The 262,121-nt window shown below is 35.0% G+C and overlaps 1 protein-coding gene and 1 pseudogene across 2 annotated transcripts; both read left to right on the top strand.

The window, feature by feature from the left end:
* The first annotated feature begins 24,687 nt into the window (after window positions 1-24,687).
* On the top strand, window positions 24,688-230,321 carry LOC111048897 (nephrin). Of its 2 annotated transcripts, none has more exons than XM_039427269.1 (16): window positions 24,688-25,225; window positions 164,490-164,622; window positions 169,458-169,666; window positions 188,533-188,646; window positions 204,512-204,715; window positions 217,502-217,656; window positions 218,357-218,501; window positions 219,186-219,316; window positions 220,867-221,026; window positions 222,401-222,691; window positions 225,219-225,572; window positions 226,111-226,344; window positions 227,340-227,473; window positions 228,702-228,858; window positions 229,492-229,578; window positions 230,059-230,321. In XM_039427269.1, exons 1-14 carry the CDS (start codon window positions 25,132-25,134, stop codon window positions 228,795-228,797), a joined length of 2,454 nt encoding a protein of 817 aa, XP_039283203.1. In that variant the 5' UTR covers window positions 24,688-25,131; the 3' UTR covers window positions 228,798-228,858; window positions 229,492-229,578; window positions 230,059-230,321. The 2 variants fall into 2 exon arrangements, with proteins under 2 accessions (XP_039283203.1, XP_039283204.1); XM_039427270.1 differs by lacking the exon at window positions 24,688-25,225 and adding an exon at window positions 101,092-101,390.
* A 31,417-nt stretch (window positions 230,322-261,738) lies between these two features.
* LOC120351225 lies at window positions 261,739-261,854 on the top strand (annotated as a pseudogene).
* Window positions 261,855-262,121: the final 267 nt, after the last annotated feature.

Below are 262,121 nucleotides of genomic sequence, written 5' to 3'. Positions count from 1 at the left end.
CTATATTGTTGTATTGATTTCATTTAAAATCAAAACTCTTACATAATTCGATAACATAATATTTAACTCACTGTTCGTACCGGCGGCGGTAGTGTTGTATGGTACCGTAGATGATTTTCAGTGTATTCGTAGATTTATTTTCAGTGTTATCGTATGACAAAAACAGCTTTAGATGTTTTTCACAAAAACAGTGTTAAGATGACAAAAACAGCTTTAGATGTTTTTCACAAAAACAGTGTTAAGATGACAAAAACAGCTTTTCGAAAATTTGAAAGATTGAGAACCAATAAAATGTTGTTATTCAAAACTTAACAACTCATAATAATATAATATTATCACAATCGCTATAAGCTGCCAGCATTTGTATCAAAACTCCGGTACTGAAACATGACCTTCCTGTATCGAAACACATATTGCAACACATTGTCACTAGCGTATCAATTTCTCTATGAGCTTCCATTATACAAACACATCTAAAACAATGTAGATATGCCGTATGATGTTCCATGAATCAAATTTCAACATTAATTATTCTGAAAAATCTAGAAGGAAAATTGAAATTTGGGCTTCCAGGTGCACGAGATTGATATTTTTAGAATCTATGTGCAAAATTTGGAGATCTAAATCATTTCCGGTTTTTCCGTTATGCAATCCACAAGTTGACATGTTTTGATGCTGTGGTGCGTTTTTTAACGGCTTCACATATGTAGGGTGAATCTTGTACTAAATCAACGGTGTTGAGGTTATAAATTTTGTAACTGCGTGCGTGGACGCTAAGTGTACACCAGACTGATTGATTCACTACAAGATTCAATACAATTGTCGGAATCGCGGGAGGCCTAAACGCTCGCTCACCCTTGATTCTTCTAATGACAGATTGTATGGTGATGAAATTTTTATAAGCAGTGTAGTGATCGCTAAACACTGAAGACGGATACCTTAAAATTATTACCTGTGAAGAATGAGCATACAAAATCATACAGGTCGAGCAAAAATCCCGATGTAGATAATTTACGGGACTGCGTCTCTAATAAGTTCCGAAGGATTAAGATACGGTATTTGAACCAAATATCGTTCGGAATATATTTCGAGAACAGAGTCTTGTCGGGTTTTAAGCTCTATTGTAGGAAATTATAGGATCTCTGGCTGCATCTGCTGTACAATTGATGTATTCGCTCCTAAGTCGAGGTTGGTAACAGATAAAAGCTGATATATGAGCAGGTAAGGACAAAGAACAAATATCTCGATCTGACCTCACTCACTACATCCACTTAGACCTGCTCCAATATCCAGCTTAATTCAATTATTTCAATGATCGTATTCGATCGGTTCTTGATGATATAGAACGTATCAGACACAATAATTGACAGGCTTAAGAAATAATCGAACTCAGAAAACGAATTAACAAAATTGAAATATATTATAATAAAATATATGATCTCACAGTGCAGATTCAGAATATGATTTACAGATTGAAAGTGGTTTAACATTAACAAAATGATTAGCAATTTTCTTGTACTTGCATGATACCATGCATGATCCGACAGAATTTTACAATTGATAAAAGTTAACAGTTTTGAAAAAATAGTGAAAAATGAATAAAATGTTTTTTAAAATTGTTCGGGGACGTGGTTCTGGCAGCGGAGGATAGTTAATCAACTACAAGTTCTTAGAAATTCTATATGAATAAATTCTAGGCTCTTAATAACTAAAGCGCTTGTCGGCGTGGCCAATAATTTAACGAAGAAAATTTTATATCTTTCTGCACTGAAATATTTTCGAAGCGTAGATTGGGGCCCCTTTAAACTTATAACTCACGTGAAATTCCTTGGCGGTCGTGGTTTTCTTCTTTAGATCAAAATCGTTTGGTCGGCAGCAATCCAGGCTTCGGTCTCAGCACGTGGGGAATTTTAATTTAATATTTCCTTCACCAAATTAATTAAGGGATGATTTAACTTTAAACTTTTAATTTATCGATTGATGAAAATAAATTTACAAATAACAAATAGATTAGCCTAAAATATTGGCTCACAAATAAAACATATAAAATCGAACGAAAATTTTACAAATAGGTCTTGGTAACTATAACGAGATCTGAACGGTGAGGATTTCAAAAGGGAAGTGCTGTCTTTTTTCTAAGCTTCTTGGCTAGAACCTTTCTTCTGAGAATCTCGGTGTAATAAATTTGCATAAAAATTTGCCATTGGTAGAACGATTGTGACGTAGACATGACGTCAGTGGCAAGCAAGAGAATATAATTCCTTTAATTACGATAATAATTCAATTTATATAATTCTTAAAACCACTTAAGCTCCTCGACATAGTTCCTCTTATACAATGTATATGTGCTAGCGTATATGATAAGGCAGGTTTGTTGTCTGATAGTAGATTAACATATTATGTTGTTTTCAAACGATCATCTTTTTGGTGCTATTTCTATGCACTATGATTGGCGTAGGCTTGCCAAAGAGATTCGATCACCATGTGGTTCAGTTGAAGTAATAATTAATAAATTAATATTCTTATACAATTTTTATTATGTCTGAGATTGTTATAATTAATTTCTGCTGTCTTTATCAATAATATGCTGTTCATGATATGACCTAGTTAGTTACAATAAGACTTGACATTATAATATAATTTCTTAAATAATAAATAATTTCAACAATAATATAACATTTTTATTTTTTTTTATTCGAAATTCTTGGTCCTTTATTGATAGTTTTATAATTTTTAGAAATGATATTATACCTTGCATGAAACCGGCATGACATTTGACAATACTTTGAATCAGTCAGCTGCGTTCGAGCCGCTTTAAACATCTGATCGGCAGTAAACAAAGTGTAACCTCAAAATTCAATGAGCAATTCATAAATAATTCGTGCTTTATTTGCAGAATAATTATAATTTTATTGAATAATTTTCTAGAAAATATTCAGTACAGAACGGTACTCTTATCTAATATACAGTTACTGATAAGTAAGCTTTATCGCTCGGTCGCTAACTATTCCTTTAGCAAATTCTTTCATTTTAAAAGGTAATCACAATTTTTCTCTCTTCTCATGAGGTCTATTTAAAAAATTCATCACAATGCGAACAAACGAACACAGGAACACACGAACAAACACAACCCTACTCTCTCTTATTATATAGAAGAGGAAACTAAAAAGAAGAAAACGATTAAGTAAATTAAAAGATAGAAAAATAAATGTTTTTTCATATGAGTTTGTCTTAGACAGTTTAAGTTTCTAAGTTTTGTCTTATGACAGTTTGAAATTATTTTCATTACCCATCATCTCTCAAAATCTATTGACACAGTATGCAAGAGTACGTTACAAGGGAGATCAAATAAACCTTGGATTGATCATTCCATTTGACTATTTGTGTGGTTAATCAGTGAAGTTCCAGATCTCATCCGTAACTAAAATCGCTCCACAATGAAGCTACATTGTTGCAGGAGCTTCATCAAGTTCAAAAGTTCAATTAGCATTCCATTCAGCAGGGCAGCATTGAATAGTGAGACCTCTGTTAAGTAGTGTGGATGATAAGTTCTTTTTAAGTGATAAATTAGCGCTGAAAGAGTTGGTGCAAAGACGGCGGCACTGCGGAGCCTATTTTGAGGGGGGGAGGGGTGAGGAGACACCGCAGCGGGTGGTGAAAAAGTGAATTACTGGCGAAAAAAGGCGACGATAAAGGAATGATAAATAGACAAGAGAGGCTGGAAGAAGTTCGAGAAGAAGTGAAAAAGGCGAGCGGTTCAAATATGGCCGGGAAAGGAATGTAACCGGGTCAAGGATCGAGAAAAAAGCTAACAACTTATAGCTTTTTCCTGTCCTGCGTTGACAGGGCTCTTGAGAGCTCACCACCCAGCAGCCAGCCAACTAACTTAAACTTGATGTATCATGTTTATGTAGCACTCTATTTATCATTGTTGAGGCTCGTCGTTGACAATTCTGCTGGACTACATAATCTGCTTGTAACAGGCCTACAATAATTTACTGGTTGCTTTTAAAAAAATGTATAAATTTCCCAACTTGAACAAGAATGATAAGCATTACAACCCTGTAATGCTTAATAATTTCGAAAATATTGGTGCCAATCTTAACTTCAGCTTGAAATACAATTCTATGAGATTCCACATCTGAATTTTGTTTCCTAATGTTATAAGAAGATTGTAATTTGATAATCATTATAAGGTTGCAGATAAAATGAGATGCTGACGATGCAACAGATGCTATGAGCAATGAGAACTAGCACCAGCACTTATCAAAGTTGGATGCTGTAACCAAAGAACATTTCGGCGACACATCAATTATGAATAACAATTTTACATTGTTGAACGATTTGATGCTTTCACGACCACTCATAATATTCTATGTAACAATTAGTTTTGATTTTTACATCATTATTATTCAGTAAATAAATAAATAATGTCACGACTAGCTCAATATTTCCTTGGAAAATCATGATTATGGAGAGGAAAATGGAAATTAAAAAAAAGAAAAACTAGCCTCACCAAACACATTAGTGGAAATCTTGGAAAATCTTTATCAATAACGCAATTCCGGAAGAAATTAATTATCTCTCTATAAAAACAAACTAGACTATCTGGATTATTATTTGAGAGCTTAATTATATTTTAATAATTTATTTTAGCAAATATTCAAAGTAAAGTAGTTCAAGGTAGAGGAAGCCTAACCTCCAACACTTGCATACCATTCCGGAAAAGTAATTAATCATTGTAAAACTTCTATTTCTGTATTAACAGAAGTTGCAGAGCACTATTTTGTAATGAGATCAAGCTCATAAATCTCACTTTTTAACATCTTAAATATCTAAAAGTGATCTGGTAAACTTCGAAGACCACGTGAAAAATCACAATAATTTTCAAACACTGATATTTCTAAAAATACAGAAATTCTTACAAAACAAATTACCACACATGAAAGAAGGAATTTTGATGTACATTACCTGTAAATTTCAAATTCTTTAGCTCCAAAAAAGTGTATTTGTAGTTTTTTGTGTTCGAGACATGTTGAGTGGAGCTTGACTCAAGCAGCCTGCACATCCTTTTGTTTAAATAAAATAAGAATCTACTCTCTGTTAGTTTCTGTGGGAATATGTTAATCTAACTTGAAATTTGAAATAGTGAACTAAATTATTGTGATGGAGATTCAAAACTTAAAATGTTTATGAACTCCAAAAGCTAGTCAAAATGGCGACACACTATAAATAGCTGTGGAGACGTCAGCTCGAGACAGTCAGCAGCCAAATTTCTGAATCTCCAGACTATTCATGTCATAAGTGTTTTCTGTGTGCCAATGTAGACAATATCCGGTGAGTCGCCTCAAAGTTATCTCAAAGTCATTTCAAAGTATTCTCAAGTTTATTCAAATTTACATCGAATTTAGTAGATCTGAATCATTCATGAACTTTTAAAAATTTGTTTAATATAATTCTTATTATCAAATCAGTTCGAGAGCGATTATAAATTTTTTCATTCAGATCTAATTCTGAATCATTATAATTTTAATTCATTCAGTTTTACTCAGAAACTTTTTCAATATTTAAACTACCTACAAAGACAAGTGAATTATATAAGATGAGCTGTATCATTTTGTGCTGATAGATCACACATTGTTGAATTAATAATCCGTTCAATCAATTTTTTGTCAATAGCCAAGATAATTATTGAATTCACTCTATGTAGCTCACAGTTTATTATTTAAAATTTTCAAGATATCATAGACCGGATTAGGAGTGCTTGTTAATTTGTTGAATAACTGTTGCCCTGTCATAAATCGCACTGAAGCTGCCCGAAAAACTTTGCAGTGTGCTTGGGCTAAGAGGCGAGACGTACAACGGACAACGAGCGCATCAAACAACGGTGAAGAGGGCCGCTGCGTGCTGAATCGGACGGAGCCTACACGGGGACCAGGACGACGCTGCAAGACTGGACCAACTCCGCCGCTGAGGGCATCACCGTCAACCACGGCCAAAAGAGAACCTCTGTGCTGAACCCGATCGCTCAAGCAAAACAGGTCATTTTGATAAAATATCTATAGTAAATTGAGAAATTCATAAGAACACCCTTGGAAAGAACATTCAATTAATTTCATGAAGGCTTGAAAGTGCAATAAATTATCAAACTTATTCAAAACATCCACACCCTGATGATAAAATTGAATTAAAACGTTGATCAGAATCTCTAAAAGGAATTTTTATTTCATAGATTATAAGTGACTCTATGAGAGGCTATCTTCTTGGCTCGAAAATTCTTCATCTATGACCCACAAACGTGGGCCATTTTTGACAATAAGTAAATGTTTATTTCCCAAAAACTGAAACTACTACATCAATTACAGAAAATATTAGATTAATTACAATTACATATACAATAGTTGGCTACAATAAAAATTTCTTATAATGTGTCCTCTATGTTTAGTGTTTTCTGTGTGGAAATTGGCCTACTCCTCTGTGGCGTAGTCCTACCATTTATAGATTAGGCTTTGTTTAAAACGTTTATCATGCTTATGTTCAGTCCCTGTTCGAATATGGCATCTTGGCGAGGGGGGGTGCCTCATCCAATCTATTGCAGCCCCTTGCAGTTTCACAAAGATCACTCATTAAAACCCTTCTTTTGAAAAATAATAGATACCCTACTCATTTGTTGCTCCTCGAATTTCCAGTTTTGAATATTAAACAGCTATTCATTAAAAACCTTTTAAATTTTATTAAAAGAAACAATTCTCTATTTACAGAAATTCAGCATAATTATCCTACCAGAAATAGATTAAATATTAACATCCAAGTCCCTCGTCTCGAAAACTCAATGCAATTATCAAACTCTTTCCATTTGGCCCATTGGCTTCATCGTAATGCTCCTCCAGAAATTCTATCAATTGGTGAGGGGTGTAGCATCGCTATCTATAAGCGTGGAGTGAGCAGGTGGCTTCTCAGTATTGGCCCGGCGGCTGCAGAGGCTCTGTTGCGGTCTCCTTATGTCTAGCTGTGATAGCCCGTCCTAATAGTCCGCCCTTGCCTATTGGGTTTGTTCAGTTTTTTCTTCCCCTTTAACCACAGATACTGTACTTTTAATTTATATATTGATTGTATCATACCTTAAATGCCGCAAATTAATTTAATTTAATTCTTTTTTTTTTAGTTCAAGTCACTTGTTAAACTATTATATTTGCTTATAATTTTCAATTTCTTATTTTATAGTAATTTTCTTAGTAACTTGATTTTATATACTATCTAGTGTCAATAAAGTATTGTTATTATTTTTCTTATCGATTGTCAGAAGACTCCTCCATGCACCCGGACTTATCGTCCAAGCATGGAGTTATTCATTTACTTTTTACTTGTTTTTCATATTAATGTTACAATCTGATATATTGCGTTTACTTTGTTTTTAGATACTATGTAATGTATAACGTTTTTGAATGAATTGAAATTGAATTGTTTGTTTTTTTTTGTGCGGATTATTAATAGTGCGGATTATTAGTTAGTGTTTAGTAAGTAATTAGGTGGTTAGTTGTTGTTTGAAATAATGTTTTCTATGTTCTGTCTTCCTTTGCTCATCAACCAATTGTGTACTATTGTTTTGAACTTTCTTGGAAGATTAATCTGTTTACAGTTTGCAGGAAGTAGATTGTATAATTTTGGTGCTAAATGATTGAAACGTCTCTGGTATAGTGCCTTGCAACATTGGTGTTGAGAAGATTTCTGTATCTGGTGTTGTGGCTTTGGTTTCTGGTATAAAATGTTGGGTTCTTGTGTAATCTGCATAGTATCTCCTTGTAGTAAAGCTGTCTTGGATCCATCACGTCAAACTCATTGAATAGCTGGTCTGATGAATAGCGTGGAGGTTTCTGGTTGAAGAGGAAATTGGAACAAATGTTGATCGTAACATTACAATTTTCCAAATATGAAAAGACAAGTGAGATATAAGAGGACGTATTGTTACGTAATAAACAATACAATTAATTGATAAGCTATTTGATAAATCATGAGAAAAACATTACAACAATGAATGAAAAAAAAATTGAGAATTTACGTTTTTAGGATGACCTATTCCACCCCCTAGGTTTCCTAATAATTGCGAAGTATTGCTACAACGCGGACTAGCTACAGTCGGATATGGGTCGGGGTCAGTAGCCGTACTGACAGGTGGAGATACCGGACCTACACTTCTCCCTCTATCCTGATTCTTTACCCTCTGCTTCTTTCGCGAGATTTTTACTTTCAGGGGAAGAGTGTTTGCCCGTGCCGTTGCTGGCCGATTCGGCCCTCGGCCTTTGGAATACAGGGTGGGTGTTAAGGGAGATTAAGATAACCCTATACAAGGAGACGGATCTGACTATCAGATCCCTACCAATAATTCTATTTATAAAGGTAGTACGCAATCTGAACCAACTGCGAATTGACGGCGAGCAAGCTGTACCTGCAAGCCCGGGATGTGGTTTAGAGAATAGGGTGCAGGGTATGAGGTATACGGTATAGGGTATAGGGAACAGAGAATCAATAATAAGATTATTATTCTCTACAGCAAATAAATATCTGCTCAATAATCCGCAATCTGAGAATTGCGCTCTAGCTCTCAGCAAGCTGGACCTGCTAGCTAAATACAGTATATCAATTTCAATTATGTGGTAATTGAAATTTAGAGAATAAGGTTTGAGGTGTGGGATTTCTGAATCGCGAGCCTGCAGCTGCGAAAGGAATTTCAGCAATTCTGAAACTGCTAAACAGGATTTCCGCACTAGTCTGATGACTGCGCGCCGGTTATTAAGGGTCAATCTGTGACTGCCCTTAAGGGTATGGGAATCACTCTCAATCGTCCGAAACGCTTTTAAATTAATAGTCAGTATGTCGACTATTATGAGAGGATAGAAAAGATTTTTCACAGACACAGTCTGTAGAATAATATCGGGAAGACAACAGTCTGTCGTTGTCAGGGTAGGAAAGGATTTTTCCAGGATTTTCCACAAGGAAAATATCGAGTCAGAGACTCCTAATTCAGGAAAAGATTTCAATAGACTTTTCCAAGTAATTGCCAGTCTAAGGACTACCACAAGATCGATCTCTAATTTGCAACTGAGATCACGGGAAAATTCGTGAATTTTCCACAGGTAAAACCAGCAAATAATATTTGCTATTAAAGAAGACAGGTTTCTAAGAATTTTAGAAAGGATTCGCGGGTCTGAAAACCCGCGACTGGACGATCTCGAATCTGGAACTGAGATCAGGAAGGATTTTAACACAGGAAGAATTAAGAGAAAGGATGCCGCAGTCTAGAAACTTCGGCGAGGAAGTCCTCAAGCTGTACCTGAGAGCTAGAAGGATTTTAGAATAGGGAAAGTGAAGAGAAAGAAAGAGAAAGGACGTCGCAGTCTACCAACTTCGACAAGGACGAACTCAAGCTGTACCTGAGTTCTCAAGGAAATGATTGGAATTTTCCTACTTGGAATTACAGCAAGTCAGAAACTGCTAAGCGAATTTAAAATACAGGGCCACTCTATAGTATGAAAACTAAGCAAGGAAAATTTACAATAAATGATAATAATCTCTCTACAAGGATAAAAATTAATCGAGAAAACTATTCTCAAAAGGAACAGGGATTTTCCCACAAGAATAAAAATTAATTGAGAAAAACTATTCTTAAAAAGGACAGGGATTTCCCTACAAGAATAAAAATTCAATGGAGAAGAATTACTCTTTAAACTAAAGGCCACCTTACTACAGAGAAGGAAAAATATACGGACTACCAGTCCTGACATACAATTACCTGAATCGACGTGGATACTGATACGGAGAATAGCGAACCGATCCTCACTTCCCGTATTATAATTAAAAACGTCGTGAAGCGACAGAGTCGAGACTTAAGAATTAAGTACTCAAAAATAATCCGCTATAAGAGCCTAGCTAAATTTCCCCACTCAACTATTTGTAGCGCAAACTTGAGATCCCTTACAGGTTTCAAAACCAAGGATAACTCGTTCACTCCCAGTGATACGAATTTAGGAAAAATAACCAACAAGAAAGAAGATCCCCCAGGAAGTTCTATCTTCAAATACAGTCGGCAATTCGACATACAATATTCCATTCACAAAAATACGGAATAGAATATTAACCCTCTATTACACCACTATTAGAAGGGCCGCTCGGAACGCAGCCGTACACGAACCCGTTCACCGAACAACTGCTTTCTCTCAGGTCTTCTTGAAGCTGCACCGGGTCGCTGAAAATTAGGAGGCCGGGGGAAAAGAGCTTCCTGACCAATGAGAGTCTGAAAAGACGATCACGCCACTGGTCATGTGACGGGGTTTTGACTCAGCTGCTCCTGATGCTAAGGGTGCAGCAAATGATGACAATACTGCTGATTCATATAGTAGATTAGGCCGGTGAACAATATTTCTATTCCAGAAATTTCATGAAGAGCGATACCGACTCAACTCGGTAGCCGAGTGGTAAACAAGATCTGGAAATATCTGGTTAGATGAATCCGCTGCTGATGATTTAAAGGGGTTGACGGCGATGGTGATAATGCATGTACACAACTGCAAATCTAACAAAATATATCTGGAAGTCGATCCTATTCCTATTCTAAAATAAAATAAATTCGCTAAATTACGCTGGACGACGGCTCTCTATCCGTCACAAAAATTCACTTTGTGACACCCCACTCCTACTAAGGAGGGGGGGGGGGGTTGGCGATGAGAAGAAAATACAGCATCCGAGGTACCGGTTGACTCCTCGAAGCTGAAAAGAAGAATAATTAGTGCAGTAGGTCAGGCTTCCCAAGCCACAAGATAAGCATGACCTAACGCTGAAAAAGAAACAACCTGTTGCTCCAACTATAACTGCAATTAGCAATAGACTTCATCGCTTGTTATCTCCCGATAACACCGATAACGACAGCCCCTGGCTGAAAGCAGCTGTATAATAATCTGAAAGAAAAGGAAAAGTAAAACGGTGCAGCACCTGTGAAGAATGAAAAGAAAAAGGAGAAAAAGATGAAAGATGAAAAGAGAACCATTCACCCCTCATATGGAACATATTACAGATCTACCTAATCAATACAGTACTGTTTCTACACTCGAGCGCCTTGAAACGCCCATTCGGCAACCCATCAGCAATACTACCTATCTCTTTCGCTCTTCTCCGTCGGCCCCTATACCGTTGAAAACTGTAATACGATAAATTATTATCAAAGTCATTCACCCCTGATCTCTTTACCACAGATCGGGTTTTCAACTCTTCTTTCCTACTAAATTCGCTACCGCTACGGCGATTTTCAAATGAATGAGTTACACTACAACTTGAGTCAGCTCTATTCAACACGCCCCCCTCTCTATGAGAAAATCGTGACAGTACATCCCGTACCACAACTTTATCCTGCCTATTCTTAATATTTAAAGCATTCCCCTGCTTCTCTATATTTTTAGGACAGGTATAAAGTCTAATAGGTTCAACCCTCTTATGGAGCTTTACTTTTTTCCCGCTTACAGGAGCTTGTTCAGAGATAGGTGAAAACTTTTCAAGTTTTCTTACAGGGGATTTATCTACCTTCTCCATCCCGGAGACAACTGATAATTTTCCCTCATCATCCCTACTCCTTAAGCGAATACCATGAGGCTGTAACTCTATTACAGCTCTCATATCACGGAGATTTTTCAATCCTAAAACCATTCGCGAGTTTATATTAGATGTGATAGATACCTTCCAATTATAATTTTTCCCACAAACGATAACCGGTAATATGGGCTCCCCCTCTACTCCAAGACGGTTAGCTACTTCAGAAGAGATAAATGTTTTATCTGTCGTCATATCAATTGAAGCATTGAGATCCATTCCACCTACTCCCACATGGACATAAATCCCATCTCCATCACTCTCACTCTCCCGTCTCTCGCTAGCTACAGTAGCAACTTTTGAGATACAAGACTTAGACATCCCTTCACGCTTTAAGCTACCTGTTACTCCATTATCTACTATACTAGGCTCCCACTCTACAATTCTATCACGCATTTGAATACTCATATTATGCTGTTTCATAAACGACATACCCAATGACACATCGTGGGAAAGCCCCTCTACAACTACCGGTTGAAATGAAACTAAAATATTTTCTACTTTTAAATTAGTTATAATTTTTGTGGAAAAATTATTATACTTCCCATTAGTTAATACTTCATGGTGACTACACTTTTCTTTTCTAACACACCCTACTTGCTCTAACACTTTAAGAGCTTTTCCACTAATACAGGATACCTCTACTCCCATATCTAACAGTGCAATAAATTTTTTCCCTGCAATTTCTACATCAATAAAAATGCGCTCATCCCCCAACTTTGACCTCGTACTTAAAACACGTGATGACTTCACTACAGCGATTCCTGATATCTTATTGGTTTGTGAGACACATTTACAATAATCAAAAATTTCTTTACACTTTTGACAACTAGAAATTTCGGGACAATTCGACTTCCAATGCCCTATCCTATTACAATTCCAACACTTAGGCTCTTGTATTTCTCCTACCCTATTTTCTCGCGTTTTCGGTGCGGCTTTAGACTGAAAATCACTCCGTTTTTGTCCATCATTTTTCATGTTTTTCAGAGATAACCTCCCGTTTCTCTCTTCAGCACGAATCGCCTCATACTCTCTGGTTACATCTAACAACTCATCTACATTTTTAACCCCTACACTACGAACATATAATTTATACCTCGGTAATAAATTCAAATACAATCTTTGAAGCATCCTATCCCCCTCATAACTACCTAACCGTCTCATCAAGGTAAGCAAGGCCTCAGCATACTCATCAGCCGGTTCGCCCTCCCTCTGCTTCCTTGCAATGATCTGACTCTCAAGGTCGTTACTATAAGAATGAGGATAATAACGGAGTTTAAATGCCTCTACAAAATCAGCCCACGTCCTCCACTGGGAGCGACGATTCCGCATCCAAAGTAGGGCCCCTCCCTCCATCAGCTCCGGCAGGGCTATAAGAGATTGCTCCCCAGAGATCCCATATGCGCCCTGGAGTTCCGCGAGCCTCTCGATGAAACTGGGAGCATCCGATACACCATCAAAATGTAAATTCCAACTTCTTACCTTGTCGCAGACTTCTCCCTGACTATACGTGCCTGAAGAGCGGGACAGTGCCGGCTCTGTACCTGGTTGAGAGGCAGCAGCGGTCCGGGATCGAAGGTGCTCGACCATCCTCCTCCTCAGCTCCTTCACAGTCCCCGCTGCCGACAGGCCGAGACTCTCTAGGTAGCCGACCGCTTCCTCCTTATTCAGCCGATACACCCACGACACTCTGGGGTCGGCTTCGCGTTCCGCGAGGTCCTCCCGGCGGACCGCCTGTACGACTTCATCATCCTGATGAGTAGTCTCTTCTCCGTGTACACTCATCGCGGATTGGGATTCACCTAAACCCTCTTCGCGATTTTCTTGGGCGCCAGACGTCTTAGCCCCACGATGGGAGACGTCAGTTTTATTAGCATGACCTATTCCACCCTCTAGGTTTCCTAATAATTGCGAAGTATTGCTACAACGCGGACTAGCTACAGTCGGATATGGGTCGGGGTCAGTAGCCGTACTGACAGGTGGAGATACCGGACCTACACTTCTCCCTCTATCCTGATTCTTTACCCTCTGCTTCTTTCGCGAGATTTTTACTTTCAGGGGAAGAGTGTTTGCCCGTGCCGTTGCTGGCCGATTCGGCCCTCGGCCTTTGGAATACAGGGTGGGTGTTAAGGGAGATTAAGATAACCCTATACAAGGAGACGGATCTGACTATCAGATCCCTACCAATAATTCTATTTATAAAGGTAGTACGCAATCTGAACCAACTGCGAATTGACGGCGAGCAAGCTGTACCTGCAAGCCCGGGATGTGGTTTAGAGAATAGGGTGCAGGGTATGAGGTATACGGTATAGGGTATAGGGAACAGAGAATCAATAATAAGATTATTATTCTCTACAGCAAATAAATATCTGCTCAATAATCCGCAATCTGAGAATTGCGCTCTAGCTCTCAGCAAGCTGGACCTGCTAGCTAAATACAGTATATCAATTTCAATTATGTGGTAATTAAATTTAGAGAATAAGGTTTGAGGTGTAGGATTTCTGAATCGCGAGCCTGCAGCTGCGAAAGGATTTTCAGCAATTCTGAAACTGCTAAACAGGATTTCCGCACTAGTCTGATGACTGCGCGCCGGTTATTAAGGGCCAATCTGTGACTGCCCTTAAGGGTATGGGAATCACTCTCAATCGTCCGAAACGCTTTTAAATTAATAGTCAGTATGTCGACTATTATGAGAGGATAGAAAAGATTTTTCACAGACACAGTCTGTAGAATAATATCGGGAAGACAACAGTCTGTCGTTGTCAGGGTAGGAAAGGATTTTTCCAGGATTTTCCACAAGGAAAATATCGAGTCAGAGACTCCTAATTCAGGAAAAGATTTCAATAGACTTTTCCAAGTAATTGCCAGTCTAAGGACTACCACAAGATCGATCTCTAATTTGCAACTGAGATCACGGGAAAATTCGTGAATTTTCCACAGGTAAAACCAGCAAATAATATTTGCTATTAAAGAAGACAGGTTTCTAAGAATTTTAGAAAGGATTCGCGGGTCTGAAAACCCGCGACTAGGACGATCTCGAATCTGGAACTGAGATCAGGAAGGATTTTAACACAGGAAGAATTAAGAGAAAGGATGCCGCAGTCTAGAAACTTCGGCGAGGAAGTCCTCAAGCTGTACCTGAGAGCTAGAAGGATTTTAGAATAGGGAAAGTGAAGAGAAAGAAAGAGAAAGGACGTCGCAGTCTACCAACTTCGACAAGGACGAACTCAAGCTGTACCTGAGTTCTCTAGGAAATGATTGGAATTTTCCTACTTGGAATTACAGCAAGTCAGAAACTGCTAAGCGAATTTAAAATACAGGGCCACTCTATAGTATGAAAACTAAGCAAGGAAAATTTACCATAAATGATAATAATCTCTCTACAAGGATAAAAATTAATCGAGAAAACTATTCTCAAAAGGAACAGGGATTTTCCCACAAGAATAAAAATTAATTGAGTAAAACTATTCTTAAAAAGGACAGGGGTTTCCCTACAAGAATAAAAATTCAATGGAGAAAATTACTCTTTAAACTAAAGGCCACCTTACTACAGAGAAGGAAAAATATACGGACTACCAGTCCTGACATACAATTACCTGAATCGACGTGGATACTGATACGGAGAATAGCGAACCGATCCTCACTTCCCGTATTATAATTAAAAACGTCGTGAAGCGACAGAGTCGAGACTTAAAATTAAGTACTCAAAAATAATCCGCTATAAGAGCCTAGCTAAATTCCCCACTCAACTATTTGTAGCACAAACTTGAGATCCCTTACAGGTTTCAAAACCAAGGATAACTCGTTCACCCCCAGTGATACGAATTTAGGAAAAATAACCAACAAGAAAGAAAATCCCCCAGGAAGTTCTATCTTCAAATACAGTCGGCAATTCGACATATAATATTCCATTCACAAAAATACGGAATAGAATATTAACCCTCTATACACCACTATTAGGAGCGCCGCTCGGAACGCAGCCGTACACGAACCCGTTCACCGAACAACTGCTTTCTCTCAGGTCTTCTTGAAGCTGCACCGGGTCGCTGAAAATTAGGAGGCCGGGGGAAAAGAGCTTCCTGACCAATGAGAGTCTGAAAATCTGATGTATTGCGTTTACTTTGTTTTTAGATATGTTTTAGTAATGTATAACGTTTTTGGATAAATTGAAATTGAATTATTTGTTTTTTTTTGTGCGGATTATTAATAGTGCGGATTATTAGTTAGTGTTTAGTAAGTAATTAGGTTGTTAGTTGTCGTTTGAAATAATGTTTTCTATGTTCTGTCTTCCTTTGCTCATCAACCAATTGTGTACTATTGTTTTGAACTTTCTAGGAAGATTAATCTGTTTACAGTTTGCAGGAAGTAGATTGTATAATTTTGGTGCTAAATGATTGAAATGTCTCTGGTATAGTGCCTTGCAATATTGGTGTTGAGAAGATTCCTGTATCTGGTGTTGTGGTTTCTGGTATAAAATGATGGGTTCTTGTGTAATCTGCATAGTATCTCCTTGGAGTAAAGCTGTCTTGGATCCATCACGTCAAACTCATTGAATAGCTGGTCTGATGAATAGCGTGGAGGTTTCTGGTTGAAGAGGAAATTGGAACAAATGTTGATCGTAAAATTACAATTTTCCGAATATGAAAAAACAAGTGAGATAAAAGAGGACGTATTGTTACGTAATAAACAATACAATTAATAGATGAGCTATTTGATAAATCATGAGAAAAACATTACAACAATGAATGAAAAAAAAATTGAGAATTGACGTGAGAATTTGAATAGGTAACAATACTCACCGTACATTCTTTAAAATGGGCTTATCTTCTCTGTTCTACTATACAAGCGAGTACAGGATTTTATCGCTTGATAAAATTACAGTTTGAAGTACAAAGCAGAAAGTACGACAAAGCAGACAAAGCTATAAACAGTCTATATAATAGACTATATACAGTCATATATAGCAGACATAATTTGAATCTGAGTTCAATATTAATTTCAAAATTCCAGACGCTGCTCAAATTTTGTTGAAGCAATTGTTTCAGAGTAACTCCGACGAGATAGCATATCTACGAAATTCCGTATCAAATTGAATATTCAGCTACCCGTGAGGACTAGTCCCAGTCGTGTTGTGCTATATTGGTTTGTTGGGTAGCCCAGTAATTCATGACTATTATGAATTTCGCGCGCTATTGAGGAATAGTTCAATTTAAATCACCTGAGATAAATAGAATAGACTTCAAAATGTTCTCGTGATAAATCATCAGCGATAAATAAAGCGGGAAAGTTTTGCCAGTTATGAGAATCGGTTTGAGAAAGGCATTCGCTGGTTCGCATTATAAATTTATTGCCTCGTCGGAATTAGATTGTTACACGGAGTAGTACCAACTTGGTCGCTGGTTGTCGGGGTGGGGGTACAGGGGCTTGCCTACCGAGCAAGTCCATTCTGCTTGCTGCAATAATGCTACCAGTATCTTCATGAAGATTTGTGTTTTGATACTAGCTGATATTGATAGCCTGTAATGGCTTTTCAAGAAGAAAGGGATGAAATGGAGATTGTTCTCGCTTAGAACAACAGAACACAATTACTTAGAATACAGGCTGCTGCTTGATCATGAAGGAAGAATAGTGTCAAAATTCTTGTTGTTGAATCAATGAAAATTGATCAACCGACAAAATCATATTATTTCACTCCACGTTGAAACTTGACTTTCTCTCCGCTGTTCGTTGCAATACTTCACGTTACTAACCTAACATGTGCAAACGTTTCAAATACCTAGAATATTAAATAGAAATGCCCAGTTTTATGACAAATATAATTAAATTAAACCAATGGACAATAAAAGTTGAGGATCCATTAATTCTCTAGAACATTATCACGCTGAAGTAATTTCTATATCATACGTGTTTTAAAGTCTTATTGAATTATATGTGATCAATTTTGAACATTCAAATATTTGAAGAGTTAATGATAAAAATATCATGAGTGTAATAGAACTAAATACATAGTTTATTGTAGTATTGTTTGATTACGAATTTGAGAACCTCTGATGGAAATCGAATTAAGTTTTCAGAAGTTCCGCACACATGCACACATCGATTTTTGTTCGTACGATATTTTGCCGTCCCTATGTTTATCAGATTAAACGGAACTTGACAAAAATTGTCTTTTTGAAATCATCTGTTCAATCTTATTGAATTTATAAGGACGGAAAAATATCGTACGAACAAAAATCGATGTGTGTGGGCGTGGCTTTAGACTATATTTTAATTCTGTAAACTCTTTTCAAACTCATAAAGGATATTTTCAATTGCAATTAAATGGTCAACTACTGAATTTTCACGAGGAGTACTTGATACAGCTCCTTAAAAATCTACACGATTCTCTTCTTTATTCATAGGATACGGTTTCGCTAGCAATTAATCTGTTTCCTATAGAATATCTGTGTAGATATCATTGTTGCGTTCTGTAAAAAATCTCTCTCAATTATTCTAACATGATAGACGAGAGAAACAAGACATTAGAACAAAAACAACACTGGAAGTTGTCAGGCAAAAGCTGTTCATAAGTTTGTCGGAATAAGTTTTTGGAGAGTTTACCATTACTTGCCACAGACTTCTTCTCGGACAATGTTCGTTCCATTGGAAGTTACTTTCTCAAGATTTTCAAGAAAGAAAGTCATTTTTGCTGTAGACTGTAGACGTTCTGAATGAATTGAACATTCTCAACCATCAGATTGTTGTGAATCATTACGATAATGTTAATTTCATGCTTCAAACATGATGTGTCAATACCGGCAATATCAATACTGCACATCCCAAGAGTCATAATCCTTACTGTCATTCCAACTCAAATACAGATGTATCGGCTTATGACATGTTTCGTACAACACAGATGTCATGTTGCACATGCAAGTATGTCTGTGTTGATGCATGTAAGCAAGCTGTCGTGCTATTTGCAACTCATGTCACTGCAAGGCAACCAACTTGAAGGCATTGCTAGAGACATTTTCAGCTTGCACCAAACTATTGCAAGCTTCAATCACACATACGTGCAATAATAGAGTTGATTCCAGTTCCTGATGATATCAGTAAGGTTATTCAGTATAATATGGGATTACTGATGCAACTGTATACATGCATTCTATTCATTCCACTTGCAACTACCAAATAGTCCTCTTGTCCCTTCCAACTCTACACTATTACCGCAATATGATTGTGCTTTTGTCTCAAGCAACCTCAATAGGAGATTACCAAATAACAATAGCCCATACATGAATCCCAATCTGATAGCCTGATTTATAATTGATGCAATCCATACAATCAATGTCCTAGAATAATTGAAGTGAAAACTGCATATGTGTGGTAAACCTCTCCCAATAAAAACATGATTATTAAGTAAAAAAATAATTATTACAGAATGAAAATAAAATATATGCGATACACAAAGTAGTCAATCACACATGAATCAATTGATCAACTAATCAATGTGTTAATGTATTGTAGTGATATGAATACTGTACAATGCACAGTAACAATGCAGGCCAAACACGAATTTCAACCTTTAAGGATTCGGCATCACAATGATCTACAAACACAATACAGTACAATTGAAAACAAAACATTGAATTATGTTAAACAATTTGAAAGAAAATAATACAATAATGTTAGACGATACATCACATTTTTATTGTTTGAATGATCATTTTTAAACATAGTTTTTCATTCCAATTTAAAAAAAATTCAAATAGGTTCAACATTTCTCAAGTTTCATTTGTTATAATTCTTACGCCAACCTGGAAAAATTAAATATTCGAGTTCCAGGACCGAAAATTCAGTGGGTGAGCAGTGATGTATGATTTCATAACCTTATAATACTTTGGACAGCATTAACTTTTATCAAAGTTTTAGAGAGAAATGGTACAGGCTCAGCCTAGTTTTCCCTGCATGGTCATAGTTATATTATGGAAAATAAAGTGTTTTGTACAATGATTGAATAAAAATGAATTGCAATGATTATTCATTGTTTGAGGCAAATTAATATCAAACATCAAAGGAACTGTTATTTTTGTTAAGACTTCTGAGTATTCCTCTTTAAACGAGAATTTATTGTGAATTTCAAGCAGGAACTGTAAGCAGGGCTGATTCAAAACAGTTGAAAGTTTCATTAAAACGTTGTCAGCAGAGAAAGAGTGTAGGAGTTCATCTTGAAATCGTTCAGACTTGCTTTTAATTAGAAATATCAACTCGCAGCGAGAGGAAATACTCCAATGAGCTGAGAGAATTGAATTAGGGAGTCGAAGTGATTGCACTGATTGCTATGCCCGTGAAAAAGTGAAGCGAGGAAGAAAGAATGGAAGTATGAAAATTTTATGCAGATTGAACGAGCTCGTTCGAGCTTTGCCAGTTCTGCATTAAAAAACCCGACCAAGATTTCCTGAAGGATTCGTCGAGATTTGCCTCTATCACCGAATCGAATAGCTCTTTCTATTCTGCTGATTCCGTCCATTCAAATCTAGCCGCGTTGATACTTACCAATCTTTATTGCCATTCGAAAACTGTTCGCGTTATTCCTACTCCGGTCCCCACCTTTTACCGCATAAAAGGATCAAATATTGAATTGTCACAAGGCGTGGCACCCTGCCTCTTGCGCTTTACACACCAACTGCCTCCAATATCGAATTCCTTTATACTACTGGCAGTTGTCATGCTTCATGTGTGTAAAAGGTGGCATCATTCACCGTGTTGACTTTGGACGATAAAGCTATATATGCTTCCACACCCACTTGAAACTGAGCCAACAATATTGCCGGATCACAAACCTATTGAAAACGAAAGTGTATCCATTTTTCGCTGGCGACATCGATTGGTTTTTAGAGTATTTGTGGAAGCATCCAAATATAGTGCAGATGGCTTCAATGAGTGGAATCATTTTAGTAGCGAAGCGTCTCACTTGAGAACAATCTGATGATAATGGCTGCTCTAGAACAATGTCTCATATCTTTGTAGAGATCTATGATTTCATTTTTTGTATGTGAACAAATTCCAGATATCCCCATTGAAGAATGTCCAGAGCTTTCTAGAACATGTTGGAGGTTTATTTGATTTTAATTTTTAAAACCACCCTAGCTCGTATTAATTAAAAGTTCTTATACAAATTTCACTGCAATTCTTCCTTTACTCTAGGCTCATTCTAGACAAAGAATATATTTTTGGAATCCCAATCCAGGTTTACTAGAAAAATGCATAAATTCCAGTGGCGGACATTTGCCAGATATTACTTTTAAAACTTATATGATTTTCACTTACAGTAGGCTACAGTACCTTTCTACTCCATTCTTATGATTTATGTACAGTGAATGGTTTTTTTTGGATCCGAGGATTCTAAGAGAATACCTGAATTGAATAAAGAGAACTTGTTCCCGACAGGTTTCCATGTAGTATTCTATCCAATAACTTCTGCTTGCAATGTTCGATCAGCTCATGACAGTAACAGGAATGCAGTAGAACATTTTTCGGAAAAGCATGTTGCATCTTAATTCTCCTCGCATATAGGAATTCATAACGGTGAATTTCATAATTTATTCATACCTCACACCTCAATTACAAAAAAATATGGTGGATTCCACATTCTTTGCAATTCTTATCACAAGTCAACGTAAAATGAAAGAACATGACTTCATACCTGCACTAGTACAAGTACTAAAAGTAATAATAGGATTGTGGTGGGATTGAATAGTAGTAGTAGTAGTATTGTGAAAGTAGGAAGTTACCTATAACATTACCCTAAACCTGACACCATTGTAACGGGTGGAGGTATCTATAACAAGTACTACAAGAATACTAGTAACAGTACTTCATTCCTGATGAAAGATTTATCATACACGTTGAAAGATTCAAGAGAATGTCAAACTTCTTTCAATATATCCTGCATTCGAATTCTATTGTGATTAAAAAGACTAAGCTTTGCACGATGAGAGTATTCCTAGATATTGCATGCAACTAATCTAGCCATAATCAGTCGGATAATGAGTTATTTCTATTATTTTTCAGGGAAATATTAGCATGTCGTTGATGAACTTCAATTTGCACAGAACTACTTTTCTTCAAGTAGCTCTCATGAACGTCTTGTCTGAGCAATAACTTGTCCAATTCACTTTCTTGCTGCAAGATGGCTCTGTAGGGAGCCTTACTATGGCGCTCTGCTACTACTAAAAAAATAACGACACTTCTACATGCACATTGGTCCTTACGAGTCATGCAGTCTTGCAAAATACTGCATGAAAACTTATATCCTGTAAGTACGTCTCGGAATTTCATTCACGAAAATTGCACCAATAAATAAATTTCATAGTACATGACAAGAGCTCTCATAGCTGCAGGAAATCTTCTTTGTGAATGTAGTAGGTATGAAAGTTAGAGTGGTACCACATTTCAGTAAGGACAAGGTTTCATATCCAGATTTCTTATCTTGTTATAAATTATAAGACGTATTAGCGAAGTAACTTCCAATCAGAGAGAATAGAATGAAATTCTAGTTATATTCCTTCTGCCTTCATTGCACTCATGAGATAATAGACAGAAGAAAATGAAGAATAAAACATTAACGGAACTTCCAAATTATGAAATTGAATGCAAGAAATGGGCTTAGACGGTCACGGGTAAAGTAAAAGGCTACTATTCTTTATTGGGGTATGAATAATATTATTATTGAGTCGAATAATCTCCATTGTGATGCCATGCTGCAATGAATTGGGACTAATAAGAAATCATGAAATAATATCAATTTTTCTTAATCCAACAAAACGTATCATTGAACTTCAGGCTCATCAGTAAAATTCTTTATACATTAAATTTTTCCAAAACTAATTAAACTCGTCGTGAACTTTGGGTCAACTATTTTGCGGGTTGAACAAGAGTTTCAGGTTCTATTCCTCTCTTTCTCAGAACATTGATTTATCTCTATTGAGAGATTCCAAATTTCAAATACTACCGTACCTCTTGCCACAGCCTTACTAATGCAACATTGACATTGTATAATCGAATCAAGTGGACAATCAATACAGTGGACATCTTTATCATATCTGCTCTCTTATTTAAAGGTTGATGCTTTGAATCAACATGGTTGAGAAAAATATTTTCTTACAATTTTCTACATAATTCATTCTGTTGGTATTATTTATTCATAATTTTTCGCAAAACGATGGATACATTGTCCTTCTTATGAATTTATTGAAACTGTTCAAATGATCATATTGATTTGATTATACAATAGGCAGAAAATCTACTCTAGTATTATAATAAAACTCCACTTTATATTTTAAAGGAGAACTATACTCTATTCAATATGATTTATAACACAGTCATTATAACTTTTCTCTGATATTACTGATTTATTACACTTATATTAATTATCCACGTATAACTGCGATATGGTTAACATATCTTCTTCATAGTATCACAGCTATTGAGAACTACTTGAAACTGTGGATCTTTGACCTTGGAAGTTATGACCTTTTTTTAAAAAATATTATTTTCAACTTATAAAAAATAGAGCAAACGGTGCTTCGCTCTGCGTGAAATAATAATCTTCTTTAAAGATAAGTATTTTTAGAATTTCTTGTACTTATTAATTCGAGTTAATATGATCATATCACATTGAAGAGCTCCGAGAATGTCCAAGCCCTTCGATGATATTTATGAAACTTCATCACTCTAGATTCCAAAAATAAAGTAGAATAAGGAATATTATAAATCTGCCCGGAAAAAATCCAGAAATTCATCCTCTCCATTAGACTCATTTATTGCCCTACATTTGCCATGAGCCGAATAAGAAATTGGAAAATATCCAGGACTAGAAACAAAGAGATTTTGAGTACTGAATACTCCGTAACCGTATACATTGAATCTTCTATGTATCATCATTAACAGTAATCTCAATAGAATGAATGCTATAAACAGGCACGTGCCTTGTTTTTCAAAAGAGATTTGACCTCATTTGTGCGTTACAAGAATGAAATCTTTGTAATATTGTAGAACAGTTAATTATTATTAAGTCGATAGCCTTCTCTATGAGACTATGTGAGTTTCATGAAAAAATCTTGGAATGGTGAGTTTTTTCAAGAAACTTGAAAATGTTGATCGATGACGAATAATAATAACTTGCATTGAAATTTTCATAATTTTTCTGAACTCAATCTTATACCACCAAAAATGATAAATGAGATACTAAGGATGATGATTTGGAAAATTTTGGCTGGAAAATTTGAGCTGAGATACACTTCATTTTTTATTATACGGTGTTCGTACTGAAGTTGATATTACACGAGGTTACAGTTGCAGTTTGCCACGGAATACATCTCAAATTTTTATGGTTAAAAATAATATAGAGATTCTCCATCGCATATGGTTCACTATTTGCTTGACAGATATGCCTCTATTTGATTGATCTTCTTGATTGTTTTCTCCTTATTGAGAATACATCATTTAATTGAATAAGTTATTGAATTCATTTTCGAATAAATGAGCCACAATGAGTGGCATCGAATGAGAAATCAAATTGAATTTTATTTCGCCATAATTATCAATAATTATTATCATAATTATTAATTATTATATAATTATTCATTACAATGAATGTGCATTAATTCGATCTGAACTTTTATATAAGCCATTTTCTTACTAATGCCTCAAGGTAATCTCTTCCTCATCATTGGCCTCACATACTAAAGGAAATCAACTCCAAAACTTTTTCGAAATTGCTCTTTGAAGTGAATTGTTTGATGTGGATACGCATGAGATCAGAGAAAAATTGGCCTGGTGGAAAATTTCCTTTTTCATGGTTGTTCTGTGTGTGGTGAGTTGTTTGATGTATGGCTTTCATTAATTTTCCGAATGAGTTGAAAACATCTATGGGGTAACGATGTTTAAGGGTGGTAGCAAAGAGGTGGATAGAGCTCCTTCAATAATGCGTTGTAAGGTCAGAGAGGTTCGGGTGAAATCGGCAATCATCGGGAGGGTTCGTGAGACGCCTGGCGTCCCGGTGCCCTCAGTCAGTTCTGGCGCTTTGACGCGTACGCGCTTCTCTCCGGTGATAATTTGCCGATTTTCCGTCGCTGTCAGATATTTACTTTCCGAGAAACCTGTGGAAAACTCCGGGAAAACTCTTGTGAAAGTCTCAAATCTATCTATGCAGTCACTAAAGCATGTTGATGAATTTGTGAGCGTATGAAATGTGTTAAAAAAATCTAATAAAAAGTGTAGTGTTTGAAATCTTCTCCTTATAAACTTTATATAATATACTTATCTCATGTCATAGTCATATTTTTTATTCTTCTCAATACTTTTTCCATAATATGAACTGGAATATTCAATTACGATGTGCTAGTTTATAATGATGTATATAATGCGTTGATAATATGCAGTGAAGCGTCATCATAGAACATTAAACGGATGTAATACTGGAGAGTCTTGAATATACTGTTGGAATAAGGGATGTCTCCTAACATGTTCAAGGGCTCGTTGGCTGTGCTTCTGCTGCTCATCTCTGCTACGCTTGGTGAACCTTCCATTCTTCTTGAAGAAGCAGGTGAGGGGATATTTGATACGACATAATATATTATTGGTTTATTGGTTGTTGTTCAATATACAAATCAATTCTATAAATTTAAGTTAGAAATCTAAGTACCCTTTTTTTAGATTTCTAACTTTAATTTATATTTAAGAGTAGCCCTAAATAAAAAAAGACAAATGAATTGTTTATTGGGAGTATGTGATGGAGTAGCTTGATGGAGTGATCCGTGGTCTAGTGGATAGAGTGCTTGCGTAGCAGCATAGAGATCCCGGGCTCAAACCCTCTCAATACCAAAAGTTTTTTAACCAGATCACTCCCGTGTTATCGGATGGGCACGTTAAACTGTCGGTCCCGGCTGAAGTATGACAGTCGTAAGGCCCATTGACGGCTTGATTTATATTCAGGCGGTGGGACCTTCCCGCAAGGGTCTCCCCACCAACAAAATCCATACGAATTTACCTTACTACATAGTAGCTTGATTCTAAACGTTATGTCATAGGTGATTTCCCCATAAATTGCTTGACAGAAAGTGAAACATTAATAGTGTGTATTATCTTTATTATGTTTATTGTGTATTTAGTGAATGATAAGCCTTATTTAGAAGGTAACAGACACTCATTTAGATGGGAAATTGCCATGTTATATGCTAGGAGATTCCTTGATCACAACATTTCATTTTTATTTCATACTTGTGCGTTTCACAAAAATACTGTGGTTGCATGAGAGTAATATTGGTTGATGAATGAATATCTTATCATTCTCTGAAGCCATTTTTCTCACATATATTTCTCCTACTTTTGCAAAATAGTCGTTCAGAATGTTCAAAATCACAACATTTTGATTAAAACAGTTCAATCTTGTAAATGAACATCATAAATATCTTCGAATCGGAGAAAAGAATAACTTTCTTCTTTAATCAATTGATTTATCTGTATTGAACGGAAATTCATTGTTGATGCCAAATTGTAATATTAGAAATGCCGCTTGTTTGCTAATCGATTTGAACTTGATTATGTTGAAGCTTATTAACTTCAATTCGAAGTTCACTTATTTGAGTACTGATCCTTAGATAGGAGATCGGTGCAATAGATAAAGAACTGAGATCCTATTGAAATGTACGTGTATGTAATGTTTTGTAACATTGGAGGTTTACTTATCATCACGTCCCACAAAGATATGGAGAGGATTTAGCAATTCAGTCAACTATTCCATTAAGAATTGTTAAATAATCAATGAATTACAAATTTCATTTATCTCTTTTCTGTATAGGGCTACTTTTTATAGAAATAGAAAGAAACATAGAAATCTCGAAAATGGTACTGAGATTTCTATTTTCTTTCTATTTCTACAAATTTCATGTATGTTTCTCATTATAGGTTTCCTTGTTTATAAAATATTCACTACCTTATACCAATCTAATCACGAGGAAGTTGTGCAGGCTATCGAATACTTCCAAATGTTCAAAAATTTAATCATTCAATATGGAAACATGCAGTTTCCTCCAATCTTGACTTTTATAAAGATTCTATCTCAGACTAGCTTCGTGATACCAGTATGAAAATCCCTTACAATATGAAAAACGTTGAGTAAGACTGACTTCCGCAGAATGGCTCCATCCAGCTATAAGCGACCAATGCCCACTTTTTCAAGGCTTTTGGCACCAACCCAGCTGCTCACCAGTACCGCAAATAGGCTACTGTTGCTGTATACTGTATATGTAACCGATTTTCCCTGTAGCCTATCAGAGGTTCACGGAAAATACTCCAATCAAAGCCTATCATACCCATTACTGTGAACCTTCTCCAAACGTTATTAAGATACTCTCTATCATTTAGTAAGATGCTATCCATAAGAAAAGATTGTATTATCAATTCTCCTGTACCCGATATTGATTTTGGTTATTAATATCAGCTCTCTTACTATCAAACGCACTGAAAGCCATGGAATCAATAATTGTAGATCTCTCTTTCTACCCTTATAAAACCCGATTTTCCGTGTGAGAAGCCACATATAATCATATCAAATGCGTAGATTGAACCCTTAGTCAATGATTGATATTATTGTACTTCTCTTACTGTAAAATATCCATTATAAATGGTAATTATACTAATCAAAGTGAATATGTATGAATTTTAGAATACTTATGTATTGTATTGATAGCTTCTGCTTTCCCCTGTGCTTCAAGTTATAATTATATTGATATTATTGTTTTCGTAGGAAACTTGATCATTGGATAATCATTGATGATAACCTTAAGCTTTTTCAAATGAAGTAATAATCTATCATAATTATTGGTTCGACCTTTCTTCCGATGTGCCCGACAACATCAAATTTCCATACTAACCAACCAACTTTTACAAAAAAAGTACAATGAATGATTGAAAAGGTTTATTTGAATTTTTTAAACAGATCCAAATTATGTGTTATTGAACTATTCAAGTATAGTAGTATGAATATGAATCCAGGATTTGTAATAAGGAGTTTGAAGATATCAATCCTATAATTTTGAAGATCAGTGGCTTAAGTTTTTACTTCTTCCTGAATCTGTACATTACTTGGATAGTAATCGAATGAAAAAGCAATTCACATATATTTGTTTGTCTAGAATTACTTATTTATTAGAATTCCTTGGTGTATACAACAATATACAATCCGACCAACAAATAAATGAGTGCTGTGTACAACCTTGACCCTTCAATCCATGATGGATGCAGCATACATGCATATATTCAAATGAATACATGAACATTTGAAAATGGAGCGGTTGCTGAATAAATCTCTCTCAACCAATACCGCCTAATCGCTTATAAATCATGCATGATCGAAATTACTCATTATTAATTTCAAATCAATTCCACCGTACGTAACAGTAGTGAATTTCAAAATAATTCATATGAGACGCGAGAGAAGGAGAAAATGCCTGTGTGAGAGTGAGATATTGTGGAAAAAGAAGAGGAAACTTGTAGAAAGAGAGATATATTGACTGACTGAGTATGACAGAATTGAGAAGAGAGGATGTGTGACAGATGAGAGAGAGAGTATTTGTGTGCGTTTGAGAGAGAAAGAGAGAGAGAGTGAGTAAACGAGAGGAAAGGATGATTGAGTATCTCGAGAGTGTGTGAGAGAGATAAAATGAGAGAGTGAGTGAGAGAGGAAATGATTAAAGCAGAGAGAGAGAGGAGATAGGAAGAAAGACAGATAGCTCGTATGTGAGATAAGGGAAAGTAAAAACGCTGAAGAGTAGAAAAGAGAGAGCGAGTTGAATGTATTGTCGCGATGAGTTTCGATTCCATCCGTTCGGCTTATCATTAATAAGACCCGTTTTCAATTTTCTCCTCACGGTGGTTGACGTTCAAATCTTCTTTCAATAGATTTTGTAGGCTGGCAATGGCTTTAGAATTCTGCGAAAAATACGGTCGGCTTTCTTGCTGAGAAAATTGGAAACCAAAGCAATGGCATCTTTCTGTAATTTTGTTCAGCGGATGCACTAGAAAATAGAAATCGTAACTCGATGCACTGGCGAATGATCTACGCACCATGCCAACAGAATAAATTCCAGCCGTGCCGCATCCGCAATATCTCAAATTTTCATGAAACTCCACCCAAACGAAATTCTATTCGGTTGGAATGCCGCGGATTATCTCCGTGAGAACTCACTCCGGAAAATAGTGAGAACTCAATTCTCCAAGTCTGAGTACTGTATATTCTTTATAATTTTTTGCCAATTTGAATGATCTATAAAAATTGCCAGTTGAAAATGTAAAATCATGTAACAATAAGAATAAGTTGAAATGCCATGAAAGAGTATGTTCATGTTAATATTGGATATCACCTGAGGCTAGCTACAGACACATCGATTTTTGTTCGTACGATATTTTGCCGTCCTTCTACTAGTAGTTCTGCGAACAGTAGACCTCGCTCATGAATACAACTTTCAATCTAATGAGAAGGGCCAGTACAGTAAGTACAGTATATTGTGAAGATTTAGCCATGTTATCTATTATTTTCTCCATTGAAAGTGCTAGAGACACCGTTTGCAGGGACACCGGACTTATCAAGGAGGTACCTTTATATCGTCTCCATATTTACAATATAAACATATATTACAACTTTGCTAATGATTAATTATAAGAAATCGGTCAACTGACGGAAAAATGGAATATGCAGTAAGCAATTCAGATGATGAATCGTCTCACAGACGATGGTGAGATGGAAAATTATTCTAAATAAGATGAGTTTGTTGGTGACAATGACATTAGGTTGCTAATGATGTTTTTCATGGAAAGTGGATTCAATGTTTATTTATTTATTTATTCGTGGACAGAATCACAAATCATATTAATATGATTAGGAAGGAACAACAGGCTTGGCCCAAATCTATTCCAATCCCAAATTTTGATAAATTAATTAAATGTCTAAAAAATAGGTTATGTTTCTACTGTGAAACGTTCAAGTTCAATTTTCGTCAAAAATATATACTAGCTGAAAATTTTGAATTTAGAGAAATTGAAACACCAAACTATATTTAAATATAACACTTAATTATCACTTCATATTGAATTAATCAAGTTATTTTATAAAATTTTGAACGCAAAAAATGTTATGCCTATGCAGAATGTTAATGCTCACAAATCGGTTTCCGATCTCATACCTAAAGGATGCATACAATACAATAATTATTGTACCTGACAAACTGAAAATTCAGTTAAAAAATAACTAAAATAATAACTGATAGTTATGAATAAAAGAAGTTGGAGATTAAAGAAATGTTTATCATGATAAATATTGTCTACAACTAAAATAGTTGTTGATTTATTAGGCGATTAATTTTATGATTATAAAAATTGTTCACAACTAAAATAGTTTAAGAAGTTGGAACATGAATTGCTGTATCTTCAAAGATACGTAATTAAGTAACTTTTGAGGTTAGTTTATGGGTTTTTAAATATTACGAAAAAACCGGAGTTCTTACCAAAAATCGTTACACATACGTTTCTGCGCCTTGTTTCAAAGAACTTGCATACCAAATTTCATCCAAATCGGACAATAACTGCGACTGTAACTGCGGTACAAACAAAGAAACAGACAAAAGCCGATTGAGTCAAAACTAAGACCTCAGCTTCGCTTCGGTCAATTAGTATGAACAGATGCTGTTTGTCAAATTCCGTTCAATCCGATAGAATTTATAAAGATGGCAAAATATCGTACGAACAAAAATCGATGTGTGTGTGTGCAGGGTAAGTGTTTGTCCCTTTGTGCAGTAACATATTGAAGTTCTATTCCCGCTATCCCAAGTCTCCTCTCCACTCTTTCATTCTTCCATTCTAGTCTTGTTCATTGCACATGTGGTCGACAAAAAATCCAAGCAGTGCTCACTCGTTCAAAAAACTGATTTGTGACCTTGAGGAGGATAGATTCTTCGGATTCATCTTTGTTCGTGAATTTAATTACATTTCAATGGTGACAATGATTCATGAGAGCCTCAACTCGTCTGACTTACATTGCAGCCGTCAATGGGCCTCGAAACATATTTTTTTAAGCTGGTTCCACCAGTAGAATCATCCAAACCGAAAACGCATCATCATTATTGTTTCAGCTGAAGCTCTTGGGTGACAAATTCTAATTCGAAAACACGCATAAAAGGAATCAACAGTACTTGAAGTGATCAAGTATGTATATAAAGAATAATATTGTAACTGTGGTATGACCTACTGAGTTCGTGGTTACTGTATTACTTGAATATTGAATAAATGACTTTTAAGGCTGCTTTATACATAGCAAATTAACGAGACAGTTGTCTTTGGGCAATCATTGTATGTACGAGTATATGTATTGTATGTGGACAATTATCGTCCAAAGACAACTGTCTCGCCAATTGGCGATTTGTAACCAGCCTTCATTCCACTTCGATTAAATAAGAAAAGACATATTTCCAAGTCAAAAACTATATTATATTTCTCCAATAATGAAACTTATATATCTTGCTCACGTGAAATAATACTACTTCACATTGAGTCCACTCATTTGTTTTTATATACATTCTTCCATACTTCATTCATATGCAGTATGATAAATGTACATTTCTCACTGCTATTGAACATAATGTAAATTCTTGTGGATGAACAATCAGTGAAGAATGTGGTATACATCCCATTTCAATTTTCCATGGTCAACCAGCACTCAATTTCATTCATTATTGCTTTCAATATCAGCTCAGGAACATGTTTGAGCTGAAAATAGAATGAATGGCATTGTTTTGAAACTCATATACCTGCATACTCATACATGGCTGCAGGAGTGAATAGCAGCACCTGACTTCTATTATTCACTCCAACACTATTCAGCGACTATAGTGGAGAATAGAGTGGAAAACCGAGAGCTGAGAGCAATTCACTGTTAGCACTTTTCCCACTAGTGCTTCAACAAGAAAAACCTAATAACAACTCCACTAGCCGAGGTTTCCTCCACAACAGAAATTTGAAATTAAAGTCGAGCTTGGCGTGATCCGCCCTACTCCGTCACACTATTGCTTCATATCATACTTGCTTTGAGTGAAATTGGCTTATTTCAAATATCTCACGAGGGAATTTTCGAATTGGTATTAGGGTTGTGGCATCAAGTTGATCTGAATAGTAGCAGGAATATTTCAAGCGCTTACAGGATCATAAGATATGTTTTTCGACTTATGATTTTTCATATATATTTTCATACATAGAAGTTAGTAGAACAGACCACATTCGAAACACTTTTGTTCGGGGCAGTTCCCGGGTGGCACCTGTCTTTGAGGTAATGGGAGGAAGATTGCGCTGGTAAATAGACGCTCACCCAATCACATGACACGGAAAATACTTGATATGGAAACACAGCCGAGGGGCAGAGGCAGATCCCGTCTCACATGGCTAGGTTTAGTTCATAGAAATATGAAGCAGTTAGATCTGACAAATCAGACAACCCAGGATCGTTCGAACAGGAGTCTTGTCATGGAGAGCCGACTCCAAATAATAGGAAAAATCCAAGGAGAAAGAGAGACACAAAGATAGATAGATAGATAGATTTAATTTTACAATAGTTGTTACTAGGCTTGTCGCCTATGGTAACATGGGTACAATGATAATTACAGTTTTACATGTATTAAAGTGTTTCGGATGGACACGTTAAGCCGTCGGTCCCGGCTGCCTAAAAAGCAGTCGTTAGGTCATGTCAGAGGCCCTGATATTGATCAGTTGCGACCTGAAAACTCTGACACCAGATCTGAGCCAGCCAGGTCACACGATATTATTATTATTATTACAGTTTTACAAATCATCTTGAATGATAACACGGCTACATGACATGATTTTATTACATTCTCATATAAATAATACTACATGATCATCTAATTATTCATGATAATAGAGTGGAATAAGAAAGCATAAATTATCTAATAAAATTATACTATCAACTAGGATAAGATGCCATTAGGTATAATGATTTAAAGGTATCAATAGGTGCCAATACCCCAGCAAAACAAGCAAAAAATATTATTGTTAGATATTATGTTACGATGGTTACTTGTAAAGAATAGAGTCAAGCTCACTTTAGATCATGCAAGCTGAGAAAATGATTATAAAAACCGAGTGAAATGATAATTCCAATGTCGAATGTGAGTCAGAAATCGTTCTTTAAACAATAGGTATGCAAATGCAAGACGAGAAATATCAATTTCAGCTGGGGTAGCCGAAACCTTCAGTATCCTTCATGATAAAGGAAACAGTTTCAACAGCTCTCGCCTTCTACGGAATATTCCACTTGCTAATCACAGCGAGGCCATGATTAAAATCTCCACAGTCTATAATTTGCTCACTTTAGCGAGGCCTGACGTGCAGTTAATAATGAGGACGGCAGCACGGCTAGCAATACTCTACTTTTTTCATGGTTTTCTCTGGAGTCAATCAAAATGACTACATACTGTGTTCCACATACAGGCAAAATTATCCTTCGTATCTTAATTGCATTATTCCTCATAGAACACTGTTTCCTTGGACAGACTGTACATGAAAAAAGGAACATTCCGACTCTGATAATATTCTAATTCGATGAAAATTTAATTAACTTCGTTTGAAGCTGCAGTTCAACCAAAGTTAAACTTATTTATTGTATCAGAGTGTAGTTTAACTACTCATATCAAATTCGTACGATATTGAACTATTGATCAATTTATGTAGAAAAACCATGAATCAGATTTAAGTGGAACTCTAAATCAGCAGAAGATTAATGAGTTTATGTCTTTTTTTTTGAATTTTTTTAATAATTCAAGGTTTTCAAGTTTCAAGTTGTAGCTGTTGTAGCCGATATTTTGATACTTCTCGGTTTCCATGACATTCCAAATTATTCCTGGAATAACATATGGATTTGAATTGATAAATTGATAATGTGGAGCAACATAACTTTTTTGTACATACAAAACTTTTATCAAAATACGGAAAGGAACAGGTATGGGCTTAGGCTTTTGGTCTGAAAACTTGTTCTATTGGAATTTTGATTTGTAATCTCTATCAATTTCACTTATCATGATGAAATAAGCCTCTTCTTGGAGAAAATAATTCAAGGAATATTGCTTCATTTACAAATTTTCTAAAACAGTATTATAAATAACATGCTGGTCATTGAAAATACAGTAAATTAGGCAACTCTGAAGGATTGTGGTGGCTATTAACTTGTGTGTATGCTTATGATAAATCAATACACTCCTAAACTTAATCCGTATCATCTATTGTCGTTTATTGAAACCTATTTTCAATTTTTCGTTTCCAGCTCCAACTACATTACCTAATTAAGTTCTAAGAGGCTCTTGGTAAATGATAGAATTGGGAATCGTTGAGAAAATTGGATATTTGAGTGCTATCGATTAAATGCTCCATTGGAAAAGCGAGAGAGTCGTTGTTTTGAGAAATCAACTAGACTAGTACCAGATGAGAGTATTGAAACCCAGGATCCGATCTCGTAAGAATAAAAGAGTAGAATATTTCTGAGAAGGAACAATACTTGATAAAATCATCTCTATAATAATCAATCACAATAAATGAACATGCATTATTGATGTAACGTTGAACTTTATGATAGTGTCTATCCTGCATCTATGCCTGCATCCGACTTCAGGCCTCATCGATTCTCATTAGGCTCCATGTAAGACGGCGAATGTTGATGGGAATTTTGAAACTTAATATTGGTGGTACTTACGCCAACCCACGGCATTTAAGGGACCAGAGAGGAAAGTTAGGCCCGCAGCAATATGCCTACCTATTCAACTTCAATCCAAGAATGCCCAGCATCAGAAAACTATCGGCTAACTTGAACAATTGAAATGCCTGAGGGGACCCTGATCAGTCTGGCAGCTGAAGATGCCTTCCTCCTGCTTCTATTGTGATTCGATCCTATTAAACTTGGGACAAGCAAACTTGCCTATCCCACACCTACTTCAACAGCTTCAGCCTCTTATCTACAAGGATGCCTTGAGCCGTATGCCTTCTAATGTTTCAAACCATAACAGAAATATTAATTGATATAATAAAGTTGTAGTCATCGAATTGGGAACTGGACTCTTGCAAACAGAATTGCCGAGAAGCCTGCCAGTACTAGGTTTCTGTTTACTCAAATAATGACCATTATTACTTGAATTGAATGGAATATCTACTGTAGGTTTATTCAAGTGTAGAACAGAAACTGGTTTTCATTCTGTCCCAATACAAAAGCCACAGGTATAAGGGCCACAAGTCTCCCTTCATATTACGAATAGGTTTCCCATTGCTAGTACTCTACATGTTCAAAGAATGCAAAAATGTACGGTAATTATTTCGATTGTATATTGACTTCATTAACATTCGAATAAAAAAAAAACTTCTGACGTTGTATACTCATCCAATCTTACCGAATATAGATCAAACAACAAACATACTTCCTTCCCTGATTTGTTCACAACCATAAAAATGTTTCTAATTCCAATTTATTCACTCGATAGTTCCCTCCAGACCTCCAAGTCCCAATATTCCTCTGTTGAATAGAAACTGAGTTTCATTGAGCTTCTGCTAATCAATAACTAACTGAACTTCTTCTAATAATCAATAACTGTTCAATTTTTTGAAAACATTCAATTGTCCTGTCCTTCGATTCTTATGTCATCCCCAACTGTAATTCTAATTATTTTAGTAATAACTGTGATACTTTGATAACTTGTGAAGTAATTTCAATTGAGAATTAAAAAAAATTATTCATCATGTATGTTTGGTGGTGAATACGTCATGTATTATTGATATATTTTTGTTGATGATTTCGAATTTGTATTCATAACAATCTCCCTCACTCCCTACTGTAGCCTTTGCTATTAGAAAAGGAAAAGAAAAAGAATGATGACATTGGAAATGATGAGCTTAAACGTGAAAGCCATGGAGGCATACTTGGAGAGTAACTTAATTTCTGACGTTGAAGAATCATTGATGAAGGAGAGTGGAGAGAGGTTAGGTGCGTTTAAAGGAATACCGTTTTTCAACGGGTAACCCCACGGGACTGCACATGAGATGAGGAGGTAGTTGTATAGAGACGGCGACGGACAGTGATATGCAAGCTCAAAAATTCAATTTCAGGAAAAGTCATCCTCAGTCGTCTGTCCAATCAAAAAAGCCACATGAAATGAGAGTGTGAATAATGGAGAGACTGAGATGCGCTGAATGTCTGGACAAATATGGAAGGCTTCAAGTGCAAGGGAGAGAGAGACACTGCCTGGCGCGATAAGGAGCCTTGTCGCAAACTCTCGATCTCAGTTTGTAGAGTTGAATATTTCGTAGCCATCTCGACGGAAAAAATCGAGTAGGCGCATCGTTTCAAAAATTATGCTTCCACTCCCATTATGTTTCAGAATATTTAATGCCGCTGAGACACATACGAACATTTTCAATTCGCTCGACGAAGAGACTGCCATCTCACATTTTCCACGGTTCACTGTCATGAAAGTGAATAAGATATATCGTTCTCTCAACGGCGTTGTCAATATAATGATATATTTAGGAACAAGAACGTAATTTTGTTGAGCTTTCCAAACCAGATATTTATTCTCCTTTGAAAGGGGAAGGGTCATTAAAATTGATGAGATTCTTTTCAGTTGCCATGCATTAATTTTCCGGTAACAGCTGAAGGCTTTTACTACCTATGAATTTTCCAATTATGCTTTATGCAAGTGAACTTTTGTGAGAAAAGAACAATAATTTATGTAATTTATTTAAAAAAGTGATTTCCATCACATAAACAAGAAATTCTGCTATATATTGTTTGCTCTTGACTTATTCCAACGTGGATGTTAACTTATCAAGACCGTTCAAGTATTTGTATAAATGAATGAGTGTGATAATTTCGAATGACTTGATACCACTGGTATGTACTAATGATTATTAAAATGTTATTGTAAGTAGTGTTCCCAAATTAGGTTTGAAACAGAATTGAGAGCAAGATTTTTTAATTATTATCATCAACATCACTGTTGTCCATTAGACTGTTGTTTTCATATTTCGTTTTCTTATAACATGAATAAACCATGAATTTGTCAGTAATGGATCTAAAATGTCAGATCTGATGTGAACTATTCTTGCATTTCAGCACTGGAGTGTCGTACTCAATGACAATACTATTACTGTATTATTTTTACGATTGAAACTCGTCATACAACATTCTATACAACATTAAGGAAAAGGATAAATTCACATCTTCAAATATGTTGTTCAGTTGTAGAAAAATCTCAAAAGTTTCTCAAAAGCACTGATATACACAGAGCAGCACTTTTTTCCGTTAGATTCACACTGTTTCTCAAAAAAGAAACAATATCATCTCTTTGAGTGCCTCCTAATTTTTCCTTATAATTTCCGGGAAAATCTTGCCATTCTCTCCTCTATAAACGTATCCTCTCTTTGAGAATTCTTCTCATACCTCTCTGTATATAATACTAGAAAGCCTGTAACATGATGCGATTATGCTTTCCCCGTAGGAAGCCTGTTACATTTTCAAATGGAAAATTATATAATATTACTGAACAATTTTTAAATTATCACAATAATAATAAATTGATGTGTATTTCACATGCACACTGCACATTTGAAATTCATTTATCACGTACAATGTTTATGATTTTGGACTTCATTGAAAGAATTATTGTTGTGAACTGATAATTGAAGTACCAACTTCTGATCCATTTTCTCAGTTTTCGATCAAGTTTATTCTCTGTGATTCATTCCTTCATGATGATCTTTACCATCATCAGGATATGTGCAAGTACTACTATACACTATTCTTGTTCTAGGTGTTGTAGACTTGGATAACTGCAGCATATTCCAGTTCCATCTGAGGATCTATTTATCTGACCCAATACATCTAGTGAAATCCACCAACTGCACACTTAATGGACTTTAATTAAACCTCTTGATGCTCTCTGAATAAATATCTACAAGAGTAATTACTTTCTTCCTCATACCTGCCACGTTCATTTATCTAGACTGGAGAGTGCAATACTGTTCAAATTGCTTTCTCCTAACCCACTCCACCTGGCACGAATCCTGTTCTAACTACAAAAATGTAAAAGGATTCTCCCTCTTCTCCTATCAAATCCTCAAACCGATTTAATTTTTTCATAAAATATTTGTTCTCTCATGCACACATCATTACCATAATTTGGTATTCATCCCTAAATAACTTCAATTTACATACTTCAATAATGACTTAAAATTTCAGCAATGATAACTGGTTACAATGATATCTCAAACATTATCTTGGGTACTCCCTTACTATTCAGTCATAGCAAATCGATCCAATGAATTCATCATTAAAGTATATTGATAGCTCTGGTTAATGAAATTCACATCCTTAGTTAATTCCCAATTGATAGATTATTAAACCTGGTACAATTTGAAGTCAACTTGATCTAAAGTACATATTCAGGAGTAACTGGTTACATTTTTTTGATCATTATCTTTTGAGATAGGTAATTGCTGTACCAAGTAATGTATTGATGTAGAAGTGATAATTTTGTTCACAGCCTATCACATAGTTTCAAATATTTTTAATACTGTATAACTTCTGTTCAAAAACACAACTGAATCAGATAAATTGAGATACATGTTTCATCTTGAAAAGAAACCATCAAACAAAATCCATCAAGTTACAATGATCAAGAACTCAAGTGGTTCCAGATAGTTCTGTATCATATGTTTAATGTTATAGTAGGCCTAAATTATTTCAAGTGAATTTTGAACTCAAAGTCCAGCTTACTTTATTAGGATATAGATTAATCAACAATCATGTCCAGGATACATAGCTTCTTAATTAAAAAGAGACCTGTGGAGTGGACAATGAAAAATTATGAGGAAAAAATGAAACAATTAAAGTTTTTTGTTCATTCTAACAACCTTGAAGTTGATAAACGTTTAGAATGGAATCGGAATTCGGAATGGAATCTATTTTTCCCAACTTATCCAAAGTTAGTCTCGTGAAATAATTTATATTCGGAGCTAGTTCCTTAGCCAGTCTTTTCTACATTTATTTTTGCATTAGTGCTTCTGCTTCTTGGAGATTCCAAACAGAGTAGAATAGCAGAAGGGCAATAGACGAGACGAGAGTGCGTGACAAGGAGCATCACCGAGTCGTGAAATTACTTGTCTAGTAAGCATTTGTTGAATCAGTTCCATCGATGCCTTCAGTGTGTTGTGAGCTGTGTGCTGTGTGCTGTGGGTGTATGCTGTGGCACCATCTTGCTTGTACGACGGGTTGCCTACATTTCGCCGTTGCCTTCTCAGTAGCACACAACCCATACCGCTTGCGAGCATTCTCAAGAATGCTTGTCCAACTTGCATACTGATTCCACAGTAAAGCCACACGTAGTTTTTTGTCCTTTTTTTCATACGATAATTTGCCGTACTTATGAATTCTAGCAGATTAAACGGAAATTGACAAACATCATTTGTTTAATCTGATACATTTTATAAAGACGGCAAAAATCGTACGAGCAAAAATCGATGTGTGTGTAACTGGAAAGGAGGAGCTTACAAAAGCAGCCTCTATTGTCACATAATATTCATATATTGAGAATAGAACAACACCAGTTCTTTTGACGAATAATAGTAATAATGATCTCATTTTTCATATCATAGTTTCATTTTACCCAAAATGATCGACAATTCCCTGTTAACGGGAACATTTATCTCTATATAAAACTTCTTATGTGAATAACATTATCTCTAAAAAAGGATATTTTTTCATTCTATCACCTTTCTCACAATCAATGTGTATTAAGCTACTACTTATGAAAAATATACCTCCATAGTCCTCGTTAGGTGATAAATTCCAAAATTTTGGTATTTGGAGTACTGAGTGATAGCCAATATCATTTAAGTATAACACTGGGGTATTCTACACCCCATACTGAGTTCTCCCTCCTTGAAAAAATATTGGTGTATTGCACACATGTGTGAATTCAATTCATTATTCTGATGCATCTGCTCCATTGACACTGACTGTCAGTGTGCTACTGCTCAGTAAGCGACGAAAACTGTCAGGTCTGGGGTGTGGTACACCCCAGTGTTATATTTACGCATGAGATTTTCAGCATACTATCCACCATGTGTTAATTTCTTTTCATTCGAATTTTCTCCAGAAATGTACTTTTTATTAGTTGTTTTTTTGTAGAATTTTGTTAGTTATTGATGTTTTAGTGTTTCAACTAATCAAATTACTCACGTTTCGCCATCGGCCATCGAAATATGACAAAAAATCTGTAGAAGGAATTTTCAAAAATCATCGAGATTTATAGGAATTGTGATAAGATATAAGTTGGGGTGTATCACACCCAAGTGTTATATATATTAGTGTATCATTTTCATATGTGTTATTTTTGAAAAATATCTATCCATTCCATCTGCCAGCTGATATTACATCTATTTGTTGTAATTGATATTATAGAATGGGAATAATTCATTTATCAATCAACGTTCCCTCTATTAAGGAAATATCGAACAATTCACATCATTGTTGTAATGTAATTAATAAAACAAATTCAATGTTATTCAAGCATATTGATATTGGTCAAGAAGTGAAGAACTGTAGGGATAGTTCAGGGTTCTATAAGAAGTTTTCGATTAATCAATGATGATAAATAAAATTGATATCAAATGATCTAAAATTAGCTCCTGATATCTTAATTTTTATTCCAACTCAACTTCATTCAAGAAAATAACATTATTGGAAATCAATGGGTTAATATATTATTATTATTGTTCCTCACTACAATTGATTATATCACTGATACTGAGTCTTATACATTACAAATTAAGATTACATAAATGTAATAGAGATCGGTGAAAGTTATATTTGCTCTCACTCTGCTTAATCGTTATTCCCTCATCACCCGCTATAATTCAGCTTATCTCAGTCCAACTTGATAAAGCCTTTAAAAATTAGATTCCTGTGTATAAAAACTGCATTAAAACAATTATAAAACTGACTGGAATAAATTTGATTCGAATCGGACATCTTGAAACACTATAAATTGGAAAGTGGAATGACAAGAAGGAACAGGCCTACAGCCGAATGTCTTATCGTTGTTTGTTCAAACACTCAGCTCCGGCTGTTGACAAAGGTAACGAATGGAGCAGCATGACATTGCTTGATAGCCTTCGCATGGCTAGAGTCAACAATGATACACATGCTATAACCTGGTTTACACGGATAGGGAGCTGAAGTCCCGTAAATGAAAATTCTTCCCGACCAGTCAGCTGGAAACGCTTCGTCGGAATGTTTAATTTGAATATTCTAGTCCCAATTTGAAGCAGCGTGCGCCCTTCACGAGCCACTTGTGAAAGTTGCGCTCGCCCACCTTTGTGATAATTGAGTGTGTGATCAAGTCGGCTGGAAAACATATAATTCATCAGAACGTAGCTTATTGGCAATTCCAGGGTCAATCTCAGCGAACATTCATTATTCAGCTGTAAACTGTATCTGCTACTGTGAACAAATATAATTTATTCTATTCGCTCCATTTCTGTATAAATAAACGAACATCAGAACATCAGAGCAACAAGGATTATTAACGTTTACAAAGGCTTACCTTCACTGTTCAAAGAAATTATTCCATTTATTATGTTTCTAATATTCATTGAACAGCTCCCTACTATAAAGTTCTGTTTGATTTATTTATTGTACCAATGAGTTTTATGGCACCAATTAGAGTTTTGAGTGCAATAGTAGAGGTAAAATATTATGGAATCTATTGAATAAGAAAACTTAATCAACATCTGGGAAATCCAGCTATTATCAAAATTTATTCCCATATTCATCCATGGAATATAATCATATTCCATATTCATCCAAGGAATATACAATGAAAAATAATATATTGATATTGTATAATCAAAGCAATTTTAAGATTAGATCAATTTATAAGTTGTGACAATTTCAAGTAGTTTTATTCATCAGTATATTTTATTTAGGACATCACATTCGACATTATTTTAGGTTGGAGTGGCCAATTATAATGAATGAGAATCTCAATTTATTGAATAAATGTGTGAAATCTTGAAAAATCTCATGCTCACATACTCTCATAACCTGTAGGTGGGCAATAGAATGAGGGATGACACAAAAATTCAACATTGAAGAAGGGATAATGGACTGAAGTTGCAAGGTTTGAGACCACTAGGCTACACCGTTATACCTATATTGATGGGGTTCTTACTCATGAAAATGATCAAATTTTGAGTTTTCTTCAGGAAATAATTGACTACTAACTGCAAATGATTAATAGTTCGGTTGAGTATACATGGTATTAAAATCCAGACAAATTGATCCACCAACTATTGCGTGTATCCAATAAGTCAAGTGGTCTCTGAACCCTGCACATACTGCTAACTTCGAAGTTCGAATCAGCTCAAGTTTATCTTCTACTCAACTCGGCCAGATGCGGAGTTCTTAATTCAAATTGAAACTGGCGCACAAGAAGACTAGAGTTTACCAGAATTCAATAATCTTCTTCTATTTGCTATTTTATTACGTCAGTATGGAGAATTTCTATCAAGTACTTAACAGCAGTCAGCCTCAAATTCTTCTTTGTGAAGTATGTTTATGAGGGATGATCGAAGTTTTCTAATTAATAATCTACACATTCTAGATCTCCTATTATACAATGTTGATATTAAATCATTATAATATAGAATATCACAATTCTATTATCAGGCCCTACACGAGACAGCACTCGTCATAAACAGTTGTTTGTTGAAGATTAGAACAGCATTGAATACATGATGAATTGGGAGTTGAGGGCGATTTCACGAGGAAATAATCTGTTCTGAAATTTTATTGTAATCGAAGTGACTGTATTCTGATTCTACTACTTACAGAACTGAAACGGATAGATCACTTTAACTAAATTAGAATTAATTTGATGAATGTCACAGATAGACTAGTCTTTTCTATGATGAATATCAGTATTAAAATTATCATTGTCATTGAATAGCCTGGTAGAATAATGGATACTTTCAATTTTTCAGGAATCTATCCTAGGAGGATAAAATTCTCTGTATTATTTTATTATCACTTATTCCTTACTCTACGAATAATCACTTCCAGTTTAAATATTGAATTTCTGATTAATGGATTGAGCTTAAATGGATTAACATAATCGAAAGCTTTGAATCATCAAATTATTAATTTATTGATATTCAGTTGATTGGAAATTATAAAAATGATTTAGTTGATTCTCGAGTTGGTGCTTTCTTGTGATTCTACGCAGATATAAGTCATATATGAGCCTATGAATGTGCAGCCCGACCCCATCTCATGTCAAATCGAGAAGAATATCGATATCTCCTTTCACAGATCCCATGTCGATATCGATAGCTTCATTATATACTAGTCTTCAATAACTTGATGCTTGTACAGCATCTCTATAACATTAAAGTCAGATATCAGCTCATCTAGGTTCATTATAATACAGTGATTGTTGGAATAAAGCACAAACTTAATCAGGAAGAGCATCTCCAAACCATGTAACCAGACATCAGCTTCAAATGCGTTGCCTTCCCATCCCAGCCATTGTCTTCCAAGGAATGACTTTGAAACCGAGTTAATCTTGACAGCTTCACTGCTAAAGCGCTCTAAATCATAACCTCTGTGAGGCCGACTCCCATGCAAAACTTTACTCATCCCCACCCGGCTCATGCGGGAGGATCCCGTTCATCACGATTAGAGCATCTCTATTATATTGCTATCCTTGAGTCTCACAAGCTTATCGCTGTGCAATAACTGAATGACTTTCGCAAATCAACTCATATAGTTATGAGATCATTCACGAACGTCTAGAAACTTAACGGTATTTCAATGATAGTCATTCAAAATATTAAATTTCCCGGTCTACATGAACCGTGAGACTCCAGAAGTTCTCATCAAGATTGTTGGGAGTTATCAAACACTCAAATTTAGCCTGTTTTATTTGGCATTGAATGATGACTTTTGACTTAAGGATCTTCTTCTCTTATAACTTAGAAGTTATCTTATGTGAAGGGACCTCGATAATTTTGAGGCAAAATTGTGTAGAACACGGCTACAGTTCTCTTACAGTGCTGGTAGAGTTAGGAATACTCCCGCAGAGTTGGAAATACTATCGCAATGTTAGAAATACAGACTTGGACAGACTACATTCCATTGGAAATATGCAGAACCACCTTGTGGTATCCCAGGATTCAACATTTTGGATCCGTTTCACTCTGATATTTCACGAAAAAATATTTTGAGATGAAAGGTGTTTGAAATGCAACAGTGGCAGCATTTTGATGGGTGTTGGATGGTTGAGACCGATATTGACTCGAGAGAGGTATCAAGCAACAACATCAAAACTCCATCAAATAATGCGATTGGTCAGTGGATTGAAGTGCTGGCTCTGGATCTTTTTGCGTGTATTGACATCAAGCAATCTAATTTTCTGTCGATTCATTCTATTTTCCTCTTCCATGCGACTTTGTTTTGGCTCCATCTTCATTCAAAGAGCTCAGAGGAATATTCCTCCAATAAGTTATATTGGAATTTTTTATTAATGATGAATGTTTCCGATTATTTCTAACCTACCCGCTGAACTTCCACTGATATTCTTATTTCATGACTCAAATCAATCTATGAGCTTGAATGAGCTCAAGCTTTTTATTGTGATCAGACTTCGAAGTGATAAAATCGCAGATAAATCTTATTAATTTTATCTGCATTGAAATAACACAATATAGATGATCTTTTTAGAGTTTTCAAGAGTCATAGGATCTATGAAAGTGGGATCCAATGTAAAATAGCATGAAGTAGAACACTTGTAAAGATAGGAGTCCGCTACAGGCTTCAAATCCGACTGGATATATATATATATATATAATATATATATATATATATAATATATATATATATATATATATATATATATATATATATATATATATATATAATATATATATATATATTGAGAACTATATCAAACACCAGTGTTTCTTGAAACAATATAGCCCTGAACTATACAGTATCATATATGTGAACCATTCAAGCAACATTAATCATGGTAATTTAATTTAGACAAGCTGTTGACAGCAACAGCTGAACAAATATATTGTTGGAGAATTCGGTTAGGCATTATGAAACTTGCGAGACTTCTTGGTTACTTGACTTGACTGCCTTATTTGTTGACGATCAAATCCAGGATATACGCTGTAGGCTACATTTATATATATATCTTTACTGTAGATCCTCAGGCACCTGTTCAGGAACATAGTCATTTCATCTGCATAAATACAGAAGTTATCGCAAGAGACGTTTCCAGATTAAAGTGAGGTAGAGCCTACGTGGGAGGTTTCCCATTGCAATCAAGAACAGACTTTACCGAAATGTTCGGGTTTCTCAAGATCGGGCTTCTAACAGAAGCGGCACATTATGCAGCTTTATACTTTCACCCTAATCATTTTCTGGGTGTTCTGTGATGATGGTTCATGGAGCATCAAGAAAATGATCAGGGTAGATTATTTTGATATGAGTAGGACCCTAATAATATGAGCCTGTTTACTCGAGTGACATCAGGAAAAAATATCAACATCAATATCAGCTAATAAAGATATTTGACAGTTATGATTATTCTACTTGTTTGAAGTGGATATAGTTTCTGAAATATGATTCAACCAGAAGCAGTTTTAGCTGCAACTTCAGGTGTTTTTATTTGTTTTTTTTCAACTAGCTACTTTTTTGTATTTTAGTAAAAAAAGTACAAAAAGTATGGCATTTTAGCTCTTTAAAATATTTCATCAGTTCACTGGTATTAAGTATTCCAAAGCATACATTTTTTATTTATATAATCTCATATTTAAGAATGTACACAACTAATTTCACTTTTATTGATTCCAGTAAAGAAAATCGAACAATTGAATCAAATATTGTTGAGCCGACATCAACAAATCATTGATACATAGTAGGGGGAAAAATATTCTTGAAAAATCTGAATTAATTTTCAATCATTGAGATGAACCATAGGATTATTTTTACTGTGGGATGAATGAATACAATACTAGTAAACAGAATTGTCGACTGATATTGTTTCAGAATTCATTAAATTGATGCAAAAGCCACATTGAAGTACGGATGTTTCATGTGATAGAATAAATTCTATACAGACTAAGAAATTTCAAATCAGGTCCTCTGTTGTCTTTGATAATTTCTGTTTTGGAGCTTTACTCTCAAATTTTCAAGAGTGGTATTCGAATCTTGCCATGGTTGAGAAGTGAAAGTTAATCTTGTATCACAAACAAATCCGTCTCATTCCTAGCGGGAACAGTACTAAGTGAACTCAACTAAGTGAAATACATCAATCAGTCAATCTTAGTGAACCTCAGGAACAAAACTGAGTCAATCGATCATCGACACAACTTCTTTCAGAGGAAAACTTTATTAACTAAGCAGGTGCCATTGATCCCGAAAACACAAGCAAACTTAGAACAGTTCCCATATGAGTAGGAATTCATTATTCTCTTCAGGTTTGTTATAAGTCATACTCCTCCTCATCCTTTCCAAGATTTTTCTTCACTTCCAACAGACACCTTCCCGTCATTCATTTTTCCCCCATAACTTAAGCTTTTATTCTAGTCCTTATCCTATTCCTTATCTCTTCTTATAAGAAGATATCTTCTTTCATGTGATCTCAAACTGTTGTTGGCATGTATTCTCCAAAAATAAACATAAAATATGCGAAGTAAAATGGAAAGTGAAGGAGAAGTCCAAGGAGAGAGGGAGGGTGAATGGTATCTGGTGCCAAGAATACAGAGTATTCTTGGTACCTTGGATGGTGTGATATCAGCTGATATCATGTGGTGTAAATTTTCATCAGTAACTTGGTGATAACTTAATAGTAACTTGGTAATTCATCAGTAATATTTTCCTAATAACATTCAGTTGATGGTAGTCATGCGTCAACAATGAGAATCCTGTTGAATAGAAATTCTACACAAGTTTTTCAATTTATTCAACAGAGGGATTGATAAAATAAGAAATTAGGACGTATCCGCCATGATTGGAGAAGAAATATGAGAAGGTGAATAGGATAGTGAGGAAATGAATAGGAGAAACATTGAACAATGGAAGAGTTACATGATATTAAGAGTTAGGGACAGAGAAGAATATTCTGTAGGATATGAAGAAAATGGGAGAGAGGAACCAAAAGTGGATATAAGTGAGGAGAATATAGAGATTTATCAATTATGATAGAGCAAGAAAGAAAATTTGAATAATGAAGTGAATTTTTTTACAAAAAACAAGTGTACTATGTTAGCAAGAAGGAGAAGAAAAAATTGATAATAATTAGACAAGGAAAATTATAGAAACTGAAAGTCGTGAAGAGGAAGAGAAAGACAAGGGACTAGATGAGAAAATGACGCAAGCAGAAGGATAGAAAGAAGGATTTGGAAATTTGAGATAGGAATGGAGTGATGGGAAAGAAACAAGAGTGGGTAAAGTAGCAGTTGGCCGCCTATCAGAATTGCTATGTTGGGATTTGGAGAGATTTGAGGCGAGCGACAATGGCGCCATACCAGCCCACTCCAAGAATGGAGAATGTAGCGTGTTGTGTATGGAGTGGTGGCACAAGCAACGAATGTCCATAGGATACGTTTCCTGCAAACGTTTCAAAAACGGGTCACGTTTCCGTGGCACATAAGGGCGCGAACTTCGGGTTAAAAATTATTTACTGCAGGGCTAGTGGCGTCCTAATGGACGTCACTGAATTACAATGCGAGATGGAAGCACTGCTAATGACGATAAATGAGCCTCACTTCCCAGCGCACCTTCCATTGTCCTCTCTAGCCTACTTGATTATGCTGCTGCCGCCGAGTTAGTAGTTGTACTCTTATCCTCTCAGCCCAGTCTGTGTGCAGACACTGTGCAGACGAATGTACTACTACAAGCATACACCCATTACACCATAATTTCATTATCGTACACTACTTGCGTCATGCTCTGCTCACAATTACTACGTGCCTTTTGTCTGTTGAGACAAATGATGGCTATTGTTTCGTTTGAATTCTTCGGTAAATTTTCAAAGCACCTAATACCATCAGCTCTAATTTTTTTCATATTACGGAATATCCACATTGTAGTATCCTACCATACTTCGTAGCTGGGTAGCAGAGTCTGTCCAAACTCCATCCACCATCATAACTCATAAAGTAATTTTACACTATAAGAGTATCCGCAACAAGCTATTAATATTATACTTTATAGACTTCAATATGTCGAACACAAATTGATCAACCATCAATGAATCAGAGTTCATCAAAGTAATCTACATGATGAATGAATGATCGACAATGCTGCAACCAAAAGCTGCTTTCAGAAGGATGTGATACTCGGACTACGAAACTTCAATTCACAATTTAAATAAGCTCTTTCCTTGATAGTGGTGGTGGAAATGTGTAATTATCATTCTTTAATTTTGTTGCAACGCTGGAAGAGAATTTCCCCTTCCCGTGGAGTGATTTGGTACAGATTAATTTGAATCTACAGATTTTCGGATCCTGAGGACATTATACTGATGCACATAGATCCTGGACATTGATAATATACATATTATGCTTGGACATTTTGAGCTCATCGAATGGAACCAAAAGAGCTCTCACACCTGTTCTGAGATTGTCAGGTCACATATATTTTATATGAGTAGCTGATAGAACAAGTAGCATATAAATCACTCCAAATCAGTAACCTATTATATGGATACCAATAATTAGAGCTAAAAATGAAATATATTCTCTAGGCATGCATATTATGGAAACGATGTCATTAATTTCACTTCCGACAAGCAAAGAAATAATTCAATTATCAATTTTCCAGTGACACCGACATTCATAGCAAGGTAACAATCGATGTAGTCTACTCAATCACGATTTTCAGACGAAGCTTCTAGAGCGTTACTAGTTCTTCTTAACATGCACCCCACGCTTCTCATGTTGGAGAGTACAGAGCTTTCTTGTTGTAGTAGGTAATGGCGTGTACATGCTTCGAACACAGAACAACGTTCTGAAATTGAATTTTCCAAGAACTCTTGAGCAGGTCGGTGGAAGAGAGGAAATTCGACTTCTCATTGATATCATGCTACGGGGAATATTGTATGAGACTTTAATGTAATGGTGAATAGAGACCCTATTATTCATAGCGACTTTATCACATTGACATATTTCCCTCCAAAACACATTATTAGGTCTGCAGCGTCTGATATGAAGTCATGAAGTCTGTTACAATCACAGGCAACAATGTATCATTTTCAAGAAAAATGTTGAGTGCTGCTCAATGCTCTATCGTTTATTCAAGCGGAAGGAATTTCTAAAATGTGATAGGAACACTTGTATAATATAGTTCAATATTGGGCATTTTCTTTCAATAAAATTCTGGATTATTCGCGAACTCGCGAAATCGGTTCTCCAGAAGGTTGGAAAATTAGAATTTCCAGACGGAACTTAGAGAGATACTAATAAATTGATGATATAGCTCGATACAATAAGAAAAAAATAATATGGTGTGGCGCACTCACACAATTTTCCTTGCCGTTATGAGAATTGATCACCTGACGCTAGTGTTCCCGCGCATCTCAAGTCTACTTATAAACAAAGATCTGAGCCAGCTGGTGACAGGACAATAACGCTGTAGACATACGAGGTCTGCTATCTCTCCATAGTGAATGATTTAATAGAATCACATACACAGACGCACATACACTCAATCACACACACACACACACACACACCACACACACCACACACACACACACACACACACACACACACACACACACACACACACCACACCACACACACAACACACACACACACCACACACACCACACACACACACACACACACACACACACCACCACACACACACACACACACACACCACACACACACACATACACACACACACACACACACACACACCACACACACACACACACACACACCACACACACACACACACACACACACACACACACACACCACACACACACACACCACACCACACACACACCACACACACCACACACACACACACCACACACACACACACCACACACACCACACACCACACACACACACACACACACACACCACACACACCACACACACACACACACACACACACACACACAACACACACACACACACACACACACCACACACACACACACACACACACACACACACACACACACAGACCAATACCCAAAAACCACTTTTTTCGACTCAGGGGACCTTGAAACGTATAGAAATGTAGAAATTGGGGTACCTTAATTTTTTCGGAAAGCAATACTTTCCTTACCTATGGTAATAGGGCAAGGAAAGTAAAAATAGCAATGATTCTACTTCATTAACCAACATTTTCAAAGGCTGAGAAAATAAAACAATTTGACACAACATAATGGACTTGAATTTGTATGAAAGCATTATTTCTGATATATGAGGCGGTTCAGATTCAACTCCTGATGACAATGTCATTATATTTCTATACTATAACCGGGATGATCACTGGGGATTAATGAATGATACGAATATTGATAATTCCACTGATGGATGATATTGGATGGTCTAAATTGCATGGAGCACCTAGTATAATATCCCATATGAAAGATGGCATATATTCGCTTGTGTACAGCAGAAGTGACAACATTGGAGAAATAATGAAGAGAATATAATTCCATGCCATCAGTCAATATGAATCAAGTTTAAGTATTCTCAATTTGTATTCAAGAAATTGGGGAAAAAGCGTATGTAGATTCTAATTTTACAAGCGTGCTCATTTTACGATTATCGGCCTTTCCGGAGCGGCTGAGGAAAAATTCTCATTCTTGGAATAATAATAAGGGAACAGTTTGCCACAGGGTCTGCCTGCACCCTCGAACTTATCGGTCATTAAATGAAATATGCAGATATCAACTTTACTGCCCAATAAAAAAAAGGAATTGACGCTCCTCGCCTGAATTTCTTCACGCGTTTGAGTGGCTTGGCTATGATTTCAAAACTTGAAATAATTTTTGTTACCACCTCCGAAGTAAAATCTTCTCCATTTCTATGAATTTCTGCTTCTCGTTCCTTTCAAATTCCTCATCTTCATCTAGTTTATTGGGTATAAATGAAAACCTTCTTCAACATCACATTTTCTTAAAAATCCTGCCATTTCTCACTATTGCATCGTCTCCTTGATATTATGTACACATTGGGTATAATATAATTAATTTCTATTGACAGTAACAAATTAACAATATTCGACGACCAGTTAAATTTGAAAAAATCTTGTTCAGTCATTCTATTTGTCTCCACTTGTAGCCTTTTAAAATTGAGATGTCTCTCATGTTTCCATGTCTCATCGATTGATAAGCTTTAGATGTTATTCACATTGAGGCTGAAATTCTCCAGTTATCTTAGACTAGTACATACAGCTAGAAAAATTATACTCAACATAATTCATTTTTCATCTGATACTTCAATAATCAATAAAATCAACAAATCTTTTCAAAAATATAAATACATACATCTAAATATATTCCGGTTGATAAATGAACGTTTCCAATGATCACGATCCAATTTACAATACTACTGAACAAAATATTTCTGATTAAGCGATGAATATGAATTGAACACGTTCAATTGATAGTATCAATAGATAGAAAATGATGATAAATTTAGCTCTCCCAAACTATTTCATGAAAAATTAAATTTCCAGTAACAATAAAGTAGTATTCTACCTGCGGTCTAATTCTTGTTAAGTTCAGACTTACTCTAGATCGATATGTTAACTTTTGCCCTTCGGATAAGTTAAAAGAAGAAAAAGAGTGAGATAATGAAGAGATATAAAGAAAAGAAGAGGAATGAAGAGAAGAGAAAGGATCAATACGAACTTCGAAGTATTTGTAAACAGTGTCCGGCGCGATGTAATACAAGTAACTGCTAATCCTGCAGCTCATTGGCTAACACGTTCTCTGCTGAATTTGGCAAGCTAAGTTTGTTTTTGTTTGTTCACTGTCTGACCTTCTGGGTTTCTGCGAGTGGCACCCTCTAGCATTAGACTTCCTCGTTCTCTCACACTGAATTTAACAAATGTATTACCACAGTCATTGGGATGAAATAGTTACAAAACGTGTTGTATTGACATCACTATCACATAGATTCCCACTAGTTTACTGAGAAAAAATTCGTGAGAATCAATAATTTGCATGCGTTTGAATCAGGGAGAATTAATTCAATGAAATTGGTTTCTGGAAGTCTATATCATCAGAAAACACACTTTTGAAAGAGCTTCACATATTTATTGGGAATACTTATGAAATATTAAATATTCGATATTCCAACAACTAAGAAAAGGAATAAACATATTTTAAAAATGGAAACTGATTTCCATAACAATATTCCCCAATATTAAGAGGTGGATACAGTATTCATAGAATAAGTTACTGTCTGAAGGAACCTACAAGGGAGAAGCATATCGTCAATCAAGAAGATAAATAATGAATATTGAACAATATAATATAATATTACAGATAATATTCATATTACAGAAATATACTATTTCTGCAATAGTAGAATTTGCAAACATCAAGTTACTATTGTCTTGACTTGAGAGACATTAAGATACACTTATGATGATGAGATAGTTATTGAAATGAGGGACAGGAATAAACAAGTTTGAATACTCTTCATTCATGCTTACAGTACTTTGTTCTTGGGTTTACAAGCTACAAAGCAAAATCGTCTCAAAGTGAACATCATAATATCAGTTGCTATTAGCATGTCTTAATAGTGTGGTTCTTCAACACCCAATTACCATAATACTACAAAACAGTTGAGAATTTGAATGATACAGAATCAAGAATAAATGATATAAACAGTAATAGAATTGTAAAGAAAACCGAATCCAAATTCCTTTAGTTCACAAGTATCGTAATTTATTATATTAATGATGAGCTTAGTTGTTCTACGAATGAGTTGGCCTGCTTATTCATGAGCACTGGCTTGGTGCATTTGTAGGATACCGAGCTCTGAGCAAAATAACCTTATGATAACATTTGAACCTTTAATAACATTGAGCGCGCGGAATTAATGTTATTACTGTCGTGGTGTGCTGTGTGTGCGTGTGCGTACGTACGGCCTGGAGCAAGCCTTCCGGTAAACAGAACCAAATGGAAACTGGCGAGATGAGAGAATTTAAAGTTTGCCAAGCTTTGCTCGTTTCAAAGCGGGTGGTAAACGGTTGAAAATAATATGAGGCTCCTTGCAACTTCGCGAGTTGGAGGTGTTATCCAATTGCAAGTTAGTTCCATATTAAAATAAGGGGTATATAAGGATATCATTGATGATGTAATAAACACGAATTAACTTCATCCTTACTTATTGACAATCGCTTTTGTATGGAATGTATTGTTTCAAGGAACTTCTTCCCAAAGAAAAGATATTTCACTTCATTATTATGTTCCTCTTCAGTTAAAACCCCACTTCGTGTTCTCAACTCAGTAGAATCTAGTAGCTATTAATGGTTCAAACGATACCCAGCACATAAAGAACAGCTTGGGAAAATCGAACCATATAATATCGATTCCATCCTATACTATTAAACGAGCAATTTATGTTTATATGTTTATATGTTTATATGTTTATATGTTTATATGTTTATATGTTTATATGTTTATATGTTTATATGTTTATATGTTTATATGTTATATGTTATATGTTATATGTTATATGTTTATATGTTTATGTTTATATGTTTATATGTTTATATGTTATATGTTTATATGTTTATATGTTTATATGTTTATATGTTTATATGTTTATATGTTTATATGTTTATATGTTTATATGTTTATATGTTTATATGTTTGTATTTCACCGTATCTCAAAAACGGCTCTCACGATTCTCACGAAATTCAGAACATAATAGGTAATATAAAAATTCGATTGCACTAGGTCTCATCCCTGGGAAAACTCGCTGAAGGACATTAAAATATAATTATTATTCATCCTTGGAAAAACAGCTGATAATAATTATTTCGTCGTCTGCTGATAATGGATGTGAGTGAGGGAGTTCATGTGTGTAGGACTGCGTCAAAATTATGACTAATCTGTTGAATTTTTGTAATCATTCAATGATTGAGTTCAAAGCCACTGATCAATTCCATCGTGTTTTTTTTACGTTCTAGTCCAGGCGCAAATGTCATTCCGTGGTCATTTTTGAGTAACAGCCGTGGAAGATGTCTCAATTTCTTCGTTAGGTCTAGCATAATAAGGATCGTGATGATGATAAGTCGAAATCACAGGCAAGCACCTCGGAAACAAGATGCCCGCCAAAATTTTCTGGATTTTGCTATATTGCTTGTATTTCAATAACCTTTCAAGATATTCAACCGTTTTTTTGGACGAAAATATTTTAAATGTCTTCCTCTACAAGTTTTGTTCTATTAAATTTTCCTCTAAAACGAATTTTTTTTAATTATAGCCTTCAAAAGCCAAACATTTTTTTTTCCAAATTTGTCCAAATTTCATTCCATTATATCTTTTTTGTGCAAGGGATACAGAGAAATTCCATACTTTGGAAATATTCTCCAACATTGTGCCAATAATACTAGTGTTTGTCTACTGCAAATATATATATATATATATATATATATATATATATATATATATATATATATATATATATATATATATATATATATATAGGGTGGAAAGCGGAATATTGTCCCCGAAAAATGTATGTTTCACGTTTTTGAAGTTGAAGAAATAATGGGAAGAGCGGTCGAAATGAGACGAACACTTTGGTGGTAAAACCAATCCGATTTATCTCACAATAATTGGATAACAAGCGATTTAAATATTTCTGTCAATACTGACCGCCATATTGTGTTTTTCAATGATGTAGAATATTTTCGTTGTTTCCATCATCGATATTCTTAACCGTCTTGTTGTAACGAAGAGATTAAGACCATTTGCAAGTCTTTATCTTGAAGTAGTCATGTTAGAATCGATTTCATAGCTTGTTACCTCATGCACATGGAAAAACGCACTAGAAATCATACAAGGTTTTCTTTGGAGGGTGCTGGAGAACTCATTTTTCGACGTACGGGGCATGAAGATATATCGTTACAAAGTTGAAACGCTCTAAATTCCATAGTTTTGAAATTTCTTTGTATCTCTTGCACAAAAAAAGTTATAATGGAAAGAAATTTGAACAAATTCAGAAAAAATTGTTTTTTTTTTGGCTTTTAAAGGCTATAACTAAACCAATATGCGTTTTAGAGGAAAATTTTATAGAACAAAAATTGTAGAAGAAGACGTTTTAAATATTACTTAAATATTTTTTCCTATCAGTTAGACCAAAGACCTTGAAGAGGTATAAACGCACAATGCCTATGCCTTCCCAATGCTAGCTCTCACTTGAAATTAAACAGCTCTTACTTGACATTGAGGTATTTCACCTGGATAGACTTCAAGCTCTTTGGTATGTAATAACCTCTTCCAGGTTGTCCCCTTGATGGCCGATTTCAATTCCAAGTACAGTAGCACTGCATGTGAGTCTATGCATCGTTCAACGACCATACAGTGCTTCGTTCAGAGCCACGTCCACTCACCGATCAGTGGCTTTGAACGCAACCAATCAGGTACTTAGTGCCGGTTGCAAAAAAGCATTGTTATTTTCAATCCTGATTAATTCCAGTAGAACCATCTTTTTGAAATGGTCTTCTCAGATTTGGTTCACGTGAAATTAATCAAGATTGAAATTTTACCGACTTTTGTGCAACCGGGCCTTGTGAGGGAAATTTTCGCATTCCTCTGGGAATTAATCTCAATTACTGTGATTAGATAGAACATTTCTGTATGAACTATGAATATTATTATAATTTCTTCTTTCATAATAAATTGTTTATGTTTTTGTACTCCAGAGCGAAGCTCGGTTCCCGAAATTTAATATTATAACAACCCGTAATTAGTGAATTACGTCACGCGGCCGAGAAGTATGCATTCACAGGACAAGCATGATGTTCACAGTTGAGGCTTGCTGAAACTAAATTTCATGCGAGCCCCTCAACAGATATTCACGAAAAAAGTGTAATATTTTTTTCCACGCGGAGGGATCGGGAAATGGACACTTTCTGAGGTTTGTTTCATTGGTTCACTCATTGAGATCAAATTCATCAATACCCTGGATAAAGACCCAAAATAATATTATGTTTTTTGTAATGTGTGGCGAAAAAAATATTCAATATTGTTGGAGATATTTGTGATTTTGAAGTTAATGCTATACAGAAAAATAAACGATATTATTAATTTATGGAAGAATCGTGAGATTGTAAGCCGATGGAGTCAGGCTCAAAACGTCATCAGTTTAAAATTATGTACCTTCCTGATAATTTTTAGAGAGGATGTGGAGAGAGGTAACGTTATCAGTTAATTTTGAAAAAGGCCTTGTTTGTATATTCTACTAGAGATGGATGAGCCAAGGAGAACCGGACGCAAAATTCCCTTGAGAAAAGAAAAGAAACATTATTATCATTCTTGGAAACTAATTTATTGAGTTATTTATTACTTCAGAGAAAAATAATGAGCTGAGAAAGATGAAATTAGATTCTGTTCATTTTTCACCATGATGACAAAACTCATACCGTGAATCATAATTTCGCTCTTATGAGAAAAATGTCAATGAAATTCCCAAATGGAATTTGTTTTCGGTTGGAAAGATTCACCAAAAATTGACAATCATTTGTGAGGTGGAATTTATACGTAACCTAAAAATGAATTAATCTCTCATTACATGAGAGAATTTCAAAAGAGCCGTTCCAGTTTTCATTTTAAAGACTGCTCTGTAATGAACATTGGTTTCCCGAGCACTTCCTGAGAGTCTTGCTCCTTTGTCTACTCTCCATGATTAAAGAGAAGAAAACATTCGGCTTCCATAGAACAATAGAAAGCTTGAACTCTCACTGGAACGTCACAGATGAAAGCTTTTGAGAAGTTTCACCAATTCGTAATAAGTTTTCAATACGGAGGTGAGGCGTATATGCCCATCTTAGCTCTAGTATTAGTGCAGTGTTTGGCTGAGTTTTGGTACTAACGGAGCATTGTGACCTACTTCTCCTGGTTGACGATAATAAACTAGCACGTGTTAACAAGTAATGGAGTTCCCAGATATTTCCTTCTGACTGGATTCGACTCAGAAGCTTGCATAACGTTCATCAATATACTATACTATACTAAAGTTTGCTGATCTAATCACAAAAACCTCGTTGTGCGCTACTAAGGAATGATTGAGAGAATGAAATTCATCCGATATAAAAATGGATTGCAATAAATCATTCATCGCAATATTGAAGTTTACTAGTCAAAACAGATATTGGAGTTTCAAGCTCCAACTTATTAAAAAAATTACTGAGATATTCAGCACCAGTGATTGAATCCGAATACTCATAAATCAGTCGCGAAGATTGAGATTAAATATAAACTCAAACGATAAGCATGAAGTTTCAATACAGTAGAATTGTTTCCTCTCTCAATAATTTATTCACTCCTCAAGACTTATGAGTCTTATTGGAAATCTTATAACTGTAGCAACGGTTGAATAAACAGCTTATCAATATTCTGCCAATATCGTGAAGGAACTGTGGAATTGTGCTGTGAATATCACTGTTGCAGTCTAGACAAACTGAACGGTATGCAAGCTTGAGTCGAATTCCATCTGAAGAGAATATTCGCCACCGACGTTGAACAGTTCGAATCGTCTGCTCTCTCCAAGAAAGAGAAGATTACGCTGGAGCTGTCAGGACACGCCTTTTTTTAAACAAGTGCTGACGTTTCTCGAATGAATAACCCGGAAACTTTGTGGATCTCTTCTACCGACTGTGAATTCCCTCGATTCGAGCGCTGCTAGGTAATGCGATTAGAGATTAAGAGGCTCAGCACTTTTGTATTGTTGTAGAATTTAATTTACCAAGTTTGCGAGCAGAATTCAGACCACTTTTTCGAAATGAGTTTTCAAACCTGTCAGCAATGTTGTCAACATGATGGCTATGACTAAAGTACTGCTGTGAAACTAGACGTGTTTAGACGTTCAATAAGAGAGAATTTTGATTTTTTATGAAAGGGAACGAAGGATATCTATACGCAGACAGAGAAAACGTCTATATTGATCCAATTTATTCTACAAGGCATATTGAGACATAACACGACGTAATCCGAGTCTGCTAGATGAATTTACCATACATGATCATATTATTAAAATGTTCAAAATTTTACGAAGCTAGTTCGTATAATCCTTATTACAGGAAGTTGAACAGCAGTACAGTTTTCAATAATCAGCAATGTGATGTGATGAGACGCCTTGACAGATAGAATCGTTCATTTTAGAATTCATCTACAATTCAGTTGAAGTCTTATCTGTTGAATGTTTTAATCATCAACTGAACAGACCCAGATGTGAAATTCGCTTTTTCTCGGGAACGTATCTCTTGTAAGTTCTTCATACGATATCATGAAAATCCCCAGAGATGCAGCGTAGTGTGGTGCTGGGAACGCCAGGGGGCATGTACAATCGGAACTGAGCCTCTCTAATCCGGCTCTCATCAACTAGCCCTGCCCACTAATGGCACAATCACCAGTTGTTTGCGTAAATGTCGACTGATTAAATTCAGACCGGCTCTCCCCGCAATCGTGCTTTTTCTTGGTCTGAATGAAGCCATTCCTTTTAACTACTACAACACCCTTATCCAGATCAGAAATTTCTGCTCCCTGTTCCATTTAACCCACGATGATGAGTAACATAGAAATAACAATATACATTACAATTTGAAATTAAATGATAATTAAAAATTATAAGGAAACTACTAAATCAATTTGCTACAAATTGAATAAATTAAGAGGAAAAAAAGAGAAAACTAAAAGCAAGAAATCTTAATAGTGAATAAATCTCACTCACACAAAACATTCACACACACACACACCCACACAATCACACTTACACTCACACCTCTAAAGAACATAGAGTAAAACCGCCTAGTTAAGCCCTCCCCCCCTGATCCACGCCACGACAGCCGCACTGAACCGGCGTTGACTGTCAAGCAGCCTAATATGAGCTGGCAGTGAATTCCATAATCTAATCGCACTAACATGGAATGACTTATTATATAGCTCAGTTCTGTGAATTGGAACGGACAATGAGCAAGCTCCATGACGCGTCCCACCCCTGCCAACATCACCCATGAAGCGAAACCCTGCTGCCAAGTAATTGGGAGACCGAGATTTCAAGAGTTTGAAGAGGAACATGAGTGCATGGAGACTCCTGTATTCGTGCAGTCTTAAAAGTTTGAGCTGTCCAAAGTATTGAGTAATATGTTCGTCACGTCGTAAACCAAAGATGAAGCGCACACAGTAATTCTGAGCGCGCTGCAATCTCTGAGTAAGTTGAACAGTCATGTCCATAGTCACTAAGTCACAGTAGAAAAAAAAGGGGAATATCAATGTTTTAACTAACATGATTTTAGTAGGAAAAGGTAAAAGGTGTCCAATCCTTTTCAAAGAGTTAATCCCAGCTACAACTTTGTTACTGGTCGAGTTTACATGGTCTGTCCAGTCGAGAGTATTTGTAAAAGTCAAACCAAGATTCTTCACCCTGGTGCTGTAGTCAAGTTGAACATTGTTTATTCTTATGCGGGGTAAGTCATTAAGGCTTAGTCTAGTCAAGAGTCTTGAGTGACCTACAACCATGACCTGCGATTTGCTCTCATTAATTTTTAAACCATTATTCTCCGTCCAGGTGATCACACGGGCAAGGTCATGGTTCATGTCACTCACAGCTGTCGCCGCATCACCAAGCTTGAAATGCTTATACAGCTGCAAGTCGTCAGCATACAAGTGATGCTCTGTAGTATTTAGTACATGAGTCAAGTTGTCAATGTATGCACTGAATAGCAGAGGACCCAAGATTGAACCCTGAGGGACACCTCGTCCCACTGGTCGCCAGCGCGAAGAGGAACCCCCAAGTCTCACACACTGACGTCTATTCTGCAAGTAGGACCGCACCCATGCCACCGTCGAACGAGAGAAACCCATACCCTCCAGTCTGTACAATAGGATGGGATGGAACACACAGTCAAAGGCCTTGCTGAAATCAACAAGGACAATGAGTGTGAGCTCCCTGCCATCCATTGCTCTGCGAACGTCATCAGCCACCTTGAGAAGAGCAGAATTGGTGCTGTGACCAGACCTGAATCCTGACTGGCAGTCGCTAATAAGCCCCCTACTGCAAATAAATTCACTCATCTGTTTGTGGACAATCACCTCTAGTACTTTGGAGAGCACAGATAGTAAGCTGATGGGTCTGTAGTCTGAAAGGGAGGACGGGTTGGGAGTTTTGTTTAAGGGTATGACTATAGATGACTTCCAATTTTCAGGAAAAACGGAAGTCATGAGAGATGTATTTATGATGTGGGTGATGAAGGGAAGTATCAGGGGAAGCATAATTTTTATGAATTTCAATGGTAGATCATCAGCCCCAATAGCATTGCTCTTTATTTTCAGTATAGCGGCCAAAACGTCACTTGCTGAGACACATGAAAAGAATGGCTCTCCAGTTACTTGAGCTGGCAAAGAGTTGATGTAGTCATGGGCACGATCCAAGCCAACAGGTATGTCGGTAAAAAAGTTGTTGAGATCGTCCAGTGAGTGAGACACAACAGGCCCGCCCCCCTCTCCACCAACTCCAACAGACCTCAGTCTACGCCACTTACAAGCAGATGAACCAGCAGAGGAGATCAGATTTTGGAAATATCTGGATTTGGCGTTTCTGATGGTCTGCTTGCACAAATTTCTCATTCGCTTGTAGCTATTGAAATCCACAGAGCTCTTTGTGCGTCGTGCAACTCTACTACACCGATCGCGCTCGGCCATCATCCGACGTATTTCTCCTGAAATCCATGGAGCAGGATCCCTTGTCACTCTGCGCTGCACAAGTGGAATATACTTATTGAATAAATAGGATACACCATTATGCAACTCATTCACCATGTAATTAACATCATTAGTTGTGTAAATGGTTTGCCAGTTCAATGTCATCCCCTCATTGAATAACTCATGGTAGTTGATGTTTTTGTAATCTCTGTATTCAATGATTTTTGGCTTCTGTTTGGGACTTTTTAAGCCATATACAAGGTAAACCATATCATGAGCAGACAGTGCAGGGAAAGGGATCTGCCCATGGCCAACAGCCGACCGCTCATCACAAACAGCAATCAGGTCCAAGAGCGTATCAGACGTAGCGGTATGATGAGTCGCCTGGAGGGGGAGCAGGGTCATGCCACCAGTATGTCACCATAGTCGTGATTTGAGTCTTGTCATAGGTGTCACGTCCTAGTAAGTCAGTGTTAAAGTCTCCCATTACAGCTATATGGCTGTACGGCAGCATGAGACGCAACAGGGTATCTCCAAAGTCACTCATGAATCCTATATGAGGTGGTCGATAACATACTCCAATCAGCATTTTAACATTATGAGATTTAATTTCAAGGAACATGTATTCGGGTCTATTTGGAATCGATGAATCGGATGAATACTTATGACTCGGCAGCAAGGCGCGCTTAACAAACGCAGCAACACCTCCACCGTTTTTATGTAAGCGATCGTTACGAAGGAGTACATACCCATCAAGTTCCACAAGCCTATTTGAAACGTCAGGTTTCAGCCAAGACTCCGATACCAAGACAACGTCACAATCCTGGCCTCCGAATACATGCCTGAATTCGTCGATGTGACAGAGGAGGGATTGTGCATTCACATGAGCAATCTTCAGTCGGCCGGGAAATGGAGTGACCGCCCGCCTAAGCAGCTCGCCGGTACTCAGTGCGGCAGCATCGTTATACTGCTGTGTCATTCAAGTTGTAGAATAGATTGGGCATTAATGACGCAGAGAATAAGAAGAAAAAGGCAAAAACTAGGCAGCTTAACATTAAAAGATTCAAGTTTAAAAAAGACAAACGTACCACATTCACACCAACACATATACAACAAAACAACATTATAATATTGAAAGAGTAATACAAAACTGGAATGCATGCAATGATTTGAGATTGAGAATACTCAATGATCTTACTCGTAACTGGCCAGTGAAATTCGGCTCCATAACTATTATGAATGGAAGAGAAGGGGGAAAAACAGTTGTCTGACTCAATATTAGAAGAAAGGAAGTTTCTCAGCTATATAAATGCTCAATTTACTACCATTTATAATTGAATGAAATTTATCACAACAGAAAATTATTAGTGGATTGGTAGCAGCCATTAATATGAAGAACAAAAGTTTTGAGGGAAGATGCAGTAAAACAAAATAATCATAATGATAAAAATACAGGTTAATCGTTTTGATTGTGACACAGAAAAGAACGAGAGCATGATTTTAAAAAATTAGAGGAAATAACGATATTGTTATCATGTACTCTTGCTGTGAAGATAAAGCCTATATATCAGGAAAAAATAGAACAGAGAACAGAGGGAGCAGATAAGAAAGACGTAACCAAGATAACGGGATTACAATAGACAACTAGATGACAATCTATAGATGCTACTCTTCATTCACACACAGAGATAATTATGCAATGTAGACATCAAAATTATTTATGAATTTGACTGAATGGCAATGTTTTGTTGAAGGAGATGTAAGACTGACTCAGATTTTATCTAACCAGCCAATTAAAGAAGAATGGTAATTTAAAAGTTAAAAATTAATTATCTTCAATCAGTCAAATTGAAATCCTAAAATGAATTGAATTTACTGTGGTAATCGACTGGAAAAGCAATAACTCTTGAATATAATTATTAACTGCAATAATAATGGAACTATTAATTAACTGAAATGATTAACAATATATGCAAATAAATAATATGTATAAGATAGAAAACTGTTCTTTTAAATGATTTTCCTTGAATTCTTAGTTAATATTTAGTCCAAGGTGACATGCTTATCTGAATAGATACAATCAGTGCTCACGACTCACTGGAATGAATTCTGTCATCCTCGCGCCACATCACTCTGCCGTCGTTCGTCCACGCATTCCTGATGCCCACTCTAGCTGCCACCTCACGGAAGTGAGCATGTCGTCGTCTCGTGAGGTCCTCTCTTATAGTGATATCAGAACCCTTGAGTTGCCTCCTCGCCGATAACACCGAACGCCGAGTCTGGTAGCTCACGAACTTGACGATGACAGCTCTCGGTCTCGCCTGAGTCGCTCTAGTACCAGGAAGACGTCCCACTCTGTGGCAGCGGTCGATCTGCGCTGCATCCACCGCGATTTTCAATCTGTCACTACACAGCTTGGTGACAATCTCGGTGACATTTTCTCCATTCACCTCCGGAATGCCAAATATTCGTACATTATTGCGACGTTGGTATTGTTCTTGAGAGTCCAACTTAAGCTCATACAATTCGGTACGAGATGCTGCCTTTTTTGTAATGTCGCGAATTTCAGCCTCCAATGAATCGATTTTTTTCTCCATAGCCGATAAACGCGGTTCATACTCACTCTGGATGCGCGCTCTTATCAGCTCATCGAGATTATCATTCAGCTTTAACACAACACGGTCGACGATACTATCAAGGAACTTGTTATCTGACAAGAGTTTGGCTACAAACTCCTTGAGCATGCCTTTATCAGCCGGCCACCCCTCCCCCTTGGTCGATGACGAGGATGATGCTGACGACGGGCGATCGCTCGATGCCGAACCCTTATCGCCGCCGGTTGCGACCCTGGCTAGCTTGCTCCTTAGCACTGCTGGCGAAGATTTAGGCATGATCAAAATTAAATTTATTTAAATCACAGTAACCACTCAAGATGAGAACTTGAAACTTGTGATGATTGAAGATGATCACACACAGCACGAGTCAGCCAAAAATTAGAACTCAACTAACACAAGAACATGCAGAACTCGAGAAACAAACAGGAGCCGAAATGAACAACGTCAGGCCGTTAGCATTCTTATCCCACTCTCCTGAGAGAGAGATTGAGAGAGAGAGAGAGAGAGAGAGAGAGAGAGAGAGAGAGAGAGAGAGAGAGAGGAAGCTTCATAGAACTTTCTCAGGATATCACTCATATCTATCATAATTATTATTCCATTTTCGAAAATATTGGTCCAATATGTTCAAATGCTTAATGGCAGCCACATTGTTTCATCCACATCTGGTTTCATTTATCTGAATGATAGTGAGTATTCATACGGTCACCTTGTTAAGTGGAGTTATAATCATTGTATTTGCTTTGAAATGTCAAGTAACTGAACAGTATTTTATTTAAAGAATAAAGCTGATTGAGTCAACTTTATTCTACCAACATTCCAAAAATCATCTCAAAACTCAAACATTACCAATCTCATATGTCAAAACTCAATTAGTGAACCTTTAAATATCAGATGAATTTAATTTAATTTAGAAGTTTTTTTTTAATTTCAAAATGATTTTTGTGTGTTTTGAATTGTAAATTGAGTGTGTAATTGATGTTGAAATGTTAAGTGACACATAACCCAGCTACATTTGAACTGTTGTATAAATTAGAATTGAAACCGTTTTGGGCTATAAGCCTGTGGTACTTTTTTGTAAGTTGTGTAATTCTGAATGATTGAATAGATAAATAAATAAATGAATAGTTTTTTGTTGATGTAGAGTAGTTTTTGTCAGCCCTGTGACGGATGGAAATTAATCTATCCACACATACAAGACCAATCAAAATGATAAATCACCAGAAAACTTATAACGGATGATCCAATTATTATGCAACACTGAATTTTGAAACATATTGCAACGAGCAATCCCATTTACTGGGGACAACAAAGTTTGTACTGGCAACTGATAAACTTCTAGGATATTGTTATAATGCTAGCAGTTCCCCCTTTTCTTCATTGTGGCCTCTTAGATTCATTTGTCTGTATCTCGAATTTTTCTTCCAATATAATCTTTAAGAATCGGCTCTACCACAATCGTTCAACTGAAGCATCACATTGATGATTCTACAAGAGTGCAATAACCATCAAGAAGATAGCAATAACAAACATGACAAACATGTTCAAACGTTTATTTTACCAGGATCGGGATATTTTCAGTATTTATTGTGAGTGAAAGTTTAGATCTTATTCGTTATTTATGTTCTTGAGAATTATGATCACTTGGTTACCAGATGATTCGATCACCAGTTACAAACCATGTATTCGAGAAGGAATAGGAACAATAAATTCATGGTATTCTAATATCTTGAATAGAATTTAGTAGATTATACAGAACAGTGTTCTGTACATATTGAACTTCAATCCACTTCACTACTCACAGAATTCTACAAATAGAATACAGACAACAAATGATATTCCGAGTGTATTTTTTTCATACGTCTATGTATATTGAGCAGATGCCAAAATCACAGCGTTATTCACAAACCCCCTGAAAAGAAATACTGTAATGATAAGCCATACATCCATTAGTGCCAATTGATTCAGTCTGTTGTGATTCTCAGCAAAGATTTGCTTACGTGCGTTGATAAGCGACGAATATAATCTAAAATGCTGATGAGCTAACGCGCGATTGTAGCGTTCCCGCTTGAATTTTCTGCCAAATATGATTGACTCGCTGCTGCAAAAATTGATTGGCTTTATTGAACTTCAATTTACGTGATGATTTGCGAGTGCTTGACTGGGGGGTAAGAGAGAGGAATAGAGAGAGAGACATTTTGGTACAATTGCCTCCGTTAATTTGAATTCCCAACGTTTATTTTCGTACGGTTGAACGCCAAATCGAAACCGAATGGCGTAGAATCTGAAAGCTGAATTTCTTCTCTGTTAACGACCGTTCTACAAGTATCAATTATACAGTTACTCTCTACTCTTTCAACATTTGAGCTATCCCAATATTAATCAAACACGTGAAAAACAAATCGTTGTGGCCCCGGCTTTCACCAGCACTCATTCATTATTGATAGAAGAAGAAGCGACAAACGATGATGAATGCCTCTGTCTGCTCTTCGATGTATGCGTCCATATATTTGATTGCTCTGGTGACGAGTTTCTGTTCCAATTTTTCACCCAAAAATATGATGGAAATGATTCTTCCATGCACCTCCATTTGCACGTTTTGGGGGTGACACATTGTTGTCCTCAATGTTACCAGAAAAGAAAGCCCAATAAAATTCAAAGTTCTCATGTTGCAGAGCTCCAGCCAATCTTACTAAGTTTTTGGTGTAGTTAGAAATGAATAAATTGATTATCGATTATTTTGAGTATTTTTACTTTCCTTGCCCTATTACCATAGGTAAGGAAAGTATTGCTTTCCAAAAAAAATTAAGGTACCCTAATTTCAAGTTTTCTATACGTTTCAAGGTCCCCTGAGTCCAAAAACATGATTTTTGGGTGTTGGTCTGTGTGTGTGTATGTGTGTGTGTGTGTGTGTGTGTGTGTGTGTGTGTGTGTGTGTATGTGTGTGTGTGTGTATGTGTGTATGTCTGTGAACACGATAACTCCATTCCTAATCAACCGATTGACTTGAAATTTCAAACTTAAGGTCCTTATACCATAAGGATCCGACAATAAGAAAATTCAATAAAATTCAATTCAAGATGGCGGAAAAAATGGCGGATAATTACTAAAAAACCATGTTTTCACGTTTTTCTCAAAAACGGCTCTAACGATTATCTTCAAATTTATACCATGGATAGCTATTTATAAGCCCTATCAACTGACATGAGTCTCATTTCTGGGAAAATTCCAGGAGCTCCGTAAAATTCTTGAGAAAAATGGCGGATAATGACTAAAAAACCATGTTTTTCACGGTTTTCTCGAAAACGGCTTCAACGATTTCCTTCAAATTCATACCATGGATAGCTATTTATAAGCCCTATCAACTGACATAAGTCTCATTTCTGGGAAAATTGCAGGAGCTCCGTAAAATTCTTGAGAAAAATGGCGGATAATGACTAAAAAACCATGTTTTTCACGGTTTTCTCGAAAACGGCTTCAACGATTTCCTTCAAATTATACCATGGATAGCTATTTATAAGCCCTATCAACTGACATAAGTCTCATTTCTGGGAAAATTGCAGGAGCTCCGTAAAATTCTTGAGAAAAAGGCGGATAATGACTAAAAAACCATGTTTTTCACGGTTTTCTCGAAAACGGCTTCAACGATTTCCTTCAAATTATACCATGGATAGCTATTTATAAGCCCTATCAACTGACATAAGTCTCATTTCTGGGAAAATTGCAGGAGCTCCGTAAAATTCTTGAGAAAAATGGCGGATAATGACTAAAAAACCATGTTTTTCACGGTTTTCTCGAAAACGGCTTCAACGATTTCCTTCAAATTTATACCATGGATAGCTATTTATAAGCCCTATCAACTGACATAAGTCTCATTTCTGGGAAAATTCCAGGAGCTCCGTAATATTCTTGAGAAAAATGGCGGATGATGACCAAAAAACCATGTTTTTCACGATTTTCTCAAAAATTACTTGACCGATTTTTTCATATTCATACCCTGTATAGTTATTCATCAGCTCTATCAACTGGCATGAGTCTTTTTCCTGGGAAACTAATGGGGGGTCCACCCCATCCTTGAGAAATGGACTTTGTAACCTCCTTCTGGTGCATGAGGTAGGTAGGTAGAGCAGTTTATAAAAAGAACACACTCATAGTCGAGATATTTCATCTGTAGAGCAGCTGTTTTGACGACTTTTGAAAAAATAATCGAATTTCACAATTTACACAAAGGAAAAAGTACTCTGAAAACAATTATATAAATAATTATACACATACACAGTAGTCTGATTGTAGTTGCAAATATTTTTCCGCCAGTCGTCATTATGTTATTGCCCTAAATTATTCTCCTCTAAAAATGAGGCTTACAGTTCAATGAGCAAGGAAAGTTGTGTGAGTGTACCACACCAGATTTTTTTGAATTACTAATTCGAATATTCATTTATTTGAATATTACCGAGAGTAGAGTATGCAAGAGTTAAGATTGAATAAACTTATTCTATGAATCTAAAACTTGAAGTTCATATTTAGTATTCAATTCTTTCTAATCGAATACCATCCAATAGATTGACCCTATCATAAAAAAACACAGTCTGGGAGGGAGGAGGTGAGGGTATACTCTGTACTATTCCTCTTCCAAATTTGAATAATATCAAGTCTATGATAGAGGTTATAATATTCCACTTCTAAAATTGAGTCCATTTTTTTAAAAAAAAAACAACATCAATTGAGAATTTAAAGTTTTGATGACTGATAAACTTAGATGAAAAACAAGAATATAACACTCGAATAATCATTTATTGAAGATTTTAGAGTCATTTCACTATACCATAATTCCATTCAACGGTATATATTCTCTGTAATCCAGTATTATCAAACTTCATCTGCACATTCATACCAGTATAACTTCCCTTATATTATTGTTTTTCAATTATTACAATTTGTCACATGGTATAGAGCAGAACAGCTCACTCATCCATCACATCCTCATTGATAATCAGTTATTAGTATCTGAGTTATGATATTATCAAAAAATTCTTCAGATTTTTCTCTAGATATTACTTCAACATAATTTTCTAGAGAAAAGACTGTATAATAAATTTTCGAGGAGGATTTTATCGTACATTCAACTCCTTCCGAATGAAATATAATAGATCTGACTCAATAATAACATTTGAAAAATACTCGAGAGGATATCAAAGCATAAGTCCATATCAAAAGGAACGAGAATATTTCTCTGGGTTATTATCAACAGATGAGGATTGAACGAGATACCAGCGAGCAGAGTGAAGAGAACTCCTTTGTCAATTTTCAGAGATGAGTGAGCAGCAACAAGTCGCCTGAAAAAGTCAACGCTTTTTGTGAATAACTTCTCTCATTTCAAAGGAATAAATTGATCTTTCCTCTGTCCACGTTATAGTTCCGTTACTATCATACACCAAATATGATTTCCCTTTCTTTTTCCAAAGTAATATTGTTCAGCATCCTGAACAAACTTCTAAACTATCAGTTTTTCCAATATTGATTTTAGAGATGTTGTCAAGGTATCAGAAATATTCCAGACTTTGATAAGTTTCATCAATTATCCAGAGTCTTATGATTAGATGACTACAAACTTGAGATTCTTGAGCTGGATGAGAACGATGCAAGTATTAGTGAATTGAGTTGAATTGAATTTTCTTGCCAAAAATCACATACAAATACTTCTACAATACAATCATTATAGTATGCAGTATACAATCACCTACAAATAGACATTGATTGTGACTAGCACAACAATAATTAATTATCAATGATGTGATATTCGGCACTGCCAACATAGCCAGTGTGACGTGTTGAGGCCATCATGACAATGAATCTTTCACAAAGGGAATACATAAAATAATACAATGAAAAAAACCTGTAAGATGATGTGGGAACATTTACAATACCTGGTTCAATAACGTGAAAATAGAAAAACCATTGCTCAATGTTTTTAGTAACAATGCTTGTTGGATACAATATTATACTTTATACAACTAGTTTAAAGAATATGTTATGCTCAATCCAATAATCTATGCTTTTGATTAAATTACGTGTCATTTGTTCATCTATAAAATCGTTTGGAATTTTATTTATAATGTAGCTACAATAATATGTAAATTGGGTTAGCATAATGAGTGCTGTATTAAATCTATTGTTAGGACGTGTGTTAAGGGTTGTATTGTGTGCAGGAAAATTAGATTTATTCTTATTGATATGGATTATCATGTTTTTTCATATAATTCTGTCTTATTGTTGGGACCTTAGATTCAAGAAAAATTTCCCTACTGGGATAGATTCGTGGTCTTCCTAATGCTGCTCTCATAATATGTTTTTGTAAGATAAATAATTTCTTTAGATGTGTATCATATGCAGCTCCCCATACTCAATTAATGTATTGAAATAATGAGTGAGCATATGCAAAGTAAATTTTCCGTATAATGTCTATGTTTTTTATTTTATCCATTTTGTGAAAAATGAAAATGAGGTATTTCAACTTTGAGCACAATTAATCTATGTGTTTGTTCCATTTTATATGTTGATCCAATAATAATATACCAAGATATTTAATTGCCACCCAATTTTTCAGAAGATAATCCTTCTGTATTATCTGTAGTGTTTTCATTGTTATTATTTGTTGTCCCTATTTTAAGATTTAAATCTGTTGCTGGCTGTCCATTTATATTGGGTGAAAAGGTGATATACTTAGTTAAAGTCAGGATATGATCTTGAAGCCATTTTCTAACAATTATTGAGTATCTATTGTCTATATTGAAAGTTTCTTCCTAGCTTTTGCCGCTGAAGATCAATACAGTGTCATCTGCAAAATACAGAGTGGTGCAATCTTGGAGGCTTAGTTTGAGTAGGTCATTCACATATAACAAAAAAAGAATTGGTGATAGCACAGAACCTTTTGAGGCAAGCCGAAACCTGATGTATATTTAGTATTAGTTTGACCATGGAGATGTGGGTATTGTTTCCGTTCAGTCAAGTATAAAGAAAATAAATTATTTGCTGCACCTCTAATTCCAGCCTTATCTTATTTGTTCAATAATATATTGTGAGGTATCGTATCAAAAGCTTTTGATAGATCCATCAATACTGCAAGAGTTTTTCTATTGCTATTACAATTGTCAAAAATGATTTTGTTCAAGTGGATGACTGCATCTCTAGTAGACTTATTTTTTCGAAAACTAAATTGCTTTTCATTTATTATATTTTCTTTCTACAAAAAACTCATAATTCTGTTTCTTATTATTTTTTATAATATTTATCCAATGGAGTATGATCACTTTCTTGCTGTTTATTGGGCAGTAACAAAATGTTATTCAACATTTCATACCACGTTACAAGAGATTGCATCATTCGTTGAAGAGAATGCAATAAATTGTTTCTTTGTTCAATTTTTACCACAAGAATATGTGTAGTATCTGCCATACTACATTAATTTCCATCACTACATACCCAATAGACAATGTGAAATATAAAATATATAATGGAAAATATAAAATATGTGAACAATGTCTGTAGTATTCCATGAATAATTGTTACAATAATGAACTTCTCTGATGAGAGATCTATCAAGCTCAATGTTTGTTGAACGATAACAATCGTAAAGATTGAGAATCATGTGAGATGTTGATACAGATCATGAAGACAGACGATTCTAAGAATGAAAAACTCTAGCACTGTTTGGTTGGTCCATTTAGATGTTGATCGTAGAAGAATGATATCCAATAATTATTAAATGTGAGACTAAACTGGAATTATTTCCATATGTGTGTTAATCTTATATTGTTCTAATTTTTTGCTGAATCTCCCAAAAAAGAATGTTTTCACTTCATTTCAGCTCAATCTACGTAGATCCAGGATATAATCATCTTGGTCGGTAATCCATGACTGGTAATTTCAACGATACATTCACTAATTATATCTGTCATTGTTCCAGGTATGGATAGTTGGCGTCTAGATTGCTGATAAAATTTATTTCAATAGAGTGATGTTCTGCAACAAGAGTGAGTATTTTGAATATTCATAATTTCATTATGGAAATTAATGATTAAACTTTGATTTAGATATCTTTTTGAATTGATAAAGGACCGATCATTGAAAAATGAGTAATACATGATTAATTACAGGATGAACTCATTGTTTTCAATGTGATGTAAGATATTACAAAGTTTTAACTATGAAATGTTCATAGGTAGCTCAGTATTCTCTAATCATCATTAATTTGATTTCAATGAATACATATTCCGAATTGATTATGAGTTCAATTGCAATAATGTAATTGAAGTGAGATGACAAATAATGGGATATGAATACTGAATATTGATTTGTAAGTATCAACAAAAAATAATGATCAATATTCATAATTCGGGGAAAGGGGCATGAAAGTTTTCGTTTATTTCAAATATTCCAAGTATAATCGCATCACCTATATGGAAACAATTCTTGATTTATCCTCTAAGAGTTATATTACATGCTTCTTCATCTCAATAAAATTTTGATTATAATCAGAATAAAATATCGATATTGATTTGAGAATAAACAAACATAGACATTGTTTTCAATATTTTTATTGTCATGCCCAATGCAATATTCCAGTTCAAATTATTACATGCCAGATTCATTCTTGAGTGTGTGCTGGTGGATGTTGTATGTCTGTGTGTATGATGCTCAAGAGTGTGTGAATGTTTAGACTTCTATTTGTTTTCAACGCCTGAAAAAGTTTTCCAGGCAAAGTTATACGCTTGAAATAGTGTTAAGTGGGCCTCAACATTCAGCAGAGTTTCTTTGCCTTAACTCTTGTATTTGCCAATCTCTCTCTGCTCCTCCATTCTTCTTTACATATTACTTTTCCGTCTTCTCTTCTCTGAACATCTCCCTTCCGACTTTCACTCATTTCCGGTTGACTTGTAAGCGAAACTTCTGTCAGGAAAGCTCCGAATTATTAACACCAGGTTTTACGCTCCTCTCTGACCTTTCAAATTCTAGATTCTGATATTTTACAGGCTATTTGACCATTTGGAAAGTGATATGACAGGCTCTTCAAATTCATGAATAAAATATTAGAATTTTCAATGAGATAGATTTCCAGAAGATACAATATGATTATTTGAATGCAAGAATGAATAACATAGCCATTGAAAGATAATTCTGAAAAAATTAAGTTCAGTCTTCTTCACCTTCAATGATTTGCTTATTACTTCATGAGACAATAATCAGAAAATGTCTTGGAGCTTTAACAAGAAAGTTGTGTTGTTTCAAATGATAGATTCAAGAGTAAAAAGTTCTCAATATTTGTGACTTTGTTGATAGAAAGATTATGAGCACTAAGATGAAAGAGCATGCGGAGTCGCCTGCGATCCATGGTTGATGAAAATCTCTAATAATATAATAAAAGTAAGAATCTGCTTATACATGTCATGTTGGGGTTAGGAAATCCACGAATGATCACGTCTAACTACTTGACTGATTAACTTGAAATTTTGCATATTGATTCTTAATTTACCGAGGATGGTTATAGGACTATTTCAAATTCTTAAAGATTCCAGTCGGTCGAGTTTTCAATCTCATCCTTGCAAAGCACGGGTTACCTAGTAGTTCATAATAAAAATAGTATTCAAAATTTCCTTTTTCTCTGCAATAATTAAACCGAACGTGTTGTTCTTGTACTGTAGATAGATGGAAGCCCCTTTTGTTCTATGGATGCAAACCGCAACGCACCACACTATCCTTGAGAGACTTGACTAATAAAGAGATAGTCTGGTCGCAAATGTCATTCCGTGGTCATTTTTGAGTAACAGCCGTGGAAGATGTCTCAATAAATTCTTCGTTAGGTCTAGCATAATAAGGATCGCGATGATGATAAGTCGAATTCACAGGCAAACACCTCGGAAAGAAGATAGCCGCCAAAATTTTCAGGGTTTTGCTATATCGCTTGTATTTCAAAAACCGTTCAAGATATTACACCGTTTTTTCAGACGAAAATATTTTAAAAAACTTCCCCTACAATTTTTTTTCTATAAAATTTCCCTCTAAAACGCATATTATATTAGTAAAATCCTTCAAAATCCCAAAAAACTTTTTTTCTAAATTTGTTTAAATTTTATTCCATTACAACTTTTTTGTGCAAGAGATACAGAGAAGTTTCAAATCTATGGAATTCAGAGCGTTTTTTCTACTTTAGAACGATATATATTCATGCACTTTACGTCGGAAAATGAGTTCTCCAGCGCCCTCCAAAGAAAACCCTGCATGATTTCTGGTGCGTTTTTCCATACGCATAAGGTAACAAGCTAGAACTATAAAATAGATTTTCCACGACTACTTCAAGATAGAGACTTGCGAATGGTTCCAATCTCTTCGTTACAACAAGATGAATAAGAATATTGATGATGGGAACAACGAAAATATTCGACATCAATGAAAAATACAAGATGACGGTCATTATTGACAGAAACTTTTATATAGCTTGTTTTTCAGTAATTGTGAGAGATATCGGATTGGTTCCACCACCAAAGTGTTAAGAATTAACCAACCAATGATGTTCGAGAGAATCATCCCATTTCGACCATTCTTTCCATTATTCATTTAACTTCAAAAACTTGAAACATACATTTTTCGAGGACAATATCTTACTTTCCATCCTGTATTTGCAGTTGAGAAACACTATTATTATTGGCACAGTGTTGTAGAATATTTATAATCATTCAAAATGACATCTGATTGGAGGCTGGAAGTCTGTATTTTACGGCTGGAGCGTCATCGGAAAAAAGTAAAAAGTACTGTTTGCAGCGGAAAACACACTTTTTCCACCAAATGCCAATTCCAACAATTAGAAAACTGTGTAACTCATGACTGTTTGAAGGTACACACTTGAGAATGGTTTCAATCTCTTTATAATGATGTGTAGAAAGAGAATAACCATGATGGCAATCTCAAAAATGTTTGTCATAATGAAAAAACAAGATGACGGCAAAAATATGTCGATTTTCAAGAAATCGTCTGAAAACCAATAATTTCGAGGATATCGGATCAATCCAGCCATCCGGAAGCTCCAAATTAATCATACTTCAATATCCGAGAGATTTATCCAATTCCAACAGGTTTTACTATGTTGAAAATAACTTCAAAGTCTTGAAATCAGATTTTTGGCCGCCATATTGAATTTTTCCATGATGACAAACATTTTTAAGACTGCCATCATAGATAATCCATTCCCACACATCTTTACGAAGAGATTAATACCATTTTCAGGTCTTTACCTTCAAGGGGTCATGAGTTACATGGTTTTCTAATTGTTCAGGTTTGGCATATGGTGATAAAAGAGTGTTTTCTGCAGCAATCAGTGGTTTTTTCTCTTTTTCCAATGACGCTCCAGGCGTAGAAGGTGGACTTACAGCCTTCAACTAGATGTTATTTTGAAGCATTTATAATATTCTACAACACTGTGCCAATAATATTGGTGTTTGTTCACTGTGAATACGTTAACAGGGTGAAAAATAAAAATTTGTCCCCAAAAAATCTAATTTCAAGAGTTTGATGTTATATTCACCATAGTAAAAGTTGGTGGAATTGGATAAATCTCTCGGATATTGTAGTATGATTGATTTGGAGCTTCCGTATGGCTGAATTGATCCGATATCCTCGACATTATTGGTTTTACTGACGATTTCTTGAAAATCGACATATTTTTGCCGCCATCTTGTTTTTTCATTATGACAAACATTTTTGAGATTGCCATCAATAAAGAGGTTGAAACCATTCTCAAGTCTGTACCTTCAAGCAGTCATGAGTTACACAGTTTTCTAATTGTTGGGATTGGCATTTGGTGGAGAAAGCGTGTTTTCCGCTGCAAACAGTACTTTTTACTCTTTTTCCGATGACCCTCCAGCCGTAAAATATGGACTTCCAGCCTCCAACCAGATGTCATTTTGAATGATTAAGAATATTCTACAATACTTTGCCAATAAAACTAGTGTTTGTCCACTGCAGATACAAATACAGAGTGGAAAGTAAGATATTGTCCCCGAAAAATGTATGTTTCAAGTTTTTTGAAGTTGAATAAATAATGGAAAGAGTGGGATGATTCTCTCGAACATCATTGGTTGGTTAATTCTTAACACTTTGGTGGTGAAACCAATCCGATATCCCTCACAATAACTGAATAACAAGCGATATAAAAGTTTCTGTCAATAATGACCGCCATCTTGTATTTTTCAATGATGTCGAATATTTTCGTTGTTCTCATCATCAATATTCTTATTCGTCTTGCTGTAACGAAGAGATTGAGACTATTTGCAAGTTTCTATCTTCGAGTATTCATGGAAAATCTATTTTATAGTTCTAGCTTGTTACCTTATGCGTATGGAAAAACGCACCTGAAATCATGCAGGGTTTTCTCTGGAGGGCGCTGGAGAAACAATCATTCTTTGACGTACAGCGCATGAAGATATATCGTTCTGAAGTTGAGAGAACGCTCTAAATTCCATAGATTCAAAATTTCACTGTATCTCTTGCACAAAAAAAGTTAAAATTGAATGAAATTTGAACAAATTTGGAAGAAAAGTTTTTTTGGGCTTTTTAAGGTTATAACTAAAAAAATGCGTTTCAGAGGGAAATTTTATAGAACAAGAATTGTAGAGGAAGATTTTAAAAATATTTTCTTCTGGAAAAATGGTTGGATATCTTAGACGGTTATTGAAATACAAGCGATATAGCAAAACCCTGAAAATTTTGGCGGCCATCTTCTTTCCGAGGGGTTTGCCTGTATTTCGACTTATCATCATCATGATCCTTATTATGCTAGACCTAACGAAGAAATTGAGACATCTTCCACGGCTGTTACTCAGAAATGACCACGGAGTGCCTTATTCATGACATTTGCGGACTAAAAGGAATCTATAATTGGTGTGCTTGTTACTCCTGTTGGACGGATGACCACTTGAAGTGCTACTCTGCACAGTATTAATATGAGTTTAAAAAATCTCTTTCCTGGTCACCTAAATCTGTGAGTTCACTTCTCTCGCATTATAAACTCATACGGCTGTGGATTATAATGCGGGTGCGGACATCATATTCAGCAAAAAGCTTTCTATTAATAGTATCCATTCACGTATTCTTGATGTTTGCTGTCACTTGAGAATTTAGTCAACTGTCTGTTACTTTCTCTGTAGGTAAGTTGTTGAAGGCAATTTACAAGTCATTAGCGTCCAAACATGAACAATCTCAGTTGACATTTCACCATGAACGTTCAAGACAACAAAGGATGTAGGAGAAGGTAAGATACTTTGTTCATTGAACTTCTTAGTCGAGAAAACTCGATTCATCTAATTACATTGGCGACGAGCCAATCCAGTTGTGATGCCAAGTGGTTTGTAGGTTGAGTAGCACAGCCAAATTGGGGCCAAACTAAACAAGCCCTCTTGACACAATTCATCTATCAGCTGACAACAATCTAGTAGAACAAGAAAAGGATGAAGCGCTGCTGCAGTATCAGCAGTTGCTAGCAAATCATTCTTCTGGGATAAAGTCCTAATTTACCGATCTCCTTAATTTGATTTATCGCTTTAGAACGAGCAGAACGAGCAGTGAACGAGCAGTGGCTATTGCTACTCCCTCCACAATGATGGATGCTGTACTCGTAGACAAAAGAAACTTCTATTTCATTATGTTGAAGACGAAATGCTTTCAGTTTCCCATAGTTGACACTTCCATGTTATATTCTTATCAGTTTTGGCTAGATTCTGGTGTTATATTTTACACATTTGTACGAGTGCTTATGAATTAGGATTAATTATGAATTTCGTTTAATTATTGGTACTATGTTTTTTGATCATGAATGGGAATTAATTATCAAATTATCAATCACTATTCAAATAATGATTGATCAAATGAAAATTTATGATCATTCATCCATTCATGATTATCATAGATGGAAAATAAATTCGTGGATCTAGGATTTTCGTGGTAAAGAAGAAGTTTTTTTGGGAACGCACTATTATCATATGGTTCAAGGATAGTGGAATGATTTGATGAAGCGTGTGAAGGTTCAATTAATAGATTGATATTAATGAAACATTTTTATTAAGGGTTAACAAAATGGAAAAGTGTACCTTATGTCTGATAAATCCATAATGATTATGACCTTTGAAGTAATATTCTGGAATCCATATCGAATGATCGTAATATTCCGTTCTGCACCTATTGTGAATGCCATTTAACAAATACTCTGAGCGATTCCATCAAATACAAAATGTGGATGTATTTGTGAATGAATGCCGTTGGATCTGAAAGCAGACAGGTGTCTGAGCCTGAATGCAGGACCCCACAATCGTATATCTCGATGAATAATGCAGCATCGCGAAATGGAAAACCAACCCTGAGCTGCTCCTAATTTTCTTTCGATATCCATTTTCCAGGCCGTCAATTTTTCCGAACGTTACAGAAGCCACCCCTTGTTTACTTTGGTTTGTAAGCTCATGAATGTAAAATCTTCAATCGAATACACATAATTTGTTGGAAGCATATCGTGTGTAATCAATTAAATCTACCTATGATTCCTGTTTTGAAACAAAAGAGTATAATCCACCTAAATAATACTTTGGTAAATTCAGGAGTACTATATTAGGTGCAGTTAACGCTTTTTGATAGATGCATTTATGATGGATCATAACAGCTCATCTTGTCCAACTCTCCAATTGGCTCCCTTTTCAATTCTTGTTTCAAGAGTTTTGGATGTTATGTGTGCATTCTTATCTTGGTTATGATAACTTAACAGAACTACACTTTCCTAATCATATCTATCTTCCTCCTCCATAATCTATAGAATTGAGAATATCATCATCAATTTCAATTGCCGATCAAATTTACATGTCCTTGCAGTTCATGTTGAACTTGAAAAAAATGAAATTCCACAACTCTCCAAGCCGCATGTTGATCTCCCATTCTCAACCATGATATACATTTTGAATTTGTGTCGGTCGCATAAATTTTTGGTCAATCTCAAAACAATCAAATCATTGATACAAACAAACAATGTTAAATGTATTATTTGATTTTAGTCCTATTCTATCGATTAGTACAGAGAAATATAATATATTTTAGATCCACCAAATATTGTCCGATTGATATAGAAACTCAGACATGTTTTCTTGTATTTATACGCTTGAGTAATGGATGTGAGTGAGTTTCTGATGGGTTCCAAACCAATATGAGCGAATAACTTGATTATCACAATGAATTCTCAAATTCAAAGTCATAATAATGATCAAAGGATGATTATGTTGAATGTAGATTCTAAATTTCAGCTTTGCCTGTTCTTGGTCAGGGTAGGCTGATGATGAATATAATTTACAGTGTCCATTGTGATCCCGACAATGTATACAATGGAGAATACTAAATTAACAACGAACAATGGACAATATGATGGCGTAGCTGATTCCCTCTGATAAAACAAAGGTCTTTGAGGCATGCTCAACAAGAAATCTGTAGGGCTCAAAGAAATTAGAAGTTGAAGAAACATTCACCTGATATATGTGTTCCAATTCTGGCTACCGTACTGGATTGTTCATAGATGTTCGTGATAGTGATTTATACAGCAACCTTCAGCTCTTGTTGTTTCGATACAGATGCTTTGTGGTTGCTGTGCTACTCGCATGCATTATTAATGAATGAGCAGTGATATTGTTATTATGTGAGTATTGTTTCAAGTCAGCTTTGTTATCGGGAAAACAAATCGATAATGATCATAATATATCAATAAACCTAGCCATGATTCTTGTCTTTATCATCTGAATTATTAATGTTTGAAAGAGTACAGTTATGAATGCTGTTACAAAGATTGAAAATGTATTTCACCTCACATAATATTATAGCATACATAATTTAGCTATTATAAATTAGTTTTCCTCACTTCCTCAGGTTTGTTGATTCAAAAAAGGTGATTTCAATAATAGAATTCAATTTTCAATTCAATACGTCCTTAAAAGTATCTTCGTCACCAAACACATGCAATTGATCCCTGCTTCAGTTCAAAGCTATCATTTGGTGCTCTCTAATGTGAATTGATTAAAGAAAAATACATGTCATCACTAGGCGAATATAGGAACAGGACGAAGCTAAAGTAAGAGCACTAGTGAATGGTCAAGTTGGGCCCATCCAATGCATCTCATAACTTTTGCATCAGAGCACGATGCCTTTGATCATCCATTCATCAGTACCTAGATGGAATGAACACTGTACCTGCACCACTACTTCGAAATCATCCTGAACGGCAACCAATTCTCTGACCTTTATACAGCTGCAATGATGGACGTCTCTTCAAAGGAACCAATCTCCATAACAACTGAATAATGCATTTCTGTCAATTATTAGGCTTACAACGTTGATGACTGAAAATGTATTGTATTATAGATGGATAATATTCCTAATGAGGAGGAAAACTTTATAGTATGTAATTTGGAAAAACTGATTCCATTCCCTAATACCATAGAGAAACGATTAAGTTCATCTCTGCTAATACGCATTCACGTCAAGGTTATTATACTGAATGAGAATAGGTTACTATCAAATGATAGTTTCAGGAAGAACGACCTGTATATTTTCCTCTCTGTAATATTGAACTCGAACGCAAGATATAGACAAAAGTCTGCTTCAAAGTTTAAATAGTTTCTTATCTTAATTTCTGACTGGCTTGGTATCCGTTAAAAGTCCTAGGGAGAAATGGAATATTGGAGAAGTATATTTTTCCTACTAGATTACATACCCTACTCCTAATTCCTCTTCTGTCAGAGTTTTTGATAGAGACTTTTTTTCCTCTTCCAATCAAACTTATTTCATGCCTGATTATCCTTTTCTATTCTGGAATAATTCATTCTGAATGAGACAGGGAGCGATTATGCTTACGAAAAAAAAATACAAAGTACAGGGAAAATGAATATTGATAGACTCGTCGAAGATGGCAATAAAACATGCAATAGACTATGAAATATGTAATAGCTGTTGAGAAATCTAAGTTTTAATTTCAATTTTACTGTATATTATAATCATGAATATTATATGTTTTTGATAAGTAATGAATTTAATCTAGACTGTTGTAAGTCGGAACAGGCAAGAGCCTGAACCTTGAATGAAAGAAGGCGAATGAAGAAGAGACTGGGATGTATAGCTTTATTGAGAATTTGCCTGTCTATCGAGAAAATTCTGTCCTCAACAATCTATGAAATAATGATCATTCTTCTTTGACTATGGTAAGAGAGATTTTTCGTTACACTATCATCTACTTCTGTAAAACGTAAAAAGAAGCTTGTATGAAATAAGCATTGAAAATTCTTTGGCGAACTTCATGTTTCAGCTTATTGTCATGAAATGAATACATGTTACCTTGTTATCGATAATGGTTCATCCATAGAGAATAGAGCAGCACAGTCTCTCCAATCTCAATGCTTTTTATAATGACGGAGTTTCGATAATGGAGCATGATGTTTTTCTGCAGGAAATAATTGGTTCGAAATCCATTGAGGTATCAGAATAGAAACATTGGACGCTCTCAAATTTGAAATGAGGTTATCCGTTACTGTAGAATGACTCTCCATCAGTAGGAAAACTGTTATACTACAAAATACTACATTGAAGAATTATACAAAATAGACGCAACTGGAGCAGGCATTCAGATAGAATGCCACCTGGAAGAATGCCCCTTGAGGTCCAAAACTATAGACCTACTGGTAAAAGAGATGTAGGGGGGGCAAGAAAGAGATAGGCACCGGAACAGGTTGACTAATAAACCTGAAGTGGAAATGATGATAATGATGTATACTGTACTGTAAATTTCTAATCGAAAGTTATCAATTTCAAGATTATTCTAATACTGTTTCGGCGAGATATAGTGATATCCTTACTGAAACACTTGTAAATTGTCCAATAATATCGCAAATTTATTAAAAATTTACAGATATGTTTCAACACCCATGTTGTCATCTCCAATATTACCTCCATGTCAGTCGCTCTGCCACCATCCCATGACCAAGCCAGGCTACTTGACATTATAAAATATTGAACATTGATGGACATTGGAAATGGGGGAGTAATAAACATGTTTTTTAGCAAAATATATGATATCAGAATGAGATTTTCGATTACGCTCCATCTGAAATGTTTCACTCGATTGAATCTACCATCATTGGTATTTACGTACAAAGTTTTTCAAGATTTTATAAGAAGACTCTTGAAAACTCTCCTAATTATGAATTATCCAAGTGTTTTCCTCCGTCGCACTAATATTCCTTATATTAAACAGCTCAGCTCCAACATTAATATCTGAGTTGAGAAGAGAAGATAATCAGCCACTCCATTTCCTCTTCTGAATCTCACAAAGGTATAGTGTTCAACAAGTCGCATTACTAGCAGAACTTATAAATTAAATACCAGTTTAACAAGTTGGATGTTTTCGACTTTAAGATTACAGAACTCGCCCTGACAGCTTAGATCCAAGTCTCAGCAACCAACTAAGTTCGTCCCACGTTTCATTATGGAGGCAAGCCCTTGAGAAATAGCCAACAGCGTTAATAACACGGCTCTATTTACACATACCCTTCCCGGTTTACAAGAGCGGTAATTCCTTATTCTTTCCACAATAAATTCACGTCTTCAAATTGAATATTAATTCTTGAAACCAATGAAAATTCAGAGGTGAACATTTGTAGATTTTTTCGCATTTTGAAACTTATAATTTAAGAAAAGTTCGTTGTTCCGAACTATAATGAAGAACTCCAAGAGCAGGAGCAGAGACTTATCATTGAACAAATGTTTGGTTGAGAAGATTATACAGCTCCAGGTAATCTTAAATTTTAACACCAGGTACTGGGCTTGAAATATTTCTCTTCCTTAGATCAAGGAACTAGTAATTATTCCAGATTATGAGAGCTTTCAGTTTTTCCCAAGAAACCTGAGTGAGACCAGAGAGAATTCGTAGTATTATGTGCATATTTTAGAAATTAAGCGAAGAAGCATGATTGAATAAAATTCATGAAGGGAGATTGTACAATAAATTGAGGTAAACTAGAAATATGCAAAAAAATTTCAACTAGAACTGAACTTGAAAACTCCTTTGTTGAAGTCTATTGGTTTGAAGTTGTAGTTCAGATTATTTCATGTTACGAAAACTATTGTTTATCATCAGTAGAATTACTATCAAGTGAAAAAATTCTTGCATTTGAAAAATAAGTTACGATACTCGTTGCATTGAAATATTCATGCATTGGAAAAAAATAGTGAGCAGCTTCTTGTTGCAAGAGCTATTTTCTTATGCAAGCATTATGGATTCAATGTCTTAATTCAGTGAGACTTTATTCCATCAACAAGAAGTACGATCTAGGAATTTCTTAGTATTTGTTGAATTATAAAGTTTCAGTAGCTTGCTCTATTTTTTGTCATGATACTGTCTAGTAATCATCCCTGAAAAAAGAAAACAACTGGGTATTTTAGAGAAATGAATGTTAAGAGATTTCATCTTATTGTTAGGAGATGAATTCTACTGAGTAGTTTGATAATTCTGATCCAATCCAATGCCAAGTTTTTATTGCGATAATTATTGATTCGGATGGAGTTTAGTTGGATACCGAAACCAGCAGGATCAAAGGCAAATCAACGCATGTGGAACTATCAAGAGTGATAACAGACCATGAATGTGGTCATTATGGTTATTTAGTGGCTGATGAGAGCATCATCGTTACTGCTCCCCATTTGAATGCAAATGCACTCTAGTATTCGATTGCTCAATCATTTACAGGGATTAGCTGTCACATCATACATTATGTCTTCCATCAGAATGTGAACTTTGGAATAATGATTCTACGTCGTTTGAGCGAAATACAATATCAGTTCCGAAATAATATTAACAATCTTATTGTTACACCTGTTTGAAATGAACAAATAGATTAACATTAGGAGATTCGGCCTTCAAAAGCCGTCAAGCTACGTACGGCGGTCTTAAACTGCCCGCTAGTGCGTTACCAAAATTGTGTATATATTTTTCTGGACCCCTCTGTATATGTTCATTGACAAGCCTCTAAGAAAGTTGCGAGGTAATCTTCCTCCTCAGGTTTCCTCCTAACTGCCTTCAAAATCCTCACAGTTCAAGTAAATCAATCATTTAATCATCAAAACATTTTATCAAATTTTGAAAGCCTCCTACTTGCTTGTCAGGCAACTGTCAACTTAATCATGCAGAGTATTATCGATCATCTACTGACCTATTGATGCAGAACTTGCATTGTACTATGATAATCCAGCGATACATGAGTACAAGCTCAGGAAGCAGAGATAATGGAATAGATATTGAGTCACGCAACAGTAGTTTGTCTCATTCACGAACATTTCATTCGGAAACAACAATTGCAGTGGATGTGGATGTGGATGGCAATCTTACCTAGGGTGCTTCGCTTCCCGCATATATGAGCATTGCGGATGGTTACTCAATACGCTGCATTGTAGCTTGCCTTTGACGAGAGATAAATTTAATTGGACCCGAACTGCAATCAAGAGAGCGAGAGAGAAAGAGATCGACAGAGAGGCAGTGAGTAATCAATCGTTCAATTGCACTGTTTTAGGATGTTATGTTCAAATCAAACTGCAAACACACTCAATGCTGTTATGCGACAATTGTTTGATGATCTACAATTCGGATATCACTAATGATACACGCTCATAGGAGGACAAATGAACATAATCAAATGATTAAGTGCCATTGACCACCTGTGAACAGGTGTTATCTATGTAACAACAGTGTGTCAGCCATAGTCCGTTATTATCGATTTTGTCCAGATTACACATCGTTGAAACATGATGTACTGTTGTTAGTAGCTGTGATAATAGTAAATTTGTTCCTGCAGGATTGAATTGCATCACATGTAAACCTGGATTGTAATCCCCACTTGCAATTGCTATCAGAATTGGGAATATTTTAGAAGCCAAATATGAAATCATCATGGAGGATGAAAACCAAACACACATGATCACTTCTCGAACAGAAATGGATGAATATGATGGATATTGGTTCATCCAATGTCAGATAGGTGTAAATTGACAACATTAGTGAACTTATGTTATCATAGTTTATTTCAGTTCAAGGGGTTTTATTTACTTTTTATGATTACCTTTAGACCTTTTTAGACCTTTAGACCTTTATTTTTACCTTTATCACTAGACGTGATGAGAGATATCGAATTGTTCAAATGATTGGTGATGAAGACCACGAGTCTTTGATGTTTTCTTTTAATACCTCAAATCCTAAGCGATTGGCATGTAGGTGATTTTATATTTATTTATTAATGGAGACAAGAGGCAAACAGCTCATTCTGCCTCCATAATGGTAGTATGTTTGTCAATTTGAGCCTATAGTGAGGTCCACGTTATAATGGCAGGGTTTGATTAGCAATGGTATTGCTATCCTTGTCTATCATTCAAAAAAGTGGATAACGCTATCTCTTTCTCGCCTTGCTGCTCTGTTGCCAGATCGTCTTTTAACAATGTAGAATTAATAGTTAACAACATATTTCATCTTAATTATGAAAATTCATTATGAAATTATTGAAAAAAATGATTTCTTGCCTAATAGAATATAATTTATTATTTTAAACCAGAATGAACAGTTAATATTTGTGCCGAGCACTAATTTTTCCAAGTTATAATAGTAAATTTAATACGCAATAGATTAGAGCCATTATTGTGAGTTAGCGAAATAAATTATTTTCTCTCTCTCTATTATGAACGACCATGACTTCGAGTTTCCCATGATAGATATTTAAAAATTGTGGCTCCGAGTCGTCGAGGAATGTAGATTATGGAATTATCTTTAGAACTTAGCCTTCCTGTCGCGACATGGAGTGCGATAAGCTGGAAAACAGCAAGCATTGAAATTATAACAAACTACCGATTTTGCAGTTACTATTTGGTCCAAAGGCTCTAGAAGCCACGCGACGATTGGTCAAATTGATTCCCTTCGCCCAATAGGAGATCTGTTTCTAAATACAGTAGTGGGGGGATTCCCCAGCCGCGAGACCAGATTACGTTTCGGAGGACACTTTGCTAGGAGCACTACGAGAGTAAAGATGTAGTCATTATGTTTTGCCCTTTTTGGGCAGGTTTACAAGTTTATATCATTAGTTAATGTAGGAGCTAGTTTTATTTTTATTAAAGTTTAAATTTTCTAGTAGTGCCATGTCCTGAAAAGTTTAATTGTGTTTCTTCATCATGTACGAATAATATTGTTTCTTCAAATAACCGCTAAGGTATGTAAAATAAGGTTAAAATATAATTTAGGGAATTTAATTGATTGAAACTTCCATAAGAGTATTGTATTAACAAAGCCTGTTATTTTTCAAGTTAATAATATTGATTGAGAATAATCCTTTTGATTTTATTAGTGATGGAAGATAATTATACATTTTTTTCTAAAGAAGTATAGAAAGTTTTCAGTTACGTTAAATTTGAGTTATTGTTTCTGGAGATATATTATCGTAGAGTATTGCTGAAAGTCAGGAAGATAGCCTTTAAATTGGAATGAAATTTTTAAGATTATGTTCATATTGAGTTTAAGACTCAATTTTATATTTTTCTGACTGTGTTTTCTCATGGCGTTAAGGCTTTTAACTGAACGCTAATTTATTAAATTATAACAGAACTTTTGAATTATTTGTGAAGAAAGATCCATTAATTCTGATACAAAGAACCAGTAGTTTAAAGATAAAAATCTATATAAAATGAGGATTCAAATAGAATGAGAGAATTTAATTAATTGTAATCAATAGATAACTCCTGTTTTAGCTTTTGATGAATTGTAGGAAGAGTTAGAAATTAATGCTGTAATACATTTATTTACAGCGGTTCATGTGTGTCCCCAAACCAACTTCATGTACTACCACCACTTTGGTTCCGCAATTTTATGTAACACCGCTTCAAGACACCCGTTCAGACGACAGGTCTAGGGACGTAGGAGGACGTCGCCGTCAAGCCAAATTCAACCGGTAAAAGTTCACCGCCAAAAAACAAGGTACTGTAACCCCGACGATAAAGCAACGTACAGACCAACGAAAGTGCAGTGTAGTGAAAGAAAGGTTCATTCGAGAATGTCAATCAAAAGTGGGGATTCAAAATTATTATAAAATGGGTTATATGGGTTACTATCGACGAAATTTGGGTTCAACGGGCTTTTCTTTCTTGAGTAATTTCATGTTGAAATTAATTTGTTATTTTATGACTGATATTGTTTGGTTTTGTGACGTATTGCTATCTAAACGGGGATAGTAATGCGCCCCCGAATCAGATGAAGAATGTCAACAAAGTAACATGAAATTGTTGTTTCTGTTGTTCGATTTTAGTTGCCAATGTTTATTGAAGCTGTTTGTATTTTACAATTATTTCAAATTGTAGTGTTATTCTATAGTAGAAACCTATTAAATCAGGCATGGCAAGATTAATTGAAGTTTTCTTGACTCTAGCCCGTTCACCTGCATGAATTAGGTATAGACTCAGGTGTTTTCTAGATGTGTCGGCCTATTTCTAAATTCTAAATTTTATTCAAAATTATCTTCTTTATCATCTTTTAAAAGGTCAGGCACATATTACATCAATAAACCTGTATCAGCTACCCTCTATAGAAGGCATTGACAAGACAGAGGGTCGGCAACGTTGTTTTCTTATCTTTCTCCACTGTCAACGTGCACCTCACTATAGGCAGCGCTAGGAGAGTCTGAACGTTGTGAACCCCATGACTAGTCCACATCACTTCCCTCACCGATTAAATCTCCTACAACTTTATCAAATTATTCACAAAATATAAGTAGTATTATGAATATAATACACTTTGTATCATATTTTTGATCATTCAGATAGTTTTTCAGTTGAGGCGTATCATAATTCATATTTACAGTATTATGGGCCGGTTGCACAATAGCCGCTTGAAAAAGCCTTCTTTTCAAAAAAGGGTTCTCTGATTGGTTCTCGTGAAATTAATCACGGTTGAAATTCAACCAGCTTTTGTGCAACCGGGCCTATGTCTGATAAAATAATCCCTATTGTAATTTACTGTCTAAAATTTAAATTATAAATCTCCTTATAAGAGAATATGATATAATTTTACATTGTGATAATATATTTGTAATTTACTGTCTAAAATTCAAATTATAAATCTCCTTATAAGAAAATATGATATAATTTCACATTGTAATAAAATATTTGTATATAGCGGACAATGTGTGCCTGGTTACAATCAGTGATTGAAATGAGTGAAATTAGGTTTCAAAAGGACTGACTGATGTGAATATAGAATGGACCAAGAGGTTCAACTGGAATGATTTGCTCAGAGAAAATAACTATACTGGTGAATTACTATACTAGTGAAGAGACTCGATATGGAAGCGTTCTCTATGGGAAATTAGTAGTGAAGTCTATAGCCATGTGATTGAGGACCAACTCACTTCAACAGGAATATTTTAACTCAGTCCAACATTTCGCAAGTGAAATGGAATCATTTCAACGTGAGCAAAGTGAACAGTGAAATGATGCTCATTTCAACTGACTGCAATTCATAAACTCATCAACCAGCTGACAACTTGCTAGCAGCTGTCAGAATATAACCTACATCATTTGCCAGTTGGCGTACTCGTCACCTTTTTGTCAAAGCAATTTCCATCACATCGAATCTGCTCCTTTGAAACAATCACTGTTGAAAAGTTATTAATAGAAATCAAGTGGGGGATTTTAATTGGAGAATCAGATGATGTTATTCTCCTGAGATTCAAATGAAATTCCTCTACAGAATATACTTGACATTGATACAACTCAGTTAACCAGTTATGAACGTTCTGTATGTGTAGCTCTCTGGAATGACAGATCTGTTTCAATTTTTTTTGTATTCTATTATATCGAAACTATAATTGGATATGAATACTACTATCTGTAGCAGTTAGATTGCTACATTAATCTTAGTTTGTAATTTGAATAGTTCAATATGATATTGCTGTTGTTTTATTACTCCATTATCATCTCGCTGATAAGTTAAATAAGATAAGATCGAGAAAGTGTGATACATGCGTGACTCTCATCGCGAATTAACACATCACTCGGTCACTCGGCGGCGCAGCATATGTTTTTTATGGTGACGCTTAGGTTTGGCGATCCCAGTATCGGATTCCAACCGCGACTGCGCGACTAACTTTTCCTATCAACTCGAAATTCTAGTCACCTGTCCTTGCCATTTTCTCATTAATTCAATAATTTGTTATACACTCCTGCTATTGATAGCTAAGATATTGAGCTATCGATCTATTGTAATCAAATTTTTTTTAGCTGGGAAAAGAAGAGTCAACTAAAACTAGGATAATTCAGTTTTATCAATGATTCATTTCGAAGGAGAGAGTGTAATGTGATTCGTCACGATAAATAAGAAAAGTGTAATGATATTTCGAATCTAGAGTCAGTCACCAGTGCGATGAAACAAAAGCGAATCGAATAGCGTCGCGCTTTGAAGTGAACCGCTCATTCGCGGCAATCCAGATCCAGCAACGATGCCGCGGCAATGAGATCGCTCACGACACGTTTCCCAACAACTTGTTCTACGTGATCCCCTCATACTTTAAATTACTTTCTCATAAAAGGCTCGCCCTAAAATTCATATCGCAATCGATCCGGCCGCTTAACATGGAAAAGTTTTCCGACAAGAGATGGCTGACTTGTAATAGGCAAAAGGAGCGGAGCTGCCTTGCTGGGGAAAGCGGGAAAGCGCCCTTCCGACGAGGCATACGTGGGAAATCAGGTGTTGATGACGCTTTGATACGAGAAAACTCCGATATAACTCTTCACAACGCCAGCACGATCCTACAAAACACGCACAAAACAACCTCTCTGCCTCTGATATCGTTCAGGCTTACCATCAATCCTGCACATTCTAATACAATCTGGTTCTCTCTTTCACTTTCAGATCCTCTTATCTATTTCTCTTTTCGTTTATCCACTTTCCTCTTGATTCATACTTCTTCCCTTTCTCACTTCTCGTCAATTCTAGTTCCCAGTTTTCATCTGCTTCTCCATTATATCCACTGCAAGGAAGATCGCTCCTCTTTTGCAACACTTTTTCTTCTTCTCTCAGATCATCCGCGTGTTACGGAGGGTTAACTTCAAGAATGAATTGTGTTTTATTTTGTTATAACATTTCCCTACAAAACCTTTGTTGAAACTATTTCAGCAAAGAACGGTTTTCATAATACCAAATAATACAGCAGTTCCACCTGTTTCAGGAAACTGCCTTAAAATGTATTGTGCACATGAATAAGATTATCGTACTGTTCACAGTAGGACTGATTTCATGTTATTCTCGGCTCTATTCTCTCTCTCTCTCTCTCTCTCTCTCTCTCTCTCTCTCAGCCTAATAGAAAACATGATCTGGATTAATGAAACCCAAAAAGTAAATGAGTGGGTAGACGACCATATTAGAGATAGATGAAACGATGGTTGAAGAAGCTGCGTGGGGTGATGACATCAATTCTGCAAAATGCAGTGAGCATTGTTCAATTGACACTCCATTGTATATGGGACATCTTTATCTCACCATAAATAGTCCCAAAAGTAAGTCTGTTGAATCTATATGTGTGGACTCACAACTTCTAGCTTGAGTTTCAGGCTGGAATTTGTTAGTAGAAGCGCTATGACATCCCAAAATGTACTCCTATTAGTTGAACTTCAACATTATTCTCATCTACGTCTATAACTCCGATGGTTCTTGAAACTGATATAATGCAGTTCTCGTGCATCAGTTCATTCCAAAACTGAAAGTAGAATTGCATGGTGAATTCAACAAGCCATTGTAGGTCTAGATAGGACACAAGAATAGCCATTTCGAAGCTGAGTTTGTAGACGTTAATGGTTGATACATCTGAGCAGTAAGTGACGTGTATAACTAGACGGCTCTGAATTTATTACGATGCTCCATATTTGTTTTTCGGGATTAATGGTTATTTGGGGAAAATTATTAATTAGATTTGATCACCAATTGGACACAAAATGTTTGTACAATACTGAAGAGAAAGGTACATTATATCATAGGATAATAATAATGCTGAAGTACATGCTTGTCCTTGATTATACTTATAAATTCATGAACCTTATTTACAGAGGTTCCCAAGATACTACGGGTTTACATTTCCAGGGTTTTCTAGATGATATACACTCATGGGATAAAAATAGTAATTTTAAAATAGAATATGGTATATACTTTTCAAATTCATTAAGAGAATGAGGCTGAATATTATACAATGCCGTATCGCAAATGGAGCCCGATAGAAGTGAATGCGATTCTGAACTTCAGAAAACTATGTCCATAATTCATTATTTTAATGTTTATTTTGAACTGAAATTTTATAAAAATTGTACACGTGAAATTCTAACCTCATCATGGACTTTGTCACCTATGAATTTGGAAGAAAAACAACACAAGGACTGACTACCTTATTATTTTAACTTTCAATGTTATTACATTAGTGTCATTTGCATTGTAAATAAATAAATACCTCATTAATCTCAAAAAATATTATTTATCATAGAGTATAATAAGAAAATCTGGGTATTTTTATCTTGGCACCATCCAATTGCTTACATTCCCTGCATCTGTTGATGTGATATATTAAATGTTTCCATGTTTAATTATAATTATTGAAAATATATTTCTACCAACTAGCTTTCATTTTCCATTTTGAAATTCTTATCAGAATGTTTATGCCAGTTAATATTGGACAATAATTGAGTTAATGTCAACCAATATTGAACAAATTGACTGATTCCTATTCTTTTTCCATAATGATAGCACTGATGACCAAAGATGAACGTGAAACATGGGTAATAAATTCTCAAAACGAGTAGATACGCCAAAGAATGGGAAAAAACACAGTTTCCAGCCTCTTGTGTTGATGGTTGCCTATACTTGTGCCGTGCAGGCATAAACAATTAAAAACAGTACAGCTATCTCAACAAGTAACTATTATGACTGTCTCCTCTCTCTATTTAAAATCGAACATCCTTTTTGTATAGATTTATGATCGTAGAAAGTTTGAAAGTTTTGAGAAATTTTGATTCACTTAATTCTCCATTTGTGCAAGTTACAAATGATACTGATGTGATGCCATTAGTACATGGAATACCAAGGCAATCCATGAGCTATTTTTAATTGAAAATTTTAGGTGATAACACAGCCAAAAATAAGGTAATTATCTCACACACAATTTCTATACAATTTTAGTCCAGAAATGACATGAAACCTATGAATTTTCAATGAATACCAATTGAATCAATAATTTATTCTGAAAAAATAATAATAATTGAAGAAAAATAATTAGAAAAAATCAATAATTACCACTTGAAACGAGAAAGTATTGAGTCATTTATGAAAATTTGGAACCATGGAAGAAACACAAACTTCTACATAAATTTTCTTGTTCATTCATTATTTAGAGGTGAATTAAAAATATAAAAATGAACTGGATGCTACCACAACAGGAAAAATAAGAAGTGGTATCCTAGAAATTTGAAAAATGTTCTCCAGAATGAATATTTCCTTATTTAGATCAGAAAGTCATAGAACATAATACACCTTAAAATCTACATTAGTCTCAATTGGTTTTATTAGTTTAGGCTAGTCATAGAGATGGAAAACCAGTTCTATACTATTCAAGGGAACTTCTTACAAAAAAGTAGGCTACATTACATATTCGGAGCAATATTTGTTTCGCAAGCGTACCATCGTTTTCCACAGTAGGCGCTGCTTGACATTGCTGTATAATGTTGCATTCTTGGCTGAAGAAATACGAAGTTCACTTCTTTGGCATGAAAATCCCTTCTTGTCCTAACTAAAAATAATGACTTACTCCGAGATCCAGATCTGAGAAATCCTATCAAAGATCTCAACGAATTCCACTTTCATTCGGAGAAGAGATCTTATCCCTTGGAGATTCTCTTTCTTTTCCAATTAGCCGCAGTAATACTTTCCTAATCCTCAAGGAAAGTGATAAATGGGAAGGCGTCTGGGAAAGAGAGTTTGAGGTAGAAAATTGCGGCAAAAATAAGCCATAGATTAGTGGCGGCTAGAATTAAATCCGTTTTTCTCCCTTGTGATACTGCGTTCAACAAACGTAATTCCTTTAGAGACTATATAACTGAGAACATAGAGTAATATACATGTAATACAACTTTGCAAACTTCTTTTCAACCCCAGCAGAACGCATTCATGACGATAAAATTAATAACTGGATCATTTATCACATTTTTTTATATTTCTAGGGACTAGTATATTGAGCCACATTATGTTACAACTGAATCCATTTTTATACAATGATAATATCTGCATTCATATATTACATCATTTCCATATTGCCATCATGAACACAGACCAAGAAATATCCATGCCTACATCAGGAGAGAGGCTTACTGAATAGAGCAAACACTTACAAAATCTATGGAAAAAGATTCCAATGTTCAAATCAAATCAAATATTATTTATATAAAATTCACATACAAGAAATGGAATATGGATAGGTAAAGAACATTGGTGGGAAAAATACTCCTACTTTGAAACGGTACAAGAAACACCTATCCTGTATTTGGTCTACCAAAAAACACCTCCTTGACACGGAAGAAAGCTGGATGATAATAGTGAATTCCAATAAATACAAGGATTAAAATTCTTGTACTACTTTAATAAAGTTGAAATGATCGTTCTTGTTTATTTTTAATTCCTAGTTAGAAGTATAGTAGCGTTGACAATAACAGGATAGCTCGATTCATTTTGCATCGATCATAACATACAACAGAGTTAATCCAATAAGTTATGATGAATCAATGTTAAACTGTGCTCCATATGTCACTCTGTCTAATCTCTATGTGACCTTTCATTTTTAGCTTTATAATTGAACTGGAAAGCTTGTTTTCTGCCAGCGCACATTGATCCATGTGCCTGTGAGTTCTGCAGCAATTGAATTCATTCGCGGCAAATGTTGTCAAAACTCGAGGGGAGGCTTGACAGCTATGAAAACTAGGCCGCGCTTGGTGGCTCATGGGCTTGTTATGTGTCAATCACATAGTAATCTCTTCAATATCCTCATTAACTGATAATGCCTCCAGCCTTGTTCCTCCAGTGACTCTTCTCGGTAGCTCTCGTGTGTGACGATAAAATTAGTCGGAAACTGATGATGTGGAGGATATTATGCAAAGTTTTCCCAATGCAATTCAAGCTTGTTCTCTAATATGATACAAGCTTCCATTAGACTTGAAGAGCTATTTCAAAATATATCAGTGAAGTTACTGATTGGTTTAAGAAGAATCATCCATCGGAGTTTGGATAGATTTTTATGAATTAAGAATTGTTATCAAAAGTTGGTTTCTAACTATTGTTTCAAATTTAGTACTGTCCTATTAATTTGTCTATGCAGCTACTTATAGTAAAAAGCGAATAGGGTGGAATGTATATGAAATTCTGAAGATGAACAGTGTTCAGATAGTGCAGTAGCTGATAATGTAATAGAAGCTGCTTTCCTCCCCACTAAAAAGTAGTTGATAAATTTGCTCGACAACAAATACAAAATATGAAACCAATTTTAGGTGAGATAATATGATTCAAACTAATCTATCACGAGTCACTAACAGTGAGCTAGATACTTTCTCATATCTGTAATAGAGTTAATCGGATACACAGTGACATATTATTGCAAAATACGAGGGGGAGCTCAATTCGACTTTCTATCTAGGCTTCGGCCTATTTAGAAGGAAAACATTATTATTTTTATTTTGTATAATTTGAAAGCATGTAGTTTGAAAAGTAGTACCGTAGTTGAAATGTAAACGTGAGTGATTGTGAGTGCCGATTTATTTGTTGAATTTTCGATGGCATGGTGAGTGCCAAAATTATTTTATTAAGCTCAAAAGATTGACCACATAAATTGACCGAGGCCCTAAATTTATTGCAGAGTGAGTTAGCAAATTCTTGTCTGAATATCAAATTCTTATTTAAATTTTCATAATTATTGAATTGTTTGAATGCAACTAATAAATTAATGTCAGTAGCATTTATACAAAATCTTTTATTTTACGTTCCTGGCTCGTGATAAGTTACTTAGTTGCTAAAACAGGTGTTGTTAATAGTGAAGATCTTGGCATTTGCATGAACGAATCCATCCAAAGCTCCCAACCGTGTATTCAAATAATTTAAACAGATTAATAGTTGACTGGAGATTTTAAGAGCAATAGTTATCATATTTTTCCTTTGTTACAAAAATTGGGTCCTCTCATAAATAAATTCCCCCCTGGCTTCCCACCCGTTACAAATGAAGTCAGGGGTGGGATAGTGTTATAGATACCTCCACCTATTACAACAATTTAGAAAGATTATGAGGTCTATTCCATATAACTAGTGAACTTGAAACTTGAAACTTGATATGATCATCAATTGAACAGAACTAATAATGTGAGCTAATACTAACTAATAAAAAAATAATGTGAGCTGATCTTTAATAATTCACCCCATAATAATGTACTGTTTCAGACTAATTCAATTCTTTTACCTCTCATTGTAATTCAAATATACTTTGGAAATGACAAGATGCTTCAACTGAGTTGTGGTCGATGTTGTAGAAACGTTCCATGATGAAATAAAAACACATAGATGTGGTCACGAAACCATGGTCGTGTACCAAATTAAAGTGTAGAAAACTGACAACATCTATGTGTTTTTATTTCATAATGACAAGATGCATGGAATGTATTCTATGTACTAGCTTGATGTGGGTTCATGCCGGTGAACGTGATAAAGGTTCACATAATTATTATCATAAGCGCCTCCATTTTGGACCTAGAGGTATTCATAGTTTATTCCCAGCCGGCAAGTAGAGCGTACTTTAACGGCTCTATTATGAGATCATTTATTATCCATTCGCCAGTTTGAATGGCATAGCATAGGGCTGCTTTGTTGCTGTGGTGAATTGTGTCTGCGCACTGAATACAGTTCACTGTTGGACACAGACAGAGGTCAGCTTATAATAATGTTGGTAAACTAGTGACAACCAGGCTTTGATTGAATGTCGTCTTGTCAGTTGTGTCAGGGTGGCTGATTGTGTCTTGCCTCTGTCACTCTTGAATTATACAGTCGACAATCATTCTGACAAACCAACCATTATATTAACAATTTCCCATAATGGGACAACGTTGAAACCTCAATCCGAGAGATTCATCACTCTATTACGGGATCATTGTAGCAGAATGCCATTCATTGTCCACCATGAGGGGAGGGGAGGATCCTGCTCATTGTAGATTGGGTGATTCGTGATTCGTGATTCGTGGTCGTTAGTGTTCTCCATCATCAATATTGATTCAATTGGAGCCACAAGAACAACATCATCTACCTTCCAACCAAATGGGTGAGCTCGACTGTTACCAATCATAGTCACAGAGGTACTAAGTTTTAGAATATTAGAAAGTTAACCATTTTCAATATTACGTTTCAGTAGAACATTATCACAGCTTCAACAGTTTACCTCATTTCAAATGGGTTCCACCTCATGATCATGAGTTGAAAAAAGTTCTCATTCCACCAAACAAGAGAGTAATTTCCAAGTTTAACTTATATAATTTAAATTATCTTATTTTTGTAATAACATTATTTTTTGTGTAAACAACGTTCTATTCTATTCGATTCGATTCTATAGTAGAAAAGTACAATAAGAAATTGTTTTTTCCAAATACAGAAGATTGTGTCATGGGACATAGGTGTCCACAAAAACTTATACAAGTTTAAACAAGGGATATTTATTTTATATGCTACTATGAAGTAGATTTACACAAAAATATTAATAATACTCTAATTCTTCCTAAATTAGCGAACCTAACACTCATATTTTTGCTGGTTCATAATTTATTGAGAAACTTTATTATCAATTATAAGTACAGAACTAAGAGGGATATAGAATGAATAATGAATGATCATATTTCATATTGAATTCTATATAAATATGTTGCTCATTATATGTACGTTTCAAGTTACACTTGTCATAGAGATGGAAAACCAGTTCTATACTATTCAAGGGAACTTCTTACAAAAAAAGTAGGCTACATTACATATTCGGAGCAATATTTGTTTCGCAAGCGGACCATCGTTTTCCACAGTAGGCGCTGCTTGACATTGCTGTATAATGTTGCATTCTTGGCTGAATAAATACGAAGTTCACTCCTTTGGCATGAAAATCCCTTCTTGTCCTTACTAAAAATAATGACTTACTCCGAGATCCAGATCTGAGAAATCCTATCAAAGATCTCAACGAATTCCACTTTCATTCGGAGGAGAGATCTTATCCCTTGAAGATTCTCTTTCTTTTCCAATTAGCCGCAGTAATACTTTCCTAATCCTCAAGGAAAGTGATAAATGGGAAGGCGTCTGGGAAAGAGAGTTTGAGGTAGAAAATTGCGGCAAAAATAAGCCATAGATTAGTGGCGGCTAGAATTAAATCCGTTTTTCTCCCTTGTGATACTGCGTTCAACAAACGTAATTCCTTTAGAGACTATATAACTGAGAACATAGAGTAATATACATGTAATACAACTTTGCAAACTTCTTTTCAACCCCAGCAGAACGCATTCATGACGATAAAATTAATAACTGGATCATTTATCACATTTTTTTATATTTCTAGGGACTAGTATATTGAGCCACATTATGTTACAACTGAATCCATTTTTATACAATGATAAAGCTGCATTCATATATTACATCATTTCCATATTGCCATCATGAACACAGACCAAGAAATATCCATGCCTACATCAGGAGAGAGGCTTACTGAATAGAGCAAACACTTACAAAATCTATGGAAAAAGATTCCAATGTACAAGAATGGAATATGGATAGGTAAAGAACATTGGTGGGAAAAATACTCCTACTTTGAAACGGTACAAGAAACACCTATCCTGTATTTGGTCTACCAAAAAACACCTCCTTGACACGGAAGAAAGCTGGATGATAATAGTGATTCCAATAAATACAAGGATTAAAATTCTTGTACTACTTTAATAAAGTTGAAATGATCGTTCTTGTTAATTTTTCATTCCTAGTTAGAAGTATAGTAGCGTTGACAATAACAGGATAGCTCGATTCATTTTGCATCGATCATAACATACAACAGAGTTAATCCAATAAGTTATGATGAATCAATGTTAAACTGTGCTCCATATGTCACTCTGTCTAATCTCTATGTGACCTTTCATTTTTAGCTTTATAATTGAACTGGAAAGCTTGTTTTCTGCCAGCGCACATTGATCCATGTGCCTGTGAGTTCTGCAGCAATTGAATTCATTCGCGGCAAATGTTGTCAAAACTCGAGGGGAGGCTTGACAGCTATGAAAACTAGGCCGCGCTTGGTGGCTCATGGGCTTGTTATGTGTCAATCACATAGTAATCTCTCCAATATCCTCATTAACTGATAATGCCTCCAGCCTTGTTCCTCCAGTGACTCTTCTCGGTAGCTCTCGTGTGTGACGATAAAATTAGTCGGAAACTGATGATGTGGAGGATATCATGCAAAGTTTCCCCAATGCAATTCAAGCTTGTTCTCTTATATGACACAATCTCCCATTAGACTTGAATAGCTATTTCAAAATATATCAGTGAAGTTACTGATTGGTTTAAGAAGAATCATCCATCGGAGTTTGAATAGATTTTTATGAATTAAGAATTGTTATCAAAAGTTGGTTTCCAACTATTGTTTCAAATTTAGTACTATTCTATCAATTTGTCTATACAAATTGTCTATACGGCTTCTTATAGTAAGAAGCTAATAGGGTGGAATGTATGAATGGAATTCTGAAGATGAACAGTGTTCAGATAGTGCAGTAGCTGATAATGTAATAGAAGCTGCTTTTCTCCCCACTAAAAAGTGGTTGATAAATTTGCTCGACAACAAATACAAAATATGAAACTAATTTTAGGTGAGATAATATGATTCAAACTAATCTATCACGAGTCACTAACAGTGAGCTAGTTTCTTTTTCATATCTGTAAAAGAGTTAATCGGATACACAGTGACATACTAGTAGTTCTGTGAACAGTAGACCTCGCGCAGTAATAATGACGTCCCAAACCATAAGCACATCCACACTGATACACTAACTATTTATTTGATCAGATCATGCTTACACAAGATTTAATTATCATATAACGCTTTCCGGAATTCTGCGCGAGAAAACCAGAAGACATCTATAGTGAGGTCCACGTTATAATGACAAAATTTGATCAACTTTGTTTATGCTATCCTTGTCTATCATTCGACTAAGCCTATCCTTTTCTAGGTCCACAACATGTAGAAATATAATTAATTAATGCAGAGAATCGACATCGCTTTTTTTCTATCTTTATCCACTGCCATTATAACGTGGACCACACTATAGGCGCCCAGACGAGCTCTTATAAGTTCTTTGCATCCTATTCAATAGTGCATGAATATTGCATGCAATTTATAGTCTACACAGGTGTGTGTGTGCGTGCGCGAGTGTGTGTGTGTGTGTGTGTGTGTGTGTGTGTGTGTGTGTGTGTGTGTGTGTGTGTGTGTGTGTGTGTGTGTGTGTGTGTGTGTGTATGAGTGTATGTGCGTCTGTGTACACGATATCTCATCTCCCAATTAACGGAATGACTTGAAATTTGGAACTTTCAAGTCCTTTCACTATAAGGATCCGACTCGATCAATTTCGATCAAATGCAATTAAAGATGGCGGCTAAAATGGCGAGAATGTTGTCAAAAACAGGGTTTTTCGTGATTTTCTCGGAAACGGCTCCAACGATTTTGATCAAATTCATACCTTAAATAGTCATCGATAAGCATTATCAACTGCCACAAGTCCCATATCTGTAAAAATTTCAGGAGCTCCGCCCCATCAATGCAAAGTTCGATTTTAGATTCCCAATTATCAGGCTTCATATACAATTTAAACAAAAAAATCAAGTGGAGTAGATTGAGCATGAGAATATCTACAATAGATGTTCAGTAACATTTTCACCTAAAATTGAAAATAAGCTTTAAATTCGAGAAAATATGATTATTCAATTGCAAATAATTGTTGATTCACTATGAAGAGATAGCAGACCTCATGTGTGTCTCCAGCGTTATTGCCCTGTCACCAGCTGACTCAAATCTTTGAATAGTAGCTTTGAGATGCGCGGGAACACTAGCGTCAGGTGATCAATTTTCATAACGGCAAGGAAAGTTGTGTGAGTGTGCCACACCAGATTTTTACTCTAATATTGACGTATGAAGGAGGCTCCTTTTTCCTTTTATATTATCCTTGAAATGCAAAATTTCTAAAAACCTTGTATATACGTCGACGCGCAATTTAAAAAGGAACATACCTGTCAAATTTCATGAAAATCTATTACCGCGTTTTGCCGTAAATGCGCAACATATAAACATATAAACATATAAACATATAAACATATAAATATATAAACATATAAACATATAAACATATAAACATATAAACATATAAACTATAAACATATAAACATATAAACATATAACATATAAACATATAAACATATAAACATATAAACATATAAACATATAAAATATAAACATATAACATATAAACATATAACATATAAACATATAAACATATAAACATATAAACATATAAACATATAAACATATAAACATATAAACATATAAACATATAAACATATAAACATATAAACATAAAAATATGTATATATTTTTTTAACATATAAACATGTAAACATTAAGAGAAATGCCAAACTGTCGACTTGAATCTTAGACCGCACTTCGCTCGGTCAATTATTGCAAAATACGAGGGGCAGCTCAATTCGACTTGCTTTCTCCAATACTAAAAAGAGACAAAGTTTTGTCACCAACAGAGCTGTTTTTGTTTATACTTAAGCTCGTATTGGAGCTGATGTTTTACATTGTTTTTATTACTGTGAACTGTAAATTTCGATTGAATGAATAAGTGATAACATGGTGGTTGAATAATAATTATTGAACTACTGTCTCCCAGTTTACGAAAGAATTCTATTGTGATGTCTGCATTTTCCCTCTTTCATTGATTGAATTTTTCGATTTACTATCCAGCCATGCTTTTACAATTTAGAAAAATTATGAGGTCTATTCCATATAACCATTGAATTTTGAACTTTATATGATCATCAATGAAACAGAACAATGTATGTGAAAAAATAATGTGAGCTGATCTATAATAATTGACCCCATAATAATGCACTGTTTCATACTAATTCAATTCTTCTACCTCTCATTGCAATCCAAATATACTTTGGAAATGACAAGATGCATGAAATGTATTTTATGTACTGGCTTGATGTGGTTTAATGCCGGTGAACGTGATAAAGGTTCACATAATTATTATCATAAGCGCTTCCATTCTGGACCTAGAGGTATTCATAGTTTATTCCCAGCCGGCAAGTAGAGCGTACTTTAACGGCTCTATTATGAGATCATTTATTATCCATTCGCCAGTTTGAATGGCAAAGCATAGGGCTGCTTTGTTGCTGTGGTGAATTGTGTCCGCGCACTGAATACAGTTCACTGTTGGACACAGACAGAGGTCAGCTTATAATAATGTTGGTAAACTAGTGACAACCAGGCTTTGATTGAATGTCGTCTTGTCAGTTGAGTCAGGGTGGCTGATTGTGTCTTGCCTCTGTCACTCTTGAATTATACAGTCGACAATCATTCTGACAAACCAACCATTATATTAACAATTTCCCATAATGGGACAACGTTGAAACCTCAATCCGAGAGATTCATCACTCTATTACGGGATCATTGTAGCAGAATGCCATTCATTGTCCACCATGAGGGGAGGGGAGGATCCTGCTCATTGTAGATTGGGTGATTCGTGATTCGTGATTCGTGATTCGTGGTCGTTAGTGTTCTCCATCATCAATATTGATTCAATTGGAGCCACAAGAACAACATCATCTACCTTCCAACCAAATGGGTGAGCTCGACTGTTACCAATCATAGTCTCAGAGGTACTAAGTTTTAAAATATTAGAAAGTTAACCATCTTCAATATTACGTTTCAGTAGAACATTATCACAGCTTTAACAGTTTACCTCATTTCAAATGGGTTCCACCTCATGATCATGAGTTGTAAAAGTTCTCATTCCACCAAACAAGAGAGTAATTTCCAAGTTTAACGTATATTATTAAAATTATCTTCTTATTGTAATAACATTATTTTTGTGTAAACAACGTTCTATTCTATTCGATTCGATTCTATAGTGAAAAAAGTACAATAAGAAATTGTTTTTTTCAAATACAGAAGTTTGTGTCATGGGACATAGGTGTCCACAAAAACTTATACAAGTTTAAACAAGGAATATTTATTTTATATGCTACTATGAAGTAGATTTACACAAAAATATTAATGATACTCTAATTCTTCCTAAATTAGCGAACCTAACACTCATATTTTTGCTGTTTCATAATTTATTGAGAAACTTTATTATTAATTATAAGTACAGAACTAAGAGGGATATAGAATGAATAATGAATGATCATATTTCCATATTGAATTCTATATAAATATGTTGCTCATTATATGTACGTTTCAAGTTACACTTGTATGGAACATTCAATACAGTTAATAATATCATTGCATAAATCCTCCTCGATGTAGGAAAGATTATTCGTAATTTGAGTGGATTACAAATTACTGGATAAATTTTTCAATGTAATGCATGGATATTTCAAGTCACGCAATGCTCTACTAGGAACATCCGTCGTCTCAACATGTTAGTTATGCAATTTTATTCAGTAGTTACTAGTAGATCAATAGTTCAGTAATGTAGATTGTGGTTGACAAAGTTTCAAGAGGTCGTGAAATTCTATAATAATTCACAAATAATAATAAGCAGCGAAGGCGACAAGAATGTCAATAGCTGTCTTGGCCTTATTCTGCTGGTGAAATTCAAATGGGCCGGGTTGCATGATGTCAAGCTATAGTGGAGTGGAGGCCTATGTTGTAGGATACCTTGCGGGGTTCGCTGAGATGATAAATATGTATGTCCAGTATCGGCAGGGCGAATATTGGTTGCGGGAAGAGTTGTGGGCTTGGCGCTACCAGCTCTCCTTATAATCAAATATTGGACGGGTTCCAGGCTCTGACTTAATCCAGAGCATAGAAGGAAAGAGAAATACAATGTGGGGAAAAGCTTGAATTTTTAAGGGTGAGTGAATGAGAAAAAACGTTAGCTGTGCAAAACTAATAAAATCTTGTCAAACACTCTAATTATAATGTCATAAGCCGTACCTAATCAGTGAATGTTACGGTATTATTATGAGTGCTTAGAGAACTAAGAGGATGTTTTTGTGCTAATGATACATAACTATATCAGATTATTCCGTTTGGCGGTAGTATTTGAATAGTGAAAATTAATACTTGGACTTTTTTATCAGAAACCTACATATCGCCATTCCAATCACGTTCATTAACCATTCCCTTGATGCTAAAAGGAAATTTATTTCCCAGGTAGTACACTCAGAATGGATTGGACAAAAATAATGTCATTGTGTGGTTGTAGCTTGAAATTCCAATTATTGTACACAATAAAATTTATAGCCAATATTGAACAAAATCTAGACATTGGAATCTATAGTTCTGTTTAATTCGAAGACATTATACTGTACATTAGTAGCTAATATGAAGTTACAAATACATGATAAAAAAACGAATGACTCTAGTGACTCATGAGATTATTTAATGTCATCAAAGAGGATACAAGTTGTAAAGTATTTGAAATTTGGGTAGATAAAAATCCCTAGCTGAAGTACGAATAGGTCTGAGTAAAATAACTGGCTAATATCGCCAATGAGATAAAAATAAAGATTAGATAGCATCAGCTTGTTCTGGCTAAACGGTACAATAACCTAAAAGGAATTGAAAGAATTTTTTGCTAATAAATATATTATTATATAAATATTTTGAAGGTTGAGGTTAGGTATATACATTCAGTGATCGGCGACCTAACGATCGACCGAATCGAGCAACGTAGAATCTGACCAAACCCCTTGGCAGAGATCTATTGCAGCAAAACGGTATGCGATTTGAAAGAACAAATGGTCACGTGGCTAACTATTAGGAAGCATGAAATAAATATTAGTATATAGAATATTAACTAGCATGTAGAGAGCATACTTAAAAACCTAATAAAAATAATTAAGTGTATTCAGGAAATAGGAGGTTAACAAGCGCATGAATACTGAAACAATTTGCATGCACCAATAGCACAATGGCAGTTAATAGGCGGCAATAGTATGCCAATTCAAAAATATTTATATATATTTCTATAAATGTTTGGGATTTATGTTAAATTATTGTATAGTCTATGTTATAGAGATGGCCCGAAGGCAAAGAAATTATTAAACACACAACCTAAGTAATAATTTGATATTTTTGTACGATCTATTTGAACATTAAATGGCGGAGGACTAGGATATTCAAATTTTATGTTAATTTGAAAGTCGGAAATAAGAATTGTAAAATTGAGGAAGGAGAACCGAGACTCGCCAGCCAAATGCCACCATGAGAGGACCCTAAATATTTTAGAGCGTAATACCTTGCTATAACTTTTAAAAGCTAAAGTTAGATTGAATTATTAAATTTCTTAAAGGACTTTGTGATGCTCTTATAAAGCAGAAGTCATTTTCAATTTCAAATAATTTTGTAACCCCTTGGAAGAGACGATTCCGGCTACCATATCCCAGGACCACCAGGAGTTGGATCGACATCGTGGCTTATAAGAAGATTTCGACACGTGAGTGAGAAATATTGAATTAGTGATGGGCGCCCTTAGTGCTTCGAATTTATCTGATGATCAAAGCTAGCTCGTCGAAAGGGTTTTCTTATGAATTAAGAATTTATTAAAAAAATACTTGCGCAAGTAATATAGTATTATATATATATATATAGCGTATGGCATTTCCTTATTCGTAAGTCCTTGTAATTTCGCACTGATTACAAGTGCACGTCCAAATTTAAAATGTACTGGATCGCCTGAGGGCTTGCCACAGTAAAGTCATTACTGTCACCCAGGTAGGCACGTCTGTCACATTCATAGACAATGTGTTTCATTGTCTGCAATGGAGCTCCACAATCGCATCCTGGAGAGTCTATAAAGCCCCATTTGAAAAGAGATGCTTTGCATCTACCGTGCAATGTTCGGATTCGGTTTAATGCGACCCATGCATGTCTAGGAAGGTTAAATCCTGGTGGCCTGGTGCACTGTCTGAGAGCATCTGGAATTATAGGGGGTGCCTCCTCTCTCCATCTCTCCATCAAACAAAAGTTCTCACTCTTGAGGCGCTCTGCCAGCTTTATTGTTGGCTTTCTGGATTTGAGGTTCCTCATGTTCAGGTCTGGGATATCCTCATGAATTGGGAGCTGCTGGCTGGAGCATATCCTGTTGTGCAGTCGCAGTAGGGCCTGACATCTGCGCAGATTGGGCGGTGGTATCCCACTAAGAACAGGTAGCCAGGGAACTGGTGTTGTTCTCAGGGCTCCAGTAATAATGCGCATTGTGTTGTTAAGTTGCACATCCAACACTTAGTGTGGTAGCTGTTCATCCAGGATGAAGCACAATACTCGGCAGCAGAATACACCAGACCAAGGCTTGAGCACCTCAGAGTTGATGGAGATGAGCCCCATGTGGTGCCACATAATTTTTGTATTAAATTATTCCTCGTCTTCACCTTGGCTACCATGTTTTTAATGTGTTGATTGGAGGAGAGTGTCCTATCAAGGGTAACACCAAGGTATTTTGGAAAACTGTTGTGGCACAGTTTAGTGTTGCTCATTGTCACCGTCAGCTTGGCATTTGCCATTTTATTATTCAGGTGAAAGGCAGACACTTCAGTTTTTCCCATGCTCGGGCACAGTCTCCATTTTGAGCAATAAACTGCTAGAGCATCCAGGTCACTGGTTAGGGTCTCCTCGCTGCTCTCCAGGTCCTTGTTTTGTGTGGCAAGGGCTATGTCATCTGCATAAGCAAAGACTCTGGACCTAAAACAGGGAAGGTCTGAAACATATAGGTTGAAGAGAAGGGGAGCCAGAACAGAGCCTTGAGGCAGGCCATTATCCAGTCTTCTAGTTCTGCTCATCTTGTGTCCCATTGAGACCTGAAATGATCTATTTTTCAGCATGTTGTTCATGAGTCTAGCTATCAGTTGACATGGAATGACTTGCAGCAATTTAAATATGAGCCCCTCTCTCCAGACAGTGTCATATGCTGCCTTCAAGTCAACAAATGCAACAGCTGTTTTCTCCTGCCTCTGGTACCCAGCCTCAATGTAAGTTGTGAGAGCCAAGACCTGGTCCTCACAGCTACGCTCTGGCCTGAACCCCGCTTGGTCTACTGGGATAACATTGAGAATTGCTGGACTTATTCTCTTGAAAAGTAGTCTTTCAAGCAATTTATAGACTATGCTTAGGAGAGCAATTGGCGGTAGCTACCAGGACAGTCACCTGGCTTCCCAGGCTTCAATATTGCAACAATCTTTGATCTCTTCAACTCATGAGGAATTTTCCCAGTGATTAGCATGGTTGTATAGAACCGACTCAGCCATCTTACAGTATTTTTTCCTGCATGCAAAAGAACTCTGGGTGGATACCATCAAATCCAGGGGCCTTGCCAGGCCTCAAATCTCTCAGAGCACTTTTCACATCATCTACAGTGAAAGGAGCAGAGAGGTGTTCATTTGGGAGGGTTCTCTTTCTAAGGTCTGTTAATTGATCTTTTATCTTCATGGTGTGATCAATATTATGGCTAACTCTTGAAACTCCAATAATATGATCTGCAACCAGGTTTGGATCCATTTGACTAACCTGTCTGGCAGGCTTCCTGCTGCACCAAGCTTTCTGAGCAAGCTCCAAGCCTGACGGCTGGAGTGTTTGAAGTCAAGCCCCTCCACTGTTTTCTCCATCTCTCTCTCCTTGCACTGTCAAGCGCCTGCAGTAGCTCATCAGCAACCCCGTTATCCCCACTTTCCTTGAGTCTTTGAATAGGGTGTTGCATCTCTCATTCCAGCCAGGAATATACTCCCTCCTGCAACCTCTAGGAATAAATTTCTTTGCAGTTGATGTCACTGCACTCACAAACCTCCAGTAGTTCTCCTTGGTGGGAGGTATCCATCGGACGCACTTATCAAGATCCTCTGCATACCTCTTCCAGTTTGCCTTAGAAAAGTTCCACCTTGGCCGGTTGACTGATCTTATAAGAGATATCTGGATACCAGTGTCTATAAGGACAGGCCTGTGCTGGCTATGAGGGAATCAATAAAACATATCTCACTGCAGGCAGTGGTTGTCCCAACTATTCTTGCTGATGAAGCACAGATCAGGTTGTAGTCTCTACCCCATGCAGCTGATCGGAAGGAGCCTCTGTCTTTGGCATCAAAAACCAGATACATATTATTGTCCTCTGACCATTCAACAAGTGATAAGCCACAGCTGTTATTTTGAGCATAGTTCCACATGTCATGATGACTGTTGAAATCTCCAACAACATACATGGGTGATCAAATTGGTAGAACTTGGCTTGGCCAATCTGAAGCTGGAGGTTTGTACACATTCACTATAGTGAGATCTTTTATTTAATCACAACCAGGTGAATATTATTATCCTGACTCTCTGAGATGAGTTCAACTTCCTCCAGAGTACTTCTTATATAAGTTGCTGTTCCATAGGATTGTGATAGGTAGCACCAATTAAGTCATAGCCGGGATATGCCCTCTTGAACAAAGCTGTTCTTGTGTTTCTGTGTGAGTCTCCTGCAGTGCTATAACATCTACACCTAGCTCCAGCATCAGTTTTGATACACACTCGCTTTTAGCTCTGCTTATACCCTCAATGTTCAAGTGACATATTTTTATGCCAGGGCCAAGTCTTCTCATAGAGTAGTTCTGAAAAGAACTGTTTCTCGAATTGTCCATGATAAAAAAAGCCGGAGATCCAATGGATAGTTCGGCTGCCAAATAACTATGCGCACTCTCTATAACACCAATACAATATTGACATGAATAATGCTCTTACTGCCAATATCCAACAAAATCTAGACATTGGAATCTATAGTTCTGTTTTATTCGAAGACATTATACTGTACATTAGTAACTAATATGAGGTTACAAATACATGATAAAAAAACGAATGACTCTAGTGACTCATGAGATTATTTAATGTCATCAAAGAGGATACAAGTTGTAAAGTATTTGAAATTTGGGTAGATAAAAATCCCTAGCTGAAGTACGAATAGGTCTGAGTAAAATAACTGGCTAATATCGCCAATGAGATAAAAATAAAGATTAGATAGCATCAGCTTGTTCTGGCTAAACGGTACAATAACCTAAAAAGGAATTGAAAGAATTTTTTGCTAATAAATATATTATTATATAAAATATTTTGAAGGTTGAGGTTAGGTATATACATTCAGTGATCGGCGACCTAACGATCGACCGAATCGAGCAACGTAGAATCTGACCAAACCCCTTGGCAGAGATCTATTGCAGCAAAACGGTATGCGATTTGAAAGAACAAATGGTCACGTGGCTAACTATTAGGAAGCATGAAATAAATATTAGTATATAGAATATTAACTAGCATGTAGAGAGCATACTTAAAAAACCTAATAAAAATAATTAAGTGTATTCAGGAAATAGGAGGTTAACAAGCGCATGAATACTGAAACAATTTGCATGCACCAATAGCACAATGGCAGTTAATAGGCGGCAATAGTATGCCAATTCAAAAATATTTATATATATTTCTATAAATGTTTGGGATTTATGTTAAATTATTGTATAGTCTATGTTATAGAGATGGCCCGAAGGCAAAGAAATTATTAAACACACAACCTAAGTAATAATTTGATATTTTTGTACGATCTATTTGAACCTTAAATGGCGGAGGACTAGGATATTCAAATTTTATGTTAATTTGAAAGTCGGAAATAAGAATTGTAAAATTGAGGAAGGAGAACCGAGACTCGCCAGCCAAATGCCACCATGAGAGGACCCTAAATATTTTAGAGCGTAATACCTTGCTATAACTTGTAAAAGCTAAAGTTAGATAGAATTATTAAATTTCTTAAAGGACTTTGTGATGCTCTTATAAAGCAGAAGTCATTTTCAATTTCAAATAATTTTGTAACCCCTTGGAAGAGACGATTCCGGCTACCATATCCCAGGACCACCAGGAGTTGGATCGACATCGGCGGCTTATAAGAAGATTTCGACACGTGAGTGAGAAATATTGAATTAGTGATGGGCGCCCTTAGTGCTTCGAATTTATCTGATGATCAAAGCTAGCTCGTCGAAAGGGTTTTCTTATGAATTAAGAATTTAATAAAAAAAATACTTGCGCAAGTAAATATAGTATTAAAGGTATTTTATTAAAGGAGTAAATGAATCAGTACATTTCTGAAAATTCTATTGAATCAAAGAAGTATAAAGTCTAGGCTATTGAACATATGCATATTATGATCATTAATTTTTGCAATAATTTGCGATAATTTGTTGTAGCTCTAATTCACTAGATGAATTGCTCTACTTATTCCATCAGGGGCCGAATCTTGCACCCTGAGATAAAATATATATTCATTACAAGGAAATCTACTAGATACTAGAGAATTTAATATATATATTTGGATTATTAGTTGCCAATTTATCAAGTCGATCTTAAGGAACATATTTTTAATTGAATTGTCCAAGTCGACAAGTATTAGCAAGCTCATATCGCAGCTACATGCACAAGGATGCATATGATTTAAAATAAAGGCACATGGTAACGTTTCGTGCTATAAATTTCGAATATAATGTTTAGCCTGTGATATTTTACTGATTTCAATTATTGTTCTATTTTTATATTATATATTTTTTATCGCTCTTTATATTTTTTGCCTTGATCTATTTTTGCATTATTTGTTAATATATGTATCAAATTGTTTATGGTGTGCAATTTATTTTAATTCCTCAACACTATAGTATGAGTATCAGATTTATATATATTTATTTTTTTAATGAATTACAAGAGTTATAGGGGAAGCCATATCTGAGCCTATAAAGATTTTTGAGACTGTATTCTATTGAAAAACCACGACCTAATTTTTATAATTATATATCAATATTTCATGCTCTACCGACTGATGCCAAGCAGAAGGCTAATCGTTATTTAAATATAAAGAATAATGTGACAAAGTGTGAAATCAAATACTATTTTCCTATGATAATGCTCATTTTCTATTCTTCTAATGCTCATCGATCAAGAATATTAATATTATCTATCTATAATAATAATATTATTATGTTATATTAAGAGAGGCCAGCTGACGGAGGGCCATTATGCACCATATTCGTGAAACGCTAATCCGAAATCATAAATATTAGGGATGGTTGCATTTAATAGAACGTGTTTCATTCATGGTTCAAACATAGGGCTGATATATCTCTGTATGAACCGAGATGGTTCATATGAGCTTTAGGATATGTGAGTACAGAGGAGGACCATCGAATATTATTATAAATGATTATGATGTATTATAATAATCATTATTATATTTCAGATTGGACTCTGACTAATGAATATGATTTCAAAAGAACTGACTCTTTAATCTTTATTTGATTGGGTTGTGACCTATTTCTACCTGCTTTCGATTGAGGATCAAATCACCCACGTACTGACTGAATTGCTACTCTATGAACAACAACAACAAAGTGAGGGATGTGTGCTGCGGGTGTTTGTGAGTGTGCCTGCGTGCATTTATGTGTCGAACAGTGCATATATGGCCCAAAGCAGTCACCCGCCGAGGTCTATAACTTGAAACCGAGCAGCTTTGAGCGCGCCACCTATGTATGACCGCAAAGCGCGTCTAGTCTTCACCGAGACCCGGTGATTACATAACACAATGCGGGACACATGACATCAGCAGAATCACGTACCGTGCGCCGGCACAGCTCGATGAAGTGACGGAGAAATACGACCGTGTCTATTGAGAGCCTCCTCCTTCATCCCTCCCACCACCATGCAAGCAAGGCGTATCACACCCATCCCAGTTCACACTTGAATACAGATTCTTCATCTTATTTCAAGAGCATTATTTGTATTCCACACTTGTCTTGTTACCCGCTTCAGTTTGAAAATATACATGAACACTCACACATTCCTCATGGAATATTAATATGAATCTTTTGTATTCTTGCTCAATGATTCATATTTTGCATTATGTGAAGTCAAAGGAATCTACTCTAGTTCGGATTTCCATAATGAAAAGTTTAGATCAGGCAAGATTGGATTATTACTTAAGATGATGGATATATCATCTTCAAAAAAACTTAGATTATCTCACATCAATTTTAAAGATTTTAGGGTGGCGCAGGGAAAGAAGAAACTTCGAATGTGACAGCATGCAACATTATAAGAAGCGGTAGTTGTCAAAAACTTTGCACAACTGATGTGAACGCAGTGTCCCTTAATAATCATCGTTCAGTGGACTGATTTGGACACAGAGAGTGCAATAACAATGTGAGAATCTTATAAAATTAGTGACATAACTGCTGTATTTCAAAAGCATTGCCATATTTTGAGTCATGAGATCAGAGAATGATAGAACAGCTAGATAGTTTTCCATTAATCCAGAGTATCCCGGTGGGGTAACTTGAAGGTAATGTGCACCGAACATGTTATACATGAAAGCAAACTTAAAAAAGAGAAGGGAAAACATTTTAAACGAAATCACTGCCATTCCCCCAAGATCCGCTACACTGTCATCCCAGAGGTTCCCATAACAGACATATATAATATATTCTGAGAGCACCGAATGAGAGAACATTTTTCTGAACTTGAAAAGGGTAAAGATAAATGTCGAGATTTTTAGTGAAGTAACATATTCAATAATAGGGCATACTAATGAGTATTTCATAAGTAGCCTAATCTACCAGCTTTTGAATTTATTATTGGATATCACATCATTTCAAAATCCATCATTCCCCTGCGCCATCCTGTATTACCTATAAAATAAATGTTCTTTTATTATTTTGTCGACATCCTTTCCAAACTATACAAATACAAGAAACATTTTCCTCAATACATGTAGAATACCAATACAGTATACATAGCAGAGTTCTGCGTTTGAAATTATTATTTACATACACGAGCTAATATTAATGCTAATATTAATTTATTTCATATGAGAACAAACTCTCGAGGGAAATTTCAAGAAGGGAATATTAATGCCCTTATTTCAGAGAATTTCATGAAATATTTATCGAATGGATTTAGAAGAAAAGGATAAGCTGTTTGAGCTAGAATTCTCCATAACTGAAGTGTCAATATAGTTGCTGATAACTCATCGTTTAGTCCTTGAATCACATAAATGCGTTGGCTCTCTGGATTACTGACATGGAGTTCTCTGTAGCAGTTCCATAATTCTCTGAATAAGTAAGAAAGTGCATTCTTCATATTTCTTGAACGTAATCATGACAGATGAGATGAAGCATGATATTACTCCTAAATTACTCCTTTGATAAAATATTTGACTTTGAGTTCGTAATATTGAGAGACACTTTTAACATCTATTTTTGTATCCCATTGAGCATCACATATACGAGCAGACTCTCGAGGGAAATTTAAAAAGGGAAATATATCAGTAAATCCCATTCCAATGAATCCTGTATAGATCTAACAGATCTGTTCAGTTCAGTCTATGATATATCTATGGAAATATCTATCAAGTCCCTTTTTGAAAAACAAAAAATAGTATGATCATTCATGATGCAGTCTCAACAAGCAATCAGTCTATTGGAGGAAAAGGTATACGAGCAGTCTAGATAATATAATCAAGGTACTCATCTTTGAAACGTGTTTTTCAATGAGAAGGAGGAGGAAAATTGAACGCAAGAAGTTCTATATAACTACAAGTAAGCTTAAATTAATAGAGTGAAGCTGGGTTTACACCAAAGCTATTAACAAAATGTTAATTACTTAGTCCTTACAGATTCTATTAGATTGAACGGAACTTGACAAACACATATGTTCATCATGTGTATGATAAGTCATTTTCAATCTGATAAAATCTATAAGGATTAAGTTATTAACATTTTGTTAATAACTTTAGTGTAAACGCAGCTTTAGAGTGATAAAAATAGTAATATTACAGATTACTCGTGCACAATTTTCGGAACAATCCTTGAAGGTCAATTAGCTGTGATAGATAAGAAATAATTAAGCTATTGAATCTTTTAAAAAGTCCTGAGTGAGATTTGGATGTAATTGATGTTACAGATGTTATCCAAAGGTGAATCATTACAATGTTCAAATGATACACACCTGGCAGGAGTCTTGTCTGAGACCTAAAGGACCAACGTTCTTGTTCATTCAAATCCTTGAAGCCACCTCAATTAGCTCCTACGTTGCAGTAAACCCGAAAAAATTCAACACAAGAAGCTTATCATACTTGGAGAAAAATTTTGAAAGTTGTCTTTTCAACTTTTGAAACTGTATTATTTGCAATCACGTTCAACGTTTATGGAAGACTATCCAGTGCGTCTGTGGATGAGAAAAAGTTTTACCTGGCCTTTCAGCGCTATTCTCGTCAGCTTGTTGCTTGGAGATGTCCGCTCCGAATAAGCTCACTGGACCGTTGTGTACACATCACTACCCCAGGGATCACCTTGAAAGGACGTGAGTCTCCCTCAGGACGTTTGAATTGTTAGGTAGCAAAAGGACTCCTCACATTGAGCTCTTACGCCAACTGAATCAGATCATCGATCCGTCTATTCAGCGAATGGACTGTATATTACGCCGCCTACTATACATTACACAACGGCCAGCAGTCCAACTCCACTATTCCACTCCATCTCATCATAGATTACTTCTTTTCCATCTGATATCAAATACGTTCTCTCTATGTTTCCAATTCAAATACTGTATATGAGGCCTTTTGATATCGTGTTCTGGAGAGTAATGCAGGAGAGTTTCAAATGTTGAACACATTTATATGCCTGATGAATATTTACACAATTATAATGGATGGAATGGTTTACGTGATTCACAATAATACTATCATCAACTACTCCAAGATAATTGAATATACAATTTGCGTCATTAAAAGTTCAGAAATTCTTTGAAGCATATTAACTCTGAATTTCAGAGGAAGGGGACTGTAACATTGTGATTGACTATGATGGTTTTACATCATTGGTCAACGTCGAATGTTAACTACTGATCCTCATTCATGAATTTAATAATTTTCTAGTATCAAACATTAGAATTTTACAAATAAATTATTGCAATTTAAGCATCAAGTATTCTGTGCTCCTTGTAAACTATCCCAGTCATATTTGAGTATTGATTCTTTTCAAAATAATGTGGGCTATTAAGGATTAAAGCCACATTTATTATCTACCTTTTACCTGCAAATAGGAGAGGACACTGAATTTTCAAAATGGCACATCTATATTCAAGTCTTTTTTGATTCGATACTCAACGTCATTGCATTAATTTTCCCAGATACCTACAAACTACTCGGATAATATACAATATATTGTGGATCGTTATTCCTTCATGACGGATCATGTTGTCTCGAATTCCTTTCATCACAGGATTTTTCCAATATATTTTGTCACTCCTCAACATATACTCATACTATTCTCCTCCTCTTGTCTCTTGAACTGCAATTTTCATATAAAACAATAATCATTATCAGGGAAAAATTTAGATCTGCACATTTTCTCATTCTATCATCTTGAATATTAATTCTCTCCATCCAATATTTTCTTCTCGTACGTTCCTCTCCTTTATTATTCTGACATAGCTACTCGTTACAAAGCTACTGCAAAATTGTAACTGGTAATAATACAGTTTCCTGGTTATCAGTTCAACTCTCTGCCATCCAAGTCGTTGAGATTAAATGTAACAGCTCGCGTTCGCTTGGTGAGATCAGATCGAATAAGAAACGAATTAATCTTACTACAGAAACGACAACGGCAAGCTGGAAGCGGTTCGCTTCATTGTTCTTCAGAAAATAAGGCTCCTCCTTTTTCGATTCACATCGCTTGCGGCTTGCAAAGCTACTAAGCTCGATAAAGTTGACTGGAGTCTATAATTCTTCTCATAAAAAGCACTGCAGAAGGTTTACAACAGTTCTGCAAGCTGTATCTTTTCTAAGAGAAGGCAGAACATTTTACTCAAATGAATGAACCCTTTTAGTGCTAGACCACCGAATATTCTCATTCTTGTAATCAAAGTACAAAGTAAAGAGTTGAAAAAATATTTTCAATTTCTTTTGAACTATCATGATTCTCCACATCCAAGCACAACAAATAAATAATAGTGTGGAGTAATAATAATCATTGCAATATCCAAGATATTGCAGATTATAGAAGTTGTCCAATCATCATATCATTTGGAAGTTTTCCATATTATCTGGAAGTATAAATTTCAATGTAATCTCATGTGTATATCTGAAGCCAATTCTTTGTGCATTGATTTGAAGTTATCAAATGATAATATACTAAGAGTTATTGGAATTCATAGATCTCCCAGAACAAAAACACAGAAAATTTTGTTAATAGCTTAAACCAGTTACTTGAAAATACGCCAAATCAAATCAGTGTTTGTGTAGTAGGTGATATAAATATTAATATTCATCTTCCTAATAACCATGTACAGGATTATATGCATGCTTTACAAAGCAGAGGTTTTAAATCTTTCATTAATGGGAGTACGAGAATTACAATAATACGTCTGAGACATTCCTGAATCATATTTGTTTCAAAAATGCCAAAAGTTTCAGTTATTCGTTGGGGAATATTCTCAAAACGACAATTACAGATCATTATTCAGTATCATTCTACCTGGGTAATGATAAAAATAAATCCAATACGGTCGATAGGGATAAATATAATACCAAGACCTCTCTTAACTACAGTACTCTAATTAATCAGAACGAAAATTGGAATATTGTTAAGTCATGAGGCATTGGCACACTTGTTGAGAAATTGGTGAACAGTTTGATAAATGCCATAAATCATAGTAAAACTGTAATTGAAATTCCTCGTGAAATTCTTCCCCTTAAACCTTGGACAACAGAAGGTATAGTTAAATCAATAATAGTTCGTGATAAAATGCATGATTAAGTTAGAAAAGACCCTTATAATGTAGATTTCATAAACAAATACAAAACTTATAGAAACACATTGAATAGTATAATGAGTATAACAAAAGAAGTATGTCACAAAACCAAAATTGAAGCGTGTAATAATGATAGTTTAAAACTTTGGAGATATGAAAATGAAGCCATCGGTGAAGATAAAAAGGATAGTTGCAAAATTGGAGTTGACGCCGCTAATTTAAATGATTTCTTCACAAATTTGGAATCAAGGCAAGCCCAAAAGGTTAGGAATAATCTCACAAGATTTAATAACAATGATATCACACCTGTTTTAAACTTTTTCTCCACAAATTTTATTTTAATGAGGTTAAATCTACAATTAAGGAACTGAAAATTAATTCAAGCCCAGGAATTGATAATAATATTAGTAATTCAATACTTAAAAGAAACAGCCCTCACAATTTCTAAACCACTAACTATTATTTTTAGCTAAAATAAAACCGCTTTTCAAACAAGGTGACCCTTCAGACCCAAGTAACTATTGACCAATTAGTCTTATCAGTAATTTAGCAAAAAAATTTGAAAAAATAATTAATAAAAGACTTGCGATGTTCTTAAACAAACATAATATAAAAATAATAATCAATATGGCTTTCAAATATGTGAAATTACCGAAGATGCTTCAATTGAATTTACCAATACCGTCTCCCAGAACCTTAACTCGAATCTAAAAATCATTGCTGTACTATTGGATATAAAAAAAGGTTTTTTACCATTCCTCATGATTCCCTTTTCGGTAAACTCCAAATATATGGTTTTAGGGGAGTCTTCCTTGACCTTATTAAGACCTACTTGTCTGATAGAACCCAATCCCTATCTGTAAATAATGAAACTAATACCACCGAACTCACCCCTTATGGCCTCCCTCAGGGCACTGTTTTATCGCCATTACTTTTAATAATTTATGTAGAAAATCAATTAAATTTAAAACTTAAAAACTCAACTATAATATTATTTGCTGATGATACAGCAGCTATTTTCTCAGGAAGAACGTGGGCTGAGGTACATGAAATTTCAGAGCAAAACTGCTGGAGCATAAAAGAGTGGCTAAATAAAAATACTTTTCGCCCCACTTGGATGTAATGAGCTGGTTTTCGTGCGTCATATGGAGGGCGAAAATGATTGTTTTCTGACCAGGACGGTGAAAGTTTTACGGCCCTAGGGCTGTAAAATAACCTTGAAGTCAGCTGATTCTGATATTCTAATTTGATGTGAACGTGTTTACAAAATGGTTTATGAAACGGAATCAGTTTATGCTTCTAGAATTGAATAAGTATTCTGCAATAAGATACTATCATTTTATTTGGATGAATGAAATACAGATAAGATATATATTACAAACTATTCAAATTCGATTTTCAGAGTAGGATAGAACTTCTAACCTAAACTTCCGAAGTCAATGACAACAAGCATTGTTGACGTTGACATTCAGATTGGCCAAATTTCAAGTTTGCTAAAACAGCTGATCAAAAAACTTCATTATTTGTGTTTATTATTCAAGAATCAAAACATTTATAATGATATCATCTTATTGTCATTTGGAAGAATAAAAAGTATAAACTCAACCTCTCACATAATTGAACATAATCTTTTAGGTTATTTAGACACATCAGAATAAAAAATAAAAATACTTGGACAATTTCCTAATATTCAGATTACCTCAGATTTGCTAGAGCTATGACCTTCCTGTTTTGTTTTCGAAAGTGCCTAATAAACAATTATTCTCATATTTATATTGTTTATTTTTCTGTGTGGCGAAAGATAACGTTCTCACCATGGGCAAAAATGTTTTTCCGGCTCTCAATCTTTTCTAGTCCTCGGCCTACGGCCTCGGTTGAAAACCGATTTCGAGCCGGAAAAGTCTCATTTTCGGCCATAGGTGCGAAATATACTATTACGCTTAACCATACAAAAAACCAACTATATTACCTTTTCTTTCAATAAATTAGGACAGACAGACAGGGAATTAAACTTGAAACTCCATTCAAATTGCAACCTTGACCCCAACTCCTGCACTTGTCCTATCATTAGTAAAGTTAAAAATTGTAAATATCCAGGTATCTATATTATAGATGAGAACCTGAAATGGGATATCTATAATAAATTGATTTGCAGAAGGATGAAATACCTCTCTTACAAGTTTCATGCAACTAGAAAAATTCTGAATCCAACTCATCTTAAAATGCTTTGTTTTGCTATAGGCCTAGTACAATCGATAATGCAATACGGAGTAGCAGTATGGGGGGGGGAGGGTGTTATGATTCCCATTTGGAAGAACTGTTCATAATGCACAAATTAATAATTAAATCTATTTTAAATAAACCCCGATTTTTCCCGACTGACCTTATATTTGATGAATTCCAGGTTTTGACAGTAAGACAGTTATATGTTGAAAATGTAATTGAAAAGAACCAATTGCCCATGCATCAATAACGCCTTAAATTGACATTACAGCTTGAGACCTACTTCAATTAAGTATTTGATATAAATAATACTAATATTGTAACAATTAGACGGCAACTTATTCATCTAAGTACTATAATCTATACTTTTATCTCATTGACTCACTCACTCACTGATCACGATTTCTGGAAAACTACTGGATGGATTTCAGCAAAAATTGGAATATAGCTTTCTTATACGTCCTAGGTGCTCACTAAGAAATATGTTTGCGATATTTCAACTCTAAGGGTGGTTTATAAGGGTTTAAAGTTCGTCTTTTAGCATGTATATTCTTCTTCTCCTAATCTCTTAATTATAATTGAAATGTCCATATCATAATATATGTTACTATAGAAATATAATCTAGAGAGACAGTTGTTAACTGGCAACTAAATTAATAATTCTGTTAGGTTGGCATTAAGTTGAGATGACTTCATTAGGTTGGCACCAAGTTCAAGAACTAATTAGAATGCATTTATCGAGAACAAATAGATTGGGCACTTCAGTCACTACTGGGAGTATAGATAATTTTTATTTTTCATAAAACAAACTTTTATGACGGGAGTTGCTCCTATCAATTCATTCTATTCTATCAAGACTAATATTTTGTTTGTATATCTGACAGATCGCGAAAACTGTTTAAACAATTTTGATGAAATTTTAATAATTCTGTATGATATATGGAGGGTATTTTTAAAACTTCAGAAGTGTCCGTTGTGGAATCTGTTAGCAACGAATAAGGAAATTCGGCCAAAATTCAACTTGGGCAAACGAAAGGGGTTATTTATTAAAACGGCCAAATAGCTGTTGTTGCTTTTCTCAATGTAAAAATATATTCCATAGGAGTAAGTCGCTTTTCCCATGAATCAATTTATTCTCAAACATTGATTGTTTTACCAAAGAAAATAGAAGGTAGCTTCCGATTAAAATATTGGAGAATATACATAAAAGTTCGTTGACTGTCAGTATTCCTCATTAATAGCATCAATGCTCCCCAATTCTGACACATTGATGTGAATTTTACTATAATTTGGTCACTTTAGATCAGATGAAGATAATAATATTAGACAACAATATGATAGATAATGTTGATGATCGCTATTGTTTCAATTTCAATCATGTTTGACATTTTTGCTTTTGATGCCTTCAATGATACTCTATTATTATTATTATTATTATTATTATTATTATTATTATTATTATTATTATTATTATTATTGTTATCATGTTATTATGTTGCCGTTTTTATTATGTGAAATAATTATTTCATAGTAAAATATTATTTCATCGAATGAAATCATAATCATTGAAGTCAATTATACTAAGAGAGCATATTCTGTTTGAATATGTGTGTTTGTGGATATGTATGTATGTCGGACGGATCTCGAAAACAGCTCTAACGATTTTGATTAAATCAAGAATATAGAGGGTTTGCGACAAAAAACATTACTTTGGAACAGGTCTCATCTCTGGGAGAATTTGCTAAAGTTCATTGAGAGAGGATTATAATTGGTCCCTCAAGTAGCAGCTGATCAGAAAAAATTTTCCATAGTCTGTTGAAAACGTAAGAGAGTGTGAACAAATGAAAAATATCATAATAGCTGTAGTTGAGTTACCAATTTGAGTGACCTTATTTTAAAACATTGCAGTATTCATGGAAAATCTGGAAGAATGGATTCAGAAGATGACCGGATGATAGCAAAAGAAATTTGAATAATTCTGTATGATATATGGAGGGTATTTTTAAAACTTCAGAAGTGTCCGTTGTGGAATCTGTTAGCAACGAATAAGGAAATTCGGCCAAAATTCAACTTGGGCAAACGAAAGGGGTTATTTATTAAAACGGCCAAATAGCTGTTGTTGCTTTTCTCAATGTAAAATATATTCCATAGGAGTAAGTCGCTTTTCCCATGAATCAATTTATTCTCAAACATTGATTGTTTTACCAAAGAAAATAGAAGGTAGCTTCCGATTAAAATATTGGAGAATATACATAAAAGTTCGTTGACTGTCAGTATTCCTCATTAATAGCATCAATGCTCCCCAATTCTGACACATTGATGTGAATTTTACTATAATTTGGTCACTTTAGATCAGATGAAGATAATAATATTAGACAACAATATGATAGATAATGTTGATGATCGCTATTGTTTCAATTTCAATCATGTTTGACATTTTTGCTTTTGATGCCTTCAATGATACTCTATTATTATTATTATTATTATTATTATTATTATTATTATTATTATTATTATTATTGTTATCATGTTATTATGTTGCCGTTTTTATTATGTGAAATAATTATTTCATAGTAAAATATTATTTCATCGAATGAAATCATAATCATTGAAGTCAATTATACTAAGAGAGCATATTCTGTTTGAATATGTGTGTTTGTGGATATGTATGTATGTCGGACGGATCTCGAAACAGCTCTAACGATTTTGATTAAATCAAGAATATAGAGGGTTTGCGACAAAAAACATTACTTTGGAACAGGTCTCATCTCTGGGAGAATTTGCTAAAGTTCATTGAGAGAGGATTATAATTGGTCCCTCAAGTAGCAGCTGATCAGAAAAAAATTTTCCATAGTCTGTTGAAAACGTAAGAGAGTGTGAACAAATGAAAAATATCATAATAGCTGTAGTTGAGTTACCAATTTGAGTGACCTTATTTTAAAACATTGCAGTATTCATGGAAAATCTGGAAGAATGGATTCAGAAGATGACCGGATGATAGCAAAAGAAATTTGAAATCGATCTCTCCAAACATATGGTAGTTGAATGTATTGTTCTGTGAGGTGATCGAAATGCGTCTAATTTCTTCAGCTTCTGTTGTATTGGTTCCTCGGTTGCTCTATGTTTGAACGCAGCCATGGCCTTGAGATAGCCAGTTGCACTGTCTGTTAATTCATAATCCAGACTAAATACCACGAGAACCAATCAGAGAAGCCTTCTATTAAAAAAAACCTTGTTCCGATTAATTCTCAAGATATTTGATCCTGATTGAACAGGCTTTTATGCTACTGGGCCGGGTATTTTCATGTTTCAAACCAAACAAATTATTATTGGCCTACTAACTTGATTGTATGAAACTATTTTATAGGATACAAACTAGACTAAGTAATTGTAGTCAAAAACTAGACAAACTGAATCATAGGATGAGGTTTGAAAAAGTCTATTTAGTAAAATTAGGATAAAATAAATAGCTTATTAGTCTCAGACTAGGTACTAATTTTTATATAATAAAAAAAAAAAAATTTATCGAGAACAAATTGATTGGACACTTCAGTCACTACTGGGAGTATAGATAATTTTTATTTTTCATAAAACAAACTTTTATGACGGGAGTTGCTCCTATCAATTCATTCTATTCTATCAAGACTAATATTTTGTTTGTATATCTGACAGATCGCGAAAACTGTTTAAAAAATTTTGATGAAATTTTAATAATTCAGTATGATATATGGAGGGTATTTTTAAAACTTCAGAAGTGTCCGTTGTGGAATCTGTTAACAAAGAATAAGGAAATTCGGCCAAAATTCAACTTGGGCGAACGAAAGGGGCTATTTATTAAAACGGCCAAATAGATGTTGTTGCTTTTCTTAATGTAAAAATATATTCCATAGGAGTAAGTCGCTTTTCCCATGAATAAATTTATTCTCAAACATTGATTGTTTTACCAAAGAAAATAGAAGGTAGCTTCCAATTAAAATATTGGAGAATATGCATAACAGTTCGTTGACTGTCAGTATTCCTCATTAATAGCATCAATGCTCCCCAATTCTGACACATTGATGTGAATCTTACTATAATTTGGTCACTTTAGATCAGATGAAGATAATAATATTAGACAACAATATGATAGATAATGTTGATGATCGCTATTGTTTCAATTTCAATCATGTTTGACATTTTTGCTTTTGATGCCTTCAATGATACTCCATTATTATTATTATTATTATTATTATTATTATCATCATTTCATTCATCACATGACAAGTGAGTGTTTACTGCAGTCAAAGTCGGCCTTTGACAAGACATGGATGCTGTGCTGAGAACAGCTGCCTTTTCGATGGCATATTTTGCACTTTTCGATATTCCCATCTGACAAAGATTTGCTGACACTTTTCTAGTTACAACTACAACCGTGGAGATAATGACAGGAACAATTGTGACCTTTTCTTGCATCCAGACATCCTTGATCTCAGCAACCAAGGGAAGGTACTTGAAGACCTTTTCATTATAATATTGGTCCAAGCTGTGGCAGCATGGTATGCCAACATCTATTAGTGTTGTTTCCTTGGCTACCTTATCCATGAGGATGATATTTGGCCTATTATGAGCAACTGTTCTGTCTGTCAGCACCGACCGATCCCAATATAACTTATGTGTCTCATTCTCCAAGACTGGGGATGGCTTGTACAAGTAGTAGGGCAGCTTCTGATTGATGATTTGGTACTTCAGAGCAAGGTCCTGATGCAAGATCCCAGCTACTGCATTGTGGCGCTTTAAATAGTCAGTAGCTGCCAGTGACATGCAGACATGATGTGCTGAGTAGTCTCAGGTGCCAAGCCACAACGTCTGCATGAATCATCATTTATTGCGATTACTTGATCCTGTATTGCCACCAAGAATCCTTCCGTTTCAATAAACAGGTCCCTGTGCCAAAGCCATGCATTGGAAGCCTCCTCATCAACTCCAGGCTGAGATAAGGCAAATGCATGTCTTCCATGAAGCTGCTTTGACTTCCATTGCTCCAGAATCTCACTCTCATGCTGTCTGTTAGTTTTAAAGTCAGCAGTAGGCAGCTCAGAAAGATTAAGTGGAGTGTACCCTTTATCAGCTTTTCTCACCACTGCATACAAGCCACCCTCCTCCTCCATGAAGTATGTCTTCATGCTTCTGATTTATCTCTCACACAACCATTTTATATCAATGAGCCCGCGTCCGCCTTTCTTTCTTAGCAATATGAGCCTCTCTATACAGGCCTTGGGGTGATGAGCTCTGAACTTAGTGAGGAGCACTCTTGTTGATCTCATAAGATCTTCCAAATCAGTTGCAGTCCAACAAACAACACCGAATGAGTAAGTCAGCACAGGTATTGCATAAGTGTTGATGGCCTTGAACATATTATTGCCATTTAGCTGAGTCTTCAAAAGTCTCCTCAGTCTGGTCAGGTATGTATCTTTCATTTTCTGCTTGACATTCTTCTGGTCTTCTTGTTTAGCCTGGCAAAAGCCCAAGTACTTGTAGACATCACTTGGCCCCATCGCTGCAAAAGCACTCTCCAGGTCCTCATCAATCATTTGTGCCACGACTTGACCTCTCACAACACTGAGTGTCCTACACTTCTCCAGTCCAAATGCCATGCAGATATCAGCAGAAAAGGTTCTAACCAGACCCAGCATTTCCTTCAGTTGATTTTCAGTACCTGCATAGAGCTTGATATCATCCATATACATCATGTAGGACAGTGGATGAATTTCTCTTGTTCCTCCCTTCAGCTTAAATCCATGTGTTGTGGAATTGAGTAATGCAGATAATGGGTTCAGAGCAAAACAAAACCACTATGTGCTAAAACCATCCCCTTGGAAAATACCTTGACAGACTGGTATAGTATTGGTCTGAATTTGTCCAGCATACAAATATTATTATTATTATTATTATTATTATTATTATTATTATTATTATTATTATTATTGTTATCATGTTATTATGTTGCCGTTTTTATTATGTGAAATAATTATTTCATAGTAAAATATTATTTCATCGAATGAAATCATAATCATTGAAGTCAATTATACTAAGAGAGCATATTCTGAATATGTGTGTTTGTGGATATGTATGTATGTCGGACGGATCTCGAAAACAGCTCTAACGATTTTGATTAAATCAAGAATATAGTGGGTTTGCGACAAAAAAACATTACTTTGGAACAGGTCTCATCTCTGGGAGAATTTGCTAAAGTTCCTTGAGAGAGGATTATAATTGGTCCCTCAAGTAGCAGCTGATCAGAAAAAAATTTTCCATAGTCTGTTGAAAACGTAAGAGAGTGTGAACAAATGAAAAATATCATAATAGCTGTAGTTGAGTTACCAATTTGAGTGACCTTATTTTAAAACATTGCAGTATTCATGGAAAATCTGGAAGAATGGATTCAGAAGATGACCGGATGATAGCAAAAGAAATTTGAAATCGATCTCTCCAAACATATGGTAGTTGAATGTATTGTTCTGTGAGGTGATCGAAATGCGTCTAATTTCTTCAGCTTCTGTTGTATTGGTTCCTCGGTTGCTCTATGTTTGAACGCAGCCATGGCCTTGAGATAGCCAGTTGCACTGTCTGTTAATTCATAATCCAGACTAAATACCACGAGAACCAATCAGAGAAGCCTTCTATTAAAAAAAACCTTGTTCCGATTAATTCTCAAGAGATTTGATCCTGATTGAACAGGCTTTTATGCTACTGGGCCGGGTATTATCATGTTTCAAAATCAGCTAAAAACTAAATCGAAAAACATAATATTCCATCAGCTGCTCCTATTTCCTTTGATGATGTCATTGCATGGCACAAGACAAACCTATTGATATTGATAGATAACAAGTGAATACTAAAGTTGTCAATTTAGATAGAAATTAAATTGAGTTACTTGTTAGTTTACATCCAAATTTCCATCCCTAAGCTTTTGGTTTTAAGCTAAGATCAAAGAGAGAAATCATATAATGGTAGTCAATAATCAAAGTGATTGAATACACTCTATTCAGATTTATGCAAATTCACATTAAAATGATCCCACTTTAATATTTATTAAAGTAAAGTTTAGGACATGAGAAATCAGCCACAATATGTTATACTAACTACTATGAATAAACTCTTATGTATGAATGGACTTCCATGGGAGAAAGAATCTGTGGATTGGCTGCTTTTACACTTTTGGATAAGTGAAACGAAAAGTAAGCGTCAGGCTATGCCAACAATACCAGAATAAGTAAGATATCCATAGATAGGCTACTAGAGTCATCAAATTCCGAATCAATTCGATTTGGAATTTAATGTTCAATTGCATCAAGCAAAAACAAAAATAACATGATCACTGCTAATTTGATAACTGTCAACGAGAAATATTAATTACCAATGAATAAAGTCGAGGTTGACTCTTAAAGCCCCGCCCAATATTCTACAGAATTCGCTGCAATAAGACTACTCTTCCAACACATTAATTAATTATTCGAATGATATGGCTCAATCATTTTCATGCCAAGTTGTGGCGTAATCTCAGAAACGATTATAACCATTTTGGTAGGATTTAGATTATAAATGTTTCACAAAAATAATCTTATCTTTTAATTCCCGTAGCAAAGCACGGGCGCCCTGCTAGTAATCAATAAAATTCCGTATCATTATCTCAACAATGCTAAAATTACAAAGAAAATGAAGCAGGAAATCATTAATTGGATAGAAAGCAATTATTTTTTTAATCTTTAAATTATTGTAACCGTTATCTTTATTGTTATTTCACATCCTATCTCCCCTTCCTTCAGCCCTGCCTATCTAACTACCTTCTTTCACTTCCCTATCACACACCCTTCCCTTTCAGTTTCACCTTGCCTGCCTATTACATGGGAAACCATAGTTGGCAAGGTATTTTCACCCTCTTTCTTCCAGCACACATCATTTTAGCAATATTGTCTTTAATGTGTTGATATTATTGTAAATGCAATTGTTTTGTTGTATATTGCATTTTTTCATTCTCTCATTGTATTTTTGTGTGTTGGGAATAAATTGAATCGAAAATCACCAATGTAATAAAACATTAGCCATTTCCCCCAACAATATCTACTAGATGGTGAGAGAATATATGAATTTCTAAAATTTCATAGAAATATGAATGAAATTAATTCGAAAAGCCTTACTTTTGATTTCAAAGTTCAATAAAACAATTTTCCTTTTTGAATAATCAAATAATACACATTACAGGGGAATTTGGGCAAACATTAAATATACTAGTGTAGTAGATGGTGGGAAAATGTTGTAGAATAATTTTATTATTATGTAGTTGATACTATATTAATACTTGCATTATTATGTACAAGAGCACTAGTGGTGGGGCACTCGCACTTTGACGCTTTGACGCTCCGCTCGTAGACGCTCTAAAAAACAAACCAGCTTGTTCCAAAGTTTGACGCCTTGCTCAAACTTGCTCCGCTCCGCTCCGCTATGCGTGTGTAGTAGACGCTTCCAGTGTGTTTTATATCAATACTTAATATTATAAGTTTCTCTTTCAGTATGGTTGTACCCTAAATCTATTATCTTCATTATTTACCATGGTCCTTGAACATTCTGCGAAGAAAAAATAATATAATCATTTAGAGTTTTATTTTGTGCGAACATTTTTGTTGGAATATAATCTGTTATTTATCTTGTAGAGTAATTTGAAGCTTGATCGATATCCAAATATCTGATAGACCAACAACTTCAACATAGCACAGGCGCTGGTAGATGGATTTGTTTACAAAATGAAGAACTGCACTTGTAGATCGAAAAGACGTTCCGTTTCTGGGATTGGAAAAGTTGAGACAATCTAAGAGGCTCTGAGAATGCAGTAGGTGGGGCTATTGAGAATGGGCGTTCGTCGAGTGTGAAGTTTTAAAGTAGGATCAGACGGCTCACATTGCAGCAATGTGGAGTTGTAATGGAGTTTCGCCTGAGTTTAAGTAGCTTTCAGCGTTCCCATCGGACTTTCCACATTTTTCGTTTATTTCGACATGTCGTTCAGTGAATTCTATTTTGAATTCCACTGCCTTCCTAAACTAACAAAGACCTTTTTGACGAAGTGTAGACTGTATTGGAGGTTGAAAGTCATAGCTTAACGTTATAAGAGAAATCCAAAGTATCTCGTGAGAGATTCCATAGACTAACGCTGAGTTGGACCATCCAAGATTAGCTAGCTTTTATAAAAGTTTCATACCTCCTCAGAATTCTGATGATCCTGGATCAAGATCGACTTGGCTCAACACAGCCCCTCGTTTCAATCAACGATCATAATCTTATAATAAAACTCGTATGATTACATTATGATAAAATTTGTTGATATTCATTTTGAGTTGATATTTATTTTAATATTGTTGATATGATACTTGAGTGATATTTTGGTGAGTAAGATTAGCCTAATTCTTCATTTTTAATTGTGTGACACCCAATATGTTATCCTGGGAAGTGAACTTGAATAAGAATCGAATAATTGGATTGATGTAATAATCCAGTAAAAATGATTTTTCCTTGAATCATGAAAGGTGAAATATCAATAGGAATAATATTATATTATTCAAGTACCTAAAATGTGATGAAATTTAAGAAACAAGATAGAACACTTGGGTCTTATTAACGTCTCTCTGAATCATGTTATTCTGGGTGGAGAAGACTTGAATAAAAATTTGGATCAATGTTGATACATAGGTTGGAACTGGTTTGTTCTTGAAAATTTCATAAATAAATGAAAATGATAAAATATCATATTCAAGTAGCATCACTTGAAATGCGATAGAAATGAATAGACTGAAAAATCCAAAATATCAAATTGGAGTTAGAAGAGTAGCCTATACAACAATAAGCTGTTGAAAGAGATCCTTGCAATGAATGAGACCAGAAAATCTGTTTTTATACAATTGATGAATAAACGTATGTGCAGCCCAATCAAACAATCCAGCTTCTTTTTCTATTACAAACTCTGAACTCTCATGACTACTTTCTAATTCTGTAATCTCAGGATCAACTTTTAAGGTTGAGTGACCTCCACCTTAAACTCAAAGCCTGGTAGTTTTCAACTTCATCAGATTCTTGATGTCAAAAACTTGAAACTGCAAGTTGTTTAAAGTCACTTTAGTTGAAAGTCTCTCCAAGTTTGCAGTTCAAGGGAAGTCATGCGGAAGTCAATTAGAATTCTCTCTAGCCTCCAGGCTTTGTGGGGCAAGGTGCAGTAATAATCTATTATCGGTTCGTGATCAATGAACATACCATGCTCTCCATAGTTGGAGCGTCTCAAACAACAATTATGTAAGACATGTGATTGTGCTAGTTTAAGTTACGTATAACCTGAAATCATAATCACGTTTAGTCGAACATTGCAACCCAAGGTTTCATCAAGTTCCATGAATTATTGCTCTACTAGTGGAAGCCTTCATTAAAATTGTAGATTAGAGTAGATTAGATTGTAGATTGATCCATCACTTATCACTCTCACACATAGCGACTTCCAAATCAGATTAATGCAAATGTTGAGTTTGAAAGTTTTCAAATCTGACTTGATTTAGACTAGGCAAATATGAGAAGCACCTTGAAGTAGTCACATTGAAGTAGTGGACCACATTCTCCTCCATCTCTCAGTATGAAGTTTTCCACTCCAACCAATGCACAAACTCAAGTTCTATGTAAGAAACAAAAGGTCGACAGATGATAATATAAGAATATTGAATTATTCTTATCACTTTTAATCGAAAACCTTTCTATCTATTGAACTGGAGAATATTCAATCACCCGTTGTACTCAACATTGACGCCGATTAACGTTTCAACCCTTAACTGGTATGACTGGGTCATTTTCGAAACTAGTCGTTAAAATATTCTACGTTTTCAATGATAAAGGGTACTACGAGTTTTTATATTGTTTTTATCAATTTGTAAAAAAGTAGCCCATATAAGTGAAGTGTTGTTATGAGTATTACAACACATTTATGTGTAATGCTCATAATTATGTTAGGAGCAATATTAATATGCATCACATGAGTTGATATAAATGAGTCAATAAGCAGACTTCTCGTGTTCGTCGTTGAGTGAATCAGAGCTCTCTCAACTCCCCAGCATCCAAGCAACAGCTCAAATAATATTCTATGCCACCCTCGCATTATAGTGCGCAATATTTTGCCTGTGCTGAGAGACTGTAGCAAGTGCGACTGTAGAAATTGAGATGTGCATGTCAGCGATGCACAAGGATCACGTACTCTTTTCTCATTTCCATGCAGATACTTGGTTCTTAAATAAGAGAGCTAGCAGCACTGATTACAGGCATCGTCAAACAACAGCAGAGATGTCTGCGAAGATCTGTTCCTGATATGAATCCTTATTTTAGCAAGATACTCACAATTCCCCGCTACTCGCCTGGTATACTCTTCAAGCTATTTTTGCAACGTTGCAGTAACAGCAATAATGACTCAGTTTCACTTGGAACTCGAGTTTGTTGTCATTCTTTTCTCTGTTACTAGCTCACTTATTTTTCAATTTAAAATGATTGTTTACTGGAGAATTCATTCTGGAAAAGTTAGAAAAGGTTCGATAGCAGATCACTTACAAAAGCATACACATTTATTCTACATCATGTACATTTTTGAATTGAGTCTGACCCATCATGTTGTTCAATTCTATTAGATAGGAGAAGATTCTAGCAGCTAAATTCAAGAGTCTGCTATTTAGTGGTTTGGAAGGAAAGTGATTAGTGAAAGTGACTGATCAAAGTGATTACTATGGTCTTCTCTCTCCAGTTTGGGAGCTGCCAGCACCGCACAATCATGTAAGTACTAGATAATCAAATACATAATCTAATTCGAACAAATGGGCAGAAATTCATATACAATTTAGGGAGAGGAGAGATTGTTGCAGAAGTGCATTTGACAATCACTAGCAAAGCAGAGCTATCATGAAATAATATGTTTGTGTTTGCGGTTCATTAATTAATTAATTGTGCTAATTTGCGTGCTCATTTATTAGAGTGCTCATAACTCTCAAGATGTCCCAAGCTTTAACATTCTATGACTATAAAGAAATTCTAAACTATAGAAAATCATTAGCTACTCAGTTGTATTGATTGCAGATGAGAATTTGTTCAACATTGTGTGGATGACAGAATGACTGATGAGATGCAAAACTGTGCTATATGTTATTGTATAATATAGTATGGAACAGATAATACGAAAAACGATTCACAAAAAAGCATTAGGCAGCAATGTTCTCTGGTTTCAGCGCTTTTATTGTCCTTTATTCAAGCCATGTGGCCTATATTTGAGGCCATTACAACCCGAGGCTCAAATCTCCAGAGACAAATCACGAGGCAAGATAGGCATATGGAAATCAGCTGGTAGGAGGATAGGAATGCAGCAGCGGGAAGCGTGCGCTATTTCATAATCTTGATAATATTGTGTAATATTCTGGCTAGAAATTTAATTCCTACAATAGTCGGTTCTGTGTTCCGAGTAGAGGATTATTTTGAGATTTCTGTCTGATATTATATATTCTCAAATTTTGCTTCTATGAGGATAATTTGTTATCAGTAAGTTATCTGTAACTTTCTGCTACTCCTCCACATTACAATTTGGCGTAATACCATTTTTAAAATTGTCAAGAAATTCCATGAATACTTGTTGGAATATCCTGTGGATTATATAGTGAAGTGATATTATATTGAATGACTTGAGAACTTCACAATGAGTCATTCACCATAACATCAAAAAAAAATCCTATTACTAATTTTATTTCTAGTAATTTCAATTTCTTATTCCGATCACGAGAGATTTATTGATAGTGTAATAAACAAAATAAGCTTAGTAAGTTATTCGATGTGTGATGATTCCCATCAATACTGTTTTAAGTATTGAAATCAAATAACAAATCATCCAGTACACTTTCATATTTTTTCAAAGCATGAGAAAATTTAAATAGATGGGTACTGAATGATCTCTTTCCCATTCCAATAGCACTAGTGGTCCTATAAAGAAATAGAAAATAGTTTAACGTATATTAAGTTTCATTCTAATGTTTATTTTTAAGTACAGATGCTGGGTTTTTTGCTCCACGTTGAAGATGCAATTTTCGTGATCCCTTATTTGATGACCAACATAGATTCGAATTCTTGTATTATGATTGAGAGAGGAACTTATTGTACTCTATAAAGGTGCTTAATTGACTTCTATTGAGCTCCCTCTCGTAGGAACTAAATTATTTTGTAAAGGGTTCTCCATTCATAATATTTTCTCAAGTGTGATAAGCTTGAAAAAACCGTGAGAAGAGACTCTAAATGATGGCGTGTGAATAGAAAGGAGTGTGAGAGTATGAGGTGAATGTGTGGCCACTATACAACATGTTATGAGTTGAGAACAGAATTGGACGGTTGTATGCCCGCCTTTGTACCGGGGCTGTTGTGGCGGCGTGATAAAGTTCACGCTTGAAAACACTCATTAGCAATTATTCCCGCTCTTCTCTGAAAGGTGGCATTCTTTGAAGGTAGTTCACGCTGGCTGTTTGATGCATAATCCACACTCAGCTTTCCCTTTCAAAACATCAAACAATACGCACTTCAACAAATTCTTCTTCTGGAGGTTGATCCTCAAAAAACTATTTTTAGACTGTTTGAAACAACCAGAAAAAGATTCAGTTAGATCTTAATTAAGTGTCTCAATAGAAATGTATTTTATTCTTGATCTATTCTCATTCTCTAAAAATCTTTCGAAGCATATAGAACGGTTGAACAATTCGGGAATATTCACAATATCAAGGCCAATTGTTCATGCCTTCCTCTAAATATTAACACATATTCAACAATAAATAATAATTCTAAACTCATCGGTTTCCATTTTTTGGTGTATCGGTTTGCATATTTTTGCTGTACTCGTATATTAGCTAAAAAGCTTACTGGAAAATCTCCAAATAAAAATCAATATTACAATAGTTCTTCTATAGTAACCATCAATAGAATAATTATTGTTTTTTTGGTGAATCACCTGTATTCATAACAAAAATTTAGATATCATGATACTCCTCCTACTTGTTTCATACTTGATGCTTGTTTCATACTCTTATTTTTCTCAAAATCCCAGATTCCAGTTATTTGTTACTAAGTAACCAAATAATAAGAAGCTCGTAATTGATAAGAAGCTCTTTTTATCGTTCATGAGTAGGCTACGGTCCCTGAAGTCACTCACAGGTCCCCTACCGCTAGAAATATGTGAGCGTCCAGAAGTAACCAAATCGAAATGTTCATTAAACTCTACACTGTAAGTTGATCATGCTCAAATGAATAAGTTGAGAATGATTGTCAACCATCTTCACGTGTCTGCTCTTAATGTACCCTGCGAACGGTGACAATTATCGATCCCACTCTGAAGAGATTACTGCCATTAGCGGAATGAATCACATTGAATGTGATTGATGTTAATGACATTAGTGGACGTGACTGGTTTGTGTATTCTCTCTAGCGAGAAGGTCTCTCTCCAATGACAGAATAGATCTGCTAGTACACTATCAAAGTGAGAAGTAAAACTTTACTGGAACATGATTTAACTGTTGTTCACAGACAGTAAATAGGTCAATAATAATACTTGTGATTTTTCATTATACTATGCTGATGATGTGATGATTGATGATCTAAACTCATATTTGACTATCCCGGTGCAAAGCAGACGACTACCACAGAAAAAAGAAATAAAGAATGATTGTGTAATTGTCTATTTCCTGGGATACAATACAAACATGTTTCAACTTGTATCTTTTAGAATAGAATATATGAATGTTTTCATTTCTTATAATTGATCTGTATTGTTATGTAATAGATCCGTAACTAATTCATTTGGAGGGGGTGAGCTTTTGATCACTATCCTTGCAGAAATAGTGAAGCAAAAACATTGATTTCTCTACAATAATGCAAAGAAACATGTATTGGTCTAAATAAACAATAAATAACTCTGTTCATGCATATCACACTGCACCTAATACCTGTATTCACTTCCCAATGAAATATTTCTATGCACATTCCTGCAATAGTCGGGTGAGATGGCTAGAGAGTCGGTTGGAAAAATCACAAGAAAGGGTATGAGAAGACTCAAAAGTTCTGTTATCAAGGTTCTCCCAGGACCCCCTTAATTTTTCTCTCATCTTCCAGCAAAGTAAAGATAACGTTAGATGAGAGTTATCCTAAGCAAATCTAATTAGAATTGAAAACAAATTGAATGGTTTGAAAGGAGGACCCAATGATGGGATGGTTTTTTGTCGATGAATGATTTAGTAGTTCTATTATTCCATTACACTAGTGTATAAAGAGTCTTGTTCAGCAAGGAATTATATAATATTACTTGATAGTTGAACCCTCATTGAGAATATAATGATAAACTCACTGAATCACTACTAAACTGTTAGGAAGAGTTTACGTTATATGCGCATCATGAACGGTTTCCATGCTGTTCGGTCTCCAAGTTCGAAGCACTTTGTTCATTCCACTGGGAAGAAAAGTATTTCATAATCACATAATTGAAATGTTTATTAGAGAAGGATATTATTTTATTGCAGAGGATATAACTATTCAGGACTACTGGAAAAGACTTTGGCTATTTCTCAGATGTAATTTGTATGGGAGCACATTTTTTATACAAGATTGGTTTTGAAAAGAGAAAGAGAAAATTGATTTTTGGGTGAGAGATGTGAATTGAAAAAAATGTTTGCATAGGCGAACGAAGAAATGGTAGAGTGAAAAACCTCTTTGGAATTTATGAGCTACATGTGTGATTTACAGCCAATGTCATTCGAAACAGAATCCTCGATATGTCACGTGGCATGACATTCCTATTGTAAATTGCCATACTGTTCGGTAGGAATAAGTATGCCTACTGACGTCTGAAACGTATAGGCCTAGCTTGAAAAGAGGATTTTCCTCTTTGCAGGGTAATTTTGGCTTCAGCCTTCATTTGTAACACGAATTGAATATAGAAGCCCTGGTGTCGGTCGATATTTTTGTCATTCTCATTCGAACAATGGCTTTAACTCTCAACTGTTTGAAAGATTCTCCATACTGTAGATAAATCATACTGAATTTTCAAAGATGAATTTTATTTTGGAATTCCTTCTAGGGTTTTCATCCTAATTCGAACAAGTTTTTCAATAAATAATTTCATGAGAGAGTTTTCTCTTTTACAACAGTTCTCTACTTACATGTTAGATTAAGTCTGTGATTGTTAAGGCATTGGGCACAGTGTTTAAACGTACATTGCCCTTTTGATTTCAATTTTATAAAGTTTGCTTCAAGGAGTGGGAAGGAATGAAAAGTTGGGGAGGGGGGGTTAGGTGATTGGGGAGGAGGTTCTGGAGTGATTTAAGATGGTAAGCAACTCTCAATTGATTTGATTATTGGACTTAAATTAACAAGAATAGGACTGTTGTACATGTGAAAATAGTTAATTAGTCCATTTGAAAAAATCGCAGCTGATCTGATATGATTTTTATTCGGAAAATTCAAAATGTTCTGCTGAATTAATTTTCTCCTTACCTAGGGATGAAATTCCATCAATTTGAGTTATCCTTCACATTGACAACCTTACTAAAGCACAAAGATGATACCTGTGTTCAGATGAAGTATGTCGACTTATTCTGAGAAAAGGATTCAATGCTGCAACGTTACATTATTCGTGCTAAAATTACTATACTACACTACACTACAGTAGTAAAACAAAAATCGTATGGAATATCATCCATCACAAATCAACGATAATACCTGAAGCTAGGATTTTGTCCTTGTTCAACCAGCATCAGATTATATTTTGAGAAAATGATTCTACTTGCAACAAAGAAGGAATAAAATATCAACTGTCAATTTTCACAGTATTCCAGCTTCAATTCCAGTATGCCGAGTGAACTGGATTCTCAATGAGTTATCGATTCTTAGAGGCATAAAAAACCCAAAACTTCCCGATTCTATACATTTTAGGATATAGTCAGAAGAGTAGTGCTGACTGAACGTCAATATTGAGTAACTGAGCATCCGCAGATCTTCTTCTTTATCTCTGTCCCGTAGTGCCTCACAGCGACGGGGTAATAAGCCCCTTTACTTTGTCGTTGGTGGAGGAGCTTGTGTACTCCCGTGACCCAGAGAGCTATGCCGGCGATAGTCTAGCGTTAGGGTCACCCAAGCCGGACAGGTTGAAGGGTAGGAGTAAGACGAAGAAGTGCTTCAAGAAGACGTTGTTGGGCTAATCCCCAACATGTCGGATTGAAACGGATTCAAAGCAATACAAATAACCTCGGACGGGACAGGAATTTTCGGAATAGAGGATTGGATAAAACACTATTTTGTGAATGAGACTGCAAGAATCGATTAGTTTTGAACCCATTATCTCATAATTATGCAGTCAGGCTCCATCATGATTGATGTTCAGTATTCTTCAAATGGAGAGGTTGACTAGATCAAAGGAATCAATAACAAATATTTTTTTCACACAATGGTTCATCACCAAATTGTGAAGAGCAAAAATTTAAGCGACCTCTTCTAGTGATGTAAATACAAGCCTACATGTTTCAGATGAATAATCCCGTCTTTGCTCATACTATTGTTATGTAATTCAGTTGAATGTCTCGTTGGGTAGTCTGAGTAAAGCTCATTTGTGGAATCCCAGAGAAAATGAAGAATATAGCGAATATTAGATTTTGTTTATTTACAGATGTCAGTTTTCTCATTGCATCATAAAAACATATTATATTTATTCATCAATCTCATATCTCTCCTCCTTCTTCCCCTTCCGAGAAGAAGAAGAAGAAGAAGAAGAAGAAGAAGAAGAAGAGAAGAAGAAGAAGAAGAAGAAGAAGAGAAGAAGAAGAAGAAGAAGAGAAGAAGAAGAAGAAGAAGAAGAAGAAGAAGAGAAGAAGAAGAAAGAAGAAGAAGAAGAGAAGAAGAAGAAGAAGAAGAAGAAGCAGAAGAAGAAGAAAAAAAAGAAGAAGAATAATGAGAAGAAGAAGAATAAGAAGATAGATTATTATGTTGCTTTGGCCTGTGATCTGTATAAATGTCCTGTAACAACTAAAGGTGCGTCCACACATGCCGAACCGAACCTCGAACCGCGCAGCAAACCGTGCATTCCTCCGAACATCTTGCCTTTCAACGAACATGAGCATCTGTTTCATAATGTTAAAAATCAGCTGTTAATCATTCGCCGTACCGCACTCCGAACCATTCGCCGTGCCGCTTGCCTCTGTTCTAACTGCTCGCCTCACCTTACTCCGAACGCTGAACTTTTCAGCCAATCAGAGCCTCGATTACAATTCGCCGTGCAGCTAGCTCCACAATATTTTGGCTATCCATCACAAGTGGAAAACATGCGAACATGAATACAGAAGTATGGGCAATTTTTTATTTGATTAAATTCATGTTTTGAAGAATTCATTGTTACGAATGATAAATTGATAGGAGCTTATAAATATTTTCTAATTCAAATGAAATAACTTCTGAAAAAAATAATGATTTGATAAATACCAATATTGAATTATTGTTGACCAAGAACTCAGTACCTACATCGACAATTCATTCAACTAATTCTGTATTGATAAAATTATAATAATTTTCTCTATTGATAATCAATTTCATCAACTAATCAAACTGAAAATAGTACTTCAATTTCCATGAGTAGGTCATATCTAAATCCACAAAGAGTTCGATTCTTGTTGGCAAGATGAGTGTTTTCAATGCAGAAATCATTGTTATTTTACTAAAAGATAGGATAAAATGAATAGTTCTCTTTCAGGGGGAGTTTTGACAACCCACAAAACTCATTTTTCATTTGAAGAAATAATATCAAAAAGGTGCATAGAACCTTACTTTTTTGTTCAGCTTGCCAAAATACCCCTCATTTCAATATTAAAATTTTTGACTGACTGTACAGTGAGTCAATCATTCTATCAAGGATTGAATGATTTTGAAATTTTAATTAAATAAAAATGGTAGAGAATAATTATCATGTAGATATCAACAACTTCATTTTAAGACATATTAACTGCATGCGTTTTCATATTGCCAATACAGCATTGATAAAACAGTAGACGTTTATTTAGCAGTCTCAAAAAACTGTTCTAGCTGAAAAATTAATCATACATGCCACGTGTATGTGGCTTATACATTGCATCAGGAAAACGAAGTTCAAAACTATGGTTTTCCTAAACATATGTTTTTGAGATAATTTCTTTGATGCAGCTGTTTCACATTCACCATTATAAATCATACAGAGTTTGTGAAAATGAAAATATTTATTGATTACCAAAACAATACTATTACGGTATTATATTAATGATAATAATTAATTATTAAAACATACTTTTATTATATCAATAATAATATAATATATTAAAAATATTTATCAATTATCAGAACAATATTATTGAGGTTGAGTGGAATCAGGTAGAAAGCAATAATAGAACAGATGTTCTTCTTTGAATTTCTATCATATTATTTTGTTATTTCCAATGATTACAACATATGTTAGAATATCACATGTCAATAGATAAATTATCTCATTTCCATATGGCACTCCCCTTACCATGCTCATAACCTTACTTAATAGAATCCTTTTTCATCCTTTGAAACCCTTAGAGGCAAAATATCTCAAAATCCGTTCTTAGTGCGCGTCTAGCATGTTTGAAGAATATTTGTGCAAAGTTTCAAGTCTGTAGGACAATTAGTTTGAGCTGTAGTGTGATTTTACATCAAAATTTTCGAAAAATGCCCTCTCCTGGACCCCCCTGTGCTCCTGATCGAAATTTTTCTATGCACATTCCTGCAATAGTCGGGTGAGATGGCTAGAGAGTCGGTTGGAAAAATCACAAGAAAGGGTATGAGAAGACTCAAAAGTTCTGTTATCAAGGTTCTCCCAGGACCCCCTTAATTTTTCTCTCATCTTCCAGCGAAGTAAAGATAATGTTAGATGAGAGTTATCCTAAGCAAATCTAATTAGAATTGAAAACAAATTGAATGGTTTGAAAGGAGGACCCAATGATGGGATGGTTTTTTGTCGATGAATGATTTAGTAGTTCTATTATTCCATTACACTAGTGTATAAAGAGTCTTGTTCAGCAAGGAATTATATAATATTACTTGATAGTTGAACCCTCATTGAGAATATAATGATAAACTCACTGAATCACTACTAAACTGTTAGGAAGAGTTTACGTTATATGCGCATCATGAACGGTTTCCATGCTGTTCGGTCTCCAAGTTCGAAGCACTTTGTTCATTCCACTGGGAAGAAAAGTATTTCATAATCACATAATTGAAATGTTTATTAGAGAAGGATATTATTTTATTGCAGAGGATATAACTATTCAGGACTACTGGAAAAGACTTTGGCTATTTCTCAGATGTAATTTGTATGGGAGCACATTTTTTATACAAGATTGGTTTTGAAAAGAGAAAGAGAAAATTGATTTTTGGGTGAGAGATGTGAATTGAAAAAATGTTTGCATAGGCGAACGAAGAAATGGTAGAGTGAAAAACCTCTTTGGAATTTATGAGCTACATGTGTGATTTACAGCCAATGTCATTCGAAACAGAATCCTCGATATGTCACGTGGCATGACATTCCTATTGTAAATTGCCATACTGTTCGGTAGGAATAAGTATGCCTACTGACGTCTGAAACGTATAGGCCTAGCTTGAAAAGAGGATTTTCCTCTTTGCAGGGTAATTTTGGCTTCAGCCTTCATTTGTAACACGAATTGAATATAGAAGCCCTGGTGTCGGTCGATATTTTTGTCATTCTCATTCGAACAATGGCTTTAACTCTCAACTGTTTGAAAGATTCCCCATACTGTGAATAAATCATACTGAATTTTCAAAGATGAATTTTATTTTGGAATTCCTTCTAGGGTTTCCATCCTAATTCGAACAAGTTTTCCGATAAATAATTTCATGAGAGAGCTTTCTCTTTTACAACAGTTCTTTCCTTACATGTTAGATTAAGTCTGTGATTGTTAAGGCATTGGGTACAATGTTTAAACGTACATCGCCCTTTGAATTCAATTTTATAAAGTATGCTTCAAGGAGAGGGAAAGAATGAAAAGTAGGGGGGGGTAGGTGATTGAGGAGGAGAATCTGGAGTGATTTAAGATGGGGAACAACTCAATTGATTTGATTATTGGACTTAAATTAATAAGAATGAGACTATTGTACAAGTGAAAAAAGTTAATTAGTCCATTTAAAAATATCGCAGCTGATCTGATATGATTTTCATTCAAAATGTTCTGCTGAATTAATTTTCTCCTTACCTAGGGATGGAATTCCATCAATTTGAGTTATCCTTCATATTGACAACATTACTAAAGCACAAAGATGATACCTGTGTTCAGATGGAGTATGTCGACTTATTCTGAGAAAAGGATTCAATGCTGCAACGTTACATTATTTGTGCTAAAAGCACTATACTACACTACACTACAGTAGTAAAACAGAAATCGTATGGAATATCATCCATCACAAATCAACGATAATACCTGAAGCTAGGATTTTGTCCTTGTTCAACCAGCATCAGATCATATTTTGAGAAAATGATTCTACTTGCAACAAAGAAGGAATAAAATATCAACTGCCAATTTCCACAATATTCCAGCTTCAATTCCAGTATGACGAGTGAACTGGATTTTCAATGAGTTATCGATTCTCAGAGGCATAAAAAACCCAAAACTTCTCGATTCTATACATTTTAGGATATATTCAGAAAAGTATTGCTGACTGAACGTCAATATTGAGTACCTGAGAATCCTCTTCTTCTTCTTCTTCTTCATCTTTATCTCTGCCCCGTAGTGCCTCACAGCGACGGGGTAATAAGCCCCTCTACCTTGTCGTTGGTGAAGGAGCTTGTGTACTCCCGTGACCCAGAGAGCTATGCCGGCGATAGTCTAGCGTTAGGGTCACCCAAGCCGGACAGGTTGAAGGGTAGTAGTCAGACGAAGAAGTGCTTCAAGAAGACGTTGTTGGGCTAATCCCCAACATGTCGGATTGAAACGGATTCAAAGCAATACAAATAGCCTCGGACGGGACAGGAATTTTCGGAATAGAGGATTGGATAAGACACTATTTTGTGAATGAGACTGCAAGAATCGATTAGTTTTGAACCCATCATATCATAACTATGCAGTCAGGCTCCATCATGATTGATGTTCAGTATTCTTGAAATGGAGAGGTTGACTAGATCAAAGGAATCAATATCAAATATGTTTTTCACACAATGGTTCATCACCAAATTGTGAAGAGCAAAAATTTAAGCGACCTCTTCTAGTGATGTAAATACAAGCCTACATGTTTCAGATGAATAATCCCGTCTTTGCTCATACTATTGTTATGTAATTCAGTTGAATGTCTCGTTGGGTAGTCTGAGTAAAGCTCATTTGTGGAATCCCAGAGAAAATGAAGAATATAGCGAATATTAGATTTTGTTTATTTACAGATTTCAGTTTTCTCATTGCATCATAAAAACATATTATATTTATTCATCAATCTCATATCTCTCCTCCTTCTTCCCCTTCTTACATTGGGCAATAACCTGTTCCGACTCACTTCTAGCCAATAATGAAGAAAAATTTCTATTATTAATTGCCACCGCTTGCTTGGTCTGCCAACATCTCTTTTGCCTACTGGCTGATAATTATATACTTTCAATGGTATTCTCTCAGCTGATATTCTTTGACCATGCCCCTTCCATTGATACCGATTCTCCATAACTCTTTCATTTATGCTGCAGATATTATATTGAACAGTAATTATAACTTCTGAAATGGCTCTACAGGCTTATTTCCAAAACTGTTCCCATTCACTTTTTTATATATTGTTGGATTATCTAATCTTATGGAGGGCAGAGGCAAACACATTCCTTAGAATTCCAATTTGCTGAAGAGGGGGTTCGTTACAGAAGTTTATGAGACCCAATTCTTGATAAGAGAACCACAGTAGCGTTTGAAACAGAAACGAGATGAGAAAAGACGTCGAATGCCCTCAATGAATCTGAGATAGTTCTGAACAAGGATTTATTTCATGTGAGGCCTTGAAGCCTCAAAATCAGTTTTTCAATGATTCGAGTTTCTGGCTTGATTTTCTATTTGCTGATAAGAAGACCTTGTTGCTATCATGAAGGAGGCAAGACATATAAAGAAGAATCAGTTATCTAGAAGAATCAATTAGTAGTAACAAATGAATACCTTCAAGATGAAACGTGATACTCATGCATTTATGTATTTTATATAAAAAATGGTTATTTTAGGAGTAAGTTCGAGTTCCTTCTCTAAAGTTTCAAAATTCTCAATTATTAATACAGTATTTTTTAGTTATCAGTGATGATTTAGCAAAGTGTTTTTATTTGATTTGGTTTTAAATTCTAAAATCCTAGTTTATAAATATTTTGGACACAAAATTGGACAAAAATCATGAAGTGTAAAGAATATAAACTATTTTTGGTCAATTTCTATTAAAATTTGGGAAAGGAACAGTATTTGGCTTCAAGAATGCAGTTCCTTTTCCAATCAATCATGGTTGAGAATGATATTGTATGTAACAATGTATTAATGAATGGATAAATAAATATGTGAGAAGAAGATAATTATGATAAGTTTTGCGTCTTTAGACACTATTATTACGTGACGTTCTCCTTTTATTCTGTTGGATCAAATATGTATTCAGTTGAATAGTTGATAGTTTTATGTTCAATAAGGCAGTGGTTGAATATTGGAGCATGAGCATTCATGAATAATAATATTACTTGGCCTACTTACTTATTCGACTGTTTACATTTCACATTTCTCCAAACATATCCATCTTGAAAAAAATGGGTTTTTGTTGCAATAATCACAATATATTTGATAAAATCAGATCTTCAAGAATTAACAGGTTAACTTATTAAAAAGGAATATGCTCCGGGAAGAGTTTCATCTTTTATAAGCAATGGAAAAAGTTTTCAAAATCAAAGTTATTCTATTTTACCTTTCTCTATCTGATCACTGTATGTTGAATGAAACTTTGAACTCTCATCTCATAATAATTCAGATTCATCGTCTAATCTTGTCGCTGATAACAAAACTCTTCTCATCTAAGATTTTCTCATCCACCACATTAACTCTATCAAGCTTTTCCGAAAGTGAAAGTGTAATAACCTGACAAAAGTCACGTAAAATTTTCTAAAACTTTCATTACAGGTCTTGTGTCAAGGGTCAAACTGAACGAAGCATGAATCTCACCCTCGAGGCTAACTCTGGCGTTGGCTTCAAAAAGTCAAGAACGACTTGCCACTCTCTCTGCCGGCTGCAAAATGGCTGCATCAACTTAGAATGCGGCCATCACGCGTGTTGAGTAACTTTCAATAACACAGCAAAGCACACTTAACGATCTGGAATGTAGTGTTGTCTGCTGAGTTTGGGCCACCGCTTCTCATAGAGTAATCTTGTTGAGACATCGTTGGAGCTGGAAGTCAGTATGAGTATTTTCCACATTCTGATTGAATCAAGCAATTGATAATGTATGTTCAATAATGAATATACATGAAATGTCATTTTCATTCCTCAAATGTATATCTTTCTCCAGTTCACATAAGCTTACATGCTTTCAAGAAATGATAAATGATGACGTTTATTTTAATTTTAAATTCCTGCTCATTCTGTTATTGATCTTAATGTGTTTTTTCAGGCTGTGTCATACTTCACTCACAAAAGACTTTCCAGAATACTTTCAAAATAATTTGAAGAGGATATGAAATATGAGATTCTGAATATAATTCAGATTTGGAAATTTAACACAATTTCGAGGTAATTGAGCATTGCAGATATACAGTTTCTCGTATATGACATTGTTTTGCATATCTTTTCCAGTCCATCGTAAATTTTACTGCGGACAAAAATAATGAGGGATCAAATGCTCTCTTGAATTGAAGTAATAATACATGATAAAATGCATATGATTCGTTTCTAACGCAAGAGTAGGCAACTGGAATAATGTATTCATTGGATTCAAATTATTGTATTTTTAAGAAACATTCAAGAGGGACTGTACTGAGCGACTGAGAGTTGAATTTCTATTGCAGTTGGCTATTTAGGAGACTAGGTTAAGTTTGAGGCTAGCGCTAGTTTTGTGAGTGCTGAACTATGTTTGTTATTACAACAGCGAACTGTTTGAAATTCAAAGTTTGCTGTGGAATATGTCGCGTCGCGTCGCCTATATGCAGTCGTTGGCAAAGTTCAAGTTTGGGGTCAATTCATCTTCGTTACGCGTTTGCAGACACTAGGAATTATTCATGGGGCATTTCTCACAAGGAAAAGTCGGTAGAAAACTTGCCAGGGCCGGGCAAAAGTGATGAATGGTCTCTATTAGAGCCATTTGACCTTCTTGATGAGTCGCTTGCTTCAATTTCCAGGGTGGATCGTCTGCTTCTGGCCAGCATCCAGCATGGCATGGCGTGGCGGAATTTCCTATAGACTCAACTTATGGAGTCCAATTCATCTATTTTACTTGGCTAATTCACTTTTCACGCGTCATGACCTGGAAATACTTAGCAAATTATTCTTCTAAAAGACTTCTGTTCCTTTTTGGACTATTGTGATGCTGCTACAGTTTGATGTGAAAATGATTGAAATTGCAGCAATGTAGTGATTGAAGTTATGATATATGTTGATTCAAGAGGCTTTTGCTACTACATTTTGCATTGATGATACAGTAATGATATTTGAACAATGATTAATCATGATCAAGTTTCCAAGAATACATGAGTTGTCATGAGCATAACCATGAGCACAGATGATAATCATTGCATAAGAATGGAGTGTGAAAACTGATATTTATTATCAGATTAACATTATTTGGATATCATCAACTACCAGCTTGAAAATAGGCTCTCATATTGAGAGCCTAGTTCTGCTAATGAGTCAATGGAGAATATCGGGGCAATTACAATTTTACTTTCTCAGCTTAAATGAATTCTCACTTCTTTATAAAACCATGTTGGATCGCATAAGCAGAACATCAAAATAGATGGGATAGATTATAAGGTGAAGCAATCCTTTTATGAAAATTACAAATCTGACTTTCTATCAGAGAAATATAACATTTTTTCTAGATGAATATTATAAATATTTCCTAGATGAGAAATATAACTTTCTCATATGCAAACATGAATAGAAATATGTTATGTTTCCGACAATTTAAAGTTGATGAGCTATAACAGTATAATAGGAAATGAGTAGACGCTAAATCTATCACACGCATAGAAGTTAATTGAAACTATGTTCGTTAACTTATGGAGCCCTACACAAGCTCCCGTCAAATAACAATGGATAATACGTATCCCGAATCAATTCCAGTTCCAACTTGATCAACAGTAGTTTTCCACGTGGAAAGACAATTGAACCAAATTCACAATTCAGTGATTGCGCATACGATTCAAAACACACAAATTTGAAACGCTCATCCACGGCGTACATGAGAAACTCATTGCCAGATGTGTGACAGTCACAACTTTCGGCTGGATGATGTCACCTTTTGACAGGACGTATCATAGATTGCTGCAGCTGCTGTGGACTACTCAATGGATCGATTGTATTGAAGTGCCAATCAATTGGCAGGCTCTTGACAGAGTATTCACTCGGCTACAAATAACAGTCAAGTGACTGGATTGGCTCTTCACCGTTGGTTATGGCGCTATCAAAACAAGGCTATTGCACACTGTTATGTAGAGCAGCAGTCTGTTTTATGATAGCAGCGACCTGCTGGTACTTGTTGCTACTAATTGCTTAGCACTCTTGCCATTGGCGGCTGAACGTGTGTCGGTAATTGCTCAGCGCTGGCCCTATATCCTGCTCGCTTCGCCTAATTCCTATGAATAATTAATCGATTGTAGGCTCCTGCAAGCTGCGTGTCACGTATGCATTAGGACACCGTCATACGTCTTGTTTGCAAAGCATACAACCTCTATCTCGCGAAGCGTGAACCTACCTGCCGCCCACCATTAAGATCTAATTGTGGAATAAATATTGTCGTTGGCTGGTGATGGGCCACTGTGCAGTGCAGTGCAGAGCATCATCAGCACCTGAGAGAGACATTTGTTCTCTTGTCATATGCACTCGCTGTTTGAAAGTTCTAGCCTGTCACTTATTCACTAGCCTACACCCAGCAAGTGACCAAGGACATAAGTGATGTAATTCTGCCGTTCAAATAAGGTATTGATGGATATTATAAATATTAAAAAAAAAAACTATGATTGATTCTCGTGGTAGGCAGAACAACTGACGAAACCGATTCTGAAGATTCAATGAGTTGAATTTGAAAAAAGCTCATTAATATATTACTGTGCATACATGTATGATATCTTCAGCTAGCAGGTATAACCAAATTTTGTCTTGACTATAATAGATTCCATAGCTAATCGTCGTTAGAAGACAACCTTGCTAGGCAATCTCTATTGTCATTGCATGGGAGAGTGAGAGGTTTATGAAAATATCATATAAAGTCAACCGCACGGAGAAAGTCCGATGAGGATTTGGACCTCTTCACCCATAGACCTTGTCAATCCGCCAGGTTCATCCAATTTAACTAGAATACAATGTATTCTACCGGTACCTTGGGTTCATCCTAAAAATAATATTTTTTGTATAATTTTAATTACAATGTTGATGAGTTCTCATTTGACAAAGTTGCACTCATCTATTCCAATTGTCAACGGACTATTTTCGTGCGGTTGACCATATCTTATGACTCCATTGATTCGATTATGATTATGACTGATAAAACTAATGATTAAAGAAACAGTACTGCTATGAAAACTGGAATTATCATTTACTGTCAGAATATACTGTCTTGAAAAGTCAAGAGATAAACCAAAATGTTTCTGATGACACCTACCAGAGATAAGAGAGAGACAACACTCTAGCCTGTGCTCCTACCCACCAACCAGAAGCTTTTGGATATTACGAATAATTATCACCGTTGTCTAACGAGTGAAGAAACAAACAAGGTCTAGTTGATGTGTTCTGCGAGGTGAGGGAAATTGGTGAATGATTGATATTGATTACTCCCTTGATGATTCGACGCCGCTGGTGCCAGTGATTGAGTCTGCAATCAAGTGTTGTGGTGGCAATCGCTGGTTGATTGCAGTGGTGAAGAACTCCCTTCCTGCAACTTATAAATCATTCATCAGATTTACTGTTTGCTGCTGAGTGTCAAACAGAGATTTTACTGTTCACAGTCAACACTGAGCAATTACTACAATTGCTGCGTTCTCACCGGTCTTCTGAATATTGAAATATGCTTCTTATAGTGATTATATACTGTACTCGAATTCAAATTCATATTTCTATCGTTTTATTCATCACTGTAGTTTCTGTTATCTTTTCATGTTCAAACACTCACATCATTATAATCTAATCACTTGTCTTCTCTAATCAACTCATTCATAGTGATTCAGCTTCTATCTTCCATTAATCAAATAATATTGCTGATGCAGGTGATTTTAAAGTCTTTTTTTTTTTAATTTGAACGACAAATCACTCATTTGGATGATATTATCGTCTATAATATATTGTGAGAATGAATAGTTTTCAAAAAAGCAAAAATGTTGTTGAATGATTATTATTGATTCGAGAAAAAATCTTAATATTTGTTGCATTATTCAGTTGGAGATGGAGATGTTTTATGAATATTGTTGTTATTGTGACAGATGACGGTAGTTGGTCCTTACAAAGTTTAGTCTCTGAGCGAACTATTAATAATGCAAACACCCACTTTCCGTGAAGAAGTTAGTTGAGGAGGCTGCACACATAAATTCCAGCACAAGTTCCATGAGCATTCATTACAAGCTCTTTCCACTTGTTTCCTGCTCGAGGACAAAAATGTCCAGAAGTGAGTCCTGCTACATCAGTTATCCCTTTCCAGAACGTTACTCACATGAGACAGAATTTCCACTCTGTTTCACCTACTTTCTCTCAGCAGGAAAAATACTCCAACCACATCTTGATGAGTGCAACTGCTTCAGCTCAAGTACAGTAAAGCATAACAGTGGGTACTGGACTACATTCCTTATGAAAATATTCTCAATACAATAGGAATCTTGCCTCTCGCATATTTGCTTCCTAGAGCGAACATATATGTTGTGAACTAATGGAATGGCCAATTCTCAGTTTACTGGAAGATCACTTTTGTAGTCTTTTCCCGAAATCAGAATGTGACATATTTCCTCATTACTAATCATGATTATCCAATTATGATGAAAAACTTCGATAAATCAGTAGGATTAGGCACAATCAAGCTTTGATTAACTTCTGTCATGGTTAAAGCATTGTTTTTTAAATCATTTCATCACACATGCACAAATAGAAGCTAATGTGTGCATGGACCAAGCAGCGAACGAAATATTATGTACACTGTCAGTGGCTGTGATTCTCAATTTACTGGAAGACTATATCGCTTGGATTACTGATGCAATACTTTAGTTTCAACGAGGAAAGTATCCACAGCCTCTTACTCCTTGTCTTGCTTTGTACTACTAGTAGAAACAAAACTTATCATATGAAAAGATTAATGCAATAGGCTACACTATAAATAAACGAAAGACATACTACTTTTTCTGGAATGGTTGAATGAAAGCGAAAATCGCTATTTAGTTGTCCGGAACTCATCTAAAGCTGTAGGTCAATATTCATAAGCATTTGTCTTATTACTCATCCACAAGCCTAGAGCTTATGTTGGCATCATGATCAGCCAAAAAATAAATAAATAAAGCTCTTTTGCTAAACTATTCGTAATGAGACTCGCTGAAATAATCATCAATGATGATGGTGATGATTCTCCACGAAAGATTTTTCTATGAGGATCAAGCCCAAACCTTCTTTCAGGCTACAGTATGTGCACTCTGCTGTATTGTTCTTGATAAAAATATTAAAAATTTTCCATTTGAGTACATCCTGCAGAAACAATAATAGATATTCTGAAACATAATACCCTAGTTTATATGTATCACTGGTTGAGTGAGATATTTCCTTGTTCATGAGATGGTCCTGCGTGGATTACAACCATATTATATCACTCCTATAATAGATACTAAACGCCCACCATCAAGACTGAAAATTGAATCTTGTGCGCTGTCTTATATGCTCGTTTAATCCTAGAAAAGCCTCTTCGATGTTACATCACGAGAGAGATAAGTGAGTTTATGCGCCGTCAAACTGGGACTGGGTCTGGCTTCATTACATCGAGAGCAGAGAGCAACGCTACTCTTCCATCTCTATAGCCTTCTAGTCTCATCCATTACAGGCAGATATTTTCAGTACCTAATAGAAGTATTTTCAGCATATTTTCTTCAACATAAAATATAATACAGTGTATCCTAATAGAAGATAGATTTGTTAATAGAAAATCTGTTCCTGTCGATTCGTTTCGAAGAAAATGCCTACCAAATAGAACTGACCTACTGCTCTCATTCATGAATGAAAAATATCCCCCAGTAATATCTCAAATGAGAATACCATCTCAACAGCACGATTCTTCTTGTGACCCTTGAGACTCACTTGTATATTATTCCGATAGCCAATGTGACCTTATTCAAGTTATAATGTATAGTTATCTTCAAAGTAATCATGCATTATCAACAGTTACTCAACTCATATTGTGGCTTTGTTGATATATTTGGCTCTCATATCCTCAATCAAGTTAAAAATACATGACGCCTCATCAGTCTGCTTCTGTTTCTTTGTATTCTACTGAGCAAAAATAAATAAATACTTTTAAGTTTCTTAATATCCCTGTCTTGTTGAATAAACTGTGTAGCAGCTTTTTTGCACTTCATGAGAATATTGTTATTTCTCTTCAATAAAGAATTCATCTCAATTGATTGGTAGTGCACATGCTTGTATGAATAATAATTTATTTCTATACAAAATAGGAGAGATTACCAATTATTATAGATGAGTTGAGAGATTTCTGCGTGTAAAATGAAATATATTTTGTTGAACTTGAATTGGAACTAGTATAATCAATACATCGAATTCCTATAGATTCTGTTCCTATTAGCCTATATTCTAATCCACAAGGAATCTTCCGTGCGACTAATATGGATAATGATTAATTACGAGGATATAGTTGATGATGATGATGATGACGACGACTGATACAACATTTTGCATGTTGAATCTGCTCGTTGCAATCTGCTTCATCTGATTTCCGTTGTTAGCGATGGGATGGGTGGGGGCGGATCTTAATCCGTCAGTTGATGAAGCAAATGATTCGCCGTTCAAGAGAAAGCAGGCGCAAGCAATAAGTTCAGCGCAGGGTCTTTTGTCCCCAAACGTCGTTTACACGTTCAGTGATGGTGCGCGGGGGAAGGGAGGGGTGACTTGTCAGGCGCTATACGTGAACCGTTTCAATCCATTAGCGCCAGCCGAACACAGGTTTTGGTCGATTTACTGATTTTTCGTTGGAAGCGGCATGAGAAACAAAAACAACGAGGAAATCTGTCATATCATCATACATGACGAACGTCTGCTGACATCGGTGAACGCGTTCCTATCGATTTGATTGTCACCAATGGGGAAATCAGATTCGGAGCAACGAATATCGTACAGTAAAGTCGGTGCCGATAGAAACAAATCTATTCAATCACAGAAAAAGCATTGGGATGAAAACGTTTGAAGCTGATCTTTTGTTCAGTAGTGGAAAAATGTTTTCCTACATTGTAGTTTTTCCACATCCTCTGCATAATACTACTCCAATTTGGTTGATTAAATGTAATTTTCCTAAACATTTGTCTTATTACTCATCCACAAGCCTAGAGCTTATGTTGGCATCATGATTAGCCAAAAAATAAATAAATAAAGCTCTTTTGCTAAACTATTCGTAATGAGACTCGCTGAAATAATTATCAATGATGATGGTGATGATTCTCCACGAAAGATTTTTCTATGAGGATCAAGCCCATACCTTCTTTCAGGCTACAGTATGTGCACTCTGCTGTATTGTTCTTGATAAAAATATTAAAAATTTTCCATTTGATTACATCCTGCAGAAACAATAATAGATATTCTGAAACATAATACCCTAGTTTATATGTATCGCTGGTTGAGTGAGATATTTCCTTGTTCATGAGATGGTCCTGCTTGGATTACAACCATATTATATCACTCCTATAATAGATACTAAACGCCCACCATCAAGACTGAAAATTGAATCTTGTGCGCTGCATTACTACGTCTTATATGCTCGTTTAATCCTAGAAAAGCCTCTTCGATGTTACATCACGAGAGGGATAAGTGAGTTTATGCGCCGTCAAACTGGGACTGGGTCTGGCTTCATTACATCGAGAGCAGAGAGCAACGCTACTCTTCCAGCTCTATAGCCTTCCAGTCTCATCCATTACAGGCAGATATTTTCAGTGATAGAAGTATTTTCAGCATATTTCTTTTAAAATTAATATAATACAGTGCATCCTAATAGAAGATAGATTTGTTAAAAGAAAATCTGTTCCTCTCTATTCGTTCCGAAGAAAATGCCTAACAAATAGAACTGACCTACTGCTCTCATTCATGAATGAAGAATATCCCAGTAATATCTCAAATAATGAGAATACCATCTCAACAGCACGATTCTCCTTGTGACCCTTGAGACTCCATCACTTGTATATTATTCCGATAGCCAATGTGACCTTATTCAAGTTATAATCTTCAAAGTAATCATGCATTATCAACAGTTACTCAACTCATATTGTGGCTTTGTTGATATATTTGGCTCTCATATTTTCAATCAAGTTGAAATGCATGACGCCTCATCAGTCTGCTTCTGGTTCTTTGTATTCTACTAAGCAAAAATAAATGAATACTTTCAAGTTTCTCAATATCCCTGTCTTGTTGAATAAACTGTATAGCAGCTTTTTTGCATTTCATGAGAATATTGTTATTTCTCTTCAATAAAGAATTCATCTCCATTGATTGGTAGTGCAAATGCTTGTATGAATAATAATTTATTTCTATACAAAGTAGGAGAGGTTACCAATTATTGTAGATGAGTTGAGAGATTTCTGCGTATAAAATGAAATATATTTTGTTGAACTTGAATTGGAACTAGTATAATCAATACATCGAATTCCTATATATTCTGTTCCTATTAGCCTATATTCTAATCCACAAAGAATCTTCCGTGCGACTAATGAATATGGATAATGATTAATTACGAGGATATAGTTGATGATGATGATGATGATGATGATGACGACGACGACCGATACAACATTTTGCATGTTGAATCTGCTCGCTGCAATCTGCTTCATCTGATTTCCGTTGTTAGCGATGGGATGGGTGGGGGCGGATCTTAATCCGTCAGTTGATGAAGCAAATGATTCGCCGTGCAAGAGAAAGCAGGCGCAAGCAATAAGTTCAGCGCAGGGTCTTTTGTCCCCAAACGTCGTTTACACGTTCAGTGATGGTGCGCGGCGGAAGGGAGGGGTGACTTGTCAGGCGCTATACGTGAACCGTTTCAATCCATTAGCGCCAGCCGAACACAGGTTTTGGTCGATTTACTGATTTTTCGTTGGAAGCGGCATGAGAAACAAAAACAACGAGGAAATCTGTCATATCATCATACATGACGAACGTCTGCTGACATCGGTGAACGCGTTCCTATCGATTTGATTGTCACCAATGGGGAAATCAGATTCGGAGCAACGAATATCGTACAGTAAAGTCGGTGCCGATAGAAACAAATCTATTCAATCACAGAAAAAGCATTGGGATGAAAACGTTTGAAGCTGATCTTTTGTTCAGTAGTGGAAAAATGTTTTCCTACATTGTAGTTTTTCCACATCCTCTGCATAATACTACTCCAATTTGGTTGATTAAATGTAATTTTCCTAAACAGTGATCAGTGATATTATAATATCATCCAATGTTCTGTGCCGTGCTATGAATTTGGAAATTTAATTTGGAATTTAGAATTTAGAAGCACACACAATATAACTTGATAAAAGGGATGCTTGATACCCATACTTATCGCTAGAAAACAGAAATCCAGAAATGACAAAAGAGACAACGGAATAGAGAGAAGATATCAAGTATATGTCGCCTCTAACAGTTTAAAATCAACAGTTAATAAAACAAACAAAAATTAAGTTGCATCATGAAAACCGAAAATAGAATTACTAAATTTAGATAATAATCTCAGATACAGAATATAATCAGTAGAACACTGCTTTACTTTGCCTTACTATATAAAAGTTCAAGATGGAATCATAAGAAGCTTAAAGGACTCTAATTCCAGAAAAAAGGATTGAAAGTGATCATAGATATTTCTCAAAAGTAAATCATAAATAACAATAAATATTAAAAAGAAAGATCAAAATAAAATTCAGAAAACTCTTAGTGAAACACTATCAAAATATTATCAAATATTAATAACCCCCGATATCTATTATTTATCTTTATATTATAAACGCTGCAAAGACTAATACTCCTAAAGGATCACATCACGGAAATTCTACATAGGAAGACTATTCAAAAAATATATGACATCAAAACAAATTCAGAAAAAGGCTAGGGTCCTTGAAACTTCAATCGATTCTCTACAACTTTAAGATGAACATATCATTTAAAAAACATTTATCAATAATGGACCTTAAACATTTCATATACTTGTTCAACTACATATAAGTACTCTAAGTATAAGTACTCTAGGTATAAGTACTCTAGTAGTTATGAAATATAAATTTGAAGAAAACTGAAATTCCCAGCTGGATCCTTACACTGAAAATATAGCCACATATTTCAATGTAAAGATGCAACCGTAAATCTGCTTTTCAAACAAAATGAAAATTTGTAATCCATCAATCCCAAGTCCCAAATTCCAAATTCACGATTTAACAAAAAATATGAGTCTAATTCAGCACGTTTTAATTGATTTAATGGTTCACGTTTCCCCCCCCCCTTTGAAAGTCCATAATCACTGAAACCCATTCTGCCACATCCGGAATTCCTAGGACGTTTGTTAAATTTGGAAAAAACGGTTACCTCAAAGCTGTTCCGTCAATTTGAATTCAAGCTCGTTGGTTGAGCTCTACACGTCCAGATGGGACAGGAGACAGCAGACCTCAATCTAATGCTTGGCTTCCAGGACCGCCATCAATTCAGAGGCATCTCAGTGGCTTGAAGACACACGTTCACGAGACATTCATGGATCCGTACATTCACCGCTGTTAGGATAAAAAAATAAACTAGGATAAAGCAAATTAGCTCAACTCCATCTATATCATACTTCAATAACACCATTTCTTAAATATCAATAAAAATTATTATTTAAAATATTCTCTTGATAAATTACATGATAGGTGTTTTCTGAAGAATCAAGAAAGTTTTTCAATGGAATCAGCAAAACAAATAAAATCCATTCCACAAAATACTCACAATATCTCACAACAAATTGACAGATATCTTGACAGATCTATTATTATAAATAATAATAGCTTCCTCTTCAGAAATAATACAAACCAAAACTAAAAAAAAAATATCCTCATTCCTTCTATTGGGTACTCTACATTTCTACAAAAGCATTCCGTTCATTTTCTTCATCACTCATCAGTTTGAATAACAATTACCATCTTTCATTACAAGAAAATAAAAAGAACTATTCTCAATTACTTCACTTAAATCACAATAAATTCAATACTTTGATGGAAGCTTTCATCGACAATAATTTCCCAAATTATATTATAATCTATGACGTACCTTAGTAGCGGTAATTGGAGGTTAATTTCCATCATAAGGCGACAACTTTTGATACTCTCTCTTCTCACATAATTTAAAGCATTTACTGAGGCGGAAAAAACTCAAACATGCTACTGGAACAGATGGTTCCACAGCCAAATACTACCAAGCCTAAAGCTGGCATGAAAGCCATGATTAACACAAAATACTGAGACTATAATATTTTGTACTGTTTTCAACAGAGGACAGACACAGAGTGAAGCCACTGTAACCTTGCCTTGTCGAGGACAGCTGTGTGATCGGCCATACTAGATTCTCTATTATAGGAACCTAACCAACGTTAACTGTGATTGGCAGTTACTATTTTCTTGAAAATATTCATCAGAATCTCCGCCAATAGAATGGAATGGTACAACTATAATTTAAGATACATTCTCCCACCAAGTGAAAACTATTTTCCAAATTCCTAACCAAATAAGGCATGATTGATAATCAATCAGGCACAAACTCCTTGCCTTATAAGGTCATGCACCAGGCTGCTGCTCCAGGAAAATCGTTGATTTTCCTAGTAGTGTGCCTTCTACGCACACACTTACAAAGTCGACACTACACGATGCAGGAAGGCAAAGCAGCGAAATAAATTTTCATAACAGACTAACTCCTCATGATAATTCTCATAATATTCATCATTCATAATTGGAACAATGAATATTGTTACAGTTCAAAAACACAAATAATGTGATAGAAACTGCAAATTAGGTTTGGAATGGTCAATGGAATGTGAATATTAATCATCAATTACTATAATTAGGAACTAGTCATGTTAAAATTGAGTAGGTTTTTCTCTTCAAAACGGGCTATCGAAGATGAATTCAAGACTCATATTACTCTTGTTATGGAGTAGCAGCACAAGTGATTGATTCGACTCCACGTCTACTTGATAGTGGCACGCGAAAACTGATAGCCTACAATGTTTTATCTGAGGCGGCGGAAAAGCTTCACTGAGAGCATAAAAAATGCTATAGAAATTTTCCTTTCTTGTTTCCTCATTCGGGTTCTTTCAAAAACATGACAGGAAACTCATCCATATTCATGTGAAAACAGGTTCTTTGACGAAGAGGGCTCAGTTGTCATTCTTCTATTGTCAAAAAATACAGGATACTATCAGCACCGCTTGTCTCAGTTGCCACTGATCTTACACGCAAACTGTATGCATTATGCAGGCATTCATTGTTCCTGACAAGTGAAATAAAGCTTCTTGCTCTATTTTTAGTCTCCAATACGATTGAAGTTGCCTGTAATGTTCGTTTTAGAACCTCAGTTAGTTACTGAGTACAATATAATTTCTCAAAATAACTAGAATTTCAACAAAAAGGTGGATTTCAAACAAACATATTCATAAAAACATAAATGGAAGTTTTCAACCACTTTGAGAACGTTCTAGAGCAGTTCTATTTGTGTTTTCATCATACAGGAATACCACATCACTCTCAACACAACTCTGTCGTAGTAGTCTATAGTCCTTATCATATTAGAAAGTGTTAACATATCTAGATGTATTTTAGTTTTTACGCATTAGGATACATAATAGAGGAACATTATTTACTCAATTAGGAGGGAAAGAAGAGCTCGAGAGAAATTATAACTGGTGTGATATCTGTGTGCAATGTTCATGAAAGGATGATTTAAAATAATGGATCAATTCAATTAATGTATTTTGAGACAGTAGAGAATTTATATGTTGAAGGTATGGATTGAGACAATGAGAGAAATTTCTACTTCTAGACGATAGAGAATGATCACTCAAGGCTATGATCGAAATAACTGAAGATGGAAGCAATAATACGCTCTATAATCTACACTTTTCACAATTTTGATGCTGGAGAGATCTCTGATATCTGACCCCAAATTTTCCGGTCTCATAACGTCCACATTTCTCATTCTCTCTCAATTCTATCACCGGACGTGAGTATGATATTAGAAACTGGCTCGTGTATCACTCGGAGATATCTCGAACAGCTCTCAAGTGGGGATGCGGGCCAATGATGGGAGCTGAGAGGATTTTGTCCGCTAAAGCCGAACACACACATGCTTCCAAATTTGAGATAGCAATGAAGAAAAAGAACTGAGTAAATGGTTTTCTGACGCTGCGAAGGAGCGGGAGTAATAGCGGCTCGGCAAGATTTAGTGCGCCGGTTGGCAGGGTGATTCACAGCTGCGGCAATTGTACTTGCGGCTATTCTTTCAAAAATTGCCAACAGTTAAGCCTGCAGCTCTAAAATCTGAAAATCCCTCCAAAACCTCAGATTTCAGATAATCTCTTATTTCACTGGTACGTTGCGGTGCATTCATCCGCAGGAAAATTGATGTCTAGATTTACAGTACCTATCATGGAAAAGAGCAGCGAGATCTCTCTGAAATAATATTCTGCTTCCAACATCGTTTGAAGGCAGGTAAATTTCTGAAAAATTCACTTCATACGTTTTCACAGATACAATTATTTTTTCGTTGGAAAATGATTCATACTCGTATGAACTGTATCTATATTATCAAAAATGTGTATCATTGTAACTAAACACAACACGTCAGTTACATTGTTACTGACACGTCAGTTTTTTACACTGGTAATTGACAATTCAGTTTTGAACCAATTAAAGAGGGACACGAATTTATTGAAAAAAGACAGGCTCAATCACCAGGAATACTATAAATTCTATGAGAGACCAGTAAGTCATTGATTTTTAGTAGTTCAATCACTTCCATTATAGACACTGGATACATGATGGATGATAAATCAATACTTATGAAATTTATTAGCTACAGAATAAAAAACTTTTGATATAGTTAACGACTGCAAGAGATAGGACTGTGGAACAGAATAGTGGTGAAACTATGATAGCGCCAGAAGTGTCTCAAACACAACAGTACATACTACATGAACTTTTTGAAAGTGATTTGAAAAAATGTTAAAACAACAGAACTGAATCCTTATCATTCTACCTTCATTCATAGGCTTTTGTTTGAGCCTAATGGAAATCTATTTATAAAAAAATAAATGTCTGTTTGTGTGTTTGTTTGTATGTTTGTTCCCTGTAGACTTGAAAACTACTCGACATAACGGCATGAAACTTTGGGAATATGTTGTGTGAATATTGGGGATGGTTTCTGAACAGAAATTTTGATAGGGGGGCTAATAATAATTATTATTATTATCCATTTTACAGACATATGTTTTCGAAATTTTCGGCCGAGCGACTACTGAAGAACGAAAAGATGATCATGATTCAAGACCATATTGTGATAATATGATTTAGCATCTAAAGTTAACAAATGTAATAAACATATCACCCTGTGATAAATTATTGTGTACTGGTATTAAGACGGGAGTTTGGAGTTGAAGTGTAGTTGATTGGTACCAGCTGTTGATAATGGTTCCTTAGAAGACCTATACAATATACAAATAATAATAATTATCACTTCCCTATCATTGAGAAACTGGAAAATGTTGAAAAAAATTATTCACCTAATAAAAGAGAGTTTATATATATTGTATAGTATTCATATTGTATTCATTAATATTACTGAAGAATGAAAGAATAATTTACAATTTTTGAATTTAGCTTAGCTTATATTCATCCTAAAATGGAAAGAATATGGAATTCTGTGTGATTCATCGTACATCGCATATTTCCTGGACCATATATCGACAATCTACAGCTATGAAAACATGAATATTTTCTTTGAAACACTGATATAACCTTTTTTTTTAATATTGAAAACTTTACTGATATATATTACTACCAATTGATTGAGAAGAATAATATGTTTTCGGAATAATGAATGCTGCATGACTTAACACATAGGAAGTCCGTATTGAGATGTAAATGAACATATTGATTGTCAGATAAATTTCATGATTCAACAAATAAAGTCAAGTGTAACATGAGATACATTGGCGGTACGAAGTTCGCTGGGTAAGCTAGTTGTAAATTGAACTTTATTTTTTTTTAACATTTTTATTGCCCATAAAAACAAAATACAAAATAAAAAAAACTTACAAAAGAAATATTCTAGATTATAATGTTATGCTATTTTACAAATAAATTAAAATTACATGGCACCACACAGCAAGGGCAAAACCCTGACCGCTGAGTGAGAGTATCAGCTGTTTAGACAATATAAAAATTTATTTACTAATAATCAAAGCTACAAAAATCGAAGTTAACAATAAATTACTAGTAATTATAATATTTGACTGATGTCGAAGAAAAATTTTTGTATCACCCACTTATTTATCTGTTCCATCCTCTGTCTGCCCCTATTAGAAAGATATTCTGACAATGCATTTGGCATGATATTTATTATTTTTGAGCTAAGATACCCCAATTGTCTTCGCACTATTGTCAAATCTGAAAAGTTGATATTATAAATGTTATGAGATGTAACTCTCAGGTTAAACATAGAAACGTTATTATTCACTGTAAATTCATCCTTCCTCATCCATGCATAATAGAGAAGTTTCTTTATATAAATTTGACGTACTGTCATCACTTCAAATTCGGCAAATGTTTCACTACTAGAAAAAGCCCTTGGCTTATTAGAATTGCTTTTATTATCATTTTTGAGATGTAAAAATTTTATTCATGAAAACATCATACGCTCCTCCCCATACCACTAACCCATATTGCAGCACCGATTGAACATAGGCAAAGTAAAGGACCCTAAGTAATTTAATGTCTAATATTTTACGGACTTTATAAAAGATAAGGAAATACATTTTAAGCGTTTACAGATATATTCTATATGAGGCTCCCACTTAAGGTTACAATCAACCATGATGCCCAGATACTTTATAGATTTTTCATTTTTTAGTTGAGGGCATGCACAATCCTTCCATTTCTCAAAATCACAATTTGTATGTATTTTTAAATTCATAGCATCATTTGGTTGACCAACTATTGTAGGAGAAAATGTAATATATTTAGTTTTTGATGTATTTATACTCAATGTATTAATATCAAGCCATTGTTTAACAATGGATATTACTCTTTCTGCTCTCGAGTAGAGAGTTCTAGTAAGAAAGTTTCCAATGTGATTTTTGATGGCAATAAAATTTGAATTTGAAAAAAGAATTATCAACAAACTCCTAATCAAAGAAAACCTTTGTGCTCTGTTCTAATCGGAGTGTATAAGACTCCATATACAGCTGATAGAAGGCGCAAGCCGAACTGGCCAAGCATACAACGATGGAACAAACACGTGGTAAGCTCGCGCTCTCAATCAACGCAAAATCAATTCGATCAGCTAATTAAATTGTTTAAAGCTTTCCAATGATTACAACATATGTTAGAATATCATGTGTCAATTATCTCAGTTCCATATGGAGTTCACCTTACCATAAGCTTACTTAATAGGATTCTTCTTCATCCTTTGAAATCCTTAGAGGCAAAATATCTCAAAATCTGTTCTTAGTGCGCATCTAGCATGTTTGAAGAATATTTGTGCAAAGTTTTAAGTCTGTAGGCCAATTAGTTTGAGCTATAGTGTGATTTTACATCAAAATTTTCGAAAAGTGTCCTCTCCTGAACCATCCTGTGCTCCTGATTGGAATTTTTCTGCATAGATCTGATTTTTTTTCGTACCTGAACGAAAAAGTTCCTCATGACTTTGCTGTGCAATGAACGGTTAAAAAGTGGAAATTTTGGGGGGCACAGCTCCCTCAGGGGGGAGGCAGATTTCTGAAAATCCATTTGTAGTGGATGTTTTGAGGCTACAATAAACAATTGTGCGAAAATTCAAGTTTTTAGGCTTAGTAGTTTGGGCTGTGGAGTGATTTCAGTTTGTCGGGGCTTAACCTTTTAGATATAGGTTGAAGAAGAAGAAGAAGAAGAAGAAGAAGAAGAAGAAGGAGAAGAAGAAGAAGAAGAAGAAGAAGAAGAAGAAGAAGAAGAAGAAGAAGAAGAAGAAGAGAAGAAGAAGAAGAAGAAGAAGAAGAAGAAGAAGAAGAAGAAGAAGAAGAAGAAGAAGAAGAAGAATAAGAAGAAGAAGAAGAAGAAGAAGAAGAAGAAGAAAAGAAGAAGAAGAAGAAGAAGAAGAGAAGAAGAAGAAGATAGATTATTATGTTGCTTTGGCCTGTGATCTGTAGAAATGTCCTGTAACAACTAAAGATACGTCCACACATGCCGAACCGCGCAGCAAACCGTGCATTTCTCCGAACATCTTGCCTTTCAACGAACATGAGCATATGTTTCATAATGTTAAAAATCAGCTGTTAATCATTCGCCGTACCGTACTCCGAGCCATTCGCCGTGCCGCTTGCCTCTGTTCTAACTGCTCGCCTCACCTCACTCCGAACGCTGAACTTTTCAGCCAATCAGAGCCCTCGATTACAATTCGCCGTGCAGCTCGCTCCACAATATTTTGGCTATCCATCTCAAGTGGAAAACATGCGAACATGAATACAGAAGTATGGGCAATTTTTTATTTGATTAAATTCATGTTTTGAAGAATTCATTGTTACGAATGATAAATTGTTAGGAGCTTATAAATATTTTCTAATTCAAATGAAATAGCTTCTGAAAAAAATAATGATTGGATAAATACCAATATTGAATTATTGTTGACCAAGAACTCAGTACATCGACAATGCATTCAACTAATTCTGTATTGATAAAATTATAATCATTTTCTCTACGGTATTGATAACCAATTTCATCAACTAACTGAAAAAAGTACTTCAATTTCCATGAATTTATTAATAGAATTATATAAATCTAAAGTGTAGGTCATATCTAAATTCACAAAGAGTTCGATTCTTGTTGGCAAGAAAGATGTTTTTCAACGCAGAAATCATTGTTATTTTACTAAAAGATAGGATGAAATGAATAGTTTCCCTTTCAGGGGCAGTTTTGACAACCCAAAAAACTCATTTTTCATTTGAAGAAATAATATCTAAAAGGTGCATAGGACCTTACTTTTTTGTTCAGCTTGCCAAAATACCCCTCATTTCAATATTAAAATTTTCGACTGACTGTACAGTGAGTCAATCATTCCATCAAGGCTTGAATAATTTTGAAATTTTAATGAAATAAAAATGGTAAAGAATAATTATCATGTGGATATCAACACCTTTATTCAAAGACATATTAACTGCATGCGTTTTCATATTGCTGATACAGCATTGATAAAACTGTAGACGTTTATTTAGCAGTCTCAAAAAACTGTTCTAGCTAAAAAATTAATAATACATGCCACGTGTAGGCTTATACATTGTATCAGGAAAACGAAGTTCAAAACTATGGTTTTCCTAAACATATGTTTTTGAGATAATTTCTTTGATGCAGCTGTTTCACATTCACCATTATAAATTATACAGAGTTTGTGAAAATAGTTATATTTATTGATTACAAAAACAATAGTATTATTATACTGATGATTATAATTAATTAATAAAACAATACTTTTATTATATCAATAATATTATTAAACATATTTATCAATCATCAGAACAATATTATTGAGGTTGAGTGGAATCAGGAAGAAAGCAATAATACGCTCTATAATCTACACTTTTCACAATTTTGATGCTGGAGAGATCTCTGATATCTGACCCCAAATTTTCCGGTCTCATAACGTCCACATTTCTCATTCTCTCTCAATTCTATCACCGGACGTGAGTATGATATTAGAAACTGGCTCGTGTATCACTCGGAGATATCTCGAACAGCTCTCAAGTGGGGATGCGGGCCAATGATGGGAGCTGAGAGGATTTTGTCCGCTAAAGCCGAACACACACATGCTTCCAAATTTGAGATAGCAATGAAGAAAAAGAACTGAGTAAATGGTTTTCTGACGCTGCGAAGGAGCGGGAGTAATAGCGGCTCGGCAAGATTTAGTGCGCCGGTTGGCAGGGTGATTCACAGCTGCGGCAATTGTACTTGCGGCTATTCTTTCAAAAATTGCCAACAGTTAAGCCTGCAGCTCTAAAATCTGAAAATCCCTCCAAAACCTCAGATTTCAGATAATCTCTTATTTCACTGGTACGTTGCGGTGCATTCATCCGCAGGAAAATTGATGTCTAGATTTACAGTACCTATCATGGAAAAGAGCAGCGAGATCTCTCTGAAATAATATTCTGCTTCCAACATCGTTTGAAGGCAGGTAAATTTCTGAAAAATTCACTTCATACGTTTTCACAGATACAATGATTTTTTTCGTTGGAAAATGATTCATACTCGTATGAACTGTATCTATATTATCAAAAATGTGTATCATTGTAACTAAACACAACACGTCAGTTACATTGTTACTGACACGTCAGTTTTTTACACTGGTAATAGACAATTCAGTTTTGAACCAATTAAAGAGGGACACGAATTTATTGAAAAAAGACAGGCTCAATCACCAGGAATACTATAAATTCTATGAGAGACCAGTAAGTCATTGATTTTGAGTAGTTCAATCACTTCCATTATAGACACTGGATACATGATGGATAATAAATCAATACGTATGAAATTTATTAGCTACAGAATAAAAAACTTTTGATTGCAGTGACCCAGACTACAACAATATGAATAACCATTTGGATCAAATATAAGGAATTACTCACATCTCTCATCAACTCGTACTTTTTATTCACAAAATATTAACAACAAAATAACAGTATATGTTATATATATTGAATGAACTCACAGCTAGTAATCAAGTTTGTCTTTTTCTGGCCGTGCTACAAATGAATGTTGGTATATGTTTGACATTTTGTTTTTGCTCAGCTCCCTCAGGGGGCAAATTTCTGAAAATCCTTTCTTAGTGGAAGTCTTGAGGCTACCATAAACAATTGTGCGAAATTTCAAGTTTTTAGGCTCATTAGTTTGGGCTGTGGTGTGTTTTTAGTCTGTCGGGACTTAGCCTTTTATAGATATAGAGATTGATACACAACGCCATAATTATGTTCATGAGAAATACTAAACACAGCTGTTGATAATGATTATGCAACTTGCTACATCTGAATTAAAAGCAATCCACATTATAACACTCACCTCTGACATTAATTAATCAGGCAATAGTCTAAAAAATCGATGGTATAACATTGTTACTCAGTTGGAGTTGGAGGTGGACATGATGGGAAATGGCATGGCAGTGTTACAGCCGGGAACATCCATTTTTGTTTGTCGGGGAAAAATCTACAGCAGTCGAATTGCCTGTGGCGGTTTCCAGCAGATTCATTTGGCGCACCATTCTATTCTCGTTGACCGCATTCGACCATTCTCAGCTTTTTAAATTCCCCTTGCAATTCCCCTCACTTTCCACGTTAACTTGACATTACTTGTTCGTTTTGATTCTATGAAATATTGAAATTCATTCTAGTGCGAATACGCTTGGATTCTTCTTATTGATGAATCTTCTTATTCGACATATTGATGTCTCATCATTTTAATGTCTTATTTCCATCTATTGGGACATCAATAGATGTCTCATCTGTGATGGGAAGTCTATCTAGGACTCTGTCTAGGAATCCTATCTAGGATTCCTAATGATTCAGGACTCATTCTAGAACTTTTATTACAACTTATAGTACTTTTTTCATCTCGTCTCAGCATCTCAGCTATGGAGAATAACAGCCGATATTTTGAGTGGAATCTCTCTTGAGAAATACTCTTGTTCTTACACATTCTATACAGACCAAAGTTTTCATTATTATATGAACTACTGTTTGATTGGGAACTTCATATTTATTCATATTTTAATGTACGATAATTATCATTTAATAAGGAAAGTCACAAAAAGCTCTTGCCAAAAATCGTTTCTCTGCCAATTCATACTACAGTTCATGTACAGATCATGACATAAAAGTTGTTCCAATTAGGAAACTCATTGTTCACAATCTGACATCCTATGATTTGTTTTTTATATTAGTTATTTGGCAGAATAGACAGAATGCATGTTTCTTGAGTTCGAGTACCGTCATTAATCCCGAATAGTTTTCCCCAAAGCAGGGGTAATTAATTTTTTAACCAATATTTGATACAGTACTCGATTTGATATAGATTTTCTTCGCAAAAATCCTCATCACAAGTTTTTTAATGATTGTTATCAAATATTTTAATACATAACAATAATCATCATTACATGTTCTTTTCTGGCTATTATTCTAACGTGATTCGAGGTGATAGAGCAGTTAAAAATTGTAAATGCATTTATGTCGAACTGTTGGTTGAGTTGCAAGCAAAGTTTGCTCAACACCCGACGTAATTGAGCATTGTCTCAGGCGTGTGCGAGTTTGAAACAGATTCTTGCCAGGAATTCAACTCCACCTCATCAAAGAGTTAGTAGGTGCTCCTCGTGTCTCTTCAGAAAGCGACTGCGAACTGCGGCGTTCGCGTTGGAAGGGTGCAATGGAATAGTGGCGCGGGACCAATATTCGAATAGGAATCGTGGCAAGAATGGAGAGGTATACATTATCCTTTCAAATGAGGATTCCAATTACAATTCGACTCGGAATGGAACGCTGCGCCACCCAAAATGCATTCGAAGCAATTCTCGTGGATTACATATTCTCGTGTCGGTGACACTCCAGTTAGTGTCAGATTTGAACTCATCGGACTCTAAACTATCAGGATTTAAACCGCACTGATAACGATAATTGGGGTTCAATATGCAACTGTGTGATTGCTGTGGAGTGATTTGGTAACTAGTGTCATGTGGCAAATAAATCTCCAATAGGATAAGATAAAATTTGGTTGTGTATCATCAACATTGAAATCAATGAACTATCCATCTAGCGCTTGCTATCATTGTTTATTCCTTCCATCCATGACTATAGTTATCAGTTGCTGTTGAATGATTGGATTTTATTGCTTATTGAATGATTCAGATGATCTTTTCCTTAAGGATCAAAACCTAATTCCTCAGTTTTCTTCTTGTTTCAGAGATAACAACAGCAGTAACGGCCACAACTGGCGGAAACGCCAAACTGCCCTGCAACCTGACACCACCGTCAAGTCAGGACAGGGTGTCTCTGGTCATCTGGTACAAGGGTGACAGCAAAATGCCCATTTACAGGTGAGAAACATTGCCTATGTGAGTATTACTGGAATCTGCAATAATGGTTTGACAATTTTAGATTATCTGCCTAACCTACTCCATTCACCAGAGAAATATTTAATTCCTTGCTCATACTACTTAGTTTTTTGGTTGGCTTCACAAATCTCCCCTGTGTAATTTATGTATGCGTATATTGTTTAGAAACTATTGGCGTTAAAGAATTATTAACAATTATTATTATCGAAATAGAACGTGTTGAGTAAAATCCATTTTTGAATTGAACACGTCACATGAATCACAATTCAGACTGAGACCTTTCAAGTTTGAGAAGTATTCAAGATTGGAGCTATTTTGTTATCTCTAGTTCGATAATTTCCAGTTCCACATCAATCGCCAACATCAACACTTTCAAATGTTGCGATAACTCGATTTCTATTGACATTTTGAGAGCAATCCATTTCCTCACGGGAGATGTGTGCTAACTTGAAATGACATTCTCAAACTTCCAAACATTTTCAATGAGCTGCCATTTACCAGCCAAGTGCAGCCAGAATATCTCATATGTGAGTACATGTACGTTGAAGCGGGCTAGATGAAAGCTCCGTGCTCGCTACCAGCCGAAGAGTGGAAAACTTTTTATCGGGCTACAAAGAGTAACTAAACAGTTCTTCACTCGCTCCAAAGTATACTTTAGTAGGTTAATACGATCAACAGAGGCTGGTTTCAAGTTATACGGCTGCACCGTGTGTACTTAGCGAAATTGTTTGAACTTGCCACATATTGTGTATACTAAGGTTCTCGGTGTACCTCCTTCAAGTGGGCCCATCAATAGCGTTCGGAGAGTGAAGAAGGTTTCAACTAAGCAAATCCACTGCTCATTTCTGCATCACATATCTGTTCTTCAAATATATGTTTCATCTCTCACTCAAAAATCATATTCCCCCATAATATTGAACTAAAACAGGAGCTGTGGCGGATTCATTGACATAATATGATGGCTTCTTTGAAGTTTTTACACTTTGGATTCAAAGTAAGCCTACCAATGGTTGGATTGATTGTACTTCAGGACTCCACTGGACTCTATCAGGACTCCACATTAACCTAAGATTATGTTCTGTTGATCATATTATGTTCGGTCATTTGAATAACCATACTTGCATCATAAGAACCTCAAATAAAATACATTATATCCTGTTTTATCTTTTTCGCCATTCAAACGAAATGAGAATAGTGCCTAGTCCCTTCGAAATTCAAAGATTACCGATGACCTAAAACTGAAATAATCGTTCGATTTCGAAATTCTTATGGAACCATTTAAAATGAAGCTCGAGTCCTTCCTGATGATGATGCATCACAATAACTGGAATGATGCATTACTGTATTAATGAGATCTAACTGAGAAATGATTGTTATTAAGTAATAATATTGCTGTAGAACATAATCCCTCACTTATTGTAACCAGCAAAAATATGATAATATTCAACATTAATAGGGAATGGAAGGTCTAATGGGTGCCGGGAATCAGGGAGAATGCTCCATGATTTATGACAGTTATTAGAGAAAAGGAAGTGAGTCAGTACGGAATATCCTTAATGCACCAGAATCATTGTAGATTTATGACCAATTGTGGAATGATAGCTGAATTTATACGAATGTTCTCGTTTTCCCTCTGCTGGAGTAGCAAGCTAAACAGTATTATTTCTTGCTAGGAAATAGAAACTTGCAGTGTCAAGTCTAGCAACAAAGCATTTTCTCGTTGGTGAAATAACGTCCGCTTTATTCTAACAATAAAAATGTTATACCACCGACGGACTGTGAAGAGAGAATAATGCCGATTACATTGCTAATGACTTAGAAAGGGGTATCTGTCAGATTAATAGCTTATGATACACGAAGATCAGACATAAATTCTCAAACTTTGCAGAGCAGACAGTGTGGATCCCAAACAGTGGATGTGTGTGTGTGTGTGGGGGGGGGGTGTAGGATGGAAGCGAATTGTATCCAGTTGAGAACATTAGCTCTATTGCGATAGTAAAATACGGGTAGGGCTGCTAGCTGTAGCTACGATCACTTTAATCCCAGTTATTCGCAAACATGGCGCGATAGCCACGGCTTTGTGTAACTTTTCCTCTGCTCTGCTCTGTCGTTCATGTGCACTCAAATGAGTTTGCTATTAATTTTTCATTAAAAAAAGTTTTCATATTACTTTTATCGGGGGAATTTTATGACAGCAACATAGTACTATGTATTGCTGGACATATGACTTGATTCAAGATTGAATTTATATAAATTTTATATTATCCTAGTTATAAACATTATTATCTACAGGACATTAATGGTACCACATTGTTTAGTCGAATATTATCTACAGCTAGAATCAATTTCTTCAAAAAGGAAATTTGAAAAGAAGATATAGAGTGAAATGCTCCTATCATTGGATTTATTGGGATCCAGCTCAATCATGTAGAAATTAATTCTATCTCTCATAGAGGCAGATGATCCTTTTCAAGTGGATTCCAAAAGATTGGCAAGGAATGTGTGATGATTTGTTATATCATCCACAGACCTGAATTTTTTGTCCGCAAGCTCACATGGCAGAAGTGAATTCACATAAGGGAGTTGAATGCATGAGTTCATGATTGTGTGTACATTCATTTATCAAGTCTCCAAATTTTCCGATCAATATCCATATTTTTCTAAAAGAATGTGATTACTGTGGAAAGTTATTCTGAATGAAGTTCTGAATTTCTAGTCTTGCAGATTAAAGTGCGCAAGCAAATAAGTAGATTTTATTTCATCAGTTTGTGAGTAACCACGCTCAAAGGAATATTTGCTTAGGCTCAGCCTATCTATCGGTTAGCCATGAAAAGATTACGATAGAAGATTTCTCTCTTGCTTCAAACATTACTTGCATTGCTGGCTCTGCATCGTAGCTTCAAGAGAGTATTCATTCATGAGAGAAGTGGTTGTTTTCAAAATGCGCTCCCGTGTTATAGCTTTGAGGGTTCTTGAGAGTCTTCAGAGAAATAAGTAGCTGAAGAAGTAGGTACAGAAGTATAAACAATGTAGTTCAACGGTTTATCCAAACAACTAGGGGATTGATGAATCACTGGCTATTACTGTATTCATTTCACAAATTCTCTCCTTGATGAGATAATTCATATTATGTAAAATCTGAACCAAAATGTTAATTCCTCTTTCAATGAGAACTCTGAAGGCAAAGTTTTGTGAAGCTTAAATTATATTTGTTTATTATTCATCCACATTTCATCGGAAACCACAGTTCTCTGTTTTGAAATAATCTGTTCATGATATAATATCAAATACTTATCATTTCCTGCAATAGAACATCGTTTATAAACTTGTCATATTGTTCTCTATCATGGTGGAAAATCAAGTCAGATAATGGTATTATGTGTTGAAGGTGTCATATTTGTTCATTTATCATTTATCAAACTTCTCATTATTTCAGACAGCAGTTGTTAGTTTGCTCCTGGCATATGTCGCTCAGTCCCTCAGGAGGCTTATATCGGTTTACACTACAAAGGTTGAATCTTTGAAAGTATAAAGAATGCGTGAGCATTGTGGATATATTGGTAGGAAGTTCTAAAGCTGGTTAAATGAGATATCATAAAACAAAAAATAAAATCAGATTTTGCAGCTTTGCAGAATTTACACCTACTAGAGGTGTAATAGAACACAAATTAACCATGTTTAATGCATTTGTATTCTATGATTTTCCAATTTACTGGATACCATTTCAATAGTGGAAGTGATATTTCATGATCAACACATTTTGGGCGTTATCCCTTGCTCCACAATCAACGACTACCACACTTCATGATCAATAAATAAACTCTTCCAAAGCCTGGGAACTATTATTTTTAGACACCCTAGATATTTCAACTTTGAATTCAAATTTACATTAACACAACATTTTGTACTGTACGTAGTACAGCGACGACTCAAAGCTCAAAGTTCAGCTTGTAATAAAATGTAGCAGAGCATCTGCTACTTTGTCGAATCTCCAGATGCTTTTCAACATTATATTTAAGGAAACATGAAATCTATTTATACATTTTGTACTGTACGTAGCACAGCGACGACTCAAAGCTCAAAATTCAGCTTGTAATAAAATGTAGCAGAGCATCTGCTACTTTGTCGATTCTCCAGATGCTTTTCAACAATAAATTTAAGGAAACATGAAATCTATTTATACAGTACGTTTAAATGATCAGTGCTAAGCAGGAAAAATAATATAACATGATTGAACTCACAACTATCAATGTAGAAAATTCATTGATTCAGATTCAAATTGACTTATGAGCAAGTTCAAATTTGCTTTTAAATTACGGTTTAGAACTGTTTTTAATTTGTTGAAGACACATGACTTCAAATAAGCAAGCAAGGTAATCTGAAAGGTTGGCTAAAACAGCGAAAGTAATAAAAACCTCATCCTTCCAGATATCTTATTTTTCATAAGTAAATTATTGTGAATGATGAAAAATCAATGAATAAATGAATAAGCATACTTCAAACTTACTTATAAACTAGTTTACAAATTGCTACTGTTTAAAACTGTTCTATTTTTCAGTTGATGAGAACGTTATTCAAGCCAAGTTTGTGAACAATAATAAAAAATACTGAATGTAACAATTGTATTTTCAACTGAATAATATGATTAAAAATAACTGGATCTAACTGAATAATAAAAAGAACAAGGATCCTTCTACCTTGTTGTTTAAAATAAAGTTATAGAGAAGTTTGCAACTGACTATGGTTTGGCAAACTTGTGTTTAGTGGTTGCTGATTAGATATCGAACTTGATTATAACTTGTGAGTGTGTGTTGCAGTGTGGACGTGCGCGGGAGGGCGCTGGAGGTGGCCAGCCACTGGGCTGACGACAAAGCACTGAGTGGCCGCGGACGCTACATGGCAGATCCACCCATGTCCTATCTCATCCTGGAGGGCGTCAACGAAGCCGACGCCGGAAGCTTCAAGTGTCGCGTCGACTTCCGCTTCTCACCTACGCGCAACTCCTTTGTCAATCTCACCGTCATAGGCAAGTGTGTGCATGTCTGTGTGCTCCATTACATTATCTAGTATCCAATTTGTTCTGTGTCATTAGGAAATAAGTTTAGCACTTGAAAGACGATGACTGATGAAGAATTTCAATTGACATTCGATAATTTTATAAACGAGACAACATTTTTGATTTTGTCAGGCAATTTTTCATTTCTCTGATAGGTTAGCATCACTTGAAAATTTTTTTCATTATAAAATTTTGATCGATATTCATTCTGAGATATATATATATATATATATATATATATATATATATATATATATATATATATATATATATATAGTTCCTTGATATCCTTGATGGGTTGGAGAAACCTTTCCTAGTTTCAATAGCAATAATTATTGTTTCATAGGTATTGTTGATCGATATCAATTCTGAGATAATGATAGATCCTTGATATCCTTTACGAGGTTGGAGAAACTTCATAAACGATGGCAAGGACTTTTAATTGCCAAGCAATTCTACTTTCTTTGATTCCCTGAGTTATTTGTGATTGGCGAGTTGTTGGAAGGACAATTAAAATGCACTTTCTCTTTGTTGTTGTTGATTCTCCATTCATATCCTTGATTGGGTTTGTGAGAGACTGAGAGAACAAGTGAAACCGATTATTCAAATGATACTGTAATCGCAAGTTGGAATTTTCGATGTAATGAGGAATATCATTTGATTGTTGAGATACACATACCAACAATATTTTAGAATATTATTTGTTGGAAAATTCGATGGAAATGTTTGAGTATTTTAAACATTTGATCTGAGTTATCCACCATTCAATATTTCTGATAAAATAAACCTACAAAGTGATGTAATCTTCTATTTATAGAGGTTAAAGTGTTATTCCTTTCCAAATCATTCTACTTCGGAGTAGATTTCCAAAATTTCTTGCTCGAAAATCCAAATTTGATCCTCAAATCGTCTAAACATCTGAAAAGTATTCATCACTCTCTGCTCCACACAGTATCCAACACCTTGACTGATCCAGCTTGATGCTAAGAATGGGCCTATTTCTAATGAAAAAAGGCTTTCCAGCAAGACCACATTAATTGGAGTGAATTTATTAGTTCTCCAGCGAGTAGGCCATATAAGTTAGGCTACTATTTCTAGTGTGTGTGCCTGTATAGGGAAAGAGATGTCTGAGACTCGTTTATCAGTGGCGAGCAGTTAATTTGTTGAGCCCTCAAGGAGATAGAAATTATGTGCTCGCACCTTGTGGATGTTTACAAACCAGGACGATCTATAGCTTTTCTTGTGCAAAATAAGTTAATGGCAAATGGCGCAGTTTGCTCTTGTAACAATGAGTATACAGTTCTCCTTCAACACTTGAAAAACACAGTGAAGAGTTATCATCGTTGTAGATTAGCCCGTACCATATTAAAGGATATAAGTTGAGTTATTCACTTCCAAATCCAATACTTATATACATACGAAATGCAATGAAATTATAAACATATCATTTGTGTTCGGCCTACTACTAGACATATAGATAAAACATTCATATAATTAATTATAAAAGTTTCTCAATCTCATAAATTAGAGGTGATATTATTGTGAGAATCTATTACGAATAAGAAGTTTCGAACTCATCACAAGCATGAACTTTTATGTGTGATAAGATATTGTTTTTCTTCCAATGATCATACAAGTCAAAATATCTCAAAAGGCGGAGATAACGTTCACTGAGAATACATCATCCATCATTAAACATTTGTAACTTTCATATTCCTCCCCTCCATTACAGTAATAATCTTTAGTTATTTTATAGTTCAATTCCAACATTCAGCTAGCCTCTAACTGGTTTATCAACTATTTAATACCAATCTCGTTGGAATTTATAGACTGAGATAGGTCCCCCCTCTTAAATCATCAGTCATGATGATTTTTTGAAGGAACCGGGTATATATCTCAGTATTCTGTAGGGAGTTTCCTAATGTGACCTTCAAGCTATTACAAAGCCACACTGGGAAGAGCTACTGATTTCTTTCCGGTGGAATTACGAGAAAACTTTTCGAATTTTCCTGTTTGTTGGTGGAAGCCTTTTTACACCCGTTCAGTGAGGCCGAAAGATTCGCATCATCTGTTACATCCCCTCAGAAATATTCCAGCTCTTTCCCGTAGATTCGACTGTGCAAACATCAAAGCGACCAAAGGCAAATCAAAGCAAGGCAATAAGGCTGGTCGGGCCTCTGTTGGAAAACACTTGGTCCCGAGTCTAAAGCCTAAAAGCCATTACAGATAAGAGGATAATACCACAAAAAAGATAAAGGAAGAGTTGTGTCCCGGCTCTCATACTTGGGAATTCTGTTTTATTTCTCGGGAGGTAAAAAACGCGTGTAATGTCTGCTCGTGTTACTCTATTTTCTTTCGGCCGATCATTGTGAGGCCCCATTATACGGCCGAATGTTCCGGCTGAAATTGCTTCTACTTATGACAAGTGCTGCTCGCAGGATTTATGGACGAGTGTCTGGGAGAGTGAAAGTTGAGAAAGTCAAAAAGACCTCAAAGACTTTCTTACAAGTTGAGAAGAGTTGCACAGTCTGGTGCACACTGCATTCACCGGACTCCATTAGTGATAAGGAGCACTCTGCCACAATTCTTGGCAGAAATTTCATCAACCTTTCAAGATCACATTACTGTGACTTCTACCATCTGAATTGCTATAAATCCTTCCACAATAAATAATGAGAAATGTATATTGTCCATGAAACAAGAGGTGGAGCTATAATATACGAGTCCAGTCAACAAACTCATGTCTGATAGAAGTTTAGTAAATAGGTATTTTATGAAATATAGTACGTATACCTAAGTGAATTAGAAATATGGTAGGATATTGAAATATAGTAATATAAATTTGAGTTACTATGTAACTACAGTATTGAGTGAAATGTATAAATTGTAGAGGAAAGCAACTCACTCTAAGTTGATTTACAGTTACTGTATGAAGATATGGTAACTGATGTAGTTTACTCATCTAAAATCAAAACAGTGATCAGGAATTTCAACCGAAGAAAATGAATAATAATTTGTAATAATTTTGATAGGAACATACTTTTCTAGAGAATCAACTTATCACTATATCGAACTTACCTCTTTCTATGAAGATGGAGTTGGAAAGTATATTTGTTGACTTTGTAGTCCAAATTGTACTCATCCAAATAACCTGAATGGAGCTCAAAATAGGGTTGAAAGAAGAAATAATCAATACATTGTCACTTTTATCTGTATTGCGCCATCGAGGGGTGAACTATAGTGAACTAAATCCTCCACACCTCTACCACTTCACTTATTTGATTGAAACTTTATATAATGATTTTTTCATTCCAAGTTGAGTTTCTTTCTTGTTACATTACATAGTTTCCGTATTTCGTTCACTTTCAATAAATCCCATATTTTTTAAATGCGTGTAAGTTTTTCCTTTTGACTTCGATACTTAACAAAACTGTATAATGTAAGTCATGTATCTTGGTAGCAAGGACTGACCATGGATAGGATTTTGAGTTGAGTACTCTCATGAGATTCGATTTGCAAATCGAGCTACAATATCGATCAGAATACATAAACAAGTAATGACTCATTCAAAGTTGGGATCGAGGGATCGCATCGAACATTCACGACCCCAAAACTATATAATTTACTAGCTGAGGTTGCGTCTGGAGAATGTCTCCCTAACCCAGTTATCGATGTGTTCGAAACTTCCGGAAAAGCAAAGCAAGCCAGGTGGGACGCGCCACTTGGAAAGTTGTCATGTAGCTGAACTCTGATCGGAGACTGGTGGACTGACTGCTTGATGCCTCGGGAGACTGATTCACTGTCCACAGAGTTCAATCATTTTACCCCCAAATGGCAGAAGATGCGACATCTCAAATTCCTCAAATTACGAGCAAACGGTGTAGTTTTCATTCCTGGAATGTGAGTACTTGTTTCTAGTGAATAATCAAGACTTATATTTCTATCATTTGTTCACTTGAATAAAACTATTATATCAAAACTAACCTAACATATCCTCAGAGATTAAGTATAAACAGACATTTCCAAAAAAATGATTTTTTTAATAAATTCGAAAGTCACCCCCACAAACCTTAGTTAATAATTCTAGCTCACCCATGATTGTTTTTGATTTCGTAATTTTTGACCACATTGGACCACTTGAGTCAATCAACTAGAATCGTCCTTGGTTCTGAAGCTGTCTGGCTTCTAGATCAGTCCAATATTTCTCAATTATCTCAGATCGTTGTCGTCTTTCTGAATCAGTAATTACAATCTCCCTGTACATTTTTGGCAAATTTAATATGTGCGTTTCAAATAAATGTTTCATTTTCACTTTAACAATGGAGTCTTATTGTAAAAAGTGATGTTGCATATTGTGTTGAAATCCAAGCTCAGAGGAGCACGTTGATTTGACTGAGAAAAGTTTTCCAGTCAAAAAATCAGACTGCAATAAAGACCATCCTAGAATTGTATATTATCTCTGCTTCATCTCATCTCTCAATATTCTTCTATGAGCTCCATCCAGTATGAATACGCTTAGAATTCAGTTCAATACGAATCGATGTTAAAAAGTGTTCTTATTCATGGAAAATCTAACAATAGTAGTGAAGGCTTTAGATTGAGCCCTATTTGAATTCAACGTCTACAAAATCACAACCTTCAGTGATCACAGTGAAACTATTGAACGGAATTCTTAATTCATAATAATTTTTATAATTAAAGGTAAATAAAAATTCTCATCCGTAGAATTTTGAATTATTCGTGAAAGAGATAATCGAAATAATTAAAATTCGAAAAAATGATAGTACAACTAAGTATAATCAAAATTAAACATACATATTCATATTCGAGAACAAAGTGAAGATTGGAATCTCTGAATGGAAATAGCATTCATAAAATCGAACCATAGATGAGTAATATTTTTTATCCTTGCTCTTATGATCAAACAAACAACGTGAGAGGGAGCTCACTCATTCTTTCACTACTACTAATCACGTATTGTCTCCCTATCAGTTACTCTACCAACAAATATAGGACACTCCCTAGTAGTATTTGAAACTGAGCCTGACTCTTCCCGATATCTTCACCATACAAATCTTATTGCAATTCTTTTCAGCCGGAAGCATCGGCAGTAACTCTATCATGCGATTTATCTCTAAAAGCAGTTGACCTATGAATCGGGCACGTTCTCTGACACTAATAAACCCAATTCCGATTTATTATTTGCTGTGTTTCATGCGTCAATTCATGAATAGACATTCCAATCTCCTGAAACATTAATTCAGATCGTTCATTCAACATCTATAAAGTGCAGTGCATGATAAAGCTAATTTTATTGATTTTTCATTCCAGAACCATAAACATGGATATTTTGAAAGTTTGGATAAAACAGTAGAGTGGCTGTGATTCAAAAGAGGAAATCATAAAGAGAGAAATTCAAATTATAAGTTATCATTTTGAGTAGAAAGGTATCTGGTATTTATTTATTTATTTATTCATTTATTGTATAAAATACTATAATCATAATATATTTATGACATTGGAGGAAAAATTAGGCTGAGCCTGTACTATTTCTCTCCAAAAATTTCGATAAAATGTTAATGTTATCCAAAAGATAAGGTTATGTAATCACACACTGCTTTGTCACTTGATTTTCGGTCCAAGAATGATGATTTAAAATTTTGAATTTTGAAGGTTGATTTTATACTCTAAATAAATTACAGAATGTATCACAGTAAATTAAAAACTTTAGGAATATTGCACTTATTTAAAAAATTTGAATACAAAATCAAAAACCTACTCACTCCTTTTCAGAATTATTAATTAAATAATTAATACGATAGAATCAGTATTGTGTCCCTATACTATACGAATTCCTTATTCGATATTGGTATGAATCCTGTTGAGATTCATGAAGCATTCTATCTTCTCACTCCTGATACTCAATTTCAATTTTCCAATTTCAATTTAAATTCAATTTATTTATTCACACACACATACAAGATAAATAATACAAATGAATACATGCAGAATAAACAACAATCACAAAAGAATAGGCCTAGTGGTGCAAAAAGTTTCCCAAAAATATGGTTATCCATCTACTAGGAAAACCTTCAATCCTAAAATATGATATTCTAGTTTGATCTTATAATTGAATCATGTTGAGTATTGTAATGGGCTTCCTGGGGGGTTACCTCTTGTAATGATCTCCACGTTGTTTGAGGTTCACCTCCGCCCGGGAGCAGGAAGGATAATACAAAGAAAGAGTGGTATGAGTCCGGAGTAATCGGTCCGGGAGGTTGTTATTCTCTCCTTTCAATTACACCGTCTTCATAGAACTCAAAAAAAATATAAAGATAATATCCAATCACAAATGATGGAATGTGGTGTAACGTGGCGTTTGCGAATATATCAATAAGCTCAACACTTCCGGCTGACTCCCACAGCCAAGAATATAGTTCAGGGAGGCCTTCGCTCGTCTTATAACTATACCTTGTGAGTTTGCCAAACACGGGATAAAATGAATTGCTATAAGTTGATAGTAAACTGCAAATATAATGCGCACAAAAAATCCACACTTTATACAAAAAATCACAGTCTAATGTGTACAACACATTCAACACTGTGATGATAATTTTAAGAGTTACTATATTTAAAGTTTTTAGCAGAATATTTGATTGAACAAAGTCCAGATATTGAATTGGAGAGATTTGATAATATTTGAAAAATAAGTTAATTACTAGCCTTGAGCGACTGAGACTCAGGGGGCTGGCGTGGGAAGCAAGGAATGAGATTACAAATAATACAAATTTCATGTATTGTCGGAGACTCTTACTTTCAAATAATTCGTCGTTAGCGCTTTGTTATATTTTAACGATGCACTGCACTGTGCATTGGGCCCAATACAAAATGAAATTACTCACTCGATGCCTTCGGATGAAAATTGACTGGACCTCGGATATGGATCGCTCACGGTGTAGCACAGGCAGGGTGTCGGCGGGTAAGTTCGGTGACATTTTAATTTTTTATATTTCACTTCACTCCGTAATTAATCAAAAATATATAAGAGACGGTATTTGGTGCTGATTTACAGTTATTTGGGACATTTTAATTAACATTTGAAACAATTAAACGGAAAACATTCAACCATGGTTGTTTACCGCTAGATGATCATCTGGAAAGTGGTTATTCTTGAAAATACTTAAGTTCATACACCCTTGAATAAATAAATCCGGGCTTCTGATAGGTTGATTTAATTCAAAATGGCTTTCATCACAATGACGTTTGCAAATAAAGAAAGTAGTTCCCAAATGTAGTGATTCAAAATCAGCAATTTACATAAATTTGAAACCGGGATATTTTTTAATACAAACAAAAGTCGAACCTCTTATCACTAGAACATACCGTATGAAGCTAGCTTCTCCCTTATCAGACATCACATTCACGTGGTGATTACAAGAATCACTGACCTACGATAACATTGGCACAAGCCATGTGATACAGTGATGTGAAGTGCGAGGAAATAAAAAATAATTACAAAAAAATAAATTTTAATTCTACGAAAGAAAATAAAGCAATAGCAAGGGAGGCTAATTTTGATAATAACGGTACAAAGATAAGCGCTTGACATGTGATTGTCTGCTTATAACCACAATTCAAATTCTATATACCGGTGAGTAAACACAACTTTAATTTATTTATTTTATTGCATGTTGTCTTTCAATATTTTTCAATTCAACATCTTCAAGATATTTTTTAAATTCAAATATTAAAAATAAAGAACATTCTTCTCGTCTTATTGACAGGTAAATAAATTATGAGGCTGTGCTCCTTTGACATATTTTAAAAACATGTTGACTAAATAAGGTTAGTTTTCTAATAATATTCCTATTCATAACAATAATTTTATATGGAAAAGGGTGCACAATAGATTCATTATTATATATAAATGACATACAAGATAAGATACATAGCGAAACATTATAAACATAAGGTGAGATAATAGCAGTAGTTATATTAGCTAGGTATTGTATTGGTTTACAACAACTTCTCATGATAGAAATATTTTTATTTTCTATAATTTGATTTTCCTATAATTTATTTGTCAATTTTAGTTCCTTAAAAAGAAGGATATCGTGACAGTATATAAATTGGGAAAGTGAAGGGAACACAACCTGGCCTATGTTTTTTACTGTGTCATCACTTGAAAAATAACACAAGGATTGCCTTATTGCTGGTTGCATAAAAGCCGGTTGAATTTTAACCGTGATTTATTCCACAATTAATGATGTTAATTGTGACTCATTCTCATAAATCATCATAGTTTGAAAGAAAAAGAATTAGGGTTGAACAAGTGTTGATCTGATGATGATTGTCGAAATCGTGAGTTGTACCTGGCTAAATGTGGTATTCGCAGTTCTATCATGAGAGTCGAAAGGTGAAAGAGCGGCAGTCCCTTCCGGGATTTGTCTGAGAACGTCTGAAAAGTAAGCGTGCAAACTACCTTTTTCCCACTTTCTTGCCTTAACAAGTTGAAGGTTAACTGAAAACGAACTTTCTCGTGCCTTACGGACTTATTCCGGCGAAAAGAACCGGCTCTTGTCAGTTGTGTGAAATCTTTGAAAGTTGGTCTGTTAGGTTGTTTCGGTGACGTGACTCACGATTGAAATACTGAGAATCTGAAGATTTCCACAATTTCCCTTAATTTAATCAGAAAAGAAGCTCAAGTTTTTGAGAGAGAAACAACTAATAATTTAGAAACTTTATTATTATAACAATGATAACAGATATCATAAATTCTCGAATGACAGACATACAATAATAATATTAATGGTTGTATTATCGATGGACCAGACTGGATGAGGAAAGGGTGACCTCTATGATGATTGATTGTTAATTTGAATACTAGGAATCGCCATTCCACTAGAACTTCATACTAATAAACAAGAGAGAGAGAGAGAGAGAGAGAGAGAGAGAGAGTGAGAGAGAGAGAGAGAGAGAGAGAGTGAGGGAGAGAGAGAGAGAGAGATCTGATTGTGTTGTGGGTGAAGTTTTATTTAGAAGTTTTTTTTTCAAATTCAAATTCATTTATTTGCCATAAAATAATACAGATTGATAAAATAAATATTCTAACTTACAAAATGGCACTACCGGCAAAGTATTGATTGTAGTAATGTGAAAACCTTTATACTGTCCAACCGATGATTCGAACCCATGATTTTTGTGATCTTGAATACATTCAACATTATCGAAAAATCATATTAGTTTCTAGTAGATTGTAAATTACATGAAGGAACCATCGAATTAAAGGTAAAAGGTCTCTGTACAATCTGTCTTGACTCCCCGCTGGAAGAATGATAGAGTTGGGATCACTTTGACCAGGGAGACTTCATTTTTCAAAGAAGCCATCGACTGGAAAACATCTAGAGTGCTATAGTATAGCTCTAGAGGCGCTGCCTCAATGAAAGACCCCACTCAATTATTGATTCCCGTCTTTTAGCTGCTGGCGGCCGAAGGCTGCTGCTTGTGATGGAATTTGAAGCCCTTACACTCTCAAGTGCTCGCAATTCCACCAAAGTGGGTCCTGAATAACAATCTATCAAAGCACAAATGGCATAGAAAAATCATGGGCACCCCAATGATTTCAGAGCGAAGAACACTTGCAACTGCAATCCTCCAGGATGAAAGTTGTCAATCACAACATTTATATGATCCTATGATTGAACAATACTAGCTCACTCTATTTCTGGAGTGAACTTGATTAAGTTAATTTTTCCAACCTTCCTCAGTGATTGGAGATTATGAAATCATGTTGGATGGATAAGGATTCAATAATTTTTCGTTATTGGAAGAGATTTTTGTTTATCCTTAGCGAATACCAAAGAATTTTCTCGGAATTTTAATTAAATTGTTTCCTTAATTTCCACAATACTTGGATGAAATATTATGTATTAAACAGGTGACTTAGTGAGTAATTTTCCACTCATTTCCGTTAGTACTGTGACGATTCTTTATAGTGGCTACTTAAAAAACTAGTTTCTTTTAATTATATAATGAAAGATCAAGGCAGAAACAGCAAACTATCTCTTGATGAAATAATTATCAACGTTACCGTTACTGATAACAATACTCGATTGAATCAGTTTCTTCCAGTCAATAAATTGAGAGTTCATATTATTAATTATAAAATTATTGTATTGAAACAACATTTATAGGTTAAATAAATGTTATCATAAACCTCACCTCAAATGCTTGAAGGATTTGAAAAACCTAACCTAAATACTAGAATACTAGTAGGGTATAGATCTGAGATCAACCAGGCCTTGCGTATTATTATAATGTGTACTCATGCCATTTTTTATGAATTATTATTTTTCTTCATTGTAAAAAAAGGAAAAAGGAATCTATAATAACAAATTTATCGAAATTATCAGCACAATAAATGAATTTCATTCTTGAAAAACAAATTATAAAATGGATATATTATGTTGATATACAGTAACAACAAAAAAGTTACAAATACTCGTTGTTTGTAAGTCTACATTGACGAACGGTATAATTACATTTATTATTTAGGTTATCAACAAATAAATATTGAATGGAAGTGATCTCGCTAGATTTGTTCCTCTTTGCATGAACAATCAATCAGAGGACAAAGAAAGGGATAGGCTACCAAAATTTGAATTGTTGAGATACAACACAAAATGTCGAAATCTTTATTATTATAATTTATCTATTATCGAGATTGATCTACACTGTTTGAATTGAATTATATTTATGCTTTAATGTATTTATTTGTCTTATAAGTCAGGGAATTAAGAGTGTAAACAAAGGAACTACTTTTCATAAAAATATGACGTGTACATTACGTCACTCAGTTACAACCAATAGCAATATTGTCTTATGCAAATTAGAAACATAGAGATTCAAAGAATTATTATCTTAAAATCCGTTGAAGGAAACTTATTCTCTAGCACAGACCTTGTTCTAGTCACACGTTTCTAGAAGACTTGCATTTTTATGAAAAACAAAATATGAAGATTGTTTTTTAATTATTCGTGTTTGAAATATTAATGTTAATAATTGTAAAGTTCCTCTTATCTGTAAAAATAATAATTAACGTAAAATACCCGATTGAATCTATATGAACCGCCGAATAATACACCAGCAGCACGTTCTACTTGGAGGCCAGGAAATCCAGTACATAGCAGAAGAATTATTTGCGAACCAAGGAAAAAGGAAAACAGAGTCGCGTGGGCTATTCTTCTTGTAACTAAATTGGGGCCCCATCTACGATTCATAAGCGACATAAATTCTTGAGAAAATTAATGGTCATGACCAGATTGCAATCAGGGAAAATTCAACGTTAATCCACATTATAATAGTCATTATTAAATTTAGCTAATTTATAATCTGTTTATCGATCAAGCTATTCCAAAGCAGAACTCACTACCCTGTAATTATCATTTTATTATATTATTTCCTTTTAATTCATAAATTATTGTTAAATTATCAATTGTACATGTCTGGTATTGTTAAACCAGAACACATTATACCGATCACCATTACTCACTTCAAAAATTTTAAATTACTATCTACTTATCTTGTAATGTCGCAAATCTGATGATTATTTATAATACATTTAAATAACTGAGCATATCTTCCAGTTCGTTTCCTTTCTAGAAACCTTAATATTGTCTTTGACACGTTAGCATTGGTATTTTAGTAGACCTCATATGGAAGGTTGTAGATGGTTGCTGATGTATCAGTTGATTACTGCGAAATTAATTCAAATAATTTCGCTTACTTTTGCTCTTACGTTAGTTGCTGTTGGTAACCTAGCACATAATTTCCAGACAAAATTAAGCAAAATTAAGCAGTGTATGCGGCATTCTGCAGGATTTAGGTTAATGTAGCTCAACACTGATAAGATTAGATTCTGTACTCGAACCTCTTTTCAGATATTATATATTCAATTAATAAATTACTCATTATTAATTCTGATAGGGGTGAGAGACGCAATCATACATGGATTTGTGATCTATATCTTCGTTCAAGTTGCATTGGCTCTTTATCAGAACAACAAACAGGTAATAGTTTTGAGATTGCTTTATTTAAGCTCATTGCAATTGAAATATTCCATTCCCAAATCTGGGATAACCTACAAATTTCACGGTCCATATAAGAGATCAAGGTGTATCTATCAGTATACTACCGTTGACTCTGACCAAATAAAAAATCTTTTTATCTGTCACTCTGCGCGTGACACTCGCAAAATTAATCTTAGTAACCTCAGTAATTATTACAGCTTAAACATTATTTTCTCTGAATATTTTATATGATTATCCTCTTCAGGGTTCTATAATATCAGTTCGCAATCCGAATCAGGTAATCTTGAGTCATACAGACATAACCACAATCCCTTAGACAAAATTCTTCCGAATTCAGAAATAAATAAATTCTCAGCTCTAACGTCACATAGAGGGGCATACATTTATGTACCCATAAAAGTGAAACCTGACACATGCTGACACAACTTGGGGCGTGAAACGTTGAGAATCCTGACAGTAGCCTTCGTACAGGATTTTTCCTTCCTCAATTAAATGCAAACTCCCATTACAGTACACGGACATAAGATAGAATAAGTAAAAATAAAAAGTTGTGATAAAATTGGGAGAAATTTGAAAGATTATTTTTAAAAGAGGAGTGGAGTAAAGAGGCATATAATTCTGGAGAGAATCGATGCGTAACATCTTAAATGAATGAATAAATAAGAAACAGAAAAGTTCTTGTAATTAAAGCACTACCCAAATGATGAATGACCTAATCCTGTAATGATATTGTGCCATTTACATCGCTCAATATGAACTTGGCTCAACGACCCAATGAACTGCCGGCGATGTAATGAATTGCCATAGAAAACTTTCACTTACCTCACAACTTTTCAAGTTTGATGCCTCATTCTGGTAGTTAAGGAACGTAGACGCTTAAGACGTGCCATCACCATCATTCACCTTGCGCCTTCACAAAGTTGGAGATGATTTCGGGAAGACGTCGTCTACTACACAAGTGTGTGACAGATTGAAGATGTTGTTGAAGTATTTCAACCGAGTTTATAACTAGAGCTAGGCCCACTGGCGCCGTGCGATATTTTCTGAAATATGCCAACTAACGAGCTCGAGCCGACAGATTGATCCAAACCAGCCGATTGAATTACGAAAGAAACGGAAGGTGTCATCGGCTTGAGAAGCGATCAATCATCGCTGCATGCTATTAGCTTCATCCGGATAATCCACTTCCTCTTCCCAATAGCATAATTTTGAGGACCAGCTACACTTTCTCATCAACCTCTCAGTGGGATAAATAGGAGGACAGTATCGTATTAATGGAGAGAATTGTGATGTCGGAACACGTAAATTGTCTTCCCCTATAACAAAGAAAACCATATTGCTCCTTTAATTCCCTACAATTACAATGATAGAATCATGAAGAAGGAACTTTACATTGATAATGAGTGTAATGCTGGAAAAGGGAAGTGCTGAAGGAACAGTCATGAAACTGAGTATCCTCATTCAATTTAAGGAGCGAGGGTATTTTCAGTCAATCTCATTGAGTCCTTTCTACTTCCTGCTTTGAAAAATATGCAACAATACTGCTGTGGAAAATATTTTTCACGTGACATTTTTTGGAATTGTAGAAATTTACCTCAGGCCATCAGAATGACCTATTCATGATTTCCAACGAGGAACAGGAGCAACTGTGTTTATTTTTTCCAATGTAGGAATGAGAGCTAAAGATAATATTGAAAAGGAAAAATCATCCAGAGATATTTGTACTCGTATAACAGCCTCGGGCTACGGACTGTATAAGTTACGCAGAAAGCGAAATGGGATAAGTTATGTTAGAGTCATCTGACCTGAATCGGAAAGGGCAAACTCCATTATGAGAGAATGGTTTAGTAGTATAGCAGTTTCTGTGAACGTTTCATTTTTGGTGATAGCACTAGTTCGTTCGTAGTATTTATAGTACATACTTCCAAAAAATCTGTTATTGTAGAAATAATATTGATCTCCAATACTGGGAATGGGATTCAATGAATTGGAAAATACAACAAAATTGATATGCTCAACCATATTGAACCGTATATTAGAACTGAGAGACCATATATATATATATATATATATATATATATTATATATATATATATATATATATATATTTATACATTGATATTCTCTGTTAAAACTCTTTGTGAAGGTGTCTACTTATGAAATAGCATTTCTACAATCCGATCTTGATGCAATAATTCATTAATTAAGTATGAATATTGAACTCCAATAAAGTAAGGAAATTACATTTTTCCAAGAGTGTAATCGAAATAAGAGTTGGTTATAAAGCTATTAGATTCTTCAAACCCTCTATGAAATTGTACTTCATCAACATCCCTGTGATTTACAAAATTCTAGTGAGTTTAATAATAATTGTTGAATTATGATTTGGTGGAAATTATTCATAAACTCCAATTGATGAGATCAAAATAAGAATAATGTGTAAGAGAAATACATTACATCCATGATTAAACGTTATAAGGCTGATAAATTATAAAAAAAATAATAATCAGGAATGAGAATGAATACATGATTGCCAGTCCAGATTTTTTGATTTCTCGATTGATCATTACCTGAAAGCAAGTAAGAGTTTTTCCGTTGCGGTGGAGAATTGCTTTGTTTGGAGCGGTGTAGCTATTCAAAAAATCCCTCCCTCACAGCCATTGGTTTGTTACTCACTTAAAATATTCCAGACAGGTACAATCGAGATAAACCCTATCCAAGCTCACAGTGCCACTCGTACCCCTTTACCCGTCCTATAGAATCCATTTGTTCTTCCCCACTTCTGAACTTCTAAACCCATCGAAAGTAAATTTCGAAGGTGAACAGCTCCTTTTTGTATGGCCAAATCTCTATCGCTATAAATTTACCAAGTATCCCATGAATCTCAACTATCTCCTTCAAGCTACCCAGAAACATTCCAGTCTCATAAAATGTGGCTGAGATATGGATTGAGAGCTAATCTCTAACACTTGAGATACTATTCAAGTACCAAGTACTTGAAAATTGTTATTTCAGAATCATAGAATCGTTAGTACTTTTCCTCACTTTCCACAAATTGCTTTATTCTCTATGGAGATGAATTTCTCCTGAGTGAGCTCAATTTCAAAGTTACTAACATAGATTTTTCTAAATAGAGGGGTGATTTTCCACTACGACTGATCTGGTGAGAACTGGGGATGATTTCTATGTAATCACAAAAGCTCCACTAAATTCAATTCGAATCAATTCAATAATTTTTATACAGTATTTCTAAAGAGAATACAATTGAATATGTCAGCAGTACAGCGCAATGGCAAATCATCACATATTATGTTAGGAGCGTTTATGCTGTACAAAGCTTCATATCAACTAGTCCCCATAGCACAAGAAACCAATAAACTAAAAAAGTAAGCTACTGAAGCAATCTGTTCCTCAGGAGCTTTTCTTGAACATTTTCCGCAATTTTCCTGAAATTGGATCATATCCTACTATTCCATACATCTACTCCCAGATTACATTCTCAGCTTAGTCTCATGAGAAATGTTTCAAGGACAAGGATGTTTCACGTCTTGAAGGAAACTTGTCTTTTCAGAGAACTTCCTGTTTTTCAGGACTCGAAAGGCTTTGATACTATCATTCTGTGCAGTTTTATCTTGCTAGAAGTGAACAATTATTCGACTTCTCTTTAAAAAAGTAGTAATCTCTTCTTGGTGATGTACTGAAAGCCACAGATTTGTTCCAGTAGCACGTCGCTGTCTGTTTCAAAGAGGGCCACTCTCATAAAACGCAATCAAACTATTTTTGCTGTTGAAGTTGAGTCAAAACCTCAATTGAAGCCTTCTTGGAGTTTATTTATTCAGGCTGAAAATACTTGCAGTTACTGAAATTCTCACTTGTAATTAATAAATATTAACTGAGAATATAAATATGCTGATCCAAGTTTGTAGTGAGCCTCACTGAATCTATCTGTTTTTCATTAAAAAAACCAACTCCAGCCTGAATTGGCGATGGCAACTAAAATGCTAACTGCAGCTAAAATTCATGTGGAGTGATCTGATTCCTAGAACAATTTTCACTATAATGAACTATCTAACAATTTCAGACTCACATTGCTTTCATAGATTTGTGTTCTCAGTTGGGGCACGGCAACAGTAAAATAAATAATTATTGGCTTCCAGAGTGTACAAATCAGGAATGAGTTAGTGTTGACAAGAAAGTTACAAGAGTTCTCAGGATGCATATGACAATAAACTTTCAAGATAGAAAGTGGAGACCTTTTTCAGATACTTGGAAAACTTCCAGCACACTACGCTCCAAAAATATGATTTATCGAGCTGTTTACAATATATTCTGCACGTTACTATTTTATGGATAATCATTCTGTAAGCTCAACCCTCATATCCATCATGTTTGAAGAGATTGTCATATTTCCACTTGAAATATGTGAGACAAGATTCAGAAACAAAACACGAAGAAGGCAGAGAAAAATGAATAATCGATGGCGGCGCTGCACAACTTGCTTCAATTTTTAAGCATAAAATTCCAGGTAGAACTACTTTGAGCAAAGTGATATTCATATATCAACTTTCTGAGAATACCTGAATTATCGGTTTCATGCCTTATTGAAAGTAAGCCCTCCAATGAACGTATAAGAAACCCTTTTTGAAATACTGAGACATTCAGAGAGTTTTATATAAATTTTCCTGATTCACAATTTGTTATTCAAACGTTTCTCGCAATCTATGAATTCAAGTCCATTTTTCAATCACGTTCTCAAACGCAAAATTTCAATTCACTTATAAATATTGTAATCGATTCTATTCTCATTCTGCTTCCTTATCAAAGATCTGTATCAGGGGTTTTGTTATGAACGCCCAAATCCCATTCTTCATTCTCTATCTAACTTTCATTCGCCAACCTGTTATACCACTATTTAATCTGTATTTTTCTCAAATTTAGTCTAATATAATATTAATTTTCATAATTTAGTTTATCGATTTTAAATTCAGCGAATTACGTCAGGCTCTCAAAAACACAGGCTTAAGCCTACATGTGAGTCTCTCACAACGTAAGAGTATATATGAATGTACTTAACTATACTGTGTTATTTGTAAATTGTGAGAATAAATTGATTTGATTTAATTTGATTATTATCACAATTTGTCACCATTGCACCTGCAATAATGTTAACAGGTTTTGCATTATTCAAATCACTGATCACAAACTCATTATCTTTCTCAATACCCTGTCTCATCAAGTGTAGGATTTGACTTGTGTTATGATCACCACAGTGAAGTTTATAGATGATGTCTATTGATGTCTAGAATACTTTCGAACTTCTCACTATGATCTTAATTATTTGACATGCTGGTAGCTCCCTATTTCTACTGATTGTACAAATATTATCGGTTGTTGATTCTGAATTAAAATCCCAGAATGGCTCTGAAAATTCTGTAGTTCGCACGACATTCCTAGAATAGGCGAGTAGCCTCCTGTGACAAATTGCAGGGAAACATAGTGCTTCCTCAAGCCTGCCCAAGTAAATAGTATAGTGAACGGATAGCAATGGCCTACAAAGAGCCTATTCTGGTTGATTGAAGGATCAATCTCGACTCCGATTGATCTCTCAATCAACCAGAATTCGTCCTTGAATCACTTCTACTCCTCAATCACTGAGCAACATATTTGCGAGGGAGTTCACTCCCACGAACAGGTGATTCAACAGTACAATAGTTGAATAGGGGTCTTCATAGTAAATCTTTCAAATTCATTCTAATAATGATCATACCGAGCGTCTATGCGCGGTATGTGAATTCATTAATGTGTGTTCAGTCAAATTCAATGAATGAGAATTCATTCCTTTGATAAAACTTGAATTTTTACTCACTGATTGGAGTGCGGCTCATTTCCTATCTGCCATTACCATTTACAACGATGACGTTCTATATTGGAAGTGATTGCAGAGGAAGAAACAATTAAAAGATTTCAGATTAGTATTGATAGAAACCTTAGAAACTCCAAATGATGACATGAGTCAGAGAGGTTTTAAATAATAATCCAGTTTCAAAAATTCAGTGAAGGTTTTGCCAATAATTTTCCAGACACACCAATTATAAATGTGTCACACTAGGTGCAAGAGAAGAGATGATAATCGCACAATATTTGAAAATGTTTTAATGTTTCAAGAGAATGTATAATATTGAAAATATAATAGTTTGTGATGCATTATGCGACATTCTAGAGTTTCTAAACTACTGACTGTCGAATTGTTTATTGATAGAGAAGAATTGGATAACATGAAAATTTTTCCTGAGAGAGATCAATTTCTACAATCAATGTCTGTTTAGTCTTATTTTCAATATGAGCAGAGCTTTTCCCCTATATGGGAGTTGTACCTCATAGTATTTTTGCATAATTGAAAAGACTCGAGAAATGTCAAAAAATCCACTTTATTTTCATAAAAATTAAAATATTATCACATCCGAAAGCATGCTCATGTGAAACAAAAAAAAATTATCATAAACAAAGTGGATTTTTTGATTATTTTTCAAGTCTCTTCCATTATGGAAAAGTTCCACGACATCAATCAGTATTCATTCTACAAACTTGATCTTGAATGATAATCATTACTTCAAAATAATATCAAATTGTACTAAAAATATTGCTGGGATAAGATCAAATTGCAATTCAATTTGGTATATACTATAACTAGTTTACTCGTGCATGAATTTTCCATCAAAATTGACAATATTATTTATTTGCTTGCAGTACCTCCAAGGAAGCTGACACTCTTGGACTCGAATGGAGGAAGCCTGCAAACTTCCTACATTGGTCCGGTTATGGAGGGGTCTGGCGTCCAACTCACCTGCATTGCTGTTGGAGGTAAATCTTACTTTGAAGTTGATCAATATAAATGGATTTGCAGAGTAGAAACTTATTCCATTCTGAACAATAAACATAAAATGTTTGTTTGATATTACCACGAACTGCATCGAAACCAAAATAATAACATTATTGAGGATATTTCTATCCTCAAAGATAATATATTCCCTGAGTGCCTTGATCGCTTACAAAGAAGCGTTATAATAATATGATATAGTGCATAGTTTTTTAGGCACCATCCACCAATAATAGCGGCAATAAAGAATCACTGTCATCATTATCTATTGAGTTATAATTTATAACTGATAAGCTTGCAATACCAAGGATAATATTCTTATAACGCCGCTTACCGATCGCTAGACGCGTGTTATCGTTGCAAGAAGAGCTATTGGTCCATTGGGTGTAAGTAGGTGGTGGGAGGGGGTTTTAAGGAACGGATTACTTACGCGTTCACTGCAGGACTTCCACTACATTTGTCACGGAACAAGCCAAAAATCTGCCAGTTCACCTTGTTTGAGGTCTACATTGAACACCTATTCTTCTATTCGCAAATAATAGAATTCAAACAGTATTATTGAATCAAGATAAAAACATTTTTCAGTAATGTGAAAATGAATTTCATTGATTTTTCATCCACAAATACCAATAAAATATTCCATGATGATGAATTTTCACTCTCTTCACGCCCGGTTACACAAAAGCCGGTTTATCGTGATTAATTTCACGAGAACCATTGATTGAATGCGTTTTTGAAATGACGGTTTCTCTGATCGGTTCTCGTGGGATTAAACATGATTAAAATTTAACCGGCTTTTGTGCAGCGGCACTTAATCTTTCAAGAGATTTGATAAGGTTTTTATTTTCGATGATTGTGTGGAGAGAATTCAAGACTCTAGTTGATGATGATTGAGGTGGAAGAGAATTTGAGTGAATCTGTGGTCTATGGACGTGAAAGCTACAAGGAGAGTAATTATTTCATAATTAGCTACATGCGACAGCTCATTACAGAACATTATCCATCCAAATCACATGCACTTGAAACTCTCGGGTAGCCTAATAGATGGAGCACAGCTTTTGGGAATGCATAGAATCATGCCAGCTCACTCAGATTCAGAGTACAATGCAGTGATCAAATGAAATTTAATGAGCTCAACCAATTCTGAAGGTTGATTGAGAAGGATGATGATTTGCAGTTCTATAGTTACCTGTTTAATGTAGTCTCTATTTAATGGCGATCAATGCTCTCACTATGCGTGGCTCCAACTTTATCGTATAATCAGTCATTCATTTCGCGTTCCATGGAATTAGTTCACAATAGTGACAGAAACATTCTCCTTTCATGAATTATACTCATCAAAGCCTACAAAGTAATCTAATTACTCTCATTCGTCACTCTGAATCAGGATACTTCACTGAATTACAATTAACAAGGTGCAAAACGTATTAGCAAAACATCATTTATTGATTGTTTTCTGGATCAAGTGAAGATCTTTAGAAAAAAGGGTGGATAGTGATGTTATTCGTCATTGAAACTGCTTCATTTCTTAAAACTCATAACAGAACTGTAAAAATTTCGATTTTTTATTTCTCTTTTTTTGAAAAAACTTCTTTATTGTCCCATAGAATAGAATGGATTTTTATTCCTTTGAGTATAACATCTACACAATCGGAAACGTCACATTGATGCACATCATAGAAACATAGATTATGTTGGTCAAGTGGGGTGGGTTATGTGGGGTTTGTTTGTTAGAATAGTTCAAGTATATTTAGGTGGGGTAAGGTGGGATAGGTTAGTTACAATAGTAATACATCTAACAGACATTCAATAATAATGAAATAATAGACAATTTGAATATTCAACTCATGAAAGTTTATATCACAGTTCACTTATGTATAATTTTATTCTAAATGCATTCAAATTTAATCAGAAGTAGCTACTAATGGATACATTACTCATGTTTAGGAATTCAGTCAATGAGTAAAGCGGATTTTCTGTCAATAGTGTTTTCATTTGAAGTTTAAACTGAGTAACAGAAATTTCTCTCACTGAAAACGGAAGTTTATTGAATATTTTTACAGAAATTACTCTTGAACTGATCTGTGATCTTATCAGCCTGGCATAAGGTACTTCAATGCAGAGTCTGTACCTAGTATTATGCTGGTGAAAATCCTCTCTACGAAGGAAAAAGTCAACATTCATTTTCATATCCATAGCTAGTGGAGATACAAAAAAACTTTAAATAGTAATCATTTTATGTCCAAACAAAAATTGGCCTGCAAGGTTCCAAGTAGTTTGCTTAAAAAACAATTCTCATTTCCTTCTTTTGAAGAAGCAAGAAGATTTTTGTACATCAGTAGCACAACCCCACAATGATAAACCGAATGAAAATTTACCTTGAAAGAAGGCAAAATAGGTCATTTGAAGGTAATGTTGAGGTAGATATTCTTTCAATCGGCGTAAAAGATAGGCCTATAACACTCGGCTCAGCTTGGAACAAATATGATCAATATGTGGGCTCTATGTCAATCCCTGATCTAGATGAATCCCCAAAATCTTCACACATTTTGAATTATCTTTATCAATTTGCCTCAACCCTAGAATTGTTTGTTGTGTTTTATTGCTATTTAGAAGTAAATCATTTGCCCTGAACCATATGCTCATTTCATCCTGACAGTTGGACATTTTTTTCTTTTAGTGTCAGGATATCGGAATCTACGGAAAACATAGAAGTGTCGTCAGCATAACAAACTACTCTAGTAAAATAATCCATATCATTCCTAATTATCAGAAATAGCAGGGGTCCCAGTATTGAACCTTATGGTACACCATGAGGTACAAGGCAGCAGCATAAACCTGGTCCCCAACTTTCTCGAATTCGAAAATAAATTATACCATATTTTTGTACCTTTTTGTACCACCAAGAAAAATTTTTGTACCCCTCCCCATTTTGAAAAAATCGATTTTGAAAAGTCGGGGTACAGGTTTATGCCTATCCCCGACTTGCTCAGATTTGAGCGAAAATTATACCATCATGATCTGTGATTTTTGTACCATTTGGTACCACCAAAAAAATGTTTGTACCGCCACCCATTTTGGGGTACAAGCGATTGAAAAGTCGGGGGCGGGACCCCGACTTTAGCAAAATGCAATGAAGCCCATACCAAATTGAAGCTAGATTTTTGTACCTTTTTGTACCACCAAGAAAAAATTTTGTACCCCTCCCCATTTTGAAAAAAATTGCATTTGAAAAGTCGGAGTACAGGTTCATGCCTGTCCCCGACCTGCACAGATTTGAACGAAAATTATACCATTGTGTTCTCTGATTTTTGTACCATTTTGTACCACCAAAAAAAATTTTGTACCGCCTCCTATTTTGGGGTACAAGCGCTTGAAAAGTCGGGGGCAGGACCCCGACTTGAGCAAAATGCAATGAAGCCCATACCAAATGGAAGCTGGATTTTTGTACCTTTTTGTACCACAAAGAAAAATTTTTGTACCCCTCCTCATCAAAAGTTATTTGAGATTGAAAGTTTTGTATCAAATCTTGTGATACAGAAGTGATTATATTAATTGTCTATAATCAACAGCGTATCATTTAAACCAATTAGAATGATACAAAACAGAAAATACTGTTGCTTAGACCACTAGAACTGGAATTAAGGTATTAATCATTGTTAATAGCAGAAATGGAACCTCTTCTTGCCTTTTCAATTGGAAAATATTTTTGTACCCCTTTTATTTCGTGTTTTTGAGGTGTGAAGTTTAATTTCCATTACAGTGGAAAAATGATGAAAATATTATTGAAAACCGTGATTAAAACGGTTCATTGATTACAGAAATACGTTTTTCACCTGATCTGAGAAAACATAATTTTGTACCCTTCTACATCATAAGTTACTTGAGTTTAAAAGTTTTGTATCAAATCTTGTGATACAGAAGTGATCATCCCTTTCTAAAATATGTAACGTATCATTTGACCCAATTAAAATGATACAGAAGGGAAAAAACGATTCTTTTGGCCACTGAGAATAATATTTGGGTATTTAACATTGTTGATAGCGAAAATGGAACCTCTTCTTCACTTTCCAATTGAAAAATATTTTTGTACCACTTTTATTTCGTGTTTTTGAGGTGTGAAGTTTCATTTTTCATTACCTACAGTGGAAAATGATGAAAATATAATTTAAAACCGTGATTAAAACGGTTCATTGATTACAGAAATACGTTTTCCACCTGATCTGAGAAAACATAATTTTGTACCCTTCTACATCATAAGTTACTTGAGTTTAAAAGTTTTGTATCAAATCTTGTGATACAGAAGTGATCATCCCTTTCTAAAATATGTAACGTATCATTTGACCCAATTAAAATGATACAGAAGGGAAAAAACGATTCTTTTGGCCACTGAGAATAATATTTGGGTATTTAACATTGTTGATAGCGAAAATGGAACCTCTTCTTCACTTTCCAATTGAAAAATATTTTTGTACCACTTTTATTTCGTGTTTTTGAGGTGTGAAGTTTTATTTTCCATTACCTACAGTGGAAAATGATGAAAATATAATTTAAAACCGTGATTAAAACGGTTCATTGATTACAGAAATACGTTTTCCACCTGATCTGAGAAAACATAATTTTGTACCCTTCTACATCATAAGTTACTTGGGTTTGAAAGTTTTGTATCAAATCTTGTGATACAGAAGTGATCATTCCTTTCTACAATATGTAGCGTATCATTTGAGGCAATTAAAATGATACAGAAGGGAAAAAACTATTCTTTTGGCCACTGAAAGTAATATTTGGGTATTTCGTATCAAATCATGTGATACAGTAATGGTGATTCCTATCTACAAATTATCACGTCAATCTTCACATCGATATCAACACTGATAAAATCTAATAATTTGATGATCTATCTCGATCAAAACTGTTTAAAAATGATCGAAAAGTATTTTATTGGATTGGAACAAGTTCTCACTGATTGCTGACCAAACGTAGTGAGGTCTATGTTTCAACTCGATTTGCTTTTGTCCATCCTAATGTAACGCGATAATGGCCAAACGCGTTGATAGAATTCGATGAGATTTGGCAGGAATTTTTCTTTTTCAACTGCGAGTCGATGTATACACAAGTTTTTTTTGAAATTTTGCATTTCAAGGACAATATGAAAAGAAAAGGAATTCCTCGATACTCTGATATCTACTTTCAAGATAGGATCAATCAGACTCTATACTTATAAAAGGCTAAGCCCAGACAGACTGAAATCACACCACAGCCCAAACTACTGAACCTAAAAACTTGAAATTTTGCACGATTGGTTATGGTAGCCTGAAAACATCCACTAAGAAATGATTTTCAGAAATTTGCCCCCCTGAGGGAGCTGGGGCCCCCCCAAAATTTTGTACTTTTTAACCGCTCATTGCACAGCAAAGTCATGAGGAACTTTTTTGTTCAGCCGCAAAAGAAAATTTGATCTATGCAGAAAAATTTCGATCAGGAGCACAGGGGGGTCCAGGAGAGGGCATTTTTCAAAAATTTTGATGTAAAATCACACTACAGCTCAAACTAATTGTCCTACAGACTTGAAACTTTGCACAAATATTCTTCAAACATGCTAGACGCGCACTAAGAACGGATTTTGAGATATTTTGCCTCTAAGGATTTCAAAGGATGAAAAAGGATCCTATTAAGTAAGGTTATGAATATGGTAAGGTGAGTGCCATATGGAAATGAGATAATTTATTTATTGACATGTGATATTCTAACATATGTTGTAATCATTGGAAATAACAAAATAATATGTTAGAAATTCAAAAAAGAACATCTGTTCTATTATTGTTTTCTACCTGATTCCACTCAACCCCAATAATATTGTTCTGATAATTGATAAATATGTTTAATAATATTATTATTATTGATATAATAAAAGTATTGTTTTAATAATTGATTATTATCATTAATATGATATAAGTATTGTTTTGGTAATCAATAAATATTTTTATTTTCACAAACTCTGTATAATTTATAATGGTGAATGTGAAACAGCTGCATCAAAGAAATCATCTCAAAAACATATGTTTAGGAAAAGCATAGTTTTGAACTTCGTTTTCCTGATGCAATGTATAAGCCTACACGTGGCATGTATTATTAATTTTTCAGCTAAAACTGTTTTTTGAGACTGCTAAATAAACGTCTACAGTTTTATCAATGCTGTATCGGCAATATGAAAACGCATGCAGTTAATATGTCTTTAAATAAAGGTGCTGATATCTACATGATAATTATATTCTTGCACTATTATTTAATTAAAATTTCAAAATTATTCAAGCCTTGATAGAATGATTGACTCACTGTAGGCTACAGTCAGTCGAAAATGTTAATATTGAAATGAGGGGTATTTTAGCAAGCTGAACAAAAGAGTAAGGTCCTATGCACCTTTTTGATATTATTTATTCAAATGAAAAATGAGTTTTGTGGGTTGTCAATACTCCCCCTGAAAGAGAACTATTCATTTTATCCTATCTTTTAGTAAAATAACAATGATTTCTGCATTGAGTAACATCTATCTTGCCAACAAGAATCGAACTCTTTGTGAATTTAGATATGACCTACATTTTAGATTTATATAATTCTATTCATAAATTCATGGAAATTGAAGTACTTTTTTCAGTTAGTTGATGATTAGTTGATGAAATTGATTATCAATAGAGAAAATGATTATAATTTTATCAATACAGAATTAGTTGAATGAATTGTCGATGTACTGAGTTCTTGGTCAACAATAATTCAATATTGGTATTTATCCAATCATTATTTTCTTCAGAAGTTATTTCATTTGAATTAGAAAATATTTATAATCTCCTATCAATTTATCATTCTTAACAAAGAATTCTTCAAAACATGAATTTAATCAAATAAAAAATTGCCCATACTTCTGTATTCATGTTCGCATGTTTTCCACTTGTGATGGATAGAAAAAATATTGTGGAGCGAGCTGCACGGCGAATTGTAGTCGAGGGCTCTGATTGGCTGAAAAGTTCAGCGTTCGTAGTGAGGTGAGGTGAGCAGTTAGAACAGTGGCAAGCGGCATGGTGAATGGTTCGGAGTATGGTACGGCGAATGATTAACAGCTGATTTTTAACATTATGAAACATATTATGCTCATGTTTGTTGAAAGGCAAGATGTTCGGAGGAATGCACGGTTTAGCTTTCATTTGGTATGGGTTTCATAGCATTTTGCTCAAGTCGGGGTCCCGCCCCCGACTTTTCAATTGCTTGTACCCCAAAATGGGGGGGTGGTACAAAATTTTTTTTTGGTGGTACAAAATGGTACAAGAATCAGAGAAAACAATGGTATAGTTTTCGTTCAAATCCGAGCAGGTCGGGGATAGGCATGAACCTGTACCCCGACTTTTCAAATGCAATTTTTTCAAAATGGGGAGGGGTACAAAAATTTTTCTTGGTGGTACAAAAATGTACAAAAATCTAGCTTCAATTTGGTATGGGATTCATTGCATTTTGCTGAAGTCGGGGTCCCGCCCCCGACTTTTCAATCGCTTGTACCCCAAAATGGGTGGTGGTACAAACACATTTTTTTTGGTGGTACAAAATGGTACAAAAATCAGAGAACACGATGGTATAATTTTCGCTCAAATCTGAACAAGTCGGGGAGAGGCATAAACCTGTACCCCGACTTTTCAAATTCGATTTTTCCAAAATGGGGAGGGGTACAAAAATTTTTCTTGGTGGTACAAAAAGGTACAAAAATGGTACAAAAATATGGTATAATTTATTTTCGAATTCGAGAAAGTCGGGGACCAGGTTTATGCTGCTGTACAAGGCAACACTTGTAGAATTCGTTATTAACATGTACAGTCTGCCTACGATCAATCAGGTACGATTGCAGCAATTTGAGAGCTTTCCCTTGCACACCTAAATAATACAATTTTTTCAATAAAATTTCATGTTGGACAACATCGAACGCTCTACTCAGGTCATATAACACTAAACATGCATAGTTCTCAGGATTAAAGCAGTCCAATATGCCGTCTACAATCGAGCCAACTGCATCTATGGTTGATCTACCTGCTCTGAAACCAAACTGTGCAGCGGCAAGCAGGCCGTTACTCTCAAAGTATTCATAGAGTTGAATGGAAATTATTTATTTATTCATAAATTTTACCAAATATTGGTGGAACAGAGGATATGGGTAAGTACTCAGGTTCTTTCTTGCAACCTTTTTTGTATATAGGTATGGTACGAGAATGTTTAAGAATTTTTTGAAAAACTGCTTCATTTATGCAAGAATTGAAACAAGATTTTCATGGTGCAACAATTGGTTGAATTACTTATTTCACCAGTGAGCTGGACATATCATATATATCTTTACTATTTGAGGATTCCATTCTTATGACAATACCTATAACCTGCTCAACTGAAACCTCTTTTATTTCAAATCTACAATCAGTTCCTGGAGAGAGGGATAGTAAATCCTCTGCCAGAACACCAGTTGAGTCAATACTCCTGTGAATTTGTACTACTGATTTGAGAAAGTATATATTGAATGTATCAGGAGAGATTGATGTTTTAACATTAGGTAGTAGATTGAAGCATTCCCGAATAATTTTCCATGCAGCTAAGCTTTTGCTTTTTGCATTTGCAATTTGCTGATTCAATACGCCTGACATTTGAGTTGAGCCTGAATGATTTAAGCTCTAATTTGTATATTTTCTTTAGATTGATATAAGTACGTTTTTCATTTTCTGATCTACTAGTTTCATATTTATCATGAGCTATCAGTAATGTATTCCTTAAACCATTCAAAGCAGGTGAGAGTTGATTCCACTTTTTATCTCTACCAGAGGAAGGCGTTTTAGTTTTCAAAGGGGAGAAGATTTTTAATAGCTTATGAAATTTATTAAAGAATAATTGAAAATTATTCTGAGCCCTTTCTTGAATTAGAATACTAGGCCAGTGGATAGTACAGAGTTGAGAATATAATTGATTGGTTCCTAGAGCAGTTATTGGTCTGAAACTATAAGATTTTTCAGTTTTAGAATAATTAGGATTACAGATTATGTTCATATTGGATCTCACTCTAAAAGAAATGGCATCGTGATCACCCAAAACCACCGCTCAACAGCTACCTTGAACATACCTGGGCGCAGGTCAGTTGCGACATTGTCCAAGCAAGAGTTCATTTTTGTTGGCTCAAAGTTAGTCAGATACAGATTATGAGATTTAAGAGAATTTACCAACTCGGATTTTCTAGGATCAATAGACAGTATGTTCACATTATAATCACCTCCTATAATAAAATGGTAATCCTGCGTGTATTAAGTTAAAGATACAATAAGTCTATCCAATGCATCCAGGAAGAGGTTGAAGTTACCACTAGGTGATCTGTAGTGTTATTATGATGATAATTGTTAATTTCTTACATCTGATAGCAACAAGTTCATTCTGGATTCCATTACAATAGGCTGACATATCAATTATTTTGAAATAGTTAACACATTCGCCAGAAATAAAAATAATTACACCCCATTCTTGGATTTAGCAAGACAAGTTTTTCATCACAAAACCATCTATATTGACCAGTTTCGAATGCTTCTCTCGCAACCAATGTTCAGTTAAGCAAAGAATATCATAATTATTAATAATATGTATTACATTTAGTTCATGTATTTTATTCCCTAGACACTGTAAATTGCAAAAGGATAAGGAGAGAGCAGGAGAGTCAAGACTATTCGAATGGTATTGTTCAGTACTAAAGTGCAAGATAAATTACTTTTAACACGGCTCTTTCTCGAAGATGGAGAGGTCCGATGCTCTATCCTCCACTAATCACTCCCACTACCTAGCAGCATTCTCCTTCTTTTGTGTCTGAGTGAGAGAGCTTTGTAACGCGACGCGGCATCACTCCCCTCCATCTATTGCTGGCAATGTTCCAAGAAGTGAACTGGTCAGCAGGTATATTGGTTTGTGTTTGTTACGGAGATGTGTTCATCACAAGAACATGAAGCAAAATCACACGGCGCATCCAATTGTGCGCAGGATGTCCGTCTGTGTCTACGCTACAAACTGTGGAGGGAGAAATGGGTTTCTCCTCTTCATGTTAAAAGTAATTTATCTCGCACTTTAGGAACTGAGAGAGACCTAAAAAGCTACTTCCATTATTTGAACCAGTAACCTGGTTTGAGTGGCCTGGAGCAAGTTGATTACGGGGTTGTTCAGGGGAGTACTCTTGGGCCTATTCTCTTCCTGATATATGTTAATAATCTACCACTGCTGAGCATCAAAAGTAAACTTTTTTTAGTTGATGATGATACGGCTGGTCTCAACTGGTAAATTATGGGACGACGCATACAGGAACGCTACAGCTGACTTGTCTAGAATTAAGGCCTGGTTTGACCACAACTCTTTGACTGTCAATATCAGCAAGACCAAGTACATGCCTATAGTAACCCGTAATCAGCAAGATCCAGGACACAAAGACCTGAAACTCCACTCATGTGGGGACTCTACTTCAATTTCCTGTAACTGTGAAAACTTAGAAAGAGTTAATCAATATAATTACCTTGAGATAACAATAATTGATAACACCTTAAGTTGGAGTCCGCACATCCAGTTGGTGAAGCAGTGACTTAGAAGGCTACTGTATGCTTTTTCCCAGTTGAGTCAAGTTTTGATTAAGAAGCAGTGTAAGACAGTCTATTACGCATACGTCCAGTCTATTATACAGTATGGCATACTGGTTTGGGGAGGCCTTCCTTGTTGTGAAGTTATAAAACTGTGGAGTTATTCCTAATACTTTCGTTTCAACTTGAAGGTAGCGAAAGGTGGCTCTATTTACTGGTATTCAAAAATTGTTAAAACATAAAATAAGTCAAAGTTTGAACTTTAGTAGCCTACCTACTTCAAACTATCATAAAATTCTGATCCATCATGATCTATTTGCAATTTTCAAATACAATTCATCGAAAAATTCAATATTTCGCTGAATACAGAAGGCTACTGTATGCCTTTTCCCAGTTAAGTCAAGTTTTGACTAAGAAGCAGTGTAAGACAGTCTATTACGCATACGTTCAGTCTATTATACAGTATGGCATACTGGTTTGGGGAGGCCTTCCTGCTACCCTTCTTGAACCGCTTGCGGTGTCGCAGAGAAAAATTATCAAAACTGTTTTAAATAAGGAATGCCGATATCCAACAGCACAACTTTTCACAGAATTTCCAGTTTTAAATGTAAGGCAATTGTACATTAAATCTTTATTGATCTACCTAAAAACTAATAAACTTAAAATTTTATCAGATATTTTACATACCTATCGGTTTTGCGACGCCGCAGGTGGTTCATGGAGTGGAGCTGAGGACACCTTTTTATTTGGCTCAAATGGTCTATCGTAATTTGCCCGCTGAGATAAGAACTGATATGGATGAATGCAGTGTGGCTGCATTCAAGCGTAAGGTGGAGGGGTGGCTATACCGCCTGGGCTGGGAGTCGTCAGAAAGCCTGCTTCAGTCTGTTTATTGGCACTAAGATCATCTCTATTAATTTGATAGCTTTTCTTATACATACATAGATTTTTCTTCATTTTTGAGAGCTTTTAAATTTTCATAACTTACCTTTCTTCTCTTTATATTTACCACATAATTTATTTAATCGTTTATAGATTTACATATCTTCATTACTATATTCTTTTTAATGGTCACTGGGGAATTGGCTGGTTCCTGTTCCTCGGTAATTTTATATGGGAAGCTACCATTTTTTTACAATAAGTATATACAAAATATATTCCACTCATGCAATCTCAAGAATTTATTCATATTTCAATTCTCGAATCTGTATATGTCACTCTTTTTTTTATATGTTACTCAATATTTTCTTGTTTATGAAATTTCGTCAAAGAGCAATGTAATAGGTAATATTTAATTCCATGATTATAATACAAACTATCTTATACTTACTTTCTTCTTGTTAACAAAGTCGGACATTCTAGTAGCTATATAATATTATGAATAGACTATTGGCTACCCACTGTAACATGAACCCACCCCCTACACTCAGACGAATAGTCTTGTAGTGGTATTCCAGTAAAACATGCTCTGTATTACAATGTAATCTGTATTTTGTATGGAATAAAGAATAATTGAATTTGAATTCGAACCAGGAACCATAGGTTGACATACATGAAAAATTCACTAGACAGTTATATATTCTTCAGAAGCAATAAAGTCCAAAGGTATATTACCTGTTTGGGGAAAAAATAATCAATAAGGAGACAACGTTGTTACTATGGATGCAAAATGGAGGAATGTTCAGCTGCAAGCATGAACACAACTCTAATCTTAGTGGTCACTGGTCATTTACTACAATAATAGAGAAACTACTGACCTATTTTATCAACACATTATACGGTTTCCAACCGGGGAAATTCTACACGAATTTCACATTCCAGGGTTGAAGTGCTGTCTGTACTCAGTTGCTAAGCATTAGGATGTGCGTTGAACTGACCATTCTGGTCTTTCTGTAATTTATGAATAAGTTATGAAAACAAGACCACTTGGTCCTCCCCGACTGGGTCTCACAACGCTGAACTAGTGAGACGCAGTCAGGAAAAAAGAGAAAATGAGTGGGAGTCATGAGACAGAGAGGAAGAGCGAATGATAGATAAATGACTGACAGTGTGGGAGAGAGATTTAGAGGGTGAAGAAGGAAGGAGAGTTGTGTTGAGTTGGATTTGTAGAGAGGGAAGCAAGTAGAAGTCCATAGAATAAAACGGGAGCATGTGTGTTTGTGATGCAAGGCTCTCTTCCAGCCTCCATCCTAGGAACGTGTTTCTGAACTGGAATTGTATATGAGCACTGTGGTGCGTCTCTTTCAGCTCAACTTGAAGTTACACCCGTATAAATTAATATTTGTTTAGACGTATTAATGATAAACAAAGGTCACTGATGATTAAATAGCTGGAACAATGCTCAACGTGTTTGAAGAGGATGAAGATATGACCGGTGATAGTTTCAGTTTTCCATTTTGATGAAGTTGAAAGTAAACATTATTATTGATTTAGGGTGATGGAAATTATCGTCGCACTGTCGGAAGGTCAGCTGCGAATGAGCAACCCCATTCACCCACTGAAAAGTATTTGCACAGGATGAGAATATATAGGCAACTCTATAAACTTGTTTGCTAGGAATGAGTCGTACATTTTATTATCATCCTCTCATGGCTTTGTTCATCCTTTCAACATATCACTATAGCGTGATATTCGTAATATGCGGGTTTTAGAATTTTTTAGATTTGGAGGGAAAGCATTTTCTCAAAGAAAATCACAATTTCATATTTTCTTGATTTTTTCCTGTTACTCACTATTGTATTCAAAATCTACAGTATGGCTCTTCAAATAGCAATCATTATTCAGACATCTAGGCTATCATAATGCAAAATAGTACAGACATAATCCTTTTCCATAAAAAAGACCAATTACTCTACGGTACTGTTTTGTAGTTTTTGCAACACCTAATATTGACTGAGTTACTGAGGTTATCCATTATCATCATGTTTTAGGACAAAGGCTAGAACTAAAATCCTTCAATTATAAAATTGAATAATGTTACCTCAGTTGTTAATTATACGTGATTATATAATTATATAAATATAATATAGAAAAAAAATTGAAGCGAGATTATTGGGTTTTATTAGAATCAACAGTATACTTTCATCGTTTGGTTTCAGTAAAATAATTCCAACTGTCTTGATCAAATCAATCGATTTTTGACACTTCACTCATTACATACCAATACCAACCAATAATAATGATAACTCGAATTACTGAAATTACAAATAACATTCCAATCATGGGGAAGAGAATAACAGAACTCCAGAACAAACTATGTAGAATTATAATTATAATACGCAATTAATATTTGTACGATACATATTTCTAGGCTTGAAGTATTTCTTCACTGCAACTTAATTTATGATATGAACTGATTGTATCGCCTGAGGTCCAAAACCAACAGTCTGTACAGTCATTGAAAAAAGATAGCATAAGAAGTTATGGCATAGATCCATTATATGTTCCAAATTTCAAGCAGATTTTCTGTTAAATCTAGACTAGTTACACGTGTTTAGTGTACATCTACAGTAAGGTACTCGTTATAATGGCAGTGGAGAAAGATACGAGAATAACGTCGCCGATCCTCTGTCTTGTCAATGCCTTCTAGAGACGGTATAGCTAGAGATCTATTGATTTAATATTAACTGTTCATTCTCGTATATATATATATATATATATATATATATATATATTATATATATATATATATATATATTAAGCAAGAAATTACAATTTTCTATAATTTTATAATAAATTTTCATAATTTAGAAATATTCTGTCAATTAATTATTAATTCTAAATTGTTAAAAGACGATCTGGCAACAGAGTGAAGTGAGGAAGAGATAGCGCTATCCGCTTTGTTGAATGATAGACAAGGATAGCAATACCATTGCTATTAAACACTGCCATTATAACGTGGACCTGACTAGAGTTCAGTTTATAGCTCATCATGATATTATATCTTCGTGTGCTGTCTTTTCTCTATGGTACAGTGTTCTTATGTCAAAAATTGGAAACTGGACAAAACATACATATTCATATACGAAATATACACATACAAAACATACATATTCATATACGAAATATACACATAAAAAACATACATATTCATATACGAAATATACACATACAAAACATACATATTCATAAACTATTACAGAATTTCGATTTTGCTTCGATGTTAGACTTGAAGCTAGTATTCACTGTGAGCAACTCAACTTATGATATGAACAGATTGCATCGCCTGAGGCCAGTCTGTACAGTCATTGAAAAAAGATAGCATAAGAAGTTATGGCATAGATCCATTATATGTTCCAAATTTCAAGCAGATTTTCTGTTAAATCTAGACTAGTTACACGTGTTTAGTGTACATCTACAGTAAGGTACTCGTTATAATGGCAGTGGAGAAAGATACGAGAATAACGTCGCCGATCCTCTGTCTTGTCAATGCCTTCTAGAGACGGTATAGCTAGAGATCTATTGATTTAATATTAACTGTTCATTCTCGTATATATATATATATATATATATATAATATATATATATATATAATATATATATATATATATATATTAAGCAAGAAATTACAATTTTCTATAATTTTATAATAAATTTTCATAATTTAGAAATATTCTGTCAATTAATTATTAATTCTAAATTGTTAAAAGACGATCTGGCAACAGAGTGAAGTGAGGAAGAGATAGCGCTATCCGCTTTGTTGAATGATAGACAAGGATAGCAATACCATTGCTATTAAACACTGCCATTATAACGTGGACCTGACTAGAGTTCAGTTTATAGCTCATCATGATATTATATCTTCGTGTGCTGTCTTTTCTCTATGGTACAGTGTTCTTATGTCAAAAATTGGAAACTGGACAAAACATTCATATACATATTCATATACGAAATATACACATACAAAACATACATATTCATATACGAAATATACACATACAAAACATACATATTCATATACGAAATATACACATACAAAACATACATATTCATATACGAAATATACACATAAAAAACATACATATTCATAAACTATTACAGAATTTCGATTTTGCTTCGATGTTAGACTTGAAGCTAGTATTCACTGTGAGCAACTCAACTTATGATATGAACAGATTGCATCGCCTGAGGCCAGTCTGTACAGTCATAGAGAAAAGATGGGATGAAAATATATTAGACTTGTTCTGGGATAGTTTCCTGACGCGTTTCCGTGGTGTTTGCACAGGTCGTCCGCCGCCGCGGGTGAGCTGGTACCGTGACGGGGTGATGGTGGACGACACGGACGAGACACTGTCGGAACGACGTGTGAAGAACGTGTTAATCATCGAGCGAGTGGAGCGACGTCACCTCGGTTCGCTGCTCACGTGTAAGGCCTCCAACACAGACACCATCGAACCACTCTCCACCACGGTCACCATCGATCTGCATTGTAAGTTCTTTCTTATCAATATTGTATTACCATCCCAAAGAAATGCATGTTCCTTTTCTTCATTATTCACTGATGCAGTAATTCATAAAAACAATATCCGGAAATACGTTCATAACATGGGATGGAAGGAATTCAACGGAAATTCTATTCATTTATCAATTATATTAGGTACTACATTGTGGATACACAACATGAGGGAGGGCCTTCCGCCTAAAACTGTCCCTTTTTCAATGATTTACACTATAGAGACCAAATCGAAATGTAGATTTTGTCAAGATCACTTTCCAAAAGAGAAATTCAAACATTAAAGATCACACACATAAACACATTTTGAATTTAATGATTATTGTAATAGATCATTGAGTTCATAATTAATTCAAAATGTTTTACTGTAATAGAATTCTTTATGTGGTATTAGTATTATATTTCAATGTTTGTTAACACAACCATTTGAAAATGGTTTTCATTTGGATAATGTGTTAAGAGAGCAATTATGGTATATTCTTGTGCTCTCATATGTATCACAAAATAAATAAATAATACGGTAAGTCGCGAACAACAACCACCACAAACTTTGAGTTACTAATCAGCCACAAACATGATTTATTATTACTGAACACGATCAATTCCCAGTAAACATAATAAACTGATGCCATGAATTTAATAAATATTTTAAAAACTATTCTTGAAGTAGAATTCAATAATTAATCTTGAGTGAATTCAAATAGAAGTACTTTTATATGAATTACTTTAATATGAAGGCATATTCCGTGAACAAAATTTTTGAATCAAAACGTAGTGAAATGAAAAATATGGGCTGATAATTCTTGTTACTGTTGAATTTATGTACTGGTGTATATAATCATAGCTTCTATTTATAAGCTCAACTTGCGGGGCTTGGCAAACCAACAATGTTATTGGATTCCTCAACAGAGGCAATACAAGGATATTAGCCGCAAAATCCTAGATGACAATGAATAGGGTACAGCGAACAAACGTTACTGAGGCAAACCTACATTTCAATTTGAACTCCAATCATTGTAGAACAAGAAACACTGTTAATGAGACTATTAAAGAGGCATTCCGAAGCCACTCACGTACTGCTGTGCAGTGAGCACTGCGCCCAGCCAAGGCAATACCGACAAAGAAGCACGCCCGCTCCAAGACCCGAAATTCAATTTGAAGATGGTATCGCTGGTGAAATATGAAACAGTAATCAGCGCTTCAGTCCCTTTCATGTTTATCAAGATAATCCCTGGATTCAGGTCGCAAATTAATCTATTACTCGATATTCTTCAAAGAGGATTAGATTGGATCTGCTCCATACATCACAGCAACGTTGCCTAATCCCTTCGAAAATTCCAAGAACTGGAGTTCACTCAACTGTAGTTCAATCAAGAGCCGTGCTACAATGATGACGGGTGAGCACGAATCATGTTACTGCGAATTGTATTTTCCTGGTTATTTGTATGACTGTGTCCTAAGAGATTGCGATATCTTCTAATCTATTGTGTGGTCACAAAGTACATGTATATTTCAAGATTCTAAGATATATTTAAATATGAAATTGGATTCTCATGATCAGTTCAAATGTGAAAAAATTTATATTCATGAATTAACCAGTATTATAATTCAATTTCATGTTTGATTATTTCCCTTGATTGTATTATTTTATTCCAGCCAATAGTTCCAAGTCCTAGCAAAATACTTTTAAAAATGTGTAATATTGATACAATATCCTGATATGGTTCTCGCATTAGTTTGCTAGTTCGTATACACCTCAATTGTGAAATTGTTCGAGTGAAATTACTATAGTGTCACTTTTTGTGTAGTTGAGAAGTTGATATTGTGGTAATTATTCATATTGAATGAAAAAGACTAAGAAATTGTCAAAAAACCACTGATTTATTGATAATTAGAAAGACCGGTTTCGGTTATTACACCATTGTCAATCTCTGATAAACCGTTTATCAGAGATTGACAATGGTGTAATAACCGAAACCGGTCTTTCTAATTATCAATAAATCAGTGGTTTTTTGACAATTTCTTAGTCTTTTTCATTCAATATTACTATAGTGTCTTTTGAGAACCTAAATTCTCAGACAACTATAATTAAGTTTGGAAATCATGCGAGACCCCGATGGTGGAGGGGTTAGTGAAATTTCTAGTACTATTCCAGTGGTGAGGAATCCGAAATAAAAATCATTTGACGATTGATTGCCTCTATATTAAATATTTAAATTCAAACAACACTTCACAATAAATACTTTCTTCAATTAAAGATTATCTTTGTCTTTAAGAGACCAAATTTAATTATTTTTACGTCTTTAAGAGACCAAAATTTAAGGGACACATTGAATTCTGGTGGGGAAAGATCAAGTACTCATCTTGTAGTTGTCGTCGCGATGTCCAGAGTCCCTGGCAGAGATGGATGAAGGGTGAAGACGATTAGTCGTCCTCCAGGAATGTTCAGGCGTCGCGGCGACAGATCCAAAAGGGAGTTAGTCTTGTTCTCTCCTCATCAGCGTTCAATGACGTACGATTCCATCCATGGTTGGAAGAAGTCGCCGGCCCTTTTACAATGGAAATTCTCAGCCCGATACAGAAACCTGATGACAAATTTACAACAGAATTAGAAACATAATAATTACCAATATCTAATAGGATTGTATTCAATTGATGATCTAGGTAGATCATCAAATAAATACAATTCACCGCTTCCTATGAGGAAATAAATAATATTATTAACATACATAAATCGAACACTTCCACTTCAAAATTGATCAATTATATTCAATGACAATAATAAAAATACTCACCCAAAAGGGGTATTGGAGATCCAAAGTATAGAGGGAAACAATCGTCATCCTAATTCATCCCATTATTATATTCTATAAGGGGGACTTTACTTCTAAATTACAATTACATTAAATGTCCGATTTACTTGGACAATCAATCTCCTGGAGAGAATGAGAATGTACCCCCAAACGAAAACATTACTGGAAATTGAAAGAAAATCTCAAGAAACAGTTAACACTATGACAGCTGGGATTAGAATGATCGCTCTCCTAGTTTTCAGAGGCTTCCAGACTGATCAGTTTTGCCATCATCATTTAAAATATTTACCCGATCGCCTGTGAATTTCTCTTCTCCCACTCTCTTTCTCCTCAGTAAATAAGGAAGGTGATACGTTCAAGCAAGAAGGAAACTAGGAGAGAAAAGTTATTTCCCTTTTGCAAGTTTAGAACTATGCGATTGATTCAGCATACTTCTGGCATCTAAATCTGTCGTGAGAATAGATAATTCCAAGTGGGATCGTGGGAATCAAGGACTTTAATAAGATTCTGATTATAATTATAATGATTTTAGAAATGCTGGCTAAGTTGCCAATGAACAAGAATAAATTTACTATCTTCATGGGAACTGAAAACTACTAACTTAACATAGAATAAATTCCATTTAATAACTCAAAATTTTGGTACATTACTCTACGGTTGAATGAAAGTAAACTTATTTATTATTATCCATTCGATTCACGAATAATTATCACAATCAAATCAATTATGAGAGACCAACGTTTACAAAAAATGAAAATAGGAGTAAGATATAGAAGCATTCATAGTAATGTAAATAATGAACAACAAAATGTTGTTATTTTTCAGGAATTACAATAACAAGTCTTCTGCTTATGTCACAGGTTTTCATTGGTTACGTTGCTCGTCCATCAAAATACAGCCAGTAATCACTGCTTCTCTCTTCTTGAAAATACTCGGGTCTCGAACAATCAATTTTAATTTCCGTTTTCTGTCTGCTTTCGTTCTCTACTTGAAAAATTTGATTAATATACTGTCAGGATACAAAGCCTATGCCAGCATATTTTCTAAAATTAATGTATAATTGAGGCATAAATCAAATGTACTCACGTCAATTATGTAAAACTCATTTAATTATAGTTTTATTAAATTCTTATAGTATTATTTCGTATAATTTACCAATTTATTGTCAGAGTCATTCGTCAACTGCCTACCAATGTTTGTTTACTACCTTATTTTCAATAATTAGGTTAGAGTGAATTGCGCCAAAATTGATGACAAGCCTTATCTGTCAGCTGTTGATACCGCCGGCTACTGTGCTACTGTGATATCTCTATATTGTCTGTTTTCATTTCAAAACTAACTCAAGCTTGTTCATTTCTGCAACCCCTGTTTATTTTCTGTTTATCTGCTTTAATTTTATAGTCTTCCCGTTTAACGTAATTTTTTGTCATTTTCTGTGTTTTTCGAACCTCTGTGTCTAATTTAAATATTAAAACCGCGTGGAAAAATTCCCATTGGTGGACTTTTTCTTATTAGGCACAGGATTGGTTCTTGCCCAAATCACGTGGTTCTTCTTCTCAGAAGAAGACCAGGTGATTTCCGCTTTTTGGGAAGAAGAGACACTTGCCTTCTGAGAATCGAATTATCAGGACCCGTTTAATTTGTCCTATTAAAATTAATGTTTAAATGGTTTCTCTTCTTGTTAAATGTACTATATCCAGTGTGTTAAATGTGTAGCTCCTCTGTAGTCTTGTGCTCTTAAATTAATTTGGAAGGCAAGTTCAATTTGTATAAGCTTATTCCTGAGGAAGAATTGTGAAACTAAATCCTGAGTGTCGCCATTCCACGCCAGATCTTCAAGTGAAATAAAATTATTAAGTGAATTGGGGCCCCACGATCGAGTTGGTGAGCGAAAAATACTTATTCTATCCAATCAGTGAATTGAGAAAGCTACAATTTTCTATCAATTAATTATTGTGAAAGAGTGCAGGACTATATCCTCCTATAATACCGTGTAACCCCTATTAAAATCCTAATTGCACTATATGCCAAGAACATTCATATTATTATCTCATATCAAGAACATTTATTACCAAATTTTGAAAACTCTATTATTCCAATTTGTCAATTATTTAATTAATTATTATTATCCATTCGATTCACGAATAATTATCACAATCAAATCAATTATGAGAGACCAACGTTTACAAAAAATGAAAATAGGAGTAAGATATAGAAGCATTCATAGTAATGTAAATAATGAACAACAAAATGTTGTTATTTTTCAGTAATTACAATAACAAGTCTTCTGCTTATGTCACAGGTTTTCATTGGTTACGTTGCTCGTCCATCAAAATACAGCCAGTAATCACTGCTTCTCTTTTCTTGAAAATACTCGGGTCTCGAACAATCAATTTTAATTTCCGTTTTCTGTCTGCTTTCGTTCTCTACTTGAAAAATTTGATTAATATACCTACCCACATTTTGATTACAGTTTGGAAGGTTCCTCTGAATCTGTGTCATTCACGCCTCCGTGAACATTTTCATGACTGTCATCTTCATGTCATTTCAAAATGAGTTCTTTAAACTTGGAACTTTACAGGAGTGCTTTGTACTTTGTATTTTAATGGTAAAATTTGACGAAAAACTCTGAATATCCATGAAAATTTCATTTGAGAGATTTTATTAATTCAATCTTGAATGGACGAATCCTAGCAAATATACTGCATATATCAAAGGAAATAATGACATTTATTATTGATGAGAGCTTTGATTAAAAATTATCATTTGATAGAGGTCCTCCATCAACTCACTAAACTATCAATACAAGAATGTGAAACCCAAAAAATATTGATTATTTGGAAAATTCAATTACAACTTTATCAGAATTCATGAAACTAAACGAGGTATGATTGTAATAATTTACCATCTTTCAAATCTGCCTCACGATTATCAACTATAAGTGTGAATTCCCTTGAAAATACAGAACAATACTGCATAGGAAAATATATTGATAATCCATTAAAACGATGAAAGTAAGGTAATTCAATAATTTCTAAACTTCTAAAATTTGATTTGCAACTTACAATCTGTTTGAAACAAAAAAGAAACTCTATTGTAAGGTTTATTTTATCCTCCAGTCTCAGTAGAGTTGTAGACCTCTACGGAAGTGAGTGGAGTCGAGATTCACATTTTCATCATATCCTAGCAAACATTTTTTTCACTTGAAACAGTCAACCAGTCGTTGAATGAAAGCAGGCTACATAAAATGAGTACATTATAAGCTGCATAAAATGCACACAACTTTATCTGCTTCCGTTGTGCTTCTGGGATGGAGTCTCATAGGACCCGATTCAGCAATTCTCTTCTGTATCCTACTAAGAGCCAGTTTACTTCACGGTTATGCGTTGTATTTCAACCTTTTGCTTCAATACTATGAAGTGGAGGTCGATAGTCAGTGCATAAACTTTTGGTTCAGGTCAAGATATTTGGCAGAATTCCAACTGCAAATCCCTCAAAGCTTCAGAGCTTATGTAGGCGGCGAATCGCTATTATTGTATTGCTTGTTTCAGCTTTCCAGAAGAGGATGCTAAATGAACTCTCTCGAGAGAAGAGGTTGGAATGGACTGAAATTTTCAGATAGTTTTGCCTCATTTCTCTGGAACAAATCATTGTGCACTCAACTACCGTTCAGAAAATTAGAACGCCGGTTCTCCACAAATAATTTGATGAAAAACAGAATAATCCCAAGAATTCAACAGTTTTCTCAACTCAGCCGATCAGTTCTAAACTCATTTTTGGACTTATAAAACTGCATCTCAAGCCTGTATCAGTAAATTGACATGACATCTATCAAATTGAAGATATTATATATTATATTTTTCAATTATTGATGGATTTACAGTTTAAAAAGTTGCATGTGAATTAGATTTTCAATCCCATAATCTGTAAGATGTTCCACTTATTCACCAGTGAATTATATCTCCGGGTCTAAGGTCTAATCAATATTATATTTCGGGAAACAGAGCCTGGTTTCAAGTTCAGAAACACAAATAATTTGTATCTTCACTCTTGAAGAATCCTGTTAAACTCTTCACATAAATCTAGGTAAGGTAACTGTGTAGGCAAGAGCTAGGATAGCCTATTGGGCTATTCAGTGGGAACTCTTGTAGCTACCTATCAATCAATATTCATTACAACCTGTGAGGGTATACTTTGATAGTTGTTATGTAATTATTCTGCATGACAAAGTTATAAATTAATAAGAAACTGAAATCCATTGAAATTCAAAATCAATCAATATTTCTTGGGTTGAATTTTTTTCTCCCTCTAACAGGAAGATTCCATTAGAAAGAAACTAAAATCCATTGGAATTCTAAATTGATCACTATTTTGGGCGATAAATTTGAAATAAATTTATAATTCTAATGATATTATTATCTTCTTAAGTATGCCGATTCTTATCTATTCTATAAGGATTAGAGTTTGATTATTATTAATCGCAATAACATTTTATAAATTGGATAAGAAGCACTCTAGCAGCTTCGCTCCCCGTATTTTTCATTGTTGTGGCTGTTGTGTATGGTGGGAGGGGGGGCGTCTGTACATGCTGTTCAGTCCGCTCCACTTTCTGGAAATGATGATGATTAATTGTACGGCGGTGTCTAAACTCTTCGTGACCCATGTCTTGAGACTTTTCCGTCTGCCATTATTTTTCTGAGTCTTCTCCAGTCCGTTCTCTCACCAGTTGCTTCAAGAGAGCAATCTATTCTATTTTCCTCCTACGAATCGCCTTCTGTGTGTGGCTTGGCATCTGGATCTTCTCTTCCTTTCATAAGGCATCAGCAGTTTTCCATTGTAGATGATTTCCACTTTAATTCGTGGCTTGTCTGTGGAAAATGAGGTAGAGTAGAAAAAATTACACCAATCTCAACCGAAAATGGGAATTTCAGGTCTCCGTGATATGAAAAGTAAAAAGTATATTGTGGTTAGTCATCGGCTTTGATAGTTGATTAAGCTTTAATTAGATAAAATTACTTCAATCATATTACCAATTAAAGATGAAGTTTGATGATGATGTGTATGATAATGACAGAGGATAAAATAGTGTGTTGCTTTATTTTGTATCTATATAGTGTCTTGTATCTATGAAAGAGGAATTAACAAATAAAACTCCATGTTTGGAAAAACATATCCAAGAAAATCCTTTCAATTCACATTCAACCGTAATATGTTGACTTTGACGTCTGTACTTCATGAATTAGTTAAACTGGAATAATTCATTAATGAAAAAATGTTTATAAACTTATTAGACATTGATTGAACACTCCTTCTACTGATGTATGTACGATATTGATATTGACTATATTAAATCAATATTATAATCTACACTACAATAATTGTGTGTTGTCACCCGCAACTGGAGAATATTATTGAGTGAATTCATTCTCTAGTGATAGTAGCTTCAGTGGCAACTCGATTTCTATTAATATACCACATTATATTGGATATGCATTTGAGAGGGTGTGCACCTCCAGCGTTATCATTGCTGGGTATCCAAGGAATGTGCTGAATGTTACACCTTGTCACGTGACATAGCAGCATCACCAAGGTACCAAGACAGACCTGTGAATATCTAGGTATATTTCTCATGTCATACAAGAGGTAACACAGTTTAACAAAATTGGCTGATTAAGTCCTTGATCTACATAATACTAAGTAATTAATCTTGTATAGTGTACTATTGTTTCAAAACTGATACCTTACCTGATACATTCTTGCTTTAAGCTTACACTGAATCAATACAATAATGGGTCTATATTTTGAAATCTGGTCTTTTGAGGAAATGATTACATGATTCACGAATTAATTCTCTTAAGCTACTAAATAGTTATTTGTGCAACTAGTGCGCAAAGTGACAATTTGCTGCACCGAAAGAAACGTTTATGCCCGAGCCGTAGGCGAGGGTGGAATGGCTTCTTGAGTGCAGCAGAGGAACTTTGCTCACGTATTTCACATTAAATTTTTCCTACAGTTGCCATTTAATATTAAAAGTGGGTAATTATGGATAAAATGATGGCTGAAATCCATCAAATGTTTGTGTGTGTGTGTGTGATGCTGTTATTAATAACAACCTTAATTCATTCAAAATTAATAATCCAATAAATTGAAATTAAAAATTCTCAGCCAAAGTTATCATTTTTATTCATTCAAGAATCAGAAAAAATACAGATAAAACAGAAAATTCGCATTCAAAATACACGCCAACAGCTTGTTGGGATGGCTGAACCGACAAGTGCGCGACCTAGCGGGAAGAATCGTACCTAACTTCGTTTCATCCAGCTAAGAACAGTATTCAGATATTTAGACTTAAGGTTAACTAAAATTACCGAAAAATACTATAAGTAAACTAAAAAAAATTTATAAAATAACATAGACAACAGAAAATATTTTATTGTAGTATATTCTAATGTTATTTTATTAATTTTAATGACATGGATTTCGAACAGTAATTATTTAACCTGAAAATTCAAATTTCATAATGTGTGTTTGCTACATTTCTCATTGCTTGGAGTTGAAATAATTATTACTGTCAATAGAAAATAAACATTATTTATTATTAAATGATGAGAAGTTATTATTTAATTATTATTTAGATAAACATTATTCTTGTTTTGGATTCCTAGATTGGGATTTTATCATAAATGTAGGGTAGCCATTGAAATGATTCTTATCTAAATCTAACCACAGTCATTGTTACCAACTTAATTTTTGTTTTCGTGCACTAATCCTCCATATAACCCACCAACTATTTTGTGTTGCCATGTTGCAAATCTGGAGTGCAGAAAAAATTTTTCCCGCACTAGAGCGGAAAAGTGATTCTTTGCGTTCTGTAATCAGTGCAGGAATGGCCACTTCTCAAGGTAACTGTAGGAAAAGAATATTTTATATGGCTTATACATAACGTATATTCTATAAATTGGTGTTTCTAGTTGAAAAGAACATTGTTATCACTGTAAGGAGGCTACACTGCTTCAATAGTGAGTCATCATCAACATAACCATTTTGTCTACTCTCAGTTGGCTATTACCACTTAGAGATGATATTAAATGTGGGAAGGTGACTTTTTTATGGATAATAGCAGAATATTTGGAGAGACATCGAATGCCCCATTAAAGGTGTTTCCACGTCCCATTTAGATGGTGAAAATGGGGAAGCAGGGAGTTAAGATATTAATACAGCATCCTTAGTGTGGAATCTCGTGACCCTCCTTATACATAGCATGACCAAGATGACCACACCTTTAGATGACAACAATATTCTCAGTAGCTGGAGTAAAATAATCCTACAAGAATATCCAGTATTCCTTGAAATGACAAAACATTTTGAATTATAGTCAATTTTCATATAGATAAATTTTACCATGCTTATCAGGATTCAATCAAGTGTGGTTATAGGGTTGGATGGTACTGATTACATAGATTAGACTGTGATAGACACATAGCCTATAATTATTATAGCTGTAAGAAAAAAGCAACAACATAGAGATGAATAATATTCATTCTTTGATAACAGGTTCCCATTCTAAAAAAGAATTTAGGTGTGAGTTTTTCATGACAACCTACCTGTAACTGTATGTAATAATGTTATCCTATTCTGCATAAAATTGTTGATAATTGCTTTAAGCAAATGGATTATTATCGCATGCATTTGCTGGTGAAATCTCAATGATAAAGTTCATTACTCCAATCTCATTCGAAATTCATTTTAAGAGAATATAACATTCAGCCTAAAAGAATGTTTTGACAATAATTGCGTTGTTATTGATACTACTCATTGAGTCTACCAATGAGTCGATTTTCCCATACAATGAATTGGACATGAAGCATCCATAAGATCAGTCAAGATAATTTTTGATAAAACATTTAAGTAAGGATCGGCAAGATAATAATTCTCATAATAGTTTTATTAAGTTTTATTTATTCAATGAAGAGAGTTTTCATGAAAAAATATCGAAAGGAAAACAAAGCAGGACCACAAAATCTAACATGATATAAGAAAGAGCGGAATTCTGGATCAAGTTTAGGAGAGATCTCCGTCTCAAATTGATTTCAAGAAGGAATTCGACTTTTGGAGCCTTAGTTTCAGCTCAACTCTAAACTTCGACCATGACTGCTCCTTTAATAATTTCGGAGAATTCTCCTTGTGGTAAACTTCCGAACTAAGAAGGCCATGTCGAACTGGCTGGCGGCTGGCAGAGGGTTAGCTGGCATGATTATGAATGTTGTTGACATTGCCGGAGTTGTGATAGGATGCCAGGCCTGCCGGAGTGTCCTGTGATACCGTTGACGACGAAGGGAGAGGACCCTTCCCTGCAAGGGAGAAGGGACAAGTTCCCTGGCGATCTGCACTTGGTGTGCGTGCGGGAATCTCTAATAATATTATCTCAACGAGGTCTCAGCGTGGAGCCGCCATAAATTTTCTCGCATTTTCCAAGGGGATGCGTTGAAAACGCCAATAATTCGTCCACCTTCATCAGCTCTCTGGTGAGGATTCTCATTAAATTCAGCCAGGCTCTGTTGGGTGAGTTCGGCTTCAAATTAATGCCGCACTTAATGGCTGCAATGATAAGATTGTTTTTCCACCCGAGACTGAATTCTAATGAGGTGACATCGGACAAAGTTTGTGAAGGACGCAAGCCCTGCTCGGTCATATCTTATTGCTCTCTATGAATGGTCTCTGTGTTGATGGTGGTCGGCGATTAGGCCCACAAACAAAGAGCTAACAATCGTCACCTTTTGTGGCCACAACAATGGAAATTCAAGTCTGACTGTATTTTCGGCTTTTGTCTCACCTCTTCTTCATTTGTCCTTGAAGTTATATCGAAAGTTCTGTAATTACAATATTACAAGTCATGTTTGGGTAAAAATGAATTTCAATGAATATGTGTCTGAATCGTAAAAGATTGTTCGTATCAGGCCTGATTACAATGTAAGGGTGATTGTCGCTGATCCATATTTCACACGTCTAATCAGGCGTTACAGTGCGCTAAATTAATATCAACCCATCACACAAGGCGGGATGAATTGATAATTACATTAGTTACTGCTTGTGTAGCCCAAGGGAATCCACAGCTATGATTCTATTGCATGGTGCAAATTAGATCTATATCAATGCAGTTGATGTTTTAACCTTGTTTCGCAGATAATTTAATAATGTTTTCGTAATTAATCAATCAATTCTTCGGTAATGAAAATCATTTTGATGTAGTAGATTTACCCTACACTAATAATTTTCATAGGGAAACCTTGTAACTTTTTTTCCTTTAACTGAGGTCGACTATCTTCAGACTCTAATATGTAAGAGTCACATTAATTTTGCCTTAACTATGGTTCCATATCAGTAATAATCGATAAAAATATTTACCCTTGTGGCTCATGTCGATTTTACCATCAGATGCAGGATTTTTTATTGCGGATCATGCCCATATAAACTTTTTGCTTGTACGTGGATAAAGAAAAGTGAAATGGTGATTTTATGAGATGAGTTAACATCCAAAATATTTTGTTGCACATTACAGCATGAACTTTGTTTAAGTTTACGGATATTTCAATTCTGTTTCATATAGTTAATCCTTAACTGAAAAGGATGATGAATATTGATCCTCATGACATACTAGAATAATATTGCTATTGATTTGAAAACTCACGCTATGCTTGTGAAAATGGTAATATATCGCAGTTCTTGAGGATCTTGAGTTCTAATCTCTCCAGCTCTCACAATAAATTGTTCCAAACAATATTCTTCAGTATATGACCATGAGATCATAATTTCTATAATTCTCTGTTGTATTACTTCCATATTATTTCTGTTGTGAATGGAAAGTTGATGCTTGCGTAGTAGCCTACCGTAACAATTGTCTCGTGAAGTGAGTGAATCATATAGCGGCCATATCTATGTTGTTTTACAGTGCGGCCATTAGAAGTGAGCATCCTGGCTGAGAAGGGCCCACTAAGTGCGGGACACGAATATGAAATTCCCTGTCAAACATTTGGATCGCGACCAACTCCCGTCGTAACGTGGTGGAAAGCTGGAAGGAAAATTCAATCCAACATAAGGGAGTCTGTGAGTAGAATAAATTCTCAACATGGAATGCAAAATTCACGGAATGCTCTGCAATGCAATTCGCATGCTTGTTTCCAGTATATTAGTTCCAGGAACACGAATGTGCTTCTTCTGGAATTACCATAGATGATCGCAATCCTTCAAATCGCATAAATTATGCAGATTTTTGATATTAAGAAATGTGAATTTCTCGGAAATAAGTGAAGAAATTATAAGGATTTCAACTGTTGTGAAGTTATAAAACTGTGAAGTTATTCCTAATACTTTCGTATCAACTTGAAGGTAGCGAAAGGTGGCTCTATTTACTGGTATTCAAAAATTGTTAAAACATAAAATAAGTCAAAGTTTGAACTTTAGTAACCCACCTACTTCAAACTATCATAGAATTCTGATCCATCATGATAATTATATTTGCAATTCTCAAATACAATTCATCGAACAATTCAATATTTTGCTGAATACTTATCTTGTCTGTATAACTTTCAATAACGAGGCATTTAATTTAATATGTAAGTAAGAAATATAAAATAATGTCCGAATTCAACATTATAATAACAATACTGATGAAAGATTACAGTCAATATTGAGTCTGGAGAATTTCAAGCTAAATTGATTAATATAATGATACTCAAATTCAATATTATGTGATTTCGTGAACAATGGAATTGATTCTGTAAGCAGGTATGACTTGTTTCCTTAGGTAAGCTCGGATGGAAACGTAACAATAAGTATGCTAATTTACGTACCAAAAATAGAAGATTCCGGACAAGTGATATCGTGCCGAGTGATGAACTCTCATTTCCCAGCTCAGGTCATGGAGGACTCTCTCACCTTGAACATTCATTGTAAGCAAAATAATTAATTAACCTGTCAATATCCTTCTAGTGTTGCATACTGTATTCGATAAGTAATTCAAATTTTAAATTTGAATAATTATAATCAAAACAGTTGAGAAAAAACAAAATACGTTTCAGTACAATCAGTTCCTTGAAGATTTAAAATTAGTTGAGGGTTGTAATTCAACCACAATAATAATAATATTCAGACCCCGAACCCAGCAATGAGTGTAATGTACTTTGTTAATACTTAATAATATCAAGTTGTAGTTGTTAACTCGAAGAATGTACTTTCTTTATTATCAACTTATTTGAATAGGCTTGTAAGTAAAAGAAATCTTTATGTTGTGGATTGATGTGCTTGTAATCTAGATCGTAGTAGTATTCATATCTATTCTTAAAACTTAGAGTATTCATTTCAATCATTTCAAAATATGGGGCTACATTTTTATTTCACATTTTTATATTTTTCTTTGTTATTTCATATTGTTTCATATTATTCGTTTGTAAATAAAATGTATTGACTGATAATAGAAAAAATAATTTTAAACACCAATAAAGCATTCACGTGATAGGTAATAGATTCCAAGAAACTACTTTTGATATAAATTAATGGTAATGATAATATTATAGGAAGTAGAAGCCTTACTGGAACGAGAGAGGAAATTAAATAAAACTTTACTACATTTGCAGATGCACCAGTGGTAAGTCTGGAATTGGGAAGTAGCTTAAACGCCACTACAATAAAAGAGGGAATGGATGTTTACTTTGACTGTTCAGTTCAAGCATATCCTTGGATTCGTCGGCTGTCCTGGCTCCACAATGTTAGTACAGTATTTTTTATTCATAAAATTTGTATGTGTGTAATCAAGTATTTTATTTAATAAATCATCCATTGTATATTTTTTAATCAACAGTTTCATCTGAATCCAACAATTTGACTGTTATCAAGAAAACTCGTATCCAAATCACACTAAAAGAGGTCACTAAAGGTGTTATAGTGGAAAATGTACTTGATTCAGTTTCACATCTAATGGGAGAACGTAGAAATCACCCTCATACATTTCCATACTAAGAATCCCATAATGAGTGATAAGTCCATACTGATTGAAGAATGTTTCTAATGAGACATTTTAATTCCATCAGTTTCAACTCCTTACATTTCAGTTCCATTACTTCTCGGTGGAGGGACTCTTGGAAGTAATGAACATATCATTTTTGAGGAACTTACCATCGAGATCTATACTTGAAGAAATCAGCCTACGTAGAAAAAGACTGCGAACAAAGGGTTATCCACATCCTAGAACTTTTTGAGAGAACTTCATCAAGAGTTCAATTTCGCGAATAAAAAATCAATAGATATTAAAGCTACCGTAAATAATTTTTCTGAATGCACTTCATTTATCTTCGAAGATGCATTACACCGAGCGATTGTTCTACATTTGAAAAAGTTAATTTTTTGCTTTTGGAAAATACTACGTTAGTACCGGTAGCTCGAAATTTGAGACCCAGTTTTCGCAACGCAAAAGTTTAAATTGCTGTAGTTTTTGCGTTCTGTCCAACACAGCCTTTCATCAATGTGGGCTGTGGGCGTTTCTCGCTACTGAAGCCAGAAACGAAAATGAACGGTTATGTGCTACTGTACTATTGCAGAAATCCTCACCAGGAATAATGTCGACGATAATTTCAATTCAAACGTTCAAATTACCTCTCTCAGATTCTCGTACGAAATCAGTTGCTGCTTCATCATTATAAATTACGATTTCTTTGTCCTGCAGAACGCAAGAATTCATTCCACCATCATTTTCCACGTCTTTGCAGACGGAAATACTCGTATTATACTGTATCTATCACACTGCCATATCATAGATTTATATCGAATGGATGGATTTGTTTTGTATTCCCTTATCATTATTATTATTATGCTAGTCGTCAGGAATAAGAGAACTTAAACAGAAAATACTTATAAAATGAACTGTGAGCTTTAACTTACTCTAAAATTCTCAAACAATTTGAAAGTTCTGCAATCTTGGAAAAAATTAATTTCGTTTATTGAGTTCAAAACTAAGGCTAATTGACATAATAGCATAGATATATTTTTAATTACCTGTGTCCAATTCTGGATGAAAAAGCTATAGCAACAACTTCATCATCGTGGGCAAGCATATCAATAAAATTATTTTATTTTGTTAATCTTGAGTAGGTTTTCCAGCCATTAATCAACTATTATCAAAACAATAATTGATAATCATTAAAGTAATATAAATTCAAAATCACTTTTTATATCAAAAGTCAAAACAAATAACATGATGATTGGCAGAAGTTTTTACAGTGATACTGCTAATGCTGATTTCGATAATCCCCACTCTTTCAGAATGAAGACGTGGAAAATAATGCAAGTTTGGGTCGCATTATCACTAATCAAACATTGGTATTACAAGCGGTAACACGAAAGGCAGCAGGACGTTACTCTTGTAAAGCATCCAACTCTGAAGGAGAGACTGAGAGTAAACCATTCAATCTTGACATTAAATGTGAGTACAACTATTATTGCAATATCATCCGAAGATGAGAGTTCACTTCTGCACGGTTGTTAAATAAACTTAATGGCGGGATTCTGACAGTGTTCTCAAAATCTTGCTTCGTTCTCCTCTACTCTTTAGAATCTTCATGGAGAAAATAGTATGGGTAGTAACTATTACAAAGTTTTCATGCATCATTACAATTTGAGAGCATTCTGTTATCATAAATAACAAGTGATGACGTGCTTGATATTGAAGCCTGTCAAATTCAAGTACTCGAGCTATTATCACTTGGGTGATATTGATTGTTTTACGGCCAGTGACACTTTGAAGCTGTTTTCAATTGCTGCTCAGTTGAGAGGCTTTTCGGAGAAGAGATGTGATGTCAAGATGCATGTCAAATTTCTCTCCTGTTTGCATTGTCTGTGTTTTCTATTCCAGTGACAAGGGTGGCAGATGCAGTTTTCACAATATCCTATACAATCTTGGAGAATTCTTCATACATACTACCTCTTGAATGTAATGTCATAAACGAACCAGACATTTGACCTGATTGTTTTAATACTTTTGATTCTGTTTAGTAGCTCTGAAAATCATTATTATAGAGTTTCATATCCTGCAGATATTTGATTACATGATGTCAAAGTCTCCTTACTATGAACTTTTATCACGTTCGAATAATGCTCTCATTCTAGAAACTTACTTATTAGGCCTACTCGTGACCTCTTTACTAACTCTCGTATTCTGGAATGATTGATTAATTTTGACAATAATTTTAATGTCCTCCTGAGTGATTCACTTCAATAGAGGATCGGATATAAAAATATTCTAAATATTGAGCTCCTTATGAACTCCAAATTACAGCTGCTCTCATTTCAGCTTCCTGTCTTAGCTGGAGCACCTTTGATTAAAATACACTGCATTACAATAACAGTGAAATTCTAAGCTCGAATATATCATTTTAACAAGGCTTGTTTTCATTTAATTGCTCTTTTGTAGCTCTCAACGTTTTTATACCCGGTTTCACCAAACTTGGTCAAGACATTTGAACATAAAACAAACAGGGTACACTATACACGCGTGCCCTATCAAGTTATCGAACTATCGTTACTATCGTTACTATCGAATTACTATCAATAGTAACTATTATCATAGAAAACATATGTTCCAATGCACTCGTTGTAAACTGTCCCCTCTTTGACCATATTCGAAAGTCTTGTAAGAGCTTTGTGGAACCGGGCATTGGATCGTAGTGTTTAATCCATTGGTTATTGCTACATTACTTGCTACAACTTGCTACATTGCTACAGTAAGCAAGTTGTTAGTTGCCTTCACTAACATGAGAGGAGTAGTAACAGAGTGTGTTTGGTGCATTGACTATTGTAGACGAGCCGCAATGTAAGCCGAGCCAGCAGAAGGTGTATGGCGCAGCCAGGGGGGAAGAGATCTCCATAACTTGCGGTGTTGATGCAAATCCCCCCGCACTGTGGTTTCGCTGGATCTTTAACAACTCGGCTATAAGAACAAAAACCATAGAAAGTTTCGAGGCGGGAGGGGGGCGCAGTGTGGCTGCTTACAGACCCGTGCAGGAGTCTGACTACGGCACCCTGCTCTGTTGGGGCAGGAACACCCTCGGATCTCAGCCGGTGCCATGCGTATTTCACGTTGTGCCTGCAGGTAATCCCTTCATACAATTCACATTTGTCTCTATTTTATCGAAATAGAATCCCTTGCATGATTCAGATCCATTCTTTTATCTCTCTAATGATTTGCGTTATTTTGGAGTTGTTGTTTGGAATCTGTGAACACCCATTATCAACTATGATTATTGAAAGAAACAAAAAACAATATTCGTACCAAACACCATATTTATCTTGTATAGAGTGGACGTCGAATCCACATCTATTATAATCAATTTATGCTAATTTTGATTGAATTCCGATTGATTTATCAGAATCGTAGAATTCTATTCATGTTAAAAATACTCGTTGGATTTTGCAACTATTAACCTTCCGGTAGTCGGTTCCGGTATACAGTGTTTCCCTATGTTATGCACAGTGCGACTGATGCACTGTCGCCACTAAATGCCACCTAAACACTGAACCATTGCTCGGTTGATACTGCAACTCAGTGGAGTGATGGGGGGGGAAGTTTTGGAATGGATAGGTCACTCATTCACTGACACCACCCCATTCAATAGTTTCGTGCAGCAAAAAACTGACACTGTTGTACTTTTTACAACAGCGCAACTACCGGAAGGTTGAGGAATTTCCATGTATTAAAATTCATAGAACTCTTACTGCTCATACTGTAGTGAATGAATAATATCTACACACTTCGAATGGATGAAATGTACATCATTGATAATTTATTGATTCTTTCATTTTCCCCTATTTGGAAGAAGATATTTACCATAATGGAAAATGGGGAATTATTTCATTTAAATGCAATTATAGTTTCCTCCAACGTGAGCGTATCCAGTTCAGCTCCATTTAAATCATTATAATGTTTAATTCTTAGCCCATAAGATTAATAGAAGGAGAATGTTTGATGCAGTTCATATTTTTATACGCTTGTTATCATTTGTACGATGGTATTAAACTCTACATTTTCCGCCCAGTTTTTCTAATTACTTCTTTTAATCCGATCAAAGCGAATACGAACAATATGAACTGAGTAAAAATGGAAAGATTTCAGCACTGAAAACACTGTTGTAAAATTAGCTCGGTAATTAATTGTTTCTATCTCAATGCCGTATTTATATTTGGATTAACGAATTTCCGGTGTCCCGAATTGGGAGTCTGCTATGACACACCTTTGTTGTTCTGAATGAAACGTTGACATGTTAGCAGTGACCATGTAGCCCAACCAGTCACATTTCAACAGGAAGACAACAGTCGCACGCGGAAGTGTGCAATGCGTGCCAGCTAAATCCAGCTAAATTATTCTGTTACGCTTCGCTTACACTGATGTTCTGCGTACGTTCTGTTAGATGTGCAGGTGTATCCGCAAAAATATAGGGATTTGTGTGTTACGTTCCTTGTACATTGATGATTCTTATACGTCCAGTTTTGTAGAATCAGGAACCATGTGGAAGTACACAATTGCTCGGAATTTTATTACACTTCTTTTGTTTTTCATTCGAATTCATAATTATTCATGATTCAAAATATGTGATAAATTCTGATAGGCCTACATAAAAATTAATATCACAGATATTTGAAAGTATTCAGGGTTTTGTGGAGAGGATGAATCTGTTTTCACAGCCCAGTAAATCTGTCTTTCTTCCAATATTAGAGTTAATGCTGCTCATGAATGCTGAGCTATTTCGATAGCAATACAAATACAGTACTAGCATATATTAATATAATAATAGTTATGATACATTATAAGTAATATTTTTCACAAATATGAAGATAAACAATTCCAAATCCACATATCAATTAAAAACTGTACTATCTTTTCATATACTTCATAATGTTCATCTTGCCATTATTTCTTCATGATCCTCATATCACTCATCCCATTCTTACCCCCCACTGTTTCAATTCCATTTCTACTTCAAATACTTTCCACTTATGAATGTGAACGGGACAGATTCGTAGATTGGATTTAACATTGGTAGATGGAACGTATTTCAGAAAAGCTTAGCTAAGTGTGAAGAGACCTTCACCATAGAATAAAACAATCTTAGAAGTAGGATGTTGTCTTTGCCTTCACTGTTGGATGGCAGAATGCAGAGAATTTAATCAAATCACCTTATGTTTGAAATCGAAATTTAAATTTGATTTTCTTACCAAATACATTTTGCAAAAAGTGATTCCGGCTGTTCTGGTGTGATAAAAATAATAATTATTGATAAATTATAAAAATTCGTATTATTACGAGCCGATTACCTAATTTTCTTACAATGGATCTGTCTTTTCTTCCTCCTCAAATTCAAATTGATTTTCTATATGATTAATACTGGAAATATATTATATATAATTTATTCCTATTCCATTTACCGTATGTATCTTATACTTACTTATAGCCCAATATTTTTTATTGTAACACAGCTAATCTCAAGTACTGCTCCCACACACGGACGTAATAGTCTATGTGGGTTTTAATATTCATTCTATAATTGTTATTGTGTTGTTAAAATTGTATGATACGTGAATAAATAAATTGAAATTGAAAAATTGTTGGCTGTTCTATCCAGGCAAACCGGACGCTCCGCACAACTGTTCGGCGACAAACAAAAGCCAGACCTGGCTGCAGGTGCGCTGCTCCAAAGGCTTCGACGGCGGTCTGCCACAGGTGTTCTACATGGAGGTTACTCAGGCCACCACCTCCATCACCACCTCCACCTCCACCACCACCGTCGACTCCCCCATCCTGGTGGCCAACATGACGAGTCGCGGGTCGCCCACCTTCTCCATCCAGGATCTGGAGCCGGGCACCACCTACCTGATCACAGTCTACTCGGGCAATGGCAAGGGGCGCAGTGTCAAGGCCACCAGCATTCGAGTGGCTACTCTCGGGCACACGCTGCATCAGCACCACAGAACCAATGGTGAGGCAACCATATTATCATCTAACAACTATGCTAAAATTGCATTCGACGCATGCTTTGTATCAGTATCCACTTTTTGTATTTTAGAGATTAACATTGTATTCCATTGATAGTTGTACTCTGAGAATAAATCATTTGATGTCCTGTTTTTTTTTTCAATTTTTCGTAAAACAATAGATTCAATATATTTACAACAGTCTTTTATAACTTTCTATCGCGTCAATGACGCGTTCTCTCGAAAGACTACTCTTTCTGAACCGTCTTTGTTGAAACAGTATTTTCGAATTTCTGATTATTTGTCAGTCAAAATGGAAAGCGGGCAAAACCTGAGTTTGTGCAGCTTTGAATCAACTCACGGAAATATGATCTCAAAGCACCCCTCGACCTCCCCATTCTAATTTCCGCTCCGACCCCCAATTCTTTCAGGTATGATAACGAATGTTTACATAGCGGCCAGCTTATTAGCATTGTTTGTGCCTTGCAAGTTGTTCATTTACCTTTGACGTGGAGTTTCTCAGCTGGGTTTTAATGTTGGCAGAAAGTGAAACAGAACTGATCGATCCGGTGCTGTGGATAGCGGTGGCTGGCGGCATTCTCGCCGTCCTAATTCTGATTGTTCTGGTGCTGGTAATCCGCAGAAAGCGGCATCGCAGTCAGTTGACACAGGAACGCACCAGCGAACACGATCTGGCCAAATCCAGGACCGAACTGCTCACTGTGATCGGCCCCACAGAAGACGATCGCAACCCCGATGTGATACCCAGTGCAAACGGTAAGACAATCACTCTAATGTATGCTGAAGCATGCAGTTGGCATTAGCCTTGTTCTGAAGACCTGTCCTTGAATTTTTGAACAATATTGGACTCCAGCTAATATTTTGAATGTTGAGTTTGTTATCCTGCAACCAAATATTATTCGTGAACATTATTCTTGTATGGGTTTTGTTAATTGCGGAGAAAACCAAACACAGTTTCATAAAGATTTCCACAGACTGTATTGAAAATATCGTTATTCACGTGATTCTATTTCAAAATCGAACTTTCCACACACTATTATCTTTTCCAAACACTGCATGTCTGCTTATTCTGAACTGATCATTACTGATTATACAATGATTCAAACAATATCAAATGCACTACAGAAATTGTCAAAATTTTTATGTAATTTTTCGCTTTGGTAATTAGAATTAGAATTATGGTGATGCTAACAAGTTGTATATTCAATGGAAAAAGGTAATTTGAATTAGGTTTGGATGATGGTTTATCTTCATTGGAGTGTCTCATTTGAATTATGATACAGTCATTTTGAATGAAATATTCATTTTATACTACTCGCAGAACCATATCAGCTAAAACAATATAATAATGAATGATTCCAATAAAATATACTGTAGAATATAGGTACTATCAATGATAGTTATATGAACGCATGACTTGACACAGAATATTATTGATCCCTGAAGATTTTTTGGAGCATCTACACTTTAGAATCTTTCTAAGAGAATATTATTTTCAAAATGTTCACTTCTACAAATATCAGCAAAAAGTATCGGAGAATCATTTCGAAGTCATCATAAATACACTTTCTTGATGAAGGTAAATCGAAGAACATATTATAGAAACTATCCTGTTCTCATTTCGTGAAAATAAGAGAAACGAGAACATTGTTCCTTTCCAATTCTGGGGGAATGATGATATGTGGTGTGTAGTTTTGAAAAATAAGCCATAGCATAAAGTAGAAGTGCAGCAATCCTTCTTCTGTTTGCAGTTGTTGGATGCACAGTAAATGCACAATATCTACAAGATAAGTGGGAGGAGCAGATAGTTGTGAGGGAGCTGCAACCGCATTTACCCCCCGATAAGTTACATCGTATTTCAACGGAGGAATTGGCGAAGTCATTCGTGAGTATGAAATTTATTGCTACAAAAATATTATACAGACTACGTAATTTGTTCTGCAGTATGAAAAATATTCAGACAATACCATTTTTCGTGTTTCCTTAATATATTTCTATTATCTTGATATAGTGAGTGTGGGGGCCCAAAACGGGTGAATGAAGAAAACCTTCTATCCATTATCACTCTTGCTCGAAGAAACTAGTGAAAAACAAATTCATTTTTTGTATTTTCCCGTTGCATGGAGTTAATTAAGAGCAATCAACAATGTGGTTGTGTAATACTGGTCTCACTACAGTAAGAAATTTCCGTAATCACAACATTAGTAATGGTGAGATGGGGCTTCTGAATACTGTCGCTGATGAATAATATTATACAAGCTTAAATTTTCTCCCGGAACATTATTACTGTTCCACGAAGTCGTATTCAAATAATTTCACTTGAAAGATTGTGAATATTCATTTTCCTGTTGTTCCACGTATACTATAACGTGATAGTGATCATATTGGTAGGCTACTCTCCAGTACAAAAATGCCAAATCAGAAATCAAATATCAAACAATAAGGAAGTAGTTACATAATATGAATGAAAATCAGGAAAGAATGGCTTATCCCTATTGACTCAACATTTTTAATAGGAAAATGGGAATATCGAAACATTACGATATTCAATTTCAATACAATATTCCTCAATTTGTAATTGATTAGTAACTGTCAATTGAACACGAATGTTACAATGTGATATGTGACGTAATAATAATATTATATTATTAATATTGTATTGAAATTGATTATTGTAATGCTTCGATATTCCCATTTTTCTATCAAAAATATTGAGTCAATAAGGATAAGCCATTCTTTCCTGAACTTGAATTCCACACTCAATTCCATACGAAATACAATATTTTACAACGAAAGTAAGCCAACTGAAAATCCAATTATGGAACTTGATGTAGTGCGTATCATAGAATTTATTACATTTTAGTCAGGGTATTCTTCCATGTTCCTCTCTCCAGAGGTGAAACTTGAATAGTTAATTAATTTCTTCATAAGGAAGGATGAATATTCATGTTGTCTGAGATATTGGATTATGCGTTAATCCCAGGAGTTATAATAACATTATAATCATCGATAATTCGTCTTCATCCCACTTCATTATGAATCGTATGTGTTATGTATTAACATTACATTTATGTACAATAAATGTAAATTTATTCGATGAAATTGCATTGCAGAGCGGTAGCGCAAGAAGTTTACACGTTTGGCGCGGCGAATTGCGTAATGCCGAAACGCAGACTCAACACAATAGGCATAAAGAAAGCGCCGTTTAGCAGTTGTAAACACGTAGCAGCAACTTCAACTCTGTGATAATATAATAAACTTCCATTCATGGTAAGTACTTGCTCCAAACGGCTTCAGCCTGAGAACAATTTCATATTTTCTCCTCAAGCTCACTTTGTTCTTTGGTAACGGTACAATAACAAAAAATTGAAAATTTCTGCTTCAAACGCATATTATTCATTCTGCAGTAAAGGTCTAAGAACTGTATGCTTTTGCGTGTTCACTGTGTCATGCTGTCTGTGTGCTCATGTTGCAATGAATGTATTTCTCTATTATACAATCCTTATACTCCACTGCCTAGCTATCTGCAAGGATAGTACATCATTCTATTGGTTCGTGAAATCAAATCAAAGTTGACTGTTCTGGAGTCAGCCCATCCTATCGTTCCATCAGGTACTGGATGATTTATTCCTTTGAGCAGTGTAGAAACCCGCCAAAAACCTGTTGAAAAGTGATTATCACCACTTCCAGTAATCATTATTATCCAACAGTAAGATTTATATGAGACTACAGTGTGTGAGTGGCATGACGAATGTTAAGTTGAATTCGAATAAAAATATTATTGAACTTTGAAAAACTCTAAAAGCTTGAGATTTAAAAATCACGATAGCGTATTTGTGATGAGAGAGAAATATCTTCTGTTAGATGCAGAGTTTTAGTTAGACCAGAGCAAATTTGTTTCAGACGAATTGTTCAGATAAGAGGAATGGAGCTCAATTTACTGCCATATCTCACGTTACATTCGCTGATGTGCATTGATCCGAGACTCATGTAAGTATTGCATTGAAGACATCATAGGGTCCTCATGCGTTCATGCATTGATTGAATTAAGAAAATGTTAATAATTCTCTCAGACTTGAATTACAAACTTGCTATTCTGATATTTACGTAAGTTTTTATTACTTTCAATCCCAGAAGATACGCAGAGAATGAGATTTCCTATAAGTGGTGGAAAAGTATCCATGGAAAGTCAAATTTCAACTTTTACTCTGAATAATTAATAGTAATCTACTACTTCTGGAAGAAGTACTTACTCAGAAAACGGAGAAGTACCTATATACTAGCTTCAGATTAGGTACTCAATGGTTGTCAAAATTAGGTAATAAATGGTTTTTATCTATTAAACTCATGACTCCTTGGAACTAGGAATTATAAATGTTCATATTTTTTCATGTTTGATGTATAACAATGATGATGATATTATTATTCACCATTATAATTTTTTGTTTATCATTAATTGTTATGTTCCAGATATCCAGCATTTAACCTGATTGATGTAAAATAATGGACAACCCTCTCAAAATGTATGATGAATTGATATGGTTAATTGGATGTTTCTTGGAACGTAACCTTTGTTAAAAAGCATTATTAACTCATTCAGAAATGGCTACCAATGAACGACAAGTTTTTCATTCCTCAATATGAGTTATCAATGTGATCCATTTGAGATTTGTATTTTTATAACTGAATTCAGTTTTTATTATTGTAAAATAATCACAAAGAATATTAAAAAACTATCCTGAAAACTTTGACATTTTTCTCCCGTCCCTATGAACCTTGAAAAAAACAAAAATAAAAGAATTGTAACTTTTGAGAAGAAATCATTTATTTTAATACAGTGTCCAATGTATCATTGTCATTGGAATGAGTTTTCCAGGTTTACCGCAGTTCGTTTTGAATCAGTTCTTTTGACCCTCCCTCTTAGCACACTAAATTCAATCGATTCACTCAGTATACCGCCTACCTACAGTATTCACGTTTCAATATTCAGTCGGCACAATGCATTATTGAAATTCAGGAGCCATGAAAAATGCATTGGAATCGAATCTGTGCAGTGCTATAATAAACACATACGCCGAAAAACGAGAGTACTAAATTTTATTCAGCTGAGATATGTTGGACAACTTTGCAGTTGAATTGATGAAGCGACCGGCAAGGCGTGGAAAAGAGGATAATTCGTGGAGAGGCGAGCCGAGCCATCGCTCTTCATTTTTCGCTGTTTTCGCCGCGCAACGCCTTGTTTTCTTCTAAATAGGGATCAGAATTTATGGTTTGAGTGGTTGTGTTTGTTCGCTCCATGGGAAGCGAGTCGATTCTCCTTGAAAACTGCTCCACACACTACTTGCACACCCACAATGCATTGACACTTTACTATCCGTTCTTTCAATTCTTTCCGCTTGATCAGCTATCGTATCGGCTGCAATAAAATTTCCACTGTACATTACCGTTTGAGTTCCCCAAATAAATAAAACTGATTTTATTGCTTTTAAATTGAGCTATTTCTTCGCAATAAATCTACACTATCACGTCGTTACTTCAAAACTCTTCAACGTCTTAATGCCAGTTCCATTGGTTCTATTCTGAGATTTCAGATAAATAGAGCTAATAAAATTAAGTTCAATAGCTCCGCTGCAGAGCATTGATTCCTGTCGATTTTATTTGATGGGGAAAATTGATTTCACTTGCATAAATGAAAAAAAATCAAAATGACATTTTAACTTCAGAGAAATCAATCAAGAGCAGTCTTACCAATAAGTTTAAGACGAAAAACGTGGAGAATTTGAAAAGTTTTCTTAAACTTAGATAAGAGTAGGCTACATGAAAATCTGTTCTCCTCACAAAATAATCTTATTTCTTCTACATATTCGCTTGATACTTATCCTTGAAAACAATATTTTCTATGTTGGGTCCCATCGTTTGGTTCAAGCGAGAACCTTCTTCATTCCAGTCCTGAGCCTACAAAACAAAAATGGCCGCCGTATGTGGTGGTTGGTGGTTCGCAATGGGAGCTCAACGAACTGAAATTTCGACAAACTGAGACAAGCAGCTGATTAGTGATCAACTGAGATCCATAAAAGTTCAACACATACGGTGGTCATTTTTCTTTAAGCTCAGATCCTGAATATAGAAGGTCCTGTTCAAATGATCAATTTAAAACCAGAGAATAGGCCTTTAGAGGGTTACCTTCTATAACTTACTCACTGTTGAAAACTGTTAAATGCTTTAGAACTTTCACGAATATTCAAAACAAGAAATCATGTTCCCTGATTCACAATTCATATGCTACAAGCTCACGGTGTTTAACAATGAAAAATCACTCGTCCAATCCAACAGTATTTATCTACGATATTTGAAAATGAACACACGGCTTGATTGTGCAAAGTTACAGAACATTCACTCGAGTTGGATGAAACGTGACTAACGGAGCTGCTGGATTGATGTATAACCAACAGATAACCGAGAGAGATAAGTGGTTTGTGGTGAAAATACTCGGCAAGCACCTACGGTGACGCCAACAATGAATTCGCGGTTATTCAGAAATCCGCGAGTGGATTGTAGGCGTCAAAATGAGAATATGAGTCTGCACCCTCCAGGGGTGGTAGGGGTGGTGGGTGGTGGAGGGAGGAAAATAGCCGACCGCAGCTTGATACGAATTTAATTCCTATCTTCCGAGCATCGAGCCGTTGCTAGCTCGGCACGGCACGGCACACAAAGCACCATGCTTGAATATTTTCTGTAGCGTTTCGTCTCATTCCTTCTCCAGTATCCAGCTTTCCGTTTGCAGCAATCCACTTTCCTTTGTTGGTGCGATAATAATGCCGCATGGCAAGACCGCTCCACTGTTCGCGAGAAATACCCCACTGTACGGATTACACCAAGTGAACGTCTTTGGCGTAACCATTACCCACTCCCCACTCCCCACACCTCAACGACTATCCACTAAAACATTCGTTACATGCAGTTTCATCGGAGTGTAAAATTAAACCGACTATGAAATAGCTCCACTCACCTGATCGGTACCACCGTACCACTGAACTCAAAAGAGACAGCTCGTATCTACTGTAGTAATTATAACGCTTCAAATTCTCATGACAAGTTCAGCTTCGAACAGAATCAGGAGGAAGTTTCAATCAACTGAATCATAATTGTTGATGTGAGATTCCGTTTCACAAGTTGAATAAAACCAAAAACTAATGTTCAATTGTAATAAATGACAAACAGCTCACAACATTGCCTCTACATCACTGTCCGTCCGATCAGTAACTGATAATTTGTTGTCTGTACAGAATCAACGCTCTAAAACAAAAAAGAGGTTTATTCGAATCCATCATACGACCGCCATATATCAATGTCTCTCAGGACCAATTATAAATACGAATTCAGCTGTCATTCCAACTGTGATACATCGCAGCATCGTGTATTTTGTAACACGTTTCCTTCTATGTGATAACAATCACATGTTACACATATTTTCCATGCAAACGAAAAATCTTCTTCCAACAGTGAAATTGCTGTTACATGGCTGAGCAATGCTACAGTTACTTATTGTATCAGTTGACACGAGAAACATCGAAAGTTTGATCGATCACCAGTATGTTGGATGTTAAGAGTTGAATGATTTGTTTGTTTATAGTTTTCCAAGAAGAATTCAGAAAATCCAACTCCCACTATTAGGCCAATACTACATTCGGCCACCATGGACGCTCCACCAGACGTGCGATTCTGCTAGCAGGAAATTTGGAAGACAATTCAATTCAAAGTTTTTCATTTCATAAATCTTACACGCACTTCCAGTGGTACATCATAAAATAGGAATACACTTTACAATAATAGTAAGATGATGTCAGCACCACAGAAATGACAGCAGATATACAAATATATTAAGGAATATATACTCTCGCAGAGGCATTACTGCCTATGTGCGAGAATGAGTCTAAGGTAGGAATATATTTTGCAGTACTTGCATAGATCGGTTAAGCTTTTTTACGTTCAATAATAATAATGACACTACACCCGACACCCCACTAAGAAATTAACTACACTTCTCCCCCCTATCCCTTAGCCTCCCCTAGAAACCCAAGGTAACCCCTTCTCACCATCCCTTCTACCCATCAAAACCCAATAAACAATATCGACACCAAAACTGCCACCAGGCATAGAAAAAATCTGTATGATCATAAATGAAAAAAATGTATAAGCCTACATACAGAGTGAAGCATCATAATTTCCTTTTTTTCAAATCAAAATTTTTATTCGCAATCCAAACAATCCTGCCAAGAATCCTGCCAAACCCTAATGTTTTTCGGCGGGTGCCCAGTTACAAAAGAACGAGTTACAAAATAAATAAACTTAGACAAAATAAGGAACTTAGCCTTTTTTTGAAATGCGCACTATCCAGTTAGTTCATGATATAAGGAAGTGCTAGTTAACACTTTCTGAAGGAGTGGTCTTGATGTTTTGCTTTTGCACAGTTCAGTCGCCATTTTGCAATTAAATGGCGAGGAGCGTGCGTCTGCCGTTGAGGCCTACTTTTCGAGATCAGAATCGGTCTAATTTAGCCCCCCATTGCCCGTGTTCCAGACCGGAAATCAATTGTTTCGTCGGTTACTACGGTTAGAAAAACAGGTAGTACTACAAAACGAAGATCTTAATTTCCACGGTCCATTAGATCACGTGAAAGCATTGAGACAGTGAGGGCTTCAATTTTGCAATCTCCAAGGCGTCCAACACACAAATATGCGTCTGCCCTTGGACTTTCCTTTCGCTCTGTGAGAATGATTCTTCACAAAGATCATTTCCATCAAGACAAAATGGATATAGTCTACAAAAAGATTGTTTAGAAAGAACACTTTTCCCAGAATGCCTTATCTCAATTGAAGGCGATTTGCAATGACTTGTTCAATTTCCTGATTTTCCACCGTGTAATTTTTTCTATGAGGTTTTTGGAAATCCCGTGTCCGAAGACCCTCTAAGATTCAAAGAACAACATACAGGTGGAAATTGTCAAAATTACGCCTACAATACTCTTGAAAGGGTGATATCAGATACTAGAGATAGGTACTCTCGGTGTATCCAGAGTGGTAAACGTCACCTTCATGATACACTCTTCTAAACTAAATGAAACATAACTTTTGATACATACGTCCATTCTGAAAATGGAATAACACTTTTCTGACTCTTACAATGAGTTTTATCAAGTTTTGAGAAAAGGAAATTATGACGCCGCGCTCTGTATTTCAACCAATCAAAGATCAAGAACATGGTAGTGGTGAACTGGATGTTTGAGATCTTGGAAGCTATATGGTACCACAGTTTTAGTGGTGCGTTCGCTCGTGTAGTGTGACATGTTCCCATGATATCGCTTGGTGGCTCCACCAAGGTGGCCGAGTATAGCTCTTTAACATAGTGATGAGACAATATAGACTGTTTGAAAAAATTTAATTTTTTTTAAATGTATAAACTGTTTGACAATATAAACTGTTTACTTTTCAAAGAAAGTATATACACTGGAATTTTTTTTTATTTATTCGAATAAGCTTATTGATATTGTAATCGACCTTAGGTCAAGTCAGTTCCCACAATATTGATTATTATTATTAAGGCTTTCACCTTCCAAGTCAGATCACAGTTGTAGAAACAGTTAAAAAATTGTCAATTCTATGTGGAAATGAGATGACTCAGGTGAAAATAATTAGTTCGTAAATACATCATTTTTTTAAATGGCTTTGGATATTCACATTTCGTGCGTGAGAATCAATTTGAACTTTAGTGAAATGTTTATCATTTTCGGGGAATATTGTAATGGGGAACATAATATTGGTAATTGGGGATATATTAGGTATTGAGCTGGTAATTATAGTAACAATTTATAATGGGGGAATCACTTAGCTAGCGTGAGATTAAATTGATCTAACTCTATAACTCATGAGAAAGGAACTAATTTTTAAAAGAATAAACAAAACAGATTATATTTTGGAGAACTAAGTAATCAATTTAATTAAATTGTAACTCAAAATGAAACTGGAAACTTAAATAAAATAAGATTAATTAAGAAAACTTTTTAAACAAACAATAGAATAATTACAGGATTTGCCTTCAATAGAAAAAGGTGAATAATATGTAATAATAAAATTGATAATATTAGCAACTTACTGAACCAGGAAAATGGTGTCTCGGAACAGAGGGGTAGAGCCGGGCCCGATTATCTGCTGTAGATAGTTCCAGGTCCCGTCCTCGTAACCGACTGCCAAAAGGCATACATTTTTCAGTCCAATTTTACTTGTCATGAATTTTCACCGTAGTCGACACTTTTAATTTTTGAACAATGGATGCTCTCGGATTGTGAAAATTCATGTCAAATAATCGGCTACATTACAATATGTACAGTGATCTTAACATTGAACTGACACATTAAATTTTGTAGCATTTTGATTATGAGATTTGAACATCGTCCATTAATAACTGAACTACGTTTACACCAAAGTTATCAACACGATGTTTTTTCCGTTTTTAGAGTTTCTACCAGATTAAACGGAACTTGAAACATGATGTGTCCAATCCGTTCCATTCGAATTTTTTAAGAAAGTAAAAAACATTTTATTGTCTTCTTTGGTGTAAACTTAGGTTTAGAAGCCTGATGAAACAAGTTTAACAAGAAGATAGAACCATTTCAATCGCAATACGAAATTGGTGAGTAGATGACACAGTCATCTCTTCCACGTTAGTAGTAGGCTAGTCGTTTTCCCGGCTGGGGGAGCACTTTCCTGTTAACACATGTTAACGTAGGTACCTTTTTCTTGAGAACCATAAAAGATATCATAGTTCTGATTGTACTTTAAGAAAGAGCAACATTTTCTGTGTAAGTGGAAATGATAAAAAAAATCCTGTCATTAATTTTTAGTTTGTGGAAAAATCTCAAACAAAACATTACGAAAAGTTGAAAAATATATACAATAAATAGAAATGAAAAATTTGTTTCAAGATAATTTGTGAATTTCCAATTGTACAGAATAACATCTGGAACATAGCAAAAAAGAATCAAATAGATATCTTGAATGATTTCTGAGAAAAAGGTACATAAAGTTGAATAAATAATATGATTTTGAGAAAATCGCGAAAATAAAAAAGTTAGTAATCACACACTTTTAGTACTGCCCTAGAGCCTAAGACGGGGTGTTTTCGTCTTTCTCTTCAAATTGGTCTTCCAGTCCCCTCTTCAACACATGTCTTTGTTGACTGATCTTTGTTTTTAGTTCTTCTAGTGCTTTTTTGTCCCTGATTGATATGCTTTTTGTCCAACATCTTCATCACTCTTATACAATCTATCCCAGCCCTAACACCAATTTTCCAAAATATCATGCACTCTCCTATGAGTCCATCATTGAAGTTTGTTACCACCTCATATAGACCAAATCTTAAAGTATTCAACCAAACAAATGTTTCCTTGGAAATATGATTCCAAATCACATTATTTGGAGACTCATTCACATTTTGCATTCTACCCTGAACACAGATTAAAATCCCAATATGAATAAATTAGCTGTTGCATTCAGGTTATGCAATGTATAAGTCATGAAAATGGAAATAAATGATGCTATATTCAAAGAAAATAGAAATATATGACATTTATTCTCAGTAAAATCTGAACTGAATGATCCATAGAAATAACCGCGTATTCTTAAAAAAATATTTCTAGCCATCTGATCGTCATGAAACTTACGCCATTTTCAAGAGAGAGATTGAAACTAGTAGATAGAGCAATAAAATGAAATTTGATAATTTTTTCAAATCTTTGAAAAGTGCTCCCCTTGGCCTTAAGAAAATGAAAACGTTACATACCTATGCTCAGTCACCAGAATAGAGATAGGATAAAATTAAATCAATGTACCTAGTATTCTGATATTCTTCACCTGTGTTCTATGTACATTGATTAAAACAAAATTAGGTTGAAATTCATTAAGCATGGTTTCGATAGCATGCATCTGCTGATTCAACGTAGATATTTTGCCAGCTTCCATTAGAAATGTTTATGGTCTCAATCTTCAGTTCTCCTTTTTTATTCACTGATTTGAATTTTTCATCGAATGCAAATAAATTGAGTTGAATAATCAACCAGAATTAGATTGGGAGTAGATTTAATCTTAGCTGTTTTCTGCTCTGATGCATGCGATCTCCTGGTATTGAATCGGATGACGTTCAAGATGATTTTTCTTCCCTAGAATATTATTACAATTCTGAACTTGCAGGAAAGAAAGAAGGTTTATGAATATTGAAACTGCTCGTTGAATGTTGTCATAAACTATATGACCAGATCATTCCGAATCGGAAAAGTAAATTCCGGAGATGTCAACGGATTTTCTCCCTCGACATGGAAGTAGCTTCCTGGGTGAAATTACGTTCCGTCTATTGGAGACGTCGTGTTATTGTATTCAAAGTTTGAAGCCTTTTTCCTACTGGATAGCTGTGGGTGAATGTCAAGGGATTTCAAGACAAGAGGACTTTATTCGGTTTCACAAGACGGAAAAAGTTGATGTGACTTTTCATCTCGCTATTCTTCTTTGCTCTTGAATGGAAATTCAGTTTCCACCATGGCAGATTCAATAAGTGAAAACTTCATGGATAGCGATATTACTGTCATACATCATGTTCATCTAGTAATACAGTCGCTCTGTGATTTACCACACCGAACGGGAGAATAAATATTCTACAAAGCTCTAAGCATTATTGAATGAAAAAACATAATGAACTATTGACTCTGGACCAATTGATTTCAAGAAAATTATTTTCTCATATAATATGTGGCCACGAGTACATTAGTGCAAAACTGTAGAGGAATATCATTTTTAGATCCTCAGAATTTGTGTTAGAACTTGTTTGAGATGAAATTAAAGATCGAACGATGATTATTGATATTCAAACATTCAATTTTGGACAAAATAGTTTCTCATCATATCTTGTACAGATAAGAATCAATCTTCATATATTATATGAAGATTGATTCTTATCTGTACAAGAAGAAACTTCCATAATAAATTATTGAATCATACATTTATTAATCGTCAAAATATTAGATGCTTCAACTTTCTCAATGCTGTGAGGACTGAAGACAACTTACAGGATCATTAATCGTGAAGATTGATAATAATGTTTGCAAGTCACCATAAGATAAGATCAGCTGATATTTATATTGCCATACACAATACACAATAATACCATTACAGCGATAAACCATATTAAGAGCCGTACTATAACTTGATAGAGTAATTAGAGAAGCAAAGAGTAACTAGAGTATAGTATAATTTATGCTCGAACTTGATCCTTGTCGAGTAGGTTGATTTGGAATATTTTCTTCAGATTACTCCGCCGAGATTTGTATTCTACATGAGCCATTAGGTTGAAGATGAGGACTGTGTATCATATCAAATCCAAATGAAGCTGGGGAACTTTTTAATATCTGTTCAAAATGCAATTCGGAATGCTGCTGGCGCATTCCCTCGGGACTATTCGAGCTCCAGCAGAGTGGAATGGCTGAGGTCATTAGGGAAGAGAATGCAATCCTATTTCCAAGACAGAACAATGCACGCGTTTGTGCTGAGAGTCGGTCCAGCAGCAATCAGAACAATGACTGTGATAGCGGCCATCCACGATTAAGATGTTTGGAGATGTTTGACTGCCCGGCACCACCACCCCGTCACCCCTCACCAGTCAACATCCCCGACAACCTTTAATGAATCAGTCGACGCTAATTTCAGGTCACAACAACAATCCCACAACATGCACTTGGGTATTGAAATACCGCACTCGAATGTGTTGTGCGCAAGTAGTTAACAAATGGGTGAGGAGTCTCATAATGGGATAACAGAACATCAGCTCTAACCGTCGCTTTTGTTGTTTTATTGCACAATGCTGTATTTCTCTGTAAGATCAAGCAATTTGTGATGGATTTGAATGATAATTATTCCCTCGTGACAAATTGGAATCTCAGAATTACAGAATTCTACGGGAATCCCTCACATTATAAATATATTCTTCCTCATTAATGTACCTCATAGAATAATTTAATCTATTCAATTTTATAATTGATATAATAATTCTATTGAATTTATTCAATCCAACTCATCATGGAATATCCATTTTACAATATTTTTCCCATAAATCAAAAATGTCAATTCGATTAAAATTATATTCTCATGAATCATTGGGATAATAAGTGCAAGGAACTACAAAAGTAGATGAATGAGAGGTTCAAAGTATCCAATATTTCAACTACTATGTAGTGAACCTTTTGGCCTAAAGAACTCGTTCATTTTGATTTCGTAAACCGAAGCTTGTAGACTCTTCTGAGAGAGATTTTAGAAATACTGGAAACTATGTTTTGAAGACATCCTTGTCTTCTATCAGTTGATTACTGAATTTGAACTGAGTGTTGAAACATCATAATATTATAATTCTCTCATCATCACATTTCTCACTGTGATGATTGCCCGAGAGTAAAAATATAATAGACATATTGAGTCAAGATGCACAAAATTCTGTTAAATTTCAATCGTGATTAAATCTCACGAGAACCAATCAGAGAAGCATCATTTTCAAAAGAGCCTTCTCTGACATTGGTTCTCTTGACATTTAATCAAGATTAAGATTTAGCAGACTTCTATGCTACCGGACATTAAACGAAAAAATCAAATGTAATGTACGAAGAATAAATGGAATACAAGATATAAAATCAAACATTTCTGTCAAAATTGGATTTGAGCTCTTATATTACATACAGTATTGCCAACTATTAATTTCCAACCGTTATGTCGTTCAAATAATATTTGTTAGTCTTTAAGCCAGAACAGATTTTTTAATTTTCCATTGTAAGAAGAGATTATCCACCATAATTCCATTATGGATAAATTAAGTTCAATAAGAGTAGGTTGAAGTTGATGCCTGAGATCATGAATAATTGGAGCTTTTAAAGCATAAACAAGAATAAATTGAGTATGGTGAGTATTTTTGGTCAACGTCACTAATGCTCGGGTTTGCTATTCTGACCTGGAAGACAAAACCACCATTTCAGTAGTGTAAGGATAGCATAGTATACGGTTCATTAATACCCATAGTAAATTTGAGTGCTCTTGTGACCTCGCTCCAGCCTGGCTGTGGATCTGTAATCAACATACTTAAGAATGAGAAACCGAATATCCTACAAAATATGAGAGTATTTAAACCGGACAGATGTTCTCCTCAATGATTTGAATTTCTTAATGGTTTCAAATAATCAATATGGTGAATGCTCTTATAATGAGGAAAAACGTCCATCCCTTTTTCCCTTTCCTAAGCTCTTTCATTCAATTTTCAATTCAGATTCTCTGTAAAACTAGAGTTGTGATTCTCCAAAAATTATGTGTCACACAAGAAGCTCATCATAGAGCTATTTTAAGGTCTATCGATATCAGATTTATCAGTAGAACAGCTATTCAGATATTCGACTTAGACATTTCATAGAAAAAAATGGTTGGCAGACAAAGTAGAAAGCGTTTTGTCTGCTGTATTGTAGAGGCGGATTTCCTTACTCTGTGGCTCTCTAGGAAAGGGATCAAGGGATATGACATTGATTTATCACAAGGTTTTGTCTTTCTAGTGCTGCGCTTTGAGACGCTAGGGGAAATCCCAGTTTAGGATTTTTCTCAAAATCTTTCCTTGCCATTCCCATATCATTCCATATTTTATTATATGTTCTCCATCAAAACTCATCTCTATGGGTATTAGTGTTATCGTCAAGCATTTGTAAAAACAATATTTTTGTTGCTCACGTAATATGACAATATTCTGCCTAACAATTTTCTTCCTGTCGGGAAATGGAGTTATAATCGCACGTCAACTTTCTATCAATATATTTACGAAATTTTGAAACAAAATCTTACTCAGCATGTAACGAGCACGTACGTTTCCTCAGCAATATTCTTGTTGACCATAACCAAAGAATACGATAAAAAATTGTTCATACTTCGGCTCACAATAGAGAGAAATAATCATCTTATGCCTCTTTCTTTCACAGTTGATTCAAATTAAATTTAACAAGAAATGACAAAGATTGGCAGGGCAGTTATTAATGCATTCTGTCAAACAAATATTACTGATCTTCAAGAAATAAGAATAAAAATCCAATAACTTTTTACAATTGTTTTCCTCACAACGTGTTTCAACATTGTTTTCCTCTTCAAGCACTTGGGAATGACATCAATGCTGTCAAGTCATTGAGAATCTATAATTAAGCTGGAATTATTGATGACCATTTGATCTTCACGAATTAATTTGAGATATGATTGGAAACAAGTTCCACGAAGAGTTCAAACTCTTTCAACTCTGTAAATCTTCATTTCCAGGAACAAGGCCTGAACATTATGCAAATTATTTATATGGAAGGCACATCAACAGTGCTGAATATCAAGCATTAGTAAATTGAATATTGAAGTGATTACACTCTGAATTCTGAGTGAGTGTAACCAACCATCAACAACGCAAGCCTTGTTTGGTCAATCCCCCAAAATAAGTTCAATTAATTTATGAGGTTCCAAACATCCCTATAACGTGTTTCCATTATGATCACCTTTTCTCCCCCACGCACTGTGACCACTACCCTCGACTTCCCTGACCATCTGAAGATGAAAAATCCTTATTTACCAACCCTACGTTGCTTCGACGTGGAATGAAATCACGCCGTTGGTCGACAGTGAGCGCGACTCTAACCTCTTGTTTTTACCAACTTTCCCTCTTCTGCTTTCTGCATGGGAGGTTATTTCAACAAACTGACCGTTTGAATTGCAATACAAACGATTATGACGTTGAATGAATGACTCATGATCAAGGAATATGTACCCTTCTCCTTGAAATTCAAACTATAGTAAAGCTAACATCTTGCGAGGGGAAAAAGAAGTGGCATACTGGAAAATTTGGAAGACTATGCATTTCCGTTCATAGAATATGTGGCACGTTTCTTGGTACAAGGCAGCCAGCCATGTGTATCTCAATAAACAGAGCAAAATAGCGAAATGGAGGCGCGTTTGCGGCGCGGCCTGTGAACGGCGTCGACAAAACTGAGAGCAGATTTATTAGGTCCAACGGTGCAGATGCTATCTCGAGCGGTTGTTTTTATTTCACGCATAATAGGTTTTTGTTGAAGAAAACTTGCGACGTTCCGCCGGATTTAGGCCCGAGATATTTTACGCTTTTGTTTCCGCAACAGTATTTTCACATTACCCTCAGCTAATTCCACGGATGGTGCTGGTCGGATGCATGTGATTGATGTAGCATAGCTTCATATAAACACACAAAAATACGTAGTTTGCTGGAAAATGGGAAAATAAAATAATAGAGTAATAGTAATTTTATTGAACTAGATTTTGGAACAGAAGAGGTTTTGGGTAACGCCTTTTTCCGTTCAGTTATTGTAATTATGATAGAATGGATTAATAAATGAAAATTGTTGGAATATTTCATAACTGAACTGCAATAATAATAATAATCATGGTAAATTTAATCTCAACAAAGAAAGACGTCCAAGGAAATATTATTGAATTTGAGCATTGCTATACAGGTGACTGAGCAGTAATCAGATGCGTGTAAACTATGGCATACTTTCCAGAGATGACCGATCAGTGAGCATTTATGTAAGTGTTCAATTTCATGCAGTTCCATGAAGTATCATGTGGTAAATGATAAACGTATCATGAGGTACACTAATCTAATCTCCAACCCCTCCCATTAATATCGGACCTGGAATTAATTGTCATACTCTGAATCACATACCTTGTAACCTGAATTTCCTCCTTTTATAGGCAAGATGGAACAAGTGAGAAACTCTGAAAAAGACCTAGGCTTGAATTTCATGTAGTCTTAGAGCTTAAGTAGCTCATACATGAAGTCAAGTGCAAAAGAAGAGGAAAAAAATTGGTTCTCTCAAGAATCATAATCTTGACGCGTTTTTAGTCATGAACACAAACGGTGAATATAAAGCTCCGAACAAAAGTATTTTGTTTACTTTTCCAGCATAAATGTAAAGCACATAGCAATATCGTATTTAGGAGTTCAAGTAGGCCTATTCTCTGCTTATAGGTACCGCTTACAAAACAAAGATTCTGTGTGCTGGACCAAATCGAGCTCCAAGGTCCCAGCTACTAAGTTATAAGACTCATGCGCCACGAACACTCACAGACGCGCGTTTCGCTTTTCATCAGCTGATACTAGGCTTATAATATTCGTATCCTACTTCATCTGTACGGATACAGATATAATAAGCATAGCATCATCTATTAAAAGGCAGAATGCGTGTTCGTGGCGCATAAGTCTGTACGCACTTCTAGATTAAGAAGTTGATCATGTGGAATATTCTTCCATTCAAGTATCAAATACGATAGAATGAACAAAATAAAATCAAAAAATTCTACTATCGGTGAAGAGTTATGCACATTCGCCTCTTCTATATCAGCCTAACCCTATTCAGCAATACTGTTGCGACCGTAGGAGTAAAATGCGGGGTGCATCATGCTTTTACCAAAGGTATATTAAAGAGCGCTCAAGCACCAATCACAATTCTTTATGTCTGTGAATGGAATTAAAACACCATAATGAACATATTAAGCTCTTAGATGGTCTGAGATGTATAGTTCAGTTTAATTTTAATATAAAATGGTAAGAGACTTAACTTGTCTACATGTATTTGATACTGAGTATAATGTGGATTTTTCTATAGAGTATAATTGAAAAGAAGGCATCTATGCATATATTGGGCAAACATCAATAATTTGATTTCCAGCTCAATCACTTTCACTGATTCAACTGTCCGTCAAAGAGCCTAAGCATCCAATCAATCATATACATCATATTCCGGCTAAATTTACTGATTCCTATATTGATTTGGCAGTAATTTTATGGGAAAAAATAAATTCCAGTTCAGAAATTGGATTTCCCATTCAAACAGGGAATGTTTGATCGCTCTTTACATCAGTTTTAGGCCCCCAGTCTGAATTCAGTGGGTTGTCAAAACCCATAATATCAGTATGATGAAAGCTCCTACCCGAATATAACCAGGGGATTATTCTTGCCTCATTATCCAATGTATCATCGAATAATATAGATGATGTTACATCATTACAGTTATGATACAGTAATGGTTATCATAAATGTGAACACCTACATCATAATAAAGTAGGCATTTTTATTATAATACCAGTCAGCATGCTCTTTCCAAAGAAAAATATGAGTAATAGTTCAATGTAATTTATGATATCAATCAGGTTGTGGAAGTTCTCTTTCGGGAAATATTGTTGAACTGTAGATTCTCATTTCATCTGATCTACTTTCTAACGTCCCGTCAATACTCTTTCAAATAGTATTTTTCTAAGAATAGTATAGTTTCTAGAAAGTTTCCACCTTCATGCGGCATTTTCAAAAACTCATATCATGAGAGCAACATTGGGTGCATTATTATCATAATTTTACTCGACCTACCTACCGTACTGAAATGCATTCCAATTTGGTCAGTATTACAGAGCCAGCGAATAGAAGCAATAGGGTTTCATCAGTGAATATTATTCTATGAGTATGTATGGGTGTATTGCACACAGTGAGAACTGCAGGGTGAATAGAAACAAACTTTGCTTGTTCAAACTAATTATTATTGCAGAACGTCCTGACATATTGCATACAAACAGCGTTTATTGCTTTCTTGTGCAAAACAAAATATTCCATTTCCAGTCTCGCTGGAAATATTGGTGATAAGCACATTCTCAATTTTCATTTCTGATATGGAGATGGATTTGATTGGCAGCTGTCATTTATTTATTCTTCGTACGGTAATAAACAAACAGTGGAAAAATGAAATAAAGAACAGTATAATTTGAAGTATACTACATACAGTTTGAGAGCTTGAGATCTCCAACTATTTTTGCACAGCTTCCTGGCATATTGCATACAAACAGCATTTATTATTGTTCTTGTATTTAATACAAATAAATAACCAGTAACATAATATCATTATATCATTTTGCTATTATTCGCATATAAAATAAAAACATATCAAAGAGAAATGAATGCTCTACAAACCTATGATAAGAATACATTTTGGAATACATTTTTACGATGCTTTGTTGGAGGATTATTAGCCCTGAAAGAGGAAAACTTGGATAAGAACCTGTTATTTTGAAAATAAGACCTTCAAGAGTGAATATCTCGAAAACTGTTGGAAACATCACAAAACTCCACTGAACAAAAATTGTAGAGAATTTATAAAGCTTCATTTCGAATTGTTTGTCATGTGGATTGAGCGATGTAAGCTTCAATTTTGTATATACCCGTTACGTCCGTAAGATGAATATTTTTCTAGTTATATGCGAGAAACCAAAAACATGGTACCTTTGAACCATTCCCACCCACTCAGAGCAGGGGCTAGGGGTGAATGCTTTTGATATGTTTAACTCATTACTACCCTAAACAGGAGTGTGGGGTCGAAGATTGTCTTCCAAATTGTCTCCCTTCAATTGTCTTCCTTGACTGTATGTTAAAAACACAAAAGTCATGAAGTGGCTGCCAAAGTGTATCACATGTAATTCAGAATTTGATAATTACATTCAATAAAATCTCTGTACTCTGCTGGTATGGAATTGTTATTGTGAGAATGAATTGCTAACAATCACATTTGATTGAATTCCCTTATTAGTTTTGCAAGTTGAAGATCATAAGGAATTCCCAGTATTTCTGAAAAAATAATCTCAGAATCACTGTATATCTCAGTTCTATTGTTCAACTTTGATTATCTAAGAATATTTTTTCCATCCCAATGAGTCAGAAATTGAGCTTCTCCCGGAGTTCTTGAAATACAGTTATGGATAGAAACACTTCTAAAGTAAAAATACTGTTGCAGAAATAAGGATAATGATTTATAGAAGTATTATTGTTTTGTGTTATTCTGGGCACTAATACAGCCATATTATGGTGATCATAAACGTAAACCTATAACATTCGAATATAACTCCATCACAACATCGTAAACGAATATTGTCCGTGTTATTACTATCGATTTAATAATGCCTTCGATTAACGATCAATAACTTATAACTTTATTGTTCTGCACTAGAAGATCATAAATTTGGAAACTATCCTAACCAACCTGGCCGAAGATTTCCCTGTGATCATCCATGCTGCATAGTGTGTATTAGTTCAAAACTGTATCATTATTATTCATTAGAATATCATGATCGTCATTATTACTCCTAATAAATACCCAGATCTAGATAGATAAGATAGTCCAAAATATCAATGAAATTTTGAATGTGATGTCTCCTGCATTTTTAGATGTTTGGAAAGCTCTTATTATGATACCTTCTATCCTTCAATACTAATATCAATAATATTGCGTGATATTTTCAGTTCTATAATCTTTGCCACAAGGGAATTCCAAATCGTATTCAAGCATGTCTAAGACCTATCTTTTGATAATAATTGATCTCATTGGTAGGTAATATTTATGTCCCCTGTTACAAATTTTCCAAGACTCCTTATGAAACACTCATTCAGAATGTTTCGAGTTCATCAGAGCTCATCTTTGAAGTAATATAACATCTTAAAATTATGAAAAATCTATTGTTCTGCTATTAAACATTTAGATAAATGTACACCCGGTTGCGCGAAAGTCTATTTTATTTTAATCCCGATTAAAATGTCATGAGTGCCAATCAGAGAAGCCTTCTTATCAAAGAAACCTTCTCTGATTGGTTCTCGTGGAATTTAATAATGATTAAATTAAACAGGTTTTTGTGCTACCGGGTCAAATATAATTTAATTCAGACGAGACAGATATCTACAGTCTAAACATTCATGCATAAAGAGAAATGCAAAACCGTCGATTTAAATCTTAGACCTCACTTCGTTCGGTCAACAATGGATACCATGCAGCCGCTCTCTCAATAATTTTAAAATTCCTTAAGCTATTAAAATACGGGTCTTCCGACTACTTCTGACAATATGATTAAAAAATAATTTCAATTATTCCTGGAAAATTTTCTCGTCTTCACCACCCACTTATCTTTTGAAACAAAAGCGTTTTCAGCATGTCGAAAGTGTTGTTTTGTCCCGACATTGACGAGCATAATCATTAAAGAAATTGCCAATATAAGCCGGATAAAAATCTTACATATTCCAATGGAAATAAGACAATCTCTTTGTTATTTTGATATAAATTTCTCACTTATTACGACATCCCGTTATTCTGATAAGTGATTTTCAAAATAAAAACATATTCTTGCGATGTTTTCAATTTCATCGAAAAAATAGATTTATTTTTAACCGTTCAATCCTGAAATTTCCCCAGCTACTGAAATATCGGGGATTATATTCTATACAAAATTTTTTTGGTCTGATTGGAAATTTGAGGAAGTCTCAATTCGCAAGAATTAGCAACGTTAAAATTTTCTCGGATGGAGGGCCAAATCTTAACCTATCTCATACAAACTATATTATTGAATTGTTAATTATTTTATTATTATAATAATGATAATTATTATAGTCATTGTCATTAAACTATCGTTTGATTTCTATTCACTCTATATCACAATAACATCAATAAGGAAACTCCTAAGTCTATAAATGCAAGATATGACGATATGAGGCACATTCCAAGCTGTATTCTAGTCTCGCAGTTCAGTGCAGGGTTTTTCACGGGTTGTGAGAAACAAGTTATCTGTCAGCTCTGCTGGGTTTGCACTCTGGCCAAGCGAGCATATCATCGCGAAACTCCATCCGAATGGAATTGCAATTCCGAGTAATGCAAATGGACGAATGCTGAAATATGCACGCCATATAGCAGTGAACATGCACATTCCATAATGGGAAAAATTTGTCAACCTCCACAGGTTCATATTCATTCATTCATTTCGACTTGCATGCATGATTACTACCTTAGCATTACTACTGAAAATATAATTTTTGAGGCTGGTTTTATTACTGTTCACAGTGCGCATCATCTGAAAACACATTTCTCTCTCATTATAGAATACTAGTAGGTAACCCGTGCTTCGCAAGGGTCTATTTTGAAACTGCAAAATGAAAACTTGACGTAATAAAAAATTCGAAATTTGAAAATAGGCCTATTACAAGTGATAATCGAGTGGAATATTTTAAATCAATTTATTAATTCAAGTCATCTAAATTCAAAATTTATAGTTTTCATGTTTTTTTTGGACTAGAATTTTGTGAAAATTGTACACGTGAAATTCTAACCTCATCTTGGACTGTGTCACCTACAAATTTGAAGAAAAATAGCATAAGGACTACTTTATTATTTTATCTACCAATGTTATTACATTAGTCTAATTTGTATTGCAAATAAATGAAATGAAATGAAATAAATAACCATCCTCGGTTAATGAAGAATCTTTATGCAAAATTTCAAATCAATCAGTCCAGTAGTTCAGACGTGATGATGTGTCAAACATAATTTTCCCACATCACGTACGTGTAAAAGCCAGCTCTTTCCATTATTATAGTAAATATGATGGATAGATGGATGATTTATCAGTATCTTTGAATGATAATAACTTTTGAACGGTTTGAGAAATCGGTGCGGTTTTGATGCGACAGAAAATCAGTTATTTTTATTCGAATAGGATCCCCAATCATACCTATCATCTAGTGTCCCTTTCAGAAGAAATATTCAGCTGCTTCTATACAACAACTGGAATCATGACAAATTGAAAACTTGACGTAATGAAATCTTGAAGAACTGAGAATAGGCATAAATAACCATCCTCGGTTAATTAAGAATCTATATGCAAAATTTCAAATTAATCAGTTGAGTATATTTCAGACGTGATGATGCGACAAGCATAATTCCCTATTCCTCACGTGTATAAGCCAGTTCTTTCCTTTATTAGAGTATAGAAAACTGAAGAATACATAATACTTGAAAACCTCACAGAATCATATTGATTTTTCCAATACATCAATAAATTTTAGTTCGATTAGGATCCTCCTCAATTTGAATCAGGCAGCCTTTTGTTTTCCCAATTCCAAACAAAATACCTAAAATACTCGTTTCACTGGGAATTCGTGTCTGATAGTACATTATAACTGAAGAATATAAATTATTACTTATTTTATTGTGATATATTCATGGTTTTCCTATGAAATTCAATGATAGGCCTGCAGCATGAAGACTATGTCCAATTCATTTGTACTGGTGGCGAAATTTTACATTAAAAATAATTATTTTATAAAATCCAAGTTCAATTGTAATGAAAACAAATTCCCTCAAAAATAATTGATAATAATACGTTTCGAGGGAAAAAATTAAGAACAAAAAAATTGGAAAGCATCGGGATTTGAACCGAGGAACCATCGCTCCATAAGCTAGCGGTTTACCGTTGCGCTACACAGGCGTTCAAAAATGGTGGTCTTGTAACAGCGTTATAAGGAACCTCCTCATAAAAAAACATACTTTGGGCTGCAACAATGTAGCCTAATGGAACTTTATCATGTACGGTAGCATAGATGAATTTGAACATCAATTCTGAAAAATCTAGAAGGAAGATTGAAATTTGGGCTTCCAGGTGCACAAGATTGATATCTTTAGAATCTATGTTCAAAATTTGGAGATCTAAATCATTCCCGTTTTTCCGGTAGAAAAGCAAGTTGACATGCTTTGATGCGAACAAACGAACACATGAACACACGAACACATGAGCAAACACAACCCTACTCTCTTTTATTATATAGAGATTCTCACTGTCACTATAGTAAGTATTTGGTGGTCAGTGCTTCCAACGTCCAATGTTCATTCGAAAAATGCGATATAAATATATTTTATTCATTTCTCCTCGGCTACTTGATAGTTTTATTACACCAAGTTTCAGATATTCATCTCATTATCAAGTGTCAAAAGGTATATTTATATACATATAATATGAAAATAATTACTGTCAATCCTATAGGCTATAAAAAAATATATTTGTTACAAATTCATTTTCACGAATAGTTCTTTATTTTTTCAAATTGATATTTCCAGATCTCAGGCTTTAATATATTTTTTTTATTTATAAACGCCTAACTTAAATGATAATTTCTATTTTAATTGATTAAATCAAGTTTTTTGGATTTCAATTGAATTGAATGAGTTGTTTAATATGTTAAAGGATTACTATTATGAGTTATTCAATTGGTTTCATTGCATTATTTTGTATATATTTTCCAAGTTCATATTAGGATCAAGTATATCTATAATCAACTAAAATTCAAAATCGCCTCCAATTCCACTTCTCCATATTCCACTCTTACCATGGAACTTTTTTCCATTATTTCAACACTAATATTGTACTATTGTTCTGATAATAACACCTTAAACCAATTTCATATTTGTAGGGATTGGAATAGTCGGTTAATAACTCATCCCATATCATTCCTTTCATCCTTTAATTTTCCTGATTTCACAAAGTAGTGGAGCAGTATTGTAGTGCCTATGCCTACACCTAGTGATGGCAGCATGGAACAAATAGCTCATGATCATCAAGTCATAATTCTCTTGTGATGAATATAATATTGACAAGAGACACGAGTGATAAATGAATTTCTTTTTTACATTGTTGGATCTGATATTGGATGTTATCATCATGACAACTGGCCATAATCCACCTGATTTTCAATCTCAAATCTCTATGCAAGCATAATATGGTAGGGTACAGTATAATATGATATGCAACTCATCTTCCTACTCAGCATGCTAGAGGCCTCGAATAGCGGTTGACCCCAACATCAGTTAATTTGATGTAACGGTCAGATTCAGTTGCCAGTTCAATCCATGATGGTCGTTGATAATAATAATTATAATTGATTTCACTCCAGCTGTGATATGAAGGCAATTTCAAATATGGTCCAAATTCATTTATTTTATATCGGCCTTTCAATTCATACTCAATTCATATAATGTGACTGATTCGAGTTTTCGCATTGGATTGAGTCACAAAACTTATATCAATTAAATTTTGACCGACTTCAAGATTATGATATTGTAATAATATTATAGTGAAATGAAAATCCTGTTCCCAAAAGCTTTTATATCGAAAAGTGAACTCTTAGGCCTACTCCTATTTAAAGCAGTACAATTCACTTCTTGGTCATTAGAAATAGATATTAATGTTGAGAGTCCAATTGCCAAAGAACTTTTTTTCAGAGTATCACGTCTTAACCAACGATTCAATATGAGTTTCCAAAACTCATATTGAATCTCTTGAGAATCTCCTTGACAGAAGCATCAAGAAAAAAAGGAAAGGATATTTGCACCTGTTACAGAAATAGTGAGAATTATTCCATTATCCACATAACAATAATAGAACTATTGATTTCCAGTCTTCCATTATTGGTTTTAACAGCTAAATACAGTTGGTAGTTTTAAGATTAATAGTGATAGAATTTTTATTTAAGATAGAAGAATGATCCACGGAATTCTTCATCTATCATGTGGAAGCTACTTTGACTGTTACACAATAGGCTAATACAACAAAACTTGGTGAGAATAATACTTAAGTTGAACTTGAACTATCATTCAAGCCGAATAACACAGTAAGAAGATCAGCCAGTCTTGGAGAGAAGTTTCGTGTTTAAAACAGTGAATAGAGTTGAAGTCAACTTAGTTTCCCCTTTGGAGATCACAACAAGAAACTAGCTGTTTAAATTAGCCTGCAGCGCGAGAGGCGGCGGTCGTGTTCATCTCCTTTCAGTCATGTCTGCAGTATTCAGAAAACAACCACGAATAAATACAGCGGCAAACATCCATCTCCCTGCCAAAACCATTAACTTCATGCAGTCAATGTTCAGTTCAGTTCCAAAGACCACGTGATTGATGCTTCTCATGCCTGCAAATTCGGATCACTCAGTATGATTAGAAATCATGTTGAAAGCAGAACTGTCAATTTTCGATGTACTTCTGGAAATGCTCTTTCAACTTCCCACTGGCATTTTGAAATGGCTCTTAAGCTCTGGAAACGAAAGTCGAAACTGAAAAGAGTGGATTTCAAAATATGATTTTAAGTAGGCAGAATCAATGCAGATAAAGATTCTCTCAATTTCTATTCATGCTGCCAGAAAATGAACGTTCTCAATCGAATTGTACGAAGAAAATGTGGAATTGAAATAGTTAGAGTAGTGAAGAGTGTTGTGAAGGAATAAGTGCTTCTAATCAATAAACATTATCAACGCTACAAAAGACCATAAGATAATCAATACAGGATTGATTCTAGGCTGAAACTATCCAAATAATCAAGATCACAAAGCTAGTTTTGTGATGCGGATGTCGCCAGAATTTGAATAGGTTAGGGAGCAGTAAGCCAATATGATAATTTGATTGCAGAGATTATTCACATTGAATTTTATAGAATGTTCAGATGAAATTCTTCTTCTTCTGGTGCCTATCCTATCCGGTGGACACTCCAAACCACGTTCTCAAATTCTTCAACCAAGTTATACGCCTCCAGCCAAGATAAAATTAATTAGAATGCATCATTAAGCTATTATATTCGTAGTGTGATATTATTCATGGCATTCAGAATAAGATTATTCTATAGTGGGTACTGGTATTGATGGTTTGGATTTTATTATAAAAAAACATAATGTTATAAAATATAATAATACTGACAGACAACTATTGAAATATTGTAAGCATATTCAGTTTTATCATTGATTAATCTCACAGCGAGAATACTTGATGAGTGTTATTGAACAATGTGTATTAAATTTTCATCGATTAATACGTATGATACGTATTAATACGTAACAGTTTATCGTATAGATTCGATTTCGACCTGATTTGTAATTCAATAATCATTATGATCTCTCAAGTGATCTTGATTCTATCACGGTATTCAGGTCTACATTTAGCACGCAATTCGAAAAATCAATCCGGTGAACGAAAACCATTAGAGTTCTGGCGCGGCTATTATCGGAGAAAAAAAGTCTGAAGGATGCTCAGTAGCGGAGAATGCTGAAAATAAAGGTGCAAAATGAGGGGATTTATACCCAGCTAGAGCAATAATTTAAGATGGTATCTACTGACTCTAAATCCGAAGATTGGTTGGGTGCAATTCCCCTCCATTCTATCCTTGTCTAATCTTTCCATTTTCTCAGATGAATTTGATCCAACATAATCCTCTGTCTGTCTGGAAAGGTATCGTTCTCTCTATTTTGCCTCGTATCAGTTCTCCCATCATATCAAACAGAAAGCAATTATTTTGAAGATGACTGGGAAGTGATTAAAGGCAGCTTGTTCAAGATACCAGGAGCTCCTCAACGTACTAGAATTTCATGACGAGAGTAGTTTCAGTGTAGGATAGGAAATTGAGACTCGTGTTAGTCTTCGGCATGAATCCTTGTGTCATTGGCATAGAGGGGGCTGTCCCCTGATTTTATTATACTCATAAATATACTTCATCATGTGTAATTTAATAAAGTGTAATAAATTGAATTCAATTCAATCAAATTGTCCATAGAATAATATTATTGAGAAAGTTTTTCTATGTGCTATATTATTGTAAAATCACTGTTAGCCTACTTACAGAGTAGAACAGAGTTTTATTCCTGCAACAAAACCGTTCACAATAAAATAAAAATGAACATTTTAAAATTATTTATCACATGACAAAAAATACCATGAATAATAAAATATGGCTTACTTCAATTACGATAATTATTCTCTCTGACAATTACATTGTAATTTAATTATCTCCCTTTATATTACGTAATCGATTTGAGTTTTATAATAATGATACAATATATAGGAAGAATACATTACATAAATAGCAGAAACCATTAGGAGACTTATACATAAGAAACTTTTATAACAAAATTACGAGATATCTCGACAGCTGACTCGCATTCTTGATGACTAGAGTAGTTCATTCTTTCTATACATATCTTCATATTTCGATTATACCAATAAACCTAGAATACCTGACGTATTTAGGTACTTTGGATTATACTGGAATCAAAGTGTGATTTTACAAAGCATACAAGTTGAAAGTACATACTACAGTTTGAAGAGATTAGAAATAGGCTCAGTAATAAGAATATTAGAAACAATTTCTGAGGGAATCACAAGTGAATCAAGGCACCAGTAAAGTATTGAGAAGTTCGATAACAAGAGTATCAATATCAATAATATTCAATATTTTATAATTATCTCAATCGCCATATAATTCAACTTGTCAACTTCATATTCGCATTTTATAATACACTAATCAAATAATCATAAAAGGATCAAGAGGCCTAGCCCAAAAGTGTTCCCTTCCCGAATTTTGTTTGATAGGAGTATGTCTAAAACGTAGGTTATGTACATTATGCCATGAACAGTGACCCACAGCCGTAATATTGATATATGTGAGCTATTTGAAGTTTCAGAGTGATAGACACAAATCAGTATTACGATTATAGTGGTAAGATCGATTCCTTTTTTATTCTCCTTTTTCTACCTGATTTGAATTCTTGAAAGAAAAATAACATGCACAGTCATAGAAGCACTAAGCAGTAACCTTTGTTATGATGAAAACCATTTTTAATGAAACATCAATTTTAGTGACACAAAGCCTTCCAATATCATGGCAAAATTCTTTCACATTGTATAAAGATTAGAGATCATGTTCTGATACTGCATATAGATACATTCTTGGTTATCAGAAAAAAATACATGTGATGGCTGGGAGCTCTAGTGGAAACGCTTGAATTTGAGTATACTTGAAAACTGGAGTCGTTTGGATAAACCGAGCAGCAGATGGGGTCTAATTACTAGTAAGGCCGAATGAGCAAGAATCACGTAGATATTCGATGAAAAGCTGACTACAACTGTGAGAATCATGATCACTTTTCTCTTCTCCTCTCTCTTTTTTCATTCTGTGTCGTCTTTTTTCAGAAATGACGCGTGGATACACCATGAATAATTTGGCACTGCTAGCTTTACAGCGGCCTTGGTTTCGAGGCCATTTCTTCCTTCGACGATGACTTGCTCACGCTCGACCCAAAATTTTTGAAGAACCAGGTGTAATTCTGTGGTCGACCCCTCGGCTGGCTTTCCCGGCAAAACTCGCCCTTTTCTCTTTTTTTCTTCTTCTTTTCACTCGGTCCGATTCTCTCCTCGTCTGAATTTCTCGGCACCTCAGCAATCGTGCTAAAATATACATTGACTCACTCTTCAAAACCAAGGGACGAATATACTCATTCTTTCTGGAGTTTTCTTCATGCCCTTCAAGTTCTCCCTTCACATTTTCGAGACTGCTCTATCAAAACAGAATTGTTATTACCTCAAATTACTCTGAAACTGAGATTTTTATATGGTTTTTTCTGAGTTATCACTTACATCTCTCTATTCTATTAGTCTTCATGATATGGTTCACGAATTACTACTACTAAAATTTGTATAGGTAGTCTGGGCCGGTGAGCTCGAGATTTAGCTACGTTCTATACTTGAACATACTTCAGACTCTGAAGTCCAATAAACGGCTTTCGAGTCAGGGCGTTGGTGAAGTCCGGGGCTTGAATAGATACTGGAGATTAGGGAGCTTGTAAGACTATGAAGTTTATAAATCCTCTTTCCCAGAGGAGGGCTCATAGGTTCAGGATTCAAATTAGATTCTTGTTTCAAATCCAGAACTCGAAACAGTGCGATTTCAAATCCTAGCCGGGGGTGAAAATAATTTAAAAAGAAGTTCTAGACTTAACTAGGCAAACACATCTCATTTTTGTTGTTCTGGGGTGGATGAGTAACCTAATAGCTGTCATGGGATACTTAGATTATTTGGAGTAGTCTATTTAAATAAATTATCAGTATTATTTTTATAAGCTCCTGTATGAGCCCATTAATGTATGATGACAAGAACATGTCGTACTAAAGTGAGACTGTATCCTATAAAAAACCACGTCCTGATTTTTATAATTATTGAAATATTTCATGCTCTACCGACTGATGCCAAGCAGGAGGCTAATCGTTATTTAACTATAAAAATAACGTGACAAGGCCTAGACCAAAAGTGTTCCCTTCCCGAATTTTGTTTGATAGGAGTATGTCTAAAACGTAGGTTATGTACATTATGCCATGAACAGTGACCCACAGCCGTAATATTGATATATGTGAGCTATTTGAAGTTTCAGAGTGATAGACACAAATCAGTATTACGATTATAGTGGTAAGATCGATTCCTTTTTTATTCTCCTTTTTCTACCTGATTTGAATTCTTGAAAGAAAAATAACATGCACAGTCATAGAAGCACTAAGCAGTAACCTTTGTTATGATGAAAACCATTTTTAATGAAACATCGTTCAATTTTAGTGACACAAAGCCTCCCAATATCATGGCAAAATTCTTTCACATTGTATAAAGATTAGAGATCATGTTCTGATACTGCATATAGATACATTCTTGGTTATCAGACAAAAATACATGTGATGGCTGGGAGCTCTAGTGGAAACGCTTGAATTTGAGTATACTTGAAAACTGGAGTCGTTTGGATAAACCGAGCAGCAGATGGGGTCTAATTACTAGTAAGGCCGAATGAGCAAGAATCACGTAGATATTCGATGAAAAGCTGACTACTACTGTGAGAATCATGTTCACTTTTCTCTTCTCCTCTCTCTTTTTTCATTCTGTGTCGTCTTTTTTCAGAAATGACGCGTGGATACACCATGAATAATTTGGCACTGCTAGCTTTACAGCGGCCTTGGTTTCGAGGCCATTTCTTCCTTCGACGATGACTTGCTCACGCTCGACCCAAAATTTTTGAAGAACCAGGTGTAATTCTGTGGTCGACCCCTCGGCTGGCTTTCCCGGCAAAACTCGCCCTTTTCTCTTTTTTTTCTTCTTCTTTTCACTCGGTCCGATTCTCTCCTCGTCTGAATTTCTCGGCACCTCAGCAATCGTGCTAAAATATACATTGACTCACTCTTCAAAACCAAGGGACGAATATACTCATTCTTTCTGGAGTTTTCTTCATGCCCTTCAAGTTCTCCCTTCACATTTTCGAGACTGCTCTATCAAAACAGAATTGTTATTACCTCAAATTACTCTGAAACTGAGATTTTTATATGTTTTTTTCTGAGTTATCACTTACATCTCTCTATTCTATTAGTCTTCATGATATGGTTCTGAATACGAATTACTACTACTAAAATTTGTATAGGTAGTCTGGGCCGGTGAGCTCGAGATTTAGCTACGTTCTATACTTGAACATACTTCAGACTCTGAAGTCCAATAAACGGCTTTCGAGTCAGGGCGTTGGTGAAGTCCGGGGCTTGAATAGATACTGGAGATTAGGGAGCTTGTAAGACTATGAAGTTTATAAATCCTCTTTCCCAGAGGAGGGCTCATAGGTTCAGGATTCAAATTAGATTCTTGTTTCAAATCCAGAACTCGAAACAGTGCGATTTCAAATCCTAGCCGGGGGTGAAAATAATTTAAAAAGAAGTTCTAGACTTAACTAGGCAAACACATCCTTATTTCTCTCTTAAAAGCAGGGAGAGGTACATTCTCATCATAAGGAATATAATAGTCTATGGAACTCTATGCAATATACTAAATAGAGATATGATAAAGTCTAGCTGAGAAGGTGGAAAAAGGTTCTGGAATTGTAGTTTTGGAGAGTGTATTCCAGTTATCTATTTTTGGAGTGAAAACTGTTTTGATGTTAACTGAACCCTACTTTGGACTAAATTTAGTAACATAAGTTTTGGGCTAGCGTCTGTTTTTTCCAGCGACAACATTTTGTACAAATACTATAGCATAATATACTATAATGTACTATCTGTACTATAGTACCACATAGTACATTTGTATAATGTGGTCGCTGGTTTTTTCATTCCGTTATTGTAATTTCAATCCAATTATTTATAAATATGAATATTGAATAAATATTATGAACATTATTCTGTAGTATGTACAAAGATGAAAGTTTTATGGTTTGTGCTTCTTCAATACGAATATCAATGATTGAATAAATAGGAGAACAATAGTTAGCCTACTATGAAGGATGATGAATTATAGGAAAAATCTATATGAACAAACAATATGACTGAAATCTAAACTGTGGCTGACACATTCTGTATTATTTGTTTGTAAACTTGAATGGAACGCCAGGGTAACTTTGTGGGCTCAGTTTAGATGCAGGCTTCACAGAACGGCAACCAAGTACGTAGTTTGCATGTTGTCTACTTCGAGTCGAGTGAGCTGAGCACTGCGCTCTCGTTTGCCGATACAAACAATGCCTTTCTCTCCGCAGAAGTAATCTCCCACAGTCAGTTCTATCATGAAATTCTGCAAGTTTTCTTGTTTGGCTCCTATAATCAATATCGATATTATTTAGTATACCACCACCGTATCACATTGATTTCACTGATTCACATTGATAGAAAATAAATTATCTTACATTGGTCATTTTCAAGAATTACTGGTAGGCTACTGCGTGTTAATGAGTTTTCGCAATTTCGCTTAAACTTTCAATCATTGCAGTATTAACATAAAAAATAACTCGAAAGTATTGAAGCTCACATTGATGCTCCTAAAATCTGTTCTTCATTAGGTTTGGAGAGTCGTTGTTCACTTTGGATGAAGTCTGACTGATTCCAATTACTCGTAATGAAATAAAATTCAATAATGAATATCCTACTATTGAGATTTGTATTAGCCAATTGAAAATGATGTCAAGTCAACAAATAAATCAATGTTGAAACTATTTTCATTGTTCTGTCTCTAGTAATAACAGTAAATACAGTAAATTTGATAGTTCTCTGTATCTGTGGAAGAGATATTTATATGCGAAGTAATAAGTGGATATCTCCATGAATGAATAAACAGAGGAAACATTCACCTATATGAGGAAAGACTTCATTATTAGACTATTAATAATAAACTCATATTCAGACATTTGAAAGATTTTGAATTAGCTCTCCGTTAGAAAAGTCTCGAATTTGTTCATAATCAAATTAGAAGTAGTCAATTGTATAATTAAATATGATCAATATAATTATTTGTTCAAATATATAAGGCGTAGTACGATGTAATAAGAAGCTATCTCCATGAATAGATAGACAAAGACATTAACTTACTCCCTCTTAACAATTCTCTATAAACATCTATTCATTTTTCATGATGACATATATGCATCGTTGCACTATAATCAAAAATCATTTTATTTCTGATATTCATAAATTAAATAGAATACAGATTGGGCAAAAATAATACCTCTCATATACTATGGGCAAATAGTAAAGATCCATTCAATTCCCCTGACAATCATATTATGAAATTCTAAATCCATCATGTTTATGATTAACAAGATTCCATTATTATCAATAATGAGCTCATTTGAAGATTTCAGAGATTTTTAATTAGCTCTCACTTAGGAACAGTCTCAAATTTGTTCATAATCAAATTGCAGTAGACTAGCATTTTAATTCAATTCCTGATACTCCCTATACTAACTGTAGTTCAAGTCAATTTCAAGCCTGGAAGCTGGATTGCAGACTGACCTTTAGGGTGGCTATCTAGAGTGAGTGAGACACAGTAGGAGTAGAGGGAGATGGAGTGCAATAAAGATGTCAACTGAACTCCTACAAAGGCTCAACACAAAAGGCAAGAATGTGCTGCTCGGAAAACCTTTTCAGAAGGAACAGAAGAGAAATCACGACACAATGAAATACTGCTAATTCAATTAGAGACTAGAAACGCACAAAAGTAAGCCCGGCACCCTTTTTACAAAGCATTCATTGCCAAGTATGTCTCTATCATTTGCTCTTCCTATTCAGCTCAATCTTTCCATACACAAGCAATATCCTCTTCTATTGTTGACGCAACAAACTCCACAAAGCATAATGAAAGTGATTCGCTTTTATTAGGCATATCATAGCATATAAATTCTATCAGGTTTTCTATTTAAGGGAATAATAATATTTTTCCTTTTTCTTACTCCATTCTCAAGTATATTAAAATTAAATAGATAGACAGATTCATAAGCGAGATAAATAGAAAGACGCTCTACGATTTTAATTGCATTAGTGGATAACTTGACATTCTCATCCTCATCTATTGCACACTGCACAGTGTACTACAAATAGCAGACTCCCCAATTCATGAAAGCATTGATGAGGTGTTTGCAAAAAATGACAGTGCCACTTTTTCAGCTTAAATAAGCGAGGTTCTTCAAACAAGAATTTAAATAACTATGAAAATTGTTCATCACGAAACAATTTCATGAATTCAGTGGTGAATTGAAAAGTTCGCTTGTACTTTTGCATAACTACACTATTTAGTTACTTGATAATACTGTCCAATACTTGTGGTATGTATAGGTAATATGTGGAACTTTTACAATGATTCTCGAATTATTGGGTGAGGAGCTGGGGTTTTCTAGCTGTGGTATATTCAAAACCAATTGTTGATGTTCATCAAATGTGAATGAATTGAACTCGCATTTGAACTTGTACACTGTACTAGGTTATATTTAAATTAAGTGATGGAACAGGAACTCTAAGTGATGAAACATTGTAAGTGTGAATGAATTGAATCCGCATTTGAACTAGTACACTGTGCTAGGCTCTATTTAAATTAAGTGATGGAACAGGAACTCCAAGTGATGGAACATGAACATCGACATGTTCATGCGACTCATCAAATAATTAGCTGCTAGCCAGAATTATCACGGAGTAAGCTCGTTTCAGTATTCCCCGTCGCTGAGAAAAATCGCAACTTCATTGTAATTCTTGACAATGCCGCAGAGCAGACGTCACGTCATGCCGGAGTGAAGCCTGTGCGCCGGAGTGAAGCCCCACCATCAATAATAAAACAAGTTCGACGACTAATTAAATTCCAGCCGTCGATTTGTAACTACACGCTCCAAGTCTACCAAATGCCTACCGTACCCAACCGACTTTCCAATTCAGAGCTCCAAATTTGTTAGGATCCCAAATAACATCGAACAAATCGATTGAGACTTGTGCTACATTTTCCCACAAACAACACGAAACCTCCAGATCAGAATAACTTATTTTTCGAATCATAAAATTTTGATTCGATTTGATTGATACTACACCTATAATAAATCAAACACGAGTCATATATTATGTGTACATGTGAGAGATCCGAGGTTCTCTGGTTCCACTTCAAAGTCGAATAAATCTATGGCCTTTTACTGAGATTTCCGTGGAGTGGATCACATGATGAGAATAATCTGAATTTTTCCAGATTATGATAATTATGACTATTTTGATTGAATTAAATACTATTCTGGAGTATACCGTATTCATATAAATTTGCCGCTTTACAAGGAAAATCACTTTTTGTTGAAATTCATCCTTTGCCATCGGAAACTCGATACCGAATTATAGTTTTCGGTTCTGTTTCTATCCAGCATAAAGTATTCATTTCATCAGAACATCAGAATAAATATTATCAATTAGCAACTGTAAACAAATATTCCACCAAGCCCACGCATCGAACTCTTATAGAAGTTGCTGGAAATCAATAAAA

This window comes from Nilaparvata lugens, chromosome 4, assembly GCF_014356525.2.
Source record: "Nilaparvata lugens isolate BPH chromosome 4, ASM1435652v1, whole genome shotgun sequence".
Lineage (NCBI taxonomy): Eukaryota > Metazoa > Arthropoda > Insecta > Hemiptera > Delphacidae > Nilaparvata > Nilaparvata lugens.
This window is presented reverse-complemented; position numbering and strand designations above follow the sequence as displayed.

Excerpts from the sequence above, each read along its gene's own strand:
- LOC111048897 (XM_039427269.1), top strand. The coding sequence starts at position 25,132 with ATGTCTCCTAACATGTTCAAGGGCTCGTTGGCTGTGCTTCTGCTGCTC. Across the intron at positions 25,226-164,489 it reads CATTCTTCTTGAAGAAGCAG|AGATAACAACAGCAGTAACG; the intron begins GTGAGGGGATAT and ends TTCTTGTTTCAG. Across the intron at positions 226,345-227,339 it reads TGTGATACCCAGTGCAAACG|TTGTTGGATGCACAGTAAAT; the intron begins GTAAGACAATCA and ends TTCTGTTTGCAG.